Here is a 279,848-nt window from a genome sequence, read left to right as displayed (position 1 = left end):
GTTGCGTGTTTTCAATGAAACAGTTTCGTTATAGATTTTTTTCGAAAACGTCTCTTATTGCAATAGTGTCGTCTTGTTTGAAACTATGTGATATATTTTAAACTCACCTTGCTTATAATTTTAATGGTCGCTCCACTATTTGTTATAAGGGAAGGATGCCTATTTGATGTGAACCTACTGATTCTCTTTGAAAAATTTTCCATGGATACCATTAAAATGCCTCTTATATCGTTCTATAAAAAAATTTCTTTAAACATATGGGACATTTCTCTGGATTAGACGACCTTACTTTGGCATATGGAAGTTATCCTTTTATTCTTATGTAAATAATAGAATTACCAATGTCTATAATCTCTTTAGCGTACTGTGCATTTAGTCTGCCTACTGCGCCATCCGGTGCTATTGAATTATCCCAGGATGCCGTATCTGATGACCTCCATGCTTCTGGATCTAATTACTCACTGATTCTGCTCAACTAAAACAGAAAAATATGTCGGAAATGTTCCGATTTCTTCACGTAACACTCCGTTTACCAGCGTTCACACCTCCATTCCCTATCTCCATATCACGAAAGAACAATATGTAAACTCAAATAGCAACAATGCACTGCAAATCAAAGAGGAAAATTGATAAATAAACCTTTATCATCCGGGATACCAACATGCAAAACAAAAACACTACGAACTTATGCACCAGACTAATATAATTGAACACGAATAACATGAAATGCATTCGAAGGGGCAAATGTGAACAACCATCATACGTATAAGGGAATGACGACAGTGGAAATTTGCCTCGGGCTGGGACTCGAACCCGGATTTCTGATTTTACGCAACTGGTTACTTTTACTGCTTTCTTTATTTACGACTCACAGCTATCCCAATTTTCCCTATGTCCTCGTTCCTGCTTCACATCCTGTACTCGTACACACATTATGCAACTCCTGTCGGGGTTGGACATTTTAATTGAATGTCGCTGCATGGTACAGGCAAATAAACACCATATCACAGTGAGTGTATCGTTAAGAAGAATGATGCATCGTTCCTTCTGACATGAAATGTATTCGGAGTTGCGAATACGAACAAACATCAGTGGTACAACGGAATCATCATCATCATCATCATTTAAGACTGATTATGCCTTTCAGCGTTCAGTCTGGAGCATAACCCATTATAAAATTCCTCCATGATCCCCTATTCAGTGCTAACATTGGTGCCTCTTCTGATTCTATTACTTCAAAATCATTCTTAACCGAATCCAGGCACCTTCTGCTTGGTCTGCCCCGACTCCTCCTGCCCTCTACTGCTGAACCCATGAGTCTCTTGGGTAACCTTGCTTCTCCCATGCGTGTAACATGTCCTCACCGAATGACGAACACAAAAATTTGTGTCGGAATGGAACGCGAACCCGGATGTCCCGCTTTGCATGAGCTGCAGCCTTAACTGTCTTTTTACCTGTCGTGTGCTCCCTGCCTCCGTTGGATGTGCAGCTTCCAGCAGCAAGTCGTATACTCCTAGCTCACTTATTTGTTACATAGTTTCGTATAAGAGGTGTAATTTCGAGTTTTAGTTACTGTAATCGTTAATTCAAGCAGATTGTAGCGCAGTCGTTAGGCATTTGTACAGTTTAGTTCATACATTCTTTGTGTGTTTCCCTTGCGTTATCTAGGCACCGACTTGTATTTCAGTAACTGTTGTTCAGCATCGATTAGAATGGACAGGGACTGTGAGTGTTGTGTTCAGATGAGGGCTGAGTTGGCAACACTTCGCTCACAGCTGCAGGTGGTGCTGACTTCGGTCGTGCAGCTTGAGGCTGTGGCCAATGGGCACCACCGTGGGGAGCTGGACTTGGGTATCACGGGGATGTCAACCACGACCCGCCTATCCCCAAATCGGTCTGCCGCTGTGGTTGCACCGGTTGCTGCCCGCAGTGGGGCTGAGCCTTCGCCTGTGGTTGATTGGGAGGTCGTTCCAAGGTGTGGCAGACAGCCAAAGACATCCCCGGAGGCTGATCAGAAAGCCTCCCCGGTGCGTCTGACGAACAGGTTTCAGGTACTGTCTCTGGCTGAGCCAGATGCAGCTGCCTGCCCAGTTTCAGAGGATGATTCTCAGACTTCAAGATCCGGGCTATCGCAGAGGGTGGCCTTAACAGTAGTTAGGAGCTCCAGTGTTAGGAGCATAATGTGGCCCCTTAGGGATATGGCGGCTAAGGAGGGGAAGAAATCCAGTGTGCACTCCGTGCGCATTCTGGGTGGAATCATTCCTGATGTGGAAAGGGTCCTTCCGGATGCCATGAAGAGCACAGGGTGCAGCCAGCTGCAGGTGGTTGCACATGTCGGCACTAATGACGTATGTCGCTTTGGGTCTGAGGAATTTCTCTGTGGATTCCAGCGGCTATCTGATTTGGTGAAGGCTGCCGACCTTGATTACGAGATGAAGACAGAGCTCACCATCGGCAGCATCGTTGACAGAACCAACTGCGGAACTATGGTGCAGAGCCGAGTGGAGGATCTGAATCAGAGGCTCAGACGGTTTTGCGACCGTGTTGGCTGTAGATTCCTTGACTTGCGCCATATGGTGGTGGGGTTTCGGGTTTCGCTGAATAGGTCAGGAGTTCACAACACTCAGCTGGCGGCTACACGGGTAACGGAGGCTGTGTGGAGTGGACTGGGTGGTTTTTTAGGTTAGAAGGCCTCGGGAAAGTACGGGTTGGGCTGCAATCTCAAAGGGTTCATGGCAAATACGAGACGTGCTTGGATCAAGGAACAGTCGGAATTGTAGTTGTACTGGAAAGTCCCTGAGCTTCAAGCGCCAATAGAAAGCACGGAAGTTGAAATCGTTATAGGTACAGAAAGTTTTCTAAAACCTGAAATAAGTTCTTCAGAAATTTTTACGAAGTCTCAGACGGTGTTCAGGAAAGATAGATTAGGGAGAATTGGTGGTGGAGTGTTTGTTTCTGTCAGTAGTGGTTTATCTTGTAGTGAAGTCGAGGTACATAATCCGTGCGTATTTGTATGGGTGGAGATTATACTTAGCAGCCGAACTAAGTTAATAATTGGCTCCTTCTACCGACTCACAGACTCCGATAATACAGTTGTTGAACAGTTCAGAGAAAATATGAGTCTCGTAACAAATAAATACCCCACTCATACGGCTGTAGTTGGTGGGGACTTCAACCTTCCCTCGATATGTTGGCAAAAATACTTGTTCAAAACCAGTGGTAGGCAGACATTGTCCTAAATGCTTTCTCCAAAAATTATTTCGAGCAGTTAGTCCACGAACCCACGCGAATTGCAATGGTTGCGAAAACACACTCGACCTCTTAGCCACAAACAATCCAGAGCTAATAGAGAGCATCATGACTGATACAGGGATTAGTGATCACAAGGTCGTTGGAACTAGGCTCAATGCCGTTTTTTCCAAATCCACCAGAAACAAACGCAAAATAATTTTATTTAAAAAATCGGATAAAGTGTCACTAGAAGCCTTCCTAAGAGACAATCTCCATTCCATCCGAACTGACTATGCAAACGTAGTCGGGATGTGGCTCCAATTGAAAGATATAGTAGCAACAGCAATTGAGAGATTCATACCTCATAAATTGGTAAGAGATGGAACTGATCCCCAATGGTGCACAAAACGGGTCCGAGCGCTGTTGCAGAGGTAACGAAAAAAGCATGAGAAGTTCAGAAGAATGCGAAATCCCGAAGATTGGCTAAAATTTTCAGACGCGCGAAATTTGGCACGGACTTCAGTGTGAGATGCCTTTAATAGGTTCCACAACGAAACATTGTCTCGAAATTTGGTAGAAAATCTGAGGAAATTCTGGTCGTATGTAAAGTACACAAGATGCAAGACGCAGTCAATACCTTCGCTGCCCAGTACCAATGTTACTGTTACCGACGACTGTGCCGCTAAAGCGGAGTTATTGAACGCAGTTTTCCGAAATTCCTTCACCAGGGAAGACGAATGGAATATTCCAGAATTTGAAACACGAACAGCTGCTAGCATGAGTTTCTTAGATGTAGATACCTTAGGGGTTGATACGAGCAAGTCTTCATGTCCAGATTGTATACCGATTAGGTTCCTTTCAGATTACGCTGATACAATAGCTCCCTACTTAGCAATCATATACAACCGCTCGCTCACCGATAGATCTGTACCTACAGATTGGAAAATTGTGCAGGTCGCACCAGTGTTTAAGAAGGGTAGTAGGGGTAATCCATCGAACTACAGACCTATATCATTGACGTCGGTTTGCAGTAGGGTTTTGGAGCATATACCGTATTCAAACATTATGAATCACCTCGGAGGGAACGATCTATTGATACGTAATCAGCATGGTTACAGAAAACATCGTTCTTGTGCAACGCAGCTAGCTCTTTATTCGCACGAAGTAATGGCCGCTATCGACAGGGGATCTCAAGTTGATTCCGTATTTCAAGATTTCCGGAAAGCTTTTGACACCGTTCCTCACAAACGACTTCTAATCAAGCTGCGGGCCTATGGGGTATCAACTCAGTTGTGCGACTGGATTCGTGATTTCCTGTCAGGAAGGTCGCAGTTCGTAGTAATAGACGGAAAATCATCGAGTAAAACTGAAGTGGTATCAGGTGTTCCCCAGACAAGCGTCCTGGGACCTCTGCTGTTTCTGATCTATACAGGGAGTTACAAAAATGTACGGCCTAACTTTCAGGAAACATTCCTCACACAAAGAAAGAAAATATTTTATGTGGACATATGTCCGGAAACGCTTACTTTCCATGTTAGAGCTCATTTTGTTACTTCTCTTCAAATCACATTAATCATGGAATGGAAACACACAGCAACAGAATGTACCAGCGAGACTTCAAACACTTTGTTAAAGCAAATGTTCAAAATGTCCTCCGTTAGCGAGGATACATGCATCCACACTCCGTCGCATGGAATCCCTGATGTGCTGATGCAGCCCTGGAGAATGGCGTGTTGTATCACAGCCGTCTACAATACGAGCACGAAGAGTCTCTACATTTGATACCGTGACCGCCCCCGGCAGCTGAGTGGTCAGCGTGACAGACTGTCAATCCTAAGGGCCCGGGTTCGATTCCCAGCTGGGTCGGAGATTTTCTCAGCTCAGGGACTGAGTGTTGTGTTGTCCTAGTCATCATCATTTCATCTCCATCGACGTGCAGGTCGCCAGAGTGGCGTCAAATCGAAAGACCTACACCAGGCGAACGGTCTACCGGACGGGAGGCCCTAGCCACACGTCATTTCTTTCTTTATTTAATACCGTGGTTGCGTAGACAAGAGCTTTCAAATTCCACCATAAATGAAATTCAAGAGGCTTAAGGTCAGGGGAGCGTGGAGGCGATGGAATTGATCCGCCTCTACCAATCTATCGCTCACCGAACCTGTAGGTGAGACGCGTACAAACACTTCGACTGAAATGTGCAGGACCTCTATCGTGCATGAACCATATGTTTTGTAGTACTTGCAAAGGCACATGTTTCAGCAGCACAGGTAGTGTATCACGTATGAAATCATGATAACGTGCTCCATTGAGCGTTGGTGGAAGAACATGGGCCCCTATCAAGACATCACCAACAATGCCTGCTCAAATGTTCAGAGAAAATCTATGTTGATGACGTGATTGCACAATTGAGTGCGGATTCTGCTCAGCCCACTCATGTTGATTGTGAAAATTTAGAATTTGATCACGTTGGAATGAAGCCTCATCCATAAAGAGAACATTTGCACTGAAATGAGGATAGACACATTATTGGATGAACCATTCGCAGAAGTGTAGCCGAGGACGCCAATCAGCTGCTGATAGTGCCTGCACACGCTGTACATGGTACGGAAACAACTGGTTCTCCCGCAGCACTCTCCATACAGTGACGTGGTCAACGTTACTTTGTACAGCATCAACTTCTCTGACGCTGACATTAGGGTTATCGTCAACTGCACGAAGAATTGCCTCGTCCATTGCAGGTGTCCTCGTTGTTCTAGGTCTTCCCCAGTCGCGAGTCATAGTCTGGAATGTTCCGTGCTCCTTAAGACGCCGATCGATTGCTTCTAACGTCTTCCTGTCGGGACACCTGCGTTCTTGAAATCTGTCTCGATACAAACGTGCCGCGCCACGGCTATTGCCCCGTGCTAATTCATACATCAAATGGGCATCTGCCAACTTCGCATTTGTAAACATTGTACTGACTGCAAAACCACATTCGTGATGAACACTAACCTGTACTATACCGTACATTTTCCCTGCGTATCAAATACTGATGATTATCACGGGTTTGCAGCCGGGTTGCATCGTCTTGACGACAACACGATATTTCGGCGGACCATCTGACCGCCATCTTCAGGTGAGATTGAGTGCACAATCACGCCGGAACTCAAGACACCTTAGATTCTCCGGCTCCTTTATACCGCGGGCACTGGCCGTTGCGAGTGCGCGAGCAACGGAAGAGCTGCCCTCTGTGAGGCGAAGAATTGCCGTGGCGCCAGCGGTGAAAACTGTCAAAAGCGAGGAATCGCAAAATTAAAATGCAGCCGGTGGGAAACCAGACTGTTGTTGTTTTATCTGTGATAAAATAGGATTCCATGTCTTGCTTAAAGGAAAACCTTTGTCTCCATTAATAATATCATCAGAAAGACGTATTTCAATTGATTCTTTCAATACACGGGAAGCTGAGGCAATAATTTGCTTCTCTTTGAGGGATATATTGTGCCCTTCATTAAGACAGTGTTCGGCAACGGCTGATTTCTCCGGCTGGAGCAGACGTGTATGCCGTTGATGTTCCACACATCGATCTTTAACTGTACGAATAGTCTGTCCAATGTAGGCCTTGCCGCAGTGACGGGAAATCTTGTATACCCAGGGCTTCCTCAGTCCCAAGTCATCTTTCACCGATCCAAGAAGGGACCTAGTTTTTGCCAAAGGCATAAGGACCCTTTTAATATCATATTTTCTGAGGATTCCTGAAATTTTCGAAGAAATGCTTCCCACGAAGGGTAAAAAAGCAAAATATTTGGAAGTGTCCACCGTTGGTTCTCGTGGGGGTCCAAATTGAAAAGCACGAGTAATTTGGTGATCAGAATACCCATTCTGCCTGAAGACAACCTTGAGGTAATCCAACTCCTGTTTCAAGTTATCGGAATCCGAAACAGCACAAGCCGTCTTGACCAGTGAGTGTAAAGCTCCCTATCAATTGAAATACGTCTGTCTGAGGATAATATTAATAGAGACAAAGGTTTTCCTTTAAGCAAGCCATGGAATCCTATTTTATCACAGATAAAACAACAACGGTCTGGTTTCCGACCGGCTGCATTTTAATTTTGCGATTCCTCGCTTTTGACAGTTTTCACCGCTGGCGCCGCTGCAATTCTTCGCCTCACAGAGGCCAGCTCTTCCGTTGCTCGCGCACGCGCAACGGCCAGTACCCGCGGTATAAAGGAGCCGCCGAATCTAAGGTCTCTTCACTTCCGGCGTGATTGTGCACTCAATCCACCTGAAGATGGCGGTCAGATGGTCCGGCGAAATATCGTGTCGTCGTCAGGACGAGGGAACCCGGGTGAAAAACCGTGAAAATCATCAACACTAACCTGTTGATGTTACGTACTGATGTGCTTGATGCTAGTACTGTAGAGCAATGAGTCGCATGTCAACACAAGCACCGAAGTCAACATTACCTTCTTTCAATTGGGCCAACTGGCGGTGAATCGAGGAAGTACAGAACATACTGACCAAAATAAAATGACCTCTAACATGGAAATTAAGCGTTTCCGGATACATGTCCACAGAACATATTTTCTTTATATGTGTGTGAAGAATGCTTCCTGAAAGTTTGGCCATACCTTTTTGTAACACTCTGTTTAAATGACGTGGGTGACAATCTGAGCAGTTCTCTTAGGTTGTTCGAAGATGATGCTGTAATTCACCGTCTAGGAAGGTCATCCGAAGATCAGTATCAGTTACAAAGCGATTTAGAAAAGATTGCTGTATGGTGTGGCAGGTGGCAGATGACGCTAAATAAAGAAAAGTGTGAGGCGATCCACATGAGTTCCAAAAGAAATCCGTTGGAATTCGATTACTGGATAAATAGTACAATTCTCAAGGCTGTCAATTCAACTAAGTACCTGGGTGTAAAAATTACGAACAACTTGAGTTGGAAAGCCTACATAGATAATATTGTGGGGAAGGCGAGCCAATGGTTGCGTTTCATTGGCAGGACACTTAGAAGATGCAACAAGTCTACTAAAGAGACAGCTTACACTACACTCGTTCGTCCTCTGTTAGAATATTGCTGTGCGGTGTGGGGTCCTTACCAGGTGGGATTGACGGAGGACATCGAAAGGGTGCAAAGAGGGCAGCTCGTTTTGTATTATCACGTAATAGAGGTGATATTGTGGCAGATATGATACGCGAGTTGGGATGGAAGTCATTAAAGCAAAGACGTTTTTCGTCACAGCGAGATCTATTTACGAAATTTTCGTCACCAACTTTCTCTTCCGAATGGGAAAATATTTTGTTGAGCCCAACCTAGATAGGTAGGAATGATCATCAAAATAAAATACGAGAAATCAGAGCTCGAACAGAAAGGTTTAGGTGTTCGTTTTTCCCGCGCGCTGTTAATCATGATTTGGCCCCGTCTCGATTAAAATGGACGATCGTCCATCCTTTGAGCCAGACAACTTCATGAGTCTTGGCTACCGGGAAACACACCTACATCAGGAGAAGGAAAGTTTATGGTTCGACCACAGATATAGGGATGCGTTGAAAACAGGTGACCGTTTGTTTCCACAGAGTCTAGGCTTAACAAACAGTAGCGCAGTTCAGGCGATGGGCATCACCATCCAGCCAGTGACAGGGGGAGTATAAAGGAGTGTAAACGCTGGGGAGTAGCGAGTTTTCACAGGTGTGATTTCATATCTGTCAGAGAGATGTCGAAGGTACAGTTGATGAAGGATTCGCCACAACACTGTCAATCTCGCTAATAGATACATCATCTCATCATAGTTGCAAGATGCGCTACGCAGTAATTGAACTTAAATATCCTTCGGACGTGGGTGTGCGCACATGAGAGACCAGTTAATACATAACGAAGACCCACACCAGAGACAGACAGATGCCTAAATAGAGCTACATCGTGTCGTACCGGCACTGGTGGGGAGATGGAGACCGGAGTGTAAATGTTCGAGAACTGTCACGTGAGTCATTTCTCCGTGACCGAACACAGTTTGTTCATGTTGACAAGATACTCATATAAGGCCGCCACGCGACACTTCATGTTGGTGAATCCATGTCCCCCGGCCCTCCGGGTGAGGGTGAGTGTATAATATTTGAGTGTGTGTATCAAATTTGACCTTAGAAATGTTACCAGCAGCCACAAATAAGCCCAATGCTGCTTTTAGGCACTGTCGAATCGCAGACGACATCGAAAAGACCTGTACTATGGGCTCCAGCTCGGAAACTACATGGAGATCTAGGTATTACACGCACAGCAATGCATGAAGGCAACAGGGGCAATTTTACCGAATGGTGGCAGCGGTCACTTCGAGGTCACGCTGCAAGTTGACTGCAGTGCTGGTGCAGGTGATGGACGTATAGATGATGTCAAGGTTGCGGAAGCTGTGGACGCAAGACAGAAGTGCCAATTCTCCTTGGGTGAGTCTGCGACCTCTGGTCCTTTGTTCAGTGGCTATTACACTCGGAATGGTCCCATTGTTAAATATCTTGTTATTAGCGTTGATTAAGTTTAGGGGGTAGTAATTGGGAACCGTAGCCACCAGCAATGGTTTCTGAAGTGGGATGATAACTTTGGCAAATGCTGGCACATCCATGTAAACGATTGTCAGCAGTTCTTGGAGCATTATGGTCAGTCTTGGCACAACGAAGTCCTGGAAAGTCTGGTATGGTTCCAGGTGACTTCATTGGAGCAACAGTTTCTGTAGCAACCTCTGTGCCATCACAAGTGACAGGTTTTCTGCCTCTGTGTCTAAAATGGTGCTCATGTGTGAATGGTGCGGGAGAAAACTGGCTCTAAATTATGAACTTCATGTTGCTTGTATTGGCAAATATTGCGAAAGTGTTCCACAAAGCCAGCCGTGGTGTCTGCAAGATTGGTGGCCTGGTGCCTCTTGTGAGTGATGAGCTCCAAGGTCAGTTGTTGCTGGTGGTGCCTTCTGAAAATAATGATGTGGCGCATTGAGGGTATTCCTGCCACACTGCATCTTAATGCCAGGTCCTCAGGACAACTTCCTGCAGTTTATGATCGGTCAATACCACTATGTCAACCTTGATTCTGTTGCAATCCATCTGAATATCCGGAGAGGGCAGTTGCATATCAGGGTCACAGAGCACAGGGATATAACAGTCTGTTGTATGGAGATTCCATGCAGACTGGACATAGGTACTAACATTGTTGATGTTAATAGTAGCCACGCAGTACGTCTGAAGCTATGACACACCTCGTGGGGGCACCGCCGATGGGCATCAGAACTTGGAGAACTGGCAACGCAATCAGACGGGTGTCCATGCTATCCACCGTTGCTGCCATGCATTTATCGCTCCGCCGCGGGCACCATCCAGCGCGTCCTCGACGTCACCGCCCCATGCCGAGGTCGTCGGCGCCTCGCTTGTTTACCTACGATCGTCGATGGCGTCGGCAGAACAGTCGAGCCGAAAGCGGGGCGGAATTGTGTTAGGTCGTCTGTTTGCATTGACATCTCTTTAGTCACTACTGTTCCATCGTCTAAAGTAGTATCGTTGTCCTCTTCGTTTTGAGAAATCAGCGAGGTGTCACCAGGACGCTCAGTCACGGAATCTTGGTTGGAAGGCGAAGCATACCGATTGGAGGTCGTGCGGGCTCGCCACCTACACTTCTTGGATGACCGCTAATTGCGCAAGCAACCGACCTACAGTGACGGAAGACGGGAGTGATCCCCGACGTGGCTGCAGAAAAGACGCCGTAGGAACGATAGGCAATGCAAGATCTGTCGAGGCGTCCGTCACGGCGTCGACAGGCGTCGATGTGATAGAAGAGGGAGAGATGGATGCAGATGCCTCCTTGCTGTTAGACTCAGCAGGTAGGTGTGACACTTGCGACAGAAAGGCAGTCGGCTCTGTGCTGTGTGTGTACTTGCCATTCCTGCAGATAGGAAACAGACGCAATTAATGACAGTGCTTATTGTGTACATAAACTACGACTGTGACGTAACCCCGCGGGTAACAGTTGTTACGTGATGGAAAAGCCAAAATCGGTGCATAGAAGAAATCTCCAGAAATTTGAACCGTTCTATTACAGAGAATTACAATTTCGTTAGATTCGGCGAACGGTATGGACAGAACGGATGATATGGGAAAATATAAAATAATCTAAGGCATTGAAATGGTTACATTGGCACTAAGGAAGGGTGAGAAGCTGTTCTTCTTCTCAACCTGTTGCTGGTTTACAATTATCAGTAGCTGAAAGATATGTAAGACAAATTTTGTGAAACGAAAACATCTTGTATTCAAGAAACGACTGCTCTAACAGCTAAACATATGTAGGCTGGATTGGAGTTTGCTGAAAACCATGTATCATCTATATGTAATTTCACATATCAACTAGTTGAGAATGGGATAAAGTGATCTTCAATTATGAGAAGAAGTTTAATTTAGACAGTGCAGATAGATTTTAATATGATTGGTATTACCTGAACACAGACCAGAAAGTAAGAATGTGTAGAAATTTTTCTGGTAAAAGTGTTACGATTTGGGCAGCACTCCACACAGAAGGTAAATCATACATTTCTTGGGTGAACACTAGAATTAATTCTAATATGTACTCTGAAATGCTAGAGACAGAACGGATTAGAATGTATGAGAACCTGTGGAACTAAAATTTAATGTTTCAACCAGCTAATGCATTTGTGCAGATTTCTGCACGAGAAGAGATTGGTGTGGAACTACCGATGTCTTGCACATAGCCGGGATTTGTACCACATGGAAAATCTTTGGAGAATACTTGCAAGGTGTGTTTATCGCAATGCAAGGAGTATATTAGCTGAAAAGAGCGATACAAGAAGAGTGGGCGACAAATTCGCTGGGAGAACTACAAACCCTAGCAAAATCAATGTCGAAGAGAATTTTTGAGTTAATTAGAAAGAACGGAGATTGGACATAGTACTAACAATGCACTAACGTAAGAGGACGGAGAGTACCTTTATACCAATTTACGTCCAGGAGAAGAAAACCCCATGTTTTGTTACTCTTTATATGAAAGAAACTATGTAACATTCTCGTAGTTGTTTGTGCCTTATGTGAATGCATCACTCTGTTAATAAATCATACGTATATGCTTTAGACATTTTATATATTACTTTCGTAAGAACCCTGCCTTTATGCTGATTACTACTGCTGTAGATCACGTTTTTCCTTCCTTATCAGCAGTTCCTGTTTCCCAATTACGTTAAGGAATATCTTTAACGGAGCTCTGCTATCTATCTGCTATCGCTCCTTCTTTACCACTCTTTCGGAGGTGTCCGTCTGCATCTCATAGGATAACATCAAAGGGCTATAATTTTAGGAAGTAGGATTTCATTTTACTGTACATAGCACTGATTTTTCTTGTGACTACCTACTTCTTAGTTTCTCTGCGTCTGAATTAGTGTACTCGCATTTGCTATTTGTATCTTTGGAAGAAAGTTATATCGTTGATTTGAGCTACAGGTGATTTTGTCACCTACGCTTTCTCTGTACCTACAGTGTCCTCGCGTACTTGTTTTATTCGCTTCTTTGTAACACGCCTGAATCGTAGATGTCAACGCATATAATTAATCTGCTCATCAACGATCCGAAAAATTTTCACTTCACAAGACTACATAGTCTAAACATCCTGCCACGACTCCTAACATTATGTCTAATTTTTAGTAGTTGTTCTATGTGTAAATCTCATTTCAATATTGTTTTGTGACGAAAAGATAATTATATCGAGTAAAATAACAATTTAATTGACAGTGGAGCATGAGAGGGAACGCTGCAATCGGTCCACGTTTGTGTGCGCTCATAATGTTGCTGCATCAACTACTGACAGTTTCGGTTCTGGATACATTCACACGCTGTCCTGTTTGTTTACCAGGCGGCCGGCGTGGCCGAGCGGTTCTAGGCGCTACAGTCTGGAACCGCGTGATCGCTACGGTCACAGGTTCGAATACTGCCTCGGGCATGGATGTGTGTGCTGTCCTTAGTTTAGTTAGGTTTAAGTAGTGGTAAGTTGTAGGTGACTCATGACGACAGATGTTGAGTCCCATAGTGCTCAGAGACATTTTTCTTTGTTTACCAGGGTGCTAGTAAGTGGCGGCAGGTGATCATGTGCTAAAGTGCTAAAGCACACTGCAAACACCATAATAAAATTATACCATTTCTCTTCGAATGCATGTGGGATGAAAGATTAAAATTATGACATTTGTCGTCTAATGGGAGTCGGAAAATACACTAAAATTACGCCATTTTTCTTCGAACACATGCTGGCATGCTAATAAAATGCATGAAAGCAAGTTCTGTAGCCCTCTCTCCGTAATAACTAGGAAGCAATATCGAGAGGTGAAATGGTGCTCAGCGGTGCTAAGATCAGATCAGAAAAGAGACGCTACTGTCCGTTTCAGACAACGCATGCATAGATGTGACGTCATCCCCGCCAGCATTTCTGGTGCTACATTGTGCACTGCACGAGGTCAGTATCTATCTTCGAGCACTGCAAATTGTGCAAGTGTAGAGTATTAGGAATTACAAAACACTTGTCATAATGGTGCTGTTATGAGGGGTTTAGCAAATAGAGTAGTGATTTATTAGCCTAGGTTCGAATCCTGCTGCTGCCAAAATTTTTTCATATAATTTTATTCCTCTCAGTGTTAAACTGTTAATTAGAAAATCACTTTGACTGTTAAAGAAATACTCTCGACATTCCGTACAGAGAGCGGTTTTTTTAGTCACTGTACTGCTCAAAATTCTCTGAGCACTACGGGAAGTAACATCTGAGGTCATCAGTCTCCTGGACATAGAACTACTTAAGCCTTACTAACGTAAGGACATCACACACTTCCATGCCCGAGACAAGATTCGAACCTGCGACCGTAGCAGCAGCACGGCTCTCGACAGAAGCGCCTAAAGCCGCTAGGCCACAGCGGCCGGCCCGTACTACTCTCCCAATGCCGCTACCTGTGGTGAGAGATGGCATTCCGGCCGCTTTGAATACTTATCATCCGGTTTCAAGAAATCTATTTAGGGAAAAAAATTAAATTTTCACAAATCTTGCAGCCTGATATCTTCTTCTCGTTATTCGTCATAGTTACTGTGGTGCGCCAAATTCAGTAAGACAAAACAAAAAATACACTCCTGGAAATGGAAAAAAGAACACATTGACACCGGTGTGTCAGGCCCACCATACTTGCTCCAGACACTGCGAGAGGGCTGTACAAGCAATGATCACACGCACGGCACAGCGGACACACCAGGAACCGCGGTGTTGGCCGTCGAATGGCGCTAGCTGCGCAGCATTTGTGCACCGTCGCCGTCAGTGTCAGCCAGTTTGCCGTGGCATACGGAGCTCCATCGCAGTCTTTAACACTGGTAGCATGCCGCGACAGCATGGACTTGAACCGTACGTGCAGTTGACGGACTTTGAGCGAGGGCGTATAGTGGGCATGCGGGAGGCCGGGTGGACGTACCGCCGAATTGCTCAACACGTGGGGCGTGAGGTCTCCACAGTACATCGATGTTGTCGCCAGTGGTCGGCGGAAGGTGCACGTGCCCGTCGACCTGGGACCGGACCGCAGCGACGCACGGATGCACGCCAAGACCGTAGGATGCTACGCAGTGCCGTAGGGGACCGCACCGCCACATCCCAGCAAATTAGGGACACTGTTGCTCCTGGGGTATCGGCGAGGACCATTCGCAACCGTCTCTATGAAGCTGGGCTACGGTCCCGCACACCGTTAGGCCGTCTTCCGCTCACGCCCCAACATCGTGCACCCCGCCTCCAGTTGTGTCGCGACAGGCGTGAATGGAGGGACGAATGGAGACGTGTCGTCTTCAGCGATGAGAGTCGCTTCTGCCTTGGTGCCAATGATGGTCGTATGCGTGTTTGGCGCCGTGCAGGTGAGCGCCACAATCAGGACTGCATACGACCGAGGCACACAGGGCCAACACCCGGCATCATGGTGTGGGGAGCGATCTCCTACACTGGCCGTACACCTCTGGTGATCGTTGAGGGGACACTGAATAGTGCACGGTACATCCAAACCGTCATCGAACCCATCGTTCTACCATTCCTAGACCGGCAAGGGAACTTGCTGTTCCAACAGGACAATGCACGTCCGCATGTATCCCGTGCCACCCAACGTGCTCTAGAAGGTGTAAGTCAAGTACCCTGGCCAGCAAGATCTCCGGATCTGTCCCCCATTGAGCATGTTTGGGACTGGATGAAGCGTCGTCTCACGCGGTCTGCACGTCCAGCACGAACGCTGGTCCAGCTGAGGCGCCAGGTGGAAATGGCATGGCAAGCCGTTCCACAGGACTACATCCAGCATCTCTACGATCGTCTCCATGGGATAATAGCAGCCTGCATTGCGGCGAAAGGTGGATATACACTGTACTAGTGCCGACATTGTGCATGCTCTGTTGCCCGTGTCTATGTGCCTGTGGTTCTGTCAGTGTGATCATGTGATGTATCTGACCCCAGGAATGTGTCGATAAAGTTTCCCCTTCCTGGGACAATGAATTCACGGTGTTCTTATTTCAATTTCCAGGAGTGTATTTACAGAGGTAAAATTTCATTGTATAAACTCTGCATATGGTTGATTTTAGCCCATAAATTGTAGAAAATGAAATGCAGACAAGACATCGAAAAGTTATTTAAAACTGAGAGCAGAAAGATCTCGTTTAGTTTTCAAGTTATAATTTTTATGTCCGTCAGAAGGTCATGCATGATATGCCCAGTTTCGTCCTTGTGGACATGCCAGCTGTTATGAAATATTTATCACTCATCTTTAAGCTAACTATTACGTGCAAACATTATTGTCTGCACATCTTTCAGTATAATATATTCGCCTGGTAAGGACTGAATTTCTTTAACTTTATACGTCAAAGTTACTGTGTTCTATCAAATTCAGTAAAGCAATGCACAGAATTTGAGAGATTACACAGCTAATAATGCATCGCGGAAATTTTGTGTGTCGTTGATGTTTAGGTGAAACATGTCTTTGTACGAAATGTTGCAAAGAAATCGAAATTTTATTTAAAACTGAATATCTCATTTCGGTCTCGAGGTATTGTTATTTTCATCCGTTGCACAGTCACTCGCAATGCGCAGTTTCTGTCCTTACACATCAGGAATCACGAGATATTAATCATCAAAAAATGTGTGTGAAATCTTATGGGACTTAACGGCTAAGGTCATCAGTCCCTAAGCTTACACACTACTTAATCTACATTATCGTAAGGACAAACACACACACCCATGCCCGAAGGAGAACTCGAACCTCCGCCGAGACAAGCCGCTCAGTCTTAATCATCGTCACACTTTACAAATGGTTCAGTTTATTGATATGAGGTATTTTGCAAGTGACTGCACACAAATAAGTACATGCATTTTCCGATGAATACTCGAAAAAATTTTATTTGCTGAGATATACAGGGTGAAAAGTATTTAAACCGACAAACTCTTGGAGTTTGTAAGGACATCAAAACGAATATTTTTCCCTAATGTCATTTTCTCCTATGAGGAGTATTTAAACCGGTGCAGGAAGATTTATCTGGCGACAAATTAATTAAACCAACAAAAAAGTCCAGAGGGGACATATCTGGGGATCGAGCAGGCCATGGTACAGGACCACCTCTGCCAATCCACGTTTCTGGGAACCGTCGGTCCAGGAATCGACGCACATTACGACTGAAATGTGCCGGCGCCCCGTCATGTTGGAATCACGTGAGTTGTCTTGTAGGGAGCGGGACGTTTTCCAGCAATTCTGGCAATGCTCTGGCGAGAAAATTGTGATAGTGCCTGCTATTTAATAGCCTAGGTAGAAGATACGGCCCAGTTAAACAATCCCCAAGAAGACCAACCCACACATTAACGATGAACCGCACTTGATGAGCGCTAGTAACTGTGGCATGTGAGTTATCGTCACTCAAAACATGCGAATTGTGCATGTTGAAGACTTCATCACGCCCGAACGTTGCTTCATCAGTAAACAACACAGAGGATGGAAATGTAGGATGGATTTCACACTGTCATAAGTACCAGTGCGAAAACTGTGCTCTGGGTGGATAATCAACTGGTTCGAGGTTGTGGACACGCTGTAAGTGAAATGGACGTAACAATTGCTCTCGAAGGACTGTTCTTACATTCGTCTGATTCGTCCCCATGTTATTTGCAATTGCACGAATGCTGATTGAAGGATCCCGATCCATATGCTGAAAGACAGCTTCCTCAAATTGCAACGTTCTTACCGTGCGACGTCGTCCCTGTCCAGGTAATCTGCTAAATGACCCGATCTCACGCAGACGTTGGTAACAGCAGCAAAGGTCGCATGATGCGGGATCCGGCGATTAGGATATTGTTGTTGATAAACTCGGTGTGCAGCTCGTCTATTGTAGTGAGCTACGTAGTACGCACCAAACACGTCAGTGTACTCACGCCAGGTGTATCGCTTCATTAGTAAATAGAGACAATGCACTACCACACTGGTGGACAGCAGCTGCCTGTAACTGAAGAGCGTAATAAGCCCTCTAACAACTGAAGATCGTAATACGGCCTCTAACAACTGAAGAGCGTAATACGGCCTCCACCAGTTTAAATAGGAAAAAATGACATTAGGGAAAAATATTTGTTTTGATGTCCCCTACAACCTCCCAGAGTTCGTCGGTTTAAATACTTTTCATCCTGTAGAAGTAAGTTGTCCGTAACAACGAGATGGTCTTCAGAACAGGACGCGTACGCACAATAATAGCTCTTAAGTTCTCTAAGCGAGAATTTTTGACCAGTTGTACAGACCTTTGTTCTGTAACCTACTGGTTAAGTGATTGGACTGGCAATTTGTTGCCACAGGTTCGATTACCATAGCTGCTAACATTTGTTTTATTTTGATTCTATTTTATTCCTCGCAATGTTATGCGATTATCCATAAAATTTGAATACATTTAAACTGTTAAATTTGTATGCATAAAATTCTGAAATACAGTATAATTAAGATAACTACCATTTTAAATCAAAAAGCTGTAGCGTACCAAATTGCAGATCACTGGTAAAATTTTGTACTCGTTGTAACCTGTGCCAATAATCTTATAATTCACCTGCATACTTTAATAACTAGTTTAAGATATTCTGTCTCACTGAATAACACAACGTATAGAAAACAAGTTAAGTTACCGACCTCAAGCGTCATCTAATTGATTCTGGCAACTGGCACACGAGATAGCAAAGTGATGTGACAACGATGAACAGAACAGAAGGTCCCACCAGGTTTATTGTCTGATTGGTTGTTGCTCTCTGCTAAACCACTAGATGTCAGTCAATTCCTTATTGTGATCCAGATAAATATTTGCAAATTACTTAGTCTATTTAATTTCAAAACTGGCTCAAATGGCTCTAAGCACTATGGGACTTATCATCTGAGGTCAACCGTCCCCTAGACTTAAAACTACTTAAACCTAAGGACATTACACACATCCATGCCCGAGGCAGGATTCGAACCTGCGACCATAGCACAGCACGGTTCCCAACTGAAGCGCCTAGAACCGGTCGGCCACAGCTGCCGGTTGTATTTAATTACTGGTATCATTTCAGACAAGCACATTTTATTACCTGAACTACATTCTCTTCTGGCCTTTCAAATTTCCTTACTATGATTGGCTAATTTCGAAGAGAAGAAAAAGTTAACCGCGAACAATAGATGTCATTTGCTGGAGGAAAGCATACATGTCACAAACTAGACAAGATCTTAGCACTGCTCCTATTTGCGGAAAGTACGTCTGAGTACATTCACTAAGTGCTCAGTAGCATTAAAATGTCGCATAACAATATACGTTAACAATCTGACTGACGGAAGGCATGTAACAATTATACAAACCCTTATTTCTCTCTTACCCCGAGAACTTGAAAACTATTTCAGAAGCGTTGCTGACAATTGAATAAGGCTAAATCACTTGAAGTAAATCATATGATTGAAAATCCTGTACATTGCCTGGCTCTCCTGGCCGTTGTCAGTTTTCGTGACCTGAGCCGCTTCTTCTCAGTCACGTAGCTCCTCAACTGGCCTCATAAGCGCTGAGTGCACCCCGCTTGCCAACAGCACTCGGCAGACCCAGACGGTGACCCAATCAAGTGCTATCGAAGGCCCACAGCGCTTAATCTCCGTGATGTGACAGGAATCGGCGTTACCAATGAGGTATGATCGTTGGCACACGAATACGTATAGGGTAGGGAATACATTGTTTTCATTGTTAATATTGCTCTATTCAGAACGGACTTCCTGAAAACAATTTTCGAACCAGCAGTGCCAAATTCTCCTTTCTCAAAGCAGGGGAAAACCTGCTATATTATGATACTCTGAGGTTCGAGAAGGAAAATCTGATCATTGCATAGCTTAAAACTTTACGCAAAATCACAGATCGATATGTTAAACAGCGTAAGCTTTGTGATCACAGAAATGAAGCAACATAGAAGTATAACTTTCACATGTGTTAGCGTTTCTCTTCCTGTACAGAGGTGACAGTATTGCAGTCAGCATTGCGGCATTATAGTCCGTCTAGAAACTCCGCTACAAGCCCCCAAAATCCATGCGATGGCGACCGGCCGCCGTGTCGTCCTCTGCCATGTGACATCTCGCGTATGCGGAATGGCGGGGCATGGAGTCAGCACACCCGTCTTCCGGACCTTGTCGTCTTTCTAAACATTGAAGTAAGCGTTTCGCATTCAAATATTGTTTATCTAAAAGCAATAACTTTCCGACCTGTCCAACACTAGCCTGTAATATCTTCTTGTGCTAGTCGGAATGAAAGGAAAGGTACTGAGGATTGGGTGATGCTTTCGAAAAATGGAAGGACGAACTTTCAGCTACAATGTACACTTGCAGCTAGTGAAATTGGGAATAATGAAAAAAAATTAGCCAGTCGAAGGTAGAACAGGAGGGGCAGCCTTAGAAGGACTCATTTGTAACTGCTAAATGAGCTCTTCAAGACATCTATATCGAGCTCAGTGCACTTTCCTGACCGTTAAAGCCGCGGCCTCTCGTTCGTAGTGACGAAACCAGTGGTACTGACTGCTTTCACTTCGCGACGTATGGTAACGCGTCGAAGTTGACTTCTGCAATATGAGTCCGGATTTAATGTGCCCATCTTGATTTGACTCCATGTGTAAAAATAGATTAAAAATGATGCTCATTTAAAACTACCTATCAGTTCTAATTACATTGACATTCATAGCGGATAGCATTCCTTGGACATAAAAGCAATATTTTGGGTTTCCAATGGAATGTTGTAGAACCACTACTTTTCGCAGTATATACTAATGAACTTGTGGTTACGATCGGGCATTCCGAGAGGCCTACCTACTGAGAACTGACTTTTGATACATGGATTGTTAGGTATATTCCACAAGATATCTTCCACACAAACAAATTTGACGTGTTGCACATAAATAGGCATACAAATTGCATCTTTACATGACTGCAGACCAACCACTGGAAGCAGTGACATCCATTGGACAAATACGAGTACACGTACCGAGGGATTTAAAGTGGAACAATCAGATGAAACTAATAACAGGAAAGACAGATTTCAGACAAATTCATTAAAAGGATCGCAGGCCGGTGTGGTCGTGCGGTTCTAGGCGCTTCAGTCTGGAAACGCGTGACCGCTACGGTTTCAGGTTCAAATCCTGGCTCGGGCATGGATGCGTGTGATGTCCTTAGGTTAATTTGGTTTAATTAGTTCTAAGTTCTAGGCGACTGATGACCTGAGAAGTTAAGTCGCATAGTGCTCAGAGCCATTTGAACCATTAAAAGGATCCTCAGTGTATTGCCATGAAGGGGTAGCTAATAGCTCGTTCGATTGATACTTGAACTTTGCTCAGTAGTCAGAGACCCGGGAAGGATATGAAGATCAAAGGACGAGCAGCCCGTTTCGTCAGGTGTTGGTTTATTAGGCGCGAAAGCGCCACGGATATGCCTATCCAATTCCAGTGGCAGACGCTACAAGAGAGGTGTTGTGCCTCTCGGTATGTTTTAATATGAAACTTCAGAGACCGTACGTGCCTCAAAGAGCCATCCAATATATTGCTTCTTCTGACGCATATCTCGCAGAAAAACCTCGGAGAAAGAATCGGATTCACACACTTGCGGAAAATCGTTGTTTCCGCGCACCATTCGGAATTGGAACAAGCAACGGAATAAGTGACCGCAGTATGCGAAGTAGCATCCGATAAACACCACAACGTGGATTCTGGAGTATAGATGTGTATGTTGACACACCTTGTGATAACTGATGTGAAACCATCATACAACTGTTATTCACACAATACGTAGGAAATTCAGCCCAATTGTCAATCATGTGGTTATAGCCACAACGCGTTTCGGAGGAACATTATCCTATTTCCAAAGTGCTTAAATTATTTCTTATTTTTTAAACCATTAGACCTCGTCACAACTCAAAAACCACCTCCACACGTGCAATGTCCACTCGAACCGTAAAATATAAAACACCATAAGCCAATGCATCCACCGCTGACGACGTACGTTGTTTTTACGTTGTGATGACGTAGTGGCATAAAAATACTTAAAAAGTTTTAAGCACTAGGAAATGGGATAATGTTGTCCCGAAACATGTTGTGGCTAAATCACTCGATCGACAACTAGGCAGAATATCCTACATTTTGCGTTGACAGAGAAGATAAATTAATTTTCTCTGAGCACAGTGATTTAAGTACTTGCTTTTAAGCTGCAACATTTGCACTGTCCTTCCACAAATACACATTGTTTGAATAATGTTTCAAACTGTACTGCGCCAGCCGGTGTGGCCGAGCGGTTCTAGGCGCTTCAGTCCGGAACCGGGCGCCTGCTACGGTCTCTGGTTCGAATCCTGCCTCGGGCATGGATGTGCGTGATGTCCTTAGGTTACTTAGGTTTAAGTAGTTCTAAGGGACTGATGACCTCAGATGTTAAGTCCTATAGCGCTTAGAGCTATTTGAACCATTTGAGCGAAACTGTACTGCACTAAGTCTGAAGTTTGGGAGTGCCCCTCGGAGTTAACATGTTTCTGTTCTGTATCCGCTGAACTCCAAGCCATATCACTTACCTGTTGCGTGTAAACTGACTGTATTGCAGTTCACTGTCTTGTCACTCTACACATTGCTTTGTTGTTTGTGTCTATTGGGCTCAGTGGAATGTCATCTCCAATATTCAAGCAGTCCGTCTCGACCGAAATGAGTCTGACTATACATGTAAGCTGTATTATTCACTGAGGCGACAGAAATATCTCCTAATATTGTGTCGAACCTCATTCTGCCCGGTGTGGAGCACCAACTCGACGCAGCATGCACTCAACAAGTCGTTGGAAGTTACCTACATAAACATTGATCCATGCTGTCTCAATACAGCTCCATAAATGCGAAAGCGTTGCCGGTGCAGGATTATGTATCATAAATGTTCGATGGGATTCACGTACAGCGATCTGGGTGGCAAAATTATTGGCTCGAACTGCCCATGACGTTCCTCAAACCAGCCGCGAAAAATTGTGACCCGGTGAGGTGGCGCATTGCCACCCATAAAAATTCCATCCCGATGACTTATAATCGTCTCCAAATAGCCGAACACAACCATTACCAGTCAATTATCTGTTCACCTCGACCAGAGGACCCAGTACATTCCATGTACATACAGTCCATACCGTTATAGAGCTACAACCATCTTCCACAATGCCTTGTTGATTGCTTAGATCCATTGCTTCCTGGGGTCTGTGCCGCACTCGACCCCTGCAATCAGCTCTTACACTACTGAAATCGGATTCATCTGACCAGACCACGGTTTCCAGTCGCCTAGGATTCAACAGACATTGTCACGAGTCCAGGACAGGCGCTTCTGTCGATGTCGTGCAGTTAGTAAAGGCACTCGCGTTGGTCGTCTGCTGCCATAGCCCATCAACGCCAAATTCCGTGTTCTAATCTAACGGATATGTTAGTTGTACGTCGCACATTGATTTCTGCTGTTATTTCAATCAGTGTTGCTTGTCTGTTATCACTGGCAACTCTTTTCAACTTTTAGTTTAGGCCTTCGGCCACTGCGTTCCCCGTCGAGAGAGGTAATGCCTGAAATTTGGTATTCTCGGCACGCTCTTGGCACTGTGTGTCTGAGAATAATGGATTCGCTAACGATTTCTAAAATGGAATGTCCCGTGCGTGTTGCTCGAACTATCACTCAAAGCCTGTTAATCCCCGTCGTGAGGCCATAATTACGTCTTTTCACATAAATCCCCAGGGTACAAATGACAGCTCCGCTAACATACTGACCTTTTATACCTTGTGTACGCTGCACTAACCCCATCTGCATATGTGCTATCGCTTTCGCATGACATTACGTTGCTTCAGTGTAAGGTCATCTAACGCCCAAATTGTCACCGAAGGTCGTTTCTTCTCTAACAGACATTATTTTGTGCAGAGGGTAGTGGAGCAAACAGTTCGTTGTAAACCGTTTCACGAGCTGATCCGCTGTAAACGTGGTAGTGTTGCATTTAAATCCGTCATTATTGACAGTATAATGAGAGGTGGCGAACTGGGTAACACTTACCCGTAGTGAGATATGCACGTCCACTCTATGATCTGTGAATCAAAGGATGTGAACAATAGCCACTACCGCTTGTGTGTACTGAGACACTGCGGTAGGTCCATCTACTGACTGAGATAATTAGTGACGCACTGTAGACCAATGTCGCATATTACTGAACGACTAACCCTAGCACGTTCACTCAGTTCCAGTTGCAGGTTGTTCCAGTGGCAACAAAAATTTCATATTCGGCATTTCGTACAATTATTGACTGAATTTAAAGAATTAAGGCACTGTAATAATTTAGTCATTAAGAGGTGAGAGCGTATTGTAAGTAGGCCCTTTAGGTTTTGTTATTGGTAACGCCACATAGCGCTCTGTATGAAAAATCACTGGCTGTGCTGTGTGCAGTCAGTGGCTGGTTGGCATTGTTGTAATACTCGCCATTGTAGTGTTGGGCGGCTGGATGTTAACAGCGCGTAGCGTTGTGCAGTTGGAGGTGAGCCGCCAGCAGTGGTGTACATGGGGAGAGAGATGGCGGAATTATGTAATTTGTAACACTGGGTGTCATGAACTGCTATATATATTATGACTATTAAGGTAAATACATTGTTTGTTCTCTATCAAAATCTTTCATTTACTAACTACTTTACCGACGTATACCGCATGATAATTGCGTTCAAGTTAACTCTGAGCACTAGGAAGAGCAAAGGGTTGCCCCACGTTTCGCATCTAAAACCGTTTATTGAAAGATAATCTGCTTTTTAACTTTGTCTTTGCCATATAACTATTGACTTTATATTAGTAGTATGCTTTGTCAGACTTAAGAAATTGTTAACATTCAACCATGTTTTGAAGTTAACTATCCAGTCTAGAACCTTGGGAACATTTTTAAACAGAAATTACGAATGCATTGTTATAGTGAACAGACGACACAGTGTTGTTATTTGTACATGCTTGCTTGTTAGTTGCACGATTATGTAACGACTATAAGGCTTAAATACTTAGAACATATACTGTTGATGAGATTTTAATGCAACATTTTGATTTAGTTGAAAAGACATTCTTTATTTGAAGTACTTTCTGTGAGATTAAAGATGACTTACCGTTTGGTTTCTTTGATAGCTACACGATTATATCACGACGCTACTAATATGTGACACAATTTACAATGTTGCTTTTGAGGTGTTTGTGTTTTATATCTGCACAGTTTTTCTGAATTCTTCTGGAAAGTAAAACATGTTTTAGTAGTAACGTTTGTGGTATAGCTACAATGAAACAGCCTTTTCTGTAGCACAACAATACGTTACAGTACAGTACTTACTTCATCACGGCAATAAGCGTAGTAACTACGATATCTACACGCGAAGCATTTCACTTTTGTTTATGATGAGGTAAGTACATTGACTTCTGCAGAACTTAGCTTTCGGATGACGATAACTACGACACTTCCACAGAGATTATCTTACAACAAGACACACAGTTTAGCGCTACAGTACACGTATTTTAGTGATTAATTTTGTACTCAAAACATTTATTTTTGAAGATATTGAAGTACAATGACACAAAGGTTTTCCGTGATACATTTCATTCCATTGCTGTAATCTGTAACACCTGAGGATATAATTACATTTATCCTCATGGGCGTACACGCTTACTTTGAGTACCATGTGTATGGGAAGCACAAGGAGCCGTAGCTAATATGGTATTTGCTTATACAACTTTACACATCGGTACCATATTTCTCTAACACATAAATTTCATAGCTATCTGATCATTTAACTGAGAGAAACAAACATTTATTATACTACATCAGTGACAGATGTTTTACCTAATTACACAGTTGGATAACTTCGCACTTACGAAATTGTATTTTGTCTGTACTTTGTGAACTGTTCATACTTTTTCGGAACCATTGTGATACTATGAGAGCTTTGAATGATGTATTTGGTATGAGATCACGATTCTTAAAGTACGTTTGAGGCAGATGACACTTTTGACATGAGCAGAGAATTTTTTTTAGGTTTTAAATTATTGGAGGAAGCTACGACGATTTTGAGAGTTGACTGAGGTGTGTTATGATGTTATTATTACGATGTCTATATGTATTATGCTGCTGAGGTATGTTTATGATCAATAAGCTGATGCTGTATGAGTTATTTGATTATGCTACATATCTGTTGTGATGTAATATTGAAGAAGTCTCAACGAATAAGGTAAGGAATAATGTGTAATGGTTAGGTACTCTGGTTTGTGAAAAAGGTGGTTGGAAACCCAGAATCGTACTTTAAGAGTTATGAAATGTAGGTAAATGCGTGAATGTATTACAATAGTACTTTTTTTCTACAGATGTGTAACGCAAATTCTTGACCTGTGAAATTTTTTACATGAAACTGCCACTGTAGTGGAAACTGGTGTCGTAAATATTTCGGTAAGACAGTTAAGTGACCATCTGCACGTAATGCGTCGTGGGCACCCAGCTGCGCAACAGACGCCTTGAAAAAAGCCATTAGTGTGTGCCTATCAGAGGCACAGGTGGAGAAAAAAAAATGGGAGGCCATTATCCTCACTATTGACATTTCTTTGTCGAAAGCATCGCAAATACGACACGCTCAAACTTTAAATCATATGATTACACTGTGGAGCTCTTAATTTGTGGTATTTACTAAAATGCCTAATGAAATGAGGAGAAACATCTTACATCTATTGTCTTTGCAGTTGAGACATTGTTAATTTTTTTTAATATCTAGTTTCTAGCTGCTCTGCAGCATTGGTTAAAATAAAATTTTATAGATGTACCAATATAAATGTTTTATGCCTACAGACCCAGTAAAAAAAAATTATGATCTACTTCCAAGAAAACGAGGGAACATAAATAGGCATTTCCCTTCACAGGAACTGCATAAATAATTTTTTTTTACGATTTGGTAACTTATCTGCTAGCGTATGTTCTGGTGATGCATCACTCTAGTGTTAAGATGTGACATAGGTATTAAACATTTTTACTGTAATATTTTTTCTGCTTCAGCTTTGTCATGTTTAGTTATAAGTTATTACATTTACTGCTGCTTGCTTTTCAAAACTGCATTTTTTTGTCATTGCTGTTTGTGTTAATTGCTTTGTGCTGCTGCATTGCCTCGTCCCTTAGTTAAGCATCTGAGCTCAGTTGATGTAAGTTAGCTAAAGAGGAGGTAGACTATATAAGAGAATGAGTTGCGATGAGTTGGAAGGAATGCATTGACAAGCTATAAGAAAATGGTTTGGATGGAAAAAGGTTTTTGAAAAGAGGATAGGAACAAAAAAAGTAGGGTTTAGGAACAACAGGTTTAGGTAGGATTTTCTTGGAAATAAATGATGAGGTAAGATGATGGAAAGTAAATAATGAGGTAAGAAATATGTGAATATATGAATACAGAAAGCATGTTTGGATAGGATTTTTTTGGCTGGAGCAAATGTTGAAATAAGAGGGACGATCTATGGAATGAAGTTTTGGGTTGGACTGCAGTACCAAATGATACCCTGAAAACAAACCCTGTCCTTTCCTTTTGTGAAATCCTACTATGTGTTTGTGTACCCTTGTGTATTTATTTTCTTCCTGTCTCTGTGTACTGTTTCATAGAATTTTTTCTCTTCTAATACTAAGCTACATTCACTATGATGAGCAATAATGTTATCCTCAAATATAATTTGCATTCAATAACATGTTACTTACTTCTTAAAGATATTTACACATTATTTATTCTGTTTTGTTTTAATGCTCATGTGTGAAGTTGATGTTTCAATAATTATTCTGATCTTTTATGTATGTACTTATGTCATAATTCCTGTAACACTGATGTATATGTTATTTCTATTCTTTTGTAATGCCCCTATTACTACAAATGTTATCTGTATTATTATGTTTTTAATGATGTATTTTGTACCTTTGTTATTGTATTCTTATGTAATAAAATTGTAATTGACACCAGTTCATCAAATTAAGTAACTTGTACATTACATTTCACTGCTCACGTTTCTGTTGGTCATAGTATATGGACAATATGTGAGAAGTAGGGACTGACAGTGTTTGCACGTGTGTTAATAATTCAGCAAGGGACTGGATAACAGCATTGCTGGTTCTAAGGACATTTCAAACAAATTCTTTGTGAGTGGACAAGTGGTGGTTGATGGACTTGCTATATTCTCCGCAAAACTCTTCGATGGTGATTGTGCACCTGCACAGTCGCAACAGATGGCTGCTGGATATTTCTACAAGGACTACAGTGCGTCTGCACCTTTGATGACCAAGCAATACCATTATGTCTACAAGGACTGCAGTGGGTCTGCACCTCTGGTGGCCCACCAATAACATAATCTCTACCAGGACTACAGTGGGTCTGCTTTGTGATGACCTACCTACCAATAGTCTTCAACTTCGACTGACTCTGCTGTGGGTTTGTTCTGTTGTCGTCCATTACCTGTCTGCGTCTTACCTGTCTTTACGTTGGAAGGACAACACTACTTCTTCAAGACTGCTTAGAAATCCACTACTTTCAAGTGCAATATCTTTTATTGCTCAGACTTTGAGAAAAACACTGCACTTTTACTGTGATGAACGATCAGGACTGTCTTTATGGACTATGAGAAAATTTTAGCTTTTGACCAACATTGTATGAATAAGTGTGTGCATTTGATATCTCTGTTATTGTAATTATGAAAAATTTTATCAAATCATTATTGATCAGAGCCCAAAACTATTTGTAAAATTTTTTGTGGGGAGCATGGGGGCTATGTAAGTAGGCCATTTAGGTTTTTTTATTGGTAACGCCACATAGCGCTCTGTATGAAAAATCACTTGCTGTTCTGTGTGCAGTCAGTGGCTGGTTGGCATTGTTGTAATACTCGCCATTGTAGTGTTGGGCGGCTGGATGTTAACAGCGCGTAGCGTTGCGCAGTTGGAGGTGAGCCGCCAGCAGTGGTGTACGTGGGGAGAGAGATGGCGGAGTTTTGTAATTTGTAAGACTGGATTTCATGAGCTGCTATATATATTATGACTATTAAGGTAAATACATTGTTTGTTCTCTATCAAAATCTTTCATTTGCTAACTATGCCTGTCAGCAGTTAGTGGCTTCAGTAGTTTGGATCTTTTATTTAGCTGGCAGTAGTGGCGCTCGCTGTATTGCAGTAGTTCGAGTAACCAAGATTTTTGTGAGGTAAGCGATTTGTGAAACGTATAGGTTAATGTTAGTCAGGGCCATTTTTTTTTGTAGAGATTTTTGAAAGTCAGATTGCGTTGCGCTAAAAATATTGTGTGTCAGCTTAAGCACAGTCCTGTACAATTTTTCTAAGGGGACGTTTCAGTAAGTAAGGGGTGGTTTACTATCTTTGTCCAGAAAAAAGGATGTTATTTCAGAATTTTTTCTCGGTATGTGATATAGATATCAATGCAAATTTGGTCAAGACATTTCTTCTACAAACTGGAATTTTTTCGACCGGAAATGTCGAAGAGTAAGGGCGGAAGTGCCGTCGGATCGAAATAAAACTTTGATGTAGATCTGCACGCGCGGTATGTTACAGGTCAGCCGGCTCGTCTGAAATCAAAGTTGAGCTGACGTTAGCGAAGTGCGTAAGATTATTTAGGAGTTGTACCTCGCTTAAGTTAATTGTACCATAGGAAACAAAATGGCGGCCATTTCAAACTAAATACGGTTTTTTCATCGATTTTTCGACTTCGTCGGTTAAGCAAAAATATATTAGTTGCTGTATCGGAATAAACGTGGTACAACTCCTAGAAAATTTAGTTAGCTTCGTCGGAAGCAAAGAATCATGCCAATAGGTTTGGTAGATTTGAAGTTACCATACCGTGCGATGAAAAAAGAATTATCCTTTGTATGTCACCCTTCGCTTGTGACACATCTTGGTAATTGCAGCCGGCCGGAGTGACCGAGCGGTTCTAGGCGCTTCAGTCTGGAACCGCGCGACCGCTACGAATCCTGCCTCGAGCATTGATGTGTGTGATGTCTTTAGGTTAGTTAGGTTTAAGTAGTTCTAAGTTCTAGGGAACTGATGACCTCAAGAGTTAAGTCCCATAGTGCTCAGAGCCCTTTGAACTATATTTTGTAATTGCACTTGTGGATGATCATGTATAAAGGACTACAAGAATTCTCAGATGAAAGTTTAGTGTTTGTGTTTGTCTTGTTGTAATAAAACTCATTAATACGAGTTGTTTGATTGCTTGTCTAGCGAACCGGATATGCAGGATTTCTGGACGCAACATGTACTGAGGCAGCGTAAGGCACCACCCGCAAATATCGTAGTATATTCACCCAGTATTTGAGAATTAGAACATTTAATGAATTGCAAAAAATTTTCCGCATTTTAAGAAAGTTTTTCTTGCGAATGCCCCTTCCTACCCCCTGCCCCCCTCCCACACACACACAAAACACAAAATTAAGAAAGGAAAGATGTTGAACGTTTAGTATATTTTCGCTGTTAATGCAGTAAAAATACGCCATCAGGCGTGACGTTTTAATTTATTACTTCTTTATTAGAAATTGTATTCGCAACAAATTTTGCAGATTATCAGCATATATCACTGAATGTACCTGCAAAATAATATCAGTACACGACGGACGGTTCAGGAGATATGATGTTAAAAATTGAGAAGCGTGAAAAATTAGCTTCTGCCTAAAACAGAGCGTAAATTACCCAGATTATACTCGGCCAGTATTTGATAATCAGAGCACTTAGCGACTTTCAACACATTTTAATCATAATTTTAGTCCTTCTCTGAAGATTTTCTTGGTTACATGCTTAATGTGAAATATTAAAAACATTAACTCATTACTAAAGTAATCAGGAGTTTGAAGCTGTTTTATATAGGAGAGTTAGTTTCTTTAAGAAATAGTGGGTTTGTTTACTCGTACCTATATATTTTCCAGCTGTTGATCGGAAATATTTCTTCAATAAAGCGAATTGCTTTCGCCAATGATTCCGTGCCAGGCACTGTGTATACCGACATGGTACAATAATGCAGCTTTGATCATGTGGATGTTTCGACAGTGACAATCGTTCGATTGCCCCAGTAACTCTTGGAGCAAACTATATTAAGGATACGGAACTTTCCGGTAGGTTAAAACTGCGAGCCGGATCGACACTCGAACGCGGGAACTTTGGCCTTCACGTGCATGTGTTCACCGACTTTCTTCTTCTTTTGAATCCCATTTTGTTCTTTATTATTAGTTGCATTTGTTCGGAGCAGACGTTCCATGACACCCGATGAAATACAACGTTGATCGATTCACTCTGTTTATTTATTACAGGGGGCAGCTGCCCCTCCGACCGGACAAGCAGAGCTACCGTGCCGGCTGCTGAGCAAGTCACACACGACACGCCAGCTGTCCTCTCAGCTGTACTTCAGCCAGTACCTCATCTCCTACCAACGAAACTCCACAGAAGCTCTCCTTCTAAACTTGCCGGACTAAAACTCCTGGAAAATAATGTATTGCGGAGACATGGCTTAGCCACTGACAGCGATGACTTCAGAACAAATTTTCAATCTACAGCGGAGTGTCCCATGATATGAAACTTCGTGGCAGATTAAAATTCTATTCCGAACCGAGACCCGAACTCTGGATCTTTGCCTTTTGTGGTCAAGTTCTCTTACATGCCGATAGCAAGAAAGCGCACGTTTGTCACACATTGTAGTGTTATGTTTTCACCAGTACAGTCATGTTAGGTAGCAAATAGAACAAAAAACCTGCAGCTTCATCTACGAGGATCGTCTGATGATGGCAGTTTTGCTGGAGACGAGGGGAAAAGTTGTCTTCCTACCATGATGTCTAAAGGGAAAGTAGTTGAGGATCACGACTCACTGGGGGATCCCAGCACTTTCTCCGTCATCCAGTACAAAACCCAATTGCTCAGAAGTGAATTTGATTCGTTTCTAGACTTTCCTAGTTTTCATGACAATGAGTGTTTACACAAGGTTATGTCCGAGACGTTAATAGCATGTCGATGAAGCCGTTTCCTTCACGATTTTCAGCAATTTCTTAATTTTTTTCACTTCCAAACGCAAGCACCGTTTCATTTCCCTGCTTCCTTTGAATCCTGGTATCAGTAATTACTGCCATCTTCACCCTATCTCTGCTTGATAAAAACTAAACTCTGTCCGAACAGGCCAGGGAGACCCAACGGTACTAACCGGCCGCCGTGTCATCCGCAGCCCACAGGCGTCACTGGATGCGGATATGGCGGGGCATGTGGTAAACACACCGCTCTCCCCTCTGTACGTCAGTTTACGAGACTGGGGCCGCTACTTCTCAATCAAGTAGCTCCTCAGTTTGCCTCACAAGGGCTGAGTGCACCCCGTTTGCCAACAGCTCTTGGCAGACCGGATGGTCACCCATCCAAATGCTAGCCCAGCCCAACAGCACTTACCTTCGGTTATCCGATGGGAACCGCTTTTACCACTATGGCAAGGCCACTGGCTGTCTCAGTTTCATAGTTTTTAATAATGGTGGATTAGCGCGCGATACTGCATGTTATTGCACACCTCAACTTCTCAGTGCGTGTTCAGTGATCTGCGGTGAAACTAAGAGTTGGGTGACACTTTTAAAAATGAAGAGAACGTTCGATCTAGATGGTACAACATGCATTGTGTATTTGTTCACAAGTACATTACATTGTTTCATCTGTTTGCAGATATCTGCAGCGTCAAAGAGTAACAGAAGTGTCGCGATTACAAAGTGGATTGTCTCAGGCACTACAAACCACCAGTTTTCGGGGAATCTACTTGTAAACAAAAAAGTCTGGTTGCGCCATTGGTGTGCAGCTCTGCCTGACACGAATAAATGAATTCATACGTATGTGACATAACAGATGCTGAGGCCATGTCTGTTTCATTGTTGATGACCTTGTAGTTTCTCAGAAGGTTCACATCTCGCGCAAAGACACACGCACGCACACCCACACAAGTAACCATTGAGGATAAATATCCCCGCTGGCAGTGAATGTTGTCAGAACGGCTCTTGAAAACAGTGCAGCATGCGACCCTCCCAGTTGGCGTTTGTGCCGAGTTTGCTGTTGTGGGTAGCGGCCGCAGTGAAGGTAAATGTTCAGTCGCTTATAGTATTCCTCCATATTTAGTGTGCCGCTGACCACTCACGTAGAGGAAAAATATAAGGTTATTAGCATTTAGATATCCTAACAGTCCGGTGAAGACTGATGCAACTAATTGTAAACAACACTCGGATGTGTCTAAAGCTGTCGATAGGAAGACGCAGTCTAACAATGAAAGCATAATTACTGAACTGCTATTAGAAAATGAACATACATATGTGGGTAATAGGGTTTCAGGTAAAACACGAACGTGCTGAAGAAAATGTCCTAAACTGCTCCTAGCAATTAATTCTAAATAGCCAAAAGATTAATTGGGACGTTATGGAGCACGTAATGGTTAGGCCGTTGAAGCACCCATGTTCTGTAAAGGAGTTGACTGCCACTTAATAACGCAAAAATCTTTAGCGAATGTGGGAACACATTTCGGTTCCTGGTTGCTTATTTATATGTCAGTTGCTGCTAAATTTGCTGGGAAGAGACGATTTCGAGCTGCTTTTTGTGATTTTATCTCTACATGTTTCCGGCTTTCATTGATGAAACACTCTGATTAATTTCAGGATGACATTGAGATCATTTAGAACATTTTACTTTCCTTTTGTTTCAATTTTCGTGGTCTTTGTCTGCTTTTTGCGCGCAGTTTGCAACACATATTTATGCAATAGAAACCATCAACAAAATATTCTTTTTGAGTGTAGTTAAAGAATTTTTGAGAATTGCAACTCCCATTAAATACGAAATCCGTTTATCTGTAGAACGTTATGTGCGAAGGTTTCCACAGCCAGTGTCACTTTGAATAACATCCATTTGAGGCTTACACTACTCCTTTATGAATATTGGTTTTAACTCGACGTGAAATTATGTAATGCGCAAAGTGATTTCATTCAACTATTTGAAGAACAATTCACTAGAAATAAGTTATTTAACTTGCAGAGATTTGGCGTATACATATAGTGTCTCTTTCATGAATAGAAAGGTATCCTCATACCGCATAGTGAAGAGCTTTCAGCATCTAGAAGGAACGTAAAATTGGGTGCTAGTATGCCTCGTCGACGTCAAAAACGATGTTCCATTTACTGTTGAGAGATCGTGCTCCAGATGGACCCCCATCCAGTAATAAACCTTTTCAAGGTTTTCAATTCGTCAATATTTATTGTAGCAACAGAGTGCATATGGAGTATATGAAATGATTACATTTATAGATGGACAGCACAAGCGTTTCTGAGGTAAAAGGGATCGACCCATGCTGAAACATCCGTATTAGTACGTGCTTGCAGCTTCCATGGGTGGCAATACAGAAACTGACTGGCATCCAGTCGATCGTACAGATAGCAGAAACTGTCCTGGAACACGTTATCCCACGCTTGCTAGATCTATTCACCTAGATTTGTTGGCTGACAAGTTGCACGACTCACTTTCGCTCCATCGTATCCCACACATGTTTGACTGAAGACCAATCAGTAGATCGAGCTGGCCAGGGAAGTTGCTCCACATCTTTAAAATCACTTTAAGTGTCACAGGCAGTGTATAGGCAAGCATTTTTCTGTTGTAAGGACACATCACCTTCCCGTTGGAAGAATGGCACATTTTGCACCTACCGAGCTCTGCTTAGCGTCCACTCCAGAAATACCAAAGGTAAACGAGAGTTGTAGCTTGTCACACCCCACACCATAAGACATAGCTTACGGCCAGTGTGTCTTGGCGGATGCAGTGTATATGATAGCGCTCATCACGTATACATCTTAATCCCAAACAACCATCAGCTGCTTGCAGGCCGAGTCGGATTTCATCGCTGAAAACCACGGCCCGCAGTTCCATCTTTACGTAATACCTTGACGACAGTAGTCGAACCTTGCACGTCGATGGTGTGGTATGACTGGAAGCTGGGCTATGAATGTGCATGCCGTAGTCCCATTGCAGATAACCACTTTTGGATATCGTTAGGGAATTCAGTACCAATACCAATACCAATTTTAAGGCACTACTTCTCAGCACTGAACCACACAGTGGCTACCGACCTTCACTTAACGGCCGAGAGCCACGGCGTATGCTTAGAGTTGTCAATGCAGAGACAAGCAACACTGAGTGAAAGAACCGTAGAAATTAATGTGAGACGTAGGACGAACGTATTCGTTAAGATAGTGCGGTGAAATTTGGTGTTATTGGGCAACGGCAACAGATGACCAGTACGGGTGCTTTTGTCAACAGCAACACATTGTCTGTCCTGTACTGGTTGCCCAACTGGAAAACCGCGGTCTGCTCAGGTGTGTCCGATTTCAGTTGTGCAAGAGCTGATGGCAAGGTTGAAGTATCGCGGCCGACCTGGGTGGCCGAGCGGTCCTAGGCGCTACAGTCTGGAACCGCGCGTCCACTACGGTCGCAGGTTCGAATCCTGCCTCGGGCATAGATATGTGTGATGTCCTTAGGTTAGTTAGGTTTAAGTAGTTCTAAGTACTAGGTGACAGATGACCTCAGAAGTTTAGTCCCATAGTGCTCAGAGCCATTTGAACTATTTGAAGTATCGCGCAAACCCCAAGAAACCATGAACCCAAGTTGTGGACAAGACAATGTGGAAGGTGCTGACGGCTCCATAAGGGGCAATTATTATTGTGATTACTTTGGAGAACATTCTGAACAGTTCGAGTGAATATTTCACCACGCAGATCGCCCGACGTGGTTCACTGCGAACTTATATGGAACGTTATCGAGAGGTCAGGTCCTTCAAAAAAAAAAAAAAAAAAAAAAAAAAAAAAAAAAAAAAAAAAAAAAAAACCAGTGCCGCTTTCGATATTATTGACAGCTATAGGGGCAGTATGATTTAATATTTCTGCAGGGGACTTCCAACGATTTGTTGAGTCCATGCCACTTCGAGTTTCTGCACTACGCCGGGCACAAGGAGGTCCGACACTATAGTAGAAGGTATGCCATGAAATTTCTACAGTTTATAGTGGAGGTGGAACAGGATGGAGATCTCCCATTTCTTGATGTGCTAGTGCTTCGACAACCAGAGCGCAATGTGGGATACAGTGTGTATAGAAAATCAGTAAATATCGATGTGTACCTGCATACCTCCAGTAGTCACCACAGCTCCCAGCCTGTAGAAGTTTCACACACACTTGTTCAGGGGCTACCATCCATCTGCAACCAAGGCAGCCTTCCAACTAAGTTGAAACACCTCGAGACGACATTCCGGAGAAGCGTACACTGCTACACGTCGACCAGATGTGCACTTAAGACAGGCTGTATCCCGAAATCAGCAGGAACGAAAAGAAGAGCAAAAATCACTAGCGTACATCCCGTTAGTCCACAATACCTCCAGAAAAATGGTCATTATCATGTTAAATGTTTATCTCCTCTGTCCCCTGTAATATCGACATTAATAGGCCCAGTGAAGCTTAATCTAGGTCTTCGCAAACCAAACCCCACCGTCAGCCCCTTCGCAATGCGGCAAGGCATACATTGGGGATATTGTACGCACAGTAGAAGGGAAGTTCTAAGAACATAAACGCCTGATCGCTAGTTAGCAGTGGCCGACCATGGTTTAAAAACTGGCCGTACTATGTTATACAACAATGCAAATGATTAAAGAGGTCATTGAAATCAGATTTCAAGATGGTCTAATTAATAAATATAGCGGTCTACAATAGTGGCAGGTACGAAAGCTGATACTGAGCCCCAAGAAAGAATAACATTCCCCCATAGTGAAGTCCGCACCCAACAGCGATAGCGCGGAGAATAGAGAGCAGATCCTGGGGCCAGGTGCCGATAACCCGACCACCTAGGCGATCGCACGGATATCAGTAGGAGCGGAGTGGTAAAGCACGCCGACTAGAGTGAACGAGAAGTCATCAGGGATCATCTGAGTATGGCAACAAGCCTGTTTACCGAAATATCCTAAACCAATTACCACGTGACCAGGTCGGACGCGAGAATTCTCTAAGTTAGAATTACGCGGGATAAACATCAGAACGAGTTAGAATTACGCGGGATAAACATCAGAACGTATATGTAGTATAGATGTTGACGAAAAAAAAGTTCTTACCTTCTAACAATGAACGGAATGGCTTGCAGAGTTTAACACTGAATAAATTGTGAGAGTATGAGCATAACTTTTGACTTCATCATCTTTTGGTTGTAATTAATAGTCACACAATGTCTCCAGACTAACATGAATTTTTAAGAAAATTGACCACATAAGGAAATGTTATGTAAAAATAGCAGAAATAAGTACAATGTTAACATATTTGAAAATCCACACATTTCACTGAAAATTTCGGCAGGCTTGCTCACAGTGACTCAATGAGTAAAGTACAATTCTGAGAAACATTCCAATTACTGTTCTGTTTCATGTCGTCCTTAAGCTAACCGAACACCGTTTCAGAGTGTCATGATGTGGAGCACTCAGGTTGGATACCCGGAAGTGTCAGAGAATTTTGTTTGATGGAAGGCTGGACTGGTGTGCATGTAGCCTCGTGAGACATAGAGGAACTGCTTGAATGAGCAGTCGCCGCTGGATGGTTAGGAATGCTCATAATGAGAGAGGGAGCCATGTGCTGACCCAGTGGGCAGTAGCGGCTGGTGGACTGTAGACTAAGAGGGCGGCACGTCTGTCCAGGCAATCGCGTGCAAGATTTTTGCACTCCGAGATATTCACTGAACGGGGAAAATGTAGCATTTAGTGTAACAGCCAGTGACGAAATTAAAACCTCCATCTAACAACTTTTCACTCCTAGACTAATATAGGAAAATTTAGAAAAAGTACATAGTTTATAGTATCTTCTACATTCTGAACAGAAATTCATAGAATAAAATTGAAACGACGATCTAACCTTAATTAACAGGTTTTTAGAAGAAATCCCTTCTCCTCTCCTTCGCCTCAGCAAAGTGATCAATTAAAAGCTCATTAAAATTATACACATTACACAGTGTGTTTTCTGTATAGTACACAGCTAATGCATACAGTCTCTCTCATTTCATTGTGTTTCTAGTGGACCTCCTTATCGTTTTCAGTGAGAAACAACACCTCTTCGCTTTCCACTGTTCTCACTGGTATTAAAAAATAATTCGTAAAAGTTTTAACGATTTCGATAAAACAGTTTCGAAGTTATTCCCGTACATGCAATTCAGAACTGCTAAAGCTTCGTTTGCATTTTAGAAATCATTTCAATTGTATATGGCTGCCAATTCCTGTCGCAGTTCGCTTTCAGTTCAGTCAAATAACTATAGTCTTAAATTCTTTGTTAGCGATAACTGCTTGAGTTTTGGAAACAACAAGGTCACAAGCTTCCTTTACAACAATTTCACGGGAGTCTACGAAGCGGAAATATTTAGGTCAAGCGATCTATTCAGTTTTATGCCAGTTATCTCAACGATGGTCGACATCAAGATAATTTCCCGTCATTTGTATCGCTGACCTCAAATCTGAGAAGTTCTTAAGAGCTTTCACGCTATATACATCTGTACGTTGCAGATGACTAAACAAAATCTCGCATTGTGGCACGACCTTATTCAACAATTCAAGCAAAAATACAAACTCTTGTTCGTTGTTGAGAAATTTCCAGTGTTAACTGCTTCCCTGGCTATTGAATTGTAATTGCTACCTACAGCCTCATTGATACCAAGGCACTCAACTATTTCCTCCTTATACCTAAAAACATTTTTCACACATCGCGCATAAAAATATTTCTTGTGTCAGAAATAAGTTTCTTCACAATATTGTCCAGTAAGGCAATTAGTTTCACTTACTTCGAGAACAAAATAGAGAATCAATGGAATTACTTTAAAAATATTGTGACTTCTTTGTGCTGTGTTGCACAGTGCTCTACAATTGTTGAATTGTTGTGTATAACAATGTGCAAAAATTTCCTCTTTCCACAGATTTCACCCTTACCTGCACCCCATTGTGCCTACCGTTCTTAAATGAAGCTCCACTATAACTCAGTTTTTATGGAGAGTCGTCAATTTTTAGTTTGATTAGTTCGTTGAACAATTCAGTACTTATTCCCTCAGTTTTATGATCTTTGGGTGCTACAGAAGTTATGAACCTTTCATATACCTCTCACTTTAATTCATATCGAACAAAAAGTACGAGTTGAGACAATGTTACACTATCTGTCTTTTCAGTAACTTCATCTGCGACGTAATATGTTTGTGATATTTGTTCAGCAATCAACTAATTGAAAACAGCATATGTAGAAAACAACAGTTCATTCACAAGTGTTTTGGAAAGCCTCAAAAATACACGATTACTGGCTTTTTCAATATATTCCTACAAAGTGGAATCCAGCTCTACTATCACATTAACCAAACTCTGCAATATAGCAGGATTCTCTGAATTATCTGTTTCGTCATGTACCCGTAGTACAAACTTCCCACAGAACTTTACACAGTGTATCTTTGCTAAGAACATAACTATTGTTTGAAGCATCTTCATTAAACCGATTTATTATTTATGGCTCAAAAATAAACAACTGACTAAAATATGACGTCATTGATCAAAGCCGACGAGTTGCGCCCCATTCTTCAGTCGACCCCGTCGGCTCTGAAAAATGACGCCATAAGTTACCACAGATGATGCACTGCAATGACATAGACGTATAATGAGGAAGAAAGTGTTGTAATACAGAGAAAACAGATCGTAGACATATACCAATGTAAATATTTCGAACTTAATCTTATAAACATAACTCTTTTCGCTGTAGAAAATTCTAGTATCCTATTCTTCAGTTGATCTATGTAGGTCTGCTGACAGGTAGAATACCAGTGGCATAAAAAAAGAAAAACTATAAACAAAACAAAAAACTAACATACGTACCATTGGCATGAAACACGTCAGTTGACACATGTAGGTTGTATCCTGTATTTCAGTGGGCCTAGTCCAACGGGATAGTAATTTACACACATTGGTTTTTTCGCCTTTGCTATTGCTCAACAGAAGAAAGGGATACTACTACTAGCGAAGACGAAAAAAAGCGATCAACATAAAACTTGTATTTTTCACGTCAGAGATAAGACACAAGTGTTAGCGAAAGCAAAAAAGGACAATAGGATAGTAGTACTAGCGAAGGTGAAGAATGACAACAAACGTAAAATTTTTATCCTGCACTTCAGTTGACCTATACAGATCAGTTGAAGGATACGATACTAATGCTACGAAAAAAGGACATATCTAATATTCCAACATTTGCATGGGAAACCTCAGTAAACATGTATGATTCGTATCCCTTACATAAGCTGATCTATGAAGGTCAACTGAAGTACAGGATACAAATTTTACGTATGCCTGTTTCTCTTTTCGTCTTCGTAAATACTAGTATCAAGTGTAAAACAGAATACTAATACTACTGAAGGCAAAAAAAAGGTCAAATGCAAGGTTTCAAAGCCGACAGGTTGTGTCACATCCTTCAGTATTCCCAACTTTTTAATCCTTACTCTGCGAGCTGTATCCTCTGACATCTTATAACGACTTATCCAAACATAGAAAACTCGACGCTACTGTTTATGTGTAGTACTCTCAATTTATGTTTTTTTTTAATTTTGACAGTTAAGTGATAAGTGTCAGTTACCACATCTGTGGTCCAAGGACGTTCTGCAGCGTTCGTAAACATACACGTATAACAGGATAAAACATTTCTTATTTTCAAGCCACCAGTCTGCATGTTTATATAAAATGTGAGTAAATTTTCTAGTACATCTACTTTTGTTTTTGGACGCATTTTTCGTCAACGAAACATTTGAATGAGGCGCAGCTCCATTCGAGTGTACTTTGCCCTGAGAAGCCCTAACACAACGCACTGCCCATTGTAGATGTAGACCACGGGTTAACTACAAAAAGCGGGTTCAAGTGATGTAGGCACCAGTGGTCATGTAAACGTGAAGAGACTTGCACATAATAGATTAGAATGGTTAGCAATGTCAAGCAAGTCTTCCCACTGGACACAACAAAAATACAGAAGGGTACATATTAGTCTGTCTTAGGTAATGAATAAAGATTCAGGTTTGCTGTACTCAGAAGCTGTAGCTTTACGATATTAAAACTTCAAACGATATCAGTTTATCTGTAGTATTCTGTCGGTGAAGCGGACAAATAATTGCTTTGCTCACAGCGTGACATGTGGTGCTCACCTTAAATGTTGTGCAGGCAGAGGACGTGCTGGTGACTGTGGAGCAGGGTACCCTCCGGGGGAAGACGGCCACCGGCGTCTACAACACGTCCTACACGGCCTTCCTGGGCATCCCGTTCGCTGTGCCACCGCTCGGAGAGCTGCGATTCAAGGTGAGTTACACAGAGGGAAAGTGTGCCGATGTTGGAGCCATTTATGCAGGGTGTTACAAAAAGGTACGGCCAAACTTTCAGGAAACATTCCTCACACACAAATAAAGAAAAGATGTTATGTGGACATGTCTCCGAAAACGCTTAATTTCCATGTTAGAGCTCATTTTAGTTTCGTCAGTATGTACTGTACTTCCTAGATTCACCGACATGATTTCATACGGGATACTCTACCTGTGCTGCTAGAACATGTGCCTTTACAAGCACTACACAACATGTGGTTCATGCACGATGGAGCTCATCCACATTTCAGTAGAAGTGTTCGTATGCTTCTCAACAACAGATTCGGTGACCGATGGATTGGTAGAGGCGGACCAATTCCATGGCCTCCACACTCTCCTGACCTCAACCCTCTTGACTCTCATTTATGGGGGCATCTGAATGCTTTTGTCAACGCAACTCCGGTACCAAATGTAGAGACTCTTCGTGCTCGTATTGTAGACGGCTGTGATACAATACGCCATTCTCCAGGGCTGCATCAGCGCATCAGCGATTCCATGCGACGAAGGGTGGATGCATGTATCCTCGCTAACGGAGGACATTTTGGACATTTCTTGTAACAAAGTGTTTGAAGTTACGCTGGTACGTTCTGTTGCTGTGTGTTTCCATTCCATGATTAATGTGGTTTGAAAAGAAGTAATAAAATGAGCTCTAACGTGAAAAGTAAGCATTTCCGGACACATGTCCACATAACATATTTTCTTTCTTTGTGTGTGAGGAATGTTTCCTGAAAGTTTGGCCGTACATTTTTGTAACACCCTGTATGCCGTACGATCTCACTGAGGACTTGTAGACACAGCCTTCAATTGGTATTCCATATCTGTGAATCAGCTCTTTACTTGTGATCAGATTCTTTGCTGAAGGAAATCCTTTGAACTGTAAAATTTGTGAATCTTGTGACATTAAAATGCGTGTAGTGATAAACACGTTGAGTTCACTATGTCAGCTCACAGAAAAAAACGTCAAGGTAAGCAGTAGGTACAGCTCGCAGATACGTGTAGAAGAGTGTACAGTGCTTTAGATAACGCAAATGTTTCTCCGCCAGTACAAGACGGCACGGGGCCTCTGTGGCACAGCGCCACTTGCAAAATAGACAACACATGTATACATCACGAGTAAATTCAACGGTGTAAAAGAATTCAACTGAAGAAGATGGTATGACCATCAATTCGTTTAGTGAAAAATAAAAATAAAATTGAATGATCCTTTCTTTTCACAAGAAGTGTAGTAAGAACGATCTCGAGAACTAAAGAGGCACATCTCTGGTATCAGTCAGCTATGAATTTTTTTCTGGAGCCCTGCTAACTAAAGTCATAACCAACTGACTCCCAGCTAGGAGTATATCAGCTAATGGATCCTTGTATGGAGAAAATAAAAAGCCTAAATACCATCCTTACTTACCAAGTCACAGACGACATTCCTGCGTAGCAACCCAAGCGTCGATAGACACAAGAAGCGGGTCTAGATGAAAGGACCACCAGAATAGTTCATGCCGCTCTGAGGAATACGATCTCAAAATTCAAACATAGAAGTGAGCTCTCTGAGAGTTTTACCTTTCAAACAGGAGTTAGACAATGCAATGGGCCTCATGCATGCTCTTAAGCTGCACCCTGGAGAAGGTTTACAGCGAATGGACTTGCAAGCTACCATCGAGAACTGAAATAAAGATTCGATACGCGAAAGGTAATCTCAAGCCCCCCCCCCCCCCCCCCCCCTAGCCTTTGCAAATGATCTTCTAATCTTAGACGACAATGTATAAGACGCTACTCACCAAGTACAGAACCTCTACACCACAGCTGCGAAGACTGGCTTGAGGGTTAATACACAAAAAAGTGAGTTCATTGCTAACAAAAGGGAACACCATCTGTATTTCGATTAGAAGACACATCCATCCATGCAGTCTGCAGTCATTTATATAGGAAATTGGATCTTAACATATAGGAGCAAAAACTTAACAATAGGTACCAGTTGTGGCAAGTAGGAGAGAGTCTACCAATCCTGTAGCGAAACGTACAACTTTGTTTCCAAGAACCTTTAACTCAAGTATTGCAACTCAGAACTGCAAAGTAGATCCCTCCGTATTCTGCGCCTCTGAGGGCCTCTTGATCAACGGAAATGGTCCAGCCAGGAAACTAGAGGTCAAGGTACGGAAAATCCTAAGGAAAATACTACGACCAATAAGAGAAGACGATGGCTCCTGCATTATCAGATACAACAGTCAGCTGTATAGTCTTCAAGAGGACATATCACACGTACCAGGAAAAGGCGACTGGCCTTCTATGCATGTCAGGATCTTTAATATCGCAGGGAAATCAGAGCTGGGGCAACTTGAAATCCCACCAGAAACCATATAGGATCGGTCCCAGTTCCGGCAAATCGCTTTACACTCTACAAGGGATATTCGCAGTGTACCTTACCAGCAAAAAGAGCACAGAATCAGCCGAACGAAGTAGACCGATGATAGGAAGCTAGCTCAAAGCCAGAAAATGAAAGATTTCTGTGATAAGAAGAAACAGAAGGTCCGTGTAAAGAGTCAAAACGAGCGCCGTGATCCTAAGTAGGCCCAGACGAAAAGAAGAAGAAGAAAAATGAAAGTCGCATTGTACCAATAATTGATTTTGTGTGTACGATTTTCCAGAGGATAAGACGAACTTTAAAGCGGAGTGAAGCAAAGAATAGCAAAACATATATGTCAGCGATCAGTGTCACATGAGGAGTACTGCTGATTCCCCGTGAAAGATTATTTTGAAAGTATAATTCACTTTTTCGTCACAATACGTTACGTACGTAGTACTCCTCCGACATTTTAACAGTTCGTAATGCTACATACTAGAATCAATAATTTAGTATAATAATAATGCGCACATAATATATCGTACTACGTATGACGAAAAGGGACAAGTGATAACTCTTCATGTGATATATTTTATGTAATAGGACTAGTGTAACCATATGTTGACATAAAACGTTGATGCGCGGAATTCCTGTCTCTTATTCCCATTATGTGATAAAAGTCTCGAACAACTACGGATAATCCAACAACGATGACGGGAAACTAAAAATTTAGAACACCTGGACACGATCTTTTCAACGGAGTAACAAATGAGGAAGGGATTAGCAACCATATTGCTGTTACAGGAACAATTGTCAGTAAATAGGACAACTAAGAGTATTTCGTTGGGTGACAATGCTATGTCTATCAACTTACTTAAAAGACAATATGCGCACACTCGACTCCGATTCGTGGGGACAACGGTTCGATTCCGCGTCCACCCATCCTGATTTAGGTTTTCTGTGTCTTCCCTAAATCGCCCCAGGCAAATGCCGGGATAGTTCCTTTGACAGAGCACGGCCGACTTCCTTTCCCATCCTTCCCTAATCCGATGAGACCGGTGACCTTGCTGCCTGGTCTCCTTAACCAACCAACACAACCCCAACAATATGCGCACATTTATTCCAGATCTGGCAAATGTCGAACAATATTACGTTTAAGGCTGAAAGATAATGTGAAATCTGCCCTAGATAAACAGGTACTAAGAGAAGCAATAAAAGACGACAAAAATACACCTTGATTTTATGGTACTATTTGGAGATCGTTGCACAAACAGGCTGCTACTCTCTCACTGCAAAACAGAGTGCAGAGAAATTGATTAACAAAGCTTAACAGAAACTTTTGGGTTAGTAAGAACAGCCATGCATGCTGCTTACAGTGACTTTCAATGTCTGACCCTCGTGGAATATCTATCATAAAGTTTGGGAGGTTCAGGTCATAAGTAACGTCATTGAGTGGGGCCCAGTCTTTTATTAAATTTCTCGTGGATCCGTCTTCTATTTAAAATGAAGACAGAGGATAAAAAGCAGAAATATCAAATATGCCATACAAAATTATATTTACTCAAGAAATTACGAATTTATTGATGTTTGACCGCAGCTCATATGTATCGAGTCTGTATTTCTCGGCCACTTCCCGCATGAACGCAAAAGAGTAAACATCGGATGTGCACCAAGAAAGCGTAACAGGATATTCTCAGCTTTCACAAATAACACAGGCCAAAGAAATTTTTTTTGAAAAAAATAGTAACTTTGATAGCTGATCTTTATATATTTTAAGAGCTGAATCCAACTGTAGTCTTAGCTTTTTTGTATCACCCATAGTTTTGAGCACTATACTTTTTATTATATAGTATGAAAATCCTAGGGTATACGGTAAACGGGGAAATTAACGAAACGCTTTATTACAACATAATCATGGTTTGTATTTGCAATAAGCTACTTAAAACAATGATATGTGTTAATAGAGGTTTCACTTGTTAGCTGGAACTGGTTTGTATTTTCTTTCTCTTTTTTGTTGGAAGCTTCTTGTGTAGATTTTTTTCTACGATCGGTCGCTTGCTGAACTTCTCGGTAAACTGACCAACAGTAGTCCCCGTCATGCTGGTGTTCCAGCGGCCTTGGTAGCGTTTTTCCATCACTTTAATGACCTGGTGAAAACACTCTACTAGCTCCTCAGTAACATCTCCTTCTATATAGTCCGGGAAGTAATCAAGATGACAGTTGAGAAAGTGAACTTTCAGGCTCTTTAATCATCCTAAAGTTGTAAACTTCTTAGATATTTTAGCTATAATGGAAACATATTCTAGATTTTTTCCATGTTCTAAGAACTTTGTAACGACTTACTTGAATGATACCCATGCTTCTTTCTCATTTAAGGTCATTTTGGATTCAAAGTTAACACCAATTTTCCAATGTCACGTCCGACAAAGACGCCTTCTTTCAGTTTAGCTTCTGAAAGGTGTTGAATCTTTTGGCAGAGATACTTAAAACATGGTCCATCTTTCGGCAAAGCCTTTACAAGCTGTTTCATTAGGCCTAACTTTATATGTAGAGGTGGTAGGAGTACGAGTTTTTTTGCGTAGAATGTTCTTCTCACCAGATTTTAGAGACTCCCTCACAGGCCAGTTCTTTCTGCACTAGTTTTGATCCCTAGCCCTACTGTCGTATTCACACAAGAAACATGGAAATTTGGTAAAGCCACCTTGCTGGCCAAGGAACATGCATGTTACATTTAGATCGCCATATATAAACCAAACATGAGCATAATAGCCTACTTTATTTAGCACTATTTCTAGGTTTTTGTTGCTTTCTTTCATATGCACCGAATGCTCAACAGGTATAGATGCATACATGTTACCATTGCGTAATAAAACAGCCTTTAAACTAGTTTGGGATGAATCTTCCTTTTTGTATTCAATACCAAACTCATTCATCAGACCAGGAATGTGTGAGGAGTACACTATATCACCTTCTTGTTGGGAAATCTACTTTCTCTACATGTATACGCTGGTTCCAACTGCCAGCAACTTCCTTTCTTTTACTCTAGAGCCAAGCAATTCAGCTTTTTCTTTCGTTAAGCCCAGATCCCTAACCAAATCGTTGAGCTCGGCCTGAGTAAACAATTTGGGCTGTAGACTTTCTGTATTAAAATGATATTCATCATTATCGGGTTTATCTAAATCAGATTGTACATCAGAAAATACTTCTGTTGGAATAGAATTGAAATGATCTGGTGGTTCAGGAACTGACAAATTTAAAACCTGCCCCACGATCGGATGGCGGACGGAAGGTGAAGGTAGCTTATTACCTTCTTGTTATTCTATTTATGACTAGTAATATCAACACTGCAAAAGTAGAAATCATCATAATGATTTCTTGGCGCCCTCTATATAATAGGAACAACAAATCTAAAGGCTTTTTTTCTTCTTTTAGGATCATTTTCTCAGATTTTCAACACACACATAACGAACCTTATGCGGCACCCAAAATTTATTTTTATCACCAAGTTTAGATCCAAAGTATGATAGATAAAGCTTTTTCACAAAGTCTGTAATGTTTTTTGGTGATTTGTAATCACAGATTCGCCACAAATATAACAAAAACTGTCAGCAGAATTTTTACAACCACGATTACACATTGTACTGAGCACACGTACAGGAAACGGGAAAGTGAGGTTAGGTTGACTGTAAACAAAACACCATCTGTTAACCCAAAAATAGAATCGACCTCTTTTTGCCAGCAAATGTTTTCCAACAGTGCTACCAACGTTATCTACATTCATCACACATGTTTTTAAATTATTTTAACTATATAAAAGCTGTTAAATTCCTTAAAAAAATTGCTTAATTTTATAAATGTAACTGCAAAATTTGAAGAAATGGTGGGTGATACAGTTTTTTAAGAACCATGTTTGGATATCCCACCCTAAAAAAAAAAAAAAAAAAAAAAAAAAAAAAAAAAAACCATAACGATTAGGTATTTTCAGCAAGTAAGGTTTTCCATCGTTGGTCTGTGTAATCAGACAGAATCAGCAGCACTTTAAGGTTGTGTGCTGGTTCACGTTACAGTTGTGTACAAGGAAAGATCGCCATTGGACGATCGTAAGTGCATCTTTCCATACGCCTTAAACGAGTATGTTTGGAGTAAGGTCTTAAGGGAGCTTCATTACAGTCTCAACGGAAGTGAAAACATAGCAAACAAACAAAAGTTGAACAAAGCGAAAGCGAACATAAGGAGATTAACGAGAGAAGCGTTCAATGACTCTGGAAGTGAAATTTGGTTAACACTCTAACAGGTTTTGGTCTAACGTAAAATAAGTGAGCAGGCCGAATCATTCTTTCAGTCACTCAATGACCATACACCCACGAAACTGAAGATATCACAGAGAAGAGGTAAATATTGAATTCGGTCTTCCGGAATCGTTTCATAGAGCAAAACCGTAATGCGGTCTCTCATTTCAGTCATCCAGCAAATAAATGAGGACGCAGGTTTCAAGTTCTACTCTGAGATGAAGAGGTTGGCACGGGAGAAGAATGGGTTCACCACTGCAGTACTTTACTAGGCGTGGTGGTGTGTCCTTGACTTCCTCCCATCTCTGAACAGACTTACGCAGCCAGTTAGAGGGGAGGATGTACATCTGAACACGTACTCCAAAATAAAAAACAACTTGCCGTTGTTGTCATTGTTATAGGCGAAATAAGTGATAAGAAGAGAGGAAATTGTAGGGTCAGCTCGGGATCGAACCTTAAGCCTAAGTTTTGTAGTCTGGAACTTAAGCGAAAAGCGTGAGGTCATTCACATGAGTGCTGAATGGAACTCGTTACACTTCGGTTACACGATAAATCAGTCTAATCTAAAAGCCGTAAATTCAACTAAATACCTAGGTATTACAATAACGAACAACTTAAATTGGAAGGAACAAATAGAAGATGTTGTGGGGAAGGCTAACCGATGACTGAGTTTTATTGGCAGGACACTTAGAAAATATAACACACCTACTAAGGAGACTACCTACAGTACACTTGTCGGTCCTCTTTCAGAATACGGCTGCGTGGTGTGGGATCCTTACCAGATAGTACATCGAGAAAGTTCAAAGAAAGGCAGCACGTTTTATATTATCGCGAAATGTGGAAGAGAGTGTCGCAGAAATGATACAGAATTTGGGATGGAAATCATTAAAAGAAAGGCGTTTTTCGTTGCGACAGAATCTTCTCACGAAATGACAGTCACCAATTTTCTCCTCCGAATGCGAAAATATTTTGTTGACTCCGACCTACATGGGGAGGAACGATCACCACGATAAAATAAGGTAATTCAGAGATCCAACGGAAAGATATAGGTGTTCATTCTTTCCGCACGCTATACGAAATTGGAGTAATAGAGAATTGTGAAGGTGGTACGATGAACCCTCTGCCAGGCACTTAAATGTGATTTGCAGAGTATCCATGTAGATGTAGACAGATGTAGTCCCATAGACATATTTCTGTACAAACCATTAATAAGTTCCAGAATGAGATGTTCACTCTGCAGCGGAGTGTGAGCTGATTTGAAACTTCCTGTCAGATTAAAACTGCGTTCTGGACCGAGACTCGAACTCGGGACCTTTGCCTTTCTCAGGCAAGTGCTCTACCATCTGAGCTACCCAGGCACGACTCAGGCCCCTCCTCACAGCTTTACTTCTGACAGTACCTCGTCTCTTGCATTGCAAACTGCTTTCAGGAGTGCTAGATCTGCAAGGTTTGCAGGAGAACTTCTCTAAAGTTTGGAATGTAGGAGACGAGGTACTGGCAGAAGCAAAGCTTCGAGGACGGGGCGTGAGTAGTGCTTCGGTAGCTCAGATGGTGGAACACCTGCCCGCGAAAAGCAAAGGTCCCGACTTCGAGTCTCCGTCCGGCTCACAGTTTTAATCTGCGAGGAAGTTTCATTAATAAGTTATTTGCAAAACAGAAACTGCACTGAGTCATGGGAAGTAACGAGACATACTAGTTCATTTGCTTGATTTACTCACGAAAGCCAACGGTGTAGCTGGATTAAAGTTTCTTTGTTCAAAATAGGTCTAAATGTCAGTGTGATTTTAGCAGCTGACAGAAAGGGAGCATTATTTCATCAGCTATAATTTCACCGAAACACACAGTCCTACAGCGGAAACAATGACCTGCAGTAACATTCAGTATTCGGTTATCACATTGATTTCTGTTGTATTGATGTAACACTTGGTGAATCTCAGGTGTATAAGACAAACCTTCCGCAAAGAAAACATACAAAATCAGAAGAATTCAACGTGTCACGTAGCTCGCAGTATATGTGTATGGTTGTAAGAGCATCATGAACAGTTTACCATAATCCCCTGGACACTAACCTCCCAGAGAGCACAATTTGTCGAACTTTAGAAAGGCACCACCACCAAACAGATTTCTGTGAAAGACAATTGGTATCATTTCAGCGAAAGGTGGCTGGTTAGTAGCAACATTATTGGAAGAACGCTTAGGAACAACGATTCCGTACCCAAGTTACGAGTGTCAACATGATATTTGACTAAGGTAGGAATGAACACAAAAGTGAAGAACTGAGTGAACTTCCTGCGTGGCTTACGAATGCAGTGGTGGGTACAAAAATAAATATAAAAAAGTGTCTCTAGCTACACAGTGGCAGCATCCGCAGAGACTGGACAACTGAAACAGGGGCCCAGAAATAGGAATGTTAATTATTTACAGTCTGATGTACAGTTAATTCCAAAAATTTTGTTGGAGGTACTGGGTGACATCTAATATTGCTTAATGGTAATGGTCGTAGAATGATTGGGAGTCACTGATGTACATAAATATTCCGTAAACCATCTGAAGGTGTTTGTCGGAGAGTACTTCTGATACCACTAACTGTTCCCATCTTCCCACGTCTCGTGCGTTTTTTTCATTGTGGTCATTTTTCGAGACGTATCTGGGAAGAATTAATCCATTGTCTGATTCTTCCTGCATCCACGTCTCCTAGTTTCAATAGTCAACGTTTCCCTTCGTTGAGCACCCCTGCAACCCTCTCTCGTCAGGTAAACAATCCCATGGCGATACGCGCCGCAGGTCGTTGGCTCTTCACTATCTCTTCCATTAACCGTATGTGCTGAAGGCCCGAGACTGATGAGAAATAATGAGGGAACGCTCGAACAAATATTTCGCAAGCCACTTCTCTCATGGGTGAATGACAGTTCATTAAGTATTTCTGTGAATCTCACACTATCTGCTTTTCATATCACTTATATCAGTTGTTTTACGTGATCATTTCACTAAATGTCTCTCAGGATGGTGCTCCTTGAATTGCGCTACATACTGGTTACCCAAATTTGTCGTCAGTAGTATACCTGTGCAATGATAAGAGTCACTGAACCACTCATCAATCCTTTCCAGTTTCTCCTGGCGTTGCTACCTTCTTATAGACAACCTCAGCATCTGTGAGCAACCTTACGAAACTTCCGAAGATTTCTACTAGATCATTTATATTTTCTTTGGGGTTATCCTGAACTTGCCTTTAGAGCTGCCTAGTTTGTTCTTTTAAGAGCAACGTGGAAATCCCGAATCCAGCCGCAAATACAGTCCGATGCACGTTAAGCAGGTATTGCTGCTTTCTGAACGGCAGTGAGGGGTACTGCCAAATGCCTTCACGGAGTCCAGGAACACGTCATCAAATTAAGCATCGTTATCTGCAGCGCTATGAATCCCGCAGAGGAACAGAACGATGTGAGTTTCCCAAGATCTGTATTTGAGGAATCCACGTTGATTTTTAGAGAAAGTTATTTTCATTCTCGAAATACGTCATAGTTCTTGAGCACGAAACGTTTCATAATTCTGCCACTTACTGACGTCTATGATATATGCGTATAATGATGTACATTAATCGCACGGCCTTTCTTGAATACTGGAATGACCTACGCATTTTTCCATTCGCTAGGTACACTCGAAATTCAGTCTTTCGACCTTCCCTGAGTTACAGTCCATTTTGATGCCCGTATGGCCACTGAATAGATGATATTGAACCGCTTACCGATTTTAACTGAGTTTTTAGTTTGTTTGTTTGATAAAATTTTATGTTCAAAGTCATTGCTCTCCTTACGCTCATTTTGGTTTCGTTCAGCTTTAGTTTGTACACAAGGTTTCGACTTCTCACAAGTCTGTGATGGACCTGTCTTTGTCCACGTACTAGTTTTATAACTTGGCTACTAAACTGCGATGAGTCCTTCCCTTCCCTTACTACAAATCTTGGTATGTACTTTTCTAAGGCATATTTAAACACGCTTTTCCATTTGCACTCTACATTTTTGTTCTCAGCACATAATATTTGATTTGTCCACTCAGATACCATGCAGCTAATATCTTGTGACTCTAGAAAAGCAAAAATAATTTCCTAAATTTCTTAACAGTTCTTATAAGATCCATCGCAGCCTTGTGATCATTGATATCCTCCTTTAACTATTCCAAAAGTTCACGTGTGTTTGTTGCTTGGAGATCTAAGACATTACCTTTACGAGTTGATTGTTCTACCTATCCAAAACTGTGTGACAGCCGTTAACATGCGAGACGGCCGTCCCCACAGCATGCTAGCAACCGGTTATCGGTGGAACTCCGTCTGCGTGACACGGACTTCAGTGTGGGACAGGAGCTCTTGAATCTAGTGTTGAATACGTCAGGCTGGGAAATTTCCCTGCTCCTCTCTTGCAGAGTGATTTCGTAGCCAATGTAGGACTAATAATATTATGCTTTCTTCAGGCACCGCAGCCAGCAGGAAGCTGGGAGGGCGTCCTGAACGCCACGGAGTACGGCAGCGACTGCGTGCAGGAGGACGGCAGCGGCTCTGAGGACTGCCTCTTCCTTAACGTCTTCGTGCCGGGCGTGCCTCAAGAGGGGGCAGGGCTGCCCGTGCTCTTCTGGGTGCACGGCGGAGGGTTTATGCGTGGCAGCGGTTCCGACTACGACTATGGCCCCGACTTCCTCATCTCGTACGACGTCATATTCGTCACCATCAACTATCGCCTCGGACCTCTCGGTATGTGGACACAACTGAATCTAAGCTAAGCTCATCAGACATTAGTGTTAGGAATAATAGCCCTCATGTGTTAACTTTTCTGTCAGATATTCCAGAATACATGGAAAGAGTTGAATCTGTATGAGCAAACGCGAGAAACGCAAGATGTATACTACAAGATAAAGACAAGTAGTGTTTTATTGTTGTTACCAAAAACCTCGAATAGTACATTAATCGCACGGCCTTCCTTGAATACTGGAATGACCTCGAATAGTTCTTGAGCGACTTACTATATATAATTACTTGTTCCCCTTCCATTGCAATTACTTTTTGTCTTCTTTCAAATACAGTCGCTTGATTAGTTCGTACAATATTAGTAAAATTAACCGCATTTTCTAGTGAGGCGCTTTTATATTCTGCTTTCATAACCCGGCAATTAAAAATAGTGTTGATAAACTTGTCCCGTCCCAGGTCAATCCTCTTGGCATTCTTAGAATTTCAGTCTTCTAAAACTCTGTAGATATACGTACACAATGAGTGCTGAGAGACTACATGCTTGTTTGGTCCCTCGTTTACAGTAAAAAAGTCTTCTTTTGAAGTGATTTTAGTGTCATAGTTATGTGAAGTAATGCCGCTCAACCTATATACACTCCTGGAAATGGAAAAAAAGAACACATTGACACCGATGTGTCAGACCCACCATACTTGCTCCGGACACTGCGAGAGGGCTGTACAAGCAATGATCACACGCACGGCACAGCGGACACACCAGGAACCGCCGAATGGCGATAGCTGCGCAGCATTTGTGCACCGCCGCCGTCAGTGTAAGCCAGTTTGCCGTGGCATACGGAGCTCCATCGCAGTCTTTAACACTGGTAGCATGCCGCGACAGCGTGGACGTGAACCGTATGTGTAGTTGACGGACTTTGAGCGAGGGCGTATAGTGGGCATGCGGGAGGCCGGGTGGACGTACCGCCGAATTGCTCAACACGTGGGGCGTGAGGTCTCCACAGTACATCGATGTTGTCGCCAGTGGTCGGCGGAAGGTGCACTTGCCCGTCGACCTGGGACCGGACCACAGCGACACACGGATGCACGCCAAGACCGTAGGATCCTACGCAGTGCCGTAGGGGACCGCACCGCCACTTCCCAGCAAATTAGGGACACTGTTGCTCCTGGGGTATCGGCGAGGACCATTCGCAACCGTCTCCATGAAGCTGGGCTACGGTCCCACACACCGTTAGGCCGTCTTCCGCTCACGCCCCAACATCGTGCAGCCCGCCTCCAGTGGTGGCCCGACAGGCGTGAATGGAGGGACGAATGGAGACGTGTCGTCTTCAGCGATGAGAGTCGCTTCTGCCTTGGTGCCAATGATGGTCGTATGCGTGTTTGGCGCCGTGCAGGTGACCGCCACAAACAGGACTGCATACGACCGAGGCACACAGGGCCAACACCCGGCATCATGGTGTGGGGAGCGATCTCCTACACTGGCCGTACACCTCTGGTGATCGTCGAGGGGACACTGAATAGTGCACGGTACATCCAAACCGTCATCGAACCTATCGTTCTACCATTCCTAGACCGGCAAGGGAACTTGCTGTTCCAACAGGACAATGCACGTCCGCATGTATCCCGTGCCACGCAACGTGCTCTAGAAGGTGTAAGTCAACTACCCTGGCCAGCAAGATCTCCGGATCTGTCCCCCATTGAGCATGTTTGGGACTGGATGAAGCGTCGTCTCAAGCGGTCTGCACGTCCAGCACGAACGCTGGTCCAACTGAGGCGCCAGGTGGAAATGGCATGGCAAGTCGTTCCACAGGACTACATCCAGCATCTCTACGATCGTCTCCATGGGAGAATAGCAGCCTGCATTGCTGCGAAAGGTGGGTATACACTGTACTAGTGCCGACATTGTGCATGCTCTGTTGCCTGTGTCTATGTGCCTGTGGTTCTGTCAGTGTAAACATGTGATGTATCTGACCCCAGGAATGTGTCAATAAAGTTTCCCCTTCCTGGGGCATTGAACTCGCGGTGTTCTTATTTCAATTTCCAGGAGTGTATAAATTATCAGTGTTCATATTCTGTTAGCATTGCTACACGTTTATCGTGCACAACTGAAAAGGAGAGTAATAAATGCACCATGTAGTGCCACGTAAAGAAACATAGGTTACTTTTCTTTACCTCTCTACAGGTTTCTTTAGCACTGGAGACGAAGTGGTCCCTGGCAACGCTGGCCTGAAGGACCAGCAGCTGGCCCTAGCCTGGGTGCAGAGTAACATCGCCAGATTCGGCGGAGACCCCCACCGAGTGATGCTGTTCGGACAGAGCGCTGGGGGTGGCGCAGTCTCGCTGCATCTCGTGTCCCCAGCATCGGCAGGTTGGTAAACCCCGCTACTCAGACAACATCGTCGCTGAACACGATTAACTTAAAGCTGCTTCAAGACAGTACCATTTATATTTCCTTTTTATTAAAAGACTGTCTCTGAAACGTATGGTACCAGCCGTCTCACTCTATCTTCGTCTGCACCTTTAAAAATATTCCTAAAAAGTTTGGCATGCGAACATATTCTTACTCATTTCAACATGCAACCCTCTGCTCAATCTCACAAGATCCCCTGACTGTAACTAGCTCACCCCAGACATCGCTGCAATTTCTTCTTACCCATTCATTCCCGCATGCCACCCTCATTCACTCACTCTGAGCAAATGACTGTCATTATCTTTGGCGTCTCTCTCACTGTTTGTAACCCCTGCCTCTCAGCTACAGCCTCCTTCGTTCTGTTCTATTAATACTCTCTCCTCTCACTGCCACTGCCTCCCTCTTGCTCTCTCTTACTGCTGCTACTTCATTCATTCCTTTCTCCTGCTACTGTCTGCACTCGCTGTCACCAACTCTCTCTTCCTCGTTGTCATTACTATAGAGTCTGTCTCTTACTATCACTGGCTCTCACCTACTGCCACTATATCCTTCCCTTTACTCCTGTCCCAGTGGCAGTGTCTCACTGTCAATTACGTTTCACTGCCGGTGTGTCCCTCTGTTTCTCTCAAATTTTTATTGACTCCTCTACTCTTTCTACATCACGAGCACTGTCTACTGTCTTCCACTATTTACTACTTTTCCCGTTCTTTGCCGATGCTATTGTCTCCTCTCTCTCGCCGGCCTTGGTGACCGAGCGGTTCTAGGTGCTTCGGTCGCAGGTTCGAATCCTGCCTTGGGCATGGATGTGTGTGATGTCCTTAGGTTAGTTAGGTTTAAGTAGTTCTAAGTTCTAGGGGACTTATGAACTCAACTGTTGAGTCCCATAGTGCTCAGAGCCATTTGAACCATTCGAACCTTCTCTCTCATAATAAAAAACGCGTGTATATTCGCATGCCAAAACATCTGGGGAAATTTGTAAAGGTGCAGAGGAAGGTACAATGAGGCAGCTGGTACCGCTCTTTTCAGTTAGAGTCTTTTAATAAACACGAGGTATTCACCTTTTCTACTCTAGGACAGGAGAATTTATTCGCTGGTTCCCTTCTTTTTCCTACAACAACAGAGAATGTGATTCACATGAAAAGAATTTCATGAGTCAGTAAAATGATGATAAGTTAATATGAACGTGAAATAACTCGAAACTATTTAATTTTACATCTCAGGACGTATTTAGTGTGCACAAAAGTTTTGCTTGAACTTCTGTATAGCAACAACATACAATTCCTACAAACCTTCTGATGGTAATGGAGATACTATGGAGCATACTTCTCTGTGCTATGTTATTTTACGAACTACGTTTATGCCTTACGCTGGATATTAAGTGAATATTTTACGTGCACAAGTACGGTAATTTTGGATCTGCAAATCTCGGAAACGAATGAAGATATAAGACAATGTTCAAGGATTTTTCAGGTCAAAATGTTAGGAATACATCGCTAAATTACAGCCATTTGCTTTGCATATCCGTCTTGGAATTCGAAACTGAGTTTCGTTTTTGGGGTGTTTATAGACAACAGATAAAGATTTATGAAATCGGGAAGATGACACTTTTAGATAAATGCCTAGAGAATGTGCCATTAGAATTTGGACAGTTTGCTGCCGTTACTTATTATTTAGACTTTGCCCCACATTGGATTTTGCACGCGTATTTTACGTGTAAAGTAGGTTAACTTTGAACATGAGTGTCTCGGAAAGGGATAAAGTCAACAACAAAGTTTTCAAGATTATTCTAAATGAGGATCTTAGGAACGTATCGTAAAACCAAAACAAAAAAAAAGGTTCAAATGGTTCTGAGAACTATGGGACTTAACATCTGTGGTCATCAGTCCCCTAGAACTTAGAACTACTTAAACCTAACTAACCTAAGGACATCACATACATCCATGCCCTAGGCAGGATTCGAACCTGCGACCGTAGCAGTCACGCGGTTCCGGATTGAGCGCCTTAACCACGAGACCACAGCGGCCGGCTCGTAAAATCATCATTCATTTACTGTGCGTAGCCGTGTTGGAATCCGCCTCTAGGTTTTGGTACTCAAAAATCTCAGGAACAGTCCGTGAACGAAATGGTGCCTCACTTTAAAATGCACCATAGGCTACATCTAATGAAAAGAAAACAAGCGATGTGCTCTATTTGTCTGACTTGGTGGAAATGTGTAATAAAAAAAATTTTTGACCCAGTGCTGTAGGATAGATACTTGTGAAGCTGTTCTTTTATTGGGTATATAAATAGTCCCTAGAGCATGGGCTATCCAAAACATTTGACCCAATCCCTCTGTAAACAACGGAATCATAGGTGTGAGCCCCGGATAAGTCTGCTTTTTTATGCGCAATGTTTTGGAACAATTAGGTAACGCATGCTGTTGCATGCGTAGCGTTATCAGGTGTTCATGGAGCCCTCCGCCGCTGGGGTAAGTCATAACGGTGAAGTGATATGAATGTGCAAGACAGTTCTATGGAATCAGTGCATGCTGATGGGCTCACGTGGGGACGTGGTAAAAATGCCAGAATGAGGTTGTATCTACGTGAACCGTCCGTCATGTTTGTAGGGCTGCTGTAGCACTCTCAGCCATACAACAACGCGTAACAACATTGATCCTGTCCGGAGCTTCTCATTCAGATTACTGCGAACGTAAGGGTATTTGTTTTATTTCAACTTCTCGTCTACCAAGTAAAATTTGGTATATACTTATACATAACTTTGTAACTCTTACAAGAAGTTGGAAATTCAAAAAAGTTGCTTCTCCAGGAGCAAACACAACAAACAACCCACTAGTCACCTGAAAAGTTACCTCCACTGAGGTCTCAGTGAGGCCGCACTCCAGTCTGACACACAGCTGTGACATTCAGTCGAAAAAAATGGAAGCTGCACCATCATAGTTGTAATCTTTAAGAGTGGTTAGATGATGATATCTAGTATCACAATTCATCAGTGATGCTTCCTTGCAGATTAAAAATATTGACAGAAATTCGGTAATTAGTCTTGAATAAATGTGAGTGAAATGGAACTCTGAAACTAACTGTATCAACATAAAAGAAAAGGGGAAAATTTTCGAGTTTGACGTCATGGAAAAAAGATGGGCTGTTTGAAGTACTCAACATAATATCGCATCTGATAAGAACAATGGTGGTAACATATACCGCATCAAAGACCTTTGAATCTAAAATTGACCTGACGGTATAGAATACTAATCTTATTCGAGCAACGAACTGTCGGAAACGAATTTTTATTTTGAAGGCCACACGGTTCTTAAGGTCGTTCATTTCATAATAAACAACTGCCTTCCGCGCCAACGTTGGTGTACTCCCTTAAAACGATGTGTAATCACGTGTGGGATGCCAATACTCTAGCTTGTCACCGTTTCCTGTCCATGGCTGGTTGTCAATGAGCATTATTAATCTTTTTCATAGTGGGTACCGCAGCCATAAATTCATTAAGTTAATGACACATTTTTCATTTAGGCTTTTTTTTTAACAAAGGAGGTTCCCAGAATAAATGTGTTATTCAGTGTTTAGCACAAAACATATGTAAAGAAGCCCACTAGATACTGCCGCCACGAAACGGGAACACTGTACACCTTTGTTGCAGGACTTTTCTCCCGACTGGTGGACCAGAGCGGCTCCTTTATCGCCAGGATGACCGTGGTTCAGGATCCGCGCTACCACGCTTTCAGGCTGGGTGCCGTCCTTGGCTACGAAACGGAAGACTCCCAGCAGCTGGTGGAGTTCCTGCAGTCCGTCAACGCCACCGACCTTCTGGTGGACCAGAACCTGCTCAAGTCAGATGAAGTAAGTCATATTCTGCTCCACGAACCACTTATTTATGCAAATAATTGTGCTAGTTCTCTGCTGTCACCAATTACAGAAACTATACATCAAATACGCCTAACAGTTGACGTAGTAACTGTGTTATATCAATTACTTTATATTTTCAGCAAAAACTTCTGCTAGCCTACATGGTTTGGGCTCCCACTGTAGAGCCAGACTTAGATGGAGCTTTCATAACAGAATCGCCGATTCGAGCACTCAACGAAGGCCGGTTTAACCAGGTGCCAATAATGACAGGTGTAACGTCTGCTGAAAACGGTGAGTATTTTCGAATCTTTTCTAAAATTTTGTCAAGGTTTCTTACAAGGTACAAGTCAATATGCCCCCAAAGTATTGTTTCTTCCATTCCTTTCCGTATCATCACCACCATCATCATCGACAACACATGTTTCTCTTTTTCTCTTTCTCGTTCTCCTTTCCTTCATTCAAGCATTATGCGATTCGCCTTTTTCCTCAGAGAGTAATTCGATGCACACGTTTTCGTGATCTTCCTATCATAAAGGAAATGCCAGTTGGGTAATGGAGAGGGCCGGAGATTATGGAGCGTAAAAATTGTAAATTGGCATCATGTTTTGAAAATTTAATCAGGGTCACGTAGATGTAAGTAACGGTAGTTATTCAGAGGTGGTGGCTTGTACAGGATAGACTGGCATGGAGCGCTGCACTAAATCAGTCTTCGGACTGAATGCCCACATTGGACGTTCATCGATCCGAGCACGACAGTGCACGGTTCTAACATAGAAAGTCATAGAATGGTACCAAAAGTCAAATTGTGTGGGTGGCCAGTTCTATAATTTCTATAAATGGCAGATCTTCGAAATTTTTACCATGTGTGCATTCTCGGGGAACTTAGAAACTTTTCCAATACAATCATCTACTACCGATATCCAGAGACTCAAAGTTATCGTATTTATGCGGGTAAAATATACACGTAATATCTGTTCTAAAGGCGTAAATGCAGCTTGAACTGACGTAGTGAACAGATGGCTAGGATTCTAGGGTAATCTCAAGGGTTCTGAGGTCACCAAACTAGGTTTTTAATTAGCACTCCTTCACCAATAAAACTTTATGACCTGGTGTCTCTGCTTAATGATCACTTCACGTCTCTGGAAATTTTCAGCTTCCAAAGTATGGTGGAGACGGTAGAAGTTGGAAAGAAAGACCAAAGGAACAAAAGGAGGAAGTGTTATTGAGAGAGTAGACAGTGGCAGTGGATATGCTGAAGTCAATGGAAGGAAAAGGAGACAGTGGAAGGGACACACGTATAGACAGTGGATGTGAAACAAAGACGCTGAGTATGAAATCATGACTACGAAGAAAGATTTACAATATTCCATTTCAAAAGAGCAGGAATACGCTAGCATGCCAATATTTTTCTGAGGACGGAGAAATGATGATTGAAGGAGTTGGTTCCCCACTTTCCTGTCACAGTCTTTTAGTAAGGAACTTTTTTTTTTTTTTTTTTTTTTTTTTTTTTTTTTTTTGCTCGGGCAGGAGCATTCTTCCGCTGCGTATGGTACTTTATAGTAATGGCTCTAAGTTTTTCTTTTGCTGCAGGTTCTGTTCGCGGGAAAATATTTCATGTCAAATGAGACTGGTGGAGCCTACTTACATGTCACAACTGCGTGTATCATTGAACACACATTTTCATAGGCGCAAATGGATTCAAAAATACAAGCTGATACAGAAAATCGAACTCATTTCCCAAGTACTCCCAATCAGAAGTTCTCTGTTCGCTGGGATCGTGCTGAAGAGATTCAAGTTACACTGTGGGTTGAGTTCCTATCCAGTAAATCTATTAGGGCAAGAAATTAAATGCGAAAAAATCCACTTGAAAACGGCTTGTCCTGGACAGTTGGACAGAGAATGGTAAAAAATACGTTGACATTGACCTTGGTTTAACTACAGTCAGGTGATTAACAACCATCACATATGCTTTATTGCTAGTAACGGTGTCCTAGTGACAACGGTGTCATACAAGCTTGATCCTGTTGCCTAAACAGACCAGTTCTTAGATGAACCCCTGAGACAGAATACTGTAAACTATTGATCGAAATGTGTGATTGCTTCATGCTGTCAGCGTGTGACTGCTTAATCCTGTAATGCATGTGTAGGAAACAATATACCCATTTCTTTTTCTGTTACAACAATCTCCAGCTGTGTGGCTAACATTTAATTGTTAACAGATTTTGTTATGTAGCAAATGTATTTGTATTTGAGCATCGTTTAGGCAAAGACTTACTCAGACTTCATTTACGGAGATACGTCAACTCCGATAAGTTTCTAATAGTCTGTAGCTATTTTAGCTGTGTGAAAATATTCAAATAATTTGACAAAAACCTTGTCAGTGATGAAACATAGCGCGACATACTTTTACATAACATTCAACTAAAAAGTCTAATAACTTTGGACTAGGGGGTGGAATACTCAGCAATGCTGACCAGATTAATAATCTGAACGAAGCATTTGAAGAAGCAGTCGGCCCGTGTCTTCACTTGCCTACAGCTGAAGAGCAAAGAGAAGCAGCCATGAAAATACGGAATTTCTACTTTGGTGGCGCAAATATCACGGCAGAGAATCCAGCGCCTTTGGTCTACGTGAGTACAAATAGTGAATATGTCTAAATATCTAATACGGTTCTATGTAGCGCTATTATTTTGATCTTGTTTATGTGCCCTGTTCGAATCGTGTCAATCTTCTCATTTAAAGAGCTGATTTACCCAATTTGCGTTTAAAATTACTTCGTTGAAGTAGGAGCTAAGATAGTCATAAGTTTCAGTCCATAGCTGACACATAATATTTCAGAATTTTCCCATTTCATGTGTACGAAGTACTGTTACAAGCAACTAAGATAAAAAGGATACTTCCTTAACGGATGATGTTCTCCTCAAAATCAGATGAAATACTACTACCTATGCGGATAAACTTTGCTCATTAAAGAAAAATAAGAAATCAAATAGCGAATTTCACGTGGGATCCCTGATCGCTGAGTTCCCATAAAATTATCCACCTGCAAGTAGAGCGACATGCCTTCTCTAGTCAATGAATAAATACGGCGTGGGCACCGTGGGGCCGCCTACAACCAGCCTTTCTATTCGACGGCACTTCAGCTTCTTGCGTGTTGATTTTTCTGTTTGGTTTAACAAATAGCTTTTCATTTGACCTCACGAGACTGAGTTGACCCCGTTCCGGACATACCCGCTACGCAAAAATTATAGGTGATCACCTGGAATCGAAACAGACTAGTATACAACTCTATACAACTGGTCACCGAGGTGGTCATTGCCAAGTAGAAGAGGTATATCTATAGGCGGTCGTTTATGACATCTCGTCACAATTATCTAAACCTTTCCTTAACGTGTCACAAACATAACAGTGCCTAACTTTCCCTCTGCAGCGGAATGTACACTGATCTGAAACTTTTTGGCAGATTAAAACCGTGTGTCGAGTTGGGACTCGAACCCAGAAACTTTCCTTTCGCTGGAAAAGACATAGATACATTTCTGGAGAACTGATAGATTCTGGGTTATAAAGCCCGTCCGGCGAACAGTTCTAACCTACCAGGAAGTCTATTTCCTTTCTGATCAAGCTGCTCAAGTGCAACAATTTGCTTTCAAACAGCCAGTAGCTTCAAGTTTATATAAAAAGGAAGTAAGAAAATTCTTACATTCATTATCTCTTATGTATTGTCACACTGAGTAGATAAATCTTGCTATCAAGTCCGATCCAGCACTAAAGTCTAGAAATGAAACTACGAAAACAATCTCAATTAGCAACAACCGTTTCACAGTTGTAGGATACTATCTCCCTAATATAACAAAATGGAACACCTACAGCCGTCCTTTAGATGTTATTTTTTATATGGCTACTAGTTTCGGTTATTCAGTACAACATTTGCAGGCCTTAATTGACGCTGGAGGGGGGGGGGGGGGGCTATCTCCAGTCGTATAAAAGAGTCCATCAATGGCAATCATCTATGAACTGGTTTCCGTAGACTGTAACAACGATGTTGTGTCTCCAATCATAACAGTTAGTGATCAGTTCGCGATCTGAACTAGTAACGTATTATTGACACAACAGCAATTTTTATTAGTTAATAAGCAAATCGTAGAGGGAGACCGAGAGATGAGTACACTAAGCAGATTCAGAAGGATGTAGGTTGCAGTAGGTACTGGGAGATGAAGCAGCTTGCACAGGATAGAGTAGCATGGAGAGCTGCATCAAACCAGTCTCAGGACTGAAGACAACAACAACAACATGGATCACTCCAAATATTCATAGAAATAATAACGCACAGTTTCAATAAAGTAACTGTACCTCCGAGCTATATGACGTCACATCACAAGAAGTGACAGTAGACACATCGAGACATCATCATCTCCCAGCAACGAAGTGCACGGAAGATCCCTTCACTGGCTGGTCGAGTTACATAATAGTCAATCTGCACCCGATTTCAACTCACATATCCCCACCCCATGAACCATGGACCTTGCCGTTGGTGGGGAGGCTTGCGTGCCTCAGCGATACAGATGGCCGTACCGTAGGTGCAACCACAACGGAGGGGTATCTGTTGAGAGGCCAGACAAACGTGTGGTTCCTGAAGAGGGGCAGCAGCCTTTTCAGTAGTTGCAGGGGCAACAGTCTGGATGATTGACTGATCTGGCCTTGCAACATTAACCAAAACGGCCTTGCTGTGCTGGTACTGCGAACGGCTGAAAGCAAGGGGAAACTACAGCCGTAATTTTTCCCGAGGACATGCAGCTTTACTGTATGATTAAATGATGATGGCATCCTCTTGGGTAAAATATTCCGGAGGTAAAATAGTCCCCCATTCGGATCTCCGGGCGGGGACTACTCAGGAGGATGTCGTTATCAGGAGAAAGAAAACTGGCGTTCTACAGATCGGAGCGTGGAATGTCAGATCCCTTAATCGGGCAGGTAGGTTAGAAAATTTAAAAAGGGAAATGTATAGGTTAAAGTTAGATATAGTGGGAATTAGTGAAGTTCGGTGGCAGGAGGAACAAGACTTCTGGTCAGGTGACTACAGGGTTATAAACACAAAATCAAATAGGGGTAATGCAGGAGTAGGTTTAATAATGAATAGGAAAATAGGAATGCGGGTAAGCTACTACAAACAGCATAGTGAACGCATTATTGTGGCCAAGATAGATACGAAGCCCACACCTACTACAGTAGTACAAGTTTATATGCCAACTAGCTGTGCAGATGACGAAGAAATTGAAGAAATGTACGATGAAATAAAAGAAATTATTCAGATAGTGAAGGGAGACGAAAATTTAATAGTAATAGGTGACTGGAATTCGAGTGTAGGAAAAGGGAGAGAAGGAAACATAGTAGGTGAATATGGATTGAGGCTAAGAAATGAAAGAGGAAGCCGCCTAGTAGAATTTTGTACAGAGCACAACTTAGTCATAAGTAACACTTGGTTTAAGAATCATGAAAGAAGGTTGTATACGTGGAAGAACCCTGGAGATACTACAAGGTATCAGATAGATTATATAATGGTAAGACAGAGATTTAGGAACCAGGTTTTAAGTTGTAAGACATTTCCAGGGGCAGATGTGGAATCTGACCACAATCTATTGGTTATGACCTGTAGATTAAAACTGAAGAAACTGCAAAAATGTGGGAAATTAAGGAGATGGGACCTGGATAAACTGAAAGAACCAGAGATTGTACAGAGTTTCAGGAAGAGCATAAGGGGACAATTGACAGGAATAGGGGTAAGAAATACAGTAGAAGAAGAATGAGTAGCTCTGAGGGATGAAGTAGTGAAGGCAGCAGAGGATAAAGTAGGTACAAAGACGAGGGCTGCTAGAAATCCTTGGGTAACAGAAGAAATATTGAATTTATTTGATGAAAGGAGAAAATATAAAAATGCAGTAAATGAAGGAGGCAAAAAGGAATACAAACGTCTCAAAAATGAGATCGACAGGAAGTGCAAAATGGCTAAACAGGGATGGCTAGAGGACAAATGTAAGGATGTAGAAGCTTATCTCACTAGGGGTAAGATAGATACTGCCTACAGGAAAATTAAAGAGACCTTTGGAGAGAAGAGAACCAAGTGTATGAATATCAAGAGCTCAGATGGCAGCCCAGTTCTAAGCAAAGAAGGGAAGGCAGAAAGGTGGAAGGAGTATATAGAAGGTTTATACAAGGGCGATGTACTTGAGGACAATATTATGGAAATGGAAGAGGATGTAGATGAAGACGAAATGGGATATACGATACTGCGTGAAGAGTTTGACAGAGCACTGAAAGACCTAAGTCGAAACAAGGCCCCCGGAGTAGACAACATTCCATTAGAACTACTGACGGCCTTGGGACAACCAGTCCTGAGAAAACTCTACGAGATGGTAAGCAAGATGTATGAGACAGGCGAAATACCCTCAGACTTCAAGAAGAATATAATAATTCCAATCCCAAAGAAAGCAGGTGCTGACAGATGTGAAAATTACCGAACTATCAGTTTAATAAGCCACGGCTGCAAAATACTAACGCGAATTCTTTACAGACGAATGGAAAAACTGGTAGATGCAGACCTCGGGGAGGATCAGTTTGGATTCCGTCGAAATGTTGGAACACGTGAGGCAATACTGACCTTACGACTTATCTTAGAAGAAAGATTAAGAAAAGGCAAACCTACGTTTCTAGCATTTGTAGACTTAGAGAAAGCTTTTGACAATGTTGACTGGAATACTCTTTTTCAAATTCTAAAGGTGGCAGGGGTAAAATACAGGGAGCGAAAGGCTATTTATAATTTGTACAGAAACCAGATGGCAGTCATAAGAGTCGAAGGGCATGAAAGGGAGGCAGTGGTTGGGAAGGGAGTGAGACAGGGTTGTAGCCTCTCCCCGATGTTATTCAATCTGTATATTGAGCAAGCAGTAAAGGAAACAAAAGAAGAATTTGGAGTAGGTATTAAAATTCTTGGAGACGAAGTAAAAACTTTGAGGTTCGCCGATGACATTGTAATTCTGTCAGAGACGGCAAAGGACTTGGAAGAGCAGTTGAACGGAATGGACAGTGTCTTGAAAGGAGGATATAAGATGAACATTAACAAAAGCAAAACGAGGATAATGGAGTGTAGTCAAATTAAATCGGGTGATGCTGAGGGAATTAGATTAGGAAATGAGACACTTAAAGTAGTAAAGGAGTTTTGCTATTTAGGAAGTAAAATAACTGATGATGGTCGAAGTAGAGAGGATATAAAATGTAGACTGGCAATGGCAAGGAAAGCGTTTCTGAAGAAGAGAAATTTGTTAACATCGAATATAGATTTATGTATCAGGAAGTCGTTTCTGAAAGGATTTGTTTGGAGTGTAGCCATGTATGGAAGTGAAACATGGACGATAACTAGTTTGGACAAGAAGAGAATAGAAGCTTTCGAAATGTAGTGCTACGGAAGAATACTGAAGATAAGGTGGATAGATCACGTAACTAATGAGGAGGTATTGAATAGGATTGGGGAGAAGAGAAGTTTGTGGCACAACTTGACTAGAAGAAGGGATCGGTTGGTAGGACATGTTTTGAGGCATCAAGGGATCACAAATTTAGCATTGGAGGGCAGCGTGGAGGGTAAAAATCGGAGAGGGAGACCGAGAGATGAGTACACTAAGCAGATTCAGAAGGATGTAGGTTTCAGTAGGTACTGGGAGATGAAGCAGCTTGCACAGGATAGAGTAGCATGGAGAGCTGCATCAAACCAGTCTCAGGACTGAAGACAACAACAACAACAACATCCCCACATCTCCCTCTTTTGACCAATCCCAGTTCCAAACACAATTTCCTCCAAAATACAAAGTAACACGTTTCAAAAACCAATAAAAATAGAAATTAACCCATCTTGACTCGTCTGAATGACCGAAGGCAACATTAAGCCACTAAAGTACCGAAAACTGGCTACTTTGCTATTACCTTATTCCCCATATATGTGAGTCACATTAAGGTTGAGCAATCTGACTGTCACACTCAGTCACATGCAGTTGTTAACAATTTTAACGATTCATAATTCACATATATGTCACACTCACCCGTAAGTTACTCAGACAACAAAACAAATTAAAAATAATGGGACCGAACAAGTGAAACACATCTGCATCTACATACATATTCCGCAAGCCACTGTACGGTGCGTGGCGGAGGGTATCATGTACCACAACTAGTCATTCCCTTTCCTGTTCCAGTCGCAGATACAGCGAGGGAATAACAACTTTCTATGCCCCTGAATGAGTCATAATTTCTCGTGTCTTATCTTCGTGGTCCCTACGCGTAATATATGTCGGTGGCAGTAGGATCGTACTGCAGTCAGCTTCAAATGTGTTTCTCTAAACTTGCTCAGTAATGTTCTTACAAATGAATCTCTTCTTTCCTGCTGGGTTTCCCACATGAGCTATCGAAGCGTACCTGTAACACTTGTGTACTTCTCGAATCTACCGGTAACAAATGTAGCACCTCGTCGCTGAATTGCTTCGATATCTTTTTTCAGTTAGACCTCGTGCGGATCCCAAACACTAGACCAGTATTCACATGCGATCTCCTTTCCAGATGAACCACACTTTTCGTAAAGTCTCCCAATAAACCGAAGTTGACAATTTGCCTTCCCTGCCACATCCTCACATGCTCGTTCCATTCCACATCGCTTCGCAGCGTTGCGCCAAGGTATTTAAACGACGTGACTGTGTCAAGCAGGACACTCCTAATGCTGTATCCGAATATTTAATGTTCGTTCTTCCTACTCAGCCCCATTAACATAAATTTGTCCACAGTTAGGGCTAGATGCCGTTCATCAGACACTCCGACACATTACTGTACACCACAGCATTATCAGCAAACAACCGCAGACTGCTGCCCACCCTATCTGCCAGATCATTTATGTATACAGAAAATAGTAACGGTCATAGCACATTTCCGTGGGGCACTCCTGATGTTAACCCTGTCTCCGATAAACACTCGCCATCGAGAACAACATACTGGATTCTATTACTTAAGAGCCAATCACATTTCTGGGAGCCTAATCCGTATGCACGTAGTTTCGTTAACAGTCTGCAGTTGTGTATTGTGTCGAATGATTTAGGAAATTTTACATATATGGAATCAGTCTGTTGCCCTTCATCCATAGTTCGCATTTTATCATGAGAGGAAAGAGCAAACTTTCTAAAGCTATGCTGGTTCGTGGACTAGAGCTTTTCGGTCTCTAGGAAATGTATTATATTCTAACTCAGAATATGCTCTAGAATTCTGCGGCAAACCGATGTTAAGGATGTTGGTCCGTAATTTTGCAGGTCCGTTCTTTTACTCTTCTTATATATAGAAGTCATCAGCGCGTTTTTCCAGTCAGTTGGCACTTTGTACTGGTCTAGAGATTGGCGATAAATGCAGACTAAGTAAGGGGCAAATGACGTAGAGCACTGTTTGTAAATCGAATTGGGATTCCATCAGGGCCTGGCGACTTATTTGTTTTCAACTCTTTCAGTTGTTTCTCAACGCCAGGGATGCTCATTACAACGTCATCCCTACTGGGATCTGTGCGATGGTCAAACGACGGTACGTTTGTACAATTCTCCTGCGTGAACGATTTCTTAAAGTTGGAATTTAAAATTCCACCTTCCTTTTGCTGTGTTCTACTACCAAACCAGACTGGTCGATGAGTGACTGAATGGAGGCCATTGACCCGGTTAGCTATTTTAACAGGACTAAAATTTTTTTCGAATTCTCCGATAGATGTTTAGCCAAGGTATGACGTTGGTAACTGTTGTATGCCTCGTGCATAGATCTTTTCACAGATGCACGGTTCTCTACTAATCTTTGCTGTCGTCATTTGCGCGTCCTTTTTTGAACTGAGAGTGAAGTAGCGTTTTCCGAATTTCGTTATTATGAGACGATGGATCTTTTCCATCCTTAATCCACTTGCGAGGCACATACTTGTCCACAGCACGATTTACAATCTCCTCTACTGCCATCATTCTAGAACTAAGTAACTGCAGTTCATGATTTTAGTGAGATGCTAACAACTCTTTATCTGCTCTTTCTAGCATAAACATCCTCTTAGCCCTATTGACTGATATATTAACTTTCGTAACCGTAGTCACTATGATGACATCACGATCACTAATCTCCATCTCTCTATTGACTCCATCGGTAATGTCCGGCCTGTTTGTAGCTACAAGGTCCAAGATACTTCCATTGCGTGTTGGCTGCTGAACTACCTGCTCAACTTCTTTAAAAGAGTGTCTTTTTGTATCCTCTGCAATGGACTCTCCCACATCCCAGTCTATACTCGTTACGTTAAAGTCACCACCAACCAGATCTGAATGATGTGGGTATTTATGCACAACTGACCATAGAATTTCTTTGAATGACTCTAAAACTGTCACAGAGAATTCGGGTGGGCAGCAAAAACATTCAACAGTTAACTTGCTTCCACCTAGACCTGTTATGGGCGACCAGATAACTTCTCTACCACACTCAGTTTCAATCTCAGTAGAGACAACATCTTCGTCGACTGTAATGGACACTTCCCCTCCTGTGGTGTCTAATCTGTCTCTCTGTTAAACATTCGAAGGTTAGCTAAATATCTCAGAGCTGTTTACTTCGGATTTTCGTCAGCTCTCAGGCCCAAGAATAATTTGAGGTTGAGAACTTCCCTGGAGGGCAGTAAACTCGCGAACTTTATTACGAATACTTCGACCATTTACTGATAAAATTTTTACAGGCGAACTGTCTTTACTCTGAATGCGGTCTGATTTCCCTAATTGCGTATCGAGTGGCGAATGTTCATGATAGTACCTCAACTGCCTCCTAACCTAAAGTAACACCCATGTGTACTTCACAAATACCCTCCTAACCGAGTAGCTGCTTCCTTTCTGTAGTACAACCGCGACCTATCAAGGGGAGCCCAGCAAATCCGCACCTAATAACGCGAGTCATGAAATCTTCAGCCAAAACCGTCACAGAGACGAAGAAGCCTTTGGTTGGGAGCCTCCACTCGGCTCCAGACCAAGGATCCAGATCAAGTCTGGGAACGATGCTGCAAATTGTAAACTCTGGTTGCATCCCACATTCAAGGCCAGCAGTCTTCACCACCCCCAGAAAGCCTCTTGTAAGAACTGAGTATCGTCTCAGGAGCCTTGAGAAAGACGTCGTTGATACCGACGTGGGCCACAACGTGCAGGCAACAGAACACTGCACGCCCTACAGCTATAGGCGACGTCGCCTCCATATGTCGGATGAGGCCCCGCGGCTGACAAGCCGAGTTATTCGCAATAACTAGCAAACCCCGGCCCACATGTTCCTGTTCGGACCCTCATAAAGGAACGGTCATCTGTTCACTCACACGGTGAGTAGGTGAGTCCGTACGGGCGGTCTCCGTCTTGGCCCTGCGTTTTGACCATTTTACTTTGCGTGACTGCCGCGTACTTCAGTGGTTAAGTGCTTGAATTCCATGCAGTGGACCGGGGTTCGATACGGGGCCAGGATGAATATTTTCTTCGTTCGTGGACTGAGTGCTGTGTTTGTACTCATCACCGTTTCATCATCACCGACGCGTGATTCACCCAATATGGCGACACCTGAAATAAGTGTTGCACTCGGCAGCCGATCTGCCCCGCAATGTGCCTCCCAGCCATCAATGCCACACGATCACTTCATTTAACTTTTTACTCACCCTGCTGGTCACTCAAGATGGGTACTCGAGAAGGTGCCTCGTCAGTAGAGCCCTTGGGGCCCATGCAACGCTTCGGAATCTCCACCACCGCTACATCTCAAGGCGGTAGCCTGAAGGCGACTGATCGCTATCAAAACTAGAATTAACTGTGCCCGAAATGCTGCCAGCTCCTCCAGCGTCTGCAGACAGCAGGCACACGTCCTCCTCATCCTAGCAAGATTAACTGAAGAGTATGCAGTAAACACTGGCACAAAAGTAGGTAAGCTGCTTGTTGCCCTCTCGTCGTGTAGCCAAGGGGCGCTGATACCTCAATGAACTATGTAGTTAGTTGTCTGACAGTCAAAATATTGCGTATTTGGTCCATTGAACCAAAATGTTCTTAGTTATTTAATGATAAAGTATTTAGTATAAGTTCTTCCCTGATTTTTCCACATAACAGGAAGTTATTTACCGTGGAATATCCTGATTTCCGTGTTTTGGGTGATTTTATGAACTTAGGAAGTGGTGTTAGATATCAAACTGGTATTCATACTAACTTTAATTATTAATTATTATCATTGCAAAAAGCTACACAAGGTTTCATAGTATTAAGGTTGCTTGAAAACTCTTTAAAAATTCCTAACGTTGTGCGTATTATTTGGTGTCTGCAAAACTAATCCATGCAACTTTGCACACTTGTAAGCTGACACGTAACGCCTGTTGCCCCGAGCCTGAGGACGTTTTCTACAGAGCCACGAGTAATCGAATGTGGCAAAAGAACTTCTGACACATTTCCTACTGGCGCTATATATTGTCACATACCACGCACCCAGTGATTCTCAAAATTTCTTAAATAAATGTCAGGAATTACATAAAATGCCATAAAAATTTATCAAATTACGAGAAATCAGAAACAACCGAAAGCACAAAATCTGTATCCTTCGAACTCGACGGCTCTTCAAAGAAAACGAGTTACGAAGCCCAGAATACTGTTAGAGTATTCTTTAAAAATTTTCGCATTATTACAAAACTTTAAAAATTGCAATTTTCAACTCTTTTGAATTACTACTCAAATAATTTTTCCTAACAAACTTGTAATATTCATAAAGGCTACATGACATTTCCTAGTACTTCACATCAGTACTAATGTTACCAATACCCCATCAGTGCCAATGTTACCAATACCCTTCCTAGCAAAAAGGCCTTCGACAAAAAAATTATCGTCAACTGACGTGTTATTTCACCAAGAACAATGCCATATTCTGTCATCCTCTCCTCATATTCCTTATATTTCTTTCAGTTTTTGACTTCTCTTATTCTCGTCAACTTTTCGATTTCTTAAACAGCACGTCGTTACTCCTAACTGATTCTCAACAATTCTCCTGATAATGAAGACTATTGAAGATCAAAGACAGAATTCAGAATGACAGAGAAGGTAGCTTTAGTACAAAAAATAAAAATGAAGTTGTAATACTAGTACCTAAGGTACCTGGTAACCGTAAGTCACCTGGTATAGCGAGGAATTATCTCCAAGTAACTAAGTGCTCAAAATATCTCTTCCGTGATAGACCAAATGACACAATAGGCAATCATTATTTTATTTTAAGTCATGTAACCCAGTAATTTTCGTCTTTTGACCAATTCAAAATCAAAATATCGTCAAATTTCGAGAGATAACCATATTCCAGAAAGCAATGAAAATACTTACGTGTACTCGTCAGATAGAAGTAAACATTACATTACTCAGGCACTCTTAACTGTATACATTACAGTCATCATATCCCTAAGCATGTGGCTCACGTCGAGGTAGCACATACTCACACTTCGTTATGCACAGTTTCTACAATTCATACTTCACATGCTTGCTACATTCATCCTCTCGTCAACTCTCACAAAAAAATAAACAGGAAAATATTCCAGCAAACGAGATCCTAGTGGCTGTTAGAAACTGAAAATATTACCTAATCTTTCCTTTATAACCAAAAGCTCTGTTTAACTGGTATGTAGTCAAAGTTCTTCACTAGGACCGAACGTAATATTTGCTCTATGTAAGAACATTTGTACAACTTGACGTGGCGTACTGATCAGTTCACTCATAACGTATTTTGTTTTCTGCATGAGAAACCGCTCTCTAGAGCAATAAACCATTACATGTGGCGAGAAAGCTTCTGTTAGAATTCTGCTGGTGGTGCTTATTGCTATATTCCTAACCGAGAGAATCATTTCTATCACATCTGACGTTCACGTTTTTAATAAGCATTAGTGATCGTATTTGTACCGTGCCTACTGATCCGTTTATACTGGTGACCTTCGTTTAGACGCCTGTGGACTGCACCGCACAGCGCGAGCTGACAAATGATACCCACAAATTCTGAATGCCACAAATTAGGTTACACAAACCTATTAATTTGATAGTAGTATCAGTTTCTATTTCTGCAGTAAGAAGAAGGCAGGGACTCAGGGGGAACTTAGTGCCAACAATATTTTCTTCCATCGGGAAAGGATCGCACAAGGATAAACAATAGAATGCCTTACAACGCAGACCTGTCTTCTCCTCTGCAATATATTCCAAATGCGTGTTACACATATCCTACAGGGTATTGTGTCTCCTTTACATTCCAAGCGTTGTTCATCATCAGAACTTTACACACGGACAAACGCAAGTGTTTATTTATTATTGTAAGACTTTTTTCAGTTTATGTGGTGAGACGACGTTAATATTTACCGCATATATATAGCTCTACTACGCTCATGCGTTCTGCAATAAAAATTTCTATAATAGTCTTTGGTAGTGTAATATAGAGCGATGATTTCTTTAGACCTCAGAAAATAGACGAATACAATGGTTGCGGTGAATGAGTCTGTTTAACTTATTGTCTCGCTATTAATAATGTGGCAATACTCCCATGAATTGATTTAGTGTACTCACAAGAACGCGTGTTCATATGTATACACGTATGAGCAGTACGTAACACAATGTATTAATGCTATTTCCTACAACTTACTATATTTTAAAAAGTATTAAATTTTTGTGATGTATGTAACACTGTTCCCTTAGATCTGCACAGTCTAGCACAATTGCTACAGCTTAGTTACAAATTTCATTGTGTCAATACAAAATAATGCTCATTAACTCAGTGTTGTTATTTTAATAAATGTTTCTCATTTTCGTAGATGAACGAAGACTTAACGTTCTTCGAGCCTGCTGACGCTATGGTTAGGAAAATCGCTGAAATTACTGATTTGCCGGTCTACTACTACGAATTTGACTATCGTGGAGAAAACGTACCAGTAAGCGAGTGGGGTAAGTAAACAAGTCGCTTCATAACGCAGGGTTTTGTCGCTTCTAAGTCGAAATTCCACACTATTAGAAGACAACGACGTGCATGGTGTGCTGTAAGATAAACTTGGTTTCCAAGTGTTTTAAGTTGCATTATCAGCTGACCAAAATGTGTATCAGATAGAAAATATTGCCTCGTTTATGTTGAGATCATTTGAGACGGAACGATTGATGAGTTGGAAAAACAGGAAATTTGGCGACTGGGTACTACGTAACAAATCATCTCTGAATTCACCTACCGCACTGTAGGTAACCACAGAAATCTAAATTAGTATTGGTAGGTAATTTGTAACCCAGATCCATCTAAATACTGTGAATGTCTTAAATTTTATCGAGCGAGGTGGTGCAGTGGTTAGCACACTGGACCTGCATTCGAGGAGGACGGCGTTTCACACTCGCGTCCAGCCATCCTGATTTACGTTTTCTGTAATTACCTTATTCGCTCGAGGCATACGCCTGGACGGTCCCTTTGAAAGGGTACGGGCGATTCCCTTCCCCATCCTTCCCTAATCCGAGCTTGTGCTCCATTCTAGCGACTTCGTTGTTGACGGGATGTTAAACACTAATTTCGTCCTCTTAAATACTCATTTCGCTCGGTAGATATACTTGAAGATATAGTTCATGTGTTATGCGTTTTGCAGGATAACATTTTCTGTGGCGTGAGAGACACAAAACATATCACTAATTTTCGTTTTATATAGGGAGTAAGAGGTATACGAGCAGATTTGTTTGTTTGGGGCTGAAGACACACTAATGTCTGTACATATTAAGGTCCCACATATAATGTTATCTGCAGTTATATCCATTAACGATGTACATTTAACATTCTTGAAAGTGGAATAAGAAGGACGGAAAGTAGCTTAAGAGTTCAGTGTGCAGTTAACAACCAGATCTTTGTCTGTGGAGGTGGAGCCAGTCTCGGACTAGGAAATGATGGTGAAAGAAATCGTCTGAGTACATTTCAAAGGAATAACCCTGGCATTTCCTTTAACTGATATGGAGTAACTATGGAAAACCTAACTGTGGAGCAAGTCCGGAGCCCCATTGTTTCGTAATGCGGGTCCAGTGTCTACCAGGGGATGGTACCATTGTAAGTAACATAAAGGATAAAACAAATAGAAGCAACGTAATGGATTCAACATTCGTTTACTAAACAGACTAAATACACATAAATAAAAAAGAGCCAAGGTTGACATAGATATAAATATTAAAACAAAAACAATCGTGCTTCGCTACTATCATTTTAGAGCAATTACGAGAAATGCAGTAGATGTCACAGGAGCCCCTAAGAAGGAGCCAAAATACCGAAATTCTATAAAACTGTTTAGTCAGACACGTTCAAGGTATTTATGTAACACTATGAATCATACATAGAACATGTATCATCTAAGAAACTGCGTTATCAAATCACTTGACGTGACAGACAAATTCCTCGAAATACAATACAAAAGTGAAACTAGGTAGCTAAAAAAATTTGAAAGAAAAATTACAATATATTGTAAGAACTCGTTACAAATACAACTAAATCGTTGACAATGATAATACGCTGGAGTGTAACGTCCCATCAATGAAAAGGTCAGAAGGGACGGAGTAAACATTTGAGCTGGTTAGAGATGGTGCAGGAAGTTAGTCGCGATCTATTCAAAGACCCTTTTCTTGTGTCATTAGAAGTGTTCCGGGGGAATCGGGGCGTTTATAAGTTTAGACGGTTACGCGAGGGCTGAAAAGCTGCTATTCCCCGCTTCCCACCATCAACAACAACATTAATCACTGCCAGAAACAACAGTCGATCCGTATTCATTTTCAATTGATATCTCGAACGTATAGCCAGAATAATTTTGCTGAATGAAAATGAAGTACACTGAGTGATTAGTTCTTATTATTTCTACCTCTTCTCCAAAATTAGCATTGAGCGTGCAGCCGACTAAGGACACTACAACAGTACTCTTGAAGATTACGACAGAAGGTTCAAAACGTCATGTTCATAGAAAATTAATAAGAAGGAAGAATACTCTACAATCATTGACAACGACCAAGAAATCTTACGGAATTATACTGAAACTTCTCACAGTTTGTCGTTTCCAAAGGGAGGGAAGGAAGATTAAAAATTTTACATACTGTCGACAACAAAGATATTAGCAATGGAACAAAAACTCGAGTAGTGGTAGAAGAGAAACAAGTCGGTCTTATCCTACTCAAAAGGATCATTCTCCTTATTAGATTTTTGACACAACAGGCATTTGAAATAGGATGGCTCCACGGGAATATTAATTGCTGTTCTTCAGAGGACAAGTCCAACATTGTTCCACTTCATTCCCGATTTTCTTCAAGCTAAACAAATGACAAATGATCAATATAACAATACTACTGTAAAGTTTGGAAGGTAGGAGACGGATACTGGCAGAAGTAAAGCTGTGGGTACCGGACGTGAGTCGTGCTTCGGTAGCTCAGTTGGTAGAGCACTTGCCCGCGAAAGGCAAAGGTCCCGAGTTCGAGTCTCGGTCGGGCACACAGTTTTAATCTGCCAGTAAGTTTCATATCAGCGCACACTCCGCTGCAGAGTGAAAATCTCATTCTGATAACAATACTGTTTGGAGTCGATCAAGAAGATTCATCTAACGGCACATCCAGTTTCCATACAAGATCTCTCATTAGTAACAGCACTTATAGAACCACATCATAAAATGCTTCGAAAACGTATCCAAATTATGATAATAATTAAATTCTCATTTTGTTTTATACATCGATAGATTTCGAGTCTTCTAGCTTCATTTCGTATCTTTACCTCTTCATAATAGAGACTTTATGCAGTATGTGTGTGCTATAAATTTAGTAACGGCGTTTCTAAATACTAACTTAGCTTAAATTAAAATCAGATTGTTTTTGTTTTGTAGTGGTCTTTAGTCGGAACACTGGTTTTATGCTGCTCTCAATGCTACTCTATCCCGTGCAACCTCTTTCTCTCTGAATAACTACTGCAGTGCACATTCTTCTTAATCTGCTTATTGCATCCATCTCTTCGTCTCCCTCTACGATTTTTATTCCCCATACTGCCCCTCAATACTAAATTGGTGATGCCGTGATGTCTCTGAATGTCTCCTATCAAGCAATCACTTTTTTAGTCAAGTTTTACTACAATTTCTTTTGTCTGTCGTGTTCTGTTCCGTACTTACTCATTAGTTACGCGATCTACCCATCTAATCTACAGCACTCTTCTGTAACACCTCAAGTGAAAACTTCTCTTCTTATCTAAACTGTTTATCGTCTGTTTTTCCCTTTCACGTGCGGATACACTCCAGATTTTATAAGACTTAAATCTACACCCCTGGAAATGGAAAAAAGAACACATTGACACCGGTGTGTCAGACCCACCATACTTGCAACGGACACTGCGAGAGGGCTGTACAAGCAATGATCACACGCACGGCACAGCGGACACACCAGGAACCGCGGTGTTGGCCGTCGAATGGCGCTAGCTGCGCAGCATTTGTGCACCGCCGCCGTCAGTGTCAGCCAGTTTGCCGTGGCATACGGAGCTCCATCGCGGTCTTTAACACTGGTAGCATGCCGCGACAGCGTGGACGTGAACCGTATGTGCAGTTGACGGACTTTGAGCGAGGGCGTATAGTGGGCATGCGGGAGGCCGGGTGGACGTACCGCCGAATTGCTCAACACGTGGGGCGTGAGGTCTCCACAGTACATCGATGTTGTCGCCAGTGGTCGGCGGAAGGTGCACGTGCCCGTCGACCTGGGATCGGACCGCAGCCACGCACGGATGCACGCCAAGACCGTAGGATCCTACGCAGTGCCGTAGGGGACCGCACCGCCACTTCCCAGCAAATTAGGGACACTGTTGCTCCTGGGGTATCGGCGAGGACCATTCGCAACCGTCTCCATGAAGCTGGGCTACGGTCCCGCACACCGTTAGGCCGTCTTCCGCTCACGCCCCAACATCGTGCAGCCCGCCTCCAGTGGTGTCGCGACAGGCGTGAATGGAGGGACGAATGGAGACGTGTCGTCTTCAGCGATGAGAGTCGCTTCTGCCTTGGTGCCAGTGATGGTCGTATGCGTGTTTGGCGCCGTGCAGGTGACCGCCACAATCAGGACTGCATACGACCGAGGCACATAGGGCCAACACCCGGCATCATGGTGTGGGGAGCGATCTCCTACACTGGCCGTACACCTCTGGTGATCGTCGAGGGGACACTGAATAGTGCACGGTACATCCAAACCGTCATCGAACCCATCGTTCTACCATTCATAGACCGGCAAGGGAACTTGCTGTTCCAACAGGACAATGCACGTCCACATGTATCCTGTGCCACCCAACGTGCTCTAGAAGGTGTAAGTCAACTACCCTGGCCAGCAAGATCTCCGGATCTGTCCCCCATTGAGCATGTTTGGGACTGGATGAAGCGTCGTCTCACGCGGTCTGCACGTCCAGCACGAACGCTGGTCCAACTGAGGCGCCAGGTGGAAATGGCATGGCAAGCCGTTCCACAGGACTACATCCAGCATCTCTACGATCATCTCCATGGGAGAATGGCATCCTGCATTGCTGCGAAAGGTAGATATACACTGTACTAGTGCCGACATTGTGCATGCTCTGTTGCCTGTGTCTATGTGCCTGTGGTTCTGTCAGTGTGATCATGTGATGTATCTGACCCCAGGAATGTGTCAATAAAGTTTCCCCTTCCTGGGGCAATGAACTCGCGGTGTTCTTATTTCAATTTACAGGAGTGTATATTATATGTTAACAAATTTCCCTTCTTGAGAAACGCTTCTCTTGCAATTAACAGTCTAAATTATATGTCCTCTCTACTCATTTTGCTCCCGGCACAGCAAAATTAATTTACTACGTTCAGTGTCGCGATTTTTAAACTAATATCCTCAGCATCACCTGATTTACTTCTACTTCATTCCATTATAATTGTATTGCTCTTGTTGATGTTAATCTCATATTCTCCTTTCAAGACGCTGTCAATTTCATTCAACTACTGTTCCGAGTCCCTTTCGGTGTCTGGCACAATTACAATGTTATCAGCAGGCCTTAAAGTTTTATTTCTTCTCACTGAACTGCAATTCATACTCGAATCTTTCCTTCGCTTTCCTTCACTGCTTGCCCATCGTACAGGTTGAATAACGTCGGGATTAGGCTACAACCCTATCTCGCTCCCTTCCCAATCATTGTTTCTATTTCATGCCCCTCGACTTTTGTAACTGCCGCCTTGTTTCTGCACAAGTTGTAAATAGCCTTTCTCTTCTTGTACTTTTCCCTTGATATCTTCAGAATTTCAAACAGAGCGTTTCAGTCAACATTGTGAAAAAATTTCCATAAGTCTACAAAAACTATAAACGTAGTTTTACTTTCCTGTAAACTACGTGTTTTCTATGAAAAGTCGTAGAGTCAGTACTGTCTCAGGTGATGCTATATTTCTCCGGAATCCAGACTTTCTCCGAGATCGGCTTCTATCATTTTTCCATTATTGTACTAAGAATTCGTGCTAGTTTATTGCAACCTTGATTCACTAAAATAATAGTTCGGTAATCTTCACAAATGTCAGCGTTTGCTCATTTTGGAATGGTAATTAGTGTTCTTAAAGTCTGCGGATATTTTGCCTGTCTCATACATCTTGCATACCAGATGTATGAGGGTCTCTCCCAATTAAGCAGCCTATATAAATTAACTAGCTAAGGTGTAATGAAAGTGCAGACTCCATTAGATACGTCAGTCATCTATATATGTTAATGACTTACTTACATACTTAAAATTAATGTAAAGGCCGTTAATAAATCTCACGACCAGTAGGCGTCAATAAAATTGTTAGCTCATACACAATATACAATGCAATAGTATTATGTATTGTAGTGGTTTACTGTATGTCTGCACCGTAAGCACATACATCTGATGATGTTGTTTTTACTGCCAATATTTTGAGGGCATTGGGAGGACAGGCGCTGGCGTAGAGTTCCTGGCCATCAGACTTTGGGCCAGCGTTGTTAATCAGACACCAAACTTCCCCGTAGTCTCTCATGAATAGAGGGCATGTAACACTGTTGATGGAGACCCGTCTATCTAATGGGGACGCTAAACTTGAGGACACCCTTGGCGCTACTAGCGCAGAGTACGTTATGTTCTGGCACTGGGTTTCACCCTCTCCCTTCCATCACAACCGTCCTCATACAACACAAATATTAAGCTCCACTTCACACACATATACATTTTCCTCTCTCTCTCTCTCTCTCTCTCTCTCTCTCTCTCTCTCTCTCTCTCTCTCTCTCTCTCTCTCTCTCTGACACACACACACACACACACACACAGACACACACACACACACACACAAATAAATGTAGTATTAAAAATATCGTAATGTTGCAAATAAATAAATAAATAACATAAAATAATCTGATGATGAGGCTAGAAGCATGAAATCTATTATAGTATAATATAAGGAAGGGCACTTAAATTACAGTCTCGGGAAAATTCCTTTGTTCACTTTTACGATTTAACTGTGCTCTTCATTTCAATATGTTCTGACACTGAAATACTGAGAAAAAGCCTTTACTAAGAAAGATTTTCTATGCAGTTGTTCGCACTGTCATTTTCCAATAAATTCTGTAATATAATGATAGTGGGAACAACACTGCTTAGAACTTCATTTTAAAAATACTCTTAAAATACTAATTATTATGTTTATATACAGAAGTTTGTTTACTGAGACAGGGTAAATTTGAAACAACAAAGAGCATTCAGTAAGGTATCCTTCTTAGAAATAGTTACTTTATTTTCCTATTATTCCTTTTTTGTTTGACATTAGAGTAATCATATTTATATGGTTTCCAATCAATACACCTTCAACCGTTTAAATTTCCAATTGTTATTTGAGCAACCAGTTTCGGCGTTACAGTACTCCTTGTTAAGACCCCATCTCTGGTCCAGTCAAAATAGGGGCCAACATTCATTTACTGGTATCAATAGATTTTGACACATTGATTCCTTCGATCATCTCTTGTTCATCACTTGAGTCGGCAAGTGATGATCGAAGAAATCCGTGTTCCAGAAGTCTACGGATTGCTGGCCCCTGTGTTGACTGAACCTCAGGGGCATACTGCCTGGACGTCGGACGAGATGCCTGAAACTGGCGTAATATAGCGCCGAAAGTGGTTGCTCACATAAAATAACAGTTGGAAATTCAGGCGGTGTTTTCGATTCGACATTTCATACTGAACAGCTGAGATCTCGCAAAGATATGCGTAAAGATGAATTTACAAAGACTTAATAGTACAGGATGACAATTATTGAATTATATGAAATAAACTCGTCATAACTGTTGATCGGTTTGCGTTAGGACGTTCAAACTGCACGGTTGGCCGCAGGGCATGATGGGAATTAGAATGCGCGTGTGGATTGGTATAGCGAGAAAGCCCACTTCCATTTGTATGGATTCGCCAATAAGCAGAACTGGCATATCTGGGAGACTGAGAATCCACATTTCGCGATCGAGAAGTCTCTTCTCCCTTGACGAGTGACTATGTAGTGTGCTATGTCACGTCACGGAATAATCGGTGATATTCCTTGATGGCACGGTGACTACAGAATGGTACGTAAATGTTTTGGAAGATGACTTCATTCCCATTATGAAAGTGATCCATGATTTCGACAAGATGTGGATCATGCAAGACGGAGCTATACGTCATCGAAGCAGCAGAGTGTTTGATGTCCTGTAGGAGAAAGGCAGCACTCCCTCGCTGTGGGGTATTCAGAGGCCACTGTCGTAGACCTCGATTGGCCACCATATTGTCCGGATCAGAACACACGCGACTCCTTTTTGTGGGGCTACATTAAAGACAAGGTGTACAGCAATAACCCCAAACCCATTGCTGAGTTGAAAACAGCCATTCAGAAGGTCATCGACAGCGTCAATATTCCGACACTTCAGCGAGTCGTGCAGAATTTCGGTGTTCGTCTGCGCCACATCATCGCCAATGATGGCAGGCATATCGAACCACTCATAACCTAAATCCGAATATCTGTAGTGACGTCTACATGTTTAATAAAGTGTTTGAACGCCGTAGTTTGTAAATAATTTACGGTTTCTTCATCTAGTCCAATAGTTGTCATCCTGTATTTCTCTCGTTTCATTACGACCAGAACGTTAGGCATGTCACTCATAAGGCCTATGACCAAACTAATAAAAATATTTGAAAACATTTTTACAAACGTGTTGCTGATGCGTTTTCAAATACAGTCACCAAATTTCATGAGTCTATTTGATGATTAGGTGATGAGAAACGAAGTTTATGATCGTTTTGGGTTGCGTAGATTCGAACAGAAAAAAGGATTAAAACTTCAACTGATCGTAGAACCAGATATTTCCAAGTCTCTTAAGAAACATCCGTGTATATTGGAAATCCCCCCACTGTAGATGAAAACATTAGGAAACAGAATTTTGTAAAAATATCCTGGTGTCTATAATTTTCATTTTCTGGGAAAGCGAATCAAACGGAATGTGCTTTAGTAAACAAACAAATAAATCAGGTCACTGGATGTTCGAACTACCAACAGTTTATAACAAAGTAGAGAGGACGATGGAGAGGATAGTACAAACTCAATTTGCAAGAGGAGGATGCTGGATGTTGAGGTTATGAATGAACTTGTTACCTAGTACAGCCTTCAGCTATGGCACTAATATGCTCTAAATTGTTAATACTCCGGTATGATGGTTAAATAAGAAAATATGTGTCAATGGTTGCGATCGACCTGAAAATGATTTGGAATGACGTTTCGAGAATGCCGTGATGAATTCAATGTTTTAAGCGGAAGTGAAATACCGATGCTTAGTATCTGGCTGCAGTATATGCATGCAAAGGTAGCTATCATAAATAGTTTCTCTAAGGAATAACAATGATTTTTGTTACAGGCGTTGCACACGCTGGAGAGTTACAATTCCTCTTCATGCGGAATGGCGTCGACGTTGATTACAACCTTGATCCGGATTCAGAAGAGGAACATGTACGCAGAAATATGCTACGGCTTTGGACCAATTTTGGGAAATATGGGTAAGGATGATAAAAATCTCCCACGCTATTAAAACAACACATAAGTTATATTACTGCATCTCGTATTGTTCATCAACTTACGTAAACAGAGAAACGAAAAGTGTTTTTTTCACAATGTCAATAGCGTCTCAGACAGAAGAGTATTTCTTGCGTTTAGAGAAGACAAGCATTACTTCTGTGATGGTTCCTCTATATCCTACTACTAAACACCTTTAGGCATCACGTGAAATCTTAATTAGAACAATCGAAATCTAATTATTCTTGACATTTCCTCCTCTTAGCGACCCTCAGTACCAAAATTTAGGTCTGTATCCGGGCTTCAACCCCAGTCTCTCCTGGGCGTCTTTTTGATGCGATCTTGTCAATGATTCAGAAGCTGCAGTTGCTTGAAATTCAATACTAACATAATCATTTCTTGTCACAATCATTCTCCTGCAGTCAGTGTATATGAAATATTTTCCTTTTTTCACAAATGTCTCAACAACATTTGGTGGATTTATGACAGTTAACCTGTTTCACCACTAGTGAGTCGTCATTAGCTACAGCATGTAAATGACGATTTGACAGACTGCAGTTACAGCAATATACTGATTCTGACGACTTATTAGTGTCAAAACAGATTAATTGCAATAAATTTACGATATGCGCTCAAGACATTTGGAATAAAAGATTGTGTTTGTCTGCTTTTCACATTCACTTCCTTCTCAGTTCACCCGTTCCTTCGTTTTAAAGCTGAGGTCTTGCATTACACCCTTAAAAAACTCTTCTTTTGTGAATTTGACATTATAAATATTTAGAATTAATCTGCGTAAACTACAGCGTTACGTTTTCTAGTTAGCGTTCTATATGAAAAGCGTTGGTATTCACTGTTACTTGCAGATTAAATAGAAGCATGTATTCAGCCTGCTTTACGCCGAAGGTAATTTTCTCTGCCTAAAGCATGGGCTCCGATGTACACAAATTTATAGTCTGTATGTTTTGCAGATATATTTGTAGAGAAATTTCACGAAACCGAATATTTCCTTACTTGCCCCATTCAACCTTGTATTAGACTAGCCACAGTAATCTCTGTCGTCTCCTAGTGCGGAGTTCATTGGGTTGTTTAGTCAAAAAAGGAAAACTTTGAGATGAGAATTACACTTAGCAATGGTGATTCACTACTACATCTGTGGGTAAATTTCAGACATTTGCACAAGAAAGAGGTTGTCTCAGTATCAATATCTTTGAAAAATTTCGGACGTCTTTCCACCACACAAAAATGCCACACTCTAATCTAGAAAACAATATGAGTTCAGAGGACTGCTACGAATGTTCTGTATCGAATTCAAAACAAGGGACACAACAAAAAATCTAAAATTTTCCCAGAAAAAAGAAAATTAAGCGCAACCACTTTATGGATTAAGATACAAAAATAATTATTTCGGGTTACCAATCTGTGCTTCCCCCAAAAAATTTCTAATTTTAATCGTAATTTGAACATTCAGTCGTTACGTTTGTATCGTGTAGTTTTAAGTATGTGGCACTTACCATAGCTAACATTACATTTGAACAATTGATGAGAGTAAAAGTTAAATTACTGATACAGCGCTATTCTCATCTGCTTTTGCGTAAGAGATTGTTGTTTGGTCTTATTTTAGAAAGAAACTAAGGAAATATCATCCACTTTCCAATTGACTTCAGCCGTAGTTCATAGCAGTGATATAATTGGGAATTCGCTGCGGTCTACGAAAAAGTCCTACTTGTAGACATTAACGGTGATTCTTGTGTTAAACACATGGGCTCACTCAAAGCAGGAGGAGTAAGTGTAGCTACGTTTTAATTTTGTGAAAGTGTTAACATAAGTTTCAGAATCAGGAAAATAAGAGACTAAAATAGAAAATGCTCACGAAGAGGATCTGACTCGAAGTTTTCTTTATGGGAGTGGCAGGGGATTTCCTGCAAGCTTTAGGAGGTAGACACAACTATTTTAAACTTACTGTGGGAAGTGGTGTTTTCTTGCTGTGAGATATTCTTTAAGATGATCAACGTAAAATTTTGCGGCTCTAAGGCCTTAATGAGGCTTTCTTCCGCTATTTCTACTCTAACTCAAAAGGAGCATCGTTCTTTAGCACCTATCATGGTAGATTAAAACAGAAGCTGTAAATGGTAGTTCCGTTAAGCTACAGCAGTAAAACTAGAGACTGAGGTAAACATGGATGTACTATCTTGATATCACATATGAGCAGATGTTCAAATACATAGCTGAAGCTGATACAGATGGTTGACAAAAGTATGGGAACACCAAACCACAGCACCATTACCACGTCCAGTACGTTGCAGGAAACCCATTAGCATTCAATACAGCTTCCAGTGGACCCGGAGTGGATAAATACTAGTCCTGTTTGTTTTTCTAGGGACTCTTATAGGCTACCAATCTTCCTGCAAAACAGTGGGAGATTCACGTAATGATGGTTAGGTGGGTAGCGATCGCGCACTCTTCTCTCCACAGCAGACCACAAACACTCAACAATATTGAGGTCTGCTGACTGTGGTGGCAAGGGGAGATCAGCACATCATCGTAGTGTTAAAAAAGCGCTTACCACCCCGTGCGTACTGTGTGATCAGGGGCTATGTCGTCTTCAAACACAGCAGCGTCATCTGGGAGCAAACATTGTACCACTGGATGGGCCTCATTGGCCAAAATGGTTACATAATACTTGGCAGTATCCATGGGACGCATTTAATACCACTATCAAACTGGCAAATCCATCACTGAACCCCCACCATGTTTCACTCTTGGGACGTAAACGAAGACAGAATATGGAAACAATGTGCAATATGACTTACCCGACCAAATGACTTTCTGTAGTTGCTAAACAGTTCAGGTTTTATGGCACTAAAACCACAGTTTCAGGGAATTTCCATCCTAATTAGCAGCCTTAGAATTCCAGCTCGCTGTGCTATATTGTGTCTTATTTTTCGTCACTCTTCTCTTTCATGGCCGTCCGTCACCATCACTCAACAAACACTTCCGTCTACGTTGCGAATTAGCGGATGCTGTTCTTCTGCTTTCCTTCTATGCGATATAAATCTTACGTACGGTGTTTCTTGACACACCAGACACGTAGCCTACCTTGGCTACGGAAGCAACCACTGTGAAAGTCCTAGCAATATGCCGTCGCTCAAATTAATTTCTCCTGTATATTGAACTTACAACTACGCAGAACACAGCTCTGACCTCGTTGACGTGTGCAGCGTAGTGTGAACATTTCACACGTGCCTTTCGTGGTCAAATACAAAAATGCAACGTGCATTCTTGAATAACATCTGCATTTATTTTCAAGCATGAAATTCCCTCGCTGTTTCCATATTTTTGTCCAATATCGGTATATCTATATCTGTACTCCTCAAGCCACGATGCGGTATGTGGTGGAGGGTAATCTGTGTACTACTGTCACTCCCCTCATACCCCCCCCCCCCCCCCTCCCAGTCACTCATTTTCACCTTTTCAGTAGCGAGTAGTTCGCGGGAAGAACGAATGTCTTTATGCTTTTATATTATGTTCAAACTTTCTAATTTTATCTTAGTCATCTCACGTTGGAGATATGGGTAGGGGAACCTTCCTCTAGGAACGTAAGTTCTCCAAAACCTTAATAGTAAACCACACTAGTGCAGAATGCCTTTCTTGCAGATTCTCCATTAGAATCAGTTGATCATCTGTGTGAAGCTTACGTATTTACTAAATGAACCTGTAGCAGAAAGCGCTGTTCTTATTTGTATCTGTATCTTCACAATGGTAAATGAAGCAACCACTTGGGTTTGTGTGCACAATAACCTGTACAATATCTCTACAGGAACCCTACCCCTGAAGCGGATCCTGTGATCTGGCAGCCGTACGACCTGACCAATCGCAGCTACCTGCTGATGCAGGCCAACTTCACTCTGGAGGAAAACAGACTCGCAGAGCGTATGGATTTCTGGAACCAAAATGTACCACTGCTTCCTTACCCTGGAACATTTTGACGAAACGAGGACATGAAGAAATGAGGCTAATTACTGGCATCTGTTCTTATTTTGAACTGACTAACAATCTAAAAACGAAATTTAAACGGATGTAAATAAATATTTATGAAATACATTACTTTGATGAGAACCTGTTACAGTATGCAGCGTTAACTTGGTTTGTTTCCAAACTGTATTATATGCGTTAAAATAACCATCCTTGCTACCTTTTTGTGCTTTCTGCATTTCTATTGCCGGCCGTTGTGGCCGAGCGGTTCTAGACCCTTCAGTCCGGAACCGAGCGACTGCTACGGTCTCAGGTTTGAATCGTGCTTCGGGCATGGATGTGTGTGATGTCCTTAGGATAGTTAGATTTAAGTAGTTCTAAGTTCAAGGGAAATAATTGCCTCAGATGTTAAGTCCCATAGTGCTCAGACTCATTTGAACCATTTTTGTATCCCTATTACCTTCCTTCCCTTAGGAAAGCTCTCGCATGTATGGTCCCCGGTTCTCCAAGTATTTTTAAAAAGTGTTTTTTTAAAGTTAAGTCGTTTTCAGTTAATACGTCAAAATAAAAATAATCTATAAATGTACTGTACCTATGGTACATGCAGTATGTCGTCATTGTCTATGTTGCAGCTTGTCCCGGCGGAGGTTCGAGTCCTCCCTCGGGCATGGGTGTATGTGTGTATCATTAGGATAATTTAGGTTAAATAGTGTATAAGCTTAGGGACTGATGACCTTAGGAATTAAGTCCCATAAGATTTCACACACATTTGAATGGTACATGTAGCGGATTCCAGAACGTTCATGCAACTGTATTGTCGACTATTGTCGGATCATGGGTGTTGTCGGTTCGGCTTCGAGAAGAATTCATGAAAGCCAGACTTAATGGCATAATCCTGAATTTGGTAAGTAGTGCACTGGTACCAAGGGCTACTTTCTCCCATGACCCTACACAACGGATTGAACAATTGAATTCGACAGTGCTCCTGTTACCTAGCAGACCCTTTGAGACAAAAAAAGAAAGTAAAGTGAAAATTTACCCGAGGAAACAGCTGTGTGAATGATCATGGAAAATTGTTGCAGACACTGAGGATGGGTTAGATCCAGATCCATAATGTGAGGAATGGATGAAGTGCAAAATTTTTGACTAAGCAACGTGATAACACACAGGAAAAGTGAGTAGCACATAAAGCTGTTAAAGGTTTTCCAACTGCGGTTAACTTTATTTTCAGACTTTCGCAGGTACATAGCTGCTCAAATTGTAGAGTATTTACTAATTACACTGTAGATTTTACCCACTATTTAAAACCATGCTGTATTCGTTCCTACTCAGAGTATTACTGCCAACAGTAAATTTCTTTTTCTATACATTAGCATCTGATAATACAAAATGCTCCATCAAAGCTAATACAATACTGTGACGGATCACCTATTTCGTATTTGCGTTGTAAACTGCCGCTACTTCTTATGTTGATATGTGTGAATATTTTGATAGACAACGCCAATCCTTGCGCTCTACTGCAAGTAGAGGTATACTGTAAGAGTAAAACATTTCTTGTACTGTAACAAAGAGCAGAGTAGAGCCAGTAAATCACTTCCTTACTAATTTAGATGTAGTAAAAATGAGGCAGCAGTTAACTTTAAATACTGTTTAATTAACCAAGCCTAATACCAGTATAAGCTTCTTACAAACGAATATCACCTATAATTTAAGTAGCAGACTGTAAATCACCTCCTACACTGTGCCACAATGTGATAACAGTTAGCACATATGACGAAATTATGAATTTATGAAAATATCTTGACCATCCATCTACTGTTACTCCATTCCAGCTCAAGATGATTTTACTTAATAATTTACTACAGACAAACAAAGAGTTATTTATGCACAAACATCTGAATCGACAGTGGTCGTGGGTACCAGCATTCTTGCACAATTTGTTTATATGTGTACAATATTAAGTCTGGAATAAAACTTAATGTTACAATTAAAGCTAGCACACCAATGTATATGCCACTATTACGACTTTCCACTTATAATTTATACCTCAGTAATAACCACAAATTAAACTGAAAGTTTTCATATAATGAGTGAGGCACCATGCATTACATCTTAGGTTTTAACACACCGTGAATCTCATAATAAGTATTTGCAGTTATCTAACAAATATTGTGAATCTCAATGAATTACTTAATCTTAACTAATTATTTAAATAAATAAACCTTCTGAAATAATGGCAATCAGAAGTGCATCTACGTGTGCAGTTGATTCACTTGTACCGTCGTAGCTTGTATTAATGTGTCATGAAATCAGATTACTTCTTATAACTGATAGTAAAGTTATCAGTCACCTTTATCTTCGATGCTTCGTTGTTATCAGATACACTTCATAAATAAAAAATTACTTTCGATGCAGGCTGATTAAAGAAACCTAAATAATCACAAACTATATGTGTCGACAAATTGTGATCCAGAGATGTGACTGACTTACAACACTGGTAATCGTAACACCAAAGGATAATTTAACATCACGATATTTGTGCTACAACAGTTGTTTGTAATCTGAAATACAAGTAAAAACATGACAACATGTAACGCAGTAACTTACTGTAACTACTACGCAATACTTTTATTATACTTATAAAATATAAAAATGTATTACAGGTCACTGAAGATGATAAACAAATAAAAAAAAGCGATATGCGTAAACCATATAAACTGCCTTCCATTTAGTTCCGAATACATAACACACCTCCATGACTTCTTAAGCAACTAAGGAACAAAGGAAAACGAAAAAATGACGATAACGCAGACATGTCATTCATTTCCCACCAAGTTATACAACAGTTTCAAGGATATCGATCTCAGACTCCACAAGACCATTCAGCACATCAGATTCAATTAGACTTGGAGAGTGATTAACACAATTTCAAGTTAAATCAATGTAATGGACAGAAACAGCTCTTTAGTAGCACAAAGAACGAAATTATTTGCACAGAAGACTTGGTTAAAACATGAAACCAATTTGCTTTACACTACGAAATTCATGCTTAATAGAATGTATGATGATTCACAAATAAATGAAGCGACACGCATAACGCAAATAACAAACCTCGAGTTATCTATATTTACTAGGAACAAAACAGTGATGATCTTCATAAAACATAACATTGAACAAATCACACCAAGAACACTGCAATATACGCTGAACAAATGTAAGCAGAATATCAGAACCCTCTCTACGAAAAATAATCCGAGAGCAAAACTCAATGAAGTAAAAATACACACACCACCACAAATTTCACATGTAACTAATAAACCTCACAGAAACAGCATTATTAGAGAAAGAAACACTTACATTAGAGAAAGGCCACAAACACAACATCAGCACAAAACTAGATAACTACTACATAGAAAATCTTATTATAGAAACAGATATCATCCTGGCAGAGGAAGAGAAACAAAAAAATAACACGGTAAGTATTGGGCTAACACGAGAAATGAATAAAGAATAGAAAAGTGTAATCACAATGGAGAAGAAAGAGCAAAACAGGAAATTTCAAACACGAAACAACATCATCAACAAATTAAAAGAAAAATTACAATCTGACAACATTATAGTCCCAAGAGCTGATAAAGGGAACAAAACAGCACTAATCAATAAAGAACAATATATAGGGTGGTCCATTGATGGTGACCGGGCCAAATATCTCACGAAATAAGTATCAAACGGAAAAACTACAATGAACGAAACTTGTCTAGCTTGAAGGGGGAAACCATATGGCGTAATGGCTGGTGCTCTAGATGGCGCTGCCATCGGTTAAACGGATATCAACTGCATTTGTTTAAATAAGAACCCCCATTTTTTATTACATATTTGCGTAGTACATAAAGAAATATGAATGTTTTTGTTGGACCACTTTTTTTTCTTTGTGATAGATGGCGCTGAAATAATCACAAACATTTGGCTTAAAATTTTAGACGAACTGTTGATAACATGTAGGTTCCTTAAATTAAAATACAGAACGTAGGTACGTTTGAACATTTTATTTCGGATGTTCCAATGTTGATACATGTACCTTTGTGAACATATCATTTCTGAAAAAGCATGCTGTTACAGCGTGATTACCTGTAAATACCACATTAATGCAATAAATGCTCAAAATGATGTCCGTCAACGTCAATGCATTTGGCAATACGTGTAACGACATTCCTCTCAACAGCGAGTAGTTCGCCTTCCGTAATGTTCGCACATGCATTGACAATGCGTTGACACTTGTTGTCAGGCGTTGTCGGTAGATCACGATAGCAGATATCCTTCCACTTTCCCCACAGAAAGAAATCTGGGGAAGTCACATCCGGTGAACGTGAGGGCCACAATGTGACTATTACAGCACCATCTATCACAAAGCGAAAAAAGTGGTCCAACTAAAACGTTCATATTTCTTTACGTACTACACGAATATGTAATAAAAAATGGGGGTTCCAATTTTAAAAAACGCAGTTGAAATCCGTTTGACCTATGGCAGTGCTATCTAGAGGGCCAACCATAGCGACATCTGGTTGCCCCTTAAAGTTAGACGTATCCGTTTGACCTATGGCAGCACCATCTAGAGGGCCAACCATAGTGCCATTTGGTTGCCCCTTAAGGTCAGACCAGTTTCGTTCTTTGTAGTTTTTTCGTTTGATGCTTATTTCGTGAGATATTTGGCCCAGTCACTATCAATGGACCACCCTGTATATGGGGAAAACTAAATAATTTATCTCCTGTGAAAATATCATGAATGTGAAATACTGTATAAACCAAGGCACATTTACAGACATTCAAAAGAAAATACTCTGAGATATCAAACACATACTCACATACAAACAAAAACGACACAACACACAGGTGCCAACCTGAGATTCACAAGCTCCTTATTCCGCTGAAGCCTGCTATTAATTTCATGAATGCACCATCATACTATGGGGCAAAACACATGAAGAAAATCATAATGCAACATTATAAAATGAAGAACAGTAGAAAACTAGAAATTGCAAATGAACTCATAACACAATTGAATACTGACACATTCTGCAAACAGCATCACTCATATCTTTGGTCATAGAGAGTGTGTACATCTATGTACCCACTAGCCTAGTGACATACAACAACTACCCATAGACAATATTAATGAAATAATCAAACCCTCAGAGCAATCGCATTCCAAAATTGCTTCCAGTTTGAAAAATAGATCGGCTTCCAATGGGATCCACAGTAACAGGATAATTGCCAAACACATTCATCAATCACAAGAAGTCGCAATCGTCAATACAGTATATAATAAGGAAAGGATACAAAGTTGTTCACTCGTACAGGTATGTTGATGACGTACTCTGAATGGTAGATGAACCGACTCAGAAAACAAAAGAGCACCAGTCACGCATGAAATGCAAAACGAGCGTTTGGCGTCATTGGCCGGGAGGCCCCTTATGGGGCAGGTCTAGCCTTGGTGCAGGTGTTATTACATTCGACTCCACATTGGGTGACCTGCATGCCAGATGAGGATGAAGTGATGAAGAGAACACCACACCCTGTCCTTGAGCTGAGAAAGTCCCCTACACAGCCGAAAATCGAACCCGGGCCTGTAGGACGGCAATCCGTCACGCTGAGCACTCAGTTATAGGGGCAGACACCAGTCACAGATGAACAGTATACACGAAATAATCAATTCATCACAGAAAAAGAAACACAAATGCAAATACATTTCTTGGATATAAAAATAAAGAGAGACAATAATAAGCATATAATGCATATCTTCAGAAAGTCAACAGTCACGTATGCAAATACGTATGCTTCATCCTACCACCCATAAATATCCAAATTAGCAGCTCTACGACAAATGTTACACAGACTAAGTAATATTCCACTCAGCCGTGAAAACTAGTGAAAAGAATTACAAACAATACATCTCATAGCCAGAAACAATGCCAATTTAATACAATGATTCAACAAAAAAATCAAAACACTACTAAATAAAAATTAAAACAAACAGAGAACACAAGCAAGAGGTACAAAGCAATAACACTCATGACTTCATTAACAAAAGAAAGTTGTACACTTTAGCACAGAAACAAAAATAAACACACAGGATAGCAAATATATTAAAGACACAGGGATTACACATTGCTTACAGAACTTGAAACATACTCCAGTGATATCTACAAACAACAACAGACAAGCCAGATAAATACCAAGGACAGGTATATATTGGTTAGAATAGAAAAATGTGAATCAGTATATCTGGGGATAACAGGCATGAATTTCAAAACTAGGTATGAAGAACATGTGAAAGCTGGAAGTATGAAAAGAGCCATTCTACTTTTTCCAAACACCTTCTAAAACATAACATGAATCATCAAACATGGAACAAGACACGAAAAGTATTACAGTGAACTGTGACAGCAAAAACTCCAGCCATTACGCGAAAACTTCCACACAATAAGAGTCCTTCGAATGAAAACGAAAATAATTAATGAACAAATCGAAGAATGCAATAATTCCCTGATCATGTTAGCCACAGAAACAATTAATGAGTCTTCCTCCCCCTCCTCTCGCTTTCTCTCTCTTTCTCTCTCTCTCTCACTCACTACTCACTCTCTCTCTCTCTCTCTCTCTCTCTCTCTCTCTCTCTCTCTCTCTCTCTCTCTCACACACACACACACACACACACACACACACACACACATATATATATATATATATATATATATATATATATATATATATATATATAGGTCCACACACTTGGCTTAATATGTAATAACAACAATGGAAATCATATTTAACACCTAACGAAAATTAAACGTCACGATATTTATGCTACAGATGTTGTAACCAATCGGAAAAACAAGAGAAAAACATAAAATGTAACATTGTAACCTATCGTTACTGCTACATATTACATTTATTATAACTATATAAAGACTATGTATTAACGGCCACTAAAGACGCTTCACAAATAAATGAAGCGACACGCATAAGGCAAATAACAAACTAACTTTCTTATAGTTCCATAGACGGAACACATAATCATGAATTTTGTAGCAGCTGAGAACAACAGGAAATGAAAAATTACGAAGGTGTCTGCTTCAAGAAAAGTTATTTATTGAAAATCTGTCTTTGGCGGTAACGTAAGAAGGGAACTGAGGCCCAATTATGTCTCATTTAATTCACAACTGCTTTTGTAAAAAGTCAAGAATGGTAATAATAGTGTTAACTGCTACTTACTTCAAAACTGAAATAGAAGCTCGGCCCACAGTTAACACGGAGGCATTCATTTGGTATTTTAGATGATCGTGAAAGGAAATGAAAATTTCTTTAAGAATAATTGCGCTCAGAATTGTGATCGGACTTTGTGACAACCACAGGTCTGCTTGTTCTATTGAATGTAATAAGCAAATAGCAATTACATACAAACTGGAGTTTAAAAGATCATGAACGAAACGAAAAGTTACTGTATTTAACCATTTCACTTTCACTGGACAAAACTAACTTTTGTTTCGATATGCATGAAAAGATTCTTTTGAAAGTATCCTCGTCACTGCAGATCAGGTTCATTAGAATTATCTGACATTTGTTCTGCGAACACTCAAAGATCCAGAGGTTGTTAGCCATGTGGCATCACTCTGTAGCAGGCCACAGCAGTCGTAAAAAGTTTATGCAGGCCAACCACCTGTATAATTTTGCAACTGGTCACTGCGACAATTCTAGTGTAGTGTTCCACAGTGCAGTGGTCTACTGTGGCCCTGGTCAGGTTTGTTGCTTGCTGCAGCATAAAGCAAATTTTGGTAGCAGCTGCCTGAGGGGAAATGAGCTCTGTCACATCGAACCCATCCAAGGCAAGTATCTGTGCCCCCAGTTCAGCCAGTAGTTTCATTCCGTTGGTGCCGTGCATCCGTCCGGCGCTGTCCCCACATCAGTTACCAATCGCGTTTGCTGACCAGCAGCTACAGCATCATCCAATAATACGTCAACTATGAGGTTGTCTACGAGCCTTTTGCTGGTTTTGATGATTTCGGGCCAAGCTGATGTCTCTCAGCGGGTGACATCTGTCGACTCTACAGCTAGGATTCGGAAACCATGGATTCGATGCGGAATGTCTGAACGCCGCTGCCAGCCATAGAAACCGAACTCACTGCTCCAGATGTTTCAGTCTGATGAATGGTTTGAATCAACACCCTTCACCACTCACGTATGCCTTGGGTATGATGTAAGGTCTTTTGGATATGCATATGACAAAAAAAATTTCAGGTGTTCAGCTGCGTCAAGTGGTTATACATCTATGAGATTTTGACGGAGTGCTCTTCGGATATTTTCGAGTGGTAACTAATTGTTCTAATTCATAGGGTGCTACCGGTTTCCAGACAATTTCCGCATAACGCAGTGATTCTGTCCTGCATTTCCCGCATCTACTTTAATCTCCTCATGACGTGGTTACACACTACACTCAGATACGAACTGCAGTCTTTGTTGATGATACTGCAAAAAATCTTCATCCCATTTTCTTTATTCATCAATCTCCTGACTGGTTTGCTGCAGCCTACCACGAATTCCTCTCGTGTGCCAACCTCTTCGTCTCAAAGTAGCCCTTTCAAACTTCGTCCTCAGTTATTTACTGGATGAATTCCAATCTCTGTCCTTCTCTACAGTTTTCGCTCTCTAAAGCTCTTTTAATACCATGGAAGTCATCTCCTGATATTTTAACAGATGTTCTAACACCCTGTCGCTTCTCCCCGCCAGTGTTTTCCACATATTCCTTTCCTCTCCCATTCTGCACAGAGCCTCCTCATTTTTTGCCTTGTCAGTCCAACTAATTTTCAACAATCGACTGTAGGACATCTCAAGTGCTTCGATTCTCTTGTATTCCGGTTTATTCATAGTCCAAATTTCGTTACCATGCAATACTAGGCTTCAGAAATACATTATCAGAAATGTCTTCCTCAAATTAGATACCTGTAGACTTCTCTTGGCCAGGAATGTCGTATTTGACAGTGCTGGTCTGATTTTGACATCCTCCGTCCGTCATTCGTTATTTTGCTGCCTAGGTCGCAGAATTTCGTAACTTCATCTGCTTCGTGACCATCAAGCCTGATGTTAAGTTCCTCGCTGTACTCATTTTTCCTGCTCCCAATTACTTTCGCCGTTCTTCGATTTACTTCCAATCCATATTCTGTACTCATCAAACTGTTCATTCGATTCAGCAGAACACGTAATTCTTCTTCACTTTCTCACTGGATAGCAGTGTCATCAGCGAATCATATCATTGATATCGTTTCAGCTTGATTTATAATTCCAATCCTTAAACAATCTTTTATTTCTATCATTCCTTCTTCGATGTACAGACTGAACAGTAGTGGCGAAACAACACATCCCTGTCTCACAGCTTTCTTAATTCGAGCACTTCGTTCTTCGTCGTCTGTTCTTATTTTATTCCCTTCTTGTCTCTTATACGTATTATATATTACCCGTCTGTCCCTGTGGCTTACCCCTATCTTTCTCAGAATTTCGAACATCTTCCCCATTTCAGATTGTAGAACGGTTTTCCCAGGTTAATTTTTCTTTAGTCTTGATTCCGTCATCAACCGCAATGTAATAATTGCCTCTCTGGTGCCTTTACCTTTCCTAAAGCCAAACTGATCGTCATCTAACTAATTGTTCATTTTCTTCTCCAATTTTCTCTATATTATTCTTGCCAGGAGCTAGGATATGTGAACCGTTTGCTGATTGTGCAATAAATTGCCCACTTTTCAGCTATTGCTGTCTTCGGAATTGTGTAGATAATATGATTCCGAAAATCAGATGGTATATTGCGAGCCTGAATATTCGTTTTGTTGCCATTTCCACCAATGATTTTAGAAATGTTGATAAAATGTTATCTGTTTCTTCTGACTTGTTTGATCTTAAGTTCTCCAAAGCTCTCTTAAATTCTGCCTCTACTACTGAATCCCCTATTTCTTCCAAGTAGATCCCTGTTTCTTCCTCTAGCACATCAGATAAATCTTAATGTTAACACCCTTGCTTTTTAATTTCACAGAAGGTTATTTTGACTTTCTTATCTACTGAGTCAGTCCATCCGACAATAATTTATTTTGCGATTTCTTCGCATTTTTCATCCAGCTACTTTATCTTAGCTTCCCTGCAGTATCTATTTATTTTATTCTTTAGGAACCTGTATTTCTGTATTCCTGTATTTCCTTGAACGATTTTGTACTTCCTGCTTTCATCGCTCAACTGTGTTTCTCCTCCTATCCATAGTTTCTTCGAATTACCTTCTTGTACCTATGAGTTTCTTTCCCATGTCTGTGATTGCCCTTCTTAGAGATGTCCATTACTCTTCAACTGTATGGCCTACTGAGATATTCCTTTTTGCTGTATTTAAATCGTTAGAGATCTTCAAGCCCATCTCGTCATTCCTTACTATTTCCGTATTCCACTTCTTTCGGTGTTGATTCTTCCTAACTAATCTCTTGAATTTAGGGCTACTCTTCATAGCTACTATATTTTAATCTAGGTCTATATCTGCTCCTGAGTATGCCTTATTAGCCAGTGTCTAATTTCGGAAACTCTGTGTGACCATTATGTAATCTAACTGAAATCTTCCCGTGTCTCTCGGCCTTTTTTAAGTATACCTGCTTCTCTTGTGATTCTTGAACTGAGTATTCCCTATTACTGGCTGAAATGTATACAGAACTCAATTAGCCTTTCTCCTCTCGCATTCCTTGTGCCAAGCCCATACTCCCCGGTAACCTTTTCTTCTACTGATCCCCCTACAGCAGCATTTCTGTCCCCTATGAACATTAGATTTTGATCTCCCTTTTCGTATTGTATTACCCTTTCAATATACTCAAAATCTTTTTCTATATCTTTATCTTCATAGCTTCTTTAATGACGGATTTCACTCTTCGCTGATGACACTGATGTTATGGAATGAAATTGATATCCATGTTCTGTTACTTGATCAACCTCCGATTTCTCTGTATATCAACGTAGGAGTCAGCTCTCACCTGCAGTGCAGCTTTATCCTGCCGGTCACACTTCCTATCCGTCAAGATTATGTCCACAGCCATGGGCTATTTTGTTAACACTGACACGTTGGGGTCTAAATTATCTGTCAGAGGCCACATGAGCTTCCATATTGTTAATGAAAGCCTGAAGATTCGCGTGTTGTAATTACTCCTTCAGAAGTCGATTAACTTCGGTCGCAGAGAACCGTACAGTGGATAGTTCAAAGTTTTACAATCCTCCACCGAAGCAATGTGCTTGGGGATAACCTATGAATACCCCCACTATGCTCTAAAACAAAACAATGCAAATACAGTTAGATAATTATATTACAACAAACAGAAGAATATCCTACGGAACCTCGTACACTCAAAAATAGCCACGTACTTTGCTTGTTTATTCCGGTATTACACACTGCTTGATAAAATAAATGAAATACCCAGCAGTGGACGAGGAATCGAAATTAAATATAACTGGCTGAGAGAACGTATGATTTAATGCAGTGATTACAGAATCGATTGAAACTTACGAGGAATTTTGCAATAAGATCCCGCTGATCAGTATGATGTAATATCCTACATGACCTGGATTCATGCGCTGATTCGGTGGGGTGGGGCATCCTCTCCTGAGGAAAGCTGGTCTGCAACTGTTCTAACTGGTCCTTGATATCTAAAAGCTCTTAGTGGGATGGAATTGAAGTCCCAAGTGGTCCCACACATGTTCCATTGGACACAGAGCTGGGGATCTTGCTGGCTATCTCAGCATCACACAGTTCATAGGCACAGGTAACACTTGAGGATGAGAACTGTACTACTGAATAATGAGGACGCAGGATGTCCGTAACGTAACGCTGAGCCATCAGATTTAATTACTAGAGCGGAAGACATCTCTGGAATTGAAAACTTTACACATGAACAGCAACCGCTTACGACATGGTTTCAGTAAGAATGGCTACAACTAATAAAGAAATATCCCAAGGTACATAAGCATAATTGATATAATCAATGAGAGGAATTGAAAAGTGGCAAATGAAGGTAGTTATTACAAAGGGTAAGTAAAACTACTCTGACACTCTCCTACATAATCTATAAAGTTCTGAGATCAGTTATGAATACAAAGCAGTAAATGGAGCAAATGAAGTCCACTCCCCCCTACACCTCCTCCCCCCTTCAATTTCTTTTTCAGGCGCTCGCAGGCAGATGGGATGGGCTGCATAATACGTGACATGACATCAGAGACAAATACCATGTCAAAGTTTCTGTTCATCCGAACAAAAACTGCCGGACTCAAATTACTTTACAAAACAGATACAGTCAATTACTTGAACATGTCTCGTATTATTGTTCCTTTCATTATCATTGTCAGCGAGGCATTCTATCCTTAGCGTGCAGTTAAGTACGTCGAAAAAATTCGTGTTTCAGTTATTGATAAATTGGTTCATGCCGAATAAGTTCTCCACAGTGCCGACAGGTGAGGTGAACAGTCTGATCAAAACGACTCTGACGTGCAGATACATCTGTCTCGAGAAAACACAATCGCGTTCCACCAACAGCTGAACGTCTACGCAACACAATAGCCATTCAAACGGTGACGCCGGCTGGTATCAAAATATCTCATAAACTTGAATAGAGGAGCACGAACGCCGGAAACACACACACACACACGCACACACACACACACACACACACACACACACACACACAAAATGTGTTCTACTTGGAAACGTATACTCTGGTGTTCATTTCTGGAGAGCAGAGAAGGTGTTGAAGAGTTTGCAACATGCGGCCTCTGCTGATAACTGTAATAACGAGTCTGTTGCTCTGCGCAGCGACCTTCATCAAGGTTGGTTTTCTCATATTTAGTCCACGCTCGCATTTACGTTTATCGGTAGTTGTAAGAGTTTTAACGTCCCTGTATCCTAAACATTTGGGTCCAGTCTAAAGACAATTCTTGTGATTTCCAACGTAGGCTAACAATGGTGCACAGTTTCTGGCATGTGTGAATCTGTAGCAAGAACACTTATATTTAGCCAAACAAAGTCTATTTCATGCAGGCACATTATGTCTTTCTTACAGTGGCTTTATTAGTGAAGTTTGTGACTGGAGATTAGTTTTAATTTGGTGCCCTTGAATAACTTTAGGTCCAAGATAACTTGGAGCATTTATCTTCAGTATAGATAGATTACGTCCTTGTCGAAAGTCGAAAGAGAAAATGTTTATAGCCACACCGTCATATTTGAGGTATTTGGTGGAGGAGTTTATTTATGTTGTAAATTGACTTTGTGAAGTTACCGACTCCGAGATGTTCGCCTGAAGCTGTTAGTAGTGTTTGCTTACCGGCATCCTGGTGCAGAATACTGCTAGTCAAGAAAAGTGGAATCTCTCTGCTGGGCTTCACGTGCTGTGGGTTTTCTGGTTTTTTCTTATTAGCAATTACGAAAACTGAAACATTTGCCGTTAGGAGCAGATGACAGTAGCGTTCCACGTTCATGATGCAGTAACAGGAATGTGAACAACGCCATACTGCGTGGGTCATATCAACTGAATGAGCCAAATTCACACGATGAGTTGCCTGGTTTAAATATTTTCCACGTGCGACGTTGGAATGCTGCGGCCAGATACGCAGTGTGTTACGGAGAGATGGAAAGAGAATACAATAGCACTTCCTCAACTAAACGGCATCGTAATCGGAGGAAAACGCGTAGGACATAGCATATCGGAGTTTATTAACAAAAAAGGGTTTCAGAGGCTAGCACTGCCTGGGGTGCACTTCAGTATCGCAGCGTCAATATTTTCACACGCCGCCCGCAACTAGTTGATGAACCGACGCCAGGTCGTCTCAGCAGTGCCATAACGGGGCGATCGACAGTCTATTGCGAGTCAGATCGAAGCCGATTTGAAAGGGAGACTACAGGAACCCGTGTATTAGTACTACATGGGCACAAATGCACTGCACAGGCTTCAGCAGCCGATGATCACAGCTATTGGCTTCCCATGGATACTGACCACAGATTTTGACAATACACAGAAAATTTTCCTTTACAATAGACACACAGTTAATATTATAACGTAATGGCTCATATAAATAACGGAAGGAACCGTTGGCCTACGAGAGCAATTAGTATCACACTTTAGGCATCAAATTTTAATTTGCTCAGGAGTACCATGGAAACTAGGTATAAACTGGCCTCTAACATGACATGATTTACAAATTCTTGGGATCCTAATATAATATATTAGCTAAAACACAGTCAGCTTTAGCCTTTTAAATGACACTAATTTTTAATTTATGGGCCCAATAATTTACATGGTCTTACATGATAGAAAAAAGGAAGACAGTTTTACAGAATAAAATGTTATACCCAAAAAGATCACTTAATATACGGATTGGTGTTCGGCCCACATGTCTTCGATCGATCGTGGCCTATACAGCGACGGAGATTTACAGTCTTCAGATCGTTGTGCAAAGTGTCGGCCTGTCGCTGTTTTGATTGTCCATTAAGTCTGTTTTCTGTGGCTTCCGCTGTGTATGCTGCATTTGCAATAGTAGCGTTCTCTGCCCGCACCACGTGTCCAAAACATAACAGATGGCTTTTTCGTATTTTCTTCTGGATCGGTGGCCTCCAAATCTTTTCCTCATAGTGTCGTTTGAAACGTGGTACAGTCAAGTGATTCCACCTGTCCACCTAGGCATTTTATTCTCCATGAAGGCCCCCCCCCTCTCCCCCTTGTCGTCTGCCTCTATTGTATCCGGCACACACTCAGTGCCGTAGAGAGGAAGAAGACGGATGACAATCCGATAAATCTTTGACTTCCGATGGCCCTTAATTCGAAGATCGTGTGTGACTTCTGCTGTTGTTCACTACCTCATCCAGACTGCCTGCGTCCTTCACCTCGCCTGTAAGTTGGCCATCGCTAGTGATTGTAGAGCCGACGTACTGAAACAGTTCCTGATGTTGCTGAGCAACAGTTACACAATATTTTTTAAAGGAACACACCACCATTTGACTGTTTTATTGTTTATTTAAGTACAACCCAGGTTTCGGCCTTTGTGCCATTATCAAGTATTCGATATTACACCTTTATCATATGTTGCAGGGCGTTTAATGGTATCTTCTCCGTTAACACTGATGGTTCCAACTTTACGTTGTGCCGCAGACCATTTTATGCAAGTCGGTCTTCCATTCCTGTGCTTGGCACTTTAGATCAAATTTGTTCCATGCAGACAACATGACATCCCCAGCATAGAGAAGTGAGCTTGGTAGCGGCACGAGCGGGAATGATGTTGCAGTGTCGACCACAAAAATGAACAGTAATGGTGAATAGGTCGAGCCTTGGTGGACTCCTAGTATCATGCGAATGCTTCCGCAGCAGCTTGGATATAGCCCCTCGGTTCATTATACAGAGGCCGTACCCAGTTAACAAGGTACTCTGGAAAGTTCTGTTCTCTAAGCGATAACCACGTAAGGTAATGCAGTACCCGCTCAAAGATCTTTTCAGGTTCCAGAAAAGCGAGGTACACTAGCTTGTTCTTTTCGCATTATCTTTCTACCAGCAGCAATGCAGCAGGGGCTGCGTCAGTTGTGCTAATGTTTTTCACTAATCCGGTTAGATTTCTTGTGACTTGAGGTGTCTCAAGAATGTGTTAAAATATCTTCATCAAGTGGCTCAGTAATCTGGTCGGGCGGTAACTGAAACACTGAGCAGGGCATTCTTTCGTTTTTGAGATTGCTAGGATGATGCTCCACTGGCAATCTGCTTGACTCTACCTTCTCTGGTGATCTAGCTGAAACGACCTGTTAGCCAACATGCCACATTCATTTTTCCGAAATGACTATTGTTATCAGTTAAAAGTACAACAACCATGATTACGAGGCACGTGGCAATGTGGCGCCAAAGGTGGTCATCAACAGAATGTAGAGAAAAACTGGAATAAAGTCTCTCTCAGACGTACTACATCCACACTAATAATGAAGATACTATGCTCAACAGGAACACACTATAAATTCCAATCAATAGCGCAGTACTTTAGGTATTTATAAGATTTCGGTTGGAAAGGATCCATGTTCAGAACATTGTCACAAAGTATTCGTGCAATACTGCAGATTGAATGTTAGTTATAATAAGAACGTTAATTATTACTTCCAATTTTAAAACAACGTTTTAATACACTAAAGTGACGAAAGTCGTGCGATACCTCTTAATATCGTGTCACACCTCCTTTTGCGTAACGTAGTGTAGTAACTCGGCGTGGCAAGGGCTCGCCAAGTCATTGGATCCTGTCATCCCCTTCGGCACCAACTACAGCCTGAAGATGGTGCAATGAAGCACCGAAACTGGTAGCCACAAAATAAATAAAATCATAAGGACGGCTGAGGGCGTTTCATTTTCTCACAAGTGGTTGGAAGTCTTCTGCAGAAATAGAGCCATGCTGTCTCCATAGCCACCCACAATAGAGAAAATATTGTGGGTACATGATTTTGTCCACGTACTGACCTCTCCATTTATGTCCTATGAATCTTCCATGGAATTCATGTCGGGTGATCTGGAAGACCAAATCATTCTCTCGAACTGTCCAGAACGTTCTTCAAACGAATCGCGAACGATTGTGCCCCGGTGACAAGGAGCATTGCCATAAAAATTCCATTGGTGTTTGAGAACATGAAGTCCATGAATGGCTGAAAACTGTTTCCAAGTAGCTGAACATAACCATTTCCAGTCAGTGATCAACTGGAGCGGAGGATCCAGTCTATTCCATGTAAACACAACCTACACTACTGCGGAGCCATCACCAGCTTCCACATTGCCTTGTTGACAACTTGGGTCCAACGCTTCGTGGGGGCCCACTACTACACTCGAACCCTACCATCAGCTCTTACCAACTGAAATGGGGACTGATCTACCCAGGCCACGGATTTCCACCAATCTAGGATCCAATCGATATGGTCAGGCTATGTCGTGCTGAAAGGCACTCGCTTCGGTCGTCAGGTGCCATAGCCCATTAACGTAAAATTTCCTCGCACTGCCATAACAGATATGTTCATCGAACGTTCCACACTGATTTCTGTTATTTTTCAGGAAGTACTGCTTGTCTGTCAGCACTGACAACTCTAATCAAACGCCACTGCTCTCGGTCGTTAAGTGAAGGCCATCGGCCACTGCGTTGTCCGTGGTGAGAGGTAATGCCTGAAATTTTCAACACCGTGGATCTCGGAATATTGTATTACCCAACGATTTCCTATATGGAAAATTCCTTTCAACCTGCTCCAACGACCTTTCCACCTTCAGAGTCCATTAATTCCCGTCATGCAGCCATAATTTCGTGGAAAACCTTTTCACATGAATCACTTGTGTTCAAATAACAGCTCCAATAATGTACTCACATGTTATACCTTGTGAACGCGATACTGCCGGCATCTATGTTCGTGTAGGTATCTCACGACTTTAGTCACATCAGTATAAACTCGAAGCATGAGTATTCCGTTAGAAAGAAGAAATTTGATTGGGATAGTTGCTGTAATCCTTACACTTCTGTGAAATAAAAAATAACTGCTTGATAGCATTCAGATCCCAGTTGAAATATTCCGAGTGCTGTAACTTTATTGGATCTTCTGTCACGCTGTCCACAAGGAGCTCAAACTGTTACTGGTCAGGCTTGTCCCACCGCCACATGACAGCACTCTTCGGCATCCCATGTGTGAGGACGATTCGGGCATCGACGCGCTGCCGGTGTCCATTGGTTCAACGCCTACTCGGTTGTTATGTGGCCATGTACTGCTGGCGTACCATTCGGTTTATTCCTGCCTCCAGCAGAACGGTATTTACAATTTTGCCAGTAACAGGAATCAATTTCAGTCTCAAACAGAGAGAAATACATACCTGTAATGTTTTACCATTGCTTATGAATCACTGCAGTCCGAAAAAAAAGATATATATAATGAGGGCCAATAAATGTAGCATCTGTGTTCCCTGCCGTCCTGTACACTTGCAAACACGAAAGGCAGTGATATCAAATTAATTCTGTGATTGCTATGAGATCAAAATGTTGCTTACTACATTACAAGCTGTTTCGGTCAGTGTATTAAAAATCTTTCAAATTAAATTAGTTTTATACACCAAACTAATTTTTCTCAAGGTTTAGAGCCATTAAATTCCATCTTAGGCCAACGGCCACCATGATGCATAAGAACACCAAAAGTTCATACGTTCATGAAATTGGCACCAAAACAGACCACCTAGCTTAAATATAGAATATTCTGGTGCTATAGCGAACGTTACCTTATCCGCCCACGTTTATGTGGCTGTGGGGACATTTCTGCCACCTATGGAAGCACACTAGCCGACCGCGGTGGCGGAGCGGTTCTAGGCGCTTCAGTCCGGAACCGCGCGATTGCTACGGTCACAGGTTCGAATCCTGCCTCGGGTATGGATGTGTGTGATGTCCATACGTTAGTTAGGTTTGACTAGTTCTAAGTTCTAGGGGACTGATGACCTAAGATATTAAGTCCCATAGTGCTCAGAGCCATTTTTTTGAAGCACACTATGGAACAGTACCGCAGTTTGCTATAACATATGGACATACTCCCTAGCCCTCCACCCTCCCTTCCTCATTTTAATGTAGTCTGTTGCATACGTGAAACGAAACTCTCTGCGGATAGCAGAATTGCAGAAGTTACAACCATCATAGAACCCCTGAGATTCTTCCCGTACATGGGACCTGTCTCGTGTGAAGACAGTGTAGCATCATAAAACATGTAACGTGGGAGGAAGAAAGCAGTAACTATAGGGTTTCTACCTTGCAGTAAAGCCGATTGTATCACCCGCATTCGCTATTACCACACCGGCAGTGAGGTCATATATTTTTGTGTGCCACTCGTGACCTTGCAGTCGTTTTCAGAACTAGTCAACTGCAACTCCCCTTTTTCGTGGTCCATATCTTATAATCAACTATTGCACTCTCTCGGCAATAGGTTGAATAATGTTTCATTTCCAGTGTGCGTTTTATGTAAGTATTTTACACCGACGCTCCAAAGAAACTAGTATAGGTACGTGTATTCAAATACAGAGATATGTAGACAGGCAGACTACGGCGCTGCGGTCGGCTTCGCCTATATACGACAACAAGTGTCTGGTGCAGTTGTTAGATCGGTTACTACTGCTACAATCGCAAGTTATCAAGTTTTAAGAAAGTTTGAAGGTGGTGTTATAGTCAGCTTCCGAGCGATGGGACACAGCATCTCCAGGATAGCGATGAAGAGGGGATTTTCCCGTACGACCATTTCACAAGTGAACCGTTAATATCAGGCATTCGATAAAACATCAAATCTCCGACATCGCTGCTGTCGGAAAAGATCCTGCAAGAACGGGATCAACGAGAACTGAAGAGAATCATTCAAAGTGACAGGAGTGCAACCCTTGCGCAAATTGCTGCAGATTTCAATGCTGGGCTATCAACACGTGTCATTGTCCGAACCATTCAATGAAACATCTTCGATATGGGCTTTCGAAGCCGAAGGCCGACTCGTGTACCCTTGATGATAGATTGTAAACATGCTGCCTCGTCGGACGAGTCTCGGTTCAAATTATATCAACCGGATGGGCGTTTACGGATATGAAGACAATCTCATTAATTCAAGGACCCTGCGTGTCAGCAGGGGACTGTTTAGTCTCGTGAAGGCCCTGTAATGGTGTGGGTCGTATGCAGTTGGAGTGATATGGGACCCTTGATACGTCTAAATACGACTTTGATAGGTGACACGTACATAAGCATCCGGTCTGGTCACCTGCCTCCATTCATGTCCATTGTGCATTCAGACGGACTTGGGCAATGCCAGCACGACAATGCGACACCTCACACATCCAGACACCCCAGACATACAGTGTGGCTCCAGGAAAACTCTACTGAGCTTAAACACTTCCGATGGCCTCCAAACTCCCCAGACATGAACATTATTGAGCATATCTGGGACGCCTTGCAACGCGCTGTTCAGAAGAGATCTCTAACCCCTCGTACTCTTACGGATTTATGGATAGCCCTGCAGGATTCATGGTGTCAGTTCCCTCCAACACTACTTCAGACGTTATTCGAGTCCATTTCAAGTCGCGTCGTGGTACTTCTACGTGTTCGTGGGAGTCCTACACGATATTAGGCAGGCGTGCCAATTTTTCGGGCTCTTCAGTGTATATACGTATCACAGATGCTAGTGAGACCTTAGGAGGTGGATGTAAATAGTCAAGCGGTTTAACAAAAAATGTACTTAACGAACGATATGAAAAAAGCATAATGATAAAAACGCATACAGTGAAGTGACATGTGTGGTGAAGGAAAGCTTCACAAAACATACAATGTCAAAGTAGTAAAATGTGAAAAAAGAAAACATCGAATTGACCTCCTTTAAGGTTGTCTCTCGTACATAATTGAATACGGGAACAGGGTAAAGTGAGAAACAACTGAATAAATCGAATGACATCACATTTGTCGTAGCCCCCGTGCCTATCAGCACATTTACAGGTATTTCATTTATCTCACCAACTATCACAGCTTGGACATGCTCCTTCGGTTCCAAACCTTGCGTCGTTGCCTCACTCATCAATTCATCTCTGATATCCCTGCATTATATCTTAGCAAACTTACACAATGATTGTCATGACCTCCATTGCTCGTGCCAGCCACTCCCGGAAGTCTAGGACTGGCTGGCCGTAGTTTGTTGGATTCACAGATTCTCCCCGCGGTTCTTCAACGACCTCTATAACATGCACATTATGGTTTTGGGAATTATACATAGGATATCGGACCTCTGCCGCACCATTTCCTAAGGGAATTGCCGCAGAAGCGTTCTGACACGTAGAATTTGGTGCAATACCTAAGTTCATTTGGTTAACTCAACGAGAATGTGTTGGCATCCATTGGAATGACTGATTCTGATTCCTATTACTATTCCGTTCTTGATTTATATACGGTCTACTCCCATGAAATTTTCTTTTCCGATTCTGTAAATTAGATTCATTAAAACATGGACTGTTCACACCCAGTGAAACTGCTCCCTGATTATACATATTCCTATTGTTTTGTTTACCATAATTATGATTACTGAAATTTTGGTTGTTAAACTTAGGTCTACACTGTAGATCTCTATTATCAGTTTTCCCCCGATTATTGTTATTACACTGAGAATGATTACCATTATCGTAATTATTGCCATTACCATTATTGTAGTGTATTTCTCTGTTATTTAAGTGACGGAAATCCTCCTGTATAATGTCAATTGAGAGTATTGTAGATAGAAATTTTTCAAAGAAATCATCCGGAGCATGCACTAACATCTGACGGATATCAGTTGGAAGTCTAGTCTTCAAAATACGAATAACCTCGCGATGTGATATCGGCTCCGTCCAATACCGAGTTTTATTCATATATTTCTCAAATTGTGAACGTAGTGTTCCTCTTTTTCGATTGTAAAACGCGGGATTGTATGCTTCTTTACGCAAACGTTCCTGTTTACTGGTGAACCCATACTTAGTTAAAAACAGTTTTTCAAACTCATTACAGGTTTGACAAGTTTCACTAATCTCGCTGGCCCAGAGTGATGCCTCTCCGACCATTTTAGAGACTATGAACCGAATCTTATCATATTCCGCCCACAACTTGGCAAATATTCTCTTAAAGTATTGATAAAGATCTTAGGATGAACATTATTCTTTCCAGATGAGAATGTCGGGAATTGTCTGCTTTTAAAGATACTATTTTCGATTTTACTCGAAGACAATGCCGTTCGTTGAGTAAACGATTCTGATTCTGGTAAAGATCGTTCCCCATTGTCGATTCCCGCTGCTTTAGATTCGTAACGTAATCTTTTTTCTGGGCATACTTTACAGTTTTGACATTTACTGGCTAATTCCCGACCGCTTTGGCTTCCTTCCTTTACACTTTCATTCAGAACGGCCCCAAAACGACCTGTATTCTCCATTTCTATTGGAATTTGATTGAGTACTCTACTTTTAATAAGACGAAACTCCTGTTTAAGTTGTTCTAAATCTTCAACATTTGTGACAGTTAAATTAGAATTACCGATAGAAGTCAAACTCCGTTCTACCGTATCATCTACCCGTTTTTTAATCTCTGCAGATTGCTCGTCAACCCAGTCGGACATCTCCTTCTCCCACTGATTAGTCTTTTTAACTAAGAACGAATCAACATTCTGCTTATTAGTTAGTTCTAATTGGTTCATATTTTCTGATAGTTATGCAACTTGATGTACTACTGAATTTTGTGTAGACTTTACTATTGTTAAATTCTCTTCTAGCGTTTGTACAGCACTAGAAATGTTATTGACCTCATTCTGTACCCTTTCCATCTTTTGGTTATATTTAAGATCGCAAATCTATCATTTTTTGCCTGAAGTTTCTATACTGCTCGTTTTCTAATTCCCTCCGGTTTAGATCATCCGCTCTCTCTAATTCTCGCCGTTTTAGATTTTCCTGCATTTCTAAGTCTCTCCATTTTAGATCTTCTTCCCTTTCTAATCCTCTCTGTTTTATAAATTCTCTTAGTTTGAAATTTTCCTCCCTTTCTAATTCTCTCCGTTTTAGATCTTCCTCTACCTCCGACATGAAATTGAATAATACGTTCATATCGAAGTGCTGCGCGGGAGAAGCATCTGCCACCCCTTAAATTTCTCTTGGTTCGTTTATTACTGTTACCTGAGCTTCCAGTCCGCAGCTCGAGGTCGTGAGGTAGCGTTCTCGCTTCCCACGCACGGGTTCCCGGGTTCGACTCCCGCCGAGGTCAGGGATGTTCTCTGCCTCGTGATGACTGGGTGTTGTGTGATGTCCTTAGATTAGTTAGGTTTAAGTAGTTCTATGTACTAGGGGAATGATAACCATAGATGTTAAGTCGCATAGTGCTCAGAGCCATTTGAACCTGATCTTCCACAACGTCTGGAACTTTCTCGAGTTCGTCATGGGATGTTGTGGGCATGTTAAGTTCATCCATTCCTTCTATTGACTCAATTTCAGGGTCAGCATAAGGAATGCTTTGCACGTTTAGATTTACCGCTTCCACTGGGTCTTCTCTAATATCGAACTCCTCCTTGTCAAGTTCTAATCTACTTTGCTTAGTTCTTCTAGACATCTTGATTAACACCCGACAAGTTCCAGTTTACAAAACCTATTTATCTAGTAATACTTATTCAGTTGTATATGTAGGTGCCCACCAGATCCTACAAGTACTCAATGGTAAAAACATTCCAATACTACACCACACACAAAACAAGAGTTCATCTACTACTAACTAACCTGAGTTGTACAGTACTTTACTGTTTGTAGCTGGGTTGAGTAGAGACGACGGACTCGCAGTCAGCTTTAGGCAGCCTCAGCGCCCCCCGATTTTCACGGCGTCGCACGGCGTCGCTCTCGTAGTCGGCGCGTCGCTGTAGGTTGGTGCGGGCTGCGTCCTGCGACGTCGGCTCGAAGTTCTACGTCGGTGAGGAATGTGATGCAAAATAAGCATCTACGCAGATTTTGCGTTGCAGTATAATTCGTTTAGGACGTCAGGTTTTTTATAACCGGATGCTTGAATATGTCTTCTTGTTCGAGCCCCTGGTTTAGGACGGCGTTTTGTAACTTCTTTTCTTGTCCGTTGTCTTGTTCGGGCCCCACGTTTAGGGCGCCACTTTGTGTAACGTCTCTTCTTCTTGATGATTTGGTTTGATTTGTACTTGGCCTCGGCTAAAACTCGGCGACAGTCGGTTGAGCGTTGAGATCGTTACACAAAATAACAATGTTGAACCGAAATGTCGACGTGCGTGAGATATTTACTTCACCAAGAATAGTAATTAATCGTTCGTAATCGATGTTTGACTGATTAATGATGAAATATTAATGAGAAAACCGATACAGTCACATCCACAACAAATTCACTACAAGCTGGTCGTTATTTCAAGTATCTAAGAAATCGTAACACTGGCTTGTTATTTGAGTCAAAGATTCTACACAAGCGCCGAGTGCTACAGTCAAATATAATCGCTGCTCGTAATTATTACTCGGTCATTTCATGTCAATAATTTGATAGAATTTCAAATCACAAATGCACGACTTGGCACGAGAGGGTTTTTTATTGCATAATATCAGTCACTTCGCAACCGATCCTTGAGAAGAAAACTTTCCCAGCTGTTGGCGGGATTTAAATTATATGCTTCGGACCTATGACAGAAGTTTCATAAACCACTGGCTATTATGAATGAAAATGGTCTATCAGTGTTCGTTGCCTAAATCACTGTCTAAGTAATGTTTAGTTCAATTATCTAGTTAAAAGGTCACTTTATTCTAGTAGGTAAAAGTCCTCCGTTCGAATTATAATGCCGTGATATTTGAAGTCAGAAGATCGTATTACTGCGTCATAATAGACAGCAATTATTCAATCTCAAAACAATCTAAGCGCGCCTACATGTACGAGTATTCAAATATATGACCTGCTTCGGCTAACTCTCTTAACGTAGTGACCATGCATTCAATTATACTTAGTCATTACTCACGATTCCCAAAGAGTGCTCACACGGAGTGTTCTTTGGGATCGTTGGTTCTACTTTACGAATGTTAATTTATGATAATTTTGCGATTTATTATGATTTTGATTTTAATTTTACTGAAATTTAATCTTTCTTCCGTAGATTGCTAAATAGATTCCTGATTTAATTACTTGTTATTGTCCTAATGATAGTGGTAAATGGAACTTCGTTCGCGTATTCACTTTTCTGGGAATTTGGGACTTGGAGGCAAATCTTTATGGTATTGGGAGCTATTTTTTTATTTTTCTTTCTAGTCCGAGGGAGTGGCATTACATCGTGGACCGATGGAATATTGCGATTTGATTACCTGTCTGTGTAGTGTTATTGATTTGACAAACTCGGACTTCTTCTCTGCATGACTGCAGGCTCTGGCCCTACAATAAGTAAAAATGAATATTGCAAATTAGTGATTAGGTCAAGCCAATGGCGGATCAGTACCACAACGAGTTGTTGCGTCTTCCATACCAGAGATGCTGGAAGATAGAACTCTTAATCCAAAATATGCTGAGATAAAGAATATGAAATGAGAGTATGGCATCGTTGGCCGGAGGCCCCGTCCGGGGAAGTTCGGCCACCAAGTGCAAGTCCTATTTCAGTCGACGCCACATTGAGTGATTTGCGCGCCGGTGATAATGATGAAACCATGATGAGGACAACACAACAGCCAGTCCACGAGTGGAGAAAATCTCCAACGTGGCCGGGAATCGAACCAGCATCCACTGCACGGGAGGCGAGCAAGTTACCACGCAGCTAACCACGCAGACGTTGAGATAAATATATCATCTGATAGATTAATGAAAATACAACACGTTATTAACTCAACATGAGTCCTTATATTAAGAATGATTTACAACTACAGCCCACAACGCTTACAACAGAACATCTGGGAGCAGAAAATCAAATGCGAAAAGCCAGACTTCTCCTAGCTGCTCTTTAAAAACTTGAAAGTTCACAAATAGAGTGCCGGGAAAAAATTGTACACCTGGAAAGACGACGTCAATTTTGATCCGATGATAGCATATGTCTCCTGGGGGATAGCGGATGTTCTGGTAATTGTTTCAACGTCGTCTGCCAACGGTTAGCGTAGTGGCATAGCTACCAGAGATTCATCCGTCTACCCTGTAATAGGGAATGCTCACAGCGAGAGGGCTCGCTGTAGCGCAGACGTCTGAAGCAAGCAGGCAGCGTGCAACAGACACACACTCGTGGTTCCTACAACCAGCTGAGAGGGTTTAAAAGAACTGTGGCCTTCCAAATGGTGGAATGGTACTTTCGGAGGGACGTGCTACGTTTATTGTGAACGGTCCTGGTATCAGCGATAACGTTGACTTTTTCACACTCGTGGACGAGGTTCTGGACGTCCAGACAGCACAAACGACAGCAACGATGGTCACATTGTAAGGGCAGGAGCGGTAGATCATACAGCTACCACAGGACAGATAAGGAAGATTGGGAGCCCAGACGTAACAACGTAAATTGTTGCGAACCAGTTATTAGTAATTAGACAACGAACTCACGCGTCCCTAGCGCCACAGCATCGACGTGCACGGCACGGCTGGTGCCATCAGAAGACCACTTGAAAGATGAAATGGCGCGCTGTGGTCTTCAATGCTGAAAACAGATTCTGCCTATATGAAAGTGGTGGTCGTTTGGGTGGATGACGTATTCCTGGTGAGCGCTGTCTCGTAGAGCTCATTCTTCAAGGCATACTGCCCCACCTCAGACCTAATGGTCTGGTGTGCGATAAGCTACAACTCTGGTTCACTTTTGATGTTTTAGGACGGGACGTTAAATAGCACTCGGTACGCGGAATGATTTTAGACGCGTTGTTTAGCCGTTCTTGCAGCAGGAAGGTGACGTGTTGTTATGGCAGGACAACGCTCACAGACACACTGTCCGTGAAACTAAACGTGATCTGCAAGACGAACAACAACTACATTGTCCAGCACAATCTTGTGACTAGTTTCCAGTCGAGCATGTGCGGGATATGCAGAGAAGAGAAGTGACTCGTGCGATTTGTCTGTCAGTAACCCTTACGGGATTTCCTGAACAGATGGAGCAGGTGTCGCATAACGTATCCCACACAGTATTCACCGTCTGTTCGTTCGAGTGAATGCCAGAGTGCCAGGGTTGCCACCCGTGGAGTCTGCACCACGTACAGGTAAGGATGTTTCAGCGTGGGCCAACGCCTGTCACCTCAGAACCGCTTGTGCTGTTAATGTGTGAATGTAATCATTTTGTTGCAACAATGAGTCTTGAGTGAACTGAAGACCTCTAAAATGGTGTACAGTTTTTTTCCGGAAGCGTATGAACATCGACTCTCTGGCTGCACGTCTTTACAAAAAATTGTATAGACAAATATCTCTTGTGGAAAAATGTGTTACATATTGAGGTTTAGGAAAACGTAGTCTTTTGCAGCTGAATATGTTATTTGTTTCTCGCAAACTGGTTTTCCCTATTCATCCAAAGGATCATCGGTGTTGTATAACATAACATTTTAAATTACCTCGCTACTTCCATCTCTTTGGTTCTGATTTATCACTTACTTTTTCTGTCCTTTCTATGTACGCATGTGTTCTTCCGTAGGTACTAGTTGCACACAGTGCAGGTTTCAAATTGCCTACTGCGTACTAAACGTGGAATTGCTCAGATACTGTATGGCTGACTGAGGGATCATGGGCGGTATTCAGCGTTAAGTGTAGACTGGAATGTTGGGGCCGCGATGAGAGATATTGGGTGGTATGGGAACTTACTTCCACGCCCCACCCTCGACCGTCTCCATCCTGCTTCTCCCACAACTCCCCCGTCCCCCTCCTACGGCCCCCTTCCCCATACCGTGTATGGCAAATCGACGCTATGAAAAACAGTCGCCTAGGCAACTGTGGCGCGCCACGGGGCACAGATGACAGGAGTTAACGGTGTACGGACGGATAGCTGTGAAACTGTTGCGCAACGATCCACCAAGTTCCACGAAGGGCCACCAACAGTGTCACCTCAACGACCGTTTAGCGAACGTTTGTCGACGAAGGCTGGAGTTAGAACGCCAGTGCCGAACTGGCGTCCACAGAGTGGCGACGCGTGGCGTTTTCAGATGAATCACGTTTTGTGACGTCTCGGACCGATGGCCGTAGGAGTGAAGGGTGTGGAACGTCTGAAACCAAACACGATGCAAAAATTGTCCGAAGGGTCCAGGGCGGTGGAGGGAGCGTTATGGTCTGGGGAATGTTTTCGTGGCATTATGTATCGACTCTTAAGGGCCATGTCCACCCTTACATGCAGTTTACTTTTCCCCTGCACAAAGACATGTACCAGCAAGACAATGCAAGTCACACAGCACACGTTGTATGTACGTCGTTCGAAGGGCACCAGGATGAGTTAACAGTACTTTCCTGGTGAGCAGACTCCCCGAATTTAAACGCAGTCGAGACTCTGTGGAACAATCTGGAACTGGTTGCTCGCGCCATGGGTCCCCATCTGAGAAACCTAACAGATCAGACCACGGCACTGAAGCTAGCATGGCTTCACATCCGTATCGGTGCCTTCCAGAACCTCACTGAATCTTCCTGCACATCTTGCAGCGGCCCGCGCTGGAATAATTATTCGGACTTTTGACAGTTGTTCGCATTAATATGACTGGGCAGGGTGTTTTAAGTTACTTGTCGTGGTGTTCTACCGAACGTACGTAAAAATATGACCAAAAGCTTGTGAGAAGTAGCTAGTTCTTATAGATCATGCTTATTTTACATTCGTACCTGCACGGCATCTATTCAAAAATTTCCTACCACCTACTCTTCATTAATAACTGGTAATAACACTGTAAGAATAACAGTGAGTTAGATGAGTATAGAGTATTGTAACCATTTCAACTAAAAATTCCCTCACTTGATTGTTTTATCGAAGGAACATTAGCAATTTGTTAATACTGAAGAGTATATGACATGCTGTGACGAATAATTAGTACCAAACTACATTATATTACCACAGATATCTCATTAGTTACCTCTGAACTGAACTGTACAACATGCTCAGAGTGGCCAGGTTTATTTTGTGATTTAAAGTAGCATTGATGTAAGTTATTTGGAAGAAACACTTTTTGTGTAATATGACTATCATTTCTCAACCCCTGTTGTCAGTGTAAATGCTTACACATTCGTTGCGTATGAACTCGTCATTCACATTTCTTACAGGGAGAGGACGTGCTGGTGACCATAGAGCAGGGTACTCTACAAGGAATCGTTCTCACCACCGTCTATAACACGTCTTACACAGCTTTCCTGGGCGTCCCATACGCTGAGCCCCCAGTTGGAGATCTCCGCTTCCAGGTAAGGAAACCTATTGAGTGAAAATACATAAAACACTGAAGGACAGAAGACAGGCCTGAAAATGTGACTGTAGTGTGAAGGTGGAAAAACCAGAATGAAGCAGAAATTAAGGTTTAACATTGAATTACACAGTCTGTGTGCATAGTTATCATCTGACCACTAAATACTCACACAAGGTTGCTGTAAAGAAGAGATGTGTTACTTCTACTCTAATTTCATACAATTCTATGTACGAAGAGGGTTCTAAATGTGAGCATCACCAGTACTAAATATGTGGTAACTGGTTAAAAAACAATAGTGGCCATGTTCGAGGAAGGGATGAAACATGTAGTAGCCACTGAGAGATGTAAATAAGGGGAAAATTAGAATGGAGATGAAACGGTACAGATAAATTAAATAAAGAATAAATTTGGGAAAGATGACTATAACAAATGAAATTTTCTAGATAGAGCACATACTGGTATTAAAACATGAACATATAAAACTTAACTTAGAAACACTATTAGACACGACACGTGATTTAGAAGCTTCTGCAAAGCACTGAGAACCAAATCCCAAATCGCTGTATCCATATATAGATTTCTGGATACATTCGGCAATGACATAAAAAGAAATAAAAATATTAAGTAAGCAGGGACTTAAAGAACGTTTAAAAACCATTTCTATGGTTAACTGTAATCTTCAACCATGTGTAACATCCTGCTTTCCTAATTGTTTCATTTCTAGTACTTTTATCTTCGATTACTTTCCAAGGAAGACTCTCATAGTGTAAATGATAAGCAATTGGAGTTCTTTCAAGTCCTGGGATCGCTCTTCTACATGTGGTTTCAAAAGTTCAAGGCCTAATAGAGACAGTTACAACGATATGCGGGTGTCAAAAGGACACTAGACAAATGAAAGAAGAGAGGAAGACGTGATCACCTACTACTTTGAGTCAGAGGATTCGGTTGTAAACCATAGGAACAACAAGGCATTTTAGGTTATGTGGAACACCAACCATGGTCAAAATTTCCCTGTTTTACCGTAGCCAATATGACTTGTAATAACTGTTTAAAATTCTTATGTTTGCAACGTCAGGTCATTTTAAAAATGCTTAGTGACATTTCAACTAAAAAAATTTCGGAAACGTATAGCTGCCCAAAATGAATAAATTGATGTACTATTTTCACCTGGTGCAATATATCAAGGGAACTGGTTAAAAATTTGAAAATGGATATTTGTATAAACTAGAAACATAAGGCCCATACTTGAATATGCTGGCTGTTCTATGTCTGTATATATTATTTCATCTACTACCTGAATAACATGTTTTTATCCTTGAGGGAATGTTTAAAAAACAGAAATATAAATGATTAGGGTCTACTTAAATGTAGGATAAATGTATTGAAAACTTTCAAGAAACACAGAGATCTACTGTTGTGTACAGATGCCATTTACCAGCTGCATACAAAATGGTTGATATTGAATGACTTTGAAACAGATGGTGACCACAGCTTCCACACATTAACTTGGCTTCTGTTATGTGATCTCTGGTTCTCTGCTTAATTGTATTCTTCAAGCATATGTAATATCTTGTTTTGCTAATTGTTTCATTTAGAGTAATTTTATCTTTGGTTACTTGAGTTCTGTCAAGTCTTTGTATCGTTTCAAAAGTTGAAGGGCTAATTCATGCAGATACAGTTTTTGGCATTTCGTTTTCCTTCATTACACTTAGGCACAGTGTGCATGAGTTTATTACAGCTATATAAAGCTGCGTATAGAAAACTGATAGTGGCCATCTCTTCGTAGCTTTCTTGTAGAATATGTCCTAGCTATTTGTTTTAGTGGCAACCACAACTCCTTTATTGGAAGTGTAATTTACGTTTATGTGGGTTTTCTTTTTTGTCTCATCAGCTTCTACGACTGCAACACGTTGTTTAAACAACATCAACAAAATTTTCTTTAGTGTTTCCTTTACTGTGTGAGAGGCTACTGTTACTGGAGGCTTCTTAGTCAGTGGATCTGTGAATGAAAACTTGGAGGGACATACCTCTCTGCATGCTGTCGCCTTACGCTATTGCGGTGTGTGTCTCCTGATGGATTCGAGTGCTCCGACCAAGATAAGTTAGTAATCCACAGAAGTGTACAAACGGTCAGTTGTGATGTAGCCTGTATTCTTTATCGGATTCACCGGTCACCACACAGCCTGAAATGGACATCATCCTAAAGCAGGTCTACGGTTTTTTCGTCCGTAAATTTCTATTTCTATTGCGTAGCGTTCCACTGTACTACCGATAAGTATGCTGTATTTCCGAGGTTTGTCTTTGCGGAAGACTTTAAATGGACGAAGAGTTTTGAAAAAACACAGCATTTTATCGGCTGCATTGTGAGGTCCACTTCTGAAGTATTCTGGGAATTTTCAGTTCAGTTCTTCAAACACTTAACGCAGAAATGGTAGAGTGTCACAAGTTTTACTGCCTTGGTGTTCTTATCATCAAAACAAAGAATTTTGAATGTTGATAAGCTCGCAATACACAGAGTTAATGAATATGCGGCTCTTCTCAATACTTTTTCATTAAATCGGGTAATAAAATATTGGTGTCATCGTAGACTCCTATGAGAATTAAAATTACCGTCAAACCACATATTTCAGAATCGTTAGTAGGTGATACATCTTTTCGTTTAGCTTCTTCGTTTATTTCATCAAAAAGTTTCCTAACAATCTACGAAGTGAATAACGTCATCAATGATTCGCATGTGTTGATTACTTTCTCAGGAATAGTTTTTTTCTGACTTTCACGGACTATGTTGGCAGAATCCCTTTTATATTGCCTTGGAGCTTCTGCAAGACAAACTCTACCAGAACTTCCATCGAATTTATTTCGAGCATTTCCTGTGTGGTTCGGTTCTTCATTGTCCTCTGTTTCTCCTTCATTTGAATCCTTTTCATCTTGTCTGATATCCGATTCCAAGTCATTGAGCTCTGATAATTCACCATTGAATAAAAGGTCGACGAGAATATCTGCCTCGTTGAAGCCTCTGTAGCTATTATACTGATAAAATCTAATGCATGGTTGAGCTGTGTGGGAGTAAGTTGTTTACCTAACTCTAAATGTAATCTATATAACTAGCTATGAATGAACAGCATAAAGTCAGATGTATGCATAATAAAAAGTTGAAAAGTTTATGTCACAAATTTCAAGTGTGAATGACAATGTACCTTCCACAAAGCATAAATTCTCCAAACATCTAGTAAATTCAACTAACATCATTTTCAGTGATAAAGAAGTAAGTTTGCTGAATAAAGGGCTTCAACGTAATATCACCCCATCTCTGACTAAAAATAATATTAAAGAACTAATAGTAGACACCAAAATAGCCTGTTATACTGCAAAACTAACTCAGAATGATCAGATTGCCATAGGCCACAAAGTTTACAATTTTATAACCAAACAAATAGAGAAAGCAAATAATAATAATAATAGTATAAAGGACCATGATATTACAATACTTAAAAGTGTTGACAAGAAACTTAAGTGACAATAAAGTTTTAGCAGTAAAAGCAAATAAAAGCAATGCTATTGTTGTAATGTATGAAAGTGAATATGTAAAAAAACCATTGAAGTTTTCAGTAACAATAATATAGTAGAAATTCTGTCTGATCCCACTCTTAAGTTACAGAATAAACTTAAAAATATGATGAAAAAAGTTATTTCCTCTTAAATGAAAAATATATACATGAATGCACTGTTATGAACCCTTATGCACCACGCCTACAAGCACAACCTAAGACCCATAACGTCAACTGTCCCATAAGTTCAACTGTTAATTTTCAGAGCAGCCCAAATTATAAAATCAACAAGAAGCTGAATGAGATCCTTAGCAACACATTCAAATTGAAGAGATCTACTCAGCAAAGAGCATTATGAACTTATTAATTGTGTAAAGGAAATTCAGATTCCTGATACTGCTAGGTTTGCATCACTTGACATCACAAACCTCTACACAAACATACCGGTCAAAGAAATAATTAAAAACAATTTACTTAAACATAAAAATTTGGCATTACCAGAAATGTATGAATTCATTGATCTATTAACACTAGTACTATCACACAACTACTTTTCTTTTAATAACAAAATGTACCAGCAGAAAGAGGGCCTGGCTATGGGTAGCTGCCTTGCCAGTTTGCTTGCTGATATTTTCAACAATAACTTAGAACGTACATTTTTTAAAGAAAACCCCAGATAGCAAACAAAATAATTTATTACAAAAGTTATGTTGATGATATAATAATCTTATTTGATTTTCACAGCTGAAGAAATTAACAACCTTGGAAAAGAAATGAATAAAATGCATCAGAACAACATCTTCATTGTAGAACACCAAACAGAAGTAGGTTTAAATTTCTGGATCTCTGCATACGTAGCTCCCACAACAAACAAAAAATTCAAGTATACAGGAAACGAACATAAACAGATAACACAATTAATAAATCATCCTGTCACCCAGAGAAACATAATATGGCTCCATACAGAGGGATGCTTGGACATGAGCTAGGACCTTAAGATTTTGCATTAAGGGAGGTCTAGCAGCCACGTTGCACGGGAGAATGTGAAAAGTGTTCATATGTAGTAAAAACCTCAGAAATCCGCCCGTTTTCGTCATTTGCTATCGAATCGACAAAATACCACTAGAAACAGCTGACCAAATAGAAGAACTAAACACCATCAAAGAAATTGCTTACAATAATGGTAACAATCCAAAATTAATAGATAAACTAAACTCTAAGATAAATTCCCACATAACCAAATACAATAACAACACAGCATTAAGGAATACCACAACAAAGCCAAAAGAAAAATATGTAAGTTTGCCATTTGTAGGAAAACTGTCATATAAAACAGCAAACCTGTTCCGAAGAACAGATATAAGAATCAGCTACAATACAAATAACAAAATAAAAGACAAAGCTATGTATAACATTAAAAATAACACCAAACCCTACAATCAATCAGGATACAAACTTAGCTGCAACTCATTTCCGGAAACAAACATAGGCCAAACAGGGAGAATCTTCAACATATGTTTTAGAGAACACATGGATGCTCTGTGTTTAAAAAACTTAAATTAATCCCCATTTACCCATCATGTAGCAGAAGAAGAACATCAAGTAACAGACACATCCCATACCCTACAAGTTCTCCACCTAGCCAACAAAGCAAAAAGAATGAACCACCTAGAAGAAATCGAAATTTATTCGCATAAACATGCGTCCCCTTCTGACATACTTAACCACCAAGCAGAGTTACCAAACCTAATATTACTGAAAACTTCCGCACTCTACTTATCAAACCACTTAGTAAGCACAGTCAAGAAATAACATAATGTAATATAAACCCAACAAATGCATGTAATAATATATAACATAAAAATCTTAATTCTATCTTTGTTATATTGTAAATGTACGAATTATTGCTTTGTATAAATGTGTTATGTTAGTGTATTATCTTCAACAGTGCCTAAGTAACCAATTCATCAAACTTAGAATACTTCTATCACCAAATCAGTGTTTAGTAAACCGTAGCTTAGCTAGAACCTCAAAACTTTCGTAAAAAAAGTAACTCTGTCCATAGATAAACTGCTTGTATGAAAACAAAACTGTCAGTCAACAACATGGAGGATAACGCAGTGCGCTTGCGTAAAATACGTGATAAAAAGTGTGTTGTTGCAAAAAAGAAGAAAAGCCAAGAAAAAACAAGGAGAGGAGAATGTAAGTAAAATGAACAACTGATAGTACATAACTTTAAACTCGCGAAATTGAAGTAAATGATTGGAATCGTTGCTTTTGCACAGGCCTGCTGCAGCATCCAAACTGCTGTCGACATTGTACTACTGTAGTAACTGAAGATCCATGTAATTTGCTAGCTGAAGATGGGTGCAAACCCGAAATGCATATTGGCATAAATAAAACACATTAAAAAGTGGCTGGTCTATATATTTTTATAGTAAAGTGTCATTATCCACGGCCACGGAGCTCAGCAGTCCAAATAAAATAGACAAATTTTTATTAAGGACTTCCTTACTTGTATTCCTCACCAACTTTTAAAATCGAGCAAATCAAAGTGCCCACACAATACCTTTGACTGGAGAGTCCACGGCGCTCGGTCTGCCACACCAGGGTATTATGTCGATGGTTTGGACACTTGTAGCTCAATACCGACATTACAAGAAAATGAATAGTTTACTTTGTAACAAAGACGGTCAATACAAAACCATTCAAGAGAAACGAGAAGCTATCACTCAGGTCTTGTGACGTTAGTATCGTTCGTTTACTTTATCATTCAGCTTTAGGTCCTAGCGTGGCCACACCTACTACAATACTTTCTGACGTAAACTTTCCAGACGAAATAAATGTCAGCCGGGATTAAAAGTGACGTTGACATGTTTTGTTGATATAGTAAATTTCCAATTCATTAGAATTAATACGTAATACTCTTTTTATTGGGAATATGGTTATGATACACTCCTGGAAATGGAAAAAAGAACACATTGACACCGGTGTGTCAGATCCACCATACTTGCTCCGGACACTGCGAGAGGGCTGTACAAGCAATGATCACACGCACGGCACAGCGGACACACCAGGAACCGCGGTGTTGGCCGTCGAATGGCGCTAGCTGCGCAGCATTTGTGCACCGCCGCCGTCAGTGTCAGCCAGTTTGCCGTGGCATACGGAGCTCCATCGCAGTCTTTAACACTGGTAGCATGCCGCGACAGCGTGGACGTGAACCGTATGTGCAGTTGACGGGCTTTGAGCGAGGGCGTATAGTGGGCATACGGGAGGCCGGGTGGACGTACCGCCGAATTGCTCAACACGTGGGGCGTGAGGTCTCCACAGTACATCGATGTTGTCGCCAGTGGTCGGCGGAAGGTGCACGTGCCCGTCGACCTGGGACCGGACCGCAGCGACACACGGATGAACGCCAAGACCGTAGGATCCTACACAGTGCCGTAGGGGACCACACCGCCACTTCCCAGCAAATTAGGGACACTGTTGTTCCTGGGGTATCGGCGAGGACCATTCGCAACCGTCTCCATGAAGCTGGGCTACGGTCCCGCACACTGTTAGGCCGTCTTCCGCTCACGCCCCAACATCGTGCAGCCCGCCTCCAGTGGTGTCGCGACAGGCGTGAATGGAGGGACGAATGGAGACGTGTCGTCTTCAGCGATGAGAGTCGCTTCTGCCTTGGTGCCAATGATGGTCGTATGCGTGTTTGGCACTGTGTAGGTGAGCGCCACAATCTGGACTGCATACGACCGAGGCACACAGAGACAACACCCGGCATCATGGTGTGGGGAGCGATCTCCTACACTGGCCGTACACCTCTGGTGATCGTCGAGGGGACACTGAATAGTGCACGGTACATCCAAACCGTCATCGAACCCATCGTTCTACCATTCCTAGACCGGCAAGGGAACTTGCTGTTCCAACAGGACAATGCACGTACGCATGTATCCCGTGCCACCCAACGTGCTCTAGAAGGTGTAAGTCAACTACCCTGGCCAGCAAGATCTCCGGATCTGTTCACCATTGCGCATGTTTGGGACTGGATGAAGCGTCGTCTCACGCAGTCTGCACGTCCAGCACGAACCCTGGTCCAACTGAGGCGCCAGGTGGAAATGGCATGGCAAGCCGTTCCACAGGACTACATCCAGCATCTCTACTATCGTCTCCATGGGAGAATAGCAGCCTGCATTGCTGTGAAAGGTGGATATACACTGTACTAGTGCCGACATTGTGCATGCTCTGTTGCCTGTGTCTATGTGCCTGTGGTTCTGTCAGTGTGATCATGTGATGTATCTGACCCCAGGAATGTGTCAATAAAGTTTCCCCTTCCTGGGACAATGAATTCACGGTGTTCTTATTTCAATTTCCAGGAGTGTATATTTGCCTCCGTTTTCAATATTATTACTGACCTGTCTGATTGTGAAAATGTTACCTGGATTTTCAAACAGTGACCCGATCCTCTTTAGATACGAGCGGAATACGTGAGCTTCAACACATTCCCGGAAATTGTCACTGTCTGATAGTTTATTTCCAAGTGATACAGGTAAAAATACGACGACATATGAGAACAGCATGGTCTACACCTCACAATCTTTTCATTGTATTTCTGAAAAGAGAATGAAAGGCCGTAGTCTAGTTTAGGCATACGCTAGCGTCAATCGATGTATTACTTTCCTTTATATATGTAGTGCAAAAATCAAACATTGATCTAATTAGTCATCCCAATTTTCACTTGACGTGAGTAGACAGATATATGTGACTTCACTAAAACACTACAAAGTCTGTAAGGCAGTTGTGAACGGACATTTGAAACTCTGAGTAACTACGCCTCCATGGCAACTTACACTTATAGAAAAACATTACTTTTGCCCAAAATACTGTTCTCAACAGCACGTTGTACATAAATTTGCAACAGAATCACAACAACACTGATATAAAATGTGTACTAATAGGCTTGAGAAACAGCACTAAAGAAAAATAAATTTATGACACTGATTTAAACACAGCTGAAATATGATAGTTATTTAATTATGATGCTATGAAAATATTAACTCCGCAAAAATACAACTTTCCGTAATTCACTGAAAATTGTATTAACAAATCTTTTGATTACTAAGCAGTTCATGCTATGAATTTAAAACAACTGATTGCCTCTCTGAGTATATGATTTTAATCTTTGTTGCCTTTATGACACTGATGTATTACCAGGATATAATAAAGAAGCTTGTCGCAGGTGAAATGGAAGAATCATACAGTAGAAAAAAACCTATAATATTTTGTGCATTCTGTTCAATTAAAGCATCTATTCATCCAGATCCATACATGTACAGATTCTACTAATTCTAACCCTGGAGGTGGTGCGAACCGGTGTCTTAGCTGAGGTCTTGGTCGCCTAAGCAGATTTACGCTCTCCTATCGATTCACCATCCAGGAAAATGCCATGGAGCTTAGCCTGTCACTTTCCAGGATACTAACACGTAAATTAAATCCACAGTTTCAGACTATTCGTTCGTAGTCTTTACGGCAGGTTAACCAGTGTTCATTAAAGTAGCGCTTCATGCTGCCACACTAGCATTTACGTCACTGGAACTGTTGGTAATCGGTTGGCACACAAGTCGCACAGTCCACGTTTTGCGTTGGCATTGCAATAACTGCCCATCTCAGAGAGTTTTCCGCTTGCTTTTCCAATCTAAGTTTCCTTATGTTTTCTATTATCGATCATCGCTATACATCGAGCAACCAGTCGATTTCCCAAAAGATGATTTACATTTTTGCCAAAATATGTCTATTAAAACGGTTCCTGAGAAATGAAAATGCCAGTTACAAAAGTTAGCAACAATGTCGAAAAATTACACCGTATGTGTGTAACTTCTGCCTGACAATGAACAGCAGTGCGATACCCATCACGTACTTACATTGCGTGTAGAATGAAAAATATGGGTGCAATGTGCCGATACACTGCAGTTCAACGCAACGTACTTTTACTTAATGTCAAACACCACTCATTTATCTGCGTTGTGTCACCTACAGCCGCCGCTTGCAGCAAGTGGGTGGGATGGAGTCCGAGATGCCACGCGGTACGGCAGCGACTGCGTGCAGGCGACTGGCAGCGGCTCGGAGGACTGCCTCTACCTGAACGTGTACGTGCCGGGGGTGCCGCAGGAGGGCGCAGAGCTGCCCGTGATCGTCTGGGTGCACGGCGGAGCTTTCGTCAACGGCAGCGGATCCAACGTCACCAGCGGTCCAGATTTCCTCGTCTCTTATGGCGTCATCCTCGTAACCATCAACTACCGGCTGGGCCCACTTGGTAAGGACACGTCCTTGGCCATTTGATATAACAGGAGGGCCAACTGACGTTGTCTTGGAGAAGTGATACAAAGAGAAAGCTTAGTGAAAATGAGAGCAAATGATTTTGCTTCGTTTGTCGAGCTTAAGTGAGTATGGTTGACTAATCCACGGGAATATGGGAATTTAGCCATAATCATCCTTTGCCTGCTGCCAATATTTCGGCTGCAAACCATTCAGACATCTTCGAACGAGTCAGACAGATTGACAGTAAAAAGCTTCCTCCCACCTGATACAACTTTAGAGCAGGATAAGGTAACGGAGATATGTAACACGTTGAAGCTTTTCTGAAAGACATTGTTTCACAAATTCTGGTCAACAGGATAAACTACCTCTCTCTGTTAAATACTGCCAGTATCAAATTCTGTATTCTCTAAAGAATAAAACCATCGTCACGATTAACCGCATCATTCGTAGCTAGCGTAGAATTCCAATCGTTAATTCGTCTAGAGTTACAGTTACGAATACGAATTGTTATTCCTAAACCAGTGCACCAGTATTATAGATATTTGCGTAGTTCGAGGCAAGCTTTAACGCTGTTCATATACATATTTTAACATGTTATTGACTATTCATTATGAAAGGTAGTTTCAGTTAGTCCTCCTCTTATATTATCAAGTATCTTTCTCTGCCCAAATTTGCTCATATTTTCTACGACAGATTGGGAACCTAAATTGTGTGTATTTATTCTCACCTTAATTACAATGGATAATCAGCCCAAATTGTTCCTATAACCGAATGTTCCAAACATGGATGGTTGCTTGTTTAGAATTAATATGGCTGTAATTACAAATGCGTGCAACTAGTCAAACTCAGATAAAAGTTCTCGGTATAGCTTGCCAGCAGCAGCCTGGGAAGACAGTTCAATTTAATCTTTGATTCCAACTCTTGTGGCGACAGACTGTGCAACTAGCGTTTGTAAATCCAAGCGTTTGGTCGCTCTCTTAAAAATTTCAGCCATAGAGCGGAGCGGAAAATTTTAGGCCTAAATCACAAGACGTTCTGTCAGCCAAGTCAATGTTTAGAAAACAGTAGCTTATCTTAGAATCTCAAAACTTTCGTAAAACATAACTCTGTCCATAGACAAACCGTTTGTATGTATGTGAACAAAAACTGTCAGTCGACAACATGGCGGATAACGCAGTGCAACTGTGATAAAAAGTGTGTTGTTGCAAAAAAGAAGAAAAGCCAAGAAAAAACAAGGAGAGGAGAATGTAAGTAAAATGAACAACTGATAGTACGTAACTTTAAACTCGCGAAATTGAAGTAAATGATTGGAATCGTTGCTTTTGCACAGGCCTGCTGCAGCATCCAAACTGCTGTCGACATTGTACTACTGTAGTAACTGAAGATCCATGTAATTTGCCAGCTGAAGATGGGTGCAAACCCGAAATGCATATTTGCATAAATAAAACGCATTAAAAAAGTTGCTGGTTGCTCTATTTTTACAGTGAAATGTCTGTTAGCTCTCTGTACACAGGGCTGAGGGATTTTAGATTTTTGATAGAACTTACAAGGTGGCGGACGAGGCAACTCACAGCAGTCGGTCGCTTCTCTGTGAACGACTAAATATGACGGGCTGTGTATGTACTCATGTGAACAGGGGTTTACGATTGGGAGTTTTTTCGATTTTGGGTTAGAATTCACTATAACGATTAAACTCCATCGTTAGGAGCAGAGTGGAATTCTCGCGAGTGATGATCTCAGTACATTTTTAAGTTAATTAAGATGGACTGAACTGGGTCCTTAATCGGTCGCGATTCACTCCATGTATCGTATGCCCAGTTAACATCCCTGATTGTGTTCCCTGTGTGTCACCAGTTGGCTTTGATGATTTATTCATCAGTGGAAAGTGGTGAACTTCTCTAACCATTACTCGACGAGTTTGAATCTTCTTGTGTGAGCAGTTGCGTGTCCATGTTGCGTTTCCTTAATCCAACCAATCCTCGCTGACTAATAATAATTGATAAATCAATTACAGCTTGATCGTATGGAACCATAGGATAAGTGTTTCTATATGTGCTCCATGTAAATGCAGTTTCATCAGTACATTCCAACTGTTAAACAGATGTTCATTATGGAGCTACTTAGTTCGCCAAATTTCTCCAGAACGTGCACACCCGCATGCTTACCCTCGTCCTATAATCTTTAACGTCATTGCGGTAAGGAAGGATAAGTTAAGTTTCTTTTTTCCTTGAGAAATTTCTTCCATTTGACTGTTGTTAATTTATTTTACACTTTTCACAGTCTTGATTTCGGATTTAAGGCCATTCTCAAGTGCATGTTGAACTGAAAATTAATAAAGTGAAGGGCATAGGGACAAGAAGTTATTGAAAACATTGCTTACGTGTTGAAATATATCTCACCTGTCTGTGACATGTCATCGTCTAAAAGCCATATTTCTGGTTTTATCGTCCCGTCATGTTACAGGATATAAGTACGTAGCGAAGCTATGTATAGTATGCCTTACATTTCACACTGTGAAAAACCAATAAACGAAGCACGACGTTTTTAAGAGTAAATTCATTCCTGCGACCTGCATTCTTCACTTCTGTTCATCAACTGACGTTACAATAAGACAAAACAATGGCAGAGACAGTATCAATGTGGTATCACTATATGACCCACACACTGTAATACTCCATACTCACAGTGTAAATATAACCATTTTAGATGCAGAATAAAGTTTTGATCTCAAAACATTCGCGTGACTGCAGCATAAAACCGTACTTGACTGATTCGTGAAGACTTATACAAAAGATGTCACATCTGTGTGACAACTAGCATAGCCCACGTGAAAAGACGGGAAATCCACAAAATAAGAAATTAGAAGATCCTGGGTCAGAGCTGCCCAATGACATTCTCTAGACATTGCTCAAATACGAAGCGCCCACAATACAATACGACTGTTCGGCTGTTCAGTAGTGGAATATTGATGGGGAAGGGGTTGGGGCAAGCGGAGGGGCAAGCAACGGAGCCTGAGGAATGTAGTGAGAGAGGGAGAAGAGAACAGTTGAGGCGAGTGGGCGGTGCTGAAGTAGCTGAGGGTTAGAACAGACTGTGCATTTAAAGTGATTCTATTTGTTCTGCGTGTGTGGGATATCACAGTATAACCCTGTAAGAGGCTGTTGTCAACGTGTATTACAAGGACATGTAAAGCGTTTAGCTAAATAAATAATCACCTTCCTTTCCCTGGTAACAGCCCTGATTATGTAAACATCATGTGGCTTACGTTACTTTGGGTGTGGCGCTCGCGTAACACTCTGATACTGTTTCAATTTATGATAAAGTCAGTTTATGTACAGAAGTGACTAATGCACGTCACAGGAATATATTGGCTCTTTAAAACGCCGTACTTCATGTTCGCGTAACACTCTGACACTGTTTTAATTTATGATAAAGTCAGTTTATGAACAAAAGTGGCTAATGCACGTCACAGGAAAATGTTGGCTCTTAAAAACGCCATACTTCATGTGTTTGGTTTTTCACTGTGCACAATGCAAGCCATATGATGTATCTTCGATGTGCACTGAGATCCTGTAGTGCAACTGATGTCAGATCGGAAACATGTGGTTTGACGGTGATGTTTCACTGACAGGTCGGACATATTTCAACGTATAATTAATGTTTTCAAATGCTTAATAAATTATTGTTCTTTAGCCCTGCACGGTATGACATGTACGGTTAATTAGTTTTCAGCTCAGCACGCACCTTAGAAAGCTTATAAAGCTGAAATCATAATTTCATAAAATAAATGATCAGATAACAGTCAAATGAAGGAATCTTCTCTCACAAAATTCTACGAAGGAAAGTTTAGTAAAGTGTAAACCCTAATTAAATTCCGTTGTGCAGTTTTCCCCTCGGCATGGAAACTAAGCTGGTAGTCAATTAATATTCATAGAACTTCAGACGATGGGGGCACTCAGGGCCGGGAAATATTATTAACTACGGTATTTCAGAAACACACAGCTGTCAGCTACCCAGACTATATGGTATACGGCGAAAGGCAGTCCCACTACAAATCACAAGCAGTGGCGTATGATGCTCTAGTTCTAGCGCGAAATTACAGGCAAAATTGTTCAGCTCAAACTACTGTTAATTAATCAAACTTTAGTCCTGAAGTTGGAGACTTCAAATTAAATTCATCATCATCATCATCATCATCATCATCATTATCATTTAAGACTGATTATGCCTTTCAGCGTTCAGTCTTATAAAATTCCTCCATGATCCCCTATTCAGTGCCAACATTGGTGCCTCTTCTGATGTTAAACTTATTACTTCAAAATCATTCGTAACCGAATCCAGGTACCTTCTCCTTGGTCTGCCCCGACTCCTCCTACCCTCTGCTGCTGAACCCATGAGTCTCTTGGGTAACCTTGTTTCTCCCATGCGTGTAACATGACCCCACCATCTAAGCCTGTTCGTCATGACTGCTACATCTATAGAGTTCATTCCCAGTTTTTCTTTGATTTACTCATTGTGGACACCCTCCTGCCATTGTTCCCATCTACTAGTACCTGCAATCATCCTAGCTACTTTCATATCCGTAACCTCAACCTTGTTGATAAGGTAACCTGAATCCACCCAGCTTTCACTCCCATACAACAAAGTTGGTCGAAAGATTGAACAGTGCACAGATAACTTAGTCTTGATACTGACTTCCTTCTTGCAGAAGAGAGTAGATCGTAGCTGAGCGCTCACTGCATTAGCTTTGCTACACCTCGCTTCCAGTTCTTTCACTATGTTGCCATCCTGTGAGAATATGCATCCTAAGTACTTCAAATCGTCCACCTGTTGTAACTTTGTTCCTCCGATTTGGCACTCAATCCGTTTATATTTCTTTCCCACTGACATTACTTTCGTTTTGGAGATGCTAATCTTCATACCATAGTCCTTATATTTCTGATCTAGCTCTGAAATATTACTTTGCAAGCTTTCAATCGAATCTGCCATCACAACTAAGTCATCCGCATATGCAAGACTGCTTATTTTGTGTTCACATATCTTAATCTCACCCAGCCAGTCTATTGTTTTCAACAAATGATCCATAAATAATATGAACAACAGTGGCGACAGGTTGCAGCCTTGGCTTCCCCCTGAAACTCCTCTGAACCATGAACTCAATTTACCGTCAACTCTAACTGCTGCCTGGATATCCATGTAAAGACCTTTCATTGCCTGCAAAAGTTTGCCTCCTATTCCATAATCTCGTAGAAGAGACAATAACTTCCTTCTACGAATCCGGTAATATGCCTTTTCTAGATCTATAAAGCATAGATACAGTTCCTTGTTCCACTCATAACACTTCTCAATTATTGGCCGTAAGCTAAAGATCTGGTCCTGACAACCTCTAAGAGGCCTAAACCCACACAGGTTTTCATCCAATTGGTCCTCAACTAATACTTGCACTTTCCTTTCAACAATACCTGAGAAGATTTTACCCACAACGCTGATTAAAGAGATACCTTTGTAGTTGTTACAATCTTTTCTGTTTCCATGTTTAAAGATTGGTGTGGTTACTGCTTTTGTCCAGTCTGATGGAACCTGTCCCGACTCCCAGGCCATTTCAGTTATCCTGTGTAGCCATTTAAGACCTGCCATTCCACTGTATTTTATGAGTTCTGACTTAATTTCATCCACCCCAGCTGCTTTATTGCACTGCATTCTATTGACCATTTTGTCCACTTCCTCAAATGTGATCCTATTTCCATCATCATTCCTATCCCATTCTACCTCGAAATCTGAAACATTACTGATCGTATTTTCACCTACATTGAGAAACTCTTCAAAATATTCCCTCCATCTGCCCAAGGCGTCCACAGGATTCACCAACAGTTTTGCTGACCTGTCCAAAATACTTGTCATTTCCTTCTTACCTCCCTTCCGCAGACTGCTAATTACACTCCAGGATGGTTTCCCAGCAGCTTGGCCCATAGTCTCCAACCTGTTTCCAAAGTCTTCCCAAGATTTCTTCTTGGATGCTGCAATTATCTGTTTGGCTTTGTTTCTTTCTTCAACATAACTTTCTCTGTCTACCTGAATTCTAGTATGTAGCCATTTTTGATACGCCTTCTTTTTCCTTTTACAGGCTGCCTTGACTGTGTCATTCCACCAAGCTGTTTGCTTCTTCGTACTTTTATACACTACTGTTCCAAGACATTCTTTAGCCACTTCTAGTACTGTGTCCCTGTACCTTGTCCATTCCTTTTCCAATGACTGTAATTGACTACATTCAACTAACTGGTACCTTTCTGAGATTGCTGTTATGTACTTGTGCCTTATTTCCTTATCCTTATCATGAAGTTTCTCCACTCTTATCCTCCTACACATTGACCTGACCTTCTGCACTTTCGGCCTCACAATCCCAATTTCACTGCATATTAAATAATGATCAGTGTCATCAAAGAATCCCCTGAATACACGTGTGTCCCTCTCAGCCTTCTTGAATTCCTGATCTGTTATTATATAGTCAATGACAGATCTGGTTCCCCTGCCTTCCCAAGTATACCGGTGAATGTTCTTATGTTTAAAAAAGGAGTTTGTGATTACTAAGCCCATACTGGCACAGAAATCCAAGAGTTGTTTCCCGTTCCTGTTGGCCTCCATACACTCTCTAAATGTACTCATAACTTTTTCATACCCTTCTGTTCCATTTCCAATCCTGGCGTTAAAATCACCCATGAGCAGAACACTGTCCTTGTCCTTCACTCTAACAACTACATCACTGAGTGCCTCATAAAAACAATCCATCTTATCTTGATCTGTCCCTTCACAGTGCGGATATACTGACACAATCCTAATTTTCTTGCTAGACACTGTCAAATCTATCCACATCAGTCGTTCGTTTACATACCTTATTGTAACTACGCTGGGTTCCATTTCTTTCCTGATGTACAGCACTACACCCCACTGTGCTATTCCTGCTTTGACTCCTGACAGGTAGTCCCTGTATTCTCCCACTTCCTCTTCTTTCTCACCGCTTACCCGAATGTCATTTACAGCTAAAACGTCCAGCCCCATCTTACTTGCAGCCTCTGCCAGCTCTACCTTCTTCCCAGAGTAGCCCCCATTGATGTTAATAGCTCCCCATCTCATTACCATTTGTTTGCCAAGTCGTATCTTAGGAGTCCCTGGTTTGTCAGTTAGAGGTGGGACTCCGTCACCTCCAAAGGTCCGAGGCAGTTTGCTCTGATTGTTGCCAGCATCATATTTAAAGTACCAGGGATGCAGGTTGCTAGCCTTACTTGCCCTGAGTCTCATTGGGTATTACCCCTAACGGTTGAGGGACTAACCGGTGGATTTGGTAGTCTTTGCCGTATGGGCACAAAGGTAACCACGACTCAGAATATGTCCGAGATGCCCAGCCTTATTCCAAAGTAACTGGTACCCCAACTGTCGGGACCACTTACTTGGCCACTCATACGTTGCCCGTGGTTCATGAACTAGGACATGACTACAGGAACCCATAAAATGAACCACTAAATTAAATTCATATTAATTTATTTCTTATAGCTACTACATATGTTGTAAATGAAGTTTGGCTGTTTACATAGCGATCATTAAGAAAAGTTTTATTTCCTGTGGTTTCCGTGGTTTGGGTAACAACTGGAATTCCACTGGTTCATTATCCAAAAAGTTACTAATTCCTAATTAACTAATGTTACGCACCAAAAGCTCCATTTACTTAGCGTTATTTTGCCCTGATCTTAATAATATATTGCATTCATTTTTGATGTCCCCAGTATACAGAGAAATCATGGATAGCTGATTAGTGAATAAGCATTTAATTTTAGGTGTAATTTCTGATTGCCAGTTGCTCTCGTCTTCTGCTGTCGAATGCCTAGTTGCATGAAGAGCTCAACGTCTCTCTCACATAGTGTGACGACACTCTGCTGTGTCGTTCATTGTTCACAAGGTTTCTAAATTCCATGTATGATTGAGCCATAACTGATTTATCGGGTAGCTCTGGTACAGCAGTGACGTCATGTCTTATAACTCTCGCACAGGAAATCGCACTTGCGCTGCCCATGGCCTGCGGGTGGTAGCTGTCGTTCCACGTCCTGATCCAGCTACACATCAAGTTAGGACTCCTGATGTCAAACCGTTACACTGTTTCGGAAGTGTGTCCCTACAATTACATCCCTTTCAATCAAGTCCAGTTATATTTCTCTACGTGGCAGAATTATTTCACTAACTGTACAAGTGTACCTTTGACTAGATAAGAATAATGTTTTTCCAGTATTGCTCGTAATTTTTGGCGGTTTTTATTCTTCGTAATCACGCCATGTTACGTTGCTCGTCAACGTCCTGCAAGGGCTATCCATCATTCTTCTATACTTTCTGCTATTTACTGTGTCATAATCGAATTTTTGTAATAATATCTCTTTGCAATGCATTTGTATGAATTTTTCTTTAATTTTTATAATACATTTTCGAAATACTAGTAAGAAACAGTGTCGAGTAACTACAATCTTGCGCCGCTCCATTCTTAATACACTCCTAGAAATTGAAATAAGAACACCGTGAATTCATTGTCCCAGGAAGGGGAAACTTTATTGACACATTCCTGGGGTCAGATACATCACATGATCACACTGACAGAACCACAGGCACATAGACACAGGCAACAGAGCATGCACAATGTCGGCACTAGTACAGTGTATATCCACCTTTCACAGCAATGCAGGCTGCTATTCTCCCATGGAGACGATAGTAGAGATGCTGGATGTAGTCCTGTGGAACGGCTTGCCATGCCATTTCCACCTGGCGCCTCAGTTGGACCAGGGTTCGTGCTGGACGTGCAGACTGCGTGAGACGACGCTTCATCCAGTCCCAAACATGCGCAATGGTGAACAGATCCGGAGATCTTGCTGGCCAGGGTAGTTGACTTACACCTTCTAGAGCACGTTGGGTGGCACGGGATACATGCGTACGTGCATTGTCCTGTTGGAACAGCAAGTTCCCTTGCCGGTCTAGGAATGGTAGAACGATGGGTTCGATGACGGTTTGGATGTACCGTGCACTATTCAGTATCCCCTCGACGATCATCAGAGGTGTACGGCCAGTGTAGGAGATCGCTCCCCACACCATGATGCCGGGTGTTGGCCCTGTGTGCCTCGGTCGTATGCAGTCCTGATTGTGGCGCTCACCTGCACGGCGCCAAACACGCATACGACCATCATTGGCACCAAGGCAGAAGCGACTCTCATCGCTGAAGACGACACGTCTCCATTCGTCCCTCCATTCACGCCTGTCGCGAAACCACTGGAGGCGGGCTGCACGATGTTGGGTCGTGAGCGGAAGACGGCCTAACGGTGTGCGGGACCGTAGCCCAGCTTCATGGAGACGGTTGCGAATGGTCCTCGCCGATACCCCAGGAGCAACAGTGTCCCTAATTTGCTGAGATGTGGCGGTGCGGTCCCCTACGGCACTGCGTAGGATCCTACGGTCTTGGCGTGCATCCGTGCGTCGGCCTCACGCCCCACGTGTTGAGCAATTCGGCGGTACGTCCACCCGGCCTCCCGCATGCCCACTATACGCCCTCGCTCAAAGTGCGTCAACTGCACATACGGTTCACGTCCACGCTGTCGCGGCATGCTACCAGTGTTAAAGACTGCGATGGAGCTCCGTATGCCACGGCAAACTGGCTGACACTGACGGCGGCGGTGCACAAATGCTGCGCAGCTAGCGCCATTCGACGGCCAACACCGCGGTTCCTGGTGTGTCCGCTGTGCCGTGCGTGTGATCATTGCTTGTACAGCCCTCTCGCAGTGTCCGGAGCAAGTATGGTGGATCTGACACACCGGTGTCAATGTGTTCTTTTTTCCATTTCCAGGAGTGTATAAGCATTTGTTCTTAACCTTCTAGCTTCATTTACCCAATGTCTTACTGAGCATATCACATGAGTACACAAGGCACAGTTGTAGACCTACAACTGTAACAGGTGAATGATGTCATATGAAGAGAAGAACACACGAAAGCAATACAGAAGGATTTGAAGCAAATTTTCTAGACCATGACCACTGTTGACTTGGATATGAAGTATTATGAGTTAATCTGTCCTACCGAAATAATTTATTATAATGGTTTTTTTACATCGAAAATGCTACTTCGTATTGAAACTAATACTGAACGAAGGGCCGCGCGGGTAGCCGGTCAAGGTCAGCGCGGCTCCCCCCGTCGGAGGTTCGAGCCCTCCCTCGGGCATGGGTGTCCTTAGCGTAAGATAGTTCAAGTTAGATTTAATATTTTGTAAGCTTAGGGACCGATGAACTCAGCCGTTTGGTCCCATAAGTCCTTACCACAACTTTCCAATTTCTTGAATGAAGCGTGAGCGCTAAAAGCAGCTCATGGTAAAAACATAAAATTTATTCGGTTATTTCTTACAAGGCTTGATTCTTGTTTCCGAACCCTGTCTGTTAGAATCTTTTTACGACTACTACACTTGCGTCATGTATATGGTTGTGAATAGAACAACGCTATATATAGATACGATGGGCACTCCGCGGTGGTATGTCAACTAAACAAGGAACTCCATTCACAGTATGTTCATGGACATGTCCACACAAAATAGTTCATTCCTGCCATTTTGTCTCTGCGTCGAACCATCTTCCTGCCTGATTCCATATACACCATTCCACTAGTATGACCTACTTCAGCGGCTGAGGGGAACATGAATCTCCTGCTACCAGTTTTACGCCAACTACAACGCTGCAAAATGAGTGCATGTTCTTATTCAGGAGTTGACTAACATTTTGACCGATGAGGTTATATATTAATTATTTCTTCAAAAATATGATCAAAGTTCTTCTCGAATCTCTTGCTGTTCCCCGTTTAACATATTTAGGATGCTATATGGAAAAACGTTTCCACTACTGCTTGTGTAAAGGAATATAGTATTTTGGGTGGGTGCGGGGGTTTATAAATAGGACGCTCCAGGTTAGTGAGTTGAATATAGACAGGTATCGTTAAAAATGTGCATTACATTCCTATAGGATGAATTATCTTTATCTTCTGGAAACTCCTATTTACTGTAGCTTGTATTTCTAAGCTATTTACAGCCCTGTCTGTCTTTACTGAACGTAGCAACAGCAGCATAAACACCAAAGTGAAGTGTTTCTATTCCAACAAACACAGTCTTGGGTATTCTCGACCATATAACACTATTTACACTTTCATTGAGATTTCGAGTCTTTCCATGAACACACTTTCTCAACAGTTTAGGTCCATCTAAGTCTGTGAAAATTAGTTTATCACCTCCATTACCGCATCAGTCAGACTATGTTTATGAGTGTATGCTTCAGCAGTTGGCAATCCCTTGTTGTACTTACACGAACTGTTTCGTCCTTTGGGACACAAGTAAAGATACAGATTTTCATCGGTTGAAAAAGTATGAAAAAAGAGCCTAAACAGGCTTCTACATTCCATCGACACTGTGTGTGTTTTTATTAACAACCATTCCGTAACAGTTCTGTATTTTATCAGTTACGCTGTCAATTTACCTTCCCTTCCCTTCCCATCTAACCCTTTACCACCACTGAGTGTTTCTTTTTTTTTTTTTTTTTTTTTTTGGTATAAAGCTTTCTGTCACCAAAGTCTTGATGCCATTCGTTTCTGCACGTGTCAAATGCACTCAAATTTCTGCACTGCAACATCATCACCATAGGGCTTCCAATGTTGAATATGTTAGAACTTCTAGAATCACCGTCACCAAGGTAATTCACACACCACACTTTATCACACGAAACAGAACGCTGAAGTATACTAGCAACACCAGCCATTTCCGTTCTTCCATTACTGCCACTGCAGTTAGCTATGCAATTATTTTCATGTTTACCTTTATTTGTCAGTGGACATCTACAATATTTAGATACTACATCTGCATCTAAACTTTTCCTTTTATACTGGCGGCAGATACTACGGCGTGAAGAGATGTGTGTCCCCGTTTATGCCAGCTAGCATCGAATGCTGCAGTCAAGTCTCTATTACAGCCGTTTTCTATTACTGCCTCTTCCACAGCTTCCTTCATAGATTCTATACAGACATCTTCTACTGTAGACCCTACAAATCTATTATAGTTCCCAAACATGGTTTGGGGGGATTTGGAAGATTCACCATGCCACAGAAAACCGCACCTGCAGTAGCAACCTTACCAACTGTATGCAAGACATAAGAAATTCTAATATTGTGTTCATAGATTTGCTACCATTTTCTTCACTTGGAGTTACTGCAACACTGTTCCAAAAGTTGTTATGTATGAACACTTCTCCCACTTCAGTTCCATTTCACTGGCTAGTCCTAGGTGATTTTTTATAGACTGTTCCAGACTTACTTCACTACACTGAATACATCTTACACAATTAGCAAATATTCCTTTAAGAACTGATAAATCAAATATTTCATTCACATCCGGTTCGCCCATAAAACATTCATACTTTTCACTAACTGAACCAAGTATCCTCTGCAAAGTACTTTCGCTTTTCACTTGAAATTGTTATAGGTACAGAAAGCTGGCTGAAGCCAGAGATAAATTCTGCCGAAATTTTTACAAAGGTACACAAGGTGTTTAGGAAGGATAGATTGCATGCAACCGGAGGTGGAGTGTTCGTCGCTGTTAATAGTAGTTTATCCTGTAGTGAAGTAGAATTTGAGAGTTCCTGTGAATTATTATGGGTGGAGGTTACACTCAACAACCGAACTAGGTTAATAATTGCCTCCTTTTACCGACCTCCCGACTGAGCAGCATTAGTGGCAGAACAACTGAGAGAAAATTTGGAATACATTTCACATAAATTTTCTCAGCATGTTATAGTCTAAGGTGAAGATTTCAATTTACCAGATATAGACTGGGACACTCAGATGTTTAGCACGGGTGGTAGGGACAGAGTATTGAGTGACATTATACTGAGTGCACTATCCGAAAATTACTTCGAGCAATCAAACAGAGAACCGATTCGTGGAGATAACATCTTGGACCTACTGATAACAAACAGACCCGAACTTTTCGACTCTGTATGTGCAGAACAGGGTATCAGTGATCATAACGCCGTTGCAGCATCCATGAATATGGAAGTTAATAGGAATATAAAAAAGGGAGGAAGGTTTATCTCTTTAGCAAGAGTAATAGAAGGCAGATTTCAGACTACCTAACAGATCAAAATGAAAATTTCTGTTCCGACACTGACAATGTTGAGTGTTTATAGAAAAAGCTCAAGACAATCGTAAAATGCGTTTTAGACAGGTAAGTGCCGAATAAAACTGTGAGGGACAGGAAAAACCCACCGTGGTACAACAACAGAGTTAGGAAACCGCTGCGAAAACAAAGAGAGCTTCACTCCAAGTCTAAACGCAGCCAAACAGAAGCTAAACGATGTCAAAGTTAGCGTAAGGATGGCTATGCGTGAAGCTTTCAGTGAATTCGAAAGTAAAATTCGATGTACCGACTTGACAGAAAATCCTACGAAGTTCTGGTCTTACGTTAAATCAGTAAGTGGTTCGAAACAGCATATCCAGACACTCCGGGATGATGATGGCATTGAAACAGAGGATGACACGCGTAAAGCTGAAATACTAAATTCCTTTTTCCAAAGCTGTTTCACAGAGGAAGACCGCACTGCAGTTCCTTCTCTAAATCCTCGCACAAACGAAAAAATGGCTGACATCGAAATAAGTGTCCAAGGAATAGAAAAGTAACTTGAATCACTCAACAGAGGAAAGTCCACTGGGCCTGACGGGATACCAATTCGATTCTACACAGAGTACGCGAAAGAACTTGGCCCCCTTCTAACAGCCGTGTACCGCAAGTCTCTAGAGGAACGGAAGGTTCCAAATGATTGGAAAAGAGCACAGGTAGTCCCAGTCTTCAAGAAGGGTCGTCGAGCAGATGCACAAAACTATCGACCTATATCTCTGACGTCGATCTGTTGTAGAATTTTAGAACATGTTTTTTGCTCGAGTATCATGTCGTTTTTGGAAACCCAGAATCTACTCTGTAGGAATCAACATGGATTCCGGAAACAGCGATCGTATGAGATCCAGCTCGCTTTATTTGTGCATGAGACCCAGAAAATATTAGATACAGGCTCCCAGGTAGATGCTATTTTTCTTGACTTCCGGAAGGCGTTCGATACGGTTCCGCACTGTCGCCTGATAAACAAAGTAAGAGCCTACGTAATATCAGACCAGCTGTGTGGCTGGATTGAAGAGTTTTTAGCAAACAGAACACAGCATGTTTTTATCCATGGAGAGACGTCTACAGACGTTAAGGTAACCTCTGGTGTGCCACGGGGGAGTGGTATGGGACCATTGCTTTTCACAATATATATAAATGACCTAGTAGATAGTGTAGGAAGTTCCGTGCGGCTTTTCGCGGATGATGGTGTAGTATACAGAGAAGTTGCAGCATTAGAAAATTGTAGCGAAATGCAGGAAGATCTGCAGCTGATAGGCACTTGGTGCAGGGAGTGGCAACTGACCCTTAACATAGACAAATGTAATGTATTGCGAATACATAGAAAGAAGGATCCTTTATTGTATGATTATATGATAGTGGAACAAACACTGGTAGCAGCTACTTCTGTAAAATATCTGGGAGTATGCGTGCGGAACGATTTGAAGTGGAATGATCATATAAAATAAATTGTTGGTAAGGCGGGTACCAGGTTGAGATTCATTGGGAGAGTCCTTACAAAATGTAGTCCATCAACAAAGGAGGTGACTTACAAAACACTCGTTCGACCTATACTTGAGTATTGCTCGTCAGTGTGGGATCCGTACCAGATCGGGTTGACGGAGGAGATAGAGAAGATCCAAACAAGAGCGGCGCGTTTCGTAACAGGGTTATTTGGTAACCGTGATAGCGTTACGGAGATGTTTAACAAACTCAAGTGGCAAACTCTGCAAGAGAGGCGCTCCGCATCGCGGTGTAGCTTGCTCGCCAGGTTTCGAGAGGGTGCGTTTCTGGATGAGGTATCGAATATATTGGTTCCCCCTACTTATACATCCCGAGGAGATCACGAATGTAAAATTAGAGAGATTAGAGCGCGCACGGAGGCTTTCAGAAAGTCGTTCTTCCCGCGAACCATACGAGACTGGAACAGGAAAGAGAGGTAATGACAGTGGCACGTAAAGTGCCTTCCGCCACACACCGTTGGGTGGCTTGCGGAGTGTAGATGTAGATGTAGAGGTAATCATTGCAATAGGCAGGTGTACCAGCAAAGTTACGTTCATACATTTGGTTATCGTCTTTATTGTTGACGCTAATAACGCCACCTTTGATTTCTCAACATTTCTCCTTTTCTTAAAAGTCTTCACAAGATTGTAGTCGCTTTACGTTTACCCATGGTTATCCTTGAATAAGCAGAGATTTCAATGAACACAATTCACTACGAATATTTTCAGGCTTACATAACACACACGACAGTCGAACGAGAGATTCGTATCAAACTATCACAGGTTAGCCACAACAATTATTTTGCAACACTTATTTTCTACCACATCACTAAAATGTACATAACGAGCATATAGATTCATTAGTATAACGTTCGTCAACAGTTTAACAGTGCGACAGTGGGTCACGTACATGCAGAATATATTTCAAAAATATTTTAAACATAGGTGTACTCTTCTGAACTGAATAAACTATATATGAATGGAAAGGGGGAAATCTATAGCTTTTTAAATAGCAAAAATAATTGACATTTCATGATTTTGAACCTTTTTGGAGCCCCTTTATATTTTCTGCTCTTCATCAGTATTAAGTTCTGATCTGAGTCTATATCTGCTCCTGGGTACGCCTTAAAATTCTGTATCTGATTTCGGAATCTCTGGCCGACCATGACGTAATCTGACTGAAAGCTCATAGTAACCCCCGGTCCTTATAGTAACTCCCGATCTTTTCAAAGTATAACTTCCCATCTTGTGATTCTTGTACTGAATATTCTCTGTTGATCTTTCTCCTCTCTCTTTACTACAGCTAAATCCATATTGTCTCGTAACCCTTTCTTCTACTCTTCCCCATACAACCGCATTCCAACCCTCATGGCTATGAGATTTTCCTCTCCCTTTATATACTGAATTACCCTTTATATATCCTTCTAACTTTGTCTATCTCTTCATCCTCTGCTGCTTGCGATGTATAATTTTTACCTGAACTGTTGTTATCGCTATTGGTTTCCTGCATATTAAGAACAAACCCCATTACTGAACTGCTCTTAGTATCTCATAGCCTGCACTACCTTCCAATTCAAAACGAATCCTACCCTCCCACTATACCATTTCCTGCTGCTCTTGATACGACGCTTTGCTGCCTGATCACAAATCCTTTTCTTCCTGAGCTACATCAATATCAGAAAAACGTAGATAAATAAATTGGCACCTGTGGCAATATGAAATCCTTGGAATATATGACATGCTTACAATCAGGCATGAAGAAGTGGATGTTGTAGGGCTAATAGAAACAGATAGTACTAGAGGAGGAAATACGGGACAAGTATGGACGAAGTTAAAATCAAACTGTTGAATACCATAGAAATGTAAGCCTTCCAAATCAAGCTTGAAGTAATCAGACTATGAAACCTTATACCTCATCTCGCACCTGCGGCGTGATCTCACCATAATATTGCAAGTGGTGGCGGAAGTGGCTGCAGCGTCCATCATAGGTGGAACCAACGACCCTTGCCAGTTTCTGAGAACCCAGTGCATCACCTCAGGTGACTCCACTGTGGCTACCAGCATTTTTGTCGATGGTGGAGACTCGGCATCTTGAGCTTCATATGACTTCAAATCTAATGACAGTTAAAAGAAAACCTCGCCTTGCCACATCTTTCGTCTGTCACTCAATTGTAATTTGCTTACCTAAGGATCTTCTACGTATCTATGAATCGAAGTGCTCCTTACAAAACACTTATTTTCATCACCTGTTGATTAACCAATGACTTGTATTCTACCACTCTCTACCGTACAAGCCGCAACACTGTGTCTGTTTCTGCGGCAAATGACGTTTTCTGTTGTTTTTTTTTCTAATCTATAATTTATTTATGTCAGCTAATACTGGTGTGTTTCACATCGAATGAACATTGATTTTTGCAAAGTAAAAGCGTCCATTGTTCTCTCACGTTATTGATAGCCCAGAGCTGAGCACCTGCAGCCATCTTTGACTTACTTATCGATAGTTTTCTGTGCTTTTCTGGGGAAACTCTCAGCTTTCTTTATTTTCAGCACAAAGGTGCTTGTCCACTAAAATGGCAAGGCTCCTCATTCTATTTACTGGCCGTAAAATGTTACTGCCAAGCGTTTTCTCTATGGGACATACGTGTATATTAAGAGCAGGAGAATAACAAGACTACATTAGCCATTTACTGAAAATCTTTACTACTGCGACGTATTTTTTGTCGACGTAAATGAAGTGTCTCGCAACTGATTGGCATAAATTGTGAGACTGCTTCCGAAAGACCTGTCCGCAGTGTCACTGAAGATACCTCATCGACTTCTCCTGGCGTCGCCTATGTCTTCCACATTACGCTGCTCCCAGCTCGTCGCTGAAATGTTACTTGCTATAATAACTAAATTTCATTGGATTTTCCTTATTACTCTTTGGCATTTTTGTGCGACTGCAGTCTGAGTAGATGTAAAAATCTTGAAAGCTGATATGTCGTACTCGGAGACATGAAGAATTAAGATCTCATGTAAATTTCAGTTTCCAGAACATCTCACAATAAACTATTCACAGAAAACATCTGTATGTACCCTCACAATGCTTTTAATTTGTTTAAGTGTTTGAAACCGTTTTCGGATATCGTAGCAGAGACGGTTGTCTACGACCTGCAGGATTCCTGAGCACGGGGGATTCTGCGGCCCTGGGGAACGCCGGCCTGAAGGACCAGCGGCTGGCCCTGGTGTGGGTGCAGAGCAACATCGCCAGCTTCGGGGGAGACCCGAAGCGGGTGACGCTGCAGGGGCAGAGCGCGGGCGCCGGCGCCGCCTCCCTGCACCTCGTCGCGTCGCCGGGTTAGTGGCGCCGCGCTGCAGTCTCTCACATCAGACCTCACGCGCCCTTTACGTCTCCACAAGCGCTGCTTCTAATAATGTGTCTATTCCGTATTTTATAGGGACATTGCTTTGTGATAGGAATCACATGTCAAGCACTTTACGAAAATACATCTTCTGGCGGAGTGCTCATGCAATGGATTTATTACAATAACTGAAATATTTACTAGCTGTTTATTCAGCAGAAAGACATTGTCTTAAATTTGAGTCGAATGCAAAGGTCTTTCATTTTCTCTTCCATGGCCTTGAAATATCTTGTTCATGACAGGTAAGTTGTCTAATATTACCTGTCTCGCTGACCAACTTTTAAATGGTTCTATGAAGTACAGGGTAATTACAACTAAACTTTCGGTACTTCAGAGGGCTCCCATGATAAAAGAGTGATCTTAGGACAATGTAAATACGTGGGAGCCTTTGTAAGAACGTAGGGAGGATATATAACTAGTAAATCTTTGAAAGGAAAGGAATGGTAATATTTGTCAATTCTGTACCATGGTTACGTTAGAGGTTGCAAACGTTCCTCAATTTGACAACTATATGCATCCACGACAGCCTGGAACCACGCTAGAAATACCATTTCACAATTCCTCGCAGCGCGTTTAGGTCTTTTGGTGATAATCAGGCATCAAAAGCATGTGGTATTACTAAACAGACTTACAACATCCGAACTGGTAAATTCGTATTCACTGGCGTTTCTCGTTGTGGTGTAGGTCTGTTTTCGCAAGCGATCATCGAGAGCGGCACCTTCGCCTCCTCCATGACTATAGAACGGAACCCCCGCTACCACGCCTTCAGGCTGGGCGCCGTCCTCGGCTTCGAGACGGAGGACTCCCAGCAGCTGGTGGAGTTCCTGCGGTCCGTCAACGCCACCGACCTGCTGGTGGACAAGTCGCTGCTTAGCACAGACGAGGTCTGCTACCAGACTGTGGACTTCTTCTGCTCTGGAAACTATTTCCAAATAGTTCAGCACATTTTAATTGCTTGCTTTATCTATTAGGAGGACCGATGAAAACGACAATATATACATTATTGGTGATTTCTGTTTTATCTGCACAGTGACATGGCATAGCGCTAATAACACAGGATTTACAAAGAAACTTTATCACGGCCATGAAAAATTGCAGTGGCAATATTGTACTAAATTATCAGTATGACTACTTGGTAGCGTAAAAGTTGTAAAACCATAACCTAGTACATATAAGCACAGGAACGTAGTTTCAGGCAATGCTGTTAAATGCTCACATAAACCTTATGCCAAAAACAGGATGTATTGGGCAATTCGTAAGATTCGTTAACCACGTACAATATAATTATCCTTTATAATAAAACTTTTTGGGAAATGCGTTAATGCGTACTATTGGCAGATAGCATGCATGTAAACTAGATGTGGCACACAGTTAAGCGCAATAATTACAATCTTCCAGAGTAGCGTGAGGTTACATAGAAGAGGTAAAATCACCAGTGTGGCTGTGGCCGAGCGGTTCTAGGCGTTTCAGTCCGGAACCCCGCTGGTGGTATGGTTGCAGGTTCCAATCCTGCCTCGGGCTTGGATGTGTGTAATGTCCTTAGGTTAGTTACGTTCAAGTAGTTCTAAGTTTAGGGGACTGATGAACTCAGATGTTAAGTCTCATAGTGCACAGAGCAATTTGAACCAGCACTTGTGTGTAAAAAACAGCATTACATGAGAGGTGCCGGTACATAAGTGCAGAAATGAGCACAAGATCATCGAAATTAAGTTTTGAACCACATCCAAATAGTACTTTATATTTATTTTCATTTATTTATTTAGCCTGTTCGATTAAGCCACTTTATCATTGGACCAAGGTTTCACACATAACAATACTTTTTCACATGAAAGTTGCTTAAGAAATAACACTTTTAATGTAACAAGTATCATTAAAATGATGTGACTGCCTATAATAATAAATGGAGTAAATAACTTTGATTATGGACTATTAAAGTTAATGCTGACACTATTTGTGCTACTGCTGCTGATTCTCCTAATAGTGATAATAGTGATTTTAATAAATGTGCTGAAATGACATTAATGACAACAATGACAGTGGCAGAGAACATCTTCCTTGAAAGTTTGAGAGCGATCTGTGACAGAGAGTTACGTTCTAGGTTTAAAGTGAATGTCACAGTATAATGAGCTACAGCTTTTGGGCGGAAGGCTCTGGAACCCTTACGTATGGGGGAAAGGGGTAGGGCAAGAAAGACTAAATTTTTATTTATCTAGTGAAATACTACCACACAGGAGTAGGAAAAGAATACGGAAAAACCGAGAGAAGTGCATGTTTAAACATAAATGCGGATTATAGACAAGCCCACAGGTTGCGCTGTTGTATTTGACCACGAGCGGTACCTGTTCAATGCCCTCAGCATGCTGCTAACTTCAGTCTGGGTCAGAACACTGTTCTGTATAGTTGTCAGTGCGTTATGACGGAGCTAAATGAGATGATATGTGGGCAAATTGTTCCTGCTCAGATGGTGAGTGCTTCCGTAACCAAGAGAGACCAAATGTTTGGCAGAGATATTGAGAGCGGGTTTCTCAGGATGGAGCAGGATAAGGTTACGATCGTGGACGGGACCGTAATCAGTTACTCTTGATTGCACAACAAATATGTAAACTTTATTTAAAGAAATTAAAATTTTAAAACAATCTCTTAAAAAATCACAATTGACTGTATGACGGCCGAAGGCCTTATCACAAAAAATTGCACAGTTTTGGGGCCGAAGGCCACCAAGATTAATCTTAAACAACAAACGGCTCAAGGGTTGAATTAGAAGTCAGAAGAACAATTCCAAATGGCACGAATGAAGATAAATAATTCGTTCTAGAACAAACTCTAACACGGCTGAAGGCCTTATTACAAAAGAAGTGAAATTAATACTTGGCTGAAGGCCATAAGCAATTTCAAATAACAAATGGCTGAAGGCTTGAATTACAAGTCAGAAGAACAACTCTTAGTAGCACACATTTCGACAAATACCTTGTTTTTCTTATAAAAATACTTATTGTAAAATGGCTGAAGGCCTTATTACAAAAGAAGTGAAATTAATACTCGGCTGAAGGCTATAACATCCCAGCTCCTCCACCAAATTATAACATTTCAGCTCCTCAACACCAAATTAAAACGTTCCACTTCAATTTGTTTGCACTTATAGCGATCCCAGCTTCCTCAACCAAATTAAAACGTTGCATTAGGAGGTGTCTGCTTCGTGCAAAAAGGTCTTGAGTTCATATTGACGACAACAAGTAATTTTTCATTACAGACGTTTATTTACAAACGGAACTGACAGACTTCACAGACTCAACAACTGACTCTCAGAGCTAACCGCACTGCATATCCGAACTGGCAACTGACAACTCCTAGGTGTATTAATATCTTTCCAAACAATGAGAGTCTTTGACAATGTTTTGTTTACAATACGATAGCAATTCACGACTTGAAACTAAATTAGACATTACAGAATTTTAGTACAGATTAAAGTAAGTAAAAGGATCAGTACATATAAATTCTTACAAGCATAATTTCCAAATAGATTTTATAACATTTTTCTACCAGCTTCTGGATAACCTTCACCAGACTTGCACCGACGTTTCCAGAAATATCTTGACATTTGATTCTGGATATTTCTTGAGTGATTTAGAACAACTATTTATATGTAAAATGATTTAAATCGTGTTTCAAAACGTAAATAAATCTTTTTAGCAATATTCCTTGATACAAATCGTCTTTCGAAATTAGGTTATGAAACAGTTTTCACAAGTTTTCGTAGTTTTGCGATCATAATATAGAAATTCTCCATAGAAAGTTCCAGAAGTGTGCATTAAACGTTCATTTACAGACTTTCTCTTTAGCTGGTGAGTTTTTAAAAGTATCTTGTCCATATTATACGAAATAATTTAGCTCAAAACTGATAATTTATACAATTAATGAGAGCTACAGCAAACAGTGAGTCTTTCTTTTACAAAATGAAATATAATTACAAAATTGAATGAAAATAGGTTACTAACACTAATATATATTTACATTAATTCTATTTTTGTTCTTTCTGTGCAAAATGTCCTAATATTGACACAGTACAATACTTAAACATCACCAAAGTTTCCCTTTACATTTTGCATATCTGTATCGACATCCCCTAAAAGTCTACAGTATCGAATACTTCAATATGTCCCAATATGTCCTGTAATGTTACAAGGCTATAAGCAATTTCAAATAACAAATGGCTGAAGCCTTGAATTACAGGTCAGAAGAACAACTCCTAGTAGCACACATTTCGACAAATACCTTGTTTTTCTTATAAATATACTTATTGTAAAACGGCTAAAGGCCTTGTTATGGAAGAAGTGAAATTATTGCTCGGCTGAAGGCGAGACATGACGTCCAATCACAAACGGCTGAAGGTCTGAATTATAAGTCAGAAGAACAATTCCAAATAGCACTTTTAAAATAAACACCTTGCTTTTGAAACAAGTTTGGTTAAAAATAGTTACTGTAACACGGCTGAAGGCCTTATCACGAAAGAAGTGAAATTGTTCTTCGGCTGAAGGCCACACCAACAATAATTATAAAATTACAAATATCCTTAAAACAAACATCACAAACTAAGGAATCAGGCCAGGCGTTTCTCAGCAAGTGTTCCAAGGGTGGGCCTGGGAAGGTAACTCAAACTTAAGATAAGGTGAGACTCGCAGCCAAGAGTTGTATTCACGTAACAGGATGGCAACTCAAACTAAAAGCAGTTTTAAAAAAATGGCTCTGAGCACTATGGGACTTAACATCTATGGTCATCAGTTCCCTAGAACTTAGAACTACTTAAAGCTAACTAACCTAAGGACATCACATAACACCCAGTCATCACGAGTCAGAGAAAATCCCTGACCCCGCCGGGAATCGAACCCGGGAAACCGGTCGAAGGGTCAGCATAAGCGCCGACCGACGGACTAACCAATCTGCCTAACGTCCGATCACCGGTACAACGATGGAATATTTTTAGGCAAGGGCGAAGAGACGGACAGCACTACGTCTTCAAAAAACACCCAAGGCCAAAGGAAACACTAATACCAAGGTAGGCCTTCCCCCCTCCCTCCCATCCCCCCCAAAAATGTGCATAGTACAATACAAGAGGCTGTCGTACTACACGCCGTGTCGGACAGCATCAACACGACGACGGAAGGTACTTTGTCGGAAACTAGGCTAACCTCCAGGACAGGTACCTGGAGCGTTAGCGGCCACAAGGCAGAAAATACCGCTGGCTGCACTTCACTAATAAGAACAATACTAAATTCAAAGATGAATAACAAATAGAGAAAGATGGCTGCAATATTTCACCGCCTCGAAACACTTCACTCGTTGCCGCCAGGCTCAGCGGCCCTGGGATCAATAATCCGCCGACCAGAAGGCGAGATCTCAGAATAGTCGACGTTGCATTAGCAGTTAACTCTTAACTTAAACGTCCTGGGTATGGAGTGCAACGAAGTCGTCGCTCTCGCAGCTAATCCTGCTCGCTGCTGCGCCCCCAACCGACGTGATGTCCGTTTGCCACTCCCCATCACCAAATCCAATACGCAAACAGCATTAAAATAACTGCTCATTCAAAAGCACAAGATTCACATGGATCCGGGAAAACAATTCCACCAGCAACTCACAATACTAAAACCAGTCACTGTGAAGCAACACGGATGAATTATAAGTCGTCACAAACACAGAGAAGGCAGAAGCGGTCGGAAGACCAAATGCACGTGACGGCCGACCGAACGACCAACCATCAGTCGCTCCCACTCTAGTGAACGATCCCAGTATAAATCGTCGACAGACAATTATTGCCATCAGGTCACTTCGACTGGCAGACACACATACACAAAAGTGAAAGTTGCACTACTCGAGTGTCACGGTCCATTCAACTAAAACTCACTGAATCCGATCCTCGACGTGATCGTGCATTCTCGCGACCACATCGTTCCGTCGGACAGTGCACGTGTGTCGCCAGCTGTCGGGAGAGTACTGGCTGTCCAGACCTCACTGCTGCTCCGTCCCAAATCCCCTAGCTCGACGCATGACGGCCCGGAAATGCTAGAGGCCGCTCCCAAGATGGTATCACAATACGCGCTATTGATAAGCGCTGCTGCTGCCACTCACGGAGACACAAGGCGAGCAAACATAGTGGCTCTAGTGAACACACTAAGAAAACGAGACGCCTCTATCGCTATTACAAGATGCCAAGCTATGAACGGCATCAACGTGAGCCCCACACGGCTCACACAATGCAACAACAGCTTCAAGACGCACAGTATCGAACATCTATGCAGCATACAGCAAGAGCGGAAGAACATCGTCTGCTCAGTCACAACGCGGACGAAAGTGTGTGTTGAGTGATTGTGACAGAGGGTCATTGAAGTCTACTGTGACGAAAAATAACAGCTGAAAAAGTCAGTGCAGAACTGAATGTCACACTCGCGAACCCTGTCAGCACCAAATCAAGACGAAGCGATCTGCATAAGCAGGGAATCGTAGGGTGAGCTGGAATTTCAAAACGAGTCATCATTCATGCAAATGCCGGTAACAGGCGTACGTGGTGTTGCAGCCATAAAATTTGAACAATAGAGCAACTGAAAAGAGGCATATGATAGACTGGGTCTTGTTTCACACCTCTAGTCAAGTTTAAGTCCTAAGAGTGAAAAACGGAGGGAGTTCAAGGATGATTTGTGTAGCCATATCGTGGTATTCCATGGGGCATGCAATATCACATTATTACTGCCAATGATTGCGTGACCATTTTGGCTGGCGGGTCAGTCCCAAGGGGCAACGTTTGTTTTCCAGTGGTGGCATTATTTTCAAAGATACTAGGGCAACAGTTCACGCAGCCTGCATTGTCCAGGGCTAGTTTTGTGAGCACGAGAATGATCTCCTCCAGTCTCCAGATCTTTGTGTTGTTCGGCCACTGTGGTCTACTTTGGAGAGAAGCGTGAGTGACCGCCATCCACCTCCATCATTGTTATCTAAAGGTGAAATTATCTTGTAGGAAGAATGGTATAAAATTGCCCTGAAATGATACAAGACCTGTATTGATATTCAACGTGTTTCCTACATCTACAGCGATCATTTTGGCACTATTTTGCGGGAAGAATAATATAAGATTCCATTTAAACTCATGCAAGATCTGTATTTATCCATTCCGCAACGACTGGAAGCTATTTTGGATACCAACAGTCACGGCATTTCACGCTTAAATTCTGGAAGACTGTTCATCCAAGCACTTTCATTCTGTTGCCATATCTTCCTACTCTTGAAAATCACAGGTGAAAAGCGCCTTTGCGTCAATGATTGCCATCCAAACTCGTGTATCTTATCCATGACACTCTCTCCGTTATGTCGCCATAATACAAAATGAATTGCCTTTCTTTGAACTTTTCAGATCTCCACTGTCAATCCTACATGGTAAGAATGACGTACCTCACATCAGTACACTAGGAGAGAAAGGACAAGCGTAGAGAAAGTGGTGTCTTTTTCTACACCGTGTTAGGCATGGCATTGTGTTGCGTTTTTGTGTTACCATACATTTATCCACCCTTTGTACTTCGGCGTCATGCGCACAAGACAAGAGTGCCACTCACACCGCAAATTGTTCGTGAGAGTTTCGCAAAAGGTCGACAGGTACTGCTTAAATGCAGTGCCTGCTCCGAACGGGGAGGGAGGGGGGCTCCCTGTTTATATCTGATAGACAGCAAGAGAGAAGCTGCCGAGTTACAAACAATTGATAATAGTTAAGGAAATGTTTGTTCGATACTTTATTGTCAAATCAGAAATGCAGACAAATACTAGAAGAAAATCTTGGGACGGTTCAACTGGCTAGGGAACCAACAACCAGCGCTGGGAAGTGTCACAACGTGGAGAAAAGTCAGATGGATCAATCAGGCAGTGTGAAGTCAGAAATGCAATCAGAGAGGGGCAGAAGAAGAGAGACAGTGAGCTTTCTTCTCAGTCCTCAGACCCCTGCATAAATTATGACGTCTATCATCACACTGAGTCATTCTCATCGTTGTTCCCTATCGAACGGACATACCCTGTGTTTCTATGCTGAATCTTTAAGGATCCGGTTGCAGTTCCCTCTCGACTCTCTTACTTCAGCCTGCAAATTTTGTGAAGACACCATGCCTCCGAGATAACACCGAAGAGGATTGGACTGTTTTGGGGGAGAAGACCAAACAGAGAGGTCATCGGCCTCATCAGATTATGGAAGGATGGGGAAGGAAGTCGGCCGTGCCCATTTCAAAGAAACGCTCACGACATTCGCCTGAAGAGATGTAGGGAAATCTCGGGAAACCTAAATCAGGATGACCGGACGCGGGATTGTACCGTCGTCCTCCCGAATGCGAGTCCACTGCGCCACCTCACTCGGTTATAACCACCGTAGACAAACACACTGAAAGACAGTAGGGTAATACTACGTCTGCTTCTTGAGATATGCTGTATCCTAGGGATAGGTCAGCCAGTGCGGAAAAAGGAACGATTTAAGCCGCCTAGAGCGTCGCCGCCGAATGACAGAACCCAGAGTATAGAAGTCAACCGCAGCCACACACATGACGAAAGGTGATCGACATTTCACTTCGTCGTCGCATTTTCCGCATACAACTTCATGTAAAACTGAGTGTTCAGTGGTAGGATGAATGATCCATCCCCCCCCCCCCCCCTTCCCCTCCCATGCCCCACCTGCTTATAAATATACACTTGTATTTTACATCCAATAATAGACGTCATGTGTAGGTTTGTTTTCAGTGTCAGCTGATTTTCATATATTAACTTTTCCAAACTACTTGAATTCTTTACCTTTTTGCCCCCCCCCCCCCCACCTAGTGCGGGGTGACTTCATCTGGAGATCAGTTTCTATCTATAAAATTCTCTTTCGCTACGTATTCGATCCTGAAGTGGAGCTACCACATGGTGCAGTCACATTAATGTGAACATCGTATATGACGACGTCAACATGCATTAACAACTCACAGAGGTCATATGGTAGCATTTGCTGTGTAGGGTACATAAAGCGTGTCACTGGGGGGCGCAGATGACGGTAATGCAGTAAATTAGCTATTTATCTGACGTCAAAAACGGGTCAAGAGCGGAAGCATTTCCCGAACGGCGAAGTTGTAAACAGGTTGGGTACCGGCTGGTTAAAGTATACCGTACGTGCCAAAACGGTACTATCCAGGCCGGCGGCGAGGTAAACGTGGCACACGATGGGCCATAAGTGACAGAGGTGGACGACCCGGCTGCGGAGACGGGTACAGCCGAACAGAAGTGAAACCGTTGAGCAACTGGACGCCCAGATGAACCAATCGGCTATAAACGGTATCTCCTGAACACTCGTTCAGCACGTATTGCTGCGCATGGGGCTCTGCAGCTTACACCTGTTTCACGCACCCATGCTCACTGCTGTACATCGGCTATGAAGGCTGGAATTCGCACACAATGTCGCAGCTGGAAGTACAGTGAGTGGCGAGCGGTGTCCTTAAAAGTATCTTCTTACCGCGGAGGGATCGAAGACGTATTGAAACACTAACTGTTTCTTAACAAAACAAAACTGAACGATGAAGTCCTTGCTTAAATATCCATATAACATAAATGTCTCTCCTATAACGTTGTCTATGATGTGCCTAGACCACGAACGGAAGGTGGTGGGAGGAAGATCTGGGAAGTTACGGGGCTGGTAATGCCGGTGTATGGCGGTTGACATACCGCTAGTGAACCCCACGATGAACTGCGCTCAGTATACCAGCTTAATGCGCTGATCTGAGACTGCTAGTACTTCCAACTTGTAGCGCTGGAATGGAATTCCTGATGCGGCCGGAAAGGAACTACTGGTCTTTCAGGCTTGGAGTGTTTGGCGTATCTGACTTAGAACAGTCCGGCTGTGGCACGTGGCCTCACGTAGCAAAATAGAGCCCTGCCGACAATACTCTCTGCGAGTTTGGCACCCACGGACGCTGTGGAGACGATGCGTAACTCCGTGATAGCCAGGCCATACAACGAAAATATCTCTGGTTGGTGAGAGCCGTTTACACAAGTCCTCCTCGCTAGGTGGCTGACCGAACGGACTGTCTTGTGTGGTGTGCTGAGGAATCGACTATCAGACGGATTCAACAGCCCTTTGACGTGAATCATGTTTTGTGCTCCATCGGACACATGGTAGCTGATGTGTATGACGTAATAGTCTTAAAGTGAACACCGTGCATGCATTATGGTCTGTGGGATGCTTTCAAGGCATTCTCTTTGTGATTTTATCTGGAAGGCACAATGGGTGAACACTAGTTTGAGCTATCCTTGGGGGCCATGTCCAGTTTATTTTTCCCCGGCACAGAGACATCTACCAGCAGGAGAATGGAACATGTCACACAGCTCCCAGTGAGAGTGCGCGGTTCAAAGAACATTGAGATTAGCTTACTGTACTGTGGCCATCAAACTTCCCAGAGTTAAACCAAGTGGAGTGTCTGTGGCGCAACCGCGATCGGGCTGTTCGCGCAGTGAATCCTCAGTCGAGGGAAGCAGCACAGCTGGCGGCGGCTCTGGAGTCAGCACAGCTGCACAGCGCTGTCGGTACCTCCCAAAGCGTCACTGGCTCTCTTGCTGGACGTCGGACCTCTCGCACCGGTCTGCCAGTCAAAACGCAGTTACTGAGGCTTTTGAAAGGTGGTTACATTAATGTGACTGGACTAAATTTACTGCGTCACGCTAACGAAATTGTAAAGTTCGAACAGACGACACACTTGATAGTAATGCAGAGCATATGTGTCTATGTAGAGAAATAAATTTTCCTATGATGCCTGTTTGACTGAATTTACCCAGAACACGTTGTTTCCAATTCACCGGGAGAAAGTCCCTCTCGATCGTAAGAGTTTCCCTACAACTGTATACAGGGTGTTACAAAATGGTACGGCCAAACTTTCAGGAAACATTCCTTACATACAAATAAAGAAAATATGGTATGTGGAGATGTGTCCGGAAACGCTTAATTTCCATGTTAGATCTCATTTTAGTTTCGTCAGTATGTACTTTACTTTCTCGATTCACCGCCAGTTGGCCCAATTCAAGGAATGTAATGGCTGATGTCCATTTGATGTATAGATTAGCACGGGGCAATAGCCGTGGTGCGGTACGTTTGTATCGAGACAGATTCCCAGAACGAAGGTGTCCCGACAGGAAGACGTTCGAAGCAATTTATCGGCGTCTTAGGGAGCACGGAACATTCCAGCCTATGACTCGTGACTGGGGAAGACCTAGGACGACGAGGACACCTGCAATGGGTAAGGCAATTCTCCGTGCAGTTGACGATAACCCTAATGTCAGCGTCAGAGAAGTTGCTGCTGTACAAGGTAACATTGACCACGTCACTGTATGGAGAGTGCTACGGGAGAACCAGTTGTTTCCGTACCATGTACAGCGTGTGCAGCCACTATCAGCAGCTAATTGGCCTCCACGGGTACACTTCTGCGATTGCTTCATCCAACAATGTGTCAATCCTCATTTCAGTGCAAATGTTCTCTTTACGGATGAGGCATCATTCCGACGTGATCAAATTGTAAATTTTCACAATCGACATGTGTGGGCTGACGAGAATCCGGACGCAATTGTGCAATCACGTCATCAACACAGATTTTCTGTGAACGTTTGGGCAGGCATTGTTGGTGATGTCTTGAATGGGTCCCATGTTCTTCCACCAACGCTCAATGGAGCACGTTATCATGATTTCATATGGGATGCTCTACGTGTGCTGCTAGAAGATGTGGTTCATACACGATGCAGCTCCTGCACATTTCAGTCAAAGTGTTCATACGCTTCTCTACAACAGATTCGGTGACCGATGGATTGGTAGAGGCGGACCAATTCCATCCCCTCCACGCTCTCCTGACCTCAACCCCCTTGACTTTCATTTATGGGGGCATTTGAAAACTTTTGTCTACGCAACACAGGTACCAAATGTACAGACTCTTCGTGCTCGTATTGTGGACGGCTGTGATACAATACGCCATTCTCCAGGGCTGCATCAGCGCATCAGGGATTCCATGCGACGGAGGGTGGATGCATGTATCCTCGCTAACGGAGGACATTTTGAACATTTCTTGTAATAAAGTGTTTGAAGTCACGCTGGTACGTCCTGTTGCTGTGTGTTTCCATTCCATGATCAATGTGATTTGAAGAGAAGTAATAAAATGAGCTCTAACATGGAAAGTAAGCGTTTCCGGGCACATGTCCACATAACATATTTTCTTTCTTTGTGTGTGAGGAAAGTTTCCTGAAAGTGTGGCCTTCCCTTTTCGTAAGACCCTGTATAATCAAGTACATAGCATGCAATTAATCTAACATGAAATAATGAAGTAAATTTGAAAACTAAAAATAAAAAAGATAATCTAATTAAACTGGAGTCACTCATTAGCCGACAATACGTTTTATCATAATAAACCAAAGTAAAATCTGGTTTACTCATGTTTGGCTTTTACTTTTCGCCTAAGCACGCAGGATCTGCCCTTTTCTGGAAAAAGGAATGGAGTGGACAAGAGAGCTGGCGTTCTGCATCTCAATTGACGTCCTTCACCATGCCACCCACATGGTTAGGGTGACCTCTTTCTAAGGAATATGCCTTCAGCACTTCACGGTACTCACTATATGCGTCCCTGTCGAGGTCACTCAGGAATCGCAGAGCCATGAGGTTCCATGAGGGGTTCTCGCTGCAGCCAATCAGAAGAGCGACATTCCAGAAAATTATAACGGACCACCCTCTTGTTGACATCACTTTCTAAAGCAGCTCCTGCCATCACAGTAATGGCTACGCTATCAACTCCTAAAATTTTATGTCTTCATCACAGTTAATGTTGACATTAACAAGTTTTTGCAGTGAAACGGCCAGCTTCCACTGGTGAAGTGCAAGTTAAGAATAACATTAGAATTCTGCCTTCTCCATTAAAAAATAAATAACTTCAATATTTTCTTCAAAACTTGTTTTCAAAATATTTTCATTTTTCGTGATTTCCCTTAAAAATAAGAAATCCTACGGCGTTGTGTCTATAAAATTGTAAAATGTGCATGTCCTAAATTGATTCTATTTTAAACACACATTCCAATGAAACAATTTACTTTTATTGTACAAAGAGGAATCAGGTACCGAATTACTGTATCTAGGGCCATCAACACCTTATCAAGTACCCATCGGAGAACTGAGAGTTTTTCAGTTTCTTTCTGGTCTCGCGTACTGGTGACACAAGCCGATCCACGAAGTAGAATGGGAGATCTCGTTCAGGATGATTTTCGGATCCCTCGTTACTTTTGTAAGAGTATCCTTATCGAAAGCGTTTTCTTACGTTTCTAATCATATTTTAGAAGAATAAATGTCTTTAAAGAATACTCCATATTGTTTCTGTAGCTGTGAATTGAGAAATGCATTGGCTACACAGAAAGTATAAGACAGTAAACAGAAAAAGACTGACAAAAGTTGTTTAAAGAACATGGAACAGTTTCATTAACACAGTCATCTTAACACTCTCAACCAGAAAAGCCGCAAGACTAATTTGTTTGTTGCTATGAGACGGAACAGCAACACTTTGACTAAAACTGCTGCTTTAAAATTAAAACAGAAATTACATTTAATGTAACAACATAAAGTAATTTCTTTCATTAGGCGAAATAAAAGTGTTGTGCAAGTAATATTTGTTGCAGGAGAAACTGTACATTTCATTCCTAATTTGGGCACCGACGATAGAACCGCAAGTTAATGGCAGCCTTCTGTCTGAGTCACCGATAACTGCCTTGAAGGAGGGTCGTTTCAGCCATGTACCCATTATGATAGGTGGAACATCAGCTGAAAACGGTGAGTGGTTACTAATAAGGAAGCGTATTATTGGTAGACATTTCTGTATTTCACCGATACAAGACTATTTATTAGCTTCTTTTTTTGTCGTATTACTGTTTAGAGATGTAACGTTTCTCTTTGCAACGCACAGTAATATAGCAAATGGAAGCCCATTACATTTGTGTCGATTTCTTTGTAGATTTAAAGTATAATATACCACTGTTATTTAGCAGAAGCGGCACCGCTCCAAGATTATCACTTTTTCACATTAGCGGTTAACAAAGGTTCCAACCTTTAACGTTGCAGGTCATATTGATTCCTACATTGCTCCCGTGACAGGATGAAATTTTCGCAAAATAGAGTTTATTAATGATTTTAGGAAAGTGGATAAACTTCTTTTTGCCTTATTTATTTACAATAATAACAAATCTGCAAAGATATCGTCTGTCTATTCGTCTTTTTTAACACGTTTCTCCGAAACTGCTACGGGAATTTTGATGGAGTTTTCGCAGCTAACTTCAGCATAGCTTTTGCACGGCATAGGCTTTATTTAATCAAAATCGGATCTCGGGAAAAGGTGGCGTACTTAAATGTAAGTTTTATCCATATTAATGTTATAAAAGGGAAAGTAGCTCCGCTACGTTTTCATGGCTAACGCGATGAAATTTCGTATGGAGATAGCTTGAAACCTGAGGAAGAATGTAGGTTGTTTTATACATGTATTATAAGTTCCTTACTAATTTGAGGAACATTTTGTGAGAATGCTTTTATCGATTGGTAAGTGCCATGTGATACGATTAAAAGCAACGAACACAATGATTACACCTTTTTCGATGTGTTTAATTTATACCTCTACGCTGTTTGTTGCTCAATGTACACAGTGGTATAAAGCATAGCTACTTCTTTAGCACACTGCATTGATGCGCGCTCCTGCCCTTGCTCCTATGTACACACCGCTTGGCCTCGACTCTGCACACCCTGACACACTGTGCAATGTGGCAGGTTGGGAGAGCGTGCGGCGCGCAACCAAACTATGGCTACCCGAACAGGCTGACACGTGAGGGCAGCTGATGTTACGCGTACCATACCTTACGTATTCAGCATCACTCGTCGCAAAAAAAAGAAACTATTGATATGCTTGAGCAGTCTCAGGCATCAGAAAGTTCTCCAGGAGCCTTTCTATGTAGCTGTGAAATTTAAGTTCATAGTTGTTTTTTTTTTTGTTTCCTCTGTTTAGAAACTTGATCCAGCTAATAAAAGTTATGTCTGGTGAACTCAGTAGACAGGCGATGGTGCATAGAGCTTCATGCGCCTTCTCAGTTGTAGCAATGGAAACTGAATATCGGCGATTGTACACCGCCCTCTAATATAAGAGTTGTTACATTCACTGATTTCATACAATGCCCAACTACGAAACTATAACAAACTCTACTTTCAACGAACTCCACCACCTTATGAAAATGTTGAAAGTACAGAGAAATTTTTGGAAATTTGTGCTAAGGTCTTAAGGGACCAAACTGATGAGGTCATCGGTGCCTAAGGTTAACCAATACTTAAACTAAATTACGCTAAGGACAACACACACCCATGCCCGAGGGAGGACTCGAACCGTCGACGAGCGGGGGGGGGGGGGGGGGAGGGGGTTTGGGCGGGGGGGGGGGGAGGGGGGGGGAGATACAGGGAAAAGAACATCTGTGAATTCAAAATTTAACCATAGATAGTATTCAGTATACTGAATCACAATGTAGATTGAACGAGTAACATGCTTGGAACCTGATAGAGAATTAGCCTACAAGATGGATGATATGTTCCTGCAAAAGCCTACTCTCTTCATGACGGCGGCTCTTCTGAGGCCATTGAGACAACACACTTCTACACTCATGCAATTACAAACACGCTAAATCGGACTCATTTCAGTGGCTGCTCACGAGTTGACAGGGAGTGTTCCCTTCTTGAAAGGCTGAATGGCTGGATACGAAACTGAAAGATCTGACCAGTTATCGGACAGCCCTCAGATTAGGTCGATAAATAGAAAATCATTGAATTGCATACCTGAGACGTACCTAGTGCCCGGTATCTGACCGCCTCCACACACTGGTACTAACATCACGGCGGCGTTTGAATCCCTCATTCGTCAGTGAAATGTACCCAACGCCTCCGAAATGAGTCCATTTCCTCATGTTCCCTTGAAAATCTTCATTTTTGCCTGATGACTCAGTGATAGAGTGGGAGACGTGGAGTTGTCATTTGACTCCTATAGTATGCCTAAAAACCAAGTAGATTATAAGGAGGCGGAAACGTACTGTCTGGGTGGAAATACGCAAAACGGCAGTGCTCAGATACGACGCATTTTTCTCGGGATAAATGTAATCCATTTATAGCATCTGGTGTAGCTGGTCGCAGGCTACAGTTACTAGACTGATCATCTACGTATTGCGTCTCATGATAGCGTATGGATGTGCGAGTGACGTCATTACCGTGTACATCAATTCCATGTGAACTGCGTTTAGTTTACCTTTACTACACAGGCTGCTGCACGTATCGATATGTGCGGTTAAAGCAGTAAAGATCTGACCCAAGTTTAAGAAACGCCATTATGCTAGTCTTCGAGGTGGAGTAAAATATTTTCTGAGCAATTTATGTTGGTTGCAGAACAGATGAATACTTATCCCGACTCGACTCTGTGACACGACGTGTTATATCTGCCTGGATGCAGCATTCTGGACGCAGTGAAGGTTGGTGATCATGAGGGCACACCTCTAATGGGTTGCTGTAGGCATGTTTGTCAGAGCTGTGTAGCCGGGCCTGCACGTGTTCCCGTTGGATTTACTTGTTCCGTACGTAATTTGAGATCTGCCCGGAAGTGAACACAAATTGTACATTCATACTGTTCACTTTTTCAGACGTGCAGTGCAAACTATTTAGATGCAGACATGCAGCATATGTCATGTTATCGAGAAAGTAGAGTCAATTGCGTTGATATGCAGATAAGCTGAAGAGAGAATGTATGTGGGAAGACATGGGGCTGAGCTGATTCGTTTCGACGAAATCCACTAAAGATTAATAATTTTTACGGTTTTTATCACGCAAAGGAAATAAAGCTGTCAATTCGTTGTGCTCTTGATGTTTCATAACGTAACTGATTAATCTATTAAATACTTTCTAACTGAAATTTTAACTGGAGTCATCATATTATTTTATCCAGGAGAGCTACATTAACTGTAAGGCAGAATGTGTTGCAGATGTAACAACACACCACCTATAACATTTATTTTGTAACATTTATATAGGCAGTTGTCACTCTTAATAAGTAGTTGATGAATGTCAATAATTTTGTCCGTATTTCTACTTTGTCTAGAGCTACATTAATTATGATTGTGGCAGCTGAAAGAGTAGAAAAATCCCTGTAGGATACGTAGTGATGGCACACATGTCTTTACTGCAACTATTGGAGGCGCAGACATCATTTCCTGTTTTGATAACTGCAGCTAAAATTTGCAGTTTTTCTTAACTTAAGTTGTAGGCTAACTACTGCACATGGAATTAAGTATCAGACGTGTTTTGTTTAGATTTTAGCTCTCATCTGAAGGCACATTCCCATTTTTAATTCCATTTGCAAGTAAAAGTTCCAAGCGGGGCTGGGGATGCCGTGCTGCTATTAAGTAACTTAGAGGCTTCAATTTTCTGGGAAAAGTGTGCCGAGGGCTTAAAGGAGCAGCAGCTATCTTTCTCTGTCGTATTATTCAGCACCGCTTGGTTAAGTCTGAGTGGTGATCCGCTCGTATGCTTTACGGTGGTAGAAGTTTTTGTGTCTTCGTTGCGAGGCACTGAAATATTTTGCATCAGTTCAGTATGACTTAGAGAACACAGTTTTATTTCTGCCGGTTGTTCACCAGAACCTGTATTTTTGCCAGTAAAGCGATTTTGCAATGAGCCCTAGTTTTAACTCAAATGGTCACTCAGGATTTCGATTTTTTTTCGCCACTGATGAGCGCTTAAGGTTATAGAAAAGTGTGTCGATTGGATTACCAGTTATTTGTGTTCGTGTGCCACCGACTGTGTTGTCCAGCCATTTATGAAGTGAGTTTGCCAGTTACTATATTGCGGGTTCAAGGTAAATTTCAATTTATTGAATCTATTAGTAACGTAGAGTTTATCATCAGCACACCAAAACTTATGTGATGTTCTTAGTGATAAACTTTATTTTCTTTAAATCGTTTGTAGCTGGGGTACATTTATTTATGTCTGCTGCACCAACCATCAAACTAACTTTATTTTAAATCTGATTAGTACATCAGTGAATTTTATTATTTTATTATTGTTTAAAGTGACAGTAACAGGAGTAAGGACATCAATTACACAACGCCACTAGAGCTGTAATTCTCATACAGTCTGTGGTTATTATCTAATACTGTGGCTGATTAGTTAAGTTCAAGGAGAGTGTTTGAGTTCGTCATTTACCTGGTGACGTCGAATTGGAGACGACAAGTGTAGTTGTGTAATGTGTCGCAGGGTTTCCAGCGGATGTAACCATAGCTGATGCTATCTCAACTGGAGCATCTCAACACATAATCGCGGTTCCTGTTCAGTTCCAAGCGAATTTTATCATAGTGTATCCTTTCTTTCTGTTCTGCTTGTCTTAGATACCACTAATTCTGTACTGAAAATATTAAATATCCACATTTTCACAATTAAGGGAACAAAACAAAACTCTAACCACAGTGGATGATAATGATTATTTTCCCACTTCATAGGTATCAACATACTCAGCCGGCCGGATGTGATAAGCAACCTAAACGAAGTGTTTGAGGAAGTTGTCGGCCCATGTCTTCACCTGCCAACATCCATGCAACAAGCGGAAGCAGCTCTCAAGCTCAGAGAATTCTACTTCGGAAATAACACTATTTCACTGGACGATCCGGAGCCTCTAGTCCATGTGAGTAGGATCTAAACGTCATCGCCTTTTTCTTTTTTTTCATCATTTTAATGATTTGCTGACCCTCGCCACCCACCCGCTCCTTCCCGGTCCATCAAGGATTCCTTCCCTTCCTTGTGCCAACCTTTTACCTGAGAGAAGCATTCGCAACTTACGTCATCCATTTGTTGTTTGTTGTATTCTAATTTCTGTCGTCCCCTGCAGTTTTTTATCCACTTCAGCCCCCTCTCATACCTTAGAAGTTTCGATATACTTTTTGCTGATTGTGTTCCACAGCTTTCGTAAATCGTGTAACTCACATTTTCTAACATGTGATGCTACTGTATAATTAATTTTCAATTGTACGACGGGTGTTAAAGACCATTTTCCAATACAAAATTTTGTTAATAGCATTGACATTTGTTTGAAGATACATGTATATTGTATATACCTGGCATTATTCCACTCAGGGGACACCCTGAATTAATTTCAAAATAGAAGTAACAAGTTTCAAAGTTTCATGATCGCTTACACACACACACACACACACACACACATATATATATATATATATATATATATATATATATATATATATAATTTCACCGGAAGTTGTTTCGACTTTTCTATACGTTGAATCAGTCCTTCCGACAGTTATTTGTATTTTGATTTCTTCACAATTTTCTTGCAGCGACTTCAACTTAGCTTCCATGAAATTCCTATTTATTTATTGGTATGTGACTTGCATTTTTGTACTCCTAAATTTACTTGAACATATTTCCTTCTCTCGTGGAACAATTCAAGTATTTATTCGTTTAGCCAACGTTTTTCGCAGTTACCTTCCTTTTATCTGTGTTTGTCTGCCCAACTTCTGTCATTGCTCTCTCTAGAGGTCACCATTTTTCTTCAAGTAAACCACATAGATTAGATTAGATTAGATTAATACTTGTTCCATAGATCATGAATACGACATTTCGTAATGATGTGGAACGTGTCAGGTTAATGAAAGATGTCTGTACAAAATATTACATTACACAAAATATTGCGTGACACTAAGGTTTAAGTTAGTTTTTTTCCCTCCCTTAATTTATATCTAAAAATTCAGCCAATGGGTAGATGGAGTTTTCATCTAGAAATTCTTTTAATTTATTTTTAAATGTTGGTTGACTATCTGTCAGGTTTTTGATGCTGTTTGGTAGGTGACCAAAGACTTTTGTGGCAGTATAATTTACACGTTTCTATGCCAAAGTCAGATTTAACCCTGCATAGTGAAGACTATCCTTTCTCCTGGTGTTATAGCTATGCACACTGCTATTACTTTTGAACTGGGTTGGATTATTAACAACAAATTTCATAAGTGAATATATATATACTGTGAGGTTACTGTGAGGATCCCTAGATCCTTAAATATATGTCTGCAGGATGACCATGGGTGGGCTCCAGCATATTGTTTTACTCATTATCGCAGTGCCTATAACCTCAGAGAACCTCAAACGCGTCCCATTATTCATCAGTATTTCAGTATCACTTTTCTTTGGGCACTGATTCCTCCAGGCTAAGCCATTAAACTTCATCCCACTCGTCATCATTACTTATTTGTGATCCGGCTACATCTGTGTACGTCTTAAAATCCAAATTTATGATTTCTAAATCTGTGTCTGATCGTGACATAACTGAACTGGAACCTTTCCACGTCTTCCTGACCTTTCGAAGTATGCGTCTTACTCGTGTCATTTTTAATAGTGTATTCGTATTCGCTATTACTAAATAACATTTGTTACAGAAATCAATTAATCTCTTTCGTCTCTAAGTCTTACTACCGTATTTTTTAGGTCTTTCTTCTACTCCTACCTCAACAATGTTATTAGATTTTCGTATCCGTTTACATTCTAAATTGTCTGTTCAACGTCCTTGTATTTATTCTCTATCTCTTCATCTTCTGCACGAGACGTCGACATGTATACCTCGACTATTGGTTTTGGCTGAATGGAACTACCGCCATTTGACTGTATTGATTGTTTATTCTATTCTCAACCATGATTTCGACCTTTGGCCATTTTCAGGTACCTCAAAGTTAAACATGATCAGATAGTGCCGGTATCACAGTATGTGAAATTTCAGAACTTTCATTTAAACTGTAATATATGACGGTGCTCCCAGGCTACGGAAAAACTGTTGGCTTTCGGTTTGGTTTGCTTTCAATACTTATGAGAAGTGAACCTGGCACTGAACAGTTGCCAGTAGTGCTACTTTCCTATTCATATCGAATCCCACTCCGGTTACGCAACGCTCAGGTCAAAAAGGTAATGGGATAGCTTATGCACATATAAAAATGGCGTTAGTATTGCGTACAAAAGTTATAGAAAGGTAGTGCATTTTCGGAGTGATTATTTGTACGAAGGTGATTCATGTGAAAATGTTGCTGACTTGATTATGCCAGCACGACGGAAATTAACAGACTTTGGTAGTTGCAGCTGGATGCATGGGATGTTCCATTTTGGAAATCAATATTCCGACATCCAGAGTGTTAAGAGTGTGTCGAGAATATCAAATTTCAGGCATTACCTCTCACCACGGACAACGCAGTAACCGAAGGCTTTCACTTAACGACGGAGGGTGGCAGCGTTTACGTATAGTTGTCAGTGCTAACACACAAGTAAGACTGCGAGAAGTAACTGCAGAATTCATTGTGGGGCGTACAAGAACCGTTTCCCTTAGGGCATTGCTGCGAAATTTGGCATTAATGGGCTATGGCTGAAGACGATCGACGCGAGTGTCTTTGCTAACAGAATGACATCGCCTGCAGCGCCTTTCGTGGCCTCGTGAACATATCTGTTGCAATAATTATGAAAAATCCGCCTCGGTTGCACAAACTACCTTGAGTTTACCATGGTTTCAAGGTGGGTAACCACGTCTCCTCCAGAACAAACATAAAACAGCTTACCTAAATAGGCATAGTCAAAGGCTAAAATCAACACCTAAGCGGCAAGACCCCATAAAAGTTTTTACAAATACACGGTACATATGTACAAAGTCAATAATATTACTTATCTCAACCCTATGTATGCTGCCTCGCCCCAGCCAACGTACGATAATTACAGGCTCTCCACAAATGGGGTCTTGCCGCTGTAGGTGTTGATTTTAGCCTTTTACTATGGTTATTTAGGCAAGCTGTTTTATATTGGTTCTGAAGAAGCCGTGGTTACCCACGCTGAAACCTAGATAAACACCACGTAGTTTGTGCAATCGAGACGGATTTTTCGTAATTGTTTCGATACTTACAATTGCTCACGCGCTGCAATGCTGAAACTTCCTATATCTTTGGCACCGTAGACGACTGGAGTACAGTTTCCCGGTCAGATGAATCCCGATAACAGTTGGTAAGAGCTTATCTTGGTTTCGTGATGGCGCAGACCCCACGTAGCTATGGACCCAATTTGTCAAGGGATTCTGCGAGCTTGTGGTGGCTCGATAATGGTGTGGATCTGTCTTTACATGGAATGGACTGGGTCCTCTGGTCCAACTGCAACGCTCTCTGAACAGAAGTGTGTTCTTCTTCATGGAGACCATTTGAAGCCATTCATTAACTTCATGTTCCCAAACAACTGTGGAGTTTATATGGATAACAATGCACCATTCACTGAACCACATTTGATTGCGATTGGTTTCAAGAACACTGTGGACAATTGATGTTAATTATTTGACCACTAAGATCGCCGAACATGAAGCTTGTCGATCGTTTATGAGAAATAAACGAGAGTTCAATTCATGTATGAAATCCTACACTGGGAATACTTTCTAAATCATTGTTGTAGAAGCAGCAAGCCTTGGTATTTCTGCAGGGGATTTCCATTGACTTGGTAGTCCATGTGAGTCGGATCACTGCAATATGCCGGGCAAAGGGAGGGCCGACATGAGATTAGGAGGTATCTCATGACTTTTGTCACCTCAGGGTATTTTCTGCTGCTATTGGTATCCCCCCCCCCCCCCCCACGACCCTTCCCCCGTTACCCGTTTTATGGTCGTCTGAGCGGAAAACCTTATCATTCGTCCATTTATCTTCACTGACCCCCCTATCTAGGCTGAGTCTTTGCATTTTCCTTTTTAGGTTTTCTAGTTTCCCTAATACGCTCAAATTTGTAACTTTCCACATTCCAACAACTTTATATGCAACCCTTTCATTGGTTGTTCAGCTTTTTTCTCGTGTTTATCTTGGCACTACACTGACTGGGAGCTGATTTGTCGTCTAATCCGGAATATCTTACAATTGAGACATTATACTAACACTTTTATAATGACGAGCCACATGTCCTGTGGATACACATTGTCTCTTTACAGTCATGGTTTCCATTGCCTTCTATAGCTTCATGTTGTTGATTCTGTTGTTTCTTTCGCGTTTAAGTGCCTGTTTAACACTCCAAGAACAGTAGGCTCCTTGAAACAAATAAATTTACAACTTAATAATAAACTCCGTATAGAGTATTCACAGCATTTTTACCTTGTCAATGCACGTTCTAAGGCGTCAGCTTCATAATCATGCTTTTCTGATGTTATGTACGAACATTCACTGCGATGTTATCACGTCAGTAACGCTTACCCCTGAATCTCATGGGTTTTTTAAGTATGGCATCCCAACAAAACAAATACTCATCTTGGACAAACAGTTTTCGGTTTTCGTCTCACGTTTCTAGCTGGTTACCACCGCAATGAAGATCGTTAAAGAACAGCAAAAAGTTTTAGTGTCGTAGCTATGATTTCGAAAAGTATATTCGTGTAATAAAAATGCTGTACGTACAGTAGGTAGTATTCAAAATGTTGTATGTATCGAAATTGTGGATTATAAGTACGTCATTGTTTATTACGGCCTTTTCTGGAATAATTCTCAGTTCATTCACTGTCATAAGAAATTAGTTAACGTATGCAGTGACATTGCTTTGTATCTCACAATTTATGTTTGCTTTCTTACGCTGCCACATAGAAGCAAATCACTTGCTTCTGTTATTTAATGCAAGTTGTCATACGTCATCTACTTCTTCGTGTACATGCGTCACTCACAAACCACCATGCAGTGCGTGGTGGAGAGTACCGCATACTAGGCAAGTCGTTACTTTTTCTTGTCCACTCGAAACTGGAGCGAGAGGAAAATACTGTGTATAAGCGTTTCATAACTGTCTTCTCGATCCTAGCCCGACATGTATGTTCGTGGTAGTAGGATCGTTCTCCCGTCTGTCGGAAATACTGGTTCCATAACTTTAATAAATAGCGTTTCGCTGAAAGGACGTCTTCTTACCTCCAGGAATTCTCATTTTAGTTCATGTAGCCTTGCTGTAATACCCTATTACTTATCGAAACTATTGGTAACAAATCTAAAAGTACTGCTCTGAATTTCTTCGATGTCTACCTTTAATCTATTCTGGTGGGGATCAGAAACACTCGAGCAGAACTCAAGAACGCGCCACACAAGTGTTTTGTTCGCTGTCTCCTATGCAGACGAACTACTGTTTCCTAGAATTCTCCCAATAAACCGGAGTCTGCCATTCACCTTCCCTATAATTATCCTATGCGCTGGTTCTGTTTGCCTTTGCATTGTTACGGCTAGAAATTTAATCGACTTCTCTGTGTCAAGCAGCACGCCATTAATATTGTGTTCTAACATTATGCGATTATATTTCCTAGATCACACTTAGAGGAAGCTGGCATTCATCATAGTAAATAAAGGCGACATAGTCGCGTAAGCTAGAGCATTATCAGCTAACAGTTGCAGATAGAAGCTCACCTTATACGTCGGATAGTTTATTTGAATAGAGAACTAGTGTGATCCTATCATAGTTCCATGTGGCACGCCTGACAAAGACTTTGTATGCGATTGTCACTTAAAACGTATTCGAGCCACTCCACATATCCGAGAACTTAATCTGTGTGCACGGACCTTCGTCAACAGTCTACAGCGGGGAACAGTGCTAACCATTTCCCGGAAATCTAGGAATATGAAATCTGTCTCGACTGGTGTTTGAAAACATTACCTCTACGTAAACTTGTCTGCGCATCAGAATTCCCAATGAGTCTTAGAGTCAGAATATGAGCGTTTGCGACTGATGCAACCATCAAACCGTCCCGTTCTGGTCGAGCTACTAGTATAAGTAACTTGCCGCTGGCCTGTTTTGAATTGTTCTGAAAGTTCAAGTGTGTATACTTATCATGTAACTGACTATTATGAGTGATTGTACAGTGTGGTTTCGTATTTGTAGAATTACGGATGAAAGGAAATGAGAGGCTGAGACTCGATACGAGGAAGTGGCCTCCTCCTCAGGGAGAATCCTAGAGGGCCGCCGGACTACGTGTGCCCTTCCAACGGACGGATCTCCATAGAAAGTACCACATGCCCTCACGACTTTCCACTGTGGAGATGAATGGAATTTAATACCGAATACTGGTGCGAAGTCACGAACTTGACGTGACTGCGTTTTCCCCACATTCCTTTTAATGCAAGACATGACTTTTTTTTTTCAGTGACCATAATACGAACTGACTGCTTCCGAGTTGAGCATCAAGTAAAAAGAGTGCGTTAGGGACCATGGCTACTACAGACATTCATCCTTGCGTATCTAGATAAAGTGATAATCATGAGAATGTGATGTTGTTGACTGTACCACATACATCTAATCATCCCAAAACATTTATTTCTCCGGCGGAATGTGTGGATCTTCACAAGAAGATAAAAGTGTATGCTAAGGTAAATACTATCATATGTAATTTTTTCTTTACATTTTGCTGTCTTACAGCTGACACAGGACGTCAGCTTCTTCGATGCAACTGATGCGGTAGTAAGAAGTATCGTCGAAACAGCAGACATTCCTGTGTACTACTACGAGTTCGACTACCGCGGAGACAGTATCCCGACGAATGAGTGGGGTGAGTACGGTACCTTCATCTCACGCGGTGAAATTGCTAATTAATGGCACAAAACAGTAAGTAAATAAATCAAGAGTTTTTCAAGTGACATCAAGGTGTCCGCTTTTACTGTGCTATTTCATTTTTTCAGATTTGCAGATTAGGTTTTTGTGCCATAGTGAAGTGATGCTGCAACGTACACAACCAAACTGCACTAATGTTCTCACTGCATAAACACAACAAGAGTTTCTACAATAAACAGAGAAACATAAGAATTTTCGTTTCATGGAGATTTATATTTATAATTACACTGTAGTCACCTTTATTCCAGAAATACACTCCTGGAAATGGAAAAAAGAACACATTGACACCGGTGTGTCAGACCCACCATACTTGCTGCGGGCACTGCGAGAGGGCTGTACAAGCAATGATCACACGCACGGCACAGCGGACATACCAGGAACCGCGGTGTTGGCCGTCGAATGGCGCTAGCTGCGCAGCATTTGTGCACCGCCGCCGTCAGTGTCAGCCAGTTTGCCGTGGCATACGGAGCTCCATCGCAGTCTTTAACACTGGTAGCATGCCGCGACAGCGTGGACGTGAACCGTATGTGCAGTTGACGGACTTTGAGCGCGGGCGTATAGTGGGCATGCGGGAGGCCGGGTGGACGTACCGCCGAATTGCTCAACACGTGTGGCGTGAGGTCTCCACAGTACATCGATGTTGTCGCCAGTGGTCGGCGGAAGGTGCACGTGCCCGTCGACCTGGGACCGGACCGCAGCGACGCACGGATGCACGCCAAGACCGTAGGATCCTACGCAGTGCCGTAGGGGACCGCACCGCCACTTCCCAGCAAATGAGGGACACTGTTGCTCCTGGGGTATCGGCGAGGACCATTCGCAACCGTCTCCATGAAGCTGGGCTACGGTCCCGCACACTGTTAGGCCGTCTTCCGCTCACGCCCCAACATCGTGCAGCCCGCCTCCAGTGGTGTCGCGACAGGCGTGAATGGGGGGACGAATGGATACGTGTTGTCTTCAGCGATGAGAGTCGCTTCTACCTTGGTGCCAATGATGGTCGTATGCGTGTTTGGCGCCGTGCAGGTGAGCGCCACATAGGTCTGCATACGACCGAGGCACACAGGGCCAACACCCGGCATCATGGTGTGGGGAGCGATCTCCTACACTGGCCGTACACCTCTGGTGATCGTCGAGGGGACACTGAATAGTGCAAGGTACATCCAAACCGTCATCGAACCCATCGTTCTACCATTACTAGACCGGCAAGGGAACTTGCTGTTCCAACAGGACAATGCACGTCCGCATGTATCCCGTGCCACCCAACGTGCTCTAGAAGGTGTAAGTCAACTACCCTGTCCAGCAAGATCTCTTGATCTGTCCCCCATTGAGCATGTTTGGGACTGGATGAAGCGTCGTCTCACGCGGTCTGCACGTCCAGCACGAACGCTGGTCCAACTGAGGCGCCAGGTGGAAATGGCATTGCAAGCCGTTCCACAGGACTACATCCAGCATCTCTACGATCGTCTCCATGGGAGAATAGCAGCCTGCATTGCTGCGAAAGGTGGATATACACTGTACTAGTGCCGACATTGTGCATGGTCTGTTGCCTGTGTGTATGTGCCTGTGGTTCTGTCAGTGTGATCATGTGATGTATCTGACCCCAGGAATGTGTCAATAAAGTTTCCCCTTCCTGGGACAGTGAATTCACGGTGTTCTTATTTCATTTTCCAGGAGTGTATTTTGCCTTCCTAAAGTCACTCTTTCTCCGTTGAAATGTGTTCATTTTGACAAACACCAAAATAGTAGCATCTTGTCACACTGCACGGGCGTAGTTAATCCGGCGCCCAGAGAAAATATTTTAGCCACTGAGACGTGTATTTACAATCTCCCAAAATATGTACGTCGAACAATGTACTCGCCTAACACGGAAGTAAATGAAACTGAACGTACAACTCTGTGTTCTCATGAATTTCTTTATTTCTGACCATTCCACTCGAACTTATACTTTTCTTCATTGCAAGAATCTAAGAAAATTAATTTAGTTACGAATGTTGCAAGACTTAAATAATAAAATATCACGAGTTTGTATTTTTTGTGATCTTTACAACACTCTTCTAAAGCACCACTTCTCAAAAGCTTCGATTACATTTTTCCTTGGTTTTGCCATAATCCATGATTCATTGGCATAAAATGTTGTGCTCCAAACGTAGATTCTCAGATATTTCTTCCTCACATTAAGGCCTGTGTTGAATACTAGTAGATTTCTTTTGGCTTGGAATTTCCTCTTTGTGTGTACGCTTCTAGGGGTATTATATCCTTTTCACTTCATCCGTCACGTATTATTTGGCTTCCAAGGTAGCAGAATTTCTTAACTTCGTTTACGTCTTGGTCCTAATTGTGATGTTAAACCTCTTGCTTATCTCATTTCTGCCACTCCTAATTACTTTCCTCTTTGTTCAGTTGACGTCAGTATATATATGGAACTCATTAGAATGTTCATTCCATTTAACGATCTTGTAAATCGTCACTCTCGCTGAGGATACCTATGTCATCAGTGGCAGGCCCATATGTTACCAAGGGTATTTCGACTACGGTGCAGAATTTTCGCTGGGAAGCACTTACACATCCTCCATACAGTTCAGACCTCTTCCCATGCGAATCCGATACTTTTGGAGCTTTCAAGAAAGACATAATGGCCGTCGATCTGCTCCTGAGAAAGATATGGGACTGGTTTAAACCATGGTTCCTTCGACAACCTAAACATTTGTAAATGAAGATACTGACAGTCTTGTGTCATCGTGGGATAAATGCAGTAGCTGTAATGATGATTAAGTTTGAATTAACAAAGAGAATACTTGCAATTTTCCCATACGACTCATTTTCATTTATCTGTCCATTATCAATTATCTGAGTCCACATCCAATATCCAATATCGAATCTCGGAATCTATGAAACGTAATGAAATGATCGTATGGTAATATTGGGCCGGAGACCTTGTTAGGGGTTGTTCGACCACCTGGTCCATTTAGGCGACTTGCGCGTCGATGATGATGAAATGATAATGAGAACAACACAACAGCCAGTCCCCGAGTAGGTAAAATCTGACTTGTGCTGGAATCAAATAAAAGCCTTCTGCATGACAGTTAAGCGCGCTGACGACTCAGGTACGGAGCACGCGGGCAGAACTGTCTGGCCACAACGTAATCCAACTAGGATATTCTTGTGTTTCCAGGTATTTTTCCATGTACACCTCCTACTCTTGTGATATTGAACTATGTGCTTTCCGAGTACTAGCAGAAATTTACTGACGCATCACTGGCAGGTATTTAACGATTGCAGCACCCATCTTGCAACAAAGTTATCGCACGCAGTTTACCGTACTCTTCAAACTAATGATTAATCTGCCCCATACAATGTTGACGAATTATCGACCAATACCGTACCGAGGAGTTTCTGAATGTTCATGCACTTCACGTCGAACATATTCGAAGAAAATAAGGCTGCTTGTCAGTTCAGTTACACATTTCAAGCCCATTTGAAGTGAAGAGCCAAATTCGCTAGAAACTGTCATGGGCTTTCGTTGAATTTATATCGGCAGTAAACAGTCTAAACCTCTATATCTATCAATGTCTCAGTGTCTATCCACATTCACGCTCTCCCTGTCCACCTACTCTGCTCTTTCCCTATCCACCACACACTTAACAACTTCACCGCCATCCTTATGAGGTTAGTGTTTTTTACCTCCCACAGTATTTCTTCCCAGGCAGTAAGTAATAATCGATCCAGGAGCTTAGAGAAGAGATGCGTATGTAATATGTACACATTAAAAAAAGTTTTGCATCACCCCGATTCCCAGAACTCCTTGACTGTGGATATTGTATCACATTCACAGTCCCTGTGACTGTTCATAGATATCACTAAACCCGCCCAAGGATCTAAACAACCATGCATAAGCAGCGCCTATTAGACGGAGGGGTCCGACAGCCGATAAGTTCCAGTCATTCCACCACGAAGGTGGTACACGGCTAGTGTTGTCTGTAGTTCTACCGTCCCTAGGTCACTACCGCGGTTCGACCGCGTCCTCATTGTTACTTTGTACCAGGAAGGACTCTCTAAAACGGAAGTGTCCAGGCATCTCGCAGTGAGCCAAAGCGATGTTGTTCGGACATAGAGGAAATACAGAGAGACATGCCTCGCTCAGGCCGCACAAGGGCTATTACTGCATTGGATGACCTCTACCTACGGACTATAGCTCGGAGAATCCCTGACAGCAAGGTCACCATGTTGAATAATGCTTTTCGTGCAGCCACAGGACGTCGTGTTACCACTCAAACGGTGCGCAGTAGGCTGTATGGTATGTGGCTTCACTCCCGACGTCCATGGCAAGATCCGCCTTTGCAGCTCGATACAGAAGAGCCCAACAACATGCGGAATGGACCTTTCAGGATTGGCATCACGTTCTCTTCACCGATGAGTTTCGCATATGCCTTCAACCAGACAATCATCGGGGACGTGTTTGGAGGCAACCCGGTCAGTCTGTAGGCCTCAGATACACTGTACAGCGAGTGCAGCAAGGTGGAGGTTCCCTGACGTTTTGGGGTGGCATTATGTGTGACCGACGTACGCCGCTGATGGTAACGGAACGCGAGGCAAAGGCTGTACGACACGTGCATGCCATCCTCCGACCAATAGTGCAACCATATCGGCAGCATACTGGTCAGGCATTCGTCTTTCTTAACGACAATTCGCGCACCCATCGTGTTCATATTGTGAATGTCTTCCTTCTGGATAACGACGTATATCGTCTAGATGACCAGCATGTTCTCCAGACATGAACTGTATCGAACATGCCTGGGATAGATTGAAATGGGATGTTTATGGACGATGTGACCCGCCAACCACTGTGAAGGATCTACGCCGAATTGCCTTTGAGGAATGGGACTATCTTGACCAACAGTGCCTTGATGAACTTGTGGATAGTATGCCACGACGAATACAGGCATGTATCAATGCAAGAGAACGTGCTACTGGGTATTAGAGCTACTGGTGCGTAGAGCAGTCTGGACCAAAACCTTTGAAGGTCTTGCTGTATGTTAGTACGACATACAATGTGTGGTTTCCGTGAGCAATAAAAGGGCGGAAAAGATGTTTATGTTGATCTATATTTCAATTTTCTGTACAGGTTGCGGAACTCTCGGAACCGAGGTGATGCCAAATTTCTCTATGTGGGTATGTGTCTGTCTGCTGATTTACACTATACGACTCTAGAGATTAAGTAGAATTGTTGGTGGTATTCAGAAGTGTGGCTCGATCTTAGGTTCCGAAACACGTTGATAAAATTATTGGGTCCATGCAACGTTATTTCTCGTGACCTGGTTGACACACTGAAAAGCGCAAATAGACACAAACTGCACTCGCTACTTTTAAAGGCATTTCTAGTCACCCAAGTACAGGAAATAAATACCATAAAGTCACTCTAGAAATTTTTTAAGACATGGCTTCGTATCCACTGTACCACCCCTAATGGTATTGGGAAACCTTACCAACACTATATTTTTATACAGTAATAAATCATGTATTTAACACATTTGGTTGACGTTGCTTCACGTGTTTCTGAACTATTTGTTAATATCACCCCCTTTTCACTCCCACCCTATAAGATGTAGGTGATTGTTAACTCCGCACTGCTTCTGTCCAGATAGTAATTAACTTGTAAACCCCGATTCTAGAAATTCTCGAACTTTCCGATAAGGAACAGTTTGAAAATTTAGAAATGAGTTACTGTGTTAAATGTTTGACGTCAAGCAAGTTAGCGAGAAATAGTTTAGGAAAGGCCTGGAATGAAGCCTAAAATTTGTAGGGAGTCACTAAGCGCTCACATTATCAAACACTGGATGAGTATAGTCTTTGTTTTAAGAAAACCAAGTTTTTTACGCATCTCAATAGTTATGGCATCCTGAACTGTGTCACGTATAATGATATAATTTTCGAGATACGTTTTGTGTTCTGTGTGGATACTTTTTGCGAAATACGAGCATGCTGCGAATACAATTAGCAATAAATAATAATAAATTAAAACTTCATGTATGGTGCGGCAGTTTTTCACGCTTTTCTAGTTTTATGACAGTTTATTTCCTGAGCTATGGGGCTTACAATGGTATAGTTTTGCAGGTACATTCAGCGGTGTATGTGTATACTCTATGCAACATGTGTTACAAATAGAGTTAGTAAAGAAGCAGGAAATTAAACTGTTACGCCTGATGCGGCAATTTTACTGCATGTGCAGTGAAAATGTAGACATCACTTTGTCAGCAAGACAATGATTCGTAAAGGTTTGATATGATATGTATCATTTGTTGCAGTCGCTTACTACTCTCACTCTCAAATACTGTATTAATATGGTCTGGGTATATTCATTCTGTTAGATAATCTTCGTTATCAGTCCCATCCTACGCTTTTGATAGGTAGGTGATTCTCACTCCCACAGTGCACCTTTCCAAATAGCAAGCGATATGTGTACCAGTTTTCGTTGAAATTGAAACCCAACGTATATGCATACGTACATTCGTACAGACATTCATTTTGATAACATATGTATTGTTCCAGGTGTCAATCACGGTGGAGAACTGAGACTTCTCTTTTTGCGTAATGATACCAAGTATAACTTGGATCCCACCTCTGAAGAAGACGAGGTGCGAAGGACCCTGCTGCGGCTCTGGACCAACTTCGCCAAATATGGGTATGTTGAATGAGATATACACATTGAACAATAGCGCAACTTGAGTAACTGTGGGTAAAAGGGCGCTTTTGATGCAAGCAAAACAATTTGCCACAAGAGTGAGTGGTGACTCAGTGGTTAAGATGGCAAAATAACTTATGTACTTGCACTTCCGAGTACGCAGTGCTCTTAAGAATGTAGTATTTTCTCCCTCAAGACACATCAGCTTATGGTAAGAGCAGTCTGTAGGTTTCAGTTCATCAAATTTCAGTAAACGTGTTTTATATTGTTGCAAGGGAGCAGCATATGGCTTGTTCATCACAGATCGATTTTTCTGTGGTGAGACAAAATTGGTAGAAAAGCTTACTGTTCTGTCTGTCTAGCTGAGAACCATGTTTCTCGGGTGTGCCTGCAAGATACGTCAAACAACAACCATAGTATTTCTGTCGAGAGTAGAATGGATTTAAAGTCGCTTCGCTACATGGGATTATTACCTTCGCATGCTCCACCAGTTCGCCTTCCTTCCCTGACGCTTTATAAATTAGGACGAGCGTTTAAATCGGGGCCTAGGTAGTAATGATCAAAATGTCGCATAATGTAAACGCGCAGGTGGCTGGTGACGATTTGGAAGACACTTACAGACTGCTTTAGTACCACAAATGATTTTAATTTCTAAAGAGATCGTGAATTACTCAACAAAACATGAACAATAGCGGTATAACTTCAGGAACAATGAATCTACATCTACATCTACATTTATACTCCGCAAGCCACTCAACGGTGTGTGGCGGAGGGCACTTTACGTACCACTGTCATTAACCCCTTTTCTGTTCCAGTCGCGTATGGTTCGCGGGAAGAACGACTGTCTGAAAGCCTCCGTGCGCGCCCGAATCTCTCTAATTTTACATTCATGATCTCCTCGGGAGGTATAAGTAGGGGGAAGCAATATATTCGATACCTCATCCAGAAACGCATCCTCTCGAAACCTGGCGAGCAAGCTACACCGCGACGCAGAGCGCCTCTCTTGCAGAGTCTGCCACTTGAGTTTGTTAAACCTTTCCGTAACGCTATCACGGTTACCAACTAACCCTGTGACGAAACGCGCCGCTCTTCTTTGGATCTTCTCTATCTCCTCCGTCAACCCGATCTGTTATGGATCCCACACTGATGAGCAATACTCAAGTATAGGTCGAAGGGTGTTTTGTAAGCCACCTCCTATGTTGACGTTCTACATTTTCTAAGGACTCTCCCAATGAATCTCAACCTGGTACCCACCTTACGAACAATTAATTTTATATGATCATTCCACTTCAAATCGTTCCGCACGCATGAACCCAGATATTTTACAGAAGTAACTGCTACCAGTGTTTGTTCCGCTATCATATAATCATACAATAGAGGCTCCTTCTTTCTATGTATTCGCAATACATTACATTTGTCTATGTTAAGGGTCAGGTGCCACTCCCTGCACCAAGTACCTATCCGCTGCAGATCTTCCTGCATTTCGCTACAATTTTCTAATGCTGCAACGTCCCTGTATACTACAGCATCACCCGCGAAAAGCCACCTGATTAGGATAAGGTTACATGGCAGCCTGTGGTCTGCGTTTCATCATAATTCTGTAAGCACCCTCATGTGACAAGAGAAATAAGGAGATCGGAAGGGAAAATAGTTGTTGTCTCGCTTATGTAGCAGGCACACTCGAGAACCGTGCTTCTTTGCTGGCTACCAACTACTATTTCAAATACTGGTGACAAAGCGAAGAATGATTACGGCGTGGCGGGAAAGAATAGCCGGTGGTACTTTTATTGAACCAACTGTCATATACGACATAAGAATAATCCCCAAACGCCTCCCTGAAATCACTGAATCCTGTGAGTAAAGACGAAAATGCGACCTAATATGAACTCATGAATTCAATACCGACGCCCGGTGAACAGCAGTATTTCGTGTACTCGTGAATGAACACTTACCGCAGCAACCAGCCGCTCACCGTAACCGCGTCGGCACTGTACGTCAGCGCTCCCTACTCGCTGCAGCCTCCTGGGACTCTGTCACTCCCTCCTCTGAGAATGACACGGACGAGTCAGGCCATCCCACGGTTCTTAGGAGTGGGAGAAAATCAACTGTACCAAATTTAAAAGTCACCAATATTAATGTTTCCCACTTTACTCTCCTCGTCAAAGTTAATCCGTTGCTCTCTAGTCTGCAATCCCCACTCTTTTGCAATTATTATTATGGCAAAAATCGTCAGATATTAAGACGTTGAGAGACACCAAAGATTACAGCTCTGTGCCCCTCTGTCTCTCAGCACTTAGACGTCCCCGTCTCTCCCCGTAGGTACAATGGTGGAAGACGGATGATGGATTTGAGACACTCCAGTGATGGGCCGTGTGAGTTTTTCTGTTTCTTTTCCGCCCTGCACGTCTCCCTCATGTCCAGAGCTGGCTCTCTCTAGCGAATAGAGGCGATACATTTTCTTTAGAACGTTGAACAGACCAATGACCTTCTCCTCGGCGGTTCCGCACTGTGTAATCTCACTCATCTAAAAGGTCTGTGTCTCTCACTTCCAAAGTAACCTCTTTCAGACCGTAGGGAGAGATTTCCGATAAAGTTTGTCGTATTCCTGGTTCAAAGCGCGTCTTTGTCACGCTGAAAGTAATACAAAATTGCTGGTTGGGACAAGTTTTCCTTACAGTTTGAACAACGAAACCGACGTTCCCACCTTCACTGTATTGTTCTTTCTCTGTCAGTATGATGCGTTTTATTTTAACTACCAATACCATAATCTAACGGCAGTCAGAGTCAGTGTCAGAAATGAGGGAAACTAGCAGAGATAAAATTTTTACATGTATCATCCTTCTTCCATAAGGCTTTAGTGCTGTCTCCCTAACTTACTCGTAAATTATCATATCTCTATACGATGGCACGAGCATCAAGTACAAGATTTCGCCAGTCTGGACCTGTGGTTCCTACCTTGGAGGCAATTGTACCCTGAGCGGTAGAATGTAATTTTTGGTGGGGTAAAAGCAAAAAGATTCAGCTGTGTTCCGGTAACGGAACCAAACTTTCTTTTAAACATCATTAGTATTATCGCCGTCTCGTAGGACTACACTGCTGATTACTTGAGTTACCAATAATTACTTGTTTTCAAGTACTAGACGTGACACGATGTGGTAGAGGCTAAAGATTGTGAAACTAATATACGAATATCTTCCTCACATAGTCCACCAACTACCTACATACTCACTACGTATCACGTATATTTCACAGTAAAATTATAACATATATATGAGTGTGAGTTAAATGAAAACCTTAAATGTGTAATAACAAATTGAAATTTCGCGCCGTTATCCTCTAAGTTGGTAAGCGTGCTACCAATAGCATGCATAATGGCCTGTAGATGGCGGCATAGTGCAGATGCACACATACCGTCACAGTATCAGTATAAAGATGGTCGCCCCATTTGCGACTTGCACCAGGGAAGAACAGCGTTCTATTATGCGGTTTTTGCGTAGTGAAGGTGTGAAACCTCTTTAAATTGATCGACGCATAAAGATTCAGTACTGTGATGGGTGTTTGTCACAGCAGCAAGACTACAAATGGAGTAGGACGTTCGCAAATGGAGTGACTTCAGTGCAAGATGCTCCTCGTCCACGTCAGGCACAACAAGTTGTGACTCCACAGAACATTGCAGCAGTTGAAGCCATAGTGAAGGAAAACCGCCGAGTAACAATGAATGACACTGCAGCATGTTTACAGATTAGTCATAGGTCAGCACACTGCATTGTGCGTGATGTGCTCCAGTTTCGCAAAGTGTCTGCAAGGTGGATGCCACGGCAGCTGACTCCCGCAATGAGAGAACGACGTGTCGATGCCTGTGAATAACTTCTTCGGCGCTTTGAACGAGAAGGTGATGGCTTCCTTGCAAGAATCGTTACTGTAGACGAAACCTTGCTTCAACTGGCCGGAATCGAAGAGAGCGAGCAAGAAATGGCGCCATTCTTCATCACCCAAACCAAAGAAGTTTCGAACAGAACCGTCAGTAGCGAAGGCTATTCTGACTCTCTTTTGGCACGAAAAAGGCCTCATTTTGGAGCATTACATGCCTAGAGGGACCACTGTAACCAGTGCATCATACACAGATCGCCTAAAAAATCATCTGCGGCCTGCAATCAAATCAAAGCCACGTGGGTTGCTGTCAAAAGGTGTCCTTTTGCAACATGACAATGCAAGGCCCCACACTGCCCGTGCAACAGTTGCAGCAATCACAGACCTGCATTTTGAGTGTCTTCCTCATCCACCATACTCACCAGACCTTCCATATCTCTGGACCACGCAAAGACGCAATGGGAGGAAAGGAGTTCCGTTCTGATGAAGAGGTACGCCACGCGGTGCATGAGTAGTTGCGCGGACTACCAAAAGAATTTTTTTCTAAAGGAATGTATGCACTTTGTAAGCGCTGGAGGACTTGCATTGAGCGTGAAGGAGATTATGTTGAAAAGTGATACCGCTTTGTACCACTTCTGCACTATAAATAATATTTAAAAAAATAATAAAGATTTTCATTTGACTCACACTCGCATATCACATATGCTTAAATATGGCTTCTCCGAGTTATAGGACCTTTCCACAGTAGACCAGAAATTGCTTTATTATTCACTTTGTATCAACACAGAAACTAACTGACGATAGTTATGAAATGACTACAAAAGTGATGTAGGGCCTACACATTTTCATTACAGTTTTTTTATTGTAATTAGTAGCAGTGCTCAGACAAAACATTGGCAGCCCGAAGTGCTCCAATCTCTGCCAGTGCAATAATCAAGTGACTTACAAAATATATGTACAGACATTTAAAGTTAGTTGAATTTCAATGGGGATCCAGAGTGTGGGTGAAGCAAGTGTTACTAGGGAGAGGAGTGGTGCAGAGGAAGCGTGTTTTGTAACAAGTGTCTGCTCTCAATGTGGATAGAAGGCTTCTTTTTCTCGGTAAGCGCTAAAAGCTGCACTCGCGATGCACTGAATATTGCTTCATCATTCTATAAAAAAAATGTAATTGGAAACAGGCTGTACAATTAGTCTCATTAACTCGTAATGTCGTAGTTCCTGATAACACTATAAAACTAAATGTAGTGTACCTTCGTCAGTATAAAGATTCTGAATGTGTTGATAGCGGACAGGGTGTTGGCAGAGAGGGAGGGGGGGGGGGGGCTATACCAGTTAATATTTGATTGCACTGATGGGTACTGGTCTCAGTAACGTTGGGTACCTTTGATCTATATGAAAGGGACTAACGGACATCTTTCAATATGCTTGTGAGAGTAGAAGAGGAGTGCGATTTTTAACAAAAACTAAACATATTATTACTCATATTTTAGTCAATTTAACTATTTATCTGAAAGTGGGTGAGGGTCCAAGCAAGTGCACTGTAGAATTCGTGTAGCTGCAATGATTGTGTGTAGAAAACAATCAAAAGGCAACAAAAGAGAAATTTTGGGAAATTTGTTTTAAGTTCCTATGGGATCATACTGCTGAGTTCGTCGGTCCCTACGCTTACATACTACTAAATCTAACTTGAACTAACTTACGCTAAGGACAACACACACCCCCATGCCCGAGGGTTGACTCGAATATCCGACAGGTGGGGAGGGGGTGGGGTGGGAGTGGGGGGGGGGGGGTGGGGGGAGAGCCGCGCGAACTGTGGCAAGGCGCGGCTAACAAAACAGAACACGATCGGCTATACGCTTAACATCCTCTGTAATAACTGTGGTTAAATAACATCTTCATGTGTGTTTCCTCAGCAATCCCACACCGGAAGGGGATCCAGTGACGTGGGAGCCATATAACGTGAGGAACCGCAGCTATCTTCTGATGCAGGCCAACTTCAGTCTTGAGGAAAACTTCTTGGGCGAGCGCATGGACTTCTGGAACACGAACATACCTCTGATGCCATACCCGGGCACCTACTAGAAGCGGCCTTCAATCAGGACACATCTCACGTACTTTCAGAACGTCTGAACGTTGTCAAAAACCTCCACAAACGACGAAGTTGCTGTAATTTGTTGCTCATGTCTATAAACAACTCTATCAGTGAAAAACAATTATATTAATGTTACTGTTTCATTATTTGGGTAAAGTCTATAGTTTTAGTTAACACTGTGTTGACATAATTAAATTTAATACGTTGCTCTTGTATTGGTGTTCACAACAGTCTTCCAGTTCTGCGAGCTTTCATGATTAATAATCATAAATGTTGTGCGTAGGTAAACGAGAAATGTTATCATCCTCTGCGGAATTGTAGGAATTCTCACTGTAACCTAAGACCTTGGGATTCAGAACAGGCAACGGAAGTTGTTGCTTTACGCCAACCTCAGTTTTCCACTGGTCCTCTAGATGTTTTGATTTGTGGTTGCGAGCTTGAAACTTACTTTACGTGGATCATCTCCAGGACACGTACGGTCATGTTTGAATACAGCTGCACATTCCACAGCTGCACAAAATCCGAATGTAAACACCAATGCAGTAATAGTTGTTATGAAATATGGGTAGCTCGTACCATGGTCAATCTTTCCTATCTTCTGCTCAGTGTTTCTTTATTAATATGCTTGTCGGTGAGTGAGCGTGTACGTGGGAGATGCGTTAGTGTGTGTGTGTGTGTGAATATGGGTGTTTAGTGAGAGAGGAAGGGAGAATTTTATTTCTGTATACTTGTTTATAAAACCTGCGAACTTTATGATACTTGTAACGACGTATCCTGTTTGAAAAAACGACCTACTCGCTCAGGTCATGGGGTTCCAAGGGCTGTGTACGGGCTCCCGAGTCATCTTCTGTCTTGAGGCGTCATGTAGATGGCGTGTTGAGGGGCATCTGGTCAGCGCACCGCCTTCCCGGCCGTTCTGCAGACTTTCCAGACCGCTGACCCGCTACTGTTCGGCCAAGTAGCTATTCAGCTCTCATAACGAGGCTGAGTGCCCCCCTACCATTTCTGCCACCAAGGAGAAAACCTTTGGCAGTATCGGGAATCGAACCTGGGTCCTACGCATGTAGCCATCAACGCTGAACATTCAGTAATGCAGGCTGTTACATGTTTTACAAGCCCCTTCCGTAATTGACATTCATTGTGGAAACGTATTCGCTAGTAAATATTTACGCCCTATTGTCTTCGAGTTAAAATATTTAGTCATCGGCATACTAAAGAGTACAGGAAAACAGATAGTACTCAACTGCTTTTTAAAAAAGATCGGTAATGTTATGTGCATTTTCCGCTCTAGTTCCACTGTAAATGCTGAAATCTAGCAAATACTGGACATCGATGGCATGTCCAAAACAAATATCCCTGTCGAGCTTAAGGAAATCGGTGACATGAGTAGTAAGACGATAAAAATCCCATGAAATTCTGGCTTCAAATATCTGATGGATACACAGAAGTATCAGACGTTTCTGATTTATTGCGACAACTATCCACGTGAAATATTTCAAGCTTAGTTGTGCTGCCCTATTACTTTCGGTACAAGAGCACTATGTCTTTACATGAACAGTTGAGATTTTGGGAATAAGTTAGTGTAATGCAGCCTCCTTTACACACAAGCGCGTCCCTTTGACGGCTCAGTGAAATCACTTCTGGTACGAACATCTGTCGTGTGAAAAACTATCTTCTTTCGATGCTGATAAAACACGATCAAAGTAGGAGGAAATATCAACGAAGAAAATTCCTGATACACTGTTCTTATTGTATGACACGCATAAGCTACTTTTGTCTGTACAGTGAGCCAATTTGTCCAAAAATTGTCTTATTTTAGTTAGTAATGACATGTGTTTAAATTGAAAACACATCGGACTTACAAAAACTTGCAGTTTCAAGATAATGATCTACTACAAAGGAAAGCTAACTATGGTGTTCCTTGACTGATATACGTAGCTCATGTATCAGAGTAGTTGTGCCACGTCTGTATTTATATGCAACGCAACTTATGCGAGCATTAGATAACAGAAATTTTAGGCACTGAAATAGACGTTGTGTGAAAGAGATGACATTTTTCTATCAAGTTACGAGAGATATGGATATACAGTGTTCCGACGTATGGTGCTAACGGCAACCACGGCGGAGAGGATGAAATATGAATGAATATTAGAACATCTGGTCGCCATTGAAATGCAGCATTCAAAGCAAAATTCTGAACATAGCTTCACAGCGAAACTATTGCCTCCGCGAACGGTATCGAGAGCTAGTTCCCACTGTCTGGGGCAAGGCAACCACGTGGCAAGCGGTTGCTATATCCCAAATGGCCTAGCCTTACATTTTATTAAGAAACAAAATCTAATTTTATTTGAATGCACGGTGTCTGTTTCTTCGAAAGAATGGACCCCACGCAAATCCAGCAGCTGTGAAACACTGTATGTAACTGCTATCTGCTGCAGCAGGACATCAAGCGGAGTCAGTGGCGATGAGCGAAAATATACCGGAACGGGGTTCGAATCCGGGATCTTCTGCTTTCTAGGCAGGTGCGATAGCCGCTACGCCATCGGTACGCCTCACTGCCGATTTCGTTTAACGCCCTGCCGCAGCTGATGGCAATGATTCCGCTTCAATTTATATATAAAGTTTAACTTAATTTTGTTGCTGCCACCATAAACTACTATCAGAGAGAAAGAAGACTCGTTTTATCATCTACCGTGATATAATTTCACATCCGTTCCGTTAAAAGTACACCATCGGCTATCACCCACACGTAAGATAATCGTCCATGGACACTGTATGTTTATTTATTTCCTTGAGTTTGGTGCACATAGCGTGCAGCCATCGCACTGTTACATACTTGCCAGGTCATTCTGAGTAGTGTAAGAACAAAAAGAGTACACATTAGCTTCTAGAAGTAGCAATAAAAAAGCAAACAACGGTAAAAAGCACACTAATTTGTTCTGCAGCGACATTGTGGTTAGCCGGCCGGTGTGGCCGAGCGGTTCTAGGCTCGTCAGTCTGGAACCGCGCGACCGCTACGGTCGCAGGTTCGAAGCCTGCCTCGGGCATGGATGTGCGTGATGTCCTTAGGTTAGTTAGGATTATGTAGTTCTAAGTTCTACTGGACTGATGACCTCATATGTTAAGTTACATAGTGCTCAGAGCCATTTGAACCATTTTTTGACATTGTGGTTACCTGCTGGTAACAAAACGGCCCCCAAAATGTAAATGTGAAGCAATAGAGAGATACGGTAGTGTAGCATCTGAGAAAGTCCATATAGTAGAGAATACAGCCGTGAGCTATACAAAAGATATTATTTGTGGAAAATATTATCTATTAAGGAGCTAATAACAGTGATTTAAGGCAACTGAATTGTTTGGCGTGGGTGGGATGTTGCCACAGAAACCACAGAAACAAATTACATATTTTTTTGAAGCCACTTCGCCCTTAACCCAATAAAAGTGCACAGGTATATAGCTTTTAGGCATAGCAATAAAAACAAGCAATTAACCACATGCCAAAGCGAATTTAAGTAGCACAGTGTGTTATGCAGGCAATTCACCATCAGGAGAGCTGTCATCAACACTGGACACGTGTTCTACCTGGCAAACTTGACAGTGTCATCCAGTAAGCTGGCAGTACACAGCCAATACAAAATTTGAAGGCAGTTCCTATTAAACATGGGAGTGAACAGAAGTTTTACATCAACAACAAAATGAAAACGTGTTTATAGAAGTCTGATAATAATAACGGTTAAGAACCATTTCACAAGTATTAAAAATTATTGCTGCCAATACAATATAATAACTAGGATAACAAAAAATTTGCATGGATGTACATATATCAGACCCAGCGGCGAAGAACTGCAACCTAATAAGCTTTATTGGAAACACATCTTCATCTAGACTGTTCTGACACTGAAGAGCTCAATGAAACTTAACAACACAAACAAATTTAGTTACGATTAGTGTCACGAACACAGGCCATTCACTGAATGTGGAACATCGAATAGCCGAAAACGAATGTTTTAACGGCTACAATGGTGTGCAAAACTAACAGACGAAAGTAAATATCACGTGATGTGATTCTGTCAAGAAACACAGCACGACGATATTTCAAATTTACTTGGAAATACTTCCTACAGTATAGTGCAGAAGGTAACTGACAAAAATAAGCAATAAGACTAACAAAAACGACATTTGGATTCGAAACAATAATTAAAGTGAGCTCTCTGAAAACGCAAGCCGGTCCACCCGCCGAATATCCTCCAGTTCCAAAAGCTCCTCAACTTGCGCTGTTGGATGCGGTCGCGCGTTGTCGTCCATCACAATAATATCGGGGTCGAAAAGACGCAAATGGGAAGGAGTCCAGTGTCACACTAATATTGACTGCAGAGCGCACAGTGTTCAGACATTTGGAATGATGGGAAAACATAATGAACCAGAGAACAATGTCGAGCATGATCGTTTTGGTGGTCCAGGTGGTATCATGTTACACATGACAACCACCAGTCAATGTCATCGTGACACTGTACTTCTTACGAATGAGAGCCTGTCTTTTCAGGGTGCATTCGGCCCTGACTACACTTTTATCGATGACCACGCGCGTTTGCACAGACGGAGGAGATCTTGGAACGAGAGAATATTCGGCAAAGTGACCGGCCTGCCAACTTCCCCTACTTAAAGCCTATAGACAAGGAGTAGGCTGTATTGCGGAGATGTTCTGAAGCACGTGCACATTTACTAACGACCGCAAAGCAGTTGCTAACTGCACTGATGTAAAAACAGAACACTCTATGGGAAAAACTCCATACCAGCCCTGTGCCTAGCACAGAAACGAATTGTAGAGCATGCATTTCTAGTAGGAGAACACTGACTGTTCTGGGACGAAAATGGCTGATGTCAGCATCAGAGGTCCCAGAAACTTTCCTCTGTCCCCTACTTCGCGGGATTCCATTTCTCCTCCCCTTTTGCTCCATGTGACGCCATTCTATTTTCAGCCAATTGTGGTGAGGTCCTGGAGCAGTAACGTTCCAGCCAATAGCAGCAACAGGCAACACAGAAGAAGAAGAGTCTATTATCCACCAATTTCTATTATTATTATTGTTACGGATGACGATATCCAGATGTTCCTCGACAGGCTAATCCCTCAGCAGCAGGATGTCATCCTGACCTCACCGACGTGCTGTGCCATAGCACAGCCACAGTTGGGACTCAAGTCTCAGCTAAATGCTAGCAGAATCCTGCTATTCACCAACATGTACTGTTTGCCTGCAAGTGGACTTAAACTGTCGCAAGTAGGTCTGGAATCCCACATTGTCTCTGATACGGTGATCAGAATAGAGAATGTTCAGCATATTGGCACTAGAGTGCGGAATGCGTGGTACAAATGTGACTGTCAGTGCTGAATGATAGAATTCATATAAAGGTGATGACTGAACACAACCAGTCACATCCTCTTATTAAAATCAGCATGTTAATGGAGGATGAGGCACATGTCCATCCGTACGGTGAGGCAGTGCTTGCGCTAAAATCTGAGGATGGAGTTACATAGATTAAATATTCAAGCATGTTCTACTAAAACAAAGTGTACCATGCTTAACTGATTGTGGCAGTCAGACCAAGTCACTGGTATCCTTATACACTGACAGCAAATAAGGCCGGCCGGTGTGGCCATGCGGTTCTAGGCGCTCCAGTCCGGAACCGCGCGTCTGCTACGGTTGCATGTTCGAATCCTGCCTCGGGCATGGGTGTTTGTGTTGTCCTTATGTTAGTTAGGTTTAAGTAGTTCTAAGTTATAGCGGACTGATGTCCTCAGATGTTAAGTCCCATAGTGCTCAGAGCCATTTGAACCAGTGTTTGAACAGCAAATACAATCACTGTACAAAGAAGGAGTTGTTTGACCTAAACTAAAGTTTGCTGGATTGTTCCTACATCTGAAAGTTGGTGCACATCCAAATTTCGCATCAGTCAGATAGGAGTGCTGCTAATAGCACCACAATGAGGATGCAATCAGCTTTGCTTCAACTGCACGCTGTAATCGTCATGAGTATTAATTCTGTGAGATTGGACGTGGTGAAGTGACGTGAGCCAAGAATGCCTCTAAGACGACAAAGGCACTTATTAACACTTCACTGAGTTTGAACGAACGAATGTAATAGGGTTATGAGAAACTGGATTTTCCTTCTGTGGTATTTCGGAAAGACTTGGCAGGACAGCAGCCACCATACATGATTTCTGTCAGCGGTGGTCAAGAGAATGTTCAGTCGCAAGAAGATTCAGATCTAGGTGGCAACTTGGCACTATCGAGAAGGACAATGATCGTCTTTGGGATATGGCTCTGTCACTCCGTACTGTTCTGCACCAACAATTTGAGCAGCAGTTGCAACCAAAGTGACTCAACGAACTGTCACAAACTGATTACTTCAAGGAGAGCTCCGAGCCAGACAGTCTGTAACCTGCATTCCACTGACCCCAAACAACGGCCATTTGCGCCTTCAGTGGTGCCATGTGAGAGTTCATTTCAGGGCAGGGTGGAGCTCCGTTGCGTTTTCTCATGGAATCAGGCTGTGCCTCGGCACCAGTGATGAACGACTGTTGGTTAAAAGGAGGCCAGTTGAGAGCCCGCAGCCAACTCGTCTGCAGCATAGAAACAGTGCATATGAACTTGGCGTTATGGTCACTGTGGTCATTTCATATGACAGCAGGAGCACCCTCGTGGTTATTACACGCACTCTGACTGCAAATTCATACGTTAGTCTGCTGATTCCATCTACTGCAATGCCATTCATGAACAGCATTCCAAGAGGTGTTTTACAACAGGATAACACTCATGCACATACCAGTGTTATAACTCAACATGCTGCACAGAGTGTTGACATCAGAAGCTATAAAATGTAGGTTCTAGCTCACTTGGATCTGTCAACAAAAGTTACCAAGAACCTACACTTTATAGCTCCTATAGTCCACAATTTTAGGTCTAAATCACATAATTTCATTTAAAAGAATATTTTATACTACATTACTTTCGAAATTTAATAAAAATTATTTTTCCTTATCACATTCACTTACTTTAAATAATTTTTTTCCGTAAAAGATGAATGTATGAAGAAAAATTTTTGATTTATTTTATTTATGCATTTATTTTACCTGGCAAGATTAGGGCCTTCAGGCCCTCTCTTACACCTAACCAGGCATACTCAGATTGAACGAGTTACAGTTTCTAAATAACATAAAGGACATTTAACGTATTATGCAGTATTGATGTTAAAGAAAAAAATAGAGATTATAACAGTAGTACAGTGATAATTATAACAATAAAAATAGTTATAACAATCAAGAATAATAATGATAATAATAATAATAATAATAATAATAATAATAATAATAATAATAATAATGGTGACTATGTATATGAAAGTAAACATACTTTTCTTTTGTGAAAGTCAGTCCCATTGTTAGTTGGGAATTTTCACGTTATATTCTTGCAGCTTGTGAGTTATTCTCATCGAGCAGAGACATAAGACGATAGAATGGGGTGAAAGAGATATATAAGAGGTAGATAGGTTAGAGGAAGAGAAAAAGAATGGTAAAATTCGAAGCTGTGATGGAGAGGAGAAAGAAAGAGATGGGAGGGGCACAACAATGGTGGCTATACCGTCCCTAATATGTAAGTCTTGAGTTCCCTCTTGAATGTTGAGTAGTTCTGGATAAGACGCAGATCACAGGGGAGCGCGTTCCATAGTCGTATGGCTGAGATGGAGAATGACACGGAGAAAGATTTTGTGTTATGTAAAGGTACAGCCAAGATGCTAGACGTATCCGATCTGGTATTGCGATTGTGAAATGATGATAGGTGTTTAAAGTGAGAAGATAAGTATTGGGGGCACCAGTGGGTAAGAAATCGATGAAGTAAGCACATCGTGTGGAGATCGCGTGCCTTGTGTGGGCGTATCCAACCTAGCTGGGAGTATGAAGGACTGATATGATCATGCAACCGAATATTGCACACGTATTTAACGCAAGCATTCATCACTAGCTCGAGACATCTAGAATTTTCACTATTTGTGCCGTGTTGAACTACATCACAGTAGTAAAGATTAGGCAAGACTAGTGTTTGGACTAATTTTTGTTTAACATGGGTTGGAAATATTTTTCTAAATTTTTGAATTGCATGTAGGGAGGCGAGCGATTTCCGGCAAGCTGTGACTGTTTGTTCTTCCCAGTTCAGGTGTTCATCCAAGATTATTCCAAGGTCTTTTACTGTTTTTTGGTATTGTAGTTGGGTACCATTGAGGAGTATTCGAGGGGCTGTTTCGCGAAAGTACCGGCTGATTAACTTTGGTTGAGATATAAGTATGACTTGGGATTTCTTGGGGTTTAGTTTCAGACCTAGGTTCCGTGCCCATCGAGAAACAGAGCAAAGATCTGCGTTCATACTTGCTACTGCGTCAGCAATGTTTTTGGGGCTTGCACTTATGTACAGTTGGATGTCGTCGGCATATAGATGGTAGTTGCAGGAGTGAATCACTGAAGAAATATCATTAATGTACAGTGAGAAGAGTAGTGGACCAAGGACGGAGCCTTGGGGAATTCCAGAGCGCACGCTTTTCCATGACGACTTTTCCGACCCACAAACGACTTGTTGACTTCTGTTTTTGAGGTAGCTGTTGAACCAGTGTATTGCGCTGATTGAGAAATTCAGCTGTTTCATTTTAATTAGTAATATATCGAAGTCAACTGTGTCAAAAGCCTTGCTAAAGTCAAGCAGTGTTAGGATAGTAGCTTCACGTCTGTCCATAGCATGTTTAATGTCATCAGTTACTTTGATTAATGCAGTTGCTGTACTATGGTGCTTTCGAAAGCCTGACTGATATTTGTCATGGATGTTATGAGTTTTGAGGTAATCCGTCAGCTGTTCATGGATGATGTATTCTAGGGCTTTAGATATTGCAGGTAGTATGCTGATCGGCCTGTAGTCACCAGGCGACTTAGGGTTGTCAGTATTCGGTATAGGCTGGATTAAACTTTCCTTCCACTCAGTAGGATATATACTACTGACAAGAGACAGGTTGAAGATGTCTGTGATAACTGGAATAATAGTGTCTACGACGTTTTTAATCATGCCAATGCTCACTCCATCATTCCCTACTGCCTCGGAAGAGATTCTCATAATTGCCTTATGTACTGTGCCGGTAGTGACATGTTTTAGGAAAAACTTGTCTCTCGAGAGATTGATATCTTGGGGCTGGTTATTTGTCGCTGCGTGGCAGTTTACAGCTGTTGAGAAGAAATCGTTTAATTCTTCTGCAGATTCTTGATAAACAGCGTCATATCTTCGCTTCCCTATGCCGAAACTGCGCAGCTTTTTCCACAGTGCAGCTGGTTTTGATATGCCGCATACGACAGAGAGGGCATGTCTGATTTTGGCATTCCTCACGCTTTGCTTGGTTCTGTTTCGGAGTTTCCTATAAGCTTCGTACGCTTCGGGAGTTGGGTTACGCTTGAAGGCCCTGTGTGCAGCATCACGTTTATTCATTAACTGGCGTAATACAGTGGTGAGCCACGGAGCGGGAGCTCTCTTTACCTTGACAGTGCGTTGAGGAGCATGTTTATCATACAGTGCAATAATTTTGCTACATAATTGCCGAATTTTTCCGTCTAAGGTCGGTTCATTGCTTATATCATGCCAAGGGATGTCTGAGCAATCCTTTTGAAGAGCGTCATGGTTAACATTTTTTAAGTTTCTGTAGGTTACCAGGTGAGATTTTTCTTTGGTAGTATGCATTGAGTAATTTAAGTCCCGGAGCGGATGTCTGATTGGCGCGGATTATTTTATCTGGTCGCTTTGTTGCTATTATATCTATGAGTGTGTGGCTGTGTGGCGTGTGATGAGTTGGGTCAAGCGGTGTTAAACTCATATCATTGGAGTGGAACAGTCGCCTTAGTTTTTCGGCAGAGGGAGATTTTATCTGTAAGTCGATGTCTGTGTCGCCCATAATAATTATGTGTTCATACTGTGTCACGAATGAGGACAGGGCAGACTGAAAGGAGGACATGGCACCGACGTTTGGAGATTTATAGATTACTGCAATTAGCAGTTTCTGATTTGATGTATTTGTTTCGAAAAACAAGAACTCTGCTTCTCCTTCGCCCTTTGCATCCGATGTGCATAGTACAGTAGGTGTCAGATCAGAGTGAACATAGGCACCCACACCACCCCCGCGTGGTGTTTCACGATCTGTCCTTAGGAGAGAGTAACCAGCGATTCGGATAGCGTCGGAAGAGATGTTTGGTTTCAACCAAGTTTCTGAGACGAGGATAATGTGGAACAGCGATTGGCAGAACAGGTCACACAACTCGTCGAAGTGAGCCGTTAACGACTGCGCGTTCACGTGGGCCACAAAGAGCCCGCCGCCTGAACAGGTCCGTCCCATTGTGGCCGCCTGTAGGACCGAGCGCGCTCTGTTTACCTGCTGGCCGGAAGAGGGACAAAAGCTGGATTTCACGGGGGAAGACATATTTACAGGTGTGTCCAAGGTCGTGACTGACTCAAGCGTCTGTGGACTAAAGGTGAAAAACACGCTGGAAGTATCAGAGAAGGGAGCGAAAAGAAAGATGGAAACTGGCAGTAGTGGTTACGGGAAAGATAATAGTAGTAGTAGTGGTAGTGGCGAAGATGAAAATAACAGATATAGAAAGGCGGTTGTAAGGAGATTCCTGTTAATGGAGAATGTTAATTCCCATTTGACTGACAATATGAATATACATGAGCACTTATGATAGACAAATAAAGAAACAATATTTTTGTGAAACAATTGACTGATTTTAAATAGAGTACTTATGGTACTTATAGAAATAACGGAGCAGTATTTAAGCTAAAAAAATTAAAAGAAAGAATAAAAATTAACTTACATTAGACAGATTACAATATGAGACTTTGTGTCTCGCGAGATTTCGCTCAGTCTTTCAGTTCGAACATGTTCGTCACCGTTTTCCTCCCTCCTTCCGTCTTAACTACGATCCTGCCGTCCTGGGTCCATACATTTTGAAGGCCGAACTGTGTGATCGCAGCGTTCAAAACTTTTAGTCTTTCGCGCGTCAGATCTTCCCTCAGGGTAACTCCACTGTTGGCGAGTTTTCTTTTCTGAGCAAACACTTCAGCTCTTTTCCGGTAAGACACAAATTTAATTATTATGGGCCTGGGTTTCGTGGCGCCTGGTATCCTGCGTTCAACACGATGGCTTCTGTCAATATCGGCCACGTCGATCTGCACACCAAGTTTCTCACGCACGAGGCTAATGGCCAGGTCGTCGGTGTTTTCGCGATCGTTTTCAGCTACCCCGAACAAGCGCAAGCTGTTCCTTCGCTGATACTGCTCAATTTCATCGGTGGCAGCAGACAGTTTAGCTTCTAGCTCGGCGGCTTTTTTCTCTTGTGCGGCCAGGGACTTTCTAAGAGACTGGATTTCGGTGCTGTTGCGCCCGACAGACTCTTGCAGTTTGCCCATGACCGCGGCCGTCACGGAGTCCGTGATGGATTGGACGATTACGTCTAGCGTGTCTTTGCTGTGCAGCGCCGCACTCACCTGGGACCGGACGAGCTCCCCATGGTCGGGAAGCGGGGCCTCACCTGCCGCCGGAGACCGGGCGCCCGCGCTGCCTGCGCCCCTGTAGCCTCGCCTGCTGCCGCTTACTCGTGCTCTTCCCATTTTTCACTCACTTATCACTTATCACTTGTGGTAATCAACGGAGAACAATACACCACGGCAAGTAACACTTGTTTAGTCGGATGCACACGTTGTGGACTGCCGCACTTCTTTGTAACACCTTCAATGAGCGGAAAAACTCGCGAGCCGAAGAAACGCGCGTCACTCAGTGGTCGCATCTTAAAATTAATTTTTTTAATAGATACACATAAGAAAACAACTCAGTTCATTCTCACAAGGAATAATTGATATTAAAATTTACTCGCTCTCCAGTTCAGTGTATTTCATTATTTAACTGGGCAGTTAGAAGTAACTTAAATAAAAAATTCGTTTTCATAAGTCCAAAAATCCTCGGTGTCATATGAAGGAAACCCAGAGGGCTTTTTCCTGATGTTACTCTATTTCATTTTCCCTCTGGTTTTTTTCGAGGGCCATCTCGAAGTCCCGGTACCTGTCCTTGTATCTGGTCCCATCGTCTTTAATTGAAGAGCGGAGATGGAACAAGAGCAACTTAATGATTGATGATCCCCATTGCTCGGGTGATCAGCCCACTTCTGGCCTGGGGTACTCCAGGAGCAAATAGTAGTCGATCGCAGTTCGTAGATATATAGTTGGAATCTGAATGACAAAGTTCATTGTAAAAATGCTATTTCGTGATTTTATTTGTTTTCTTCACATTTTAGTATTTCATTTTATTATCAATAATACTAAAGGAATGCCATATTTAATGAGATTTTTGAATAATCTTCGTCACGCATTTTGGAAAAATGGTGAGGGATTAGTAAATATACTAATGAACAAACTTCCATTTGAAATGCATCTTGCTCAATAATAATCACTGTGGTCCTGGCACCAAATTAGATGACGTATTAACTAGATGTGACCCAGGAGTAAATTAATTAGATGAAACATGCAAACAACGAGATATCGCCTATTGTGATTATGAAGATTTAGAATCTAGACATGAAACTGATAAAGAACTTCAGTTAATTGCAAAAGAAAGAATGCATCCCAGTGGTGCTTCATTAGGAGAAAAAAATAGCTGCAACTGCAGTTAGAGGAGTAATGTATTGAAAAACGAAAATTAGGTATGTGTTTATATGTTGATGAAAATGATTTAGGATTGTAAAATTATTAGTCCCTATAAATATTTTACCTTTATAAGTGAATAACTTTAGTATTGGTGATACTCAGCTACTTAGTGGCAAGGCTAAACCAAAATCAATTAAAATTAACTAAATAATGAACAGTTCCATAGTACTGATCAAGTTTTAACTGATGAATGAAAAAGATATGGAGAGAAAGAAAAGGTGGAGATGTACTTATTACATTAGGTACGGCAGTTCTGAAAAAGACTATCGACTATCTAACAAACAAGAAAGAAGTTTGTCGACTAGCAAACCATGAAGGTGGGTTTTTTACCATTACTATTAGCTCCATTTCCATATCTTACAACTATTGGTTCACTGGTTCGCTGGTGGTTTAGCAACAATTCCAAATGAAGCAGAAAATAAGAAAATGGCTAATAAAGAAGTAGAAGAACAAAAAATAAATAATTTAGCAATAGAAAGTATGTGGAGTAAAAATTGCAAAAATTGAACCATATGTATCCTAATGCAAGAATTTTGTGAAGTGAGGATATGAAGCCTGGACGTACAGTCGTGGACAAAACGAGCGAGACCCCTCGCCTTTTAGTTACGCTGATCTGCACAGCTTTAAAGTCTGCTACACAGCAAACAGGCAAGGCAGGAGGCAGGTAGGCTATCATTAAGAAATGTTTAGAAATTCTCGTGCCCCAATACGTTTTATTGCTATCTTTATTCTGTATCGGCGCCCTATGGATGTCAATATGAAACTCTTGTAGAACTTTATACTTGTTACTGCCTACTGTTCCCGCTTCTGTCAATAATTGAATTGACTTAAGTGTGTCACTGAATGATTTTTAACTGAATTTCGTTATGAATCTTCAGGCATTGCTAAATTTGCACACTTTCATGGTAGTAGGTCAGCAACGATAATCCAGTATCACTAGTCTGAATGTTGACACAGACCGTTTCGCGGCCGAATGCACATAATATTTTGCTAATTCGTAACGATCCGGGGTACTTCTGCATCTACATGACTACTCTGCAATTCACATTTAAGTGCTTGGCAGAGGGTTCATCGAACCACAATCATACTATCTCTCTACTATTCCACTCCCGAACAAAGCGAGGGAAAAACGAACACCTAAACCTTTCTGTTCGAGTTCTGATTTCTCTTATTTTATTTTGATGATCATTCCTACCTATGTAGGTTGGGCTCAACAAAATATTTTCGCATTCGGAAGAGAAAGTTGGTGACTGAAATTTCGTATAAAGGTTTCGCCGCGACGAAAAACGTCTTTGCTGTAATGACTTCCATCTCAACTCGTGTATCATATCTGCCACACTCTCTCCCCTATTACGTGATAATACAAAACGAGCTGCCCTTTTCTGCACCCTTTCGATGTCCTCCGTCAGTCCCACCTCGTAAGGATCCCACACCGTGCAGCAATATTCTAACAGAGGACGAACGAGTGTAGTGTAAGCTGTCTCTTTAGTGAACTTGATGCATCTTCTAAGTGTCCTGCTAATGAAACGCAACCCTTGGCTCGCCTTCTCCACAATATTATCTATGTGGTCCTTCCAACTGAAGTTGTTCGTAATTTTAACACCCAGGTACTTAGTTGAATTGACAGCCTTGAGAATTGTACTATTTATCGAGTAATCGAATTCCAACGGATTTCTTTTGGAACTCATGTGGATCATCTCACACTTTTCGTTATTTAGCGTCAACTGCCACCTGACACACCATACAGCAATCTTTTCTAAATCGCTTTGCAACTGATACTGGTCTTCGGATGACCTTACTAGACGGTAAATTACAGCATCATCTGCGAACAATCTAAGAGAACTGCTCAGATTGTCACCCAGGTCATTTATACAGTTCAGGAACAGCAGAGGTCCCAGGACGCTTCCCTGAGGAACACCTGATATCACTTCAGTTTTACTCGATGATTTGCCGTCTATTACTACGAACTGCGACCTTCCTGACAGGAAATCACGAATCCAGTAGCACAACTGAGACGATACCCCATAGCTCCGCAGCTTGATTAGAAGTCGCTTGTGAGGAACGGTGTCAAAAGCTTTCCGGAAATCTAGAAATACGGAATCAACTTGAGATCCCCTGTCGATAGCGGCCATTACTTCGTGCAAATAAAGAGCTAGCTGCGTTGCACAAGAGCGATGTTTTCTGAAGCCATGCTGATTACGTGTCAATAGATCGTTCCCTTCGAGGTGATTCATAATGTTTTAATACGGTATATGCTCCAAAACCCTACTGCAAACCGACGTCAATGATATAGGTCTGTAGTTAAATGGATTACTCCTACTACCCTTCTTAAACACTGGTGCGACCTGCGCAATTTTCCAATCTGTAGGTACAGATCTATCGGTGAGCGAGCGGTTGTATATGAGTGCTAAGTAGGGAGCTATTGTATCAACGAAATCTGAAAGGAACCTAATCGGTATACAATCTGGACTTGAAGACTGGTCCGTATCAAGCGATTTGAGTTGTTTCGCAACCCTAAGGTATCTACTTCTAACAAACTCATGCTATCAGATGTTCGTGTTTCAAATTCTGGAATATTCCATTCGTCTTCCCCGGTGAAGGAATTTCGGAAAACTGCGTTCAATAACTCCGCTTTAGCGGCACAGTCGTCGGTAACAGTACCATCGGAACTGCGCAGCGAAGGTATTGACTGCGTCTTGCCGCTTGTGTACTTTACATACGACCAGAATTTCTTTGGATTTTCTACCAAATTTCGAGACAATGTTTCGTTGTGGAACCTATTAAAGGCATCTCGCATCGAAGTCGGTGCCAAATTTCGCGCGTCTGTAGATTTTAGCCCATCTTCGGGATTTCGCGTTCTTCTGAACTTCGCATGCTTTTTCCGTTGCCTCTGCAACAGCGTTCGGACCTTTTTTGTGTACCACGGGGGATCCGTTCCATCTCTTACCAATTTATGAGGTATGCGCTTTGTCTTACTAAAATAGTTATGTGATCTCGATAAGCAGAAATTCATTTTTATTACTACACTTCATACTCATTAGCGTTTCTTCTTTCATTTATATCTTATATTGACATGTTGTTTTTAACTAATCAGCATTAGTATAGTCTTACACATGATTGAAAACAGTCTGACAAAGTTCGGAAAGTTTTTCAATTTCACTCCTGTGCAAAGTATGTTGGTAGCACTTCGTCGCCTTGCCTGTTATGCTGTGTAAGCAGACTCTAAAGCTGTGCGGATCAGCATAACGAAAAGGCGAGAGGTCTCGCTCGTTTTTCCACGACTGTACATACAGACGATAAAGAGATGAGAGAGCTCTTGCTATCGATTCATAAAAACTGAAAAACTGCTTGAGGTTGTGGGGGGCCGAGATTGGACGCCAGTGGTCGAAACGTCAGTGCCCCATGGCCCCACAGTGACTGGTTGAAAGCGTGATGACGTCGACCCACGCATGTAATGCCACTGGCCACAGCGGGAGAGAAAAGGTGGAAGGGGAGGGGGATAAAATTTAAGTTACGTATTTTGTGCTTTTCATATTCAACAAGAGGAGTGCCTATCATCAATGAATTAAAATTATAACTTTATATTAAATTTACGCTCAGAAACTGTAAAAATATGGCTGTAATGCGAAGGTTTGGAAGATAATGACAGTATATTCTACGTCAATTCTAGATGGTCTGATATTTACTATCTGGCTCTATTAACGTAAATGTTAGCCTGATGTTAGCCTGATCTACTTGCCATATGAAACGAGTAGGCCTTAGCCGGAGCGCTACATGCACATATGTCATATGGAGTACATGGGTCCGCTGAGCAAGTAGCATTACATTGCAACACCTTCATACGTGTAAGACCCGTGACAGAATACAGTGACATCAAACAAACGGAGCGAGAACCGGACAAATGGCGTGCGCTGGGCAAAGGTACAATACCACTGCATGACATCTATAGAGCGGAAAATCAATACTGAAAATATCGAACAGGCATATAAAAAGCATGACGGCAGGATCTATGGGAGGACACAAACTCAGACACAGACACTGATGTAGATGGAGACACAGAAAACGACAAAAACACAGCAACAGCATCAGACGTAGGCTCATAACATATATACCTCGTAAAATACATAAATAACATAATAGTAAATAACATAATAAGTAAAGCAGATATGGCAAATGACTAGGCCATATATGTAAACTTCACTTTAAATGTGATAACTAAATAATGTAGAGGAGAACGACTAAGGTATATAATGAAACAACCATTACATCTAAGTACTATGCCAAACAGATAGGAGGAGCATGAAGTTTAAGTTCCTAGACTCCCTTCCTGCTTGTGACAGTGGTTAAGAGAACAGCGTCGTGCACACCAACATGCAACATAACACAACACGCACAACAGGCACAACTAAGTCTAGATTAGCAACACAAATAGTGTAACCGGTATGCACTACAAGTAATAACCAGTAATACGTCTTAGGCAGTAGAAACGAATACACGCAGTCACTGATGATGTATATTATTTAGAAATACAAGAAAACATAAGTTTGTATACCACTTCAGGAGGGACAGGTTCCATGCTTCTACTGATGCTCCTTTACCTGGAATAGCAACAACATGAACCATAAGTTTCACATTATATTTCGTTTTAACAGCAAAACAAAATCTGCAGATGGCCCCTTTCCTACCTCTCTACTATTTTCTTCGATGTTACTAACGCTTATTATTTTAACACCTTGTTTCCTGCAATTTTATTGCTCAAAACAAATTTTGCTAGTAATGTGGAGCAGTGCAGCTACTATTGCAGGTAAAATTGTAAAGTGTTCCACCTGCTTTTCAGCATATCACACAGTAGGTCCTTAAACATCTAATGAATGGGATAAAAGGAAATGCATCACTAACTAATTTGTGGAACAACTGCAGACTCTTCAACAGATGGGGATGTTACAGGAACGGTACTTTCAGGACCACGTGCAGCTGGACGAAACATCGGAAATTTTGGCATATTTTATGTCAATATATACGAAAGGATAAGATAGCTGTGGGTTACTTACATTGCAATTAATCGAGGCACGTTCACAGCTTTCGGCTACTATGTAGTTTTTGATTACTGTGAGGCCAAGCGCCCCTAAATACAGTGTGTATGTGTGTGTGTGTGAGTGTGTTTGTGGGGGCGTACTAGCTAATTATATGTTAATTTAATTAATTTGTTTTTAGTATCTCGAGAGAGAGCAATTTAAATGTCCGAAGACTTTGCGTTAACTTGTCTCTAAACGTCCCTTTGTTCAGGTGGCACCATGACCCTAGCGTCGGGCTGCACACAGTGCGGACAAAACACTTATATGATGTTGAGCCTACTGGAGTTCCAAGACTAGCTACTGGCTGCATATCATACCTACATAAAACACCAAATAAATCATAGTTTCAGTTCCCCATCCACAAGGGATGTAATGAAAGAGAAAGCTATTACAATGTGGCGCCTGGGAAAGAGCATCTCGGGAACTGCGAAAATGCTCAGCTGTTAGCGGGAGGTTTGTCGGTTGTTAGCGTACGACTGAGTAACTATGGAAACGAGTTGAAGGACGCGGAAGCAGTAGGTGAAATGTGAGGGCCGTCCACGCGACGGCCCAGGAAGTGGAGTTTAGAGGGTTACCCGCTCTGAATTGCACAATACGCGGCCATCTGTGGCAGATACGACCACAGAATGCGTCGATGGTATGGGCACATTTGTACTGGGCACAACATTTAATACCTATTTCTGAATATGGGTGTCCGTTACAGATGTCTCTTATGTGTTTCAGCGTTGATCAGTTGACATCATGTTTCAGTTGCACTTGTCTCATTAGGTAAGTAACGTTGTCCAATTGAAACATTAATCTGTAAATAATAATCTACAACACACATTCGTGAAATGAGATGTTATTACAAACACCTCACTACAGATCCATTATCTGTACATATTCGTATAAAAGGCATCATCGCTCAACCCAAACTGCAAAGTATAGAATTTTGAAATTTGGAGAAGCTGTGGTTCTTATACTGTAGGGGTAGTTTAAGAAGACGTTTTCCGAAATTCCAACCTGGGGTGAAAAAGGAGGGGAGATTTTTTGTGAAACTTTTTATTACGAAAGCATTTTTAAAACTAAAGCTATGAAAATCTGTATTTGGCTTCTCTGTTACAAGTAAACATACGCATGTCACTCTTTTTGTACATTCAACTCCTAAGGAGGTGAAAAAGGGTGTGAAGTGTTTTAGGAAAATATTTCATTGTGAAAGCATTTTTGAAGCTGAATCTTTGAAACTTAGTGTTTGGCTCCTCGGTTGGAGATGAAAGAATGCGCTTTTAACAGTTTTATGGAAATTGTGCGGCCTAAGGGGGTGAAACAGGATCAGCCTGATTCACTGACTCATCATCGTTCAGCCAATACCGCTGAGGATAAGAACTTGATGTTTGGACATTGTGTGGATCTTACAATTTAGGCATCGCTAAACAATTGATTGGCCGAAATTCCACTCCTAAGGGGGCGTAATGGGGATGAAAGGCGTTTTGAAAGTATGTCGCTACTAAGGGAGTTTTGAAACTAGATCTATGAAAACTGTTATTTAATTTCTCAGTCAGAAAATAAAACATAGGATTAAATAGTTCAACTGAAGAAGTAAGAGAATACACTGAAAACGGAATCCCACAAAACTAAAGCAACTAGAAGCAGCAACTACAACTTTACGAAAATTCTTAGAATTTCGATAATTCTAAAATCATCAGCTCGAGTGGTGTTGATGCAATTTCAGATGGAATAGTGAAAAATTGTCTTAACTTAATAAGTAATGTCCTTAGTAACATATGTAACACATCACTGATACAAGAAGTTTTTTTCAGACAGGTTAAAATATACAATCGTTAAATCTCTTCATATTAAAGGTGACAAGAAGTGCTTAACAGTCGCCATATAGTTTCCTTTTCGCAAAGTATTCAAAACGTAATATACTCAAGAGTAGCCTCACACTTAAGTGCAGGCAGTTAACTTAGAATACCACAATTCTGAATCCAGATAGTTGCTGGACTTATATTGCCATTTATATAATCGCTCACAAAGTATTAGAAATCTTAAATAATAAAACATCAACAATTGTATTTCTGTAATTTTTCCAAGATGTTTGATAGTTTTGATCGTGTTATACTCATAGGAAACTCAAATTTTATTAAACTGATGGCTTCAAACCACACTGTTTGGTATAATGCTTAACAAACACAATACAAAATGCTGGTTAGAATAATTAAATGTTGAAAGGATAGAAAACTGTAGTGACTGGAGAAAAACACAAAGAAAGTTCCACAGGGTTCAATAATGGGTCCATTCCTATTCCTTATGTACATCAATGACTTCCCACTTCACTGTCAACAATCAGAATTCGTACTTTTTCCTAACAACGATAGTGTTATTATGAATCCCATTAGCAAGAAAGTAACAGAAGACATGGTTATCCACGTTTTATCAAAGAATTATTATGTGGTTCTCTGAAAATTTTGGGGGAACACACTATATTCAGTCACATAGCACAAATAGTCAAGCCAACAACTGTTGCAGGGCATGAACAACTTCCAGTAAGTAGGGCAGGATGCTCCATATTTTTAAGTGTACATACTGATAAAAAATTGAACTGTAAGAAACATATTTCCTACTCTTTTATAACTGCTACTCTTGGAAACGAACTAATCGACATCCAGACATATTTTGCATATGTTCAGTCAGTAATGTCGTATGGAACAGCTCTTTGGTGTACTCACCACTTAGAAAAAAAGTATGGATTGTACAAAACTGGGTGATAAGAATAATATGTGGTGTTAAGGCATAGTCGTCACGCAGGTACCTCTTCAAGAAGTTAGGCATTTCAAATATACTGTGACAGTACATGTGTTTCCTAATGGAATTCATCATAAAAAACACATCACTATTTGAGAAGAACAGTGATGTGCATACCTACATCAGTAGAGGAACTAATTACCTAAACTCATTTTTAAAGCTCTGTGTTGTTCAGACATGACTTCAAAACGCAATAAGTAAAATTCTTGAAAATTTGCCCTATAACATAAAATGTCTTATAAGTTTTAAATCTGACATAAAATCATTCCTCCCGACAACCACATTCTATTCTGTTTATGAATTTCTATTTAAAATCTGGTACATTGTAAAAAAGAATAGAAAGCCCTTGTTTTTAAGTGTAGTTGCATGAGTAGGACTAAAAAATAATGTGGTCATTAATATAACACTATTCTTGTGTACATATCCTGTAAACTGACGCTTTCCGCATCTTTTCAGTAAAACAATCATTCAAAGGATGTAGGCAACATGTAACTGACTAACTATAAATATCTTCTTACTAAGTTAAAGTTTCCTGCAAACTAAAAGTGTTGAAAATCTTTATACACTATAGTGCCAATAAAATATAATAGAATAGTGAGTTTGTTCTCTAGACATTTAGCAAGTAATCAGCTCCTACTCTCAGAGCTGCTTACCTTTCTACGAGCGGCCGCAGTATTTAGGAAGCGACTGGGTGACACGTTACTAATCTGAGGTGTAAGAGGTAAAAATTAAAAACAACCTATGAGAATCTGTCCGCAGCCCGTGGTCTCGCGGTAGCATTCTCGCTTCCCGAGCACGGGGTCCCAGGTTCGATTCCCGCCGCGGTCAGGGATGTTCACTGCCCCGAGATGACTGGATGTTATTGTGTAGTCTCCATCATCATAATTCATCCCCATTACGGTCGGAGGAAGGCAACGGCAAACCACCTCCTTCAGGACCTCGCATTGTACGGTGGTGCGTGTCTCCCGCATTGTTCTCTTACGCTATGTCAAGAAGCATGAGACTCAATTTCCTATTCAGATATGAGGAGATGCCTTTCAACGATTATGTATTAACTGCACACGTTCGTACAGATTCTCGACATCTGAGTAGTGTTTTCGAGTAGTTGTAATTCTGTAGCTACGCTGTTTGTGTCAGATTATCACTGGAGCACCAATCTGTACTCTATAAGTTGAATACTTTAGAGTGTTCTATAAGCAAATCCAGATAACTTTAATACTTAGGTAAGTTTATTGAATAATTTATTACAACAGTACAAAAACTAAATATCTATTCATGGTGACGTGATTACGATCTCTTTGTCTTAAGAAGCTTCTCAACAGTGAAGGTAGGCGCTGAGCTCAAATGAGTCAACAGATTGCAAAGCTGTGGACGAACTGATCGTGTGAAGCATATCAGGGGGAAGATCCGAAGTTGACAAATTCCGTTTCTAACTGAAAAAAAATGTTGATGGGAGTAGGCTAATCATGAGACATTTTAGAAATGAATTGATGAAGTTGAAGTACTTGAAATGAAAAGATTATTAGAGGTGATCTTACAGATTAAAATCTATATCTGTCATTCCTTTTTTCTGCCGTAATTGCCCTCTTAAACTGTTATCTATCCGCTAGGGCTGCTGAGTTAACACACGACACTCAAAATAATCTAATCTAGAAACGCCTTTGACTAACATCCTGACAGCATTAGTTGCGCTACGGAGGTTTAGAGGTGTCGCTCCTACACTATAGGTAGTTAGCTACAAGCAGAATTGTCTGTCCGTCGTAGCAAACGCAGCCACCATGATATTTCCCAGCTTATCAGTGGGGTCGTTACTACTTGCCATCTTTGCAGCGTTGGCTATGGTAAAGGGCGCCTTTCCTCCACGTTCATTCACACCTTCCATAACTAATGCAAATATTTAAAACAGTATATGTCCTATTTAGATGTTAAGCCTAGGTTTTATTGAGAGGATTGATAAATTCACTCCATCTACTTTAAGTAACGCTTGATCAAATTTTAAGTATACGTTTCTGTTCGTGATGTACACTGATTTTTCAACGAAATATTAAAAATCGCTATCTGTACTCTCCTAAACTCATGACCTGTTCAGGAAAAATGGCTTATCAATGCATAACGCTCTACTGTAACTTGAATTTTTTCTGAATTGTTCGACGTATTACAGTAATGATGAGGAGAACTCTTAACATGAAAGGACCAATAGCTGCAAAAATGAAATTAGCTACAAATTACAACATTTCATAATTATTACATGGATATTGTAGTAGTTGTTTCAGCATTGTGGTCCTGCTCCGTGGTACGGTAAGCGTTTGTACTTTCGCTTCATTTCTTGTAGATAAATGCAGTCATGAAGTAATTGATTGAAAATAATGATTGTCACATTTACGTAAACAGTAGTAATACTATCCTTAACAGGTTCGATACTGAAAATGTCTTTCATCTAACCAATCAACGAAACTTTCAGGCAATATGAGAGTACGACGTCAGCCACAGGATAAGAATCGTTTACAATATTACTTCCTGGTCAGTATCGATAATTCGATTTTCGGTTAGACCTGTCAAACATTGTGTTTCATGACGATCACCGATACCTTAGGCACTGTCAACAATCGAGAAGTCCTGTGGTAATTGCCTTAGTACATCCTTACTGTATAACCATAACAAGTTCCCAGTAGTTTACTCTTCCGAGGAATATATCAATAATGCCGATCTGTACATTTCCTTTGTCATCTGTCTTGTTAGGGAAGAGACGGAGCGCAGGGATAAGTAAGCTGGACTCGTCTTCGGGAGGACGAAGGTTCAAATCCACGTTCTGCCATCTAGATTTTAGTTTTTCGTGATTTCCCTAAATCGCTCCAGGCAAATGACCAGATACTACCTTTGACACATCCGAGCTTGCCTTCAGTCTCCAATGACCTCGATGTCGACGGGAGGGTTAATCGACAATCCTTCCTTTTTGTTAATAAATATTGATTTTAACGACTTAATGCGACCTAGGAAGTGATGGTTTCCGCAGTTAGATCTTCTCGAAAGGAGCAGAAGTATTGACTTTCTGAGAAATACGAAGTTCGGATTCTGGACCCACTAAAGTCTTTGTTTCCACGACCAGAAGAGACTGAACGCTTTATAGGCCACCAGATGGTTGGGGAAAAAAAAATGCCTAACTGAGAGTGACACAAACTATAATTCTGACAATCCATTGGTAACGTGTGTGCGAATCTCCAAACCTGTCAGATAAAACTGAAACAATAACCAGACAATTTTTAAGTATTTATAGTGTTCGTTGGCGCCACGTTCGTTGGCGTTGGCGCTCCTCAATCTTTTGTCACGAGCACTTGATATTTAAGCCGACAGAACCATCGAGTTTACTCTTGCGAATGAATCATGCAAGTTTTTTAATGAAAATATTTCGCGAAACTTAACGTATCCTGTATTACCTGTACTTTATCCCGTAACACGAGTGCAGATGCAGTAAAACTGCCTAACGTCTTCTTGGAAAACAAAATTGTTTTCAATATTTCACGTATTTTTGGCAGGGTTACAGAAATTGGAGAGTTACCATAATTTACTCTTTATGAGACATACTTTTGCGCGGAAAGCTTAACACAATATCACAACTAACACAGATAGGAACTGTGGGTTTGCCTTGAAATAGCACTACGGATGTCGACGTTGGTCTTCTGTCGAATAATGACCCTGTCACTGAGTTATTCACAGCAGTTCACTCTCTGCCTCATATCTGTATTCATAACGAGTCCTCACCTGTTATACCATTTTCTGCTGCCTTTGATATTATCCCATATTCGTCTGACCGCAAATTCTTAGTTTCGTCCTATTTCAGTTTCTTGATCCCCACCACACCTACACTGAGCCTGTTTCCAGGTATTTTTACTTTGTTAATATTTTGTAACTTGTGATATTCCATGCTTCGTCTAGCAAACTGTTATCCTGGCGTCAGTTAATCCACCTTTTTCTCATGGTCACCTCCCCGCTGTCAGTCTCCTCCCAGAGTTAATAAATTAATATTTGTCTAATACGGACTCTTTTGCCAATGGAGAGATCATCAAGACATTTTTTCACTTACACACCGCATGTCCCGTTGGTACACATTATGTGCCTTCAATGCATTGCTTTCCATTGAAATCTGCGTGCGAGAAAGTCGAATACTGAAGTAGTGAGAAATGACGACACGCGTTTGAAGTCGCAATGTATGTGGAAACTTCCTACATGGTAGGTATTTCAGTTCAGTTTCTGCTTTTTACAGTAGCTGGTGAGCATCGTTCGCCGATTTTAGGTGATCTTATGTATCTTCCGGGTGAGTTTGTTGGTTATCGTGAAGTTTCGCGTTTTGAAGATCTTTTCCTGTGCGGTCAGCAACCTCCTTAACGAAGGGCAGGAAAACATTCGCTTTCGCTGGCGCTTGAGCATCGCCACGACTTCTACGCAGTGGTCTTAACCCTTTTCTTACCTCAGCGAACGAATAACCATACTTGAGCAATTCACTTGTGAGACGTTTTAATTTTGAGTCAAGCAGCTCTGGTTCTCAGTTTTTCCTAACGTCCACTATGGTTCCACTCAGTGAAGTATTACAACAGCGGAATCGGATTTGGCCTCCCGTTATTGCAAACTGTTTAACTTTTGCCTCACAATCATGTATTTCAAATGGAACAATGAGTTCTGTGAACAGTCCGATGATGTTGCTACGTGTCGCTCCTTATTCACACTTATCGAGAAATTCTTTATGGCATAATTCGAGGAACAGGTGTTTGAAACTGCGAAAAAGGAACCGAATATCTGGTTCCGATATGTGGCTGCATGGCAGGGAGGAACTGTGGCGTTTTCGAAAACGTCTCAACATTATCAATGCGAAGACTCATTTTACCATGGAGAAAGAGGCAGGAGGAAGATTAGATTTTCTTGACGTGCTAGTGTTCACGAAGTAAGTTGGTAGCTTGGGTCACACGGTTTACTGAGAACACAAGCACAGACCGTCGTTATCTGCAACGAAAATCGAATCACCACCATAACAAAAGCGAGGAATCATAAAAACGTTTGGCGGATAGAGCACGGAAAATTTGCGAACTAGAGCTGCTTGACGTAGGATTAAAACATCTCACCATTACATTGCTCAGGGATGGTTATTCGTCCTCTGAGGCATAAAGAGTGTTAAGACCATCTTGTAGAAATCACAGTAAATCGAAAGTTTTCCTGCCTTTTATTAAGGACGTTACTAACAGCATAGGAAAAATCTTGTAGAACCCGAACATCGTGGTAATCTACAAACCTACTCGGAAGACATGAGATCACCTAAAATCTGTGAAGGATGCTCACTAACCAAAAAGCAGGAATTTACAAAATTTCCTGTAGCTGTGGTGAGGTGTACTTGGGTACTACAAAAAGAACGGTCAAAAAGCGGCCAGGAGCACAAGGGCAGTAGTAGAGGAGGTGAGATTTACAGATCATCTGTTGCGGAACGTACGTTGGAGCCAGGTGACCACAACACTCATTTTGAGAGGGCTCAAGTAATTTGAGCCATAAACGTATACTATGGAAGGCTGTGTAGAGACGCCATAGAGATTGTAGAATGCCACGGGATTTTCAACACGAAAGAGGAGGGGGTGAACCTGAATGACATCTGGAATCCGGTGCTGAAGAATATGTGTACCAGTCTTCTACCATGGGGTGATAGCTATAGCGGACGACGGCAGTGACAAAGGCCATTTGCGCTCTGGTATTCAAAACGACTGACGTCATGCCACTACACGGAACCACGCGGAAGCGGAATTTAGCTACAGTGAGTAGCGAGCCAGAGGGTGAATAGGACGTTCAAAGAAGCTGTGATCTCCCCTGATCTCTCCTGAAAACGGAACGTTGGGCTTTAAAGTGAAATCCATTAGATCACATCATAGCGTGGCACATTTACTAACTGTGATAGTTGCGCCCATGAAAGTTTACGTCTTCAATTAGATCCACTCCACCTTCCATTAATATCGTTAAGGATTTCCCCAAAATTCTCCGAAATAATATTAAAAACCCTTAAAAATTTTGAAAACAAGCGAAAGTTCGCCAAGACCGCATTAGCTGCATACAGGTTCCTTTATTAGGCAACATAACCGGTTTCACGCCATTGTAAGGGCATCTCCAGGTGAAAGACTTTTCACTTGATAAACCTAGAGAGAATGTTCGATGTCTCAACGTTCAATATGTAAACCTCTTAAAAGGTTAATCGTCGAATGTGAAAAATAGGAATTTATTGCTGTAAGGTCTTCAGAGGTTAAGAATTATGTGAAGAAACAGAGAACAGCAAGAAAAAGGGAGAAGGATCCCTGTAAAACATCATCAATATTTATTCAATAACAAAATTTGTCTCTGTGTGCAGGAATGAAAGCAGTATAGAAACACGTGATAACGAGATAAAGGAAAGCTTCGAATTAGGCTCGTAACGACTGAATTGTGTTTTCATTTTACTTGAGAGTGTAGTTCCTTTATGATGCAACACAGTGCCACAGTGACGTCATTTTGACTCCATAAAGTAGGATAACACCTTGTAAGAGGTTCACCACCCTGCTGGAGCAAATGTAATTTCGATGTATAGCTCACAAGCTGCCCGCGACAGAAAATATTTTCGATGCAATAGAGTCGCAGGTCAGAGCAGTCTCGGCAGCAGTTGAAGTCGCTCGCTGCTATAGTGCAACTGTATTCTGTCGCCATGTATTGTAAGGTAAATTTTGTTATCTTTATTGGCATTTTATTTAAATTTAAATAAATGACTGGATCGTGACTTGTAATGACTTAAGGCAAAATTATTTCATTTTTTTTGTTGGCTGGCAAAAACTATATTTTGAAAATCTTTTACATTATTGATAAAGACCTACAATCCATTATATGAAAAATTGAATATTACAAATCTGGGTCAACTGGTGCTGACGAATCACAAAAAGATTGAAACAAATTCATATTAACATCTCAGACAAGTGACTTAACTACGCGCATGCCAGAGTACAACTGCACTGTACCAGCGAGCGACTGCAACAACTGAAGAGGCTGCTCTGACCTGCGATTCTATTGCACCAAAGATATTTTCTGCCGCAGGCAGCGCGTGAGCAATACATCTAAATTGCATTTGCTAGGGGTTTACCACACTGCTGGAGCAAATGTTGTTTCGATGTATAGCCCACGCGCTGCCTGCGACGGAAAATATTTGCTGCGATAGAGTTGCAGGTCAGAGCAGTGAGCAATACATCGAAATTACATTTACTCCAACAGGGTGGTGAACCCCTTACAACCTTTAAACTGCTTCGACATAGGCCACAGTCTCAGAATCGCTGATGTGCAATAAAGCATCGCCTTAAGTTGAGCTCACTCCTTTAAGGTGCCAAGGCTGTGTTATAATAGAGTAAGGGTCTAATAACTTGACTATTTACAAATGTAATCCTAAAATGCAGTCCATATTAAAAGAGGAGTACAGTTACCGCATACGAGATCTCTGCGAGTTGGATAAAACAATAACTAATGCAGGTCGCCTATAAGTAGTCAACGTCCTCTTCTACAGTGCTACTGTCACAACAGTCCTCTGTAATGAATACCACACACGATGGAATTTCAGTAGTTTGATGGAGGACTCTATCACTGCATTACAGCTTAACATTTCCATAGCACTTCAATACGGTCTCTTCGTAGTTTCGGTGATGTACATGAACGACGGGTTTATTCACCTTGTGGGGATCTCGTTTGTGCCAATTCGACTCCTCTTCCAAATGTGGATACATTTTACGACTACGTTTAGGAGGGAGTTAATTTTTAGACATTCAGTTTATTATAACACAGCTTTGGTTCTTCACTGGAACATGAATTCTGACACTTTTAGCTTTCACCGTAAGGCGTATAAACTGAAAGTATAGCTATTCAATGATAACCTATTTAAGAAGTTACGCATTTATTCGACTAACGAGTTGAACTTTGGGGCAGCATACAACATCTTTAACCTAATGAAGTGAAAAGTTATCATCACCTGAAAATACATTCCTGGAAATGGAAAAAAGAACACATTGACACCGGTGTGTCAGACCCACCATACTTGCTCCGGACACTGCGAGAGGGCTGTACAAGCAATGATCACACGCACGGCACAGCGGACACACCAGGAACCGCGGTGTTGGCCGTCGAATGGCGCTAGCTGCGCAGCATTTGTGCACCGCCGCCGTCAGTGTCAGCCAGTTTGCCGTGGCATACGGAGCTCCATCGCAGTCTTTAACACTGGTAGCATGCCGCGACAGCGTGGACGTGAACCGTATGTGCAGTTGACGGACTTTGGGCGAGGGCGTATAGTGGGCATGCGGGAGGCCGGGTGGACGTACCGCCGAATTGCTCAACACGTGGGGTGTGAGGTCTCCACAGTACATCGATGTTGTCGCCAGTGGTCGGCGGAAGGTGCACGTGCCCGTCGACCTGGGACCGGACCGCAGCGACGCACGGATGCACACCAAGACCGTAGGATCCTACGCAGTGCCGTAGGGGACCGCACCGCCTCTTCCCAGCAAATTAGGGACACTGTTGCTCCTGGGGTATCGGCGAGGACCATTCGCAACCGTCTCCATGAAGCTGGGCTACGGTCCCGCACACCGTTAGGCCGTCTTCCGCTCACGCCCCAACATCGTGCAGCCCGCCTCCAGTGGTGTCGCGACAGGCGTGAATGGAGGGACGAATGGAGACGTGTCGTCTTCAGCGATGAGAGTCGCTTCTGCCTTGGTGCCAATGATGATCGTATGCGTGTTTGGCGCAGTGCAGGTGAGCGCCACAATCAGGACTGCATACGACCGAGGCACACACGGCCAACACCCGGCATCATGGTGTGGGGAGTGATCTCCTACACTGGCCGTACACCTCTCGTGATCGTAGAGGGGACACTGAATAGTGCACGGTACATCTAAACCGTCATCGAACCCATCGTTCTACCATTCCTAGGGAACTTGCTGTTTCAACAGGACAATGCACGTCCGCATGTATCCCGTGCCACCCAACGTGCTCTAGTTGGTGTAAGTCAACTACCCTGGGCAGCAAGATCTCCGGATCTGTCCCGCATTGAGCATGTTTGGGACTGGATGAAGCGTCGTCTCACGCGGTCTGCACGTCCAGCACGAACGCTGGTCCAACTGAGGCGCCAGGTGGAAATGGCATGGCAAGCCGTACCACAGGACTACATCCAGCATCTCTACGATCGTCTCCATGGGAGAATAGCAGCCTGCATTGCTGCGAAAGGTGGATATACACTTTACTAGTGCCGACATTGTGCATGCTGTGTTGCCTGTGTCTATGTGCCTGTGGTTCTGTCAGTGTGATCATGTGATGTATCTGACCCCAGGAATGTGTCAATAAAGTTTCCCCTTCCTGGGGCAATGAATTCACGGTGTTCTTATTTCAATTTCCAGGAGTGTAAATTTATAATGGTGTGAAACCCCTTGTGTTTCTTAATCAAGATACCATATTATATAGCTAATGCGGCACTGAAGAATTTCCATTCATTAAAAAATAATAAGATTAATTTGAAGAATGATTGGAAATTTCTTTATCATAACAATGTATAATCTAAACCACTGTTACCCTAACTAAAGAATCATATGTTTCTTCCGTTGTCCCCAGGGAGATATCTGGTGGCTACTGCCGCATTTGGCCTCCTCCCTTTCTTCAGGTTTAACATCAGTGTGTACAGCCTTTAATATGACGGGCCTAATGTGATTCTCGCTTATTTTGCTTGTGAATGTAGTTGTGTTTAGGTATCTGCAATATATTTCAGTTATCAGAGCACAGAAACATCTCATCTATTTGTTAGGCCGTAGACGGTCAAGCTGCATCTCCTTTAGATGAAGAATGTTACTAATAGGTTGTGCGCTATATGCCTTTTATCGTTGTTCTCTGAACTACTAAGTTTCAAATATCTATCAGTTTTCAGAATGCACGGTTCCAATCTACATTGGAACAATTTGACATTTATCTGAGTGATCATATTAAATGAGTCACTCAATCTTTTCAAGCTCACTTACAGATTGTTTAGAGTTGTATATGTTCATGCTGGGAACTAGTCATGATAAGATGAAACGACTGTGGCAGCAATGAACTAAATCACGGGAAGAAAAGGTTGACGACCATTGCGTTGCATACGAGCACTTGCAGAAAGCGAATGACATTAATTTAGCCCCCAGTCATACCCAGCAGTATCTGGTTAAAGATACTGCGTAAATACCTTTGATCATGATTGTTAGAATCCGGTTTCCTTTATATCCATGTATTCAAAAACAGTACAATTTAAAAATTCCCAGATTTTGTACTGAAATAAATTCCAACTGTATATCATACTTTCGAGATCTGTTAAACATATTAGCTAAATAGTTGTACGCCCACTAATCTGTTGTAGTAGATACTGTAATAAGACATGGTATTTGATTTTTTTTCTTCTTCGCAAGTACATAACGTCAGTTTGTACGCAAACGTGTAACTTTAAATTATATTAGCGATCAACAGGTTGTCTGCCTGAGCATTTACGAAAATGTTACACATAAGACTTTGTCGATTAATAATTTCAGTGGATCCAAACTGCAAAAAATATTTCGTAAATGGAATATATCCAGTAGTATTCAGAGGTTGAGAGTACAGTGGAGAAAAGGAGAACAGGAAGAAAAGAAGTGAGGAATCCCTGTAAAAGGTCACCAACATTTAACCGCTAACAAAATTTTGCTCTGTGTATAGTAAAGAAAGCATTACACTAGTACAGGTGGTAACTAGATAAAGGAAACCATCGAATTAGGCTCATTATGACTGAATCGTGTTTGCACTTTTGTTGATCGCGTACTGCCTTTGCGATACATACAGCACAATGCCACACAGACATCATTAGGCCGTGTTAAACATGACAATTCTTTTAAACCGCTTCAACACAAATAACAGTATCAAACCGTTGATATACAATAAAGCATAGTCCGAAAGCGTCGGGAAAGATTCCGAGGAAATACAGCTCATCATCTTTGGCGAGTACGACGTGGACCAAACCTAAGATACAACACGACCGATCCCTGAGCGTAATTTTATGACGAAATCCATCAATATGTGTAATGTTCAGCTGCCAACAACTGTGTATCGGAGACTGAAAAGCAATTGACCGCTCATATGGTTTGGTGTTCAGGGGAAGTATCATGGTTCAGAGATATCGAGATAAAGCACGAGAAACAAATGCGCAACGCTTTACAGATGTATTTGGACCAATCATTTTCATGGACTATAATGTTAATACACATCGAGCTGCTGTGATGGATGAATTCGCCGTGGGTGAAGAAATCCACCACACTGACTGGTTAGGGAAGTTGAAATTAAGCGTCACACGGCAAATCAGAGATGCAATTGCAACACAATCACCCGCAATTATGGCCTCTTTTTGGGACCTGTACGAAATCGTTTTATAGGGATGAGATCGACAGCTTCAAAGCTCTTGAACCGCCTCATAAAGAGGCTGTACGTTTGGAAAATAGCGTTAATTTTTTTTGCGAAATGCGATTATTAAGTCTCAGAAGACAATATTACATTAAGTATTGATGTTGCTGTCGTAGGCGAGATGCTTTACCAACAGTCATTTTGTTCTTCTACAACCACATGTACACCCTGCTCTGTAAATGTATTCTACTTTCCTGATCATGCATAAAACTTGTGCACTAGTGTACGTAGAGGACAACGAGGCACAGAAAGATGCGTTTCATGCGTTTATAGTTCGTAAGGAAATGGTAATGACCGCTAGGGAAACAAATCTGTGAAATGCACTACCATTTGCTGCATAAATTTAGGGATGGGGAAACCTTGCCAATACAAAGAGCAAAAATTTGAAGAAATGGTTATATAGGAAGAATGTTTAGCAAGAGGAAGGCACTCAGGTATTGCTAATGAAATTATAAGTCTCATATTAATTGATGTTTTGTGTTGGACTAAATAATGATGTGTTTGTTTATTTCTTTAGGGGGAAGAAATCTTGGTGACCGTAGAACAAGGTACACTGCTTGGACAAACAGCCACAAGTCTCTACAACACGACATACACAGCTTTCTTGGGAATACCGTATGCTGAGCCCCCTCTTGGAGTACTACGATTCCAGGTGAGCTCTGAATTATTAATAGCAGTACCACTCCATGCCAGTGCTAATCTGGCATATCAGCGGCACAAACGAGAATATAACTCAAGCAGCAGAAAGATAAGTCAATGAAACTAAACAAAATTTGTTGAAACACTAATAAAAGTAACCAATAAAAGGTATAGTTTTTCTATTAATTTCTTTGTGATACCGGTTAAATTTAGAATTTCAGTTTCTGTTCGACTATATTCAGCAGCACACTTGCGTATCACTTTCACACCACTTTGTGCATGTAGTGCAAACTGAAATTAACCAGTTTACAAGAACTGTCAAAGATTCGTACTAGAAATACATAGCGCGTTATTCATGACCATGGTTCTATATCTACAGTGAAGTTCATCAAGCTACATGGTCACCTGTGTAGCATCGTGTCTAGGTTACAATAGTGGAATATCTGTCGCCTAACAAAGATAAATAGTCAGTTGCTAAGTATCTGATAAACACTTCAACAGGGAGCAACTCAATCTTCATGTTTCACGATCTCTTCTTGTCTTAGAGCTAAGGAAAACACCATTGAATTAGTGTACATCACGTTGTGAGCTAAAATAATAACCATAACTCATCTACTAAGTTGCATTCGCAGCGAGACGAATATATTAATCTTCTGTCACTACAATTCAGAACAGATAAACAATTAGTATGTCCGTGGATGTCTGGATGAAGAGACACTGTTGACGATAGTCAGCCGCCTGATATTACTTGCAAATAAATTCGCTCATTGCAAATAATTTGTCTTCAGTTTTGTTATGTACATACGTACTACGTATTAATAACATACGATAATTTGTGCCGGACCAGGATTCCAACCTGGATTTCCCGCTTATAGCGAGTTCTTCGCATTAGGCGAATTTATATCGAAGGAAAATAATCAATACAAGCTAACTGCTGTTTGCCAAAGCTCTCTGGTGCAAGCAGTACTTTGCTTTAAGACTGTTCCATGAATCTCATAGAAATAACACAAACATTTCCCAAATACAATACTGAAGCTGGCAATAAATTTTTCTATCTAAAAATTTGGTAAATAGTGAGCCAAATGTGGTAATTATGACACAGAAATATTCCTCAAACAAAGACTCCTTTCTATAATAGCATGGTTTCGCGGCGATATGAATTAATAAAATTTTCCCGGACTTCCTGCCGCTTTAAGTGATTAAAATCCCACGAGCTTGCGACCGAGCTCTCCTCAGTCATTGTCAATTGGTAAGAACGACTGCTGTGTCGCCGTGGCCGCGTCGTTATATAGCCGCACTGCTGGCTGTGACGTCACTGGTGCTCTCTTCCTCGTCGTACAAGGTAATGTTTTCATCCCACGTCTGTCGTGCCCGGGTACCAGGCTGTGCTGAGCTGCAAACCGCCATACTTGTTGATGGTGTTTTCAGAGCTTTTTATTTCAATAGCTTCTTTTATGACGCTATCCCAAAATACCTTCGTCCTCATAACGACCGAATAGAATTCGGTGTCCATTTTCTAAGGCGTGTTCTACCACGGCTGATTTTTGTAGGTAGCGTAGGCGTCAGCACCTCTCGTGTTCTGTCCGGCGTTGCTCCACAGTGCTTACTGTCTGGCCGACATAGTAACAGCCACGCTGACACGGTACCTTGTACACTCCAGGCGTTCTAATCTCTAGATCGTTCTTTACTGGCCAGCTGTCGAACTTTTGCTGGGGGCTTGAACACAAATGAAATGTTATATCTCTTCAGGAGCCGGCTCACCTTTCCCGACACAGCACCACAGAAAGGCGTCATAAAAGAAGCTATTCAAATAAAAACCTCTGGAAACACCATAAACAAGGACGGCGGTTTGCAGGTCAACACAGCCTGGGACCTGGCCATAGCGTGGTTAAAACAGGCGCGACGGACGCGGGATGAAAGCATTATCATATTTGGTAAGAGAAAGACAGGCCCCGGCGAGTACGGCACGAAGGTAGTCCTGCGCTCACTCGCTCGCTCCAATCAGCAGACAAACTACGTTTCTACACCTGTTAACTCGTAACTGGGCGTGTCCGTACAAACGAAAACTGAGTCTTCTGTTGCAGTACGCTATTATGGAATCTTACAGTTATTAGTCCTGTAATGATGAGACGTCCATGTGCCAACTTATAATTTGTTATGGCTGTACTGGAGTAAAATAAAACAAAATAAAATCGTGCTAAAATGATTATCAGTTGCATAAGGCACCAATTCCAGCGTATAATGAGTACTGTTAAGCAGAAAAGACTAAATGTGATAAAAAGCCGTTATACCACTTATATCGAGTATTGATCTAAAATTAAATTTTGCTTTAGTACTGTTAGAGAGATTCGAGCGGGCACAGAGGCTTTCCGGCAGTCGTTCTTCCCGCGCGACTGGAACAGAAAAGGGAGGTAATGACAGTGGCACGTAAAGTGCCCTCCGCCACACACCGTTGGGTGGCTTGCGGAGTATAAATGTAGATGTAAGATTTCGCAACAGTAGATTCCAGTGGAAGATGCAATTCTCGTTAGTACTAACACGCCAAACTGCGAGTTAACAGGTTTTGAAACGCGTTTTGCCTGCTGAGCTGAGCGAGCGAGCGAGTTCAGGACTACCTTCGTGACATACGAGCCGCGGCCTGTCTTTCTCGTGGGCCTCGAAGAGAGCACTAGTGACGTCACAGCCAGCAGTGCGGCTATATAACGACGCGGCCATGGCGTCAGCAGTCATACTTAGCACTCGACAATGACTGAGGAGAGTTCGGTCGAAATCTCGTGGGAAGCCCGAGAAAATTTTATTAAAGACTCCATTGTAAAAGCTTTGAACACATCGTAATATATAACATTGGCAACATGTGAGCGGGCCCACATGTTTCGGCTACGCATATTTTGGAGCCAAGAAGAAAGACATTCATTTAGCTGTTGATTGATTCGGATAAAGAGGTGCAAGCCTGGGTACAATCATGGTTCCACAGACCGCCACTAACATATATTTATCCATAAGGCTTTGACTGTGTTGTTTCGCAGTGGGAAATATGTATTAAAATTTATGGCGACTATGTTTGAAGTAATAAACAGTTTCCAGAATGAAATTTTCACTCTGCAGCGGAGGCAGTGCTGATATGAAGCATCCTGGTACATCAAGAATGTGTGCCGCACCAAAAGGTCGAGTCTAGGTCCGGCACGCATTCTTAATCTGCCATGAAGTTTCAATAAACGGTTTACTCAGTTTTTTCTATCTGTCTCATTTTCATTTGACTTCCACTTATAAGAAACGGGTATTAGGGAAGTGCCCACGGATTTCAGCTTTTTTCAGACAGTATCAACATAAAGAGTGTGAATAACAGCATCTATCGTAGAGACATACATACAGTAATTCCAGCGAATGTTCGTCTGTAAAAAGAACATGAAATCTTCATACGTAACAGAAAGAAGTGCAGTTTCTTGTTCTAGTGAGTCCGAGCGGTTCTATCCGCTTCAGTCCGGAACCGCGCGACTGCTACGGTCGCAGGTTCGAATCCTGCTTCGGGTTAGGTTTAAGTAGTTCTAGGGGACTGATGACCTCAGATGTTAAGTCCCATAATGCTCAGAGCCATTTTGTTCGAGTGTAATGCTGAGTTTACGCCTAGGTGCAGGAGCTTACAGAACTGAAGAATGTAGCACCAAGTTTTTACACTATGAAATATCATGTTTGCTGGAATTCGTAAACAGGGCAATATTATGCAATAGCGTAAGACGAAAGAGGCTGCACTGTTTTAAGCAGACTGGTCTGATATTCGGAAGGCTGGAGGCTCCAATCTTCATAGAATAGTTCCAATTTCCCTTGTAGTATTGCAGGCAAATGCCGAAGTGGTTCACACTATAAGGTCACCAATCTGTTCAGATCTTGTTAGAATATGAGTATGTAAATACCTCTCCGTAATATTTAAGTTTCTTTTTTGTTTTTGTTTTTTCATAGTATAAGTCATGGAAAGATAAATGAAAGTACTGCTGCGGCTAATATTGCTCAGATTGGCTGTGTTGTTTTCAGGCGCCACAGCCTCCACCTAGTTGGGAGGGTATTCGGAATGCCACCCAGTACGGCAGCGACTGCGTGCAGTCTAGCGGCGGCTCGGAGGACTGCCTCTACCTCAACGTGTTCGTGCCGGGCGTCCCGCAAGAGGGCGCAGGGCTGCCCGTGCTCTTCTGGGTGCACGGCGGAGGGTTCTTCGCCGGCAGCGGCTCTGACCAGGAGCACGGACCTGACTTTCTCGTCTCCTACGGCGTCATCCTGGTTACCATCAACTACCGACTAGGTCCACTCGGTAATATGACCATTCTCCCCACTGAACAGGCGACGTAATGAAACGTACACCCTTCTACACCTAACACTCTGTTTGTTCTTTTCTTTCGCTCTTCTTTTTATCTAATCAGTCTTCTGACTGGTTTGAAGGATGGAGCCTGCCACGAACTCCTCTCTTGTGGCAACGTCCCCATCCGACACTAGTACAACCTCAATTATTTGCTGGATGTATTCCAATCTTTGTTTTCCTCTACAGCTTTTGATTTCTATAGCTCCCTCTAGTACCACGGAAGTCATTCACTTATGTGTTAACAGATGTCCTATCATGCTGCCCCTTCTTGTCAGTGTTTTCCACGTATTCCTTTCCTCTCCGATTCTGTGCAGAACATCTTCATTTCTTGTCTTATCAGACCACCTAATTTTCAACATTCGTTTCTAGCGCAACATCTCAAATGCTTCAATTCTCCTCTGTTCGAGTTTTCCAACAGTCCATGTTTCACTATCATACAGTCCTGTGCTCCAAACGTAAGGTCTCAGAAATTGCTTCCTCAAATATGTTTCATACTAGTAGTCTTCTCTAGAGGAGGAATGCCCTTTTTGCAAGTCCTAGTCTGCTTTTTATGTCTTCCTTGCTACGTCCATCACTGCTTATTTTGCTTCCCAGAAAGCAGAATTCCATAATGGTTTCTAGTTCGTGACCATCAATCCTGATGTTCAGTTTATCGCTGTTCTCATTTGTGCTACTTCTCGTTAATTGTGTCTTTCTTCGATTTACCCTCAGTCCATTTACCATACGCAATAGACTGTTCACTCCATTCAGCAGACCCTGCAGTTTGTCTTCACTTCTCTGAGGATAGGAGTGTCATTAGCGAAAAGTCTCATCGATATCTTATCACCTTGAATTTTATTCCCTCCTGAATCTTTATTTTATTTCCATAATTGCTTCTTCGATGTACAGATTGAACAGTAGGGACGAAAAACTAAATCCTGTCTTACAGCCTTTTTAATCCTAGCACTTCGTTCTTGATCGTCCACTCTTATTATTCCGTCTTCGGTTTTGTGGATCTTGAACATTACCCCTCTCTCCCTATAGGTTACCCCTATTTTTCTCAGAATGTCTAAAATTTTGGACCATTTTGCACCGTCGAACGCTTTTCCAGGTCGACAAATTCTAATAATGTGTCTTGATTTTTCTTTAATCTTTCTTATACTACCAACCGCAACGTCATAGTTGCCTCTCTGGTGCCTTTACCTTTCCTAAAGACCGACTGGTTATCATATAACACACCCTCAATTTTCTTTTCCATTCTTACGTATATTATTCTTGTAAGTAACTTGGATGCGTAAGCACTTGTCGGCTGTTGCATTCTTCGGAATTGTGTGAATGATATTCTTCCGAAAGTCAGATGGTATGTCGCCAGACTCACACATTCTACACACCAACGTGTATAGTCGTTTTGTTGGCACTTACACAAATGATTTTAGAAATTCAGATGGAATGTTATCTATCCCGCCTTATTTGATTTTAAGTCCTCCAAAGCTCTCTTAAACTCTGATTCTAATACTGGATCCCTTATCTCTTTTATATCGCCTCCTGTTTTTCTATCACATCAGACAATTCTTACCATTTATAGAGGACTTAAATGTACTCTTTCCACCTATCCGCTTTCTCCTCTGCATTTAGCAGGGGAATTCCTGTGGCACTCTTGATGTTACCACTCTTGCTTTTAATTTCACCGAAGGCTGTTTTGACTTTCCTATATGCTGAGACAGTCCTTCCGACAAACAATTAATTCTCAATTTCTTTACATTTCTCATGTAGCGATTTCGTCCAGTTCCTGCAGCTCCTATGTATTTCATTCCTCAGTGTCTGGTGTTTGTGTTTTCCTGAATTTCTCTGAACATTTTTGTACTTTCTTCTTTGATCGCTAAACTGTAGTATTTCTCTGCTACCCCCGGCTTCTTCGTAGATGTGTTTCTATTTCCGACTTCAGTGATTGTCCTTTTTAGTGAAGTCAATTCCTCTCAAATTGTAGTGCCTACTGGGATATTCCTTATTGGTCTACAGTCTCAGAGAACTTTAAGCGCATCTCGTCATTACTTAGTACATCCGTATCCCACTTGTTTGCATATTAATTCTTCCTGACTGATCTCTCAAGCTTTAGCCTACTCTTTATCACTACTACACTGTGATTTGAGTCTATATAGGCTTCTGAGTGATTTTTGAACATAGTATTCGATCTTATTAGCTGAAAATTCTTACAGAACTCAGTTGGTCTTTCCCCTCTCTCATTCCTTGTCCCAAGCCCATATCCTCTGTAACCTTTTATTCTACTCCTTCCCCTACAATTCCATTGCAGTCCCCCTTTAGGTACAGTATTACCCTTTCAATATCCTCATATACTTTCTCTGTCTCTTCATATTCAGCTTGCGACATCGGCATGTATACCTAAACTATCGTTGTCACTGTTGGTTTGCTGTCGATTCCGGTAAGAACATCCCTATCACTGAACTGTTCATAGTGGCATACTCTCTGCTCTATATTACTATTCATAGCCAATCCTATTCCCGTTAATTCATTTTCCACTGCTGTTGATATTATACGCTAGTGTCTACATGATTCAAAGAGGAAATTTCTTGGCTTTGTAGAAATTGAGGCTGTTATAAACGAAATATAAGTTTTTTCTTACTACAGTGCTTGTTTCGATATGATGTGTCAACTTGCTCTATGTAATTGTCGTTGAAATAGTTTGAGTGGTGTACTGTACCGTATTCAATAATTTATGGTTAATCAGCATCGGTATTTCAGCTACACTTCTTGAAAATCTAATAGTGACCTGCTTCTTTAACTTCAAAGTTGCCAAAACGTCTGAATGTGGACAGTTAAACCACAGCTGAAACTACAGCCACAGATGAAAAGGTAAGGAGGTACCGTTAGGACATAGCGTTCAGTCGATGACGAAGTCAGCAGAGGTGGGTCCTAAGTTGAAATTGGAAAGCTCTGGGAAGGAAATCGGGGATGCTTCCTTTTCGAATGTGTCATCCTGTTATTTAATTTAAGCGATTAAAAGAAATCGCGAAAAATTTAAATCTGGATTTAAGACAGAACTGAACCGCCGCTCTCCCGAATGAGTCCAGTGTGTTACAGCTGCCTAGCCTCGCTCGATGCAAACATTCTGAAACTGGCCTCTGTAGTATCGGACTTAGGCGATAAGAGGCATATGAAATAGCAATCGTCAAAGGCGGTTGAGAAGATGGGTATGATATATTTGAAATTTGCAACCATCTTTGGAATAAACTGGGGCTAGATGAATGGGGGATCTACTAAAGCTCGCAAAAACAAACGCTTAAACGCGTATTTGTTTCATTTTAAAGAAAATGATCTCATGCAGCGCTTTGTTACACGCTAGAAACGTAACATCAATGTAAGGTGTATGCGAAGTCAGGTTTCTGTACTGAAAATGGCTCATCGATATAATCTGGCATAAAGTTAAACGGTATTATACTTATATAAAATTCATTTACGCACACGCACGCACACACACACACACACACACACACACACACACACACACACACACACACATACACACGGTTAGAAGTACTAAAATCATCTTTGCATAAATTCTAAAATAAATGGGCGGAAGGGAAGTGCAGTAATAAGATCTTAAGTATTGGAAAAATTAATGTGGTTGATTGATCGTTGAACTGAAAACCTGCACACAAAAGCTTAAGCTAGAGACTTTAAAAAGTTTTAAAAGCCTTATGGCACTTCTCTCATAATTAGCTAACGTGGCGGGTCTCCACCTGCACCAGCGTCTCCACTCTCGTGATGATGTGAAATGAACTCGGTTAAAATATGGCGTACAGTGATTTGCACGCCACGGGAATGACAAATTGAGAGAACGTTTCGCCGGAGAATGATTTCACTTTTCAGTGGGCAGTGTCCTATTCGGAGGAGGACCGCAGTGACCGACAAGGGGAGCCCTGCTGCTGGGTGGTGTGCTTCGCCGACTGCGGTTTGTTATTTCTCACTGGAACCTACTCCTTGCACCGTCGCAAGGTTCACTGATTCAACAGTAATACATGCAGGGGAATGGTAGACTGCGTCACGTTCTGATTTCTGCATATCTCTGTGGCTGTTTGGTCTGCCACTTCGGCTCCACATACTGCTGTGTGCCCCTTATCTTTTCTTCGCTGCATACATTTGGTGCTATGCTAATTCGTGACCGTGGCTAGATTGGTGTAAAAATGGGGACTTTGTACGGGCGCTGATGACCGCGCAATTGAACGCCCCACAAGCCAAACATCATCATCATCATCCATTGTCATCAGGACCTAAGATACTTCTGCACTAAATATATGTATTCCTCTGGAAGTCAAGCCCTGAAGTTATGTTCCTGGAAAATTACTGACATCCAAGGGAGCTCTCCTCGCTTCAAACCACCTAAGTTCTGTATCAAAATCGTGATGCATTTTCGAAACTGCTGCAAAAGAAAGCGTTCAGAATCAATACTTAAGTTCACTCCCTCTTGAGATTTACTAAATATGTAATGCCTGAATCTTTCAGGGAGTGTCATGTTCAAAAGAATCTAAACGATGTGGTTTTACATGAACTGGCACCATGTTTAAAAGTATCCGAAGGATATGACTTTTGCGACATGTTCAGATATAACCAGTGATCTGAATTTTGGGTAAATTAACGTCAAGCAACGAAGCTAATATCAAATATTCACGAACATATTACTTAGAATGGCGAATTTTGGATGCAATTGCGAAGCATTCGCCAGCTATCCGACAAAAGCGTCAACAACGTGTGTATCTTCTCTGTTACGCAGGTTTTCTGAGCACTCAGGACTCTGTGGTGCCTGGCAACGCTGGACTCAAGGACCAGCGGCAGGCCCTGCTGTGGGTGCAGCAGAACATCGCCAGGTTCGGCGGGGATCCGCAGTTGGTAACACTGCAGGGACAGAGCGCGGGCGGCGTCGCCGTGTCCTACCACCTCGTGGCGAACGCGTCGGCAGGTGAGGGACCGCGACTGTAGCTCGCAGATGGACTGATAAGATTAAGAAATGGATTTGTGTACAGGTTCAATAAGAGATATCTGTACTTGGTATCAGTAAATTTATGTTTCTTACTTACAGTTCACTGTTTGCAGCTGTGCTATTTTCGATCTGTTAACTTCTGAATCGGAAAAGTTTTCAATAGGGCACTCATCCACCGGTCGTCTAATGTGTGAATTTACCTGTTTAGAATCAAACTTTAATAAACAGTTACAGCCGTTTCACAAAGTCTCCACTGCTATTGTCTGTTCAGTGGTGCTTATGAGATTGGATTATTAACCATCAAATTTAAACAATTATTATTAGAGCAAATCTTTGTTTTCCTGAGATGCGAAGGATACATACGTATTTAGGATTCTGAGGGTACCTTGCCTGCTCTGAAAAAAAGAAAATAAAATAAATAAAAAGCTGGTTAATCGTTCTTGTTCCCAGTAGTGATGCTTTCACAGATGCTGCTAAATAGTCACTCAACAATGTTTTGTTTCATTATCCGTAGTTAAAAAGTGCACAATATCTATTTTAAATTTTATTGATTAAGCTTGTGTCTGGGTTTTAGTATAAAGTATTTGTGAAGTTTTATGTATTTCGTGAAAGATATTTTTAGACCGATTGTTACTATTTATTAATGCATATTAGTTACACAACACACCTAAAAAGTTGTATTTGCTAAATTTCAATACCATTAAAAGCAAACTTTTATGTCTAGGGTTAGAAGCATGTACTTCGCTAAATCGATAAATAAGCACAACCTACTCTTGTTCTTCAGATAAGGAGTTCATTTTATTCGCAGAATTCATGAGTCAGTTTTTTGTATTATAAGTCTACTGATATGTTTCTGTTTATACTTTTTTAATTTTTACATCTGATGATGACTCTAAATGAGAAAACCGATCATCAGTTTTAATGAAATTTTGTATGACCGGTATAGTGACGTTTATAATCTAATGAGATACGTAGATCACTGAAGTCCACCATAGGTTCAAATGTCCATAATTCTTCTTTTATGTCTAACTTGGATTTCGGTCATCTTGTCTCATTAATTGTGCATTTCATTGCTTAGAAATGATTATTTAGGTTTTAATGCTATTTAATAGCCTAGAAACTAGCACTAAAAGATTTCTAAGCTTTGTTCATTGAAACAAAACAAAAAAATATATATGTAGAAACTTTTAACAGCCAATATTCCATTCAATACTATTTATTCATGATGACCGGTTCAACTGTTGAGATTTTCATCTCCTGATCTGTAAAAAAGTTGTTCTTATACGTCCTGTTCCATTACGACTATGTCACACATTCGATGTTGACATTACCAGTGAACAGTATGTAACACATTCGCCGCAGGTGTGTTACAAATAAAAACAGGTTTGTCACAAGTAGAAACAGTACAGTTAAAAAGCACCTTAGTAGCCTTTTTCTCATTTTTGACAACCCTGTTTTACACTATCCATAGTAATGTCAACATGGCGTTTCTGATTCACTAGTAATGAAGGAAGACGTACTACAATAAGTTTTCTGAAGTTCAGAACATGAGAGTCTTAAATGTTAAATAGGTCATAAAGGTCATCAGGAATAAACAATAATGAATGCGAACCTGGCTATTACAACTTTCTTTAAAGCAAATACATATCTCTCGTACCACTCTCTAATTATGAGAAATTAATCAACGAATTGTATGAAAAATCTTGATGTTACAGTTACTTGGCTATTGACTTTCATATTTTACAGTGACGAAAGAGACAGCATTCTGTACAGATTTAGACACTCATATTTTCAGCTTCCATTGAGATATTTGTAATTTCCTGTACATTTGATGGCTCCACATTAATTCCAATGCGCGCCAACGATAATCATTGTGAGTGATACCCGAGTGCGTATCTAGAATTGGACAATGTCCTCTCACATCACATGCATACAGAGATAAAAATAGTTTCGTTAACTCTTTCAAACAACGGAACAGTAGTGCTATCTATTGTTGCTTTACATTTTTAGGTTCCACAATCCATATGCGACCTTCTACGGATCGTTTGTCTTGTAATGAGCAGTTTGCAGCCGAATTATCTGGAAGAGTATATATAACGAACTGAGAGCAAATTTGTGAATATGCTACTAGTAGAGCCGTTCCAACGATGCGGGGCACGTGTTTATCATGAGTAACTGCTTACAGAACTTCCAGTACGTGCATTAACTGCCACACAATAGTTGACAGCACTGCTAAGTTCTTCGATAAATATTACCTTTCTGAAAATATACATGGAAATGAAGAATTCAGCCTCATGCCAAAACTTAAAAGGATGCATTATAGAAATGGGCCCTGAAACTAGTTTCTTTGTGTGAATTTAAGGGAATACGGACGCAATTTCTTGACAGCCAATAGAAAATGAATAAAAAAAGTAATTTTGACCAAAACACTAGTTTCTTACATCATTCTTAATCTTTTTCCGTAGGTCTTACTTCAGTGAAAAACTCCAATCAAATTCTCTTCGTGTCGTGTCTTTTACATCAGCAACGAACCATGCCAGTCCGTATGACGATTTCTTATTTTACTAAAACGTTAGGATGACAGACACAGTGCACCTGAATAGAACAGCAAGAGAAATATACTATACCAATCTCCCATTGGGTGCAAAATATGCGTCTTCTAAGTCCAATGAGCTGGCATACTAATCAACGATATTCTGAGTCTAGGGGAGCTGATTTACGTTTTCAGTCGTCCTGCTAATAACGTTTGATAGCCGAGAGAATATCTGCTGTAGCAGGAATGCTGCGGCTTCCTTCTGAATTCTTGCTACAGCACGACGTCAATTATTGCACGTGGAAGCCACGTAACAATGGCTCTTCAGGGTACTCCAAGATATCTGTGCCTCTACACTAGGCTGAGGGAGTAGGCAGTGCTCGAGCAGAGATCTGCCCTCGAGTGTGATATTTTCTCTGTCGCTGCAGGCCTCTTCTCGAGGGTCATCGACGAGAGCGGCACTCTGGTGGCCTCGATCTCTGGGACGAGGGACGGCCGCTACCACGCCTTCAGGCTGGGCGCCGCGCTGGGGCTGGAGGCGGAGGACTCCCAGGAGCTCGTGGATTACCTGCGCACTGTCGACGCCGCAGACCTACTGGTGGACGACGCACTCCTCACGACGGACGAGGTACGTGTACGCCACGTCTGTTAGGCGCACGCTTTAGGCCTATTCCCATTTCAGGCCAGGTATTAGGTGTACGTAATGAAATAAAAAGAACCTTGATGTCTGGACAGTTATGTGTTTGATATCTACTTCTTCTAAGTTTATTAATTAGTGATTTTACTCGTAGCTGAAATGAAGGAAGAAAGATTAGGGTTTAATGTCCCGTCTACATCGAGGTCACTAGAGGTGGAGCACAAGCTCTGATTGTTTTAAAAGAACCATCCCCGCATTTACCTGGAGCGATTTAGGGAATTCTCGAGAAACCTAAATCAGGATATTGGGACACTGATCACAACCGTCATCCTCCTGGCAGCGAGTCCAGCCTACTAAGCACTGTTGGCTGCTATTTCCAAAAATGGTTCAAATGGCTCTGAGCACTACGGAACCTAACTGCTGAGGTCATCAGTCTCGAAGAGCTTAGAACTGCTTAAACCTAACTAACCTAAGGACGTCACACACATCCATGCCCGAGGCAGGATTCGAACCTGCGACCGCAGCGGTCGCGCGATTCCAGACTGTAGCGCCTAGAACCGCTCGGCGACTCAGGCCAGCGGCTGTTATTTTATCGACAGATGAGGTATATATTTCAGAATAAAATTTCCTCGTCAATTACTCAGTTAGGGAATTTATTTCGTTTTACCGAATTAAACAAATTAATTAATCTGTCATTTTCAAAGGATTAATATTGATGTCACGTCGTCTTCACAGAAGTATATTGTCATGATATTTCTTATAGTTTACGTATTTTATCTGATAATTATAAACACCGATGATAATTTCCAGTAAATGAAACACATTTATGTACATAGTGAAGAACTCTTAACCACAATGTGTTTACAATTATCATTTACAATATGTACATTTTTGACATGTCATGTTAATATGTTATGTGAAGAAGATATTTCTATCTGATACATGAATATCAAGATTCTCGAGATCAAATTAATCTATTGACACGGGTAAAGCTAAATAAATTTCCTGATTACGCTACTACTGACAATATTATCGTTAAATTTATATCTTGACTTCCTTGGTTACATTTTACTTCTTCGTCTGTTGTTTTTGACCTTATTTTGCTGATATGCTTGCTTTCTGCTTTCCCAAAACCTCTTCAGCTTCTTGCTGTGATTTTTCTTACGTTCATCTGCCCCTGTTCTGTTACATGTAACACTTGATTTAGCTTCAAAGTTATGCTTGTCAAATAAAGTTTTGAATGCAAATCTGTCCTGTAGAATCTTGTTTATAGTGTCAGTTTGTGTAAGATCTCATTTAATTTCATATACTGATTTTTTTTTTTAATTTTCATCGAGAGGGCAATGTAGAATCCCTTATTGAAAATGTAAACCTGTTTTAATCATACTAATGTAAATCTGATTTTATCATACCGAAACAGAAAAGCAACATTTTTAGATGGTGCACGTGCACTCATCAACAACTGAATTAGGGACACTTTAGCGAGTAGCGTACACCATTCCCTTCAATCCTGATAGCGACGACGAAGGACCAAGAAGCAGATTTCAAGACACACGGTAAGCCTTCAGGAGACATCGTGAGCAATCCATCTGAGAGACTGTGAGGATTGGTAGAATGTGTATCCTAAGCGTGTACACCTCGCTCGGTGGTATCGTATATCAGGTCGATAACAGAAGAGAGTATCCAAATGAAGATCGTCATTTAGTTTCTAGCTTAAAAAACAGTAAATTGTTGAAAGTTATCTATTAAAGCACTTAACGTGTACTTCATAAAATTCTTTCTTTATATATTTTACTTATCAAATTCGACAGTAATTTGCAACTTTAGAATGTTGCTTAAAACGTACTTCGAACACAAAAAAATTGCACTACAATATTTGAGAGGGAAATCAACCGACAAACGTTATAGTATCAAATGTCCGAAGAGTGTGCCTGAGCGAGCCACGAAACCGAACCCTGCATTTAACGGTCAATACTCTAACCATATGAGCTACCAAAGTACGACTCACGATCACTCCTTAGAGATTCAGTTTTACCATCACCTCTCTACTTCTGCTTTCCATATTTCACAGGAGCTCTGCTGTCACCTTTGACGGACTATCACACATGGAAGGCAAGGTGCTGGACATAGATACAGTCTAAGGGATTACCGCCAGAGTGAATCTTTCACTCATCTATGGAAAGTGCGTTTATATGAAAGTCACTGGCAATTTAAAAGTGTGTACTAGACTGGGCTACGAACGCGGAATCTCGCCTTTCGCGGGCAACAATCGTGCTAACGGAATTATGCAGGCGCTAATCACTGACTTCCATCATAGTTCACTTCTGTCGGTACTTCTCTTCCGGTTCACCCCCCCCCCCCTCCCCCCTCATAGGCGATACCGAGTTTTAAGCTTGCAGAAAGTCTTAAAAGAACGCACGCTGGGCAGCAGAGTTAAAACTACATCCTAGAAAGAAACCTCTAAACTGCGGCTAGCCGTGCGGATACGCCGAAATGATGTATGTTCTCTCGATGATCTTCTAAATCGTTTATACCGTGTCTCCACGGTGCTGCATGTGTTATCTTATGACGAGAATCAAATGAAAACAGAAAACTCACCACAACGGGACCATTTAATGATGCCATTCAAAGGTAATCACCACAGCTACGAAGACATTTACCCTATTGGAAGACGAAACGATTAACTGGTGTTGCATAGAACGCGGTCGGCGACTGACGACTGCACAACCGTTACCAATCTTGACTTCCTCGTCCGATTGAAGCCGACGTCCACGCATGGCTTTCTTCAGGTCGGCGAAGATGTGAACACAATGAAAGATCCGTGTTGTACGGAGAACGTTGCAGTGTTTCCCAACGAAATCGCAGAAGTGAGCCATCCTTCGATTGGTTGTCGGGGATGGGAGATATCGATCGTACAACAACAATGATTCGTTGCTGGTGTTTTGACGTGATGCCTTGATGCAGTCTCTCCGAAGTGTCTTCAAAGAGCTGCGCTTTTATTTTGGTTCCACTCTCGAGAAATTCGAAGAGCAGCGGATCCCTGCAGTCGATGCAGAGGTTATCACAACCTTACCGGGACTTGGTGAAAAGCTCTGGATTTCTTTCGCCAGGGAAATATCAGATGCTTCTACTGTTGTCTTTGCTGTTTGTTTTAGGACTATCGGAATGTTGTCGGACGAAATCATCGTGTTTGCATTTAAGTCTATATCATACCAGTCTTTAGACTGAAAATCGCCACAGCAAAAACAACATTTCTTTACAAATGAATAAGATCTAAACTGATAACTGATAAATTCAAACAGCGTGCGCCCCTCCGTCCGTTTTATTAGACAAAACACAACACTGTAGTAAGCAACCGACTTTACTATGTTTGAAGATGCTTCGCTGAGTCGCGTCATCATATACCAAAACTGATTTTCCTAGTTCAAACGTAAATGGTGGAAACATGAATTGCAACTGTCGACACTTCTTTTTGGTATTCTCTCTTCGTAATAAGAAACAGATGAAATTTCCGTTGAAAACACAGCCCATCCTTCCTGGACAGCTGATAGAATTATGAATGGTTGGACACTAACTAAGAAAACATTTTTCATTACTGGTATGTTACTGTAATACAACAACATCATGTTCGCTGTTAAATTATTTATTTCACTTCACTATTGCAATTTCAGCCTTTGGACCATTATTATGTAGAACTGAAAAAGCTAAAAAATACAGGAGAAAGAAGCGCAGGACGTATATTACAGAGTCTCACAAATATGTTGTATGTGAGTAGCATTTACTTGTTCGCGTGTTATCGTAAATACAAACCTGGGAATGTGAAATGACCACATGAATGTGCTACTGAGCTCCAAGCCGCATCACTTCCATGAAGTTGAAAAGAATCCTGTGTGTGTGAAAACCGGCATCATCATGTGTTGTTGTTGTGGTCTTCAGTCCTCAGACTGGTTTGATGCAGCTCTCCATGCTACTGCATCCTGTGCAAGCTTCTTCATCTCCCAGTATTTGCTGCAACCTACATCCTTCTGAATCTGCTTAGTGTATTCATCTCTTGATCTCCCTCTACGATTTTTACCCTCCACGCGGCCCTCCAATGCTAAATTTGTGATCCCTTGATACCTTAAAACACGTCCTACCAACCGGTCCCTTCTTTTTGTCAAGTTGTGACACAAACTCCTCTTCTCCCCAATTCTATTCAATAATTCCTCATTAGTTATGTGATCTACCCATCTAATCTTCAGCATTCTTCTGTAGCACCACATTTCGAAAGCTTCTATTCCCTTCTTGTCCAAACTAGTTATTGTCCGTGTTTCATTTCCATACATGGCTACACTCCATACAAATCCTTTAAGAAACGACTTACTGACCATTAAATCTATACTCGATGTTAACAAATTTCTCTTCTTCAGAAACGCTTTCCTTGCCATTGCCAGCCTACATTTTATATCCTCTCTACTTCGACCATCATCAGTTATTTTACTCCCTAAATAGCAAAACGCCTTTACTACTTTAAGTGTCTCATTTCCTAATCTAATTCCCTTAGCATCACCCGATATAATATGACAACATTCCATTATCCTCGTTTTGCTTTTGTTGATGTTCATCTTATATCCTCATTTTAAGACACTGTCCATTCCGTTCAACAGCTCTTCCAAGTCCTTTGCTGTCTCTGACAGAATTACAATGTCATCGGCGAACCTCAAAGTTTTTATTTCTTCTCCGTGAATTTTAATACCTACTCCAAATTTTTCTTTTGTTTTCTTTACTGCTTGCTCAATATACAGATTGAATAACATCGGGGAGAGGCTACAACCCTGTCTCACTCCCTTCCCAACCACTGCTTCCCTTTCATGTCCCTCGACTCTTATAACTGCCATCTGGTTTCTGTACAAATTGTAAATAGCCTTTCGCTCCCTGTATTTTACCCCTGCCACCTTTAGAATTTGAAAGAGAGAATTCCAGTCAACATTGTCAAAAGCTTTATCTAAGTCTACAAATGCTAGAAACTTAGGTTTGCCTTTTCTTAATCTTTCTTCTAAGATAAGGCGCAAGGTCAGTATTGCCTCACGTGTTCCAGTATTTCTACGGAATCCAAACTGATCTTCTCCGAGGTCGGCTTCTACTAGTTTTTCCATTCGTCTGTAAATAATTCGTGTTAGTATTTTGCAGCTGTGACTTATTAAACTGATAGTTCGGTATTTTTTACATCTGTCAACACCTGCTTTCTTTGGGATTGGAATTATTATATTCTTCTTGAAGTCTGAGGGTATTTCGCCTGTCTCATAAATCTTGCTCACCAGATGGAAGAGTTTTCTCATGACTGGCCCTCCCAAAGTCGTCAGTAGTTCTAATGGAATGTTGTCTACTCCCGGGGCCTTGTTTCCACTCAGGTCTTTCAGTGCTCTGTCAAACTCTTCCCGCAGTATTGTATCTCCCATTTCATCTTCATCTGCATCCTCTTCCATTTCCAGTACATAGCCTTTGTATAAACCTTCTATATACTCCTTCCACCTTTCTGCCTTCCATTCTTTGCTTAGAACTGGGCTTCCATCTGAGCTCTTGATATTCATACAAGTGACTCTCTTTTCTCCAAAGGTCTCTTTAATTTTCCTGTAGGCAGTATCTATATTACCCCCAAGTGAGATGAGCTTCTACATTCTGACATTGGTCCTCTAGCCATCCCTGCTTAGCCATTTTGCACTTCCTGTCGACATCATTTTTGAGACGTTTGTATTCCTTTTTGCCTGCTTCATTTACTGCATTTTTATATTTTCTCCTTTCATCAATTAAATTCAATACTTCTTCTGTTACCCAAGGATCTCTATTAGCCCTCGTCTTTTTACCTACTTCACTACTTCATCCCTCAAAGCTACTCAATCTTCTTCTACTGTATTTCTTTCCTCCATTCCTGTCAATTGTTCCCTTATGCTCTTCCTGAAACTCTCTACAACCTCTGGTTCTTTCAGTTTATCCAGGTAACATCTCCTTAAATTAGCACCTTTTTGTAGTTTCTTCAGTTTTAATCTACAGTTCATAACCAATAGATTGTGGTCAGGGTCCACATCTGCCCCTGGAAATGTCTTACAATTTAAAACCTGATTCCTAAATTTCTGTCTTACCATTATATAATATATCTGATACCTTTTAGTATCTCCAGGATTCTTCCATGTATACAACCTTCTTTCATGATTCTTGAACCAAGTATTAGCTATGGTTAAGTTATGCTCTGTGCAGAATTCTACCAGACGGCTTCCTCTTTCATTTCTTCCCCCCAATCCATATTCACGTACTATGTTTCCTTCTCTCCCTTTTCCTACTGACGAATTCCAGTCACCCATGACTATTAAATTTTCGTCTCCCTTCACTACCTGAATAATTTCTTTAATCTCATCATAGATTTCCTCAATTTCTTCATCATCTGCAGAGCTAGTTGGCATATAAACTTGTACTACTGTAGTAGGCGTGGGCTTTGTGTCTATCTTGGCCACAATAATGCGTTCACTATGCTGTTTGTAGTAGCTTACCCGCACTCCTATTTTTTATTCATTATTAAACCTACTCGTGCATTACCCCTATTAGATTTTGTGTTTATAACCCTGTAGTCCGGAATATTTTACCCAAGAGGACGCCATCATCATTTAATCATACAGTAGAGCTGCATGCCCTCGGGAAAGATTACGGCTGTAGTTTCCCCTTGTTTTCAGCCGTTCTCAGTACCAGCAGAGCAAGGCCGTTTTGGTTAATGTTACAAGGCCAGATCAGTCAATCATCCAGACTGTTGCCCCTGCAACTACTGAAAAGGCTGCTGCCCCTCTTCAGGAACCACACGTTTGTCTGGCCTCTCAACAGATACCCCTCCGTTGTGGTTGCACCTACGGTACGGCCATCTGTATCGCTGAGGCACCCAAGCCTCCCCACCAACGGCAAGGTCCATGGTTCATGGGGGGAGGGGCATCATCATAAGCAAATAAATAAGCAAACACGTAACTTCACACTCAGTAGACCTGGACAGTCGGAATTGTTTGAAAAAAAAGGTAACTGAAGAGAAGAAAAATGTAATCTCCACTTGTATAAGAATGTAACCTTAAAGACACGAAAGTTTCTACACTGACACATGGCTCTGGTAAAATAGTGAAACTGACAGAATCAACATTGCACAAAGGAAACTAAACGATCATGTATCATCAATATCGCCAGCAAAATGAGGTACTGGCAGAAACTGCAACAACAAGACTTCGCAGTAGCTAAAAAATACTGCTAACTACAGTTGGTCTAGGAAATTGGGTTCATAATATTGACACAGAATGCCAATGAAACAAATTACTCAACACTTAATTTCCAAAATTTCAGTTAGGAAGGAACTTATCAAGGGAAACAATTATAGACCCTAGTATGAAAATTCAAAAATGGTTCAAATAGCTCTGAGCACTATGGGACTCAACTGCTGTGGTCATTAGTCCCCTAGAACTTAGAACTATTTAAACCTAACTAAGCTAAGGACGTCACACACATCCATGCCCGAAGCACGATTCGAACCTGCGACCGTAGCAGTCGCACGGTTCCGGACTGCGCGCCTAGAACCGCGAGACCACCGCGGCCGGCAGTATGAAAATTCATTTCATCTAATAACTTCTATGGTACAGTAAGTTAACTAGGAAGATAAGTCAATAGAATAATTACAAAAAAAAACCTCATCAAATAATACTCTGTGCTTCATTTCAAAACATTTTTCCGTCCGTATGCAGTCCAACCATTGTCATGAGTCATAATTGCTCCTCGTAATAAATCTGCAACTCACATAGTTCAAAAAGACCGTCCATGCACTGCACTGCGCACTCAAAGATAATCTCGCCTGCTGCACACCGCAACTATCCACTACTGACTGTAAAATAATCTACGACTCCACAGTGCAGCCATCGCTGACACAGTTATTATTGCCTACCAACTGTTTCTCGGACCGTAATTCTTCAAAATGTCATTCGCCTTTACAAAAATTAACACATCCAATAACATCATCAAAAAATAGGCATCCTATAATACCATCAGACAGTATCACGTTAAAAAATTGTGAAAATAACGTTACTTACATTTTGCTTGAGCACATGTCAAACTTCTCGAATGTTCCGACTTCTTTACATGTAATCTTTTTTTCGTTAATTTTATTCCATATGGGGGGACATGGGCTGCCGGAGGTACAATATCTCACTATTCTCCGTAGAAGATTTACAATAGTTGATGAAGACATGACGAAACTCATATATGGACGCAAAACATTGCAAAATTTTTACATGCAATATAGCGGTGATTACAAATATAAGAAGTGGTTTTCTTAGTTTAAAGTGTTAAAAGTAAAATAAAACGTCTGAAACACATAAAGATAACAAGACAAGACTGAACATCTAAAGAGAAAAATGAAAATAACAACATTCGTTAAAATGAATCATTGCACTTTCACGAAAGAGCTATAGGCCCTACGCCAGGAGAAGAAGAGTTTAAACATTTGGATGATTGTGGCCATAAATTTAGGAGCCGCTGGGTGGTGTGTGATCTATAGAGAAAGGCGGTGGGCGGAAAGGTGGATATAGGGAAAGACGGAAGGAAGAATGAATCTGGAGTGTAGGTAGGATAGTGGAATGCGCACAGCAAGGGAGGAAGTGGAATGAAGAAGAAGACAGAGGGGCAGCCCTCATGTGGAGTAGATATAGGGGGAAAACCTATGGTTGCTAGGATGGGTAAATACCGTAGCGTATTTCATTGCCCGGAAGAAGGGGTTGGTGTTGAAATTGCATTGGGATAGGGTATGGAGTGTGTATAGGTGCAGAGACGGCGGGACGTGTCTGTAGAGGCGCGACACCACAACACGGTGGTGATAAGTGTGGTGACAGTTGAGTAATTATATCCTAGTTCGAGTAGTAGTATATGAGCTTCAGAGGCGACGTTCCATGTGGAGAAGGAGGGGTGGGAATGTGAAGAGACTGTAGAGGATCCACGTGGGGAATGATGCACATGTCATGGCCGGAGCTCAGTCTCTTCAGTGTAGGAAAACAGTATCGACCAAAAACGAAGCTCTGTACATCGTGAAATTAAGTAAATTACATGAACTGTTACCAGTGTTAAAATCCTTCACACAAATCGGTATTAATCGATGTTCTAGCACACTGTTCACATGTGAACTGAGGCCACTGGAGCGAAAATACATTCACAAGTCATATTTTCTGCAAACTTCTCAGAGATAATACAGTCCAGCAGTAGCAATTATCTTTCGTGTCATGACACCATTTTACATATCGTGACAACTATGTGATAGTGTAGTTGTAAGGTACAATGGAACAGGATTGAAAGATTTATTTATAACAGAATGGTTTGAAAATACGTATGTTATCTGTCCCAAGAGCCTTACATTGTCTTGTGTGCTCATGCAGAACGTGTCAACAGTAATCTTACATATCAATTTCTTTGCAGCTACATTGAAACAAATGAAAATATTCTGAATGCACAATATGCTTCTCCGTGACACAGCCTATAGTGTAGCACAACAAAATAAGGAAATTCATAAGAGGCTGCCACCCTGTACGTACATGATGCGTCTTTTTACTAAATTCTAATATGAGAAATTTAATACAACTATGTAAATATTGTATTCTTGTAGTAATACAATTCCAGGGTGCTTAAAACGTTATTGAGAGAAATGTGAAGAGGAATTACATCTTATGAAGTGATATTGCAATAAATTGTATAATACAAGGTACACTCTGAAGATAAAATGAAATTACTAATATAAAATATATGGGCGTGCATTTTATTCTCATTCGTTATCATGAATCAAAGTTGCAGTTGAATATAAACTGTCAAGAACCCTTATATAACTTGTTACGCAGCATTTTCTGACGTTTAACATGAGCTGAAGTAATGTTATAATCATAATTTTTGTAACGTACCACTGTCTGATGGCTTGTTCGTGCGTCTCTGTATATACAGCCTGTGCTTAAAGTTTTGTATATTTTTCAGCTCTTGCGGTGCCACTTGCTGATAACCGGAAGGATTAAACTGAAATTGTGAAGTAAACCAACTAATTTTCTAAAGTCCACAGCAAAACTTTTATTTATCTGATCGAAGACCCACGGGTGAATTGCCGGTTCATAATGTCCAATGCGGAAGGTTATAGCCGCAATATCGGTTGATGAAATTGTCTCTCGACCGATCTGCTATTGCCTCTCTAACGATGTTGTCCAAGTATTAGGATGCCTTTGCCAAGATCCTGGTACGTTCCATCGCGTGATTCTGGGAAAAAGAGTGCCTTGCGGCCGCTGACTTCTTGGAATTCGCCAATCGACTGTACCTCTGGTGATCCCGGCAACGATTTTCGACCGTGCCTATTGTCTGTCTAATATATGCCTTTCCACATTGACACGGAATCAGGTACACTCTCACCTTCCGCAAACGGAGATCGTCTTTGGTGCTTTCCAATAATGCTTGCGTTCTATTGCGGGGACAAAAGGGAGCGTTTACGCTCTGCTTCTTCAGTATGCGTCCGATATTTCCCGACAGTGCGCCAATGTAGAATACAAAGGAAGTGGCTGCCTCTTTCCCTGTGACTTTTTCCTTCTCCACAGGTTTTATCGTCGTGGTGGGTCTGACAACTCGGCTTATCAGCTATTCTGGACATTCCCTTCTTTCCAAATCACAGTTATGATGTTTTCCAGCTCCTGGCACAAACTCTCTTGGTCTGAGGTGGTGCGTGTGTACTATTATATTTGGATCCCATTTCTCTGCCAAGAGTGGTGGCAAACGGTTGCACGTAAATGCAGGTCAGTGTGCGTTTTCTTCCGGTAACCACCAAGGCCCAAGGTGCCAAGACCGCTTCTCTTGCCCATGACGTCCAACAAAGGTAATCTTCCTTCTGCTTCGGTCTTAACAGTGAATTTAATCTTGCGATGTATGGAGCTCAAAGCTGTGAGGAAGCCAAGGAGTTTTCGTTCCATGGGTCCAGATGGCGAAAGTGACATCCAATAAAGGAAAAAAGACATCTGTTTCCATTTGGAGGTACTCCATACACATCATACATAAATTTATCTATTTTAGGCTATTAACTCTCAGTTTTGTGATACAAAATTTCTAGTCTGTCAGCGTCAGTTGAAGTTTTTCATTCATTGTTGCACGCAGGTGCAATGCGCTCCTAATTTTAAACTTTCTGCCAGATTAAAACCATGGGTCGCATCACTATTAGAAACTGGGCCCTTCACCTTTTCCTCCAGCGACTGAGCTACAGTATACAAGCACGCCTCACGACCTGGCTTGACAGTGTTACTTCAGACAGTAGCTTCTGGCACTAGCACTCCCGGTGGAAATGTTATTGTGGGAGCAACGGCTTAGCCACAGCCTAGGAGACTGCTTCCATTTCACTCTTTAGTGGAGTGTTCCATGATCTGAAACTTCTGCGGAATTTCCAGTACCAAGTTCGACTCCTGGTCGATCACAGTTCTAAGAGGAGTCTCTGGCGTCATCCAAAAGAAAACAGATGTGTTTTTTCCATTATGTGGGTGATATTTTCGTCATCTGCACTCATGGAAGGGACAAACTCCCATAAAGTTTCAAAGCAGCGCACACTTTGTTGCAGAGCGTAAATTCATTGTGACCTTCAAAAATCGTCTTTCAGTTTTTCAATGTATCCTGATTTCAATTTATTTGTCTCTTAATATTTTGTTTTACATATGCTATAATATCTTTCGTTACGTTGTTGACCATCTTAACTGGCTACCTTTGTGTATACAGAGATACTTTCTTGTGCAACAGCTTTATTTGAAAGTTATCGAGGATTCATTGTAAATTTCATTTATTTGTATCATACCTCGGAAGTGAGCAGCTCCTTCTGTGCTAAGTTTTTACGTTCGAGAAATTAAATAACCCTTATATTGAGAGTCTGTTGATGGGTTAAGCAGCAGAAATATAATTCAGGTTATAATTACCATCTCTTTATAACAAATCACAATGTAATTGTATCCCTAGTTCTGTTCTAACCGCTAGACGCTATTCTGAGAAAAGTAGTAATTTTTATATCTTTTTCTATCTTTGCAGGAAAAGTTGTATATGTCAAACATCGTATGGTCTCCCAATATAGAACCTCCAACACAGAGCGCGTTCCTTACTGAATCTCCCATTTCAATTTTGAACGAGGGCCGTTTTCTGAAAGTGCCTCTCATGATCGGTGTCACTTCCGCTGAACTCGGTGAGTGTGAAATGATTATGCGTTAGCACAAATGGAGGATATACGGAAAATTTAGCGTTTTCTACTTCCTGAAGCAAACGCATATTAGATCGTATTCTGTGTCTTTAGGTTTCAGCATCCTCAGTCAATCAGCGGTGATCACCAACTTGAACGAACAGTTTGAACAAGTTGTGGGTCCCTGTCTTCACCTACCGACAACCGAAGATCAGGCGGAAGCTGCCTTGAGGATTACAAACTTTTATTTTGGCAACGAAAGTATTTCTGCAGAAAACCCGGAGCCATTAGTCCAGGTAAGTCAATACTTGTTTGCTTTTTGCCTACTGTGTGATAACTGTAGCACGGTGACAATAAAATTAACGATTTGGTTGCAGAACATCCAACCCATTATGAGAAGCTAAACTTCCTTCCCAAGATAGCTAATAACAACCCTCATTCTTGATAACCGTTTTCGGTAATCAATGTTACCATCTTCAGGTCTCAATAGACAAGATACTGCATATTTCTTAACATGTCTGTTGAGATCTGAACATCGTAACGCCGATTACCGAAATCGGTTATCGAGAGCGAGGGTAGTTATTAGCGATTTTGGAAAAGAAGTTTACCTTCTATGGTCTGTTATCACAGATCGCCCTTGCGGCTCAAAATGAGCATACTAAAAGAAAACCCGAGAGGGTGGTTCTCTTTTTAAGTGCTATAATAATTACACAACATATACAAGATAGTTATAACCAACCTTTCTCTACTTGAGCCAGTGTACACGGAAAATTTTTTATCTTATGGGTACCCATCTTTGTAGGAATTATATTCATGCCCTGTGCTGTAGGATTTGCGTTGTTGGTAGTGACAGTGGATTGACTCTCCGTTAGACGCCGGTATTGATACGGCGACGTAGGGTTGCAACACAAGCATCAATGTGTTTTACAGCAGCAGTCAGTCAACATAGGTGACCAGCGCTTAGCCCATAAAGCTTAAAACAACGGCAATAGCGTAGCTTCTCTTCGTAAGTATCGGCGAATTAAAGGAATGCAGAGAATTTCTCTTCCCGCGCCGGCGTTGAAGAACATGATTCGGAAGTTCGAGTGACTGGCGGTTTGGGATAACTGATTACTGCATCACAAATTGTTGATGAAGTTACTGTTGCCATGACTGAGAATGCTGTACGGAATGTGCGATCTTCAAGTATATAATCAGTCTTTGTATTTCTAATGGAAGCCTCACAGTATGTACACTAGCAGTTTGTCACATGGAGTGCTGACAAGCATAACGTAAAATTTGATCTAATATGAATGAATTTTTACCAGACGTAACGTCTCCCACTTGTTTCAGGCACCATGGAGTATCACAGCATTCTTAATAGAGAATGTAGGTAACTGGTGGCTCTGCTCCAGAAATTTCAAGCCGTACACCATAATCAACTTTCTCAGCATTTCAGTGTTAATACACTGACCTTTAGCTAGATGTCAGGAACCACAAGTATTTAGTATAGTCATCTTGCACTATTCACATTGCAACCTCCAAAGGGGGTTCACCACAGATTATGCCACATTAGTTACAATAACCAGTCATTCAGTATGCAACATTTATATAGGGCTCTGTGATTAGCTCATGCTTTTAAGCTCCGCCTTCAGAGATTTTTGAGCCCCATTTTGTTTTCCTCTGAAGCTCGAATCCCTCAACGCACCTGCTCAGTTTTTAGTTTTGTCATCAACTGCTTGCACTGCCAGAACCATTGTGCCTCAATTATCACACAGTTTAGAAGGATTGTTACTGAAAATACCAGTGAGATGAAGTGGACCTGAACATGGCGTTATGGTCTGGGGTGTGATTTCGTCTGGCAGCAGTAACACTCTCGTGGTTATCTTACGCATATTGACTGCAAATTTATACGTCAGTCTGTTGATTCAAAAAGTTGTGCCACCATTCACGAACTGCATTCAGGGATGTTTTCCAACAATATAACGCTCGCCCACACACAGCTGTCGTAACCCGAGATGCTCTACTGAATGTCAACATGTTGCCTTGGCCTACTCGAGCACCTCGTCTGCCACCAATCGAGCATGTGTCACCATCATCGGCCTCTAGCTCCAGCCTCATCCATGAATAGCATTAACCGTCCCTGTATTGATCGACTAACTACCTCAGGCATGGAACTCCATTCCCCAAGCTTACACCCAGAACCGGCGCAACACAACGTGTGCACCTGTGCATGCTTGCATTTAACATTCTGGCGGTTACACCGGTTATTAATGTGCCAGCATTCCGCATTTGCAATGGATTATCTCGCGCTTACAGTAATCTATGTTGCAACGTTAATCACTTAAATGTTTCCCAAAATTTCATTATTCTACGTTAATTAATTTTTGGTGATGCAATATTTTCCACTGTGTATATAGAAATAATCACGCATTGTCAACTCTAAATTGCCCATTTACTCTCAGCCAGCGTGCTAAACACCTTAGTCTTCGTAGATAAGTTAAATACACAAAACGACAAAGCAACAGATATATTTTTTGTAAACTATTATCAAGTCAAGATTATTTTAAGATGGTAGCAGTTGCTAAATGCATCAGATGTTGCGTACAATTGATTCTTCGCTTCTAAATGATTTACTTACTTAGTATTTCGTAAACTTAGCCTCATTTGGTAAACATTTGTGGACAGTTCCGTATCAAGATTGTCTTACTAAAACAGCTGAATGAAGACATCACCTTCTTCGAGCCGACCGATTCCTTCGTCAGGAAACTGGCCCAGCTGACTGACGTGCCAGTGTATTACTACAAATTCGACTATCCTGGGCCTAACGTCCCTACAAATGAATGGGGTAAGTGAATGACACTTGGCATGATATCTTACCGACCACCGATTATTTGTTCGCGCCGCTTCCCCCCCACCCCCGCCGTCGGAGGTTGGAGTCCTCCTTCGGGCATGGGTGCATGTGTGTTGTTGTCCTTAGCGTGAGTTAATTAAGTTAGATTAAGTAATGCGTAAGCCTACGACGATGACCTTAGCAGTTTGGTCCCATAGTCCTTACTACATATTTCCAAATTTTTATTTCGTCCGTAAGTAAATATTGGTAAATACGCAATATAAATCTTTATGACTCTAGCTGAAACATCTATTTTTGCATAAAGTCACACTTACCCATAATTGTAAGTTACTTCTTTGGTCTACATGTCCCAGAAGGTGAGGTTGTTTAACGAAAATACATTTACCTATTTAAGAAGGAAGCTAACCGTCACGTTATCAGATTTAATCGGAGACAGGAAAGGTTTTCTTTACATTTTGCTGTACTCGGAGACAGAGACTTTAACTTTTTCTCTCAGTTGGGACAGCTTTAAACGTGGTGCAGCGCTTAAGACTCTCCAATTGTGATCTTAGAGCTGTTGAAATTCCCCCTGGAACATTTTCCTGAATTGATTAAGGTGAATTTCGGGTTCGGTCCTCGGAAGAGGACACATCTGATTTCTTCCCCATCCTTGTGTTAACTATGGTTCTGCACCGTGTATACTCTAACATTTCTTCTTTCCTTCTTCCATTTATCTTCTTTTACTTCCCACTTTCTAGAAAAATCAGGAAATTATCACCTAACGTCAGCAGTAATTTAGAGCAACCCAAGGGAACTTATGCAAAGTCAGTCAGTATGGCTTGTGAGATTTCTGGCTTACTGATTTGCTGTCTTATTTAGGATTTTGTTTTTGAGTCATTACTCTTCTAGCTGATTTCATATGGCACGATTTCCTCTTGTGCAAATCTCTTCATCTCAGACAAGCACTTGAAACTTACGTCGTCAATATTTTCTGGATGTATTCTATTCTCTCTTCTACTACAGTTTTTACTGTCTACAGCTCGCTCTAGTTCCAAGGAAATTATTCCCCGATTTCTTAACAGATACCCAATCATTCTGACCCCTTTTCTTGTCAGTGTTTTCCATATATTCCTTTCCTCTCCGATTCTGCGCGGAACCTCCTCATTCCTTATCTTATCAGCCCACCTCATTTCCAAAATTAGTCTGTAACACCACATCTCAAACGCTTCATTTCTATTTAGTTCCGGTTTTCCCCCAGTCCATGCTTCGTAGCACACAGTACTATGCTCCAAACATACATTCTCAGAAATTTCTTCCTTATATTAAGGCCTTTGTTTGACACTAATAGACTTCTCTTGGCCACGTATGCCCTTTTTCCCAGTGCTAATCTGCTTTTGAAGTGTACTCCTCGCTCCGTGATTCATTTCGCTGCCTACGTAGCAAAATTTCTTAACTTCATCTACTTCGTAATCATCAATCCTAATGTCAAATTTCTCGCTGTTCTCATTTCTGCTGGTTCTCGTTACTTTCGCCTTCTTCGATTTACTCTCAATCCACATCGTGTACGCACTACGCTGTACATTCCATTCAGCAGATCCAGTAATTCTTCTTTATTTTCACTGAGGATAGTAATGTCTCCAGTGAAACTTGTCATTGATATCCTTCCACCTTGAATTTTAACTCCACTCTTGAACATTGCTTCTATTTCCAGTACTGCTTCTTCGATGTATAGACTGAACAGTAGAGACGAAAGATCACATCCCTATCTTACACCCTTTTCAATCCGAGGACAACGTTCTTGGTTTTCAACTCTTTTAATTCCCGTTGAGACCTAAAGCTTACTCCACTTTTCCTCAAAGTTTCGAACATCTTGCACCATTTGCAATTGTCGTACGCTTCTACCAGGTAGCCAAATCCTATGAAGGTGTGCTGAATGTTCTTTAGTCTTGCTTCCATTATCAACTTCAACGTCAGAACAGACTCTGTGGTTCCTTTACCTCGCCTAAAGCAAAACTGATTGTCAAATGAGAAGTCCTCAATTTTCTTTTCCATTCTTCTGAATATTAATCTTTTCAACAACGTGGATACATGAGCTGTTAAGCTGATTGGATAATACACGTACTTATCTGCTCTTGCAGTCTTCAGAATTATGAAAGTCAGATGGTGTATCGCCGGACTCATGCATATCAAATACCGACGTGAGTAGTCGTTTTGTCGCCACTTTCCAATACAATTTCAGATATTCTTATGGAATATAATCTAAAACTTCTGCCTTGTTTGATCTAAAGTTCTCCATAGCTCTCTTCTGATTTTAATTCAGGATCCCCTATCACTTTTATATCGACTCCTGTTTCTTCTACTATCACACCAGACAAGTCTTCCCCCTCACAAATGTCTTCAGTGTACTCCCCGTATCCGCTTTCTCCTGTCCATTTAACAGCAAAATTCCCATTCTTAATGCAACAGCCTTTGCCCGTAATTCCTCCGAAGGTTGTTTTGATTTTCCTACATGCAGAAGCTGTCCTTCCGACCATAATTTCGTTTTCGATATCTTCACGTTTTTCGTGCAGCCGTTTCGCTTTATCGTCCCAAGACTTATTTACTTCATTCTTAAGTGACTTGTATTTCTGTATTCCGGAGTCTCCCGGAACATTTTTGTACTTCCTCATTTCTTCGAACAACTGAAGTATTTGTTGTGATGCCAATGACTTCTAAGCAGATCCCTTCTTCGTACCTCCATTTTCTTTCCAGTTTCTGTGATTGCCCTTCTTGGAAATGTCTATTCCTGCCTGCCTGCTGAGTTATTCATTATCGTAGTATCTACGTCCTTCGAGAACCTCAAGGGTACCTCTTCTATCCTTAGTAGTTCTGTGTCCCACTTTTTTGCCTATTGATTCTTCCTGATTAGCCTCTTAAACTTCAGCCTACTCCTCATTACTAGTAAATTGTGATTTGAGTCTAGATCTGCTCTCTAGTACGCCTGACAATCCACTATCTTATTCCGGAATCTCTGCCTTACCATGACGAAATGTAACTCAAATCTTCCCGTATCTCATGGTCTTCTTCTGATTCTTAAACAGAGTATTCGCTATTACTAGCTAGCTGATATTTATTGCAGAACCTGCAACCCTTTCTTCTATTTCTTCCCCTACAACCGCATTCCATTCCCCTATGTCTTATAGATCTACCTCTCCCTTTATGTAGTACATTAACCGTTCAGTACTCTCATATATTTTTTTCTATCACTTAATTTTCAGCTTGCGACGTCGGCATTTATACCTGAACTATCATCGTAGGCGCTGATCTGCTGTCGGTTCTAGTGAGAGCAAACCTGTCGCTGAACTGTTCACAGTAACACACTTCCCGTTCTACCTTCCTATTCATAACTGACTCTACTCCCATTATTCCATTTTCTGCTGCTGTTGACATTACCCTATATTGATCCGATGAGAAAACCTTGTCTTCTTTGCATTTCACTTCAGTGCTCCCACTATATCTAGACTGGGCCTATGCATTTCCTTTTCATATTTTCTAAGTTCCCTTCTAGTATCATACTTTTGACATTCGACGCCCCAGCTTGCAGAACGTTGTCCTTTTGTTGACTATTCAATCTTTTGTTCATGCTTACCTCCCTCTTGGAAGTCACTTCCCGGAAACCCGAATGTCGGGCTACTCCGGAATCTTTTGCCAATTACAGGCCACATGTCCTTCAAGATAAAGGTTGCGTATATTTAATGCAGTGGTTTCATTGCCTTCTGCGTCCTCCTTCTGCTGATCACTGTTGATTCTTCCGTATTTAGGGGCAGTTCTCCACACCAAGGGCAAAAGAGTATCCTGAACCTCTGTCTGCTCCTCCGCCTTCTTTGACAAGGCCGTTGGCAGAATTTGGGTGGCGGGGTTCGAACACGGGACCGAGAACATTTAGATTAGTAATCAAAGACGCTACCGCTAGATTATGCGATGTAAATAAAATGTCATGTGACTAGCACCTCGTGTCGGGTAGACCGTTCGCCGGGTGCTATTATATAGATTTGACGCCACTTCAGAGACTTGCGCGTCGATGGGGGTGAAATGATGATGATTATGACACAGATGTATATGTACTTTCATACATGTCTATCAGGAGTACTCAATATTTCATCTCCAGAAGATCATTACTGGCCCCTTAAGATGTCCAACAATTTCATTGTTTTCTGAAGAGAATTTTCTTACATAATATAATAATATTATAACATCAGAAAGTTTCGACACTTTAAGTGGAAGAATGTAAAATCAATATAAAGTTTCAATATAAATCACTACGAAACACAAAATAACTGAAAGATTATGAACACGGTTAAATTATTAGTTGCTGGCCCAAATAGAAATATATATTACACAGTACACACGAAAATGTGAAACACACACTATTAAAATTGCTAGCAGCAGATGATCTACATCAACAAATACTATAAGGTGATTAAAATAAAACAGAAAAATGGATGAAGGTAACAACAGGTTGTGAATTGTAAGGGGTGTGTAAACAGAATTAAATATTACTTCATTTATTTCTCCGTATACAACATGCTGCAGTATCTTCGGCGGTTGTTGTTTACTTATCAAGCCGGTGAAGAATCTGCTGAACCCAACAGCTGTCACAAGACGCTGTATCTCGCTGCATCAGCCCAATGCTGAGTGCAGTGACTTCTAGTAAGCGGGTTACAAGCGGGTGACCGCCTGTGGCGTGGAAGGCACGCACCGCCAAAAGCTCTGAGCGTAGATAGTTCTGACTACGGCGCGCGTGTGTAGTGTGTGACATGCTACTCTGGGAGTACTTTGTCCCTCCCAGGTAGCTGCCCAAGTTGTCCCATCAGATGGAACGCGATGTCGGATGCCGTGAGTTCGGGATGAATGTTCGGAAGGCCGTCTGCCCCAAGCGACGCAAGAACTGGAGCAGTTTGTGCTCCAGGCTGTCGAGATATTTGTGGGCCCCTGGACAACCCATCAGTGGCGGTTGTTACCAGATGATATCTTCTGTCTTCTGTCGCTACAGCTAACTGGTCATCTCTTAAGGTGTAAGGAGAATGACTGGCACAATCTATATACAAGTCGTCATAGACAATAATCAGAGAATCTAACTAGAACGGCATAAACGACATCGTTCATACTGATCAACTGTCTCTAGCTTAGTGAGGTGTGGCACGTATAGCGCTGAGGAAAGGCTCTGCTTTTTTATGTCATTCGTCCCGACTGAATCGGTTCCGTTCTTGACGAGTTGCCAGTGGTCTTCTGTTATGCTACATTTCCTTAACCAGTCTGTTTTAGTGTCTCAGCTGCTTTGTGAAACCCCTGGCGTGAGTTGCTGCGTCGTCCTGAGCATTTCTATCCTAACATTGTCAGAGAAGCGAAAGCAGGATGGTATGCACTTGTCTTAAAATTTTCCCATGAGCCCGCTTGCACTCACTCACACAAAGAAGCGTTGACGCCGCACTGTGTCGAAATGCGTACGCCTATCCGCCGCCTCGTGTTGATGATTCGTGTGCTTCAGCAATGCCTTTCTGTTCGGACTTACAGAATTTCCCTCCCATGTTTCTTTTCTTTCTCGATGAGCAGCAGTGAGGTACACATTAATATGGCAGACAGAGTAACTTTTATTAAACGCTGTTTTACACTTCAACGTGTCACAGATACATGACACTAATTTTCAACCACATCTCTGTAAACACCGGCCGGAATGTTCTGCCAATCGTTGAATGGCTCGGCGGCAGAAACCCGCTCCTTGGTCGCGTAGCCAAGCGAGAACCACTGTGTGAAAGTTCTCATCGTTGTAAAATCTCTTTTGTCCCCAGACATTCATTCACAGTTATAGCTTGGTGAAAGATGTGGATTTCCCGAGTAGCGTCACCCACGCCAGTGCATCGTTGGTCAATTGTTGGCACGATGGCCGGACGCGACATTAGATTTGATCCATATGCTGCCAAACTTTCACAAACACATTGTGTGTTATTCTGCACAAGAGTCGTACTGCCACCGTACTTCAATTTGGAGGTCTTTTCAGTTGCCGCGTCATTTCCATGACACACTGAAGCAGATCTTTTCCGTACCACAGCAAAATGGCGTCTGCAAGAAACCAGGAACTTGCACTCTCTTCTGCAAGAGCGCCACTCTTGTTGCACTATGGTATTGGCGCCTGACGCCTTGTGTAACATTTCTTGAAATTCCAACGAATAATTTCTATTTTTAGTCTTACTGGAAAGGAAAAAAAGACCGATATTGTCTTTGTTTAAGGACACATTGTTTACGCTGTACTCATTTCTTTTATCGAGATTACAAATGTAAAAGCCAAAATTACGAAAATTCTAACGCATCTTAAAATTAAAAGTTGTGGAAACTACTTCAGATTGTAAAAGTGTGGCATTTTAATACATGTGGGGCTCCTTGCTGCAAAATGTAATTCATAATACCGTAAGTATGAAGCCTTAATCAGTCTGCAAAGCAGTCATTCACTCTGTAGTTTACTAGAGATTGCGCTCTTACTGTTAACTTTGACTGACACGTAAACGAGATCTCTCAGATTTTTTTATTGGCAACGCATGTAGTCGTCTCTGCAGGATATTCTTCCATAGCACTTTAACATATTAATGCCCTTAAAAGAAAAGAGTCAGGAAATTAAATTTTATATGCATGGCTATGTCATTCTGTATACTCATACTGTTTTAGCAAAGACATTATGAATTAAGTCCAAAAAGCTGCTTCTATTTTGAGATGTTTATTTTATCACGATAGCCCTGTTTGAGCACTATTGCCATCATCAGGCGATCTGAAAGTAATGGTTTTATTATATACTATTTTCTAGGGCAGATGGTAGCCTACTTTTCATATATGAGATTGACAACCATACCTTTATGGAATTCATAACTTACCAATAACATCGCTGGTTAGTCGCACAAGCGTTTCTTTACGTCTTTTAAAGCTATTTTATGACGTAGCTTTCATAGGCTATATTTGTTGCAGTTATGGCCTGAATTTTGTTTGTTGTGTGTGACAATTTTTTTGTTTGAGGTTTAACGATCGATGTTATAAGTTTACATCAGAGCAGTTACTTATCGATTTCCCTTAATTACCGTATTGTTTATTTTTATCGTTTAATGTGTTATTGGTTTGGCTTAGCTTATGTCTTTGGTTGTTTATCCGTTTTCATGATCGATGATTCGAATAAGGTTTTCAATATAGTGTTTGTGTTTTAGATCTAATTGCTCGTTGAGTATTTGTTGTAGATATTTGTGTGCATGTGTGTAGATTTCGACCTCCTTCAGAATAACGAGTAAGCGACCTTTATATGTTATATGCAAAATTTGGATTACTTTTTCTACATTGTCTGTGTTATGTTGTTCTATCTGTAGGTGTTTGAAAGAAGGACGAAGGGTTGCGTTCAGTGTTTCTAGTGTAGTCCCTGCATTTGATATTAAAGTTCCGGCCTGACTGGCCTATATAGAACTTATCACAACTTTGCAATGAATTTTGCATATACCTGTTTTAGCAAAGTTAAGAGTACAGTGAACCTAACTTTTCAGGCGTCATTCATGGCGGAGAGCTGCCGTCTCTCTTTGTGCGGAAGGATACTGAGTATAATTTGGATCCTGAGTCCGAGGAGGACCGAGTACGGAGAAACGTGTTACGTCTCTGGAACAACTTTGCAAAATACGGGTACGTGTCTATGAAACAACTGTGAGGTAAGGACTGTTCTATACTGTCGCACTTGTATTGTTTTTCTGGGATCGTAACACGTTAATTCTGTTCTTGCACAATGTTCTTGTCTTCAGTTCGTGTTTTATTTTTTCCGTGGTTTGCCACAACCACACAAGAACGGTGATCATTCACGCAGTAACGACTGGCTGCCCTCTAAAATCTTTCCTACTAAATAAAGCTAAATTTCAAAATCTTTACTCTTTAATCACATTACTCGCGGAAGGATTTAATGAATGGGTTTTGTGTTATGAAGTCAATTATTCTCATTTTGTTTTTCAGTTTCATTGTTTATTATGAAACTGCTGTGTATGTGAGCTCTTTTAGACCCCAGTGTTCGCATGTAGATGGTAACATGACGTCTACAACTGACGGAAATCATGGATTGTGCAGTAAGATAAGACAGAAAGACGGAAAGGAGCTGTCTTGTCTGATTGTACCTATGAAAATACCGTCAATGAAGTTGTCTGATTTGTCGGTGTCTGCAAATAACGACGCACCAATGGCAGGTTTGTAAACCGGAGTGAGAATAGTCGTCCCAAGTTACAGCTGACAGCGAGCGGAATCGAATGTGGCGCCTTGTCAGTGACAAGTAGTTTCCAACTCTATGGTGCTGTCAGTGAATGGAGATCCATCTCAACCAGTTACCGAGCGCATATTGCGAAGGGGGCTGAAAGGAATGGACAGTGAGAGTCGGTACCACGTTAAAGAGGCCATCACTCACACTAACACGTAAAGCTACACGTCACCAGTTGGCCAAACAACACAGGAACTGCCCAGCAGCTGCAAAGGAGCTGGCTGCACGCGTGTAGCGAGGCCTGCTGTGAGTGTCTTTTTGAAAGATACAAGCCGTCCAGTGCACCAGCGGCCCAATGACGCGTTTAAGGCGCAAAGCGCGAGGGTCCACTTCAGGCCAGAGGTGGCTCTGTGAAATTGTGGTGGAGCGTTTCGTTCATTGACTTAATACCATTCATTCAGGTTGTTGTCTGTATGAACCGGAATGTTTATTTCAGTCATTCTCGAGGATTAAGTTTCATTATGAATACGCTGTGGTCACTTCCGATTTCCAAAATAACAACAGGAGTGCTCACAAGGCTACACACAATTCCTTTTCTGACTAACACTCAGGTACTCTATAGCATCTCCAATGATACGTTAAATTATCGGTTCTTAGCTCTATCGGAAATGTCCTGGACTACTTCCATCAGCGGGCGAAATGCAACATATTTAAAAGTAATATCTTGATACATATTCTTGAGCCACTGGAAAAGAATGGTGTCTCTAGAAGGAGACTCAGCTATGAATGACATATTCTTTGTCATGAATCAGGCGTAAGGACATAAAACTCAAAAGGCTGAAATGGCTTGGTCATGTAGTGAGAGCTAATGACACAATGGTTAAGAAGATAGTCAATGCAATGCCTAAAGGAACTACAATGGTTGCAAGTGTTGCGTCGCCCCAAGAAGAAGGCCCTGGAAAAGTTGGTACCTCACGACCAGACCACAGTGTAAGCACTATCATTGTGTGACACAGCAACGAACGAGAACCGTCACCATAGACACGCCCTCCAGACATTCCATACGCCACCGCTGCTGGAATATTACCTACGTCACAGGGTAGTGCGGCTCAGCCGCAGACTGAAATCATAGTTTACGATGACGACAGCATAGTCTTTCTTCATACAGAAAAGCGCGAGCAATACTAGAAGTCAGGAATGTAACGAAAGTTGTAGTCATTAGTACAATGAGTTGAGTTTATCTTTCTCAGTTGTATGAAATATTTAAACATTCCTGTGGACATCGATTTTTTTCCAAGTTACGTATTTCAGATTATTCAGAGTTTAATAAAGTGATCTAATACTTTTCGAGATTTGCAGTATCCACTCGACATCCTCCAGAAGTAACTGGCCTTGCTAGGACCCACTACACAGCCGAAGCGAATGTTTCCAGTGGTTTCTGTTCGGCACCACAGGCGACTAAAACTAAAGTGGCAGAAAAGTGTGACAGAGAACTAAGAAATAACGCAACTGGGATTTGGAGAGGAAATAATTGAATAATCTGCTAAAGAAGACCAGGGCTCACAAATGGATGCAGTAACACTGATGATAATGATCATGACAAAAATCAAGATCCTCGAAGACTAATGATAGTGCTAGATCAAATTGTCAGTGAGTGGTTTCAACTGCACATGGCATAGACTAAAGGACTTGCGGAATTCCAACCTCGCGGAATTCAGGCCATTATCTGGAGGAGGTATTACCGTTATGTCACCAGCGGCTAACTAATTCTTGTTTGCCCTGACCTGCCATTTAATTTTTCTGTAATTCTGGTGGTTTTCTATAATTCGTATTCTGTACGAAAAACGTATGGTTGCTAGTTGCCATTGCACAACATATGAGATATTTTTACAGAAAATATACTGTAAAGTCTCATTATGTACGGTAACCACCAGCCAAATGCCTGAATAACTACCTTTTGCCGAGCGGACCTACAGGAAAAGGATTGAGGTTGTGGAAGGTACCGACAAGGATATGGAGACATGACGACTCCAGTGCCGTGGCCACCTGCTCTAGACTTCTCAGTTGAGGATCCATGGCACTACCAGCTCAGTCGGTAATCCCACATATACTCTAATGGTTCTAAATCTGGGGAGTTTAATGGCCAGGGGATAAACTGCTCTTCGAACCACTCACGTACAGTGAAAGCTGTGAGACATGTTGAATTGTCCTGTTAGTAGACGCCATCATGGCGAGAAGGAACAAACTGCTTGTAGTGGGTGGAAATGGTCCCGAAGGATAGATGCATACTTGGGTTGAACCACGACACCTTCCAGAATGATGTGATCACCCATGGAGTACCACAAAAACGTTCACCAGTCCATAACACTCCCTCCTCCGGCCTTGAGCCTTCTGACGATTGATGCAACCTGTTTGCTTTCGGACGGTTAACGCCGTACATGCCATCAGCCATATGTCCAATGAAGCATTAAACTTGAATCAACTGAAAAGGTCCCCTGTCAGCTCTCGGGGGACGTCCAGTTGCGGTATAGGCCACCAGATTCCAGCCTTCGACGCCGATGTATGGCGGTCAGCAAAGGTACATGAATCACGCACCTGCTGCGGAAAGCTATACACAGCAACGTTCGCTGAACGGTCATTGAGGAGACACTATTGGTAGCCCATTGGTTCATCTGGACGGTCAGTTGCTCAAAATTTCACGTCAGTTCGGCCATACACATGTCCGCAGCTTCCGTTCACTTTTGTCATCTATGACCTGTGGTGCACCACAGCTGCCTGTGTGGCCGGTTTGGCTAGCGTCGTTTTATCATACACGATACACTCTAACCACGGCGGCACATAACAATTTACAAACCTAGCCGTTCCGAAAAACCTCCCAGCCTAGTCCCGAAAGCCAATGATCACGCCCTTTTGGGAGGCAGATAAATGGCTCTATGACAACGACGGCACTCCTGTCCGCTTCCCGCAGACACACTTGTTGTGCCCTCCGTTACTAGTGCTTCCACCTGCCGACTGCGAGTGGTTATAGCACTTTGACATCGAGACATATGGTGGTCATATTGATGTCTCTAATCCGTGTATGTTACTGTAACAAACGCTATTGGCACAAGTGTAAACAAATTTAACACTACAACATCAGTTTCGCAGAAACAACAGGAAATATTTAATGTAAAACTTAGCGTCAGCTTGGTGTGTAAGAAGTGAAGATAGGAGCTATTAGACTCAAGGGAAACGTCGAGGACGCACAACATGTCACGCAATGTTCTGTCTGTCCTCTTCCAGGAATCCTACGCCCGAGGCGGATCCCGTGGTCTGGGAGCCGTATGACCTGACCAGCCGCAGCTACCTGCTGATGGAGGCCAACTTCTCGCTTGCCCACAACAAGGACAGCGAACGGATGGACTTTTGGAACCAGAATGTGCCGCTGTTGCCGTACCCTGGCACATACTAGTGGGAGACGTGTTCAACTACAGGAAATAGGAAGTTACACAATGTATCGAACAAACCATGTAACGTACTACGCAGTTCGAAATGTCCAAGGGTATATCTTTGGCTTCAATTTGGTTGACACGTTCCATATTATTTTCAGTTTTCATTGTTTCCAAAAATGTTCGAGGGTGTCACACAGTGGAATATCACTAATGTTATAAACAAACGTAGCAATTAATTCCACGGTCCACTTAATGAATATATGGACGTATCGATACCTACTTCATCATTAACCCGTTATATTTCTGTAACTGTCAATTATAAACTGAGAGGTGATTTTCACAGTGCAAACACTAAGCTGTTCGCGAAAGTACGTACATGAAATAAGAAGACGGAAACGGAAATAAACTACATTTTAACCTTCAAATATATCTCTTTCGTTAAATTCACGACAACGGACAACAATGATCTTCGTCACTGTTGCCCAATGAAAACCTGAAATTCCTTTACAGCAGTGGTTCCCTACCTTTCTAAGACCGTCACCCCTAAGCCCTAACTGTAATGAGTCATTCACTGGTACCTCCTTCCCTCCTCCCATCATCTTAACGTTAGCGCCTAGCTGTAAGATGAAAAACAACTGCAAGACAAATGTATTTCTCATTAAGGTTAAACGGAAAACTGGTACAGTGATAACGTGTTCTTGCAGATGAGACAGAAGAGATTAACGCTAGTGAACACAGATGCCCTTAAAACATTTCAGGCACAAGTAATATTGTTGACATATTTGATTGTGTGACAAAATGTATTTACGAGTCATTGGGGACAATTTTCACACCAAAAATTTTCGTCGATCAAGAGTAACTGCTTGGAAATATGACCGATATGTGGCCTTGACTGCACGATGCAATATAGCTACGTTACCGAAGCATTTGTGTACAGCATACGAAACACGAAATTCGATTTCTCGACAAGCTATGTGTATGAAGTTAAGAACACTTCGTTCGTACGTTAAATGTACCAAAAGGACAAGAAGAGATTTTAGCGTCTCCTAGACAGGTAAGTTATCAGATGCGTCTCAGAAGCTTAGGCGAGCAGTGATGCTAAAATCGGTCGTTTTCACTTCAGAGGAATGGTCATTGCATTAACTTAAATAATTTAGACATACCAGGGGAACCTAGATCAGGAAGATAAGACAGACGCTGGGACACGTTTACAAAGGAATCGGATTGGTTTCTGGATCTATACAAGGACTTCGTCATCACAGATGAATCCCGCGTCAGCCCCCGGAATAAGTATCCTGTACTGCGAGATATTTTTCCGTTGTGGGAAGACTGGAACTGGAGGCACTGAGATTCCTGATGCCACCCCAGGATCTGATTGAATGCGATGTACCTGCTGCAAGATCTGAGAAGCTGGTAAGGGCCGCAGCGCTGTGTTGACTCCATGCCCTCCATACTGCGTCCGAATGACGCCACTGGCAGACGATGCGTCGTGGACCGTCGGTATTGAATGGAGAAGACTTCGTAAATATCACCGGTTTCACTAGGGGAGTTTATTTTCAGGAGCACTCGTATGACAGGCATCTTCATTGGAACTTACATCGATGTGGTTCACGTGGAGTAGTTCCTTACCTCTATTAACCTCGTAGTCATGATGTCAAATGATGTGGTAACATCTGGTGATCTCACGACCTGACAGGATATTTTCACTTCTTCGTATGGTATGGGATTGGCCTTTTCAGCTTAATTTCCTGTATTTTTTGTACAAGGGATGATGAACATTCGCGGCTATAGACATCATGAGTCCCAGTGCAGTTTACACAAACGGTGGTAAAAACATTGTTTTCCAGGTACATATGACGGTTTCCCACATTCTCACAATGATGACGACGATTATTATTTTGGTTTGTGGGGCGCTCAACAGTGTGGTTATCAGCGGCCGTACCAATTCCGAATACTGAGACTTTCCAGTCTCGCCAGTTGCTTGAATGACGATGAAATGATGAGGACAACACAAACACCCAGTCCCCGTGGGGGAGAAAAATACTGACTCATCCGGAATCGAACCCGGGAACCGGTGAAGCCACATTCAGCAGAAGTATCTCCTGATGATAGCTACTCATGGTGGTGACCCTATAGTGCTAGACTCGGAAATACAGTAGTGGGTCGGAAATGAGCACAAGTTAGTTGAAATTGAGTTTTGACACACATCTAAACAGCGCTTTATAGTTACTTACATCAATTTTGAAACCTAATCTGATTAGGGTCATCTGGCCCACATTAACATTAGATGAGGGTTTCACACATAACGTACTGCTTCGCATCAAAATTACTTAAGAAATAACAGATTTAATGTGACTAATAGCATTAAAATTACTTGAGCGTCTATAATAATAAAGTGCATAAATACTTTTGAATATGAACCATTAAAGCTAATCCTGGCAGTACTTTTACTACCGCTGCTGATGCACCTAATAGTGATAACAGTAATGTTAATAATATTGACTATAACAGCAATAATGATAGTGGCAGAGAGTATCTTCTCGGACGTTTGAGCGTGATCGGTGACAGAGGGTAAGGTTCCAGGTTTACAGTGAATGTCACAGCAGAGTGAGGTAAAGTTTTTAAGCTGAAGGCTCTGGAGCTCGTACGTACGGGGTGAGAAGGATTTACATTTTTATTTATTTAATACGATACTCTTACGCAATGGAGCGACAAAAATACGGAAACAGTGAGAGAAATATATGCCTAAATATTAATGCAGATCCTAGGCAAGCTTGCAGGTTGCGCCGTTGTATTTAACCACGAACGGCAGCTTCCCATTATCCTCAGTATGTTGCTTATGTCAGTCATGGTCAGGTGTCGTCCATATAATGCTAATGTCAGTCGTGTTCAGAACGTACTGCGTGGTTTTCAGTGCATTATGTTAGAGCTAAATGAAATCGAAAGTGGGAAAATTATTACTGCTCGAATAGTGAGTGATTCCGTAAGCAAGAGAGACGAAGTGTTTGACTGTGAGACTGCAATAACAGTTTCAAGACGCACCGTATCGAAGATGTATACCACATACAACAAAAGCAGAGAAACATGGTCCACTAGGTCACAGCGTGAACGACAGTGTGTGTTGAGTGATTGTGAAAGACTACCATAGAAGACAATTATGGCGAAGAGGACAACAGTTGCAAAAGTCAGTGCATAACGGAACGTCGCAGTCGCGAACCACGTCAGCAGGAAAGCAAGGCGAAAGGGGTCTCCATGAACAGGGAATTGCAGTTTAAGCTGGAATTTCAAAACCATTCACCATTGACGCATATGCCCGCAACAGGGGTACGTGCTGTGAAGGCCGTAAAATTTGGACAATAGAGCAATTGAAGAAAGACCCTTTGGTCGAATTAGTTTTGTTTCATAGTTTTGGTAAGGTTTACGTCCTAAGAGTGAAACATAGCAGGAGTGGAGCGATGGTTTGTGTAACCATCTACATCTACATCTACATGACTACTCTGCAATTCACATTTAAGTGCTTGGCAGAGGGTTCATCGAACCACAATCATACTATCTCTCTACTACTCCACTCCCGAACAGCGAGCGGGAAAAACGAACACCTAAACCTTTCTGTTCGAGCTCTGATTTCTCTTATTTTATTTTGATGATCATTCCTTCCTATGTAGGTTGGGCTCAACAAAATATTTTCGCATTCGGAAGAGAAAGTTGGTGACTGAAATTTCGTAAAAAGCTCTCGCCGCGACGAAAAACGTCTATGCTGTAATGACTTCCATCCCAACTCGTGTATCATATCTGCCGCACTCTCCCCCCCATAACGTGATAATACAAAACGAGCTGCCCTTCTTTGCACCCTCTCGATGTCCTCCGTCAATCCCACCTGGTAAGGATCCCACACCGCGCAGCAATATTCTAACAGAGGACGAACGAGTGTAGTGTAAGCTGTCTCTTTAGTGGACTTGTTGCATCTTCTAAGTGTCCTGCCAATGAAACGCAACCTTTGGCTCGCCTTCCCGACAATATTATCTATGTGGTCCTTCCAACTGAAGTTGTTCGTAATTTTAACACCCAGGTACTTAGTTGAATTGACAGCCTTGAGAATTGTACTATTTATCGAGTAATCGAATTCCAACGGATTTCTTTTGGAACTCATGTGGATCATTTCACACTTTTAGTTATTTAGCGTCAACTGCCACCTGACACACCATACAGCAATCTTTTCTAAATCGCTTTGCAGCTGATACTGGTCTTCGGATGACCTTACTAGACGGTAAATTACAGCATCATCTGCGAACAACCTAAGAGAACTGCTCAGATTGTCACCCAGGTCATTTATATAGATCAGGAACAGTAGAGGTCCCAGGACGCTTCCCTGGGGAACACCTGATATCACTTCAGTTTTACTCGATGGTATTCCATGGGACCCTCGGTTACTCAGTAAGCATTATATGAGCGTTTTGTCTGATCAGGCGAGTCCCATCGTACAATGTTTGTTTCCCAGTGGTGGCGCAGTATTCCAAGACGGGAGCTCCACTGCAGACACAATCTGCATCGTCGAGGACTGGTGTTGTGAGTACGAGAATGACCGCATCTTCCCTGGATACCAGTCTCCAAATCTTTATATTACTGAGCCTTTTTGGTCTACTTTGGAGAGTGGCTGCGTGATCGTTATCCTTCTCCGTCATTGTTATCGAAACATGCCACTATCTTGCAGAAAGAATGGCATAAAATGAACTTAAAAGCAATACAAGATATACATTTATCCATCCTGTGACGATTGGTAGCTGTTTTGAATGTCAATCGGTTTCCTACATCTACACACACTACCTATTTTGCGGGAAGAAAGATGTAAGATTCCCTTGAAAACCATACAAGAGTTGTACTCATTCATTCTGAAACGACTGGAATCTGTTTCTAATGCCAACGTGCTCTGCATTTCACATTTAAGTGCTAACAGAGGGTTCATCCAAGCAGTTTCAATGTTTTTTATACGTCTCCAGTCTTGAAAAGCGCATGTGAAAAACGAACACTTAATCTTTATATGTATGCTGTGATTAATCTTATTTTATTAAAGTGTTCAGTTCTCCCTGCGTAGGTGGATGTCAAAAAATTCTTTCGCATTCGCAGGGAAACGTTGAAGACCGAAATTTCGTGAAAAGATCTCGCTGCAACGAAAAACGCCTTAGTTTTAATGATTGCCACCCCAATTCGCGTATCGTATCCGTGGCACTCTCTCCCTTATTTCGTGATAATACAAAACAAGCTGCCTTTCTTTGAACTTTTTAGACGTTCCTGCCAATCCTATCTCGTAAGATTCACGCATCACACAGAAATCATGTGTGTGTGTGGGCTGAGCTCGCACGTCACTGTCTATACGTTAGTGCCCCAGGGCCGCAAAGCAATTGACTGATGGCATGATGACGTCTATGCACACACAAAATGCCGTTGGCCACAGGGAAGGTGAAGGGAGGACAGGGCAGGGGAAGGGGGGTGGAATTCCGGGAAATAGGGGAGAGCGAGCGAATCCCAGGAATGCTGAAGCTGATATCAACTCTTCCCTGACCAGAAAATACTCTGCTACCCTAATATTGGTATCCATCGTGATCTCATACCGTATTAAGTACCACGTGTCAACTTTGTAATGTCCAGGAGGCCATCACGAATTGCGATGACTTCAGTACAATTATTGCCTTTCAATAAAAGTCGCATTTATTTGAGTTGCATTTGGTGCTGTACTACGGCAGTTCTGTCTATTTTTAGTCTAGATTTCATCGAGATATTTTACTTGGTAGTGTCGCATCATGTGAAAGTTACTGTTGTCCTTACGTTTTGCTCACCAGTGAAGTTTCTTAAGTGCAGCTCAGCTCAGAGTGCCACTACCTGGACCCTACAGACTACAGCACATCTCATTACATGCAGTAAACTGAGTTCGTCGTCCTCCCCCTCCCCCCTCTATTGGTTAGTAGGAAATTCGTGGGTCACACTGAAAGCAAGCCTGAAGGTCCACCCTCATGAATCAGGCGTGTTCAGGCATCACGTGCCGTATAGTGGAGCGCTATGATACTCGTCGCTAAGAAACAACGCAAAGATGTGATAAAGGGAAAATTCTATCTATACAACCCAATAAACGTCTCCACGCTGTAGTAGTGAAACTAAGTAAGAATTCGTGTTTTAGCTTGCTTAGTCTTCCGCTAAAAGTTACTGGCTGGGCTCTTCATTGGCAATTCCGAAAACGTGTCCTTTCGGCACCCGCTATCTCATTGTTCGCTGTACTTACGGCCAGCAGCAGCTAATTGTTTAGCGCGCACGTTAGCGCCAACACTGCCCGCGAATCCATTGTAATGTCGCTGCAGACTATGAAGTCTATGTTGCGTATGCCATCCAGTCCAGAAACTGGATACGACGGATTCAGTTCCAACGCTCAACCCGAAGAACACCAGAACCTCATCTCGCACCTGGACGACGTTTTCGACCAATGAAATTGAAGATAAGGGCATCATCTTCCGTTGTGCATAGTAGTTCTTAGGTCTTCACACATCAGTTAGTGGTTATACGGATTTCCTCTGATTTCTCCATCGCACACGCACCACACTCACTGTCTTCCCTTCGCTGGACTGTAGCGTTTACTCTCATCACGGCTCAGCCATTATTTTCACTGTTACCAGGCCTTACTATTTTTGTATCACTTCACAAGTGCGAGTATTTTCCTCGTCCATCGCTTTGCACATCACATACATACATGCACAAATGGTTCTCCTTCAAGAATAAAATTTCACATAAAGTTGACTATAGTTCATACATTTTACAGAGACAATAATAATGTTGATAAATAAAAATGTTCAATTAACATTCTCATTCCATATATGGACTCCATGACATGCACCATCTTCCACAGTAATATGTAAATCAGAAGGAATCTTGCATTTACTCTGAATATTTGCATGTTCTTTTCTTATCTGGCAAGACCGACCTCCTGCGCATTTTTACCTTCACGACTGCACATATACAATATATTCCAGCATCGCTCACTGCACGGAAAAAAAGAGGATTTGCTAGGGTCTGCTTCAGAGATCAAGCTACTTCTAGGATTGCTACTTGTAGCGCGTCGTTAAAGAACTTATTCTATCCTTAACATTTTATATATCGTAATGCTATGTCCAATATTTAACAAGTGATAGTTTGTAAGAGATTATGGGGAATGTTTTATCCCTTGACAATCCTGACTTCATTACTGCTTGTCAATACTTCACATTCGTCTACACATATTTCAAGCCGTATTTCTGCCTGATTGGTGCGACGACATATACATGTTTACCTTCGTAACGTGTGCCTGGTAATTTTGCTGTATTTTTGTCATTTGTAATTCCCCCTAATAATTCATTCCCAGTAAAGAAGAAGGTGCTTATGCTAAATGTACTGCTTTCGCTTCCGCGTGTGTCAAAAACCCTGCGTAGAAAATATTGTTTCACTGCATTTTGTGTTCTTCCCCGGAACTAATTGTAAATCATATTTTCATTTATATTCACCTAGTTGTTGTATATTTATAGTTGTTCAAGCTGTAACAGTTAGTCGCTAAAGAAGTAGTTTTCGTACCTAGCTATTTTTCATTCTGGTGTATGTGTAGCAAATTACTATGCTGTGGTCTACGCTAAATGTACCGTTTACCTTTGTTACCATTGACGTCACTGTTTATTTTTTACTCTTCATTGCTTCTTTGAGATGCTCGTTCCCACAGTTACTTACCGTACTAATGAACCCACTTACAGGCATAGCCCAGCTTATTGAGCTTGTCCGAGTGCCGAAAAATTAATCATATTATTTCCATATATCTGAGCGGGTCTAGTTTAGATATGTTTCAAAATAGTTTCTTAGCCCCCCCCGAAGTTTGGACCATATGATAATGGGTTAAATACATCTCGTCTTAATCTCTTCTGGATATCTGTTGACCAGTATTTATCTAAAAATGAATCCTCAAATTGATCATATGTCTCGCAGAGTTCCGACATCTCTGCACCTTACAAAAGGGCGTCGCCTTCTGTGTGTAGTACCATATATTTGATGTTTTGAGCTTCTGTCCAGTACATTCGTAAAGGCTCGGACAAATTCTACTGGTTGCGTTCGCTTTGTTTCATTTGAAAATGCAAGAAACTGTCGATGTTTTATTAAACTCTCGTCCATTAACAACGCTGTGCAGGAGGACGGAACAGCATTTATGTGCGGTGATGACATATCTGTCTCACAAAAGATTTAAGATATGCACGTTACGTCGTGCGTCCGCATGCGGTCGCGCGGTGTGGGTTGGGCATTGTTGCCCGCGTCACTAATTTCTCTCACCGGTGGGCAGCTGTTTATAGCTCCGCTTATCGCCCCCGGCGATGATATTACCATACTTTGTTTCTTAACTATTTCGTCCTTTAATCCTTGTTACACCAGTTTGTTATCATGTTCTATGCGTTTTAAATTTTTTTAATAATTAATTGTAACCCTCAGCTGCCGACAGGTGTTGTTGGTACACCTCGTTGGGCACAGCTGGAAATGTGCGCCCAGACCGGGACTCGAACCCGTGATCTCCTGCTTACATGGCAGACATTCTATGCAGCTGAGCCACCGATGTCACACATGAATGACGCGACTGCAGGGACTTATCCCGTACACGCATCCCGCGAGAACCACATTCCCAACTGTTAACAATCTACTACTTCATGTACCTAATAAATATTTGCCCATCCACTCATTACTCGCGCTCACCAAGGTGCCGATTCCCGTAAGAGTTGGGGCAACCTGTGCGCATTCGCACAGACGAGGGTCAGTGGATGGGTACATATATGAAGATAGTAAACTGTGCGTTTAATTTCTCACTCATGAAGTGAACTGTAGTTTATACCTGTTCGTTAATTTTCCCACCCACTTCCGTAGAGATCTGCGAAATCTGCTGTGTGAAGTTCATATCTCGATTGAGATCTGTTGCCAAATTTTTTACCTACCCTGAAATGTGTGTCATGTTTGTATTTATCTTACCGATGTCGGACTTTACTGTGGTCATGTTTGCTTTCATATTACTCGTGTCTGTTCGTATTGCCTCTGAACTCGCCATCTTGGAACTGTTAGCGTTCATGTCTGCTTGTATTGTTTTTAAACTCGATATTTTTGAATTTATATCTGTTTTCATCGCGTTAAAGTCTTTTTGTATTGTTTCTGTTAAGGCTCGAAATAAGGCTTTCATACCTTCCCTAGTCACTTCTGGCCTACGCCTGTAGGCATCTGTATCTGTACTACGCGTACTACTTTCATTTAAAATATTCCTTTGCCTCGAAGAGTCATTAATTTCTTCTACTGAAATCAATGTATTGCTTGTAATGAAATGTTCCATATTCACGGGCATCGAATGCAACAATGGCATGTCGCGCCCACCATCCAAATAATCACCTCTTGACGGTTCCAAACCACTCATTAAGTTTTGCATGTGCAAGTCTACTACATTGGGATTTTCATTTTGAAATTACATTTTCATATTGTTTTGTTCATCCATTATAGAAATCCTTACGCCACTGCAGTTACCAAAATTAATATTTTTTCTTTTTTGCATTTTACTTCCGCGCTATTTCTCGCGCGACAGACTGCATATACAACTATATGTAATTATAATCCCAATTGTTGTTCACTCTATATGCTTCTCCTAATAATAAAGAAATGTCATTCTCTCTACTTCATTGCAATTGCGTTAACCTCTGAAGCTTTAGGTTCTGGATTTTAGGAAATAGTTGCTCGGATTTTGTAATTAGTCTACTAGGAATGCATTTTCTACATGCATTGCGCTGTCCTACCTTATTGCTGTCTTGTAACTGGTACTTCCTTGTATTGTAATTTGTTGCCCAATTTTGGTATTTTTGTCTTCTTCCTTCTAATTTATTTATTATTTCTTTTTCTTTCAGGTAGTATTTTTCCGGTGTTACATCAACTTCTCTGTCATGTAATCAGAGTACATTTTATCATAAAGAAATTATTAATTTACATGTATATTCATTGTCTTAACAATATCAGTACTCAGAGTTTTGTTCACTACGTATCGTGTCTATCACTTGTTTCCACTTTATAATATATTACAAAATATTATCTATAATGAAAAAATGATTACATATATGGAAATAATAAGATTAATTTTTCGGCACTCCGACAAGCTCAATAAGCTGGACTATGCCTGTAAGTGGGTTCATATTAGTTCATATTAGTTATGCATGAACGAAATAGTCTTTCTCTTCTCTTAGATTTATGCTAACCAATTAATAATATTACTTCCGATCGTCGTATCCTTCTGCACAATCTCGACCATATCCATGATTTAGTAATCGGATCTTCATGATAATTCTGAAGTACACAGGTAGGCTTCTTCAATTCTTCTATATTACAGTACTACTTGGAATAATAACTCAATTTTTCACTAAAGAAATACGAGTGTGCTATTTCTTTCACACACATAAAAAATACAGACTTTTTACTTATTCTCATAACCAAAATTGCTACCGCCGATTACGCTCTACAAAAACATCGTTCATCAGCAAAGGGCGAGGCCTTCCACTTACCGAGGAACAGGAAAAACATCTTATATTTTTTAACATTTGAAAATCAAAACTACATGACGGTAGGCGCAAGCTCTACACTGGGTCTACCCCTTCACCTTTATCTTTGCCTTTGAAGAAAACGAAAGCATAAAAACAAGAAATGCAAAAATTACATCACACCAGGAATACAGTTTCTTTACGCCTTTAGGTGATCCCTTTAGGTTTGTGTGTCTTAATCTGGAGGTTTCTGGCTGCCTCAAGTGTTAATCCTGTACTTGAAATCACGATTTGTTATTAACAAGTGTTTGATCCTTATGATTGTAATTTCTGTTCGTTGAAAACCTCATGGCTCCCCCTGAGGTGAGACATTGGATTTGACCTTTATCTGAAGTTGTGTGTGCTCAGCCTAAAGGTATGCACGTGTGGGTCATATGTGTGTGCGTGCTCGTATTTGCGCACTCTCTTACTCCGTGTTGAGGAGACCTTCGGCCTATAGGTGTACACTTTAACTGGGCATATACCATTTGGTGAGTATCCCAGATGGAGTGTCTATTAGCCCCTAAGAAGCCCCAGTAAAAGAATATCTTGAATTTTTAAAATATTGTTTGAATTATTGTGTAATTATTCTTTTAAATGACATTGTAAGTGGGTTTTTATTATTACTGGGTTATCGTGATTTATATGGAATTAGCCTATGGCCAGTTAGTGAAATACAACTGTAACTTAGGTTTTACATTTGGGCAGCCCTGGGCAGCTTGGCATTATCTTGTCTATATGAGAGCAGAATAACCAATGGAGAGGAATGTATTTCAATGTTTCTTATGTAATATTTGTTAGACTTTTATTCAAGCCCTGTTGAGGGATTAACCCACAGTTGAGATCTAGTTGCGGGCACAGAGTTCGCCGCAGATTTTTTCCATTTGACTTACTGTCTGTAGTGGGGTCACCATTGTGTTTCACAGTTGACGTTTTTGAATATTATTTGAAATTTATGTGTAATGCTAATTTCTTTATACAGTGTGAATTTAAATGAAACTTAACTATCTGTATATATTTCGCAAGAATCTTGGTAACTGTCAGTTGACTCATGATTTAGTTGTTATTAAATAAAAATATTTGTCTGGGAATGATAAATGACAGATCAAATTGGGCCACACTTCCATGTGTTTTCCTGAGAGAGAAACAGTAATTTTCGAAGACCCTAATGTAGTTAAATTAATTTTTAATAATTAGGTGCTCCAGAGTCTGTATTCTCTGTATTATGCGTAGAGTCACGAGGAACTGGGGGCGATTTTGAAGCGACATCACTGATACTTCTAATAGCATGGTGCTGAATTTATCTCTCTGATCCACATTTAAATGCAGTGGTAGTAAAATTTGTCTAATTTGGTTAATGATAAGTTCAAAACTGTAATGTAAGATCGTATAGTAGCCTAAATGAAGCAGCAGCAGCGATCAATACAGAGCGAGTACTGTGGTGGAATGGACACAGCACCAAGTATGGGTCAACGCACGATAAACATTTGGCACTTGTTATGGTCTCAGAAGCATATATCGGCTGTGAGTACACCATATCTGTCATAAGTCGTACATTAGTCTCAGGAATCGCAATTTGACATGTGCTGAACTTACATGTTGTTGTTGCGGTCTTCAGTCCTGAGACTGGTTTGATGCAGCTCTCCATGCTACTCTATCCTGTGCAAGCTTCTTTATCTCTCAGTACCTACTGCAACCTACATCCTTCTGAATCTGCTTAGTGTACTCATCTATTGGTCTCCCTCTACGATTTTTACCCTCCACGCTGCCCTCCAATACCAAATTGGTGATCCCTTGATGCCTCAGAACATGTCCTACCAACCAATCCCTTCTTCTGGTCAAGTTGTGTCACATACTTCTCTTCTCCCCAATCCTATTCAATACTTCCTCATTAGTTATGTGATCTACCTATCTAATCTTCAGCATTCCTCTGTAGCACCACATTTCGAAATCTTCTATTCTTTTCTTGTCCAAACTATTTAGCGTCCATATTTCACTTTCATACATGGCTACACTCCATACAAATACTTTCAGAAATGACTTCCTGACACTTAAATCTACACTCGATGTTAACAAATTTCTCTTCTTCAGAAACACTTTCCTTGCCATTGCCAGTCTACATTTTATATCCTCTCTACTTCGACCATCATCAGTTATTTTGCTCCCCAAATAGCAAAACTCCTTTACTACTTTAAGTGTCTCATTTGCTAATCTAATTCCCTCAACATCACCCTACTTAATTTGACTACATTCCATTATCCTCGTTTTGCTTTTGTTGATGTTCATCTTATATCCTCCTTTCAAGACACTGTCTATTCCGTTCAACAGCTCTTCCAAGTCCTTTGCTGTCTCTGACAGAATTACAATGTCATCGCCGAACCTCAAAGTTTTTATTTCTTCTCCGTGAATTTTAATACCTACTCCAAATTTTTCTTTTGTTTTCTTTACTGCTTGCTCAATATACAGATTGAATAACATCGGGGAGAGGCTACAACCCTGTCTCACTCCCTTCCCAACCACTGCTTCCCTTTCATGTCCCTCGACTCTTATAACTGCCGTCTGGTTTCTGTACAAATTGTAAATAGCCTTTCGCTCCCTGTATTTTACCCCTGCCACCTTTAGAAATTGAAAGGGAGTATTCAAGTCAACATTAACTAAAGCTTTCTCAAAGTCTACAAATGCTAGAAAAGTAGGTTCGCCATTCCTTAATCTTTCTTCTAAGATAAGTCGTAGGGTCAGTTTTGAATCACGTGTTCCAGTGTTTCTACGGAATCCAAACTGATCTTCCCCGAGGTCGGCTTCTACTAGTTTTTCCATTCGTCTATAAACAATTCGTGTTAGTATTTTGCAGCTGTGGCTTATTAAACTGATTGCTCGGTAATTTTCACATCTGTTAATACCTGCTTCCTTTGGGATTGGAATTATTATATTCTTCTTGAAGTCTGAGAGTATTTCGCCTGTTTCATACATCTTGCTCACCAGATGGTAGAGTTTTGACAGGACTGGCTTTCCCAAGGCCGTCAGTAGTTCCAATGGAATGTTGTCTACTCCGGGGGGCTTGTTTCGACTCAGGTCTTTCAGTGCTCTGTCAAACTCTTCACGCAATATCATATCTCCCATTTCATCTTCATCTACATCATCTTCCAGTTCCATAATATTGTCCTCAAGTGCATAGCCCTTGTATAGACCTTCTATATACTCCTTACACCTTTCTGCTTTCCCTTCTTTGCTTAGAACTGGGTTCCCATCTGAGCTCTTTATGTTCATACAAGTGGTTCTCTTATCTCCAAAGGTCTCGTTAATTTTCCTGTAGGCAGTATCTATCTTACCCCTAGTGAGATAAGCCTCTAGATCCTGACATTTGTCATCTAGCCATCCCTGCTTAGCCATTTTGCACTTCCTGTCGTCTCATTTTTGAGACGTTTGTATTCCTTTTTGTCTGCTTCATTTACTGCATTTTTATATTTTCTTCTTTCATCAATTAAATTCAATATTTCTTCTGTTAACCAAGGATTTCTACCAGCCCTCGTCTTTTTACCTACTTGATCCTCTGCTGACTTCACTACTTCATCCCTCAAAGCTACCCATTCTTCTTCTACTGTATTTCTTTCCCCCATTCCTGTCAACTGTTCCCTTATGCTCTCCCTGAAACTCTGTATAACCTCTGGTTAAGTCAGTTTATCCAGGTCCCATCTCCTTAATTTCCCACATTTTTGCAGTTTCTTTAGTTTTAATCTACAGGTCATAACCAATAGATTGTGATCAGAGTCCACATCTGCCCCTGGAAATGTCTTACAATTTAAAGCCTGGTTCCTAAATCTCTGTCTTAGCATTATATAATCTATCTGATACCTTTTAGTATCTCCAGGTTTCTTCCATGTATACAACCTTCTCTTATGATTCTTAAACCAAGTGTTAGCTATGATTAAGCTGTGCTCTGAGCAAAATACTACAAGGTGGCATCCTCTTTCATTTCTTAGCTCCAATTCATATTCACATACTATGTTTCCTTCTCTCCCTTTTACTACACTCGAACTCCAGTCACCCATGACTATTAAATTTTCGTCTCCCTTCACTATCTGAATAATTTCTTTTATCTCATCATACATTTCTTCAATTTCTTCGTCATCTGCAGAGCTAGTTGGCATATAAACTTGTACTACTGTAGTAGGTGTGGGCTTTGTATCTATATTGGCCACAATAATGCATTCACAATGCTGTTTGTAGTAGCTTACCCGCATTCCTATTTTCCTATTCATTATTAAACCGACTCCTGCATTACCCGTATTTGATTTTGTGTTTATAACCCTGTAGTCACCTGACCAGAAGTCGTGTTCCTCCTGCCACCGAACTTCACTAATTCCCACTATATCTAACTTTAACCTATCCGTTTTCCTTTTTAAATTTTGTAACCTACCTGCCCGATTAAGGGATCTGACATCTCACGCTCCGATCCGTAGAACGCCAGTTTTCTTTCTCCTGATAACGACATCCTCTTGAGTAATCCCCGCCCGGAGATCCGAATGGGGAACTATTTTACCTCCGGAATATTTTACCCAAGAGGAAGCCATCATAATTTAATCATACAGTAAAGCTGCATGCCCTCGGGAAAAATTACGGCCGTAGTTTCCCCTTGCTTTCAGCCGTTCGCAGTACCAGCACAGCAAGGCCGTTTTGGTTATTTTTGCAAGGCCAGATCAGTCAGTCATCCAGACTGTTGCCCCTACAACTACTGAAAAGGCTGCTGCCCCTCTTCAGGAACCACACGTTTGTCTGGCCTCTCAACAGATACCCCTCCGTTGTGGTTGCACCTACGGTACGGCTATCTGTATCGCTGAGGCACGCAAGCCTCCCCACCAACGTCAAGGTCCATGGTTCATGGGGGGGGGGGGGGGGGTGAACTTACATACTCTGTCAAATTTGTTAGTACACTGCCCAGTCATCTGTAAAAAAAGCCTGATTGTTATCTTTTGCAGTACGGACCACTGCGAGACGTCAGGATGAGTGTCACTGAGGTTGTGGAAGGTAGGTACAGGTATGTGGAGTAACGCCGACTCCAGTGCAGTGGGCAGGTGAGCTAGATTTCTCGGCTTAGGATCCATGACGCGAACAGTTAGGTCCAAGGGGCCCTACAAACTCTCGATTGGGCTGAATTCTGGGGAGTTTTCTGAGGAGTACGGTAACTCATGCTGGAGCTCTTCAACACACGCACTTAAATTGCAACATGTGTGACGTGTTGGATTTTCCTGCCTGTAGGTGCCATAGTGCCGAGGAAAAACAAACAGCATTTAGACGGTGGACACTGTTCGCAGTGGTAGGTGCGTACTGGTTTTGATCCGTTGTTCTTCGGGAATAGCGAGATTACCTAGGGAATGTCATGCAGGGTGTTTGCCTTCAGATGTCTCACGGCGTGCACGTCAATGGTCATCCATCCGATGCGGCATAAAACGTGATTCATCTTTCGCCACTCAGTGGACGTCTGGTTCAGGTGTATGCTTGGAAATTCCAGCCTTCGTTGCTGATGAACAGCGGTAAGCATGGGTGCAGAGGCCCATTCGCAGCATTTTATGCTTTACGATCATTGAGGAGACGATGGTGATAGCCGACTGGTTTATCTGGGTGGTCGGTTTTTCAACAGTCGTATGTTTATTCGCCCGTACACAGCTTTGCAACCGTCATATGAATGGCCCGTGGTACACTACAGTTACCTCGGCGCCTGTTTTGGATAGCGCCGTTTTGTCATTAAAGGTGTGCTTTAAGCATGGCGGCAACCGAAAAGTTTACGTACTTAACCGTTTCGGAGATGCTTTCATCCTTGACAAGAAAGCCAATGATCATGCCATTTTCTACGTCATTGTATGGCAACATGAAATATTCGGTGACAAGTATCCTGGAAATATGCGACCACTGAGTGTATACATGTGTTTTCATCTCTTTTTAATACGAGTTTAAAACTTGGTGGTATTTAAGTTCAATATGTAATAATGACGAGGGAGGACATACCATATTCTACGTGAGTCGTCAATCTCATTGCTCAATTGAAGACACCTAGAATGAAAGTATCAATAATTCTATACTTTACTGTTTGCCCTTGTGCAGTGCTCCAGTACTCAGTGTACATGCTGATACAACATTTTGTGCATGTTTTTTTTACCATTGATGTCACAAGGCTAGTTTTTAATCCTCTTTTATCTCAAGTTTTCCTGACTTTATTTTAGCAGTTGCCTATGCCTTTTTGTCAGTTACAACATCAGAGTCATGTAATTCAATCTCATGTGCGTGGTTTCCCAGTTAGGCTCTGTATGGACTGGGTGTGTCCATCCGTGAGTCATCAGTCTTCTCACTCGTTTGACGCTGCCCGCCATGTATTCCTCTCCTGTCCCAACGTCTTCATCTCAGACTATCACTTGCAACATACATCCTACATTATTTACTGGATGTATTCCAATCTCTGTCTTCCGTTAAAGATTTTACCCTACACATCTCTCTCTAGAACCTTGGAAGCTACTCTCTGATGCCATTATAGATGTTCTGACATCCTAGCCCTTCTTCTTCTTAGTGGTTTCTATATATCACTTTCCTCTCGGATTCTGCACTGAACCTTCTTACCTTACTAGTCCATCTAATTTTCAACATTCGTCTGTGGCACGGCATCTCACCTGCTTTGATTCTCCTCTGTTCTGGATTCCCAACAGTCCATGTTTGACTACCGTACAATGCTGTATTCCAAAAGTACGTTTTCAGAAATTTCTTCTTAAAATCAAGGCATATGTTCGACACCATTAGATTTCTATTTGCCAGGAAAACTGTTTCTTCCAGTGGTAGGTTGCTTGTGATGTTGTTCTTGTTCCGTCTGGGGTCGATCATTTTGCTACCTAGGTAGTAGAATACCCTTTTCTTCTTTTCTTAAAATTCGTGATCATCGATCCTGCTATTAAGTATGCCGCTGAACTCATTTCTGCTGTTTCTCTTTACTTTTGTCATTCTTCGATTTACTCTCAATCCATTCTTATTCACTTTCGCTGAGGAGAGCAGTGTCAACAGCGAATCTTATCATAGATATTCTTGCACCTTGAACTTAAATTCCACCCAGAAACTTTCTTTTATTTCCATCACTACTTCTTCGATGTATAGATGGTACCCATGGGGCCAAAGACTACGTCCGTGTCTTACACTCTTTTAAATCCGAGAATATCGTTCTTGGTCTTCCACTCTTAGTATTCCTCTTGGCCCTTGTTCGTATTGAATGTTACTCATCTCTCCCTACAGCTTACCCCTATTTTCCTCAGAATTTTGAACATCTTGCACTATTTTACATTGTCGAACGCTTTTTTCAGGGCCCCAGATCCAATGAACGAGTCTTGATTTTCTTTTAGTCTTCCCTCCATTATCAATCTCAATGCCAGAATTGCCTCTCTGGTGCCTTTACCTTTCCTAAAGCCAAACTGATCGTCATTTGAGAATAAGATTTTCAGTTTGCAGCGGAGTGTGCGCTGATATGAAAGTTCCTGGCAGATTAAAACTGTGTGCCGGACCGAGACTCGAAATCGGGACCTCTGCCTTTCGCTGGCAAGTGCTCTGCCAACAAAGCTACCCAAGCACGACTCACGCCCAGTCCTCACAGTTTTACTTCTGCCAGTATCTCGTCTCCTACCTTCCAAACTTTACAGAAGCTCTCCTGCGAACCTTGCCGAACTAGCACTCCTGAAAGAAAGGATATTGCGGAGACATGGCTTAGCCACAGCCTGGAGGATGTTTCCAGAATGAGATTTTCACTCTGCAGCGGAGTGTGCTCTGATATGAAACTTCCTGGCAGATTAAAACTGTGTGCAGGACCGAGAGCACTTGTCCGCGAAAGGCAAAGGTCCCGAGTTCGAGCCTCGGTCCGGCACACAGTTTTAATCTGACAGGAAGTGATCGTCATTTAACACATTCTCAATACTCTTTCTGTTCTTCTGTAAGTATTCTTCTCAGTAGCTTGGACGCATCAGCTGCTAACCTGATTATGCGCACATTGTCACACATATCGGCTGCTGCAGTATCCAGAATTGTGTGCACGATATTTTTCGGAAAGTCAGGTGCTATATCGTGAGACTCATACTTTCTGTACACCAACGTGAATAGCCGTTTTGCTCCCACTTTCCCCAACTATTCTGAAATTCTGATGGAATGTTGTTTACCCTTTCTGTTTACTTGATCTTAAGTCTTCCAAATCTCTTTTAAATTCTGATTCTAGTAATGGATCACCTATGCCTTCAACATCGACTCCTTTTTCTTATCCTCCCGTGGCATCAGTCGAGTCTTTACCTTCAAGAGGCCTTCAATACACGTTTTACAGCTGCCCGCTCTCAGCTGTCGCTGTCAGCTGTCCACCCTTGCTTTCAATTTCAGAGAAGGTCCCTTTGATTTTTCTGTATGCTAAGTCAGTCCTTCCCAAAATCTTTTCTTTTTTGATTTCTTCACATTTTTCATGGAGCCATTTTGTCTTAGTATCCCTGCACTTTCTCTTTATCTCATTGGTTAGTTACTTGTATTATTTATTCCTGATTTTCCCTCAACATTTTTGGACTTCCCTCTTTCATCGATCAACTGTAGTATTTCTTCTTTTACTCTTGGTTTCTTCACAGCTACCTTTTTTGTATGTAAGTCATTTCCAACTTCTGTATCTGCTCTTTTTTGATACATTCATTACTACCCAAGCGAACTGTGTATTGTAATATGTTTTATCGTAGTATCTATAGTTTCAGAGAACTTCACTCGTATGTCTTCACTTCTTAGTACTTCCGTATCCCACTTCTTTGCGCATTGATTATTCGTGACTAATCTCCCTAGTTTTTACCACTAATAAATTGCGATATGATTTCGGTATCCCTCTCTGAACATGATGTAAAGTGACTTGAATCTTACCACATCTCCCGGTTTTTTCCAAGTATATCTTCCCCTCTTGTGATTCTTAAGCTGAATATTCGCTATTGCTTACTGAATTTTATTACACAACTCAATTAGTCTTTCCCCTTTCTCATACCTTGTCCCATGCCCATATTCTCTTGTAATATTTTCTGCTATTCCTTCCCTTGAAACTACATTTCAGCCCCCCCCCCCCCCATTACTATTATATCATCATCTTCCTTTATGTACTTTATTACTCGCTCAGTATACTAATATACTTTCTCTCTCTCTTCATCTCTAGCTTGCGACGCCAGCATCTATACCTAAACTACCGTTTTTTTTGTTTAAGATTCTGCTGAGAATAACCCAGTTGCTGAACTGCTCATCTTCTCATTCGTAACGAGACCAACTCCAGCCATACCATATTCTGCTGAATTTTATATTATCCAATGTTCATCTAACCAGAAATCCTTGTCGTTTTTCCATTTCATTTCACTGACCCCCCCTCTCCCCTACTATATCTAGACTGAGCCTTTGCATTTCCCTTTTAAGATTTTCGGGCTTTTCTACCACTTTCGAACTTCCGACAACCCATGCGCCGATTTGTAGAACGTTGTCATTTCCTTTGTTACTGAATCTTTTTCTCTCGGTTACCTCCTCCTTGGCTGTCCCCTACTGATGATCCGAACAGGGGTTTTTCTGGAATCTGTAGCCAATCATCATGACATTTTTTTCCAATTATAGGCCACATGTCCTGTGGATACACATTATGTGTCTTTAATTTCCTTTGCATCCTCATGATGTTGATCATTGCTGATTCTTTCGTCTTTAGGGGCAGTTTTCCACCCCTGTGGCGAGAGTGTGCCCTCCACTCCTGTAGACTGCTCTGCCCTCTCTAACAAACCTGTTGGCAGAATAAGAGTGGCCTCTTATGCAGAAAACCTTCGGCCACCAGTGCTGATGACTTTTATTTAAAATTTAAGCTGTGGTAAGGTTCGAAGCAGGGACCGGGGACGGATTGATTACTAATCAAAGACGCTATTCCTGGGCCGCTACACGAACTGTTGTAGTACAGTTCTGGATCAAAAGTAAGATCTTGAGGAATGTATTTAGTGTATGGGTACAGAAGGAAATTTGGTCGCTGCTACAAGCAGTGTTGGCCAAAAAGAGCAGGCTTCAAACTTGTATGCTGGAAAGACTTTGGTACACATGCTGCGAAAGCTGTGGAATCCTCGGAAAACGCTGATATATATGTCTTTCAATATCTGTGGTCTGGCAGATTCGCCATCACCGTCTGACTGTAAATGGTTGGTTCGCGTATCTTTGCGCAGAAACTGAGTTTGCGTATTAGCTGGTCTGCTCTCCTGTTGTACCTTAACAACAGTTGTCAAGTACTGTTCAGTGATAGTACGTATCAGCCATTTTCTAGAAAAGTCCGTCGGAGGAATGTGTGTTGGTTGTTGTTCATTGAAAGTTAGGCGGGCAATTATCCTTTCAGGGAAATTACGTGCTTGTCGGGAAAGAAGGCCATGTAAATGATGAATCATTTGGCGAATGCCGTCTGCCATGTGGGTTCTGAGTTCGTGCTCCGTTTCTTTGCACTGCTGAAGGAATTCGTGAAGATAGCTAACATCTTACACGAGTTGAAAGAATGTCACACTACTTTCAGCATCTTGCACAGAACCTAGGGCAACTGAGGAGAAGGCTTAAACTAGAAGCACAGCGTATTCTGTGATGGTCTTGAATGCGGATTTCTTGACCTTTGAAATGCAGTGGAAAACTATAGAGGTCTGGTTTAAAGGTCACACGAGTACTATACACAGGAAGTAGCCACTCGTGCAGCAGGCAGTGTGGCGTGTACATAGCCTCAGAAGCCAGATAATGAACCATGTTCTGTAATTGGAGAAATATTAATAAAAAAGAATAACATTCAATGTTCCCGCACATGAAGATACAGTGTTAAAGTGCTTTTTATTATTTACATGCAGAGAGTGTCCATAGTAGGGCCTCAAACGAGTTTTGGAATGCCATGAGGAATTCTGCAAAGTCTCGACTGAACGGTGTGGCACTGCATTCTTCTTTGATGTGTTGGATGATCTACTTAGGCGCGCGCAGTCACATGATGGCGAAGACAGCTGTCCCCATTTGGAGAGTGAGTCTGCACATCTCCCATGCTCAGTTCTTAATCGGTTCGAAGTTTACCAGATATTGTGGGGCTGATCAAACTCAGGAACTGCCTCAGTAATACAAAGTTATTAGGTGGCAAGTTGTTGGGGATTTTTGGAGCCATTCTCTTCTCCAAGAGTTGTCTGCCCTAGTGAGGCTGTCGAGAGAAAGAGGAGAATGTTTTGAACGAAGTTTCTTGATAGTCAGATCAGGTATATCGATGTATACCGGTAGTTAATGGTTTCCTTCGATCTTGTTGTATTCCCTGACCAAGGCTGCTTCTCGTCGTATTTTTGGGGGTGGTATGTGACTCAGGACAGGTAGCAATATTTTTGGTGTAGACCCAACGGCTCCTGAAATAATGCACATGGTGTTGTTAAGTTCGACATCGATTTTGTTCACGTGACTACTGTTTAGCCATACTGGTCCACAGTACGCCGCCGCGGAGTGTACCAGGCTCAGAGCAGACGTCCTCAGAGTTGTTGCCGTTGATCCCCATGTGCTTCCGCAGAGTTTGTGGATTAGGTTGTTTCTTGTTCTCACCTTGGCAGCTGCTTTGTAAGATGTGATTTAAATGACAAGGTTCTGTCTAACGTGACCGCTAGGTACCTTGGCTCCTTGTTGTGGTTGAGGCTTGTGAGGTGAAAGCAACTTACTTCTGTCTTCGTGGCTTCAGGCATAAGCCTCCATTTACGGAAGTATGCTGCCAGGCCAGACAGATGGAAACACTTAGTACGTTATTCAAAAATTGCTTTCTGGGAATACTAGAATTATCAGTGTGTCTTCATTTTATAACATATGAAATACCTAATTGTTACGTAGTGGAACATGTTCTTTTTAAAACGTTATTTAAATTGGTTTCTTTCTTGCGTTAAGTAAAACAGCGTGTATGTTTTTCATTTCCTACACGTCAATACTTAAGTGACCTGTTGTACATTTCCAGTTTACAACAAGAGATCTTATCATTAATTACTTAAAACTATTATTAAAAATTAACTATCAAAAATTGTAAAAATATATATCTTACATTGACGATTACATGTCTGCAGACTGGAACAGTCTTTGACACTTGAGTGATGCTATACAAGGAAACAAAGCTACAAAAGGAATGCCTCTTGTACGTAGGTCTTCTGGTCATAATTCTGTCCCAAAGAATAACGCTGATAAGCACTGTTTTGTAGACAAGCACACAAAATGTTGGCATGCACTGATGAACAAAAACACTTTAGCCACTGCCAACCGCGAGACATAATAACACCTGGTGGTGATGCGGTAAGGAAAGCACTTACGTGGAGTAGAGACGAATAGAAAATCATTATAGAAGCCATACGAGCCGGAAATTGGGGAAATCCGGTGGCATATACAACTTTGGCATAAAGAACATTAGCGGTTTATGTAGGTATGATGTGCAGTTAGTCGCTTTTTGAATTTGCAAACATACGTCAATTAACGGCTGGCGCCTTGATACATGGCAACAGGAGTGGAAAGCGACCGACAAAGACCGTCACGTTTTATCCTTCTACCTCAATAAGGGGAACGACTGAAGCTGAAGCATGCGAATCCAAACCTTGGAATCGTTCATTCGTTGACCGGCTACAGCTTGTACCCAGCACATCTGATCCTCTTCGGCCTTAGACAGAGTGCTACATAGACATTTGGGGCATATGGGTCTCCTGTATATGTAGAGTTACATTAACAACACCCCTACACACGTACGACCTGTAATAGAATACAGTGATATCAAAGATGCGTTACGAGACCCAGACAAATGGTTTGCTCTAGGGAACATCACCGATAAGATTTCTAGAGCATTGCATGATGTCTATAGACTAGAAAACCTGTATGACATCTCGAACAGGCAAACAACAAACATGACAGGAGGATCCTTGGCAGAACAAAAACGCGGCCACAGACACAAAAAATGATGTCGACACAGACACATAACATGATACAAACACAACAACATTAGGCGTAGTCATAACATAAGGAGTACCTTAAATAGGTAAATAAAAAATTGTAACAAAAACATACTTACCAAGTTATTGGTCCATGTTTATAAACTGCACTTTAAATATGATAACTAAATAATGTCAGGAATATGACTAATGAAAATTATCAGGCAATCATTATTACTTCTAAGTAATATGCCATATGGGGAGGCGGGGCTCGAAGTTTAAGTTCCGAGGCTTCCCTTCAGCCTATGGCACTAGTTAAGGGAAACAGCATATTGCACACAAACTTGCAACATAACAGGAGACATACGACATGCATAACTAAGTCTACATATAGCGAACGAAAATAGTGCAATGGGTATGCCTCACATTTAATAACTAGAACTAGTTCTCAGACAGTAGAAACAAATAGACACAATCATGAAGTATTTCGTTTAGTAATGCAAGAAGACACCATTTAGTGTGATATTTCAGATGACACGGAATAAATGTTTCCGCCAAGGCCCTCCCACCTCAGATAGCAACAACACGAACCGTAATGTTTATGTGACGTAGCAGTTTAACAAATGGCTCTGAGCACTATGGGACTTAACTTCTGAGGTCATCAGTCCCCTAGAACTTAGAACTACTTAAACCTAACTAACCTAAGGACATCACACACATCCATGCCCGAGGCAGGATTCGAACCTGCGTCCGTAGCGGTCTTGCGGTTCCAGACTGTAGCGCCTAGAACCGCTCGGCTACTCCGGCCGGCCCTGTTACATATGAGTGGTGCTAGTGACGCCATTATGAGGACGGAAATCACATTTGCTTTATACACACGTTGTAATGATCGCGAGCGTTAGCTGTCTTTGAGACTGTCGTGGTAAGCTGATATTGGTCAATAATGGCTTTACGGCGAGAAAGACGCCATTATCAGGACCTAACTCGGTTTGAAAGAGTGTTTTAAAACGGCTTCGAGACGCTGGACGTTCCTTCTGTGATATTGCGAAAAGACTTGGCAGCAATGTAACCATAGTATGTGACTGCTGGCAGCGGTGATCACGAGGATGTACAGTCGGAAGAAGACCGGGCTCCGGACGGCCACGTGGGACTAGCGTGAGGTAAGAGATGTTCGGCGTATGGCTCTGGGGCTTCGTACTGCATCTGCAACAGCAAACAAGGCAGCAGGACAGCTCAGAGCCAGTTGCCCTACAACGTGCTTTCCACTGACCCCAAACGACTGCCATTTGTGACTTCATTAGTGTCAAGTGGAAACTATTTAAAGGGAACGGTAGATTGCTGTGTTTTATGATGAAAGCTGGTTCTACCCTGGTGCCAATAACGGCCGTGTGTGGGTTAAGAGGAGGCCAATTGATTGCCTGCGACCAGCCTGTCTGCGTGCTAGGCGCACTGGACCTGCGACTAGAATTATGGTCTGGTGTGCGATTTAGTATGATAGCAGGTGTGGTACCCGCCGCACCCTGACTACAAATTTCTACGACTGTCCGTGATTTGACCTGTTATGTTGCCATTCATGAACAGCACGCTAAGGAGTGTTTTCCACCAGGATAATGCTCGCGCGCATACCACTGTTGTAACCCCAAGTTCCCTACATTGATTGGACATGTTACCTTGACCTGCTCCAATACCAGATCTGTCTCCAATCGTGCACATGTGGGACATATCAAACGACGAGTCCAGCGTCATCCACAAACAGCGTTAACCGTCCGTGTGTTGATCGACCAAGAGCCACAGGTATGGAACTCCATCCCACAAACTGACATCTGGCATCCCTGTAACAAATGCATGTACGTTTGCATGTTTGCGTTAAGATTTAAATGTCTATTAATGATCATCATCTCACGTTTGCAACGGCTTATCTCGCGGTTGCATGTACTTATGATGTTGCAATGTTAATCACTTAAATATCTTACCTAGACAATGTATTCCAGAAATGTCATTACCTACATCAATTATTTTTATACATTCCTTGCGTAATTTTATATACGAAACGAAAAGATCTTTTTGCGGATCTTACAATGCCCTTACTAGGACATGTTCATACTTTTCGACTAAGTATTTTTTTGTTTACTGTGAAACGAAGTGTCTCTAAATACTGTATGTGTGTGTACGTGTGTGTGTGTGTGTGTGTGTGTGTGT

The 279,848-nt window shown here is 41.7% G+C and overlaps 3 protein-coding genes across 3 annotated transcripts; all 3 read left to right on the top strand.

The window, feature by feature from the left end:
- The first annotated feature begins 32,780 nt into the window (after positions 1 to 32,780).
- Positions 32,781 to 87,056, top strand: LOC126354316 (cholinesterase-like). Its single transcript, XM_050003872.1, has 10 exons — positions 32,781 to 32,865; positions 41,015 to 41,149; positions 52,294 to 52,570; positions 54,741 to 54,926; positions 58,614 to 58,813; positions 58,960 to 59,110; positions 61,268 to 61,449; positions 73,692 to 73,821; positions 82,779 to 82,917; positions 86,751 to 87,056. Exons 1-10 carry the CDS (start codon positions 32,803 to 32,805, stop codon positions 86,917 to 86,919), a joined length of 1,632 nt encoding a protein of 543 aa, XP_049859829.1. The 5' UTR covers positions 32,781 to 32,802; the 3' UTR covers positions 86,920 to 87,056.
- A 12,644-nt stretch (positions 87,057 to 99,700) lies between these two features.
- On the top strand, positions 99,701 to 182,365 carry LOC126354407 (juvenile hormone esterase-like). The gene is made up of 10 exons (XM_050004019.1): positions 99,701 to 99,790; positions 115,700 to 115,834; positions 125,415 to 125,691; positions 143,559 to 143,738; positions 144,488 to 144,687; positions 157,493 to 157,643; positions 162,380 to 162,561; positions 169,323 to 169,452; positions 176,058 to 176,190; positions 181,974 to 182,365. The coding sequence occupies exons 1-10, from the start codon at positions 99,728 to 99,730 to the stop codon at positions 182,140 to 182,142; spliced, it is 1,620 nt and encodes a 539-aa protein (XP_049859976.1). The 5' UTR covers positions 99,701 to 99,727; the 3' UTR covers positions 182,143 to 182,365.
- Positions 182,366 to 204,504: 22,139 nt separating this feature from the next.
- Positions 204,505 to 254,523, top strand: LOC126356127 (cholinesterase-like). Its single transcript, XM_050006835.1, has 10 exons — positions 204,505 to 204,630; positions 214,785 to 214,919; positions 218,936 to 219,209; positions 224,026 to 224,211; positions 227,194 to 227,393; positions 239,478 to 239,628; positions 239,737 to 239,918; positions 242,320 to 242,449; positions 249,988 to 250,120; positions 253,959 to 254,523. Exons 1-10 carry the CDS (start codon positions 204,568 to 204,570, stop codon positions 254,125 to 254,127), a joined length of 1,623 nt encoding a protein of 540 aa, XP_049862792.1. The 5' UTR covers positions 204,505 to 204,567; the 3' UTR covers positions 254,128 to 254,523.
- The last annotated feature ends 25,325 nt before the right edge of the window (positions 254,524 to 279,848 follow it).

Source organism: Schistocerca gregaria, chromosome 3, assembly GCF_023897955.1.
Source record: "Schistocerca gregaria isolate iqSchGreg1 chromosome 3, iqSchGreg1.2, whole genome shotgun sequence".
Taxonomy (NCBI): domain Eukaryota; kingdom Metazoa; phylum Arthropoda; class Insecta; order Orthoptera; family Acrididae; genus Schistocerca; species Schistocerca gregaria.
Note: the sequence above shows the minus strand (reverse complement) of the source record. Positions and strands in the feature narration are given on the sequence as shown.

Excerpts from the sequence above, each read along its gene's own strand:
- LOC126354316 (XM_050003872.1), top strand. The coding sequence starts at position 32,803 with ATGCGACCCTCCCAGTTGGCGTTTGTGCCGAGTTTGCTGTTGTGGGTA. Across the intron at positions 58,814-58,959 it reads ACCTGCTCAAGTCAGATGAA|CAAAAACTTCTGCTAGCCTA; the intron begins GTAAGTCATATT and ends TTATATTTTCAG. Across the intron at positions 61,450-73,691 it reads ATCCAGCGCCTTTGGTCTAC|ATGAACGAAGACTTAACGTT; the intron begins GTGAGTACAAAT and ends TCATTTTCGTAG.
- LOC126354407 (XM_050004019.1), top strand. The coding sequence starts at position 99,728 with ATGCGGCCTCTGCTGATAACTGTAATAACGAGTCTGTTGCTCTGCGCA. Across the intron at positions 144,688-157,492 it reads CGCTGCTTAGCACAGACGAG|GAGAAACTGTACATTTCATT; the intron begins GTCTGCTACCAG and ends TATTTGTTGCAG. Across the intron at positions 176,191-181,973 it reads ACCAACTTCGCCAAATATGG|CAATCCCACACCGGAAGGGG; the intron begins GTATGTTGAATG and ends GTGTTTCCTCAG.
- LOC126356127 (XM_050006835.1), top strand. The coding sequence starts at position 204,568 with ATGATATTTCCCAGCTTATCAGTGGGGTCGTTACTACTTGCCATCTTT. Across the intron at positions 224,212-227,193 it reads CGTGGCGAACGCGTCGGCAG|GCCTCTTCTCGAGGGTCATC; the intron begins GTGAGGGACCGC and ends CTGTCGCTGCAG. Across the intron at positions 227,394-239,477 it reads CACTCCTCACGACGGACGAG|GAAAAGTTGTATATGTCAAA; the intron begins GTACGTGTACGC and ends CTATCTTTGCAG.